Source organism: Salvelinus fontinalis, chromosome 30 (genome assembly GCF_029448725.1).
Source record: "Salvelinus fontinalis isolate EN_2023a chromosome 30, ASM2944872v1, whole genome shotgun sequence".
In the NCBI taxonomy this organism is placed as follows: domain Eukaryota; kingdom Metazoa; phylum Chordata; class Actinopteri; order Salmoniformes; family Salmonidae; genus Salvelinus; species Salvelinus fontinalis.
This window is the reverse complement of record NC_074694.1, coordinates 29,125,666-29,405,118: the sequence shown is the minus strand read 5'-3', so window position 1 is coordinate 29,405,118 and position 279,453 is coordinate 29,125,666. Positions and strand designations below refer to the sequence as shown.

General features: G+C 44.8%; 7 protein-coding genes and 1 pseudogene across 18 annotated transcripts in view; 6 read left to right on the top strand and 2 right to left on the bottom strand.

Moving 5' to 3' along the window:
* The window catches only part of mrtfab (myocardin related transcription factor Ab), a 54,625-nt gene extending 27,547 nt beyond the window's left edge, over positions 1 to 27,078 (top strand). For 3 of the 5 annotated variants that reach the window (XM_055890355.1, XM_055890356.1, XM_055890359.1), the window contains 15 exons: positions 13,670 to 13,735; positions 15,494 to 15,549; positions 15,738 to 15,813; positions 16,041 to 16,208; positions 16,534 to 16,691; positions 16,851 to 16,979; positions 17,109 to 17,365; positions 17,618 to 17,786; positions 18,421 to 19,662; positions 19,942 to 20,154; positions 23,876 to 23,992; positions 24,208 to 24,351; positions 24,505 to 24,594; positions 24,831 to 24,891; positions 25,615 to 27,078. In XM_055890355.1, coding sequence (XP_055746330.1) covers positions 13,670 to 13,735; positions 15,494 to 15,549; positions 15,738 to 15,813; positions 16,041 to 16,208; positions 16,534 to 16,691; positions 16,851 to 16,979; positions 17,109 to 17,365; positions 17,618 to 17,786; positions 18,421 to 19,662; positions 19,942 to 20,154; positions 23,876 to 23,992; positions 24,208 to 24,351; positions 24,505 to 24,594; positions 24,831 to 24,891; positions 25,615 to 26,138 — 3,470 coding nt within the window. In that variant the 3' untranslated portion in view covers positions 26,139 to 27,078. Of the gene's footprint in view, positions 1 to 4,458; positions 5,658 to 13,669; positions 13,736 to 15,493; positions 15,550 to 15,737; positions 15,814 to 16,040; positions 16,209 to 16,533; positions 16,692 to 16,850; positions 16,980 to 17,108; positions 17,366 to 17,617; positions 17,787 to 18,420; positions 19,663 to 19,941; positions 20,155 to 23,875; positions 23,993 to 24,207; positions 24,352 to 24,504; positions 24,595 to 24,830; positions 24,892 to 25,614 lie in introns of those variants that run through there. The other 2 variants (XM_055890354.1, XM_055890358.1) reach the window with 2 other exon arrangements.
* A 47,963-nt stretch (positions 27,079 to 75,041) lies between these two features.
* LOC129828986 (protein shisa-9B-like) lies at positions 75,042 to 125,445 on the top strand. The gene is made up of 5 exons (XM_055890352.1): positions 75,042 to 76,633; positions 77,087 to 77,194; positions 89,319 to 89,437; positions 115,979 to 116,083; positions 119,017 to 125,445. Exons 1-5 carry the CDS (start codon positions 76,005 to 76,007, stop codon positions 119,487 to 119,489), a joined length of 1,434 nt encoding a protein of 477 aa, XP_055746327.1. The 5' UTR covers positions 75,042 to 76,004; the 3' UTR covers positions 119,490 to 125,445.
* A 6,597-nt stretch (positions 125,446 to 132,042) lies between these two features.
* LOC129828987 (desumoylating isopeptidase 1-like) lies at positions 132,043 to 146,660 on the bottom strand. The gene is made up of 6 exons (XM_055890353.1): positions 146,235 to 146,660; positions 143,114 to 143,135; positions 142,833 to 142,902; positions 142,525 to 142,634; positions 140,487 to 140,609; positions 132,043 to 135,316 (listed from the first exon to the last, which is right to left on the bottom strand). Exons 1-6 carry the CDS (start codon positions 146,323 to 146,325, stop codon positions 135,223 to 135,225), a joined length of 510 nt encoding a protein of 169 aa, XP_055746328.1. The 5' UTR covers positions 146,326 to 146,660; the 3' UTR covers positions 132,043 to 135,222.
* A 3,046-nt stretch (positions 146,661 to 149,706) lies between these two features.
* Positions 149,707 to 166,382, top strand: LOC129828983 (X-ray repair cross-complementing protein 5-like). 4 transcript variants are annotated; one of them, XM_055890346.1, is made up of 13 exons: positions 149,707 to 149,850; positions 150,147 to 150,254; positions 150,348 to 150,460; positions 150,717 to 150,858; positions 151,101 to 151,352; positions 151,556 to 151,742; positions 152,877 to 153,063; positions 153,177 to 153,345; positions 153,541 to 153,702; positions 153,816 to 153,945; positions 159,367 to 159,467; positions 165,693 to 165,809; positions 165,992 to 166,382. In XM_055890346.1, the coding sequence occupies exons 2-13, from the start codon at positions 150,182 to 150,184 to the stop codon at positions 166,189 to 166,191; spliced, it is 1,833 nt and encodes a 610-aa protein (XP_055746321.1). In that variant the 5' UTR covers positions 149,707 to 149,850; positions 150,147 to 150,181; the 3' UTR covers positions 166,192 to 166,382. The 4 variants fall into 4 exon arrangements, with proteins under 4 accessions (XP_055746321.1, XP_055746322.1, XP_055746319.1 ...); XM_055890347.1 differs by having other exon boundaries at positions 150,136 to 150,254; positions 153,646 to 153,702; XM_055890344.1 differs by having other exon boundaries at positions 150,136 to 150,254.
* A 1,565-nt stretch (positions 166,383 to 167,947) lies between these two features.
* On the top strand, positions 167,948 to 180,663 carry LOC129828985 (josephin-1-like). Its single transcript, XM_055890351.1, has 6 exons — positions 167,948 to 168,090; positions 168,446 to 168,466; positions 168,565 to 169,448; positions 169,781 to 169,909; positions 174,253 to 174,447; positions 178,912 to 180,663. Exons 3-6 carry the CDS (start codon positions 169,144 to 169,146, stop codon positions 179,012 to 179,014), a joined length of 732 nt encoding a protein of 243 aa, XP_055746326.1. The 5' UTR covers positions 167,948 to 168,090; positions 168,446 to 168,466; positions 168,565 to 169,143; the 3' UTR covers positions 179,015 to 180,663.
* Positions 180,664 to 180,852: 189 nt separating this feature from the next.
* Positions 180,853 to 187,242, top strand: LOC129828984 (chromobox protein homolog 7-like). Of its 2 annotated transcripts, none has more exons than XM_055890349.1 (6): positions 180,853 to 181,272; positions 182,325 to 182,368; positions 182,477 to 182,542; positions 182,699 to 182,765; positions 183,385 to 183,727; positions 184,443 to 187,242. In XM_055890349.1, the coding sequence occupies exons 1-6, from the start codon at positions 181,204 to 181,206 to the stop codon at positions 184,640 to 184,642; spliced, it is 789 nt and encodes a 262-aa protein (XP_055746324.1). In that variant the 5' UTR covers positions 180,853 to 181,203; the 3' UTR covers positions 184,643 to 187,242. The 2 variants fall into 2 exon arrangements, with proteins under 2 accessions (XP_055746324.1, XP_055746325.1); XM_055890350.1 differs by lacking the exon at positions 180,853 to 181,272 and adding an exon at positions 181,443 to 181,694.
* Positions 187,243 to 188,134: 892 nt separating this feature from the next.
* On the bottom strand, positions 188,135 to 236,160 carry LOC129828981 (histone acetyltransferase p300-like). Of its 4 annotated transcripts, none has more exons than XM_055890340.1 (29): positions 235,615 to 236,160; positions 232,654 to 233,252; positions 231,038 to 231,217; positions 230,572 to 230,872; positions 230,283 to 230,396; positions 228,740 to 228,979; positions 228,029 to 228,134; positions 227,729 to 227,863; positions 215,376 to 215,493; positions 215,046 to 215,133; positions 214,594 to 214,671; positions 206,561 to 206,643; positions 206,142 to 206,309; positions 204,913 to 205,374; positions 204,162 to 204,591; positions 203,859 to 203,977; positions 203,488 to 203,727; positions 202,562 to 202,650; positions 201,608 to 201,718; positions 200,958 to 201,014; positions 200,752 to 200,829; positions 200,573 to 200,640; positions 200,295 to 200,445; positions 198,978 to 199,124; positions 198,562 to 198,841; positions 198,129 to 198,323; positions 197,764 to 197,925; positions 195,278 to 195,559; positions 188,135 to 193,520 (listed from the first exon to the last, which is right to left on the bottom strand). In XM_055890340.1, the coding sequence occupies exons 1-29, from the start codon at positions 235,706 to 235,708 to the stop codon at positions 190,320 to 190,322; spliced, it is 8,376 nt and encodes a 2,791-aa protein (XP_055746315.1). In that variant the 5' UTR covers positions 235,709 to 236,160; the 3' UTR covers positions 188,135 to 190,319. The 4 variants fall into 4 exon arrangements, with proteins under 4 accessions (XP_055746315.1, XP_055746316.1, XP_055746317.1 ...); XM_055890341.1 differs by having other exon boundaries at positions 198,156 to 198,323; XM_055890342.1 differs by having other exon boundaries at positions 201,608 to 201,688.
* On the top strand, positions 236,093 to 258,192 carry LOC129828505 (lethal(3)malignant brain tumor-like protein 2; annotated as a pseudogene).
* The last annotated feature ends 21,261 nt before the right edge of the window (positions 258,193 to 279,453 follow it).

Genomic DNA, 279,453 nt, shown 5'->3' with positions numbered 1-279,453 from the left:
GCTCACTGGAGGAGTTGGCTGCCGCAGCTCACTGGAGGAGTTGGCTGCCGCAGCTCACTGGAGGAGTTGGCTGCCGCAGCTCACTGGAGGAGTTGGCTGCCGCAGCTCACTGGAGGAGTTGGCTGCCGCAGCTCACTGGAGGAGTTGGCTGCCGCAGCTCACTGGAGGAGTTGGCTGCCGCAGCTCACTGGAGGAGTTGGCTGCCGCAGCTCACTGGAGGAGTTGGCTGCCGCAGCTCACTGGAGGAGTTGGCTGCCGCAGCTCACTGGAGGAGTTGGCTGCCGCAGCTCACTGGAGGAGTTGGCTGCCGCAGCTCACTGGAGGAGTTGGCTGCCGCAGCTCACTGGAGGAGTTGGCTGCCGCAGCTCACTGGAGGAGTTGGCTGCCGCAGCTCACTGGAGGAGTTGGCTGCCGCAGCTCACTGGAGGAGTTGGCTGCCGCAGCTCACTGGAGGAGTTGGCTGCCGCAGCTCACTGGAGGAGTTGGCTGCCGCAGCTCACTGGAGGAGTTGGCTGCCGCAGCTCACTGGAGGAGTTGGCTGCCGCAGCTCACTGGAGGAGTTGGCTGCCGCAGCTCACTGGAGGAGTTGGCTGCCGCAGCTCACTGGAGGAGTTGGCTGCCGCAGCTCACTGGAGGAGTTGGCTGCCGCAGCTCACTGGAGGAGTTGGCTGCCGCAGCTCACTGGAGGAGTTGGCTGCCGCAGCTCACTGGAGGAGTTGGCTGCCGCAGCTCACTGGAGGAGTTGGCTGCCGCAGCTCACTGGAGGAGTTGGCTGCCGCAGCTCACTGGAGGAGTTGGCTGCCGCAGCTCACTGGAGGAGTTGGCTGCCGCAGCTCACTGGAGGAGTTGGCTGCCGCAGCTCACTGGAGGAGTTGGCTGCCGCAGCTCACTGGAGGAGTTGGCTGCCGCAGCTCACTGGAGGAGTTGGCTGCCGCAGCTCACTGGAGGAGTTGGCTGCCGCAGCTCACTGGAGGAGTTGGCTGCCGCAGCTCACTGGAGGAGTTGGCTGCCGCAGCTCACTGGAGGAGTTGGCTGCCGCAGCTCACTGGAGGAGTTGGCTGCCGCAGCTCACTGGAGGAGTTGGCTGCCGCAGCTCACTGGAGGAGTTGGCTGCCGCAGCTCACTGGAGGAGTTGGCTGCCGCAGCTCACTGGAGGAGTTGGCTGCCGCAGCTCACTGGAGGAGTTGGCTGCCGCAGCTCACTGGAGGAGTTGGCTGCCGCAGCTCACTGGAGGAGTTGGCTGCCGCAGCTCACTGGAGGAGTTGGCTGCCGCAGCTCACTGGAGGAGTTGGCTGCCGCAGCTCACTGGAGGAGTTGGCTGCCGCAGCTCACTGGAGGAGTTGGCTGCCGCAGCTCACTGGAGGAGTTGGCTGCCGCAGCTCACTGGAGGAGTTGGCTGCCGCAGCTCACTGGAGGAGTTGGCTGCCGCAGCTCACTGGAGGAGTTGGCTGCCGCAGCTCACTGGAGGAGTTGGCTGCCGCAGCTCACTGGAGGAGTTGGCTGCCGCAGCTCACTGGAGGAGTTGGCTGCCGCAGCTCACTGGAGGAGTTGGCTGCCGCAGCTCACTGGAGGAGTTGGCTGCCGCAGCTCACTGGAGGAGTTGGCTGCCGCAGCTCACTGGAGGAGTTGGCTGCCGCAGCTCACTGGAGGAGTTGGCTGCCGCAGCTCACTGGAGGAGTTGGCTGCCGCAGCTCACTGGAGGAGTTGGCTGCCGCAGCTCACTGGAGGAGTTGGCTGCCGCAGCTCACTGGAGGAGTTGGCTGCCGCAGCTCACTGGAGGAGTTGGCTGCCGCAGCTCACTGGAGGAGTTGGCTGCCGCAGCTCACTGGAGGAGTTGGCTGCCGCAGCTCACTGGAGGAGTTGGCTGCCGCAGCTCACTGGAGGAGTTGGCTGCCGCAGCTCACTGGAGGAGTTGGCTGCCGCAGCTCACTGGAGGAGTTGGCTGCCGCAGCTCACTGGAGGAGTTGGCTGCCGCAGCTCACTGGAGGAGTTGGCTGCCGCAGCTCACTGGAGGAGTTGGCTGCCGCAGCTCACTGGAGGAGTTGGCTGCCGCAGCTCACTGGAGGAGTTGGCTGCCGCAGCTCACTGGAGGAGTTGGCTGCCGCAGCTCACTGGAGGAGTTGGCTGCCGCAGCTCACTGGAGGAGTTGGCTGCCGCAGCTCACTGGAGGAGTTGGCTGCCGCAGCTCACTGGAGGAGTTGGCTGCCGCAGCTCACTGGAGGAGTTGGCTGCCGCAGCTCACTGGAGGAGTTGGCTGCCGCAGCTCACTGGAGGAGTTGGCTGCCGCAGCTCACTGGAGGAGTTGGCTGCCGCAGCTCACTGGAGGAGTTGGCTGCCGCAGCTCACTGGAGGAGTTGGCTGCCGCAGCTCACTGGAGGAGTTGGCTGCCGCAGCTCACTGGAGGAGTTGGCTGCCGCAGCTCACTGGAGGAGTTGGCTGCCGCAGCTCACTGGAGGAGTTGGCTGCCGCAGCTCACTGGAGGAGTTGGCTGCCGCAGCTCACTGGAGGAGTTGGCTGCCGCAGCTCACTGGAGGAGTTGGCTGCCGCAGCTCACTGGAGGAGTTGGCTGCCGCAGCTCACTGGAGGAGTTGGCTGCCGCAGCTCACTGGAGGAGTTGGCTGCCGCAGCTCACTGGAGGAGTTGGCTGCCGCAGCTCACTGGAGGAGTTGGCTGCCGCAGCTCACTGGAGGAGTTGGCTGCCGCAGCTCACTGGAGGAGTTGGCTGCCGCAGCTCACTGGAGGAGTTGGCTGCCGCAGCTCACTGGAGGAGTTGGCTGCCGCAGCTCACTGGAGGAGTTGGCTGCCGCAGCTCACTGGAGGAGTTGGCTGCCGCAGCTCACTGGAGGAGTTGGCTGCCGCAGCTCACTGGAGGAGTTGGCTGCCGCAGCTCACTGGAGGAGTTGGCTGCCGCAGCTCACTGGAGGAGTTGGCTGCCGCAGCTCACTGGAGGAGTTGGCTGCCGCAGCTCACTGGAGGAGTTGGCTGCCGCAGCTCACTGGAGGAGTTGGCTGCCGCAGCTCACTGGAGGAGTTGGCTGCCGCAGCTCACTGGAGGAGTTGGCTGCCGCAGCTCACTGGAGGAGTTGGCTGCCGCAGCTCACTGGAGGAGTTGGCTGCCGCAGCTCACTGGAGGAGTTGGCTGCCGCAGCTCACTGGAGGAGTTGGCTGCCGCAGCTCACTGGAGGAGTTGGCTGCCGCAGCTCACTGGAGGAGTTGGCTGCCGCAGCTCACTGGAGGAGTTGGCTGCCGCAGCTCACTGGAGGAGTTGGCTGCCGCAGCTCACTGGAGGAGTTGGCTGCCGCAGCTCACTGGAGGAGTTGGCTGCCGCAGCTCACTGGAGGAGTTGGCTGCCGCAGCTCACTGGAGGAGTTGGCTGCCGCAGCTCACTGGAGGAGTTGGCTGCCGCAGCTCACTGGAGGAGTTGGCTGCCGCAGCTCACTGGAGGAGTTGGCTGCCGCAGCTCACTGGAGGAGTTGGCTGCCGCAGCTCACTGGAGGAGTTGGCTGCCGCAGCTCACTGGAGGAGTTGGCTGCCGCAGCTCACTGGAGGAGTTGGCTGCCGCAGCTCACTGGAGGAGTTGGCTGCCGCAGCTCACTGGAGGAGTTGGCTGCCGCAGCTCACTGGAGGAGTTGGCTGCCGCAGCTCACTGGAGGAGTTGGCTGCCGCAGCTCACTGGAGGAGTTGGCTGCCGCAGCTCACTGGAGGAGTTGGCTGCCGCAGCTCACTGGAGGAGTTGGCTGCCGCAGCTCACTGGAGGAGTTGGCTGCCGCAGCTCACTGGAGGAGTTGGCTGCCGCAGCTCACTGGAGGAGTTGGCTGCCGCAGCTCACTGGAGGAGTTGGCTGCCGCAGCTCACTGGAGGAGTTGGCTGCCGCAGCTCACTGGAGGAGTTGGCTGCCGCAGCTCACTGGAGGAGTTGGCTGCCGCAGCTCACTGGAGGAGTTGGCTGCCGCAGCTCACTGGAGGAGTTGGCTGCCGCAGCTCACTGGAGGAGTTGGCTGCCGCAGCTCACTGGAGGAGTTGGCTGCCGCAGCTCACTGGAGGAGTTGGCTGCCGCAGCTCACTGGAGGAGTTGGCTGCCGCAGCTCACTGGAGGAGTTGGCTGCCGCAGCTCACTGGAGGAGTTGGCTGCCGCAGCTCACTGGAGGAGTTGGCTGCCGCAGCTCACTGGAGGAGTTGGCTGCCGCAGCTCACTGGAGGAGTTGGCTGCCGCAGCTCACTGGAGGAGTTGGCTGCCGCAGCTCACTGGAGGAGTTGGCTGCCGCAGCTCACTGGAGGAGTTGGCTGCCGCAGCTCACTGGAGGAGTTGGCTGCCGCAGCTCACTGGAGGAGTTGGCTGCCGCAGCTCACTGGAGGAGTTGGCTGCCGCAGCTCACTGGAGGAGTTGGCTGCCGCAGCTCACTGGAGGAGTTGGCTGCCGCAGCTCACTGGAGGAGTTGGCTGCCGCAGCTCACTGGAGGAGTTGGCTGCCGCAGCTCACTGGAGGAGTTGCATGATGTATTCCATTGCAGTTGTTCTACTCGATAAAGGTTGCAAATCTCCCGAAGAGCCATAGACACTCAGTGTATCAATATGTTCCATCAAAGAATAACAAGTACACTACTGAGAGAAATCTAAAACCGGCTGTACTTTGAGGTCATTGTTATTGCCGTAACTGATTGATAAAGTTTCTTGCATTTAACCATGAATGATGACTTATCAAAACCGTTAACACAATTACCAAGTTTTTCTCTAAATGTGTCTCAAGTATGTCATCAGTATAACATGTGTGGAGTTAAATATTTTTTTGTTTATCAACAAATCCCTTTTCTCTGGGCGGGAGGCTGGGTCTGTAGGTTGAGCTGTGGAGGGGGAAGGTATGTGGGCAGCGATATGAATGAATGGCAACAGCTGAGAACTCTATCACCAACCCCACCGTGTGTGTGTGTGTGTGTGTGTCGTGAGTGAGGAGCTCCTACCAGAGCATTCTCTCACTCTCTCTGGGCTCTCGTCCCTGCTGCTGCCCTCCTTTTTCTCTCCTCCCTCTCTCTTTTTCATCTTTGGCTTTACCCTGTGGATTTCCACCGTCTCATTGGACACCTTAGTAGAGCAACTCTATCGTTCCTAGCTGACTGTCACGACAAGAGAAAACGAGGGAAGGACAGAGAGAAAGAGAAGAAAATAGATTTTCTGACCAGGAAGACGGAAGACGGCAAGTTTTCTTGAGTCAAATCGCATCCCCTCTTTTGATAGAAATTTCAAGCTACTTTTTCTTAATCAACCTTTGACAAGCACAGTCAGAAGTCATCTGGACACGCAATGAATAAGACTAACGTCTTCTCCCTGCCTCGACCTTAGTGAGAGGAAAACCAATACGTTCTTGGATGTCGTCTATTGCAGACGAGACCTCTTTTTAGAGACCCATCGACTGCCTCCCACTCCATATCTTTGGCCACCGCTATATCAGCATCTATTCAAGACTTGAAACGACGACACCTCTATATGAAAATAGATTTTTTTTACAAAGATAATTAATAGCAAGTCTAAATGATCATGCTGGACACCAACCACTTCCTGTCCTTTGAGCTCGCCCCCTTGGACTCTCCTCCAATGGGGGAAGAGCTGGACAAGCAGGACCTGATGGATTATGAGAGACATGCCTATCACAGCCTCAAAGAAGGTGGGTGGGGTTAGAAGACACCCAGTGGAGAGGGGAAATCTGATCTGATTTGTGTTTTAGATGGAGCCTAGCCCTCGATTTTATAATTCACTAGTTTATGGTCTAGCCAGCTTTGGTTTTGATTCTGTATAGTGACAGGACTTCTGTCAAGCTTTTGATATGTCCTCTTCCTGCTCCTTTCTTATTGATGCATTTGATGAACCATAATTAGCTGTTCATTGGTCATTCCTCATGTCTGTTTGTCTGTAAATCCCTGGTTGTATTATGTAATGGTTAAGCTAACGTCCAAATGATGAGCTCACTGGATCATTACCGCGTGCTTTGCAAATAGACGTGTTCCAAAGGCCATGCCAAGTTTTAGGCTGCTGTGTGTGCCTGTGAGTTTATAAGGGAGACTTCTAGGCTGACGTGTGTGCACAGCAGGTGTGGGCGGGGCTGTGCCAGGTCTGGGGCCCTTTGGGGACAGTGGCAGTCAGCAGACATATTTATTAGACCTAATGACACATGAGCACACTGGGATTAGCCCAAGTTGGCCAGCAGTTGGCCAACCTCCCGCTTCTTTTCTCTCTCTGCGTTCGATCTTCTCTCTGCACTTTCTCTCGCTCTCCAGAGTTGGGATTTGTCCCAATATTCTAATAAATAGCCCTACTTCCTATATGACCGCTGCAGATCCAGAGGGATCTCGTTGGTGAAGGTTATATGGTGGAAGTTGTAACTGTCTGTTGCTTTCAGTGGTCATGAAGACATGGAAAGATGTGGGCTAGTATTTGGATCGATATGTAGGTCTGAACTGAAGGGTACTGTTATGTCTTTGCCATTTTGTCACCAAAATCTAAGTTTAGACTTTTCTAACATATACTGCACAAATCTTTGTAAGAAAAGCGGAGATAAAATGAAAGCTTAATCGTGTGAAGTTGTATGATTTTATTTACAGCATTTATTACTAAGGCATAACAATATTTGATCAAATGTGTCCGGACTGGGCTTAATGGGTTCCAAATGTACCTTTTTAAGCCCATGGGTGTTCCAAACAATAATAAATTAAATAATACATTTGAATGAATTTCAAAACGTACAAACTGACATTTCTTATGTCAAATTATATTAATATCCCCAAAAGTTATTAATATAATCTGATAATTTCTATTCATCGTGAAAGTAGCACTCATAACGATCGGGGTGGGGTGGTCCAATCATATATTTTGTTCTTGCCAACCAGTACACACCTGATTTTAAACTAATCATACTTCAATCAAGACATGATTAGTTGAACCAGGTGTGTTGTTGCTGGGTTAGAACAAAACAACTGCAGCCATTCTGTTGATATGACGCCTTGCACAAATAACATAACACAACTTTGAACCAATTATCTGAAAGCTGATTCACATTTTGCTGTACTGCTATTCTTCTTAATTTGTTAATTAGTTCATCATGTTCATTGACTATTAGGGATATCAACACACTATCCTATGTGTTTCAAAGCATACTGAGCTGAATTGGAACAACAGTGATTTATGGTGAAATAGACCAACTAGCCAAATCTACTCGTAAAATATTTGGAAACCAATGGTTTTGGGGTGTAAATATTCACTGTAGACTCCAATATTATGCAAAGTTAGTATTGATTATATTGACCACTATTTATTTCCATTTCCATTCTATATAGAGGGAGGGCTTTTTGTGCTTCTTCACCCTATAAGCCCACCTGAGATTAATCAAAACACATTTTATTGGTCACATACACATGGTTTGCAGATGTTAATGCGAGTGTAATGCTTGTGCTTCTAGTTATATCTAATGAGTAATCTAACAATTTTACAATAACTACCTTATACACACAAGTGTAAATGAATGAATAAGAATATGTACATATAAATATATGGATGAGCGATGGCTGAAAGGCAAGATGCAGTAGATGGCATAGAGTACATTATATACATATGAGATGAGTAATGTAGGGTATGTAAACATTATATAAAGTGGCATTGTTTAAAGTGACTAGTGATACATTTATTACATCCAATTTTTAATTATTAAGTGGCTAGAGATTTGAGTCAGTATGTTGGCAGCAGCCACTCAATGTTAGTGATGGCTGTTTAACAGTCTGATGGCCTTGAAACAGAAGCTGTTTTTCAGTCTCTCGGTCCCTGCTTTGATGCACCTGTACTGACCTTGCCTTCTGGATGATAGTGGGGTGAACAGGCAGTGGCTCGGGTGGTTGTAGTCCTTGATGATCTTTATGGCCTTCCTGTGACATCGGGTGGGGTAGGTGTCCTGGAGGGCAGGCAGTTTGCCCCCAGTGATGCATTGTGCAGACCTCACTACCCTCTGGAGAGCCTTACGGTTGTGGGCGGAGCAGTTGTCATACCAGGCGGTGATACAGCCCAACAGGATGCTCTCGATTTTGCATCTGTAAAAGTTTGTGTTTTTGATGACAAGCCAAATTTCTTCAGCTTCCTGAGGTTGAAGAGGCGCTGTTGCGCATTCATCAGGCTGTCTGTGTGGGTGGACCGTTTTAGTTTGTCCGTGATGTGTACGCCGAGGAACTTAAATCTCTCCCCCTGCTCCAAGGCTGTCCCATCAATGTGGATAGGGAGGTGCTCCCTCTGCTGTTTCCTGAAGTCCACAATCATCTCCTTTGTTTTGTTGACATTGAGGTTATTTTCCTGACACCACACTCCGAGGGCCCTCACCTCCTCCCTGTAGGCCGTCTCGTCGTTGTTGGTAATCAAGCCTACCACTGTAGTGTCGTCTGCAAACTTGATGATTGAGTTGGAGGCGTGCATGGCCACGCAGTCATGGGTGAACAGGGAGTACAGGAGGGGGCTGAGAACGCACCCTTGTGGGGCCCCAGTGTTGAGGATCAGCGGGGTGGAGATGTCTTTTCCTACCCTCACCACCTGGGGGCGGCCCGTCAAAGTCCAGGACTCAGTTGCTCAGGGCGGGGTCGAGACCCAGGGTCTCGAGCTTAATGACGAGTTTGGAGGGTACTATGGCGTTAAATGCTGAGCTGTCCAGATGGGTTAGGGCAGTGTGGTTGCGATTGCATCGTCTGTGGACCTATTGGGGCGGGAAGCAAATTGGAGTGGGTCTAGGGTGTCAGGTAGGGTGGAGGTGATATGATCCTTGACTAGTCTCTCAAAGCACTTCATGATGGCGGACGTGAGTGCTACGGGATGATAGTCATTTAGCTCAGTTACCTTTCTTGGGAACAGGAACAAAAATGTCAATTTGACTTATCTAAAACAATGCAAGGCTCATTTAACAGTAAAACAAGAAAAAAAATCATAAATATGTAAGCTGTGAATGTCTGTAATCTATCTATCTTCTAGTTCACCAAGTTATGTTGCTACTGTTTGACTGTGACAAGCAGGCATGACTGCTAGCATGAAAAATCCATATTTTTAAAATGGCAATTAATAGTCATATGCTATCGTGTGCATATCAGCACATTAGTCTCTTAATTTTATTATTATAATTATTTTATTATCACTTATCTGAGAAGGTACTAAAAATATTGAAAATGTGTTTATCTGAGGGTCGCCTCAACACCAATGTTCTTTTGCAGCTTTGAACTTACACAACTGTCAACTGAATAATAAAAACATTTGATTGGCTTAGAATAAAAACTCCGATAGTGTTTCTGATCTCTTGGTCTGTGGATAGAAATAGTGCAGAGGGAGGCTTGGAGTGGGTGGCAAGGCAATGACGAGAGAGAGTGCGAAAGAGAGAGAATGAGGTAAGGTTACAGTGAGATACTAAATGTGAAGTTCCCCAGGGAAAGAGGAAGAGAAAAATAATTGAGAATGACCTGCCTCAGGGAGCCTGTGAAAGAAAGAAAGAAGCAAGTTTAGGAGAGAGGGTAAAGGGGGAGAGATGTGAGGAAGTGATAGATCTATTCTGGGAGAGAGAATCACTATCTCTTCTCTTTACTTCCTGTGGGTGCCAAGTGGTGTGGCATGCCCTGGGCTGGCACGTTCCACATGTTTGTGTTATTGTGTGTGTGTGTGTGCGCTTGTCTCTGCAGTCACGTGAGTCAAGTGTATGTGTGTAACAGTGTGTTTATGTTACATACACGTGAGTCTCAGGTGCGTTTGTGTGTGTGTGTCAGCGAGAGCAGAGAGAGAAATGAATACCGTTGCTTACAGCAGGGACTCAGAATCCCTGATATGCTGTGAGATGGAAGGCCAGACTCAGAACAGGTCTGTGCCCAAAAAATTCGAGCTTCTACTTCTAAAAAAAAAAAAAAAAAAAAAGAAGAAAATTCACCTTACAAGAAACAAATCTCTCACCGTTGCCACTTGTTAAAGACCACCTTCAGCCCCCAGCTGTGCCCTGGACACCATATGTGAATTGATTGCCCCCCCATCTATCTTCAGAGTTTGTACTGCTAGGTGACCTAAACTGGGACATGCTTAACACCCCGGCCATCCTATAATCTAAGCTAGATGCCCTCAATCTCACACAGATTATCAAGGACCTACCAGGTACAACCCTAAATCCGTCACCATGGGCACCCTCTTAGATATCAACCGCTTAGATATACAACCCTCTTAGATATACACCTCTGCTGTCTTCAACCAGGATCTCAGCGATCACTGCCTCATTGCCTGCATGTGTAATTGGTTCGCGGTCAAATGACCACCCCTCATCATTGTCAAATGCTCCCTAAAACACTTCTGCGAGCAGGCCTTTCTAATCGACCTGGCCCGGGTATCCTGGAAGGATATTGACCTCATCCCGTCAGGAGAGGATGCCTGGTTGCTCTTTAAAAGTGCTTTCCTCACCATCTTAAATAAGCATGGCCCATTCAAAAAATGTAGAACTAAGAACAGATATAGCCCTTGGTTCACCCCAGACTTGACTGTCCTTGACCAGCATCGAATAGCCCCCGCGATATGCAACTTTTCAGGGAAGTCAGGAACCAATATACCCAGTCAGTTAGGAAAGCTAAGGCTAGCTTTTTTGAACACTAATTCTAAAAAGTTTTGGGACACTGTAAAGTACATGGAGAATAAGAGCACCTCCTCCCAGCTGCCCACAGCACTGAGGCTAGGAAACACCGTCACCACCGATAAATCTATGATAATCGATCATTTCACCTGGCTACCCCTACCCCGGGCCAACAATCCCCTACAGCAACTTGCTCAAGCCCCCCCCCTGCTTTTCCTTCACCAAAATCCAGACAGCTGATGTTCTGAAAGAGCTGCAAAATCTGGATCCCTACAAATCAGTTGGGCTAGACAATCTGAACCCTCTCTTTCTAAAATTATCCACCGAAATTGTTGCAATCCCTATTACTAGCTTGTTCAACCTTTCTTTCGTATCGTCTGAGATGCCCAAAGATTGGAAAGCTGCCGCGGTCATCCCCCTCTTCAAAGGGGGAGACACTGTTAGACCTATATCCATCCTGCCCTTCTAAAATCTTCGAAAGCCAAGTTAACAAACAGATCACCAACCATTTCGAATCCCACCGTACCTTCTCAGCTATGCAATCTGGTTTCCGAGCTTGTCATGGGTGCACCTCAGCCACGCTCAAGGTCCTAAACGATGTCATAACCGCCATCGATTAAAAGACAGAACTGTGCAGCCGTCTTCATCGACCTGGCCAAGGCTTTCGACTCTGTCAATCACCGCATTCTTATTGGCAGACTCCATAGCCTTGGCTTCTCAAATGACTGCCTCGCCTGGTTCACCAACTACTTCTCAGATAGAGTTCAGTGTGTCAAATCGGAGGGCCTGTTGTCCGGACCTCTGGTAGTCTCGATGGGGGTGCAACAGGGTTCAATTCTCGGGCCGACTCTTTTCTCTGTATAATATATCAATGATGTCGCTCTTGCTGCTGGTGGTTCTCTGATCCACCTCTACGCAGACACCATTCTGTATACATCTGGCCCTTTTTTGGCCACTGTGTTAACAAACCTCCAAACGAGCTTCAGTGCCATACAACACTCCTTCCGTGGCCTCCAACTGCTTTTAAATGCTAGTAAAACTAAATGCATGCTTTTCAACCGATTGCTGCCCGCACCCGCCTGCGCGACTGGCATCACTACTCTGGATGGTTCTGATTTAGAATAGGTGGACAACTACAAATACCTAGGTGTCTGGTTAGACTATAAACTCTCCTTCCAGACTCACATTAAGCATCTCCAATCTAAAATTAAATCTAGAATCGGCTTCCTATTTTGCAAACAAAGCCTCCTTCACTCATGCTGCCAAACATACCCTCGTAAAACTGACTATCCTACCGATCCTTGACTTCGGTCATGTCATTTACAAAATAGCCTCCAACACTCTACTCAGCAAACTGGATGTAGTCTATCATAGTGCCATCCGTTTTGTCACCAAAGCCCCATATACTACCCACCACTGCGACTTGTATGCTCTCGTTGGCTGGCCCTCACTACATATACATCGCCAAACCCACTGGCTCCAGGTCATCTAAGTCTTTGCTAGGTTAAGCACCGCCTTACCTCAGCTCACTGGTCACCATAGCAACACGCACCCGTAGCACACGCTCCAGCAGGTATATATCACTGGTCACCCCCAAAGCCAACACTTCCTTTGGCCGCCTTTCCTTCCAGTTCTCTACTGCCAATGACTGGAACGAATTGCAGAAATCACTGAAGCTGGAGTCCTATATTTCCCTCTCTAACTTTAAGCATCAGCTGTCAGAGCAGCTTACTGATCATTGTACCTTTACACAGCCAATCTGTAAATGGCATACCCAACTACTTCATCCCCATATTGTTATTTATCCTCTTGCTCTTTTGCACCCCAGTATCTCTACTTGCACATCATCATCTGCACGTCTAGCACTCCAGTGTTAATGCTAAATTGTCATTCTTTCGCTTCTATGGCCTATTTATTGCCTTACCATCCTACTCTTCTACATTTGCACACACTGTATATAGATTTTTTGTATTGTCATTGACTATATGTTTGTTTATGTGTAACTCTGTTGTTTTTGTCGCTTTGCTTTATCTTGGCCAGGTCGCAGTTGTAAATGAGAACTTTTTCTCAACTGGCCTACCTGGTTAAATGAAGGTGAAATAAAAAAGAACAGCTGACTAGACTCAGACTCCCTGGCACTTCTGATGTCATGGTATCAGCCCTCCCTAACAGGTGCTCCTGCCCTTAAAGCACCAGGCGAGAGAGAAAGACACACACACATATATGCTCTGCATGTGGCCGCTCCAGAGACTAGCCTACTACATAGAGACGGGAACTGATGACAAACAAATAGTCCACTCCTAGAAATGCAGCAGTGGCTTGGTACTCTCCTGAGTGCATACAATAATTAAACCGGGGGTGAGTTTCCCAGAAAGCCTGGTTAACAAAAAGGTCAAACACAGCCATTTAGGTGGTCAGTTGTTCTGATTGGAAGACTGATAAGGGTCTACTTCCTTTAATTGTTGCAAGATTTGCAGTACATAATAGTTTGTACTGCAAATCTTTCAACAATTAAAGGAAGTAGACCATAGCTGGCTTGATAATACAGGGTACTGTGAGGAGTGAATGAATAGGTCAACCTAAGTGGTTAAACAGTGAGAAAACAGTCTGCTGACAAGACTGACTGTATCTCGGAGTCATTACGTAAGAGATGTTTCCTGCTTTGAAATAACGATGTGTCAGGCGTACATGCAACAAGGAGTCTGTCCCAAACACACATTCTTCTGTGTTTTTATAAGCTCACTTTGGGTTTAGAAACAGGAAGTGTGTAATAATGTCACTACTCCGCCCTCCTTTGCAACAGAGAAAAAAAATAAAAAAAGAGCGAGGGAGGAAGTAAAAAAAGAGCGAGGATTCTGTCCATTGAGTCCTGCTCTATCTGTCTGCTCCTGTGTTTGTTGACATCAGGAGACCCTCTCTGCCCTGCAGACGGATTCTTCAGTGTAGGATGGCAGTCTGGACCTGAAACTCTTGTTTTGAAGAGGTTGTTGTTGTTGTTGTTGTTTCCATGCTGGCAGTTGCTGACTCTCCTCTACCTCTCTCTCACTGTCCTCATGCAGTCCTCCAGCTCAAACTACAGCAGCGACGCACCCGGGAGGAACTGGTCAGCCAAGGGATCATGCCACGTAAGTAGTGCCCAAACTCTCTATCCTTATCTCTATTGTCTAGAGCAGCAATTATAATAGAATATCACTCTCTGCATGCTTGACCAGCACAGGTTCTGTTCCGGTTCCATTGGACAGACAGGCCTGTTGTGTTGTGTTAGCGTTGTAATTTGTGTCGTGTTTTGCGTTGTTGTGTTATCAAGTGGGCCAGCCAGCTTCCCCTTCTGTGTCCACTTCCTGTTCTGTGCTCTGTTCAGTAGCTGAAGAGACTCAGTGTTCAGCTGTAGGAAGGAGGAAGTGCATGGGCTATCTCTCGGTTCTTACTGGAGAGAGAAACTGACTAACTCCCTAACCTGCACCCTTCAGAAGGACCCTAACAAGGACACAATTGTCACTGTCAGTGACAGCGTTGTGACACTGACTCTCCTTGACAAGTGCACTCAGTCTGCACCCGGGTTGGGGTCTGTTCGATTTTCAATTCAGGATTTGCTTCTGTTATGACCTAGCCTGATACAAGACCATCCTGACCGCGCGTCACTCTTGTTTCGCTTCACTTCAACAGAATGTAAGCTTGCGAGAGCTCCGGATGGTTGTGCTAGGCTAGTTACGATGGGTCACAACTCGGGTGCAAAGTGGCTAACCTGGCCCTAAGATGGGCCTCTCCTCTGTGCTCCCACTCTTATTACACAACAACAACAGGCCAGGGGAACTGTGTTTCTACACAGTTACCCTGCACAGACAAACATACATACAGGACTTTATTCCAGATTAGTCCAGATTACTGAGGATCAGGTTGTCTTCCTGCGGGGGAGGCGGGGGAGGCATTACAACCCAACCTCACTTGTTATGAATATGGCCCAAGGCTATAGCAGAATACAGGGCCTTGACGGTAAAACCGTTGTCAGTTGACGGTAGTGCTCATGTCATGGATTTACAGTCACAGTACAGTCGGATATATAAATAAGAGTGAATTACAGAGTATACAGGATCCACCATGATCCATTTGCATGTATTTGGAGACAAATGTTGACTTGATATGAGTGGTTAGGCCAATATTTAGGCCTGCTAGTCTCTGACCCCATCCTCCCGGTTGACCTCCTAACCTCTGGCTTGACCCCTTCCTGTAAGCCAGCATTACGTCCCACAATGGACACACACACACACACAGGTGATGTGATGAGGAAATCTCCAGTGTCCCTCCATCATCCTCTTCAACTTTCCACTGTGTGTGTCTTGTACTTGTTTTGGTGTGTATGTTTGTGTGCTTACGTGTAAGTCCACATTTGTGTTTTGATGGGGGCTGCTGGGGTGAGATGCTTAGTCACACACACACACAACACACGGACAGGGACATGCTGAGGACCAATACATTTGAAGAGTGATGGATGTAGAAAGTCCCCCTCTCAGAAAGTTGTTCCATCACTCCTCTCTCTCTCATCTGTCCTCCCCTCCTTAAAGATCCTGTCTGGTCTGTAATTCAGATCTTTATTCGATTGTTCTCAGGCGTAGACCTCTCTCATACTATAGCAGGCTGTTCCTCCTTCACTGTTCTGCTGAAACGGGTCACGCACCAGTCAATACAAAAACATACGGTTCTATTTTCTCTTACTGTTTGGTGTATATAACTCCTTTGACCTTTTCATATAGAGTTCTGCTTTCAGCGTGTGTTCTCACACTGGCAATCTCCAGTGGTGGTGAAGAGCTCACAGCATAGTCTGTACTCCTTTGTTCATTCTCTCTTCCTTCGTCGTTTCTCCCTCGTTCCCTCACTGTCCACAGCACTGAAGAGTCCGGCAGCCTTCCACGAGCAGCGGAGGAGTCTGGAGAGAGCCAGGGTGAGTCTCTCCACGTCGGTCTTTCTTTCTGTAGTTCAATATGTGCAGTCTTTGTTGAACTGCGTCCTCTCTCTGAGACAACACTCATCGCTCTCTCTCCTTTTCCACCCTTCTCCTCTCCCATACTTCTTTCATCTCTCCCTTTCTTCGCACTCTCTCTTCTCCCACCCTCCTCTCCTCCCTTCCAGACTGAGGACTATCTGAAGAGGAAGATCAGGAGTCGTCCTGAGCGCTCAGAGCTGGTTAGGATGCACATACTGGAGGGTGAGTCATAGCGCCCCCTCTCTGATCACCACAAAACTACACCACAGGACTACACCCTCACACTACTTCTCGACGTGATTACATTGAGCCAACTATACCACGTCTGTTTGTGCTGCTCTATATACATAAGTATGTTTAGTTATGCACTTCTTTGAGGACTTTGTGTACTTAATTGAGTGGTGTCTGGACATCCTTGTGAAACCGTGTGTGTATTTCTCTTCACACAGAGACGTCAGCAGAGCCGTCTCTGCAGGCCAAGCAGCTGCAGCTGAAGAGGGCCAGGCTGGCTGATGACCTCAATGATAAGATCTCTCACAGACCTGGTCCTATAGAGCTCATCCACAAGAACATCCTGCCTGTAGACCTGGACTGTCCTCTGCAACACTCACTACTGGGTATGGACACACACTGTCTACTGCAATACACACACAGTTCAAATGTTCCTCAAAATGTTATCATTGCAATATCACAATGTCACAGTACTGAACTGGTGTCAGGATATTGTTATTGCTAAATCCTCATGGTGGAGACTGTGAGACCATCATTAGTCATTCTGGTTTGGCAATCGCCTCTTGGTGTATTGCCAATTACTAATCTCATAGTTTGAAATATAGATGTTTGTTGTAGTGATACTGAACCTCACAACTTATCAACTAGTTTTTGTAGAAGATCATTTGTTTGGTGAAATAGAGGTTTAATAAATCTCTCTATCACACACAGATTCTCCAAAGGGTGCAGGAGAGTCCTCATTGGACGAGGACAGCAGTGATGCGTTTTCTCCGGACACTCTAGCCAATCACGACTCTCCACTGGGTCCTGTCTCCCAGCTGTCCCCCTCTGACATGCTCACTCAGAACGGGGACATGTCCCCCTCACAGGTACAGATCATTCTAAAAATGTTTTTTATTTTTGTACAGTACTTATAGCCACAGAATGGAGATGAAGCCAATGGTTTTCACGCATGCTTACATAGACAAGTAATCACATGAGTTGTCCCATTATTGGCGCTTCAACTGACCAATCAGATGTTTTCTTAGTTTCTTACCCAGGTCCCTCCTCCCCCTCCTCCGCTGTTGCTGAATGACCATGACTCCTTGCAACGACAGAAGCTGACCAATGGGACAGTGACGCCGGTTGCTTCCCGCCCTGCCAGTGGTCAAATCAAGGTGAGGGACATCCCCTGTTGTTAGTCTGAATATCTTGCTATGAAGGTTGGAATGTAATACTTTCTGTATACAAGCATTCATATCTTACGCTCACTCTATCGATCCCTCCATCTACTGTAACTCTCTCAGTTCCAGTCCAAGCCCAGCTTGGAGCGCCTCTCCCAGAGGTCTAAGAAGTCCAAAGACGTGAAGCCCAAGGTGAAGAAGCTGAAGTACCACCAGTACATCCCTCCGGACCAGAAGGCTGACCGGGAGCCTCCCCCTCAGCTGGACTCCACCTACGCCAAGATCCTCCACCAGCAGCAGCTCTTCCTCCAGCTGCAGATCCTCAACCAGCAGCAGCAGCAACACTACAACTACCACACCATCCTCCCAGCACCACCCAAGTGAGTGTGTGAGGGAAAGGTGTGTGTGTGTGTGTGTGTGTGTGTGTGTGTGTGTGTGTGTGTGTGTGTGTGTGTGTGTGTGTGTTGGGATTGGAATTGGAATTGACGATGTGTGTTTTGAAAATAAGAGGAATCCCATAATTCACTCCATGCTGTTTAATGGCATGTGGTTTTGTGTGTGAAGGCGACTGTTCCACCCTATGTGCGTGGTGTGCGTGTGGACTCACTTCTCTGTTTCTTGTTTCTCCTCAGACCACCTGCAGAGCAGTCAACTTCAACAAACCCCGGCCCCTCCCCTTCACGCAGTGTTCCCCCGACGACCCCGGCCCCTTCCAATCAGCATGGGCCAAGTCGTCAGAGCCAAACCCCTGTGGGAGGGGCCAGACCTTTGACGCTACCAGCCAACCTGGATGACTTCAAAGTGAGTAGATGCCAGATGGTGAAGCGTGATTCATCACTCGAGAGAACGCATTTCCACTGCTCCAGACTCCAATGGCGGCAAGCTTTACACCACTCAAACGGACGCTTGGCATTGCGCATTGTGAACTTAGGCTGCGTGCGGCTGCCGACGAGCAGTTCTAGTGCTGACCTTGCTTCCAGAGGCAGTTTGGAACTTGGTAGTGACTGTTGCAACCGAGGTCAGCACTCAGCGGTGCCGTTCTGTTCAGCTTGTGTGACTTACCACTTCGCGGCTGAGACGTTGTTGCTCCTAGACGTTTCCACTTCACAATAACAGCACTTACAGTTGACCGGGGCAGCTCTAGCAGGGCAGAAATTTGACCAACTGACTTGTTGGAAAGGTGGCATCCTATGACGGTGCCAGGTTGAAAGTCACTGAGCTCTTCAGTAAGGCCATTCTACTGCCAATGTTTTACTATGGAGATTGCATGGCTGTGTGCTCGATTTCATACACCTGTCAGTAACGGGTGTTGCTGAAATAGCCGAATCCACTAATTTGAATGGAGTGTGCACATACATTTGTGTGTGTATATATATATGTGTGTACTTAATAAGGGGGTAAGGATCAGAATCATAACTCTTCTTCTCCCCTCCAGGTTGCTGAGCTGAAACAGGAGCTGAAACTGCGGGGTCTGACCGTGTCTGGCACTAAGATGGACCTGATCGAGAGGCTGAGGAACTACCAGGAGCAGAATGGTGGAGGTGGTGTTACTGCGACTGTAACCCCTAAACCCAGCCTACCAACCCCACAGCATGCCTCAACCCAACCTGCAACCATCACCATCTCTGCCCCCCCCCATGCCGGGACCAATACCATCACCCACCAATCAGGAGAGGCAGGCGGGAAGATACCCGCTTTCTCATTGGCTCAGAGTGCTGCTCCAGCCCGTATTATGAGGTTTGGGAGTACGTACTCCTCCCCTCCTGTGTCTCCCACCCCATCAGAACGGTCGCTGGCGGTAATGAGCCCCGACGAGACCAGCTGTAATGGAGACTTATTCGGGGAGATGGTGAGCTCTCCCCTGACCCAGCTCAGCCTGCACCCTTCCCCAGCCTCCATCAAAGAGGAGAACCAGGGTCACTTACCCACCTGCAGCTTCTCCCAGTCTCGGCTTTCACCCACCGCGCCTCAGGAGCCCTCAGGAGCCCCTGGGGCAGCCATGGAGGCCTCCCCCTTGGACAAGGACCAGTTGCTCCAGGAGAAGGACAAGCAGATCGAGGAGCTGACACGCATGCTGAGGCAGAAACAGAGGCTGGTGGAGACCCTGCGCTCGCAACTGGAGCACGGGAAACAGACAGGATTGAAAGAGATGCAGGGTGTGGTGGTAAATGGTTATGCCCAGGAGGCCCAAACCAAAACTACCTCTATCAAAGCCTCAGCCATTCTCCATCCCGCTCTCACCAACGGAGAGATGGTGAGGGTCAAGACGGAGGTAGAGACGCAAGAAGAGATGGAGGGAGTGGACGAAGCTCAGCCTAAGGGACAGCCTCAGCCGACACAGTGCTCCCAGCAGACTCTGCTCAAACTGCAGCAGATCCACCGGATACAGGTTCAACAACAGACACAACAACTACTTCAGACACAACAACAGCAGTCCCAACAGCTCCAGCAACAAAAACAGCAACAACAGACACAGCAGATGCAGCAGCAGAAGACATCAGCTCAGTTGTTACTCCAGCAACAGCAGCAGCTGCAGCAACTGATCATCCAGCAGACCCAGCAGAAACAGCTCCAGCTGCAGCACAAACAGCTGCAGGCCCAGCAGAGGAAGCAGCAGAGACAGGCCCAGAGGCAGCAGCAGAACAAACAACTGAGTCAGACCGTCACCACACAACAGGTACATTCAGTCATTACAGATCTATATCGTACAGTCTATAGATCTACGGTATAGGTATACACACTGCAGACAGTCACCGCACATCAGGTACATATTTAACACAATAACCTTGTCTGAAACCATACATGCATATTTAACGGAATAAATGTGTCTGAAACCTGAAGACTATTCTTTACCTCAGCGGGCAAAGACCTGGGTTTGGAACCAAGTCTGTCTCTTCCCCATCTCTGTTGGGCCGTTGGTTTGAATATGTCTGTTCTCTACTCCTATTCTCTCCAGGTCACTCCAGTCTTCATCGGCCAACAGAATGGCACCCAGGTCCCCGCCCAGACCTTCTCATTGGACCTCCTCAAGTCGGGCACCACGCCCACCCTTGTCACTGACGGCAACGGTAACCACTACCTGATAGCACTGACCAATCACAATGCAGAGGGCCAGAACGGCGTGACCTCATTGGGCAAAACTAGTGGATCACAACGCATCACACTGCAGGTACAGTTACGCTGGAAATCTGCTAATAAGTGTTACAGATCTCTATGTTAAGAGGTCAAATGATTGTGAAAGATGGTAGCACAGTGCAGTAAAATTGCTCTGAGCTGTTTTGTCCTTTTAACCCCCTCGGTTGGATGTCCGTGGCCTCGTTGGAAATCAAGTTAGCATAATACAAAAAATCCACAAAACTCTTGTCAGTTTAAGCTAGAGACATGTTGTTTTGCATCGGGATGCGTCTCAATCCACCAATTGCACTTCTGCACACTTCTGTGTAGTTGAAATAGCCAAATCCACTCATTTGAAGGGGTGTCCACATACTTTTGTATGTATAGTGTATCTCTCGGATATAGGACCGACACTTCAGAACAAACTTCCTTTAGATTTGTTTAAGGGAATATCTGTTGTTCCATGTAGTGAATCTGTTATTTGATGCGTTTGTCTGGGCTAATAGCAGTAAATCAAACAGCTAAAGGATCTTTGGTATGACCTTCTTAAAACAATTCCATATAGCTTAGTACAGTGGTCACCAACCGATCGACTGGTCAATCTCCAAGCCATTCGTAGTCGATCACCAAACATTTCTGTAAAAAAACAACAACGATAAAGCCTTGCGTTCCTATTTTTTGTTATTCGTTTCACGCTGTTGAAAGCAGGCGCACTTGATTCAACAGCCCTAGCGCCGGGAAGGCAAAGTGTTCCAATTTTGAACCATTTCATGTCTGAAGGTAGAACTCTGCCTACCCAGCAGGCCCAGAGAGCAAATCAAGTGCATCTATAGGGCTACTGCTGGCCAATCAGATAGCTAAGATCAGTGTCTGCAGCTTCCTCGCAACATAAACTGTAAAAAGATGTATGTAATGTACGCTCAGCAAAGTTGATCATGTGAGATTTCAAAACTTTGAAAACCATGGCTAGAGAGAGACTCGACATACAGAATCTTAGTTTTTCTTTCAGAACTCAATATATCCATTTACATCAGAAAATAAACAGAAATGGCATTGACAAAATTATTGACACCCTAGGCTTCCTGCACCAATCTTCCATCGAGTTGTCTCTTGCAGCCACGTCCAGGGAGGTTGGCTACAGTGGCATGGGCCTTTAAACATCTTGATAACATTATGTACAGTGGAAACAGGAACACCAAGGTCTCTGGAGATGGACTTGTAACCTTGAGATTGTCCATGTGCTTGGCTACAATCTTCTGTCTGACCTCCTCAGATAATTCTCTGCTTTTCTTTTCTCCATGCTCATTGCAGTACACACAGTGACACAACACAGGAGAATTAGTACTTTTCTCTATTGAAACTGGTTGAATGAGTGACTTTTATATTGCAGGCACCTGCAAATCACCAGAAGTGAGTTCAATTCCAAAGTAAAGGAGTGTCACCTGCTTGAAATCTAATTATTTCTAACTACTTCTAGAAGGTGCCAATAATATTGTCTCTGACATTTTAGTATTTCTTAGTAAATATATATACAGTGGGGAGAACAAGTATTTGATACACTGCCGATTTTGCAGGTTTTCCTACTTACAAAGCATGTAGAGGTCTGTAATTTTTATCATAGGTACACTTCAACTGTGAGAGACGGAATCTAAAACAAAAATCCAGAAAATCACATTGTATGATTTTTAAGTAATTAATTTGCATTTTATTGCATGACATAAGTATTTGATACATCAGAAAAGCAGAACTTAATATTTGGTACAGAAACCTTGGTTTGCAATTACAGAGATCATACGTTTCCTGTAGTTCTTGACCAGGTTTGCACACACTGCAGCAGGGATTTTGGCCCACTCCTCCATACAGACCTTCTCCAGATCCTTCAGGTTTCGGGGCTGTCGCTGGGTAATACAGACTTTCAGCTCCCTCCAAAGATTTTCTATTGGGTTCAGGTCTGGAGACTGGCTAGGCCACTCCAGGACCTTGAGATGCTTCTTACGGAGCCACTCCTTAGTTGCCCTGGCTGTGTGTTACCCATCTTCAATGCTCTTACTGAGGTAAGGAGGTTGTTGGCCAAGATCTCGCGATACATGGCCCCATCCATCCTCCCCTCAATACGGTGCAGTCGTCCTGTCCCCTTTGCAGAAAAGCATCCCCAAAGAATGATGTTTCCACCTCCATGCTTCACGGTTGGGATGGTGTTTTTGGGGTTATCCTTCTTCTTCTTCCAAACACGGCGAGTCGAGTGTAGACCAAAAAGCTCTATTTTTGTCTCATCAGACCATATGACCTTCTCCCATTCCTCCTCTGGATCATCCAGATGGTCATTGGCAAACTTCAGATGGGCCTGGACATGCGCTGGCTTGAGCAGGGGGACCTTGCGTGCGCTGCAGGATTTTAATCCATGACGGCATAGTGTGTTACTAATGGTTTTCTTTGAGACTGTGGTCCCAGCTCTCTTCAGGTCATTGACCAGGTCCTGCCGTGTAGTTCCGGGCTGATCCCTAATCTTCCTCATGATCATTGATGCCCCACGAGGTGAGATCTTGCATGGAACCCCAGACCGAGGGTGATTGACCGTCATCTTGAACTTCTTCCATTTTCTAATAATTGCGCCAACAGTTGTTGCCTTCTCACCAAGCTGCTTGCCTATTGTCCTGTAGCCCATCCCAGCCTTGTGCAGGTCTACAATTTTACCCCTGATGTCCTTACACAGCTCTCTGGTCTTGGCCATTGTGGAGAGGTTGGAGTCTGTTTGATTGAGTGTGTGGACAGGTGTCTTTTATACAGGTAACGAGTTCAAACAGGTGCAGTTAATACAGGTAATGAGTGGAGAACAGGAGGGCTTCTTAAAGAAAAACTAACAGGTCTGTGAGAGCCGGATTTCTTACTGGTTGGTAGGTGATCAAATACTTATGTCATGCAATAAAATGCAAATTAATTACTTAAAAATCATACAATGTGATTTTCAGGATTTTTGTTTTAGATTCCGTCTCTCACAGTTGAAGTGTACCTATGATAAAAATTACAGACCTCTACATGCTTTGTAAGTAGGAAAACCCGCAAAATCGGCAGTGTATCAAATACTTGTTCACCCCACTGTATATATGTTTTAATTTCAACAGTTTTCTGGATTAAATGGTGCAAGGGTGCAAATATTTATAGCCACAACTGTATTACCAGTGTGATCATATAATTTTTCTGGGGGGGAGGGGTGGTATAATTTCAAAATGGTCTGAGAAGAACAACATTGGCAAGGAAATTCAAGCCTAATCAATATGCAGTGATAATGTATTGGGACTATAGCTTACTGCACAAACCTCATTACTACAGAACTATTTTTAATTGGTTAATGTTGCATAGGCTTATGTTTTTTAAGTCATGTATTCTTTTTTTTATCTGAGCGGGAGATCACTGCTTGCATTTTGACTCAAAGTGATTTTGACTCTCCCAGTCATATTGTCAACAAGGCAGCCTTATGTATCGTTCAAAAACTTAAAATATGTTAGTTTTCATTGGAATGGCACATAAAGCGTTATCAGAAGTCATCACTTTTGCTTGTGAAATCCTACTCATTACTTTACATGCTTAACCGACGTCACTTATTTTTTCTGCCGATTTCCACGTCGGCCAGAACGGGGCTAACACCAGGGATGCAGCTTGGTCCAAAACAAATGCAATCGTTTTTCACCCGGCACAGACTCCATGCACTCGGGCCAGCTTCATCAAAATCCATCAATGTTTAATGGTGAATTCAATCTCCCTATTTCGTCCTCTAGCGATTGCAGTCAACTACAAGCAAACTCCCCAGCCAATCCCCAGCTGAGATACTCAGCTCCGACACTCAATCAAAACAACAGTTACAACCAGGCCCTGTCAACCAGCCTATCAAAAAGGTATGAGAGTTACAACAAATCAAGGCAAATACAAGGTCTGCTCTCTCGCTCACACACACACACACACACACACACACACACACACACACACACACACACACACACACACACACACACACACACACACACACACACACACACACACACACACAATTGTAGCTGTCGCTGTCTGGCAATACTCTTAAAATCATCACTGTCCTTTTTCTCTCCTTCAGGAACAGAAGGCGGGTCTAGATCTGGAGACCAATGGAGTGCCAGAGCCGAGTCAGTCTGTCTCCGCTCCGCCCAATCTCCATCCTTTCTTTGACGAGGTATCCAACTCGTCTGAAAGCCAAAGCACCGCTTCCCCCTTCCTCAAGGTAGACCAATTATGCAATGATCATTCATGGCATGTCCAATATCATCTCATATTTGGCTTATTTTTTTTTAAACTTGCATTTATTCTTTCTTTGTAGCCCATTTCCTTTCCCCTGCCCTCATTCTTTCTTTTTTCTCTCCTTCCACCCTTTCAGAGAGAAGTGTGTCCCACTTTTGACCGGCACACTTTGTTCACCCCTCCCTCTCCTAAACAGACCTCTTTCTCCTCCACTCAACGCCTCAAAGTATGCCCTTCACTCTTGCCATGTCCCTCTGCACATGTCTATCCATGTCTTTCCTGTCCATTATTTTTCTCTTCCATCTTTTATTTTCTCTCATTTTCTCTGTCCATCTGTTAGCATTGGTCTCATCTCAAATTTGCTCAGTATGTTGTTGATTTTATAGTACTGTACATGTTTGCCGGTTTTGTTAAACAGCCACGAGTACTGTAAACTGTACTAAATGTCTTCTCTGCCCCCAGGAGAACGGCCTGAGCAGTCAACAGATGGATGACCTGTTTGACATCCTCTTGAAGAGTGGAGGTAATCGAACAGAGCAGTGTACACACAACACTCACACATATCTTCATAATGTCTTACATGCTGACCACACCGCTCACGTCGCGTGCGCCAATGAGTCTGTGTTGCCAAGTGCTAAAATAGAAGTCAGTTCTATTTGTGACGCTGAACGCGGTTCAAATCCTGCTTCTCCCATCTCCTCATTTGGTTTATAGAAGCAGATACCCGCGTGCCATCTCATTTGGTTTTTAGAAGCAGATACCCGCGTGGGTGATTGAAAGATTAACTGAGTTTGGTCGGTTGTCATGGTAACTATGAAAGTTAGATGCCAATCGCAATATAAAGTCCAAATGAGAAAAGGCCTGGAAGGAGGAGAGACGACTAGAAACGATTCGGTTGACCGTTTTATGTGTGGATTAATTGTCAGAGTAGAGGACGTGGTGCATTTCAGGTAAAGTAACAACTCAATGTTTATATCCCAGGACAAATTAGCTAGCAACAGCAAGCTAGCTAGCTAAATTTCCATAAATGTTTAATGATTTTCGACCTGTACCCAAATAAATATAATTGGTTCAGAGTTTGTTTTGATATTTCAACCTGCGTGTCATGATCGCGTTTGGTGTGGGGGGACAAAATCAATTTGCGCACGCGCGTGGCCGGTTTGGGTACAGTGTTACTGCCAATACATGAGCGCCAACCCATTTGTTTAATAATTGTTCATAGTTATGCTTTCTCTTCTCCACCCAGAAATCTCTGGATTCCGAGCAAACCCAGACCCTTCCCTGGCCCTCCTCCACTCCAACCCCCCCACCCCTCCCTCATCCCCTCTTCACCTGTCGCCACCCACACCCCCTCCGGAGCCCTCCCTACCCGCCCTGCCCTCCCAGCAGCCATTGCCCTGCCCAGGAAGTAGTCGTCTGGAGGATTTCCTGGAGAGCACCACCGGCACGCCCCTCCTGGGAGTGGAGCCTGACGGTGGCCTGACTTTGATTGACGACCTCCACAGCCAAATGCTGAGCACCTCCAGCATCCTGGACCATCCCCCCTCCCCGATGGACATGGACACCAGTGACCTGGGCTTCTCCCCGCACCCAGCAGGGCTTGACTTCGGGGACCCAGCCCTGGACAGCATGGACTGGCTAGACATCTCCATGGGAGGTGGAGGGGGAACGAGTCTTGCCCCTCTGGGCCCCCACACGCTCCCCAGTGTGTTCTCAGTAGACTTCCTGGACAGCTCAGACCTCACTCTGCACTGGGACTCCTGTTTGTAGCTTCTACGGAGTGAGGAGTGGTAAAGAATCACACACAGACACACGCTCACGCATACTGCGTACAGGCTCTTATCTCTCTCACGCAAACACTCTTACTCGATAAGCAGGTCCACCACTCTGGAGGTTCACTGGCCCAGCATCATTCATCATTCACTGAGACCGGGGGCCTTGCCCTGCATTCACTCTAGTTGGACAGGCTAGTGAGCAAAACTGACTTTAGATCAGAGGCAGTGGGTGAGAGATGATACTGCATTAGTGGAGCTTGGTCTATGACACACCCTTATGGTGACAAAGGGTAATACATGTGGAGGACAGACCCAAAGTGTCCGTGGTGCCTGCACCACTGATTGGTGGAAAGCTGTAATGAACAAGCCTCATTGGTGCATTTTTGCAAACCAGAGGAGCGTTTACAATGGTATTTAATGTTTAGCTCAACGGAAACTGCACTGTACTGAACGACCAGTGGAAAAGCGGGTTGATTATGGTAGCCCAGAGGGAGATTGTGTATGGTGTGTGCTGCACGAGTTTTTACGATTTTTTTTTTAATGGTCACACCCATATTGATCAACCACACCTCGCTGCACTATCCAAACAGAAGCAAACGTACATCAAAGGCTGTTGAACGGTACACGCTGTTTTGGGGAAGCGTGTCGTTCACTACAAACCTCCACGCAACGTAGCAAACGTTGTATTGAATTGAACGCACCCCAATTGGTGAAATGAACCTCATTGGAGGAGGCAGTTACTGGAGGTGTTTGCTAGACCACTATGCATTTCTGTATGTGGGGGGTGTATTATTGATTGTCCATATTTTTTCTTCCCAGTTGCATAGAATAGCAGGTGGGGAATAAAGTGGTCATGGCTTGGTTTCCAAACAACTTGGACCGTGTCATTTTATATGAAAAAAATATATATAAAAAATTCAATGAAAACTTGAAAATGTGTGTGTTTTTATTATACCATAACCTTTTGTAAATGCACACTGATTTGGTGACTGTCTATACCTTGGTACAGTTTTTATGGTACTGGATATAGCCACTGGATATAGCCACTGGAGGGCGACATTATCATTGACAAAATACAGCTTGAGTACCCATCACAGATCAACTGCACTTTTTTTTTTAGGCCTAGTTAAGTGGTCTTTTAACCTAAATGAATGTGTACATTTATGTGAGAAATCAGCGTTTGAGGACTGCTTTGGATGCACATGTGCCCAGAGAGATGGCAACCTTACCTTAGGTCCAGCAGTGTCTTGATTACATTGGGTCGACAAGCCCAAGCTGATTATTATGTTCAGATGGTGACAGAAACAAATTGATACAAAAAGGAAAACAGGCATGCCTAAACTCGAGATTGCAAATCATGGCCACCAAACGAACCCAGCAGCCTCACGGCTTACCAGCTGGGACACTGACTGACCACCTGAATTGGCAGCTCTTGTGTGCTTATCAATCAGGCTCAGCACTTGGACAAGGTTGCTGCTGCCCCCTGGGGGAATTGAGTGGAAGTGGTAGTGTGCAGGTTAACATATTCCATAACACTATACAGTGCACTACTTTTGACCAGAGTTGAATAGGCCCAGGTCAGAAGTAGTGCACTATATAGGGAATAGGGTGCCTTTTAGGGTTAAATGGTGGGAACCTGGTCACTGAGATGTATGAGGATTTACCACCCAAAAACATTCCCTTTTCCCTGGAGAAAAAAAAAGGTAAATTATAATAAATTATTTCTAAGAACAGCAAGGTGTGAAATGGAACTTAAATGATATACAATGCCTAAATCTGGCTTCTCTGCATGATCAATCAATGCTCAGGGTGGGGACAGACAGCCCATCTCAGTATGGAGCGCAGTTCACAATGCATGTAGACTAATCATTTGTTCTCTTGTGACAGGTAGGCCTGCATTTGCTGCAGCATAGTCTATGCTACAGTAATATAAAGACCGAATGCGCGTATAATTTACCCATCTGCATCTGGTATCTTTTAGTTGTAAAGATTTTACTTTTTTTTTTATTGCAGCCACAGAGTTTTAAAACAGCCTGTAACTCTATCGTTGCTTTACAGCAGTACAAGCACTCTTGCAGCCATTCTTTCTGCATCAACTTCATTAAAATTGCATCCAAAATAGATGATACTGTTCTAGTTAGATATAGCCCTATACAGTGCATTCGGAAAGTATTCAGACCCCTACCCTTTTTCCACATTTTGTTACGTTACAGCCTTATTCTAAAATGGATTACATAAATGTCCTCATCAATCTACACACAATACCCCATAATGACAAAGCGAACATGTTTTTAGAAATGTTAGCAAATTAAAAAAAAAAAAACATACCTTATTTATATAATTATTCAGACCCTTTTCTACGAGACTTGAAATTGAGCTCAGCTGCATCCTATTTCCATTGATCATCCTTGAGATGTTTCTACAACTTGATTGGGGTCCAACTGTGGTAAATTAAATTGATTGGACATGATTTGGGAAAGGCACACCTGTCTATATAAGGCCCCACAGTTGACAGTGCAAGTCAGAGCAGAAACCAAGCCATGAGATCGAAGGAATACCCATAGAAGTCCAAGACAGCTTTGTGTCAAAGCACAGATCTGGGGAAGGGTACCAAAACATTTCTGCAGCATTGAAGGTCCCCAAGAACACCGTGGCCTCCATCATTCTTAAATGGAAGAAGTTTGGAACTACCAAGACTTCCTAGAGCTGGTCGCCCGGCCAAACTGAGCAATCGGGGGAGAAGGGCCATGGTTTGATTAAACTCTTTGGCCGGAATGCCAAGCGTCACATCTGGAGGAAACCTGGCACCATCCCTACGGTGAAGCATGGTGGTGTCAGCATCATGCTGTGGGGATGTTTTTCAGCAGCAGGGACTGGGAGACTAGTCAGGATCAAGGGAAAGGTTAACGGAGCAAAGTACAGAGCGAACCTTGATGAATACCTGCTCAGGACCTCAGACTGGGGCGAAGGTTCACCTTCCAACAGTACAATGACCCTAAGCACACAGCCAAGACAACACAGGAGTGGCTTCGGGACAAGTCTCTGAATGTCCTTGAGTGGCCCAGCCAGAGCCCGGACTTGAACCCGATCGAACATCTCTAGAGAAACCTAAAATAGCTGTGCAGCGACGCTCCCCATCCAACCTGACAGGGCTTGAGAGGATCTGCAGAGAAGAATGGGAGAAACTTCCCAAAATACAGGTGTGCCTGTAATCGCTATCAAAGGTGCTTCAACAAAGTACTGAGTAAAGGGTCTGAATACTTATGTAAATGTGATATTTGAGTTTTTTGTTTGAAATAAATTTTCATCCATTTTAGAATAAACCTGAAACGTAACAAAGTGGAAAAAGAGAGGGGTCTGAATACTTTGCTAATGCACTGTATATGTATATATCAAAGCTTTGATCAAATCCATGCATAGGCCTATTTATATACTGTATAATGCTTTTGAATGGCACTAACGGCTTTGGCGGGGAATACCAGGTTACCCAGGAGAAAAATGATTTGTAAAATACCTGGAAGATATTCAACCCTAGTGCCATTTGAGATGCAGCCCGGGTCTCACTTAGCCCGGGTCTCACTTAGCCCGGGTCTCACCCAGTGTCCTTACCTTCACTCGCTTCTAATTAAATATATCTCCCTCTAATCTCTTCAGACAGTTAGTTTGGGGGCACCTCATACCATTTTGTCATTTAACCTTTTTCTTCTCCTTACAGGGCTTATCATGGGGTTTCAGCGTGCATTCTAGACCCTCTCTCTCTACACACACAGACATGGTGCAGACATTGCTAATAAATTCCATCACCCATCTGTTTCAGTATGTGCATTTTTTTTTCATGACAAATTACCAGAAATATTAAAGCACGTGAGAGAGACTTCTTTTACTCTGCAACAGAATCAGCAGGTCTGGATGTAATTGGTCCTGTAGCTAAAACATGAAGGGTGGGTTCCACGGCTAAGGCGAGGTGACACAACAACCAATGGTTGCGTTGTGTGTCATCGACTGACAAACGTGGTTAGCTGACACTTAAAATGCCTATCCAGGCGTTGTAAGGCCTGTCAGGCGTCAGCAACGTCTAAGCGTAGGACATTTTCTAACCTCCCCAACACACGAACACACATTTCCCCCACCCTCCTATTACTTTATGCAGATACTGTATTATCCACATCGCTGAATTTCAACTAATTCTCCCAATTTCTCCCTCTGCACATACTTACGCTGTCCGCTCTCTTTGGGAAACCCTGTTTCAGGGGACAGCTTTGAGTCCTGAAAACACACACCACCCCTCCCTCTGAGCTCACACTTGCTGTGTTTTGATCCTGGGGCTTTTTTAGCTCATAAAGCTTCATGGAGTCTGGTCTGAATCACCTGAGTCCTGGGATGTGCTGGGAATTGACAAAAAGGGGAGGGAGATAGACAGGGGCTGCCCCACAGGCTGCCCAATCTTGATATTTTGCTCATGATCTTATTCAGTATGATAGTTGCATATTCACAGCAGTTAATATAATGCTATGAACTTTGGACATACTGCATAGCTGTACTTTCAGTGTCATCATATCGAATGGATTAGTAACGACAAAAAACAATATCCATTTCCTCAAAGGAAAAATCAAACTGTGTTTACTGAGGTTTTGGATGGTGTAGCTTAAAACCAGAGTTTGTAAAGGTTCAAAAAGTACTCCAACCCGGTCGTCAATTTAGTGAGTTGGCTCTGCCAAGAATTGACCAGTTATGCAAGTATGTCTTTATTAACATAACCTCTGGACAGCTAAACTGTATGTGTTACGCAATGCTCTGATTATAGCCAGTTTTAGATTTTTTCATTTAGTTCTCTGTGTGTGTGAGAGAGAGAGAGAAGAGAATGTGGGGAAGGAGTGAGGGGGTGGGGAGACACTTGCGCATACATACGCACAGAGGAAAATTGTAATTCTGGGCTGCTGTGATGGAATGAGAGGGGAGTGGTGTGTTGCATACTGCTGAAAATGACTGGCGAGTTACACCACTGTAGTGTCACCATAGTATATCTATGAATATCCATGAGCATATGGGAGACCGATAGTAAACTGACCGGCAGGTTGACTGACAGCTAGGTATAGTCTACGATACTGTATAGACATGTAGAGGGTAGACAGGCACCCTTACACAGTTAATTATCTGTTGTTTGTTTGCACATTGTTGGTGTACATCTGTATGCTGCTCTGTCACCTGGGTTAGGGTTATGGTTGATCCGGGTGTGGACATGAAGCTAGGGTTAAAATTAAGGTTATTACTAGGGTTAGGGTTAAACCGGGGTGTGGACATGAAGTTAGCGTTAGGGTTCCGAACAAACGAGAACGTCTGTAAGCCGAGGCTAGGGTTAAAAAGCAGTATCCGTTCATTACCGAATTACATAATCACAATTCAAAACACATCCCTACAATACAGACAATCCAAAATTATTGCATCACCCTTAAGGTGAATTATCATTATTGTAATTCACTGTCATGGTAATTAATCTAGAGTCAATGCATAATTTGGAACCTTCATTTAGAAAGGCCATGGTGAGAGTTGGGTTAAGAGGGAAGGTGTCATGATTTTAATATCAGTTAATTGACTCTTGTGTCATTGGCATAACGCTCCTGGGCTCCAACCCTAACACAATGGGACAAGGTGGAGATGTAATTGGGAAGATTTTGTGAGTCAATTATGGGAATTACTAACCATTAATTGATTGGGATCCTACAGGATCACAACAATGTCCATGGGCTTGAACCAGGAGAGAAATAATCTGTGGTTAAACAATATGTAGGGTTGAACTGTTGCAAATAAACCACACATGGTGGTATAGACTGCAGGAGGCAGAGTCTTTACATTTTGCTGGTCATATTCATTGATCTCCAACACCTGAACGTGTGAATGTATTTTCCCCTATAGTTACAGTAATTCCCATCCCCAACACCAACTACTAACTCCATCACCACCACTTCAGCACAGACAACCAGAACCCTGAGTCTCTTCTTTGCTTTGCCTCTGCTCCAAGATTTTGACGTTTTTTTCAAAGCTGCGATCAAAGCATGTTAAGCTCTGGTGGGGCTGAGGGGGTTGGGGATTGGATGGGAGAGGCTTGAGATGATGTTCTTGGTCATTTTTTGGGATGTTTCTTTGCTCCTCTCTCCACTCCCAATGCACACATACGGTGTTGTACTTACAGGGCTAATCGCTCTTCTCCTCCTATTCCTCTTCTCCTCCTACTCCTCTTCCCTTCCTACTCCTCCTACTCCTCCTCCTCTTCTACTCCTCTTCCCCTTCTACTCCTCTTCTCTTCCCCTCCTGCTCCTCTTCTCCTCCTGCTCCTCTTCTCCTCCTGAAAGTGCTAGCTACTGCCCTCATTGTGCTAGCTACTGCCCTCATTCAATGCCATTTTGACTAAGCTAGTACTTCCTGGTTTGGGGGCTTATCTAAATTTATGAAGGGGAAGCTCCAGATGGCCCAGAATAAGTTGATCAGGGCAGTTTTGAAGGTGAGTCCACGTACTCACATAGGCAGGAGCTGCTTTCAGGAACTAAACTGGCTGCCTGTTGAGGCTAGGTTGTCCCAGGTTAGACTAGGTTTGGTTTACAGGAGTATTTATGGTCCTGCGCCCAGATATTTAAGTGATTACTTTCCTCGTGTTAGGGATGCACACAATCACAGCACCAGATCAGGTGTTGCTGATGTGTGCTTATACAGGTTCAGGAGTAATGCTGGGAAAGGTACTTTCTTGTATACTGGAGCCTCAGAATGGAATGAGTTGCCTCTGCCTATAAAAACAACGTCCTCTCTGGACAGCTTTAAAGATAAAGTAAAAATATGTGTGATGTCCTCTGTGCCCATATGAATAACCCCTATGATGTAACTGGAATGATGAGATAGATGTTCTTCTATGTTTTTGTTTTATTATTTCACTACCATACTGTGTTTGGTCTTGTATAGCCATCTTGTCTCAAAAGGACCACAATGGAAATAAGTCCCAGACTTTATTGTGTGTTATCCTCGATTATTTTATTCATGTGCATGTATGGCTTTTAAGTTTTATGTGTGCTTGTTTTTTTTAAATGGTCGAATTAATAAACTTAAAAAAGTTATCTTCTCCTACTCCTCTTCCCCTCCTACTCCTCTTCTCCTGCTACTCCTCTTCTCCTGCTACTCCTCTTCTCCTGCTACTCCTCTTCTCCTGCTACTCCTCTTCTCCTGCTACTCCTCTTCTCCTGCTACTCCTCTTCTCCTGCTACTCCTCTTCTCCTCCTACTCCTCTTCTCCTGCTACTCCTCTTCTCCTGCTACTCCTCTTCTCCTGCTACTCCTCTTCCCCTCCTACTCCTCTTCTCCTCCTACTCCTCTTCTCCTGCTACTCCTCTTCCCCTCCTACTCCTCTTCTCCTGCTACTCCTCTTCTCCTGCTACTCCTCTTCCCCTCCTACTCCTCTTCTCCTCCTACTCCTCTTCTCCTGCTACTCCTCTTCTCCTCCTACTCCTCTTCCCCTCCTACTCCTCTTCTCCTGCTACTCCTCTTCCCATCCTCTTTAGATGAGTATAGATCTGTTCTTCTCCAGGTCCTCCTGCTGGTTTCATCTGTCCTTACTGCTCCTGCAGTGGTTCAACCTCTCCTCTTCTCTATTTCTGTCTGTCTCTCTCTCACTCTGCCCCTTCATCCCCATCTCAGCGGAGTTTGCCTTCTCTCTCACTGTGGCTGTCTGGTATTAAACTAACTTTCCCTCAGAGAGAGAGAGAGAGATAGTCAAAAGGGTTCTAATGCTCAGTGCTCATTCTGGCACACGTACTCCAGCGCAATGTTAAACTGGGAGGGAGGAGAGAGGAGTGTGTGCGTGTGTGCGTGCGTGTGTGTGTGTGTGTGTGTGTGTGTGTGTGTGTGTGTGTGTGTGTGTGTGTGTGTGTGTGTGTGTGTGTGTGTGTGTGTGTGTGTGTGTGTGTGTGTGCTGACAGGGCATCCTGCTGGCACAGACTACCATCCCTCGCCTCTCGGTCACCCCGGTGTGTGTGTAGGTCTACGTGCCTGCATGTGTGTTTTATAGACTGCGCATTAACCATCACTCGTCAAAAGCCTGAGAGAGACAAAGAGATGGTTACCGTGTAAGCATATTAGAGAGAGAGGTTTGGGATATGGATATTGGGCATTACCATAAAATAGCAGCTAATGACATTCAAACAGCGTTCCTCAGAGATGGAAGATCATTAACAGGAGAAAGAGAAAGAAAGGGAGTGGGAAGATGAGCGAAAATGAAGAAAAGGAAGAGGGGGTCCTAGAGAAGCCTGAGTAGAGAACAGTGGGAATCTACTCTTTACAGTGATTATATCTGGGGAAACTGGATTGCTTCAGGACTGACGGAAAGAGATGCTCCCTAGTAATAACAACCAGTCCAACTGTCAGTCTACTACTTCTGATTACCATTGCAGATTCAGGAGACAATGTGTCTTTGGTCAAAAGTAGTGCCCTAAACTCATATTTAACAATTCTTAGACAACTTTAAACCCTTTATAAACTAAACTATCGTGTACACTTTACAGAGCAGCAGAGTCACAGTGTTGATAATTTGCTCTGTGACTTTTACCACAAACTAAGATGAACAGCAACCCAAACATATCACATTAAGCCTGCCCACTGCCAGAGACCAACTGACCTTTACACGCACACACACTAAACTTATTTGTTTGTGTGTTTTAAAGACACTAGAGCGCTAGAGACAGAGCTTCCTAATTCACTATGACATCCAGTCTTCTACAATGTCTCCTACCAAACCCCATCACCACTCTCAGTGCCCCTGCTCTTGCCTCTCTATACCTCTAGAGTAAAACCTCCTGAATACACAAAGCCACTCTGATGATGACACAGCTCTTAAACAGTACAGCTTTAGGCAGGAGTCAATACCCCACACAAAGCATTGGTGGTCAATGACTTGTTTTTCTGCCTCCCCGCCGTCCTCACCATTCACTTTTTTACTTCTTTGTTGTGTTATCACATTCACCCATCCGTCTTCTCTCTACCCCCTTTTTTCTCTTGTTCACTAGTTCTCGTTCAACTTCCTGTTCACAAGAGTTGAAGTCGCTGGTTGGCACTCCAAATCTGTTCTTGTGATTGTCACAGCAGGCGAAGTGTGTCTGTGTGCATGTGTGTGTGTGTGTGTGTGTGTGTGTGTGTGTGTGCACGCGTGTGTGTGGCGCGTGCGCGTGTGTGGTGCGTGTGTGGTGCGTGCGCATGTATATGCATGTGTGGTGCGTGTGTGGTGCGTGCACCTGTATATGCGTGTGTGGTGCGTGCGCGTGTATATGCGTGTGCGCGTGTATATATGTGTGTGGTGCGTGCGCGTGTATATGCGTGTGCGTGTGTGGTGCGTGCGCGTGTATATGCGTGTGTGGTGCGTGTGCGTGTATATGCGTGTGTGGTGCGTGCGCGTGTATATGTGTGTGTGGTGCGTGTATATGCGTGTGTGGTGCGTGCGCGTGTATATGTGTGTGTGGTGCGTGCGCGTGTATATGTGTGTGTGGTGCGTGCGCGTGTATATGCGTGTGTGGTGCGTGCGCGTGTATATGTGTGTGTGTTGCGTGCGCGTGTATATGCGTGTGTGGTGCGTGCGCGTGTATATGTGTGTGTGGTGCGTGCGCGTGTATATGTGTGTGTGTTGCGTGCGCGTGTATATGCGTGTGTGGTGCGTGCGCGTGTATATGCGTGTGTGGTGCGTGTGCGTGTATATGCGTGTGTGGTGCGTGTATATGCGTGTGTGGTGCGTGCGCGTGTATATGTGTGTGTGGTGCGTGCGCGTGTATATGTGTGTGTGGTGCGTGCGCGTGTATATGCGTGTGTGGTGCGTGCGCGTGTATATGCGTGTGTGGTGCGTGCGCGTGTATATGCGTGTGTGTTGCGTGCGCGTGTATATGCGTGTGTGGTGCGTGTGCGTGTATATGCGTGTGTGGTGCGTGCACATGTATATGCGTGTGTGGTGCGTGTGCGTGTATATGCGTGTGTGGTGCATGTGTGGTGCGTGCGCGTGTATATGCGTGTGTGGTGCGTGTGCGTGTATATGCGTGTGTGGTGCGTGCGCGTGTATATGCGTGTGTGGTGCATATGTGGTGCGTGCGCGTGTATATGCGTGTGTGGTGCGTGTGCGTGTATATGCGTGTGTGGTGCGTGCGCGTGTATATGCGTGTGTGGTGCGTGTGCGTGTATATGCGTGTGTGGTGCGTGCGCGTGTATATGCGTGTGTGGTGCGTGTGCGTGTATATGCGTGTGTGGTGCGTGCGCGTGTATATGCGTGTGTGGTGCATGTGTGGTGCGTGCGCGTGTATATGCGTGTGTGGTGCGTGTGCGTGTATATGCGTGTGTGGTGCGTGCGCGTGTATATGCGTGTGTGGTGCATATGTGGTGCGTGCGCGTGTATATGCGTGTGTGGTGCGTGTGCGTGTATATGCGTGTGTGGTGTGTGTGCGTGTATATGCGTGTGTGGTGCGTGTGCGTGTATATGCGTGTGTGGTGCGTGTGCGTGTATATGCGTGTGTGGTGCGTGCGCGTGTATATGCGTGTGTGATGTGTGCGCGTGTATATGCGTGTGTGGTGCATGTGTGGTGCGTGCGCGTGTATATGCGTGTGTGGTGCGTGCGCGTGTATATGCGTGTGTGGTGCGTGTGCGTGTATATGCGTGTGTGGTGCGTGTATATGCGTGTGTGGTGCGTGCATGTGTATATGCATGTGTGGTGCGTGTATACGTGTGTATATGCGTGTGTGGTGCGTGTGCGTGTATATGCGCGTGTATATGCGTGTGTGGTGTGTGTGCGTGTATATGCGCGTGTATATGCGTGTGTGGTGCGTGTGCGTGTATATGCGTGTGTATATGCGTGTGTGGTGCGTGTATATGCGTGCGTGTGCGTGTATATGCGTGTGTGGTGCGTGTGCGTGTATATGCGTGTGTGGTGCGTGTGCGTGTATATGCGTGTGTGGTGCGTGTGCGTGTATATGCGTGTGTGGTGCGTGTGCGTGTATATGCGTGTGTATATGCGTGTGTGGTGCGTGTGCGTGTATATGCGTGCGTGTGCGTGTATATGCGTGCGTATTAGTGTTAAGTTGACATCAATGACGTAACTGTATAAATCCTCTACACTGATTTTGTGAGTTGGAGGTACAGTTCGAAAAGTTCATAGAAATTGTACCTTATGCATGTCATGTTGTAGTAGATATGTAATTTTATAACTAAGCGTATTAAGGCGACAGATGCAGAAAAGAGGAATGAGGAGAAAGAGAGAGAGAGAGAGTGTATGAGTGTGTGTGTGTGTGTGTGTGTGTTCACCAGTGGAGTTGTAACCACTGATTTTCTGTGTGTTCTCATTGCAGTATGATACTCCCATGTCCTATCTACTCCCAGCCCACATTTGAAGTGGTATTGCATGCTAAGTTATCTGTCTCATGCTTGTTATTCTGATTATTCTTAGGACATCAAACCAACTGAGACAAAAGCCTGGCTTTATTAATTTTAGATGGGGAAGGAGGGATTTCATTTTGGGGGAAAGGATGTAATGGGGAGGAAGAGGGACGGAAGATTTGATTTAGGCTTATTCCGGTTATTTAGAGATGGGTTAAGCAGCGGTGAGGAAACTGAGAAGAGGATGGAAGAACCTGACAAGTAAACAGACACATAAGTAGCTACACAGAGACACACACACATACACACTCCCAGGATAAACAAACTGTGGTAGCGTGAAGTCGTTTGAACCAGAGAGACTGCGACAGACACACACACATTAGGCAAATGTCAAAAAGACTACCAACAAGTTCTCATCGTTACAAAGTTAGACGCAAACAACAAAATAATGTCACACTTCATTCCAAACACTGGTGTGAAAGAGAAAAGGGGGAAAGGAAAGTAGAAAAGACGTGAAGGGGAGTGAGACAAAGAGCAGCGGAAAGAAAAATAAATATATCAAGAAAATACACTTCATTTAGAAACAGACAAATACATTGTTTTAAATTCAGGGAAAATAAGCCTCACTGTCCACCTCACCATTCTCCCAACAGTCTGGTTTCACACGGCTAGATTTCCCTTGGTGCAGAGAGGTGATACACACAGATATACTGCATGATATGTTGGTACCAGAGCCAGGAAGAGATATGATTGGTTGGTTTAAAGAAGTCCTGGACACTGACATATTGAACTTTAAAATAGATTTTATGCCTTGTCATGTTTTTTATTTTATTATTATTTTCCATTTTAAGTGTTTCTCAATTCAGATAAGTAATGCAAATAAACATGTTTAATTCGCATTATTCAAAGTGCTATTTAAACCCATAAAACTCCACTGCAGTGGATAGCAGACGTCTTCTGGGCTCCTGACCAATTCTGCTATTTTGAGTTTTTTTAAGCTTATCTTAACTTTTTTTGTACATAAGGTCTCCTCCATAATTTCCTATGACCGAAAACAGCCAAAAACAGAACATCAGAACAGCAATCACGAACCTCGAATTTTTGACAAAAATGTCTACTTCAACGAGTTGGCAGCACTTGACATTCTGCTTACTCCGTACCAGGCCCTAATTCCTGGGATTTGAAAGAGGAAGCCACTGTGAAAAATAGGCATGCGAGCCAGCAGCCTCACAAGACTACGTCGGCGAGCTGTCACGCGGAATCACGCTGGAGGGACGAAGCAGGTACGGGGAGTAAACATTTAATAAACGACTGACATGGACGAGACAAGTACAGCGTCAGCAAACAGAAACTAAGACAAAAAACAATCAATGCAGCAACAGGGAACAGACAAATATAGGGGAGGAAAAGAACGTGATAAGTGAGTCCAGGTGAGTTCAATAACGCTGATGCGAGTGACGAGGGAAGGCAGGTGTGCGTGACGGATGGCAGAAGTGCGTGATGCAGGGTAATCTGGCGCCCTCAAGCGCCAGGGGAAGGGAAGAGCGGGAGCAGACGTGACACGAGCAAATAGACCGCCATTGCCCTCTGTTCTATTGGCGAACGTGTAATCACTGGAGAACAAACTGGAAGAGCTCAGTTCAAGACTATCCTATCAACGGGACCTGAAAAACTGTAATATCCTCAGAGTCATGGCTGAACAAGGACATGGAGTGAATTCGGAAATTATTCAGACCCCTTGACTTTATCCACATTTGGTTGCGTTACAGCCTTATTCTAAAAACTATTAAATCGTTTTTTCCCCCTCATCAATCTACACACAATGCCCCATAATGACAAAGCAAAAACAGGTTTTTAGAAATTTTAGCAAATGTGTAATTTTTGTGGGGGGGAAATATCACATTAATGCAGTATTCAGACCCGTTACTCACTACTTTATTGAAGCACCTTCGGCAGCGATTACAGCCTTGAGTTTCATTGGGTATGGCAGTGGAGGCTCCTCAAAGGAGTAAGGGGAGGACCATCCTCCTTAGTGAATTTCATAAAAATGTAAATTGTAAAACATTTAAAAAGTTATACTTTTTAGATAAAACTATACTAAATATAACCACATGTCACCAAATAACTGATTAAAACACTATTTTGCAAAGGTCTACAGTAGCCTCAACAGCACAATGTAGTAGCACCATGGTGTAGTCAGAGGACAGCTAGCTTCCGTCCTCCTCTGGGTACATTGACTTCAATACAAAACCAAGGAGGCTCATGGTTCTCACCCCTTTCCATAGCCTTATACAGTAATTATGACAACTTCTGGAGGACTTCCTCCAGCTTATCAGATCTCTTGCTGCATGAACTGACATGTTGTCCACCAAATCAAAGGATCAGAGAATTAATCTAATACAAAAAGCACAAGCTACTGCTAGCTAGCACTGCGGTGTATACAATGTGGTGAGTAGTTGACTCAAAGAGAGAGAAAGACAATAGTTGAACAGTTTTGAACAAATTCATTTCTTACAAAATGAAGGAGAAGCAAGAGAGAAATAGAGAGATTATTTTTCACTTACAGCACTTACCTATCAAATGCAGCTATCTAGTTTAGCCTACTTAAACACCCTGCTCAAACAGAGGGATACTATGTTATCAAGCTGGCTAAGACTTTCCAACACAACACTGGAACAAGGTAAGCTTTTGGTATTACTAATTGATTGCCACTGGGGCAACTGCTTACTGACTGTACACTAACGTTACTGCATGATTGTAGCTGGTTTACTAACGCATTACTTCTATTAGTTATGCTGACTATGACGTTAATTTAGCTAATATGGTGACAATGATGTGGGCTGTATGTAGCGGTTTGGCTTGGCAAGGTCACATACAGCTAATGTGTTGTGCATTGAAGTCCACAAGCGAAGGGAAGAGAAGGAATACAACGTGGCCGTTATGAGAGTGAACTCTGTTTACGCGTGATCAGGGGTATTTTCATTCAGCCGATTCTGTTGAAAAACGTTCTTAAATGGAAGCAAATGGAACAAAGCGGGGATAAACATACCTGAATTTGGCCAATGAAACTCTCGTTTGCAACTATTGGACTGATTGGAATGATTACACCCTATATCAGCTAGATGCAGGCAAGCAGTTTTGAATGTCACTGTCTGCCACCTCAAATTTGTCTCTCGACCTGTCTGAACCTACATTGTAAACTTTAATTCATAGGCTAGGTTGTAGCAACCACATAATGGTTATAGGGAAAATTCGAGTATCATGTAATAGCCTAAACCTATCGATGTTACATTGAGCAGGGTAAATGGAATATGAATGAGAGTCATCCAATATGCTGTAATAGAAGTAAGGCCATGCTCATGACAAAAGAAATCGTCCTCCCTCGAATACCGTGCTGACAAGGTAAAAATTGGTCGTTCTGCCCTTGAGCAAGGCAGTTGACCCACTGTTCCCTGGGCGCCGAAGATGTAGATGTCGATTTAGGCAGCCCCCCGCACCTTTATCAAAGTAAATTTCTTTGCCACATTTTTGTAGTTTTACTTTAGGTTTCCTTCACTTCACTCTGTCATTTAGGTTAGTATTGTGGACTAACTGCGATGTTGTTGATCCATCCTCAGTTTCCTCTTATCACAGCGATTGTAACTGTTTTAAAGTCACTATTGGCCTCATGGTGAAATCCCTGAGCGATTTCCTTCCTCTCCGGCAACTGAGTTAGGAAGGACGCATGTATCTTTGTAGTGACTGTGTGTATTGATACATCATCCAAAGCATAATCGCTAACTGAAACATGCTCAAAGAGATATCTACCAATAGGTACCCTTCTTTGCGAGGCACTGGAAAACCTCCCTGGTCTTTGTTGTTGAATCTGTGCTTGAAATTCACTTCTCGACTGAGACAGTAGCTGTGCGTGGGTAAAATCACTCGGGAAGTACCCCCCCAAAAAAAGCCACATTACAACCTTTGTGTTGTGATAATCTCGTTGTTTGCTTTTTAACATGTTAATTCATATGCCTTGCAACTGTGATATATAGGATTAAAGGCAGAGACAATAAGAAGACACAGTGGCAGAATAAATTCAACCACACCTTTGTTTTATCACCAAACCAGACAGCAACCTCTGTCCAGTGAAGTCCACAAAGCATATTGCATGTACAGTAACAGACATGACCACTAAACAACTGAGAGTTACCACAAGTCGCAAAGAATACAGGAGCTGCCTCTACTATTCCAGCACCATTTCAACTTTTCTGCAAATGTTTAACGTCATAAAATCCCCTCTGCTTAGTCTAATACAGTGACGGCTAAAAGATACCAAAAACATTTTAGGCCAATCAACGTAAGCTAAATATGATATGGCTCTCCATGGTTCTGATTTCTGTGTGTGTGTGTGTGTGTGTGTGTGTGTTGGTGTGTGTGTGTGTGTGTGTGTGTGTGTGTGTGTGTGTGTGTGTGTGTGTGTGTGTGTGTGTGTGTGTGTGTGTGTGTGTGTGTGTGCGTGCGTGCGTGCGTGCTAGTAGAAAAATGTGTTAGCCTACTTGTAGAGAAACGCCAATGCCATCCTCTTCTCTTTCATGTTGACAAAACAATCTATCACTCTGTCATGCAGTACACGCTTACATTTTTTGTTGTCCTAGACTACCTGGCAAAAACGCTTGCTCGCTAGCCTAACTTCTATTCATGGGCAACGTTAGCTAGTTAACATTAGCCTTTACATCTAGCTACATATTGAACTTCCATCCTCTTTGGCCAGGGGCATAACAAGGTATGAATTAATGGTTGGATCAGAATCGCCGTTATAATCATTGGCCAGTACGGAGAATTAAGTAAAACCATCTCCATCCATGGCTAATTTGGGAAAGGGACAATTTTAGCTGGCTAGCTAGCCACTGGAGGAAAACAACACAACAAGATGCATTAATTAAAAAAATTCTGTCAATGATGTATTCTCTCAATGGGATTTGATAGGAGTGATGCCAAATCGAAGCTGGCTTCCCTTGACACTTTTTTTTGGTGCGCCAGGTCCATTCACAGTTGAGCTCGCTCAGTTTAGCTCAACGCTGATTGGCACATTTTTTATACTTTTTTGTCAAGGGATGCCAGATACTCTCTGGCTTCCCTTAACTTCAATGCAATGAGCGGCAACAATGTCATACTCGTTTGGACCAGACAGCATCAGATAGATGGCCTACACGTAGAGAGACAGAGGGGCGCTGTTTCACTATCTCGGATTAGAGCTTTGGGCCAGTAACCGAAAGGTTGCTGGATCGAATCCCCAAGCTGACAAGGTAAAAATATGTTGTTCTGCCCCTGAGCAAGGCAGTTAACCCACTGTTCCCCGAGTGCCGAAGACATGGATGTCGATTATGGCAGCCCCCCGCACCTCTCTGATTCAGATGTGGGTGAAATGCGGAAGACACTGACTTGGTATCCCCCTTTCCCTTTCTCCTGTAAGATACAGTCAGCCTCTTGTGAATTGAAGGAAATTTCTAAAAACATTTTGGGGGAATCCTGACTTGGCATCCATGAATACACACCACCGCTTACAGATAATTGTATGTGATTGGTACAGAGATGGGGTAGTCAAAAATAATTTCAGAATCACTATTATTGCACACAGAGTCCATGCAACTCATTACCTCTGAACTTATTTAGGCTTGACATAACAAAGGTGTTGAATAGTTATTGACTCAAGGTATTTCAGCTTTTCATTTTGAAATAATATTTGTCGTCCCCCCTACCACTTTGACATTATGGGGTATTGTGACACAAAATCTAAATGTAATCAATTTTATATTTAGGCTGTGACACAACAAAATGTGGAAAAGGTCAAGGGGTGTGAATACTTTCATAAGGCACTGTATGTAACGGTCCTGACCTGTTTTATGTTGTTTTTGTATATTGTTTAGGTCAGGGCATGTGTTTTGGGTGGGCAGTCTATGTTATCTGTTTCTATGTTGGTTTTGGTTGCCTGGTATGGCTCTTAATTAGAGGCAGGTGTTTTGCGTTCTCCTCTAATTAAGAGTCATATTTAGGTAGGGTGTTCTCACTGTTTGTTTGTGGGTGATTGTCTCCTGTGTCTGTGTCGATGTTACACCATACGGGAATGTTTCGGTTTGTTCGTGCGTTTATGTAGTCTGTTCCTGTGTCAGCGTGCTTCGTGTATTTGTAAGTTCGTTTGTTCAGGTCTGTCTACATCGTTTTGTTATTTTGTTAGTTATATCAAGTATAGTTCGTTTTCGTCTTTGTCTGTTTTGTTTATTTAATAAATCATCATGTATTCACAACCCGCTGCGCCTTGGCTCGATCACTACTCCACCTCTTCTTATGAAGAGAGAGAGGAACGCCATTACAGAATCACCCACCATTCCAGAGCCAAGCAGCGGAGTAATTGGAGTAAGGGACAGGAAAAGAAGGAGCAATGGACATGGGACGATATATTGGACGGAAAGGGTTGCTACACATGGGAGGAGATCCTGGCTGGTAGGGATCGCCTCCCATGGGAACAGCTGGAGGCACTGAGGAGAGCAGAGGCTACCGGAGAGAGGAACCGGAGCTATGAGGGAACGCGTCTGGCACGGAAGCCCAAAAAGCCCGTAAGTAATTCCCAAAAATTTCTTGGGGGGGGCTAGGAGGTAGTGGGCCTAGGGCAGGTAGGAGACCTGCGCCCACTTCCCAGGCTTACCGTGGAGAGCGGGAGTACGGGCAGGCGCCGTGTTACGCAGTAGAGCGCACGGTGTCTCCTGTACGAGTGCATAGCCCAGTGCGGGTTATTCCACCTCCCCGCACTGGTAGGGCTAGATTGGGTATTGAGCCAGGTGTCATGAGGCCGGCTCAACGCGTCTGGTCTCCAGTGCGTCTCCTCGGGCCGGCATACATGGCACCGGCCTTACGCATGGTTTCCCCGGTTCGCCTACATAGGCCGGTGCGGGTTATTCCACCTCCCCGCACTGGTCGGGCAACCGGGAGCATTCAACCAGGTAAGGTTGGGCAGGCTCAATGCTCAAGAGTGCCAGTACGCCTCCACGGTCCGGTATTTCCGGCGCCACCTCCCCGCCCCAGCCTAGTACCTAGTGCCTACACTACGCACTAGGCTACCAGTGCGTCTCCTGAGCCCAGTTCCTCCTCCACGCACTCTCTCTGTAGTGCGTGTATCCAGTTCGGTGCCTCCAGTTCCGGCACCACGCACAAGGCCTCCTGTGCGTCTCCAGAGCCCTGAACACATTGTATCTTCTCCCCCTACTAATCCTGATGTGCTTGTCCTCAGCCCGGTGTCACCAGTGCCGGTACCTCGCATCAGGTATAGAGTGGGCTTTGAGAATACAGTGTGCCCTGTCCCTGCTCCCCGCACTAGTAGGAAGGTGCTTATCCTTAGCCCGGTGCCTCCAGTTCCGGCACCACGCACCAGGTCTACAGTGCGCCGTATCCGGCCAGAGCCATCCGTCTCCCCAGCGCCATCTGAGCCATCCGTCTCCCCAGCGCCATCTGAGCCATCCGTCTCCCCAGCGCCGTCTGAGCCATCCGTCTCCCCAGCGCCGTCTGAGCCATCCGTCTGCCATGAGCCTGCAAAGCCGCCCGTCTGCCATGAGCCTGCAAAGCCGCCCGTCTGCCATGAGCCTACAGAGCCGTCCGCCAGACAGGAGCCGCTAGAGCCGTCCGCCAGACAGGAGCCGCTAGAGCCGCCCGCCAGACAGGATCTGCCAGAGCCGCCCGCCAGACAGGATCTGCCAGAGCCGCCAACCAGACAGGATCTGCCAGAGCCGCCAACCAGACAGGATCTGCCAGAGCCGCCAACCAGACAGGATCTGCCAGAGCCGCCAACCAGACAGGATCTGCCAGAGCCGCCAACCAGACAGGATCTGCCAGAGCCGCCAACCAGACAGGATCTGCCAGAGCCGCCAACCAGACAGGATCTGCCAGAGCCGCCAACCAGACAGGATCTGCCAGAGCCGCCAACCAGACAGGATCTGCCAGAGCCGCCAACCAGACAGGATCTGCCAGAGCCGCCAGCGAGCCATGAGCAGCCAGAGCCGTCAGAGAGCCATGAGCAGCCAGAGCCGTCAGCCCGCCATGAGCGTCGAGAGCCGTCAGCCCGCCATGAGCGTCGAGAGCCGTCAGCCCGCCATGAGCGTCGAGAGCCGTCAGCCCGCCATGAGCGTCGAGAGCCGTCAGCCCGCCATGAGCGTCGAGAGCCGTCAGCCCGCCATGAGCCTCGAGAGCCGTCAGCCCGCCATGAGCGTCGAGAGCCGTCAGCCCGCCATGAGCGTCGAGAGCCGTCAGCCCGCCATGAGCGTCGAGAGCCGTCAGCCTGCATAGACCTGCCAGAGTCCCTCAGCCAGGATCTGCCAGAGTATATCAGCCGGGACCTGCCCCTTGTCCCGGTGCTGCCCCTTGTCCCGGTGCTGCCCCTTGTCCCGGTGCTGCCCCTTGTCCCGGTGCTGCCCCTTGTCCCGGTGCTGCCCCTTGTCCCGGTGCTGCCCCTTGTCCCGGTGCTGCCCCTTGTCCCGGTGCTGCCCCTTGTCCCGGTGCTGCCCCTTGTCCCGGTGCTGCCCCTTATCCCGGTGCTGGTCTTTATCCCGGTGCTGCCCCTTGTCCCGGTGCTGCCCCTTGTCCCGGTGCTGCCCCTTGTCCCGGTGCTGCCCCTTGTCCCGGTGCTGCCCCTTGTCCCGGTGCTGCCCCTTCTCCTGGTGCTGGCCGTTTATTTAGGGGATGTGAGTTTTAGGGTGGTCATTGGGAGGGGAAGAGAGAAACGGGGAGTGACTATGGTGGTGTGGGGACAGCGTCCAGAGCCGGAGCCACCACCGTGGTCAACTGCCCACCCAGACCCTCCCCTGGACTTTGTGCTGGTGCGCCCGGCGTTCGCACCTTGAGGGGGGGGTTCTGTAACGGTCCTGACCTGTTTTATGTTGTTTTTGTATATTGTTTAGGTCAGGGCATGTGTTTTGGGTGGGCAGTCTATGTTATCTGTTTCTATGTTGGTTTTGGTTGCCTGGTATGGCTCTTAATTAGAGGCAGGTGTTTTGCGTTCTCCTCTAATTAAGAGTCATATTTAGGTAGGGTGTTCTCACTGTTTGTTTGTGGGTGATTGTCTCCTGTGTCTGTGTCGATGTTACACCATACGGGAATGTTTCGGTTTGTTCGTGCGTTTATGTAGTCTGTTCCTGTGTCAGCGTGCTTCGTGTATTTGTAAGTTCGTTTGTTCAGGTCTGTCTACATCGTTTTGTTATTTTGTTAGTTATATCAAGTATAGTTCGTTTTCGTCTTTGTCTGTTTTGTTTATTTAATAAATCATCATGTATTCACAACCCGCTGCGCCTTGGCTCGATCACTACTCCACCTCTTCTTATGAAGAGAGAGAGGAACGCCATTACACTGTAGCTACCTCAATTACCTCGTAACCCTGCACCTCGGTACTGGTACTCCCTGTATATACATATTTCTTACTCGTTATTGTTATTTGTTATTCACTGTGTATTTATTTCTCATGTCACCATTTCTACTTTTAATTTTGATTTTGTATCTTTAACTTTGCATTGTTGGAAAAGGAGACCCATAAGTACACATTTCACTGTTAGTCTACACCTGTTGTTAATAAAGCATTTAACAATTTGATTTGATTTGTCCTATGCAACTATTTAACATATGATTTGGTCCCGATGAAGTAAGCCTGTCTGTGACTGTCCTGATATCATAACATCATAATCATCACATAAAGGTCAGCATTAACAGCTCCAACATTTATCTGATGCTTGTTTATTTTGGGTCCTGCCCAGCCTAGCTCAGGTCAGGAATCCTTCCCCTCTCCCGTTGGTCTGAACCATCCCATGGTGACTGTGGCTGCTGTAGGTTTTACAGTGTAGGTCACAGTCCCTTTATACCACCATGTACTCACCACGCTACAGATCAATCCCTAAAACAACATTACCAAGCTGGAGGCCAGCCAACCGCCATCGGTTTTCACAATTCTAATGGAAGGGATAGAGGGGGGAGAGGGAAGAGAGAGAGAGAGAGAGAGAGAGAGGTGGAAGCGAGATTGAGGAGGGAGAATCATCATATCTATCATCAGGATCTCTTCCAAATTTGAATAGTAAAAAAAAAGAACAGTGTCATGGTTGATTTGTATCTGTTCCGTTGATTCAGGCATTGCGGAAGGCGGCTGTATAAATTGCTAATCAAACCCGGCTAAGGAGAGTGACAGGTATTCTCAATGGAGCTTGGTGAAGCTTATTCACTTCTATAAATCATTCTGTCCATTTAAATGGAGGAATATGAGCTGGCTATTTGCATCTTCTTTCATTTACAAAAGGTTAGGTCTGACAGGAGGTCCACAGAGTAACCAGACATGCAGTGTAACGTATGTGTGTGTGTGTGTGTGTGTATGTGTGTGTACATGTAATTCAACTGTAAAAATGTATTATTACTAGGGCTGTTACGGTGACCATATTATCGCCACACTGGCGGTCACGAGTCATGATGGCAGTCAAATTTCACGCGACCATTGAGTCACGGTAATTAGGCTTCTCCAAGCTCTGATGCTGCTGATGGTCATTAGTAGCCTACCATACTTGCTAACTGCCTGGTACGCAGCACTCTATTGTTCCTCTAATCACTCTGACATAAATGTAATCGAAAATCGAATCAAACACTTCATCAGAGCTCATGAGCTCATGTTGAGCAACATTTCTATCGGCTATGCAAAACAGAATGATGGCCTCTATTAAAAAGAGGAGGATCCCATCAGCTTTCTATAGACTAGACCTACTATTTTTATTTATCAACTTTCCTAATATTAAGCACATTGCTTCTCTTTACAACAGGAGTATAGCCTACCTGGCTGGCATGAAAATAAACCATCGTAAAAGCGTCCTCCATTCGCTATTTAAGTGCATAGATGACACGTATTTTTTCCCGCTGCCCCTTTTTCGTGACAGGTGCATGATAATGTTCCATTCTAAATCAAAACAAATTTCTCACATATATTATTTACTATATGTAAAGACAAGATTCATTTAAGACTTGTGAATGATATATTATCAATTGTGGATGATGCCCAGCTGTTGCACATGCTTTTTTTTGTCACTTTTTCCAAATCATAGTCGGAAACCTCATGTAGCCTAGCCCAAAGGCCTATATGTTTTGATAAGGTTGGTATCACAACTAAAGTGGCCAAATAACTTCTTAAAATGAAGCACATTAATTAATCCGGTTTACAACAGGGTCGAGCCTAACTGGCATACATATGCAGCACTTGAGTTTGGGGAAGATCATTTTCACTGTAAAAATGAACCTTTATAATAAAAGCATTACATGCATAATCACATTTGTGGTCACTTTTGAGAATGGCGTTTTCCTGCTAATGGAACACTTGCGCATGTAGCCTACTGCCGGGTGCGCATTGCTGCACTCATAATGTGAAGAAATAGCCTTATCGTTAATCAATATTTTAAGCTAAATGTTCTCATCTGTTGCGTCAGGCTCATTGCTAAAAACGTTTTTTTTTATGCTAATGGTTGTGTTAATTTAGGATCTATCGCATCCCACAACTGTCCCAGACTATGTTTGGAATATTTATTTCTCGCACAGAATAGAATAGGTCAACTTTTGTACTATGGGGCTAGTGTTTTTGCTGTTTGTTAAGCCTACTCATCTTGTTGACTGATGAAAAGTAAATGTGGACAGTTATTCCAATATCTTCAATATGCGCCTCGGAATTGGATAAGGAGGCGCGGAGTTGCGTCCCCAATGTGTCTGTCTTCCCTTGTAGCCTGTGAGAAAAACCCGATCACATGACAGAAAGCCATGTGTGAGAGGTGCTTCGGCATGCAGCCGGAGAAGGGAATTATAATTATTATATTCAGCCCAAGGGCACAATGGCCACTGGCTGCAAAAGGCATGGATTACGGCTTCAGAAAGGGATGCAGCTGAGAAATTTGAGGCATTATCAAGTGCTTGTAAAATTGTGAATGAGAAACTGATGAAGTGTGTACTGCCTGCGCAAAAAAACGAAGCAGTGCTCATGCCTTTCATGAGACTTTTTTCAAATCATCATTAAAAATGAAAACATATGGCCTAACATTTGTATCACAACTAAAGTTACATCAATAACTCTAAATTAAGCAAACAGGAATAGCCGTTTCTTTGTTAACCGCTCAACACTGAATTGTGCGCACTCCCTCAAATCCATTGGAGAAAACATATTTTCTCTTTTATTCAGCTATGTTCAATTGTATTCTTCATGCTATAAAATAATATAAAATAATGCCACAGAATTATAAGCAAATCTTGTCTGCTTAATGAACTAGTGTATCCCACAGCCATATGGCATAGCCAGACCAGGGCCTAACACAAGGACAACTCAGAGTATGCTATTCTGTTCTTCTTCTAGGCTACATTTTCTTCATATCATTCTTCATATTCATATCTGTCTAAAATAAAGAATGGATTTATTGTGATAGTGTGGGCTATATTACATGGATTTATTAGACTTTCTACATTGTAGATGTTCCAAAGGTCTGCATCAGTGGCTTGTAAGCTGTGCTTGGAAGCAAGGAGTCGCGAAATGTGTTTATGTTAAGTTATGGTCAATTACCGTGAGCCCGGCAGTTATTTGCTTGACAATCACCAGCTGACAAAATTTCATGACAGCCACAGCCCTAATTATTACATGTTAATGTGCCATGAAAACAACCAGTCATGATGTTTTCATCTGAGTGTCAAACAAACGGTAACGGTACCAAAGGTGACCAAGAACCCGATGGTCACTCTGTCAGGACAACCATCTCTGCAGCACTCCACAAATCAGGCCTTTATGGTAGAGTGGCCAGATAGAAGCCACTCCTCAGTAAAAGGCACATGACAACCCGCTTGAAGTTTGCCAAAGAGCACTCAAAGGACCCTCAGACCATGAGAAACAAGATTCGCTGGTTAGATGAAACCAAGATTGAGCTCTTCGACCTGAATGCCAAGCTTCACGTCTGGAGGAAACCTGCCACCATCCCTACGGTGAAGCATGGTGGTGGCAGCATGTTGTGGGGATGTTTTTCAGCAGCAGGGACTGGGAGACTAGTCAGGATCGAAGGAAAGATGAACAGAGCAAAGTACAGAGAGATCCTTGATGAAAACCTGCTCCAGAGAGCTCAGGACCTCTGACTGGGGCGAAGGTTCACAACAGGACCATGACCCTAAACACACAGCCAAGACAACGTAGGTGTCACGTTCGTCGTATAGAGGAGACCAAGGCGCAGCCTGATTTGAATACATTCCTCTTTTTTAATAAAGAAAGAACCCAAAGAACACTAAACAAACTAACAAAACGTGAAGCTAATAATAACGAGTGCAGACATGCAACATCACATAGACAATAACCCACAAACCAAACTGGAAAATGGCAACCTAAATAGGATCCCCAATCAGAGACAACAATAAACAGATGCCTCTGATTGGGAACCAATTCAGGCCACCATAGACCTACATATGCCTAGATTACACACGGACACCTAGACATACAAAACCCCTAGACAATACAAAACAATCATACCCACCCTCGTCACACCCTGACCTGACCAAAATAATACAGAAAACATAGAATACCAAGGTCAGGGCGTGACAGCAGGAGAGGCTTCGGGACAAGTCTCTGAATGTTCTTGAATGGCCCAGTCAGAGCCCGAACCCGATCTAACATCTCTTGAGACCTGAAAATAGCTGTGCAGCGACGCTCCCCATCCAACCTGACAGAGCTTGAGAGAATCTGTAAAGAAGAATGGGAGAAACCCCACAAATACAGGTGTGCCAAGCTTGTAGCGTCATACCCAAGAAGATTCTAGGCTGTAATCGCTGCCAAAGGTGCTTCAACAAAGTACTGAGTAAAGGGTCTGAATACTTATGTAAATGTGATATTTCAGTTTTGTATTTTTAATACATTTGCAAAAATGTCTAAAACCCTGTTTTTGCTTTGTCATTATGGATTACGGCTTATGGGTTACAGTAGACTGAAGAGGCTCAAGCGGAATATTTTTTTTTACCATTATTTTTTTATGCCCAGCTCATGAAGCCCTTTGATGATGTTAGGCCTGATCTAATGGCCTGTTCTGGCTAATGGTAAGTCCGCCAGTGTGTTAGCCGCACTGAAGGCCTATCTTGGGTCTTTCTTCTAATCAGGGGAGGAACTGACTGCTTTGATAATCAGCTCCTTATTTTGTCAGACTCATTCTCTTCTTCCTTTGCAGTTTTATTCCTGTATTTGCATTCCGTTATCTCTCACTCTTTCTTTTATTCCTGTATTTGCATTCCGTTTTCTCTCACTCTTTCTTTTATTCCTGTATTTGCATTACGTTTTCTCTCACTCTTTCTTTTATTCCCACGATTCTGTACATATTTCAGTCACACTGTTTTTTAAATGAGTCCTCCTTCCCTCCGTCGGTATCTCCTCTTGTACCTCTCCTCCTCTCTCGCTGTATCGCTTCACAATTTTGTTCCTCCATATTGCATGTTCGTCTCCCCTAATCTCTCTCTCCCTCCATAATGGGGCTCTGTGCGTCCACCAGCCAGGTTCTCTGTGTGTGTGTGTGTGTGTGTGTGTGTGTGTGTGTGTGTGTGTGTGTGTGTGTGTGTGTGCATCTCTCTCTTTCTTTTTCTCTCTCTTTCTCGCTCTCTCTCTCTCTCATTGTCTCTCTCTCTCTCTGCCGCCAGTCAGCAGGTGTGTGTTGTTCTGTCCTGAGAAGCAGGATTATCCTCCAGGAAGTGAGTAAACTCATTGTGTGAGAGAGAAGAGACAATAAGTTAAACAAAATGGACTGAAACACACTGCAAGAATCAAACCAAGGTCTGGTCCATACAGGAGCTGGGATGATATTTATCCCTGTTCCTTACGTACGGGCTGAGGTCAGAAGTGCACTATAGGGAATAGAGTGTCATTTGGAAGTCAGTGTTTCATCTCCGTTTCACTTTTATACTTTTATCTTCTGATCCTCGAATGAGGCTCTGAAAGGTTTTAATTGTTTCCCCCAACACAAACCAATTACCATGTCATGAATAGGAATGACCCTCATTAAAAAGACTTAAAAGACAAAGTAATATCCACATTAACAACAACACCTTTATGCCTAATGTACTGTGTACTACCCTCCACCTTTAAAACAAATCTGCCTCCCTCTATCACATTATCTTTATTTGCATTAGAAAAAGAGATTAAATAATTATTTTAGCGACGTTATTTAATCTCTTTAAGATTACTATTCACAGTGAATTAATGGCGGGCAGGAGTTTTGGTGGTGTGTTCATTCGGTGTATCATCCTACTTGTGTCTTTTTATCACATTGGGCAGAGGCAACGGGCATAGCTGGGTAATAATCCTTCACATAATCATCCCACTCTACCTCTTTACTGTGCACAAATCAGGATTGCTCACTCTCCTTCTTTCTCCCTATTCTTCTCTTTGTCTCTTTGACTCTCTCTCTCTCATCCTCTTTCTCTCTCCCGCTCTGTGTCCTTACCTCCCCTCGTTCCTCTTACTTCTCCCCTCCATACGTGTACTGAATATGACCTCTGAGTCCATACATCTATGACGCTACGGCACTCAACTACTCTGTGACAACCATAGAGATTCACTGAAATATAGGATCTCTATGGTGACAATAATCGATGACAGAGTGACAGGCTGGGTCAACGCAGGGTCAGTATATTGGGACATCCTGACTGTACTATATAGGTTGACATTAACACACATTAACACACAGGGCTATAGACATAAAGAGAAGCTTCACCGGTTTAAACATTACGAATGACTGCCTGTATCAATACTGCAATGCGTGCATTAGTACTTGTTTCCTGTTCGGAAAGCAAGGACAGAGAACAGATATGGTGGAGAGGGAGAATGAGAGAGAAGGATTCAAGTGTTAAATTAAATAAACAGTTCAAGTTTCAAAGTTTGTGTAAACCAGTACAGTGAAATTCTAACCTTGAGAGGTCTTTAGAAGATACATTCAGAGAAGAAGAAAGTTAGAGACAGAATAGAGTAATATATCTGCAATCAATTCTGCGTAATTATACTAGAACTGTGCTGTGAAATCTCTGTTGATGACTCGGTCAAAACAGCTGCATTATTTACTATAGTTAGTCAAACAGATGTGTCAGTAGTGTTTGTCTGTCACTGTCATTGTCAGAGATTATCCTCACAGGTTTAAAGACTCAAAGTACACTAATTTACAGTGCCTTCAGAAAGTATTCATACCCCTTGAGTTATTCCACATTTTGTTGTGTTACAGCCTGAATTCAAAATGGATTTAACAGACATTTTCTTTCACCCATCCATACACAATACCCCATAAGGAAAAGTGAAAACATGTTTTTAGACATTTTTGCTAATTTATAGAAAATTAAATACAGAAATATTTCATTTGACTGTGGGGACTAACTTAAAAAGTAGCTACAAATATTCACATTTATTGAAATACTTCAAATAAATAGTATTGACGCTATTGAAAAACCATCCCCTGGCTTTTTCCAAATACCCGGTATACAGTATATACAGTATACCACCCAACCCTAATTATAATCCACATAATAATTCACATTTCCTGTTGTTGCCGGATCATTTTTCTGCTGTAGAAAACTGGCTCAAATTAAGATCCTACATCTGGTTTGGGAACAATTTTTATTTGTGAACTGAAATGAAAGACACATTTTTGGAGGGATGTAATGTGAGTGCTGGTGAGTCATTTTGATCTAAGTACAATGAAGTGAATCCATTTCTCATTCTTCGACCTTCACATTTCAGGTATCTCTCCTAATTGGCCCATTATCTCCTATTTGGTCTAAATTTGTGTTGACATCATACCCTCTTAGATGAGATCAATGTGATCACTTAGATTTGGTTTGATCTCCTGATTCTCCTGGGAGAGAGTAGATCCCAAAGAACTTGACCTCATAATCCTGTGACCTGAAGCTTCAAACAGTGGTGTCTGATCACTACGAGACGGCATGGCACCTTATTGACCAACACTCAGGATAACCTTTTAGCTGTGAACATTCTGGGAACCATACCTATTATTACACATACAGTCGTGGCAAAACTTTTGAGAATGACACAAATATACATTTTCACAAAGTCTGCTGCCTCAGTTTGTATAATGGCAATTTGCATATACTCCAGAATGTTATGAAGAGTGATCAGATGAATTGGAATTAATTGCAAAGTCCCTCTTTGCCATGCAAATAAACTGAATCCCCCAAAAACGTGTCCACTGCATTTCAGCCCTGCCACAAAAGGACCAGCTGACATCATGTCAGTGATTCTCTCGTTAACACAGGTGTGAGTGTTGGGGAGGACAAGGTTGGAGATCACTCTGTCATGCTGATTGAGTTCGAAGAACAGACTGGAAGCTTCAAAAGGAGGGTGGTGCTTGGAATCATTGTTCTTCCTTTGTCAACCATGGTTACCTGCAAGGAAACACATGCCATCATCATTGCTTTGCACAAACAGGCAAGGATATTGCTGCCAGTAAGATTGCACCTGAATCAACCATTTATTGGATCATCAAGAACTTCAAGGAGAGCGGTTCAATTGTTGTGAAGAAGGCTTCAGGGCGCCCGAGAAAGTCCAGCAAGCGCCAGGACCGTCTCCTAAAGTTGATTCAGCTGCGGGATCGGGGCACCACCAGTACAGAGCTAGCTCAGGAATGGCAGCAGGCAGGTGTGAGTGCATCTGCAACCACAGTGAGGCAAAGACTTTTGGAGGATGGCCTGGTGTCAAGAAGGGCAGCAAAGAAGCCACTTCTCTCCAGGAAAAACATCAGGGACAGACTGATATTCTGCAAAAGGTACAGGGATTGGACTGCTGAGGACTGGGGTAAAGTCATTTTCTCTGATGAATCCCCTTTCCGATTGTTTGGGGCATCCGGAAAAAAGATTGTCCGGAGAAGACAAGGTGAGCGCTACCATCAGTCCTGTGTCATGCCAAAATTAAAGCATCCTGAGACCATTCATGTGTGTGGTTGCTTCTCAGCCAAGTGAGTGGGATCACTCACAATTTTGCCTAAGAACACAGCCATGAATAAAGAATGGTACCAACACATCCTCCGAGAGCAACTTCTCCCAACCATCCAGGAACAGTTTGGTGACGAACAATGCCTTTTCCAGCATGATGGAGCACCTTGCCTTAAGGCAAAAGTGATAACTAAGTGGCTCGGGGAACAAAACATCGATATTTTGAGTCCATGGCCAGGAAACTCCCCAGACCTTAATCCCATTGAGAACTTGTGGTCAATCCTCAAGAGGCGGGTGGACAAACAAAACCCACAAATTCTGACAAACTCCAAGCATTGACTATGCAAGAATGGGCTGCCATCAGTCAGGATGTGGCCCAGAAGTTAATTGACAGCATGCCAGGCCAGATTGCAGAGGTCTTGAAAAAGAAGGGTCAACACTGCAAATATTGACTCTTTGCATCAACTTCATGTAATTGTCAATAAAAGCCTTAGACACTTATGAAATGCTTGTAATTATACTTCAGTATTCCATAGTAACATCTGACAAAAATATCTAAAGACACTGAAGCAGCAAACTTTGTGAAAATTAATATTTGTGTCATTCTCAAAACTTTTGGCCATGACTGTGCGTGAAATTACCATCCCTTCAGATTTATAGGAAAAGAAACAGATTCCCAGGACTTTGTTGTGTTCACTCACAGCATTAAGGACATGCCAGCAGCAGTGATGTCTATGGCCATCTAGTCACATACGTCTGAGAATGGCCTATGGCTGCTTGTTGAAATAAGGAATGATGATGCCGCCTCTGAGGAAAGTCTGTGTGGTTATTCTAGAAATTAATAAAGAAATGACTGTAATAAAGTCGATCTATGCTTCTTACAGCCACATACAGATACACACAAACCCATGACTGGAAACTACTGAGTTTCATCTTATCTGTCCTCCACTTTCAGTGAACACCTGGACCAGTTTACTGCCAGCAGTACCAGGGACCAATAGTAGTACTTGAGAACTGGGCTTTACCTCCATATCAGAGGGGTCAAAGGTCATGTATTGTCTCCCAGAACCCCCTGCAGCATCAGAGCATCAAAGCAGAGCCTGGATCTACGCATTAAGAGTGATCCTATGATCACAGCCCACCACACTGAACCACCCTGCCCCAGCCTGCCCAGAGTATTACTATACTGTACTAGAGAGGAATGAGAGAGGAACGGTTAAGCTCTTTGCAAAAGTTGTAAGTTGCAATGTGAATAGTACAACAATACAATCTAGTGGTGGAGGTACTGTAAGTTAGGAGATCTGAAAAGTACTGTTTGAATATTATGGTGTAATTTATGTTTAATCAAATATTGATTCATATAGATCCTATTCATAACGATATGACAGTATCACCCCAACTCTCATCAGAATGTCTATTATAATAGAGAGAATTACTGTGTTCTTCTCCACCTCTTCCACCTCATTCCGATAGCCCTGTCTTCTTTCATCAAACTGTGACCTCGCTCCCTTTCTCATATTAAACCTCATCTGGGTTGGTGGAGTACATTATACCTCTCCAACCCTACTGAACACACAATATTTCACGCTACGCCAACTTCGTATGAGACCTAGCAACTGATGACACGTTTTCCTACTATTGTATCTAGGTTCTCTTTTAAGCATGAATGAGAAGACGGATGAGGGTGACCTGAAGAAGGATAATGACAGAAAGGAACGAAGGATATAAGGGGAAATAGAACAAATAAAAGGATAGACAGACGACAGACACAAAGGGAAAAAAATGGATGCAGTCTTTGTTTCAAAATGCTTAAGAAGAAAACACACAGCAAAAAAATGAATATTCAAAGATAGCCTAATGTCAATGAATACGAAACAGGATAAAATATTCAGGAGCATCACTTCACAGCCTTGCCATGTATTCTGATGAGAGGGCGCATTCAGCTTGTGAGTGGAGACCCATTGGCATTTCTGTTACTGAATCTAGTTCAAGCATAACATTAATTCTAGGGGACTATTCAGAATTCACAACAACTACAAGTGCCCCCTCCCCTCCTTTCACACACATAGACACACATACACACGCACATACGTACGCACACACATACAGACGCGCTCATTATCTCTCTGTCTCTCTCTGACACACACACACACACACACACACACACACACACACACACACACACACACACACACACACACACACACACACACACACACACACACACACACACACACACACACACACACACACACACACACACACACACACCTTGTCTCTCTGCTCTTCTCTAAGTGTTTCACCCTCCAGATGTTTGCTTCTTTCTTGCTTCCTCCTGTCACTTTGTTGTTTCTTCAATCCTATTCCTGTAATCCAGTGGTTCCCAAAATGTAGGGGGCGCGAGGGGTCGGCAGGGGGAGGGGGGGTGTCCCCCCTCAATTAAAATAAATATATACAGTTGAAGTCGGAAGTTACATACACTTAGGTTGGAGTCAATAAAACTCGTTTTTCAACCACTCCACAAATGTCTTGTTAACAAACTATAGTTTTGGCAAGTCGGTGCATGACACAAGTAATTTTTCCAACAATTGTTTACAGACAGACAATTGTTAACAGACAGACAAAGATCATACTTTTTGGAGAAATGTCCTCTAGTCTGACAAAACAAAAATAGAACTGTTTGGCCATAATGACCATCGTTCTGTTTGGAGGAAAAAGGGGGAGCTTTGCAAGACAAAGAACATCATCCCAAGCGTGAAGCACGGGGTGGCAGCATCATGTTGTGGGGGTGCTTTGCTGCAGGAGGGACTGGTGCAATTCACAAAATAGATGGCATCATGAGGTAAGAAAATGATGTGGATATATTGAAGCAACATCTCAAGACATCAGTCAGGAAGTTAAAGCTTGGTCGCAAATGGGTCTTCCAAATTGACAATGACCACAAGCATACTTCCAACGTTGTGGCAAAATGGCTTAAGGACAACAAAGTCAAGGTATTGGAGTTGCCATCACAAAGCCCTGACCTCAATCCTATAGAAAATATGTGGGCAGAACTGAAAAAGCGTGTGCGAGCAAGGAGGCCTACAAACCTGACTATGGATATGGAAGACGTGCTGCACCATAAACTGGGCCGTCTCCTTGGCTGAAGGTAACTTAGGAAGAGGGATGAAATGAGCGGCCTTGGAGATGGTGGTGTTGCCATCTGACGAAGCCCAAAATCCAGAGAAATATGGGACCAGGGGCGATAAGGAACAGGAAGTGGTTGTAGGAGGCCAGAAGGAGCTTTCCGCGGAGATTTGCTGTAGATATTCCAGATTCTTGTGGTCGGTCCAAACCAAAAAAGAATACCTAATTCAGAAACTAGAGTAGCATCCATAAAACTCTCATCTGCCCCAGAGTCAATAAGCACCCGTAGAGATTTAGACTGGTCTCCCCACAGCAGTAAAACAAAGGAGGGAGTGCGGTTAATGGGATTAAGAAGATTCCCAGTCTGGCTCACCAGAGTACTTGTGCCTACTACAGAGATAGGTCTCTTAACTGGGCAGGTGGCTATAGAATGTCCTGCAGCCCCACAGTACAGACAGCTGTTGGAACTCAGCCTATGTGAACGTTCCTTAGGCGATAATTTAGCTCTGCCCAGTTGCATAGGTTCCGGAGTATCTGACTCACCCGTCGCTGATGATTCTCGAGGGAGCTTGGGTGGCTTCGGATCCTCTTGGAAAAATAGCCTTCAGGGACTTCCGGATTCCTTCGAAGAAGAGTGAGCCACTGCGGATAAACGAGTGTGACCCAGGCCAGACCTCCTCTCACTCCTGCGTTCCCTTAGCCGCCCATCAATTTTAATGGTGAGGGCGATGAGGGAATCGAGGTCCGCTGGCAATTCCCGAGCAGCTAGCTCATCCTTTATCACCTCAGATAGTCCGTGAAGGAAGGTATCGAAAAGGGAATCCGGATTCCAGGCACTCTTGGCAGCCATCGTGCGAAAGTCAACAGAGTAGTCTGCCACACTACGAGAACTTTGACGTAAATCCAGCAGTTTATGGGCCGCCTCTCTCCCGGATGCCGGAGAATCGAACACCTTCCTCACCTCTGCCATAAAATCCTCCAGATGATGACAAATGGTGGATTGTTTCTCCCAAACTGCCGTAACCAAGGAGAGCGCCCTTCCCGACATTAGCGTAATAATATTTGCTATCTTAGATCGGTCCGAAGGAAATGAAGATGGTTGTAGCTCAAAAATAAGGAAGCATTGAGAAAGAAACCCCGCAGGTACCAGGATCCCCAGAGTATCGCTTCGGAGGAGGTAAGCGGGGTTCTCGGGGAGCCGGGGTAGGCTGTACAAACTCACCACTCACAGGGAAAAAGTTTCTGAGTGGTTGGGTGTTCTCAGAGGTGGTATGCTGCCTATAAGCTAACTCCCTAAATTTGCTCCATAATAGCCTTAAGCCCCTGGTCGTGGCGTTCTGTCAGGGAACGAAGCCCTTCAGAAGGTCCTGAAGTAGCTCCTCATGCCTCCCAATGGTGGCTCCCTGTAGGGAGACAGCATGGCGGAGCTGATCCAGGTCTGCTGGGTCTGTCATGGCCAGTTCGTACTATAAGGGTACAAGGCGAGACCCAGATGCAGACACAGGAGGCAGATGGTTAGAGTCCAAGATGTTAATTAACAATCCAAAAGGGGAAGGCAAGAGAATGGTCGTGGACAGGCAAAAGGTCAAAATCAGTTCAGAGTTCCAGAGGTACAGAACGGCAGGCAGGCTTGAGGTCAGGGCAGCCCTATATGTTTTGATAAGGTTTGTATCACAACTAAAGTGGCCAGATAACTTAGTAAAATGAAGCATATTAATCCGCTTTACAACGGGTGTAGAGCCTGACTGGCATGCATACGCAGAGTTTGAGTTTCAAGTTTGGGGAAGATCATTTTCACCATTAAAATACACCTTTATAACAAAAGCATTACATCCATAATCACATTTGTGGTATCTTTTGAGAATTGTCTTTTCCTGCTAATGGAATATTTGCGCATATAGCCTACTGCCATGTGCGCATTGCTGTGCTTATAATGTGAAGAAATAAACTAATAGTTTAACATTTTAAGCTAAATGTTCTGATCTGTTGCGTCAGCCTCATTGCGTAAACAATTTTTTTTGATTGCTAGTGGTTGTAATAATTAGGGATCTATCGCATCCCACAACTGTCCCAGACTGTTTGGAATATTTATTTCCCGCACAGAATAGGTCAACTTTTGTACTATGGGGGAAAGTAGATAGGCATAGGCTAATGCTTTGCTTTTGCTGTTTGTTAGGCTGTCACGTTCTGACCATAGTTCTTTTGTATTTTCTTTGTTTTAGTGTGGTCAGGGCGTGAGTTGGGTGGGTAATCTATGTTTTCTATTTCTGTGTTGGTTTAAAGTGTTTGGCCTGATATGGTTCTCAATCAGAGGCAGCTGTCAATCGTTGTCCCTGATTGGGAACCATATTTAGGTAGCCTGTTTTCTGTTGGGTTTTGTGGGTGGTTGTTTTCAGTCTTTGTGTGTCTGCACCAGATAGAACTGTTTCGGTTTTCACTTTGTTTGTTTTTGTATTTTGAGTTGTTCACTTCCATTAAATAAGATGAACAATTACCACGCTGCGCATTGGTCCTATGATCCTTCAAACTTCTCCTCCTCAGACGAGGAGGAAGAAGACAGCCGTTACAGAACCACCACCAAAAAAGGACCAAGCAGCGTGGTAACGGGCAGCAGGAGGAGAACCAGCGATATCTGGAGAAATGGACTTGGGAGGAGATTCTGGACGGCAAGGGACCCTGGGCACAGGCTGGTGAGTATCGCCGCCCCAAAGCTGAGCTGGAGGCAGCGAAAGCGGAGAGGTGTGGTATGAGGAGGCTGCATGAAAGCGCGGCTGGAAGCCAGAGAGGCAGCCCCAAACATTTCTTGGGGGGAGGCACACGGGGCGTGTGGCTAAGCCAGGTAGGAGACCTGAGCCAACTCCCCGTGCTTACCTTGGAGAGAGAGCGACCGGGCAGGCACCGTGTTATGCAGAGATGCGCACGGTGTCCCCGGTAAGCAGGCATAGCCCGGTGCGGTACATAGCAGCACCTCGTATCGGCCGGGCTTGAGTGGGCATCGAGCCAGGTGCCATGAAGCTGGCTCTACGCATCTGGTCTCCAGTGCGTCTCCTCGGGCCGGTGTACATGGCACCAGCCCTACGCATGGTGTCCCCGGTTCGCTAGCACAGCCCAGTGCGGGCTATTCCACCTCCCCACACTGGCCTGGCTACGGGGAGCATTCAGCCAGGTAGGGTTGGGCAGGCTCGGTGCTCGAGACCTGTAGTGCGCCTCCACGGTCCGGTCTATCCGGTGCCTTCTCCACGCACCAGTCCGCCTGTGGCAGCCCCTCGCACCAGTCCAGTACCACCAGTGCCAACACCACGCACCAGGCTTCCTGTGCGTCTCCAGAGTCCAGTACGCCCTGTTCCTCCTCCCCGCACTCGCCCAGTGGTGCGTGTCCCCTGCCCGGTACCACCAGTTCTGGCACCACGCACCAGGCCTACTGTGCGCCTCAGCAAGCAAGAGCTGCCCGTCTGTCCAGCACCGCCTGAGTTGCCCGTCTGTCCAGCGCCGCCTGAGCTGCCCGTCTGTCCAGCACCGCCTGAGCCGCCCGTCTGTCCAGCGCCGCCTGAGCCGCCCGTCTGTCCAGCACCGCCTGAGCCGCCCGTCTGTCCAGTGCCGCCTGAGCCGCCCGTCTGTCCAGCGCCGCCTGAGCCGCCCGTCTGTCCAGCGCCGTCTGAGCCGCCCGTTTGTCCTGAACTGCTAGAGCCGTCCGTCAGTCAGGAGCCGCTAGAGCCGTCCGTCAGTCAGGAACCGCCAGAGCCGCCCGCCAGTCAGGAGCTGTCAGAGCCGCCCGTCAGTCAGGAGCTGTCAGAGCCGTCCGCCAGTCAGGAGCTGTCAGAGCCGACCGCCCGTCAGGAGCTGCCAGAACCGTCCGCCAGTCAGGAGCTGCAAGAGCTGCCCTTCAGTCCTGAGATGCCCCTCAGTCCTGAGCTGCCCCTTAGTCCGGAGCTGCCCCTCAGTCCGGAGCTGCCCCTCAGTCCGGAGCTGCCTTTCAGTCTGGAGCTGCCCTTCAGTCCGGAGCTACCCCTCAGTCCTGAGCTACCCCTCAGTCCTGGGCTACCCCTCAGTCCCTGAGCTGTCCCTCAGTCCTGAGCTACCTCTCAATCCTGAGCTACCTCTCAGTCCTGAGCTACCCCTCAGTCCTGAGCTACCCCTCAGTCCTGAGCTGCCCCTCAGTCCTGAGCTGCCCCTCAGTCCGGAGCTGCTCCTCAGTCCGGAGGAGTTTTTTCAGTCCAGAGGCATCGTTCAGTCCAGAGGCGTCCTTCAGTTCTGTGGGCCCATTTATTAGGGTTCCCAGGCCAGGGTCGGCGGCGAGGGTCGCCGTTCCTAGGAGGCCACTAAAGCGGACAAAGACTATGGTGGAGTGGGGTCCACGTCCTGCGCCAGAGCCGCCACCGCGGACAGATGCCCACCCAGACCCTCCCCTATAGGTTCAGGTTTTGCGGCCGGAGTCCGCACCTTGGGGGGGGGGGGGGGGGGGGGGTACTGTCACGTTCTGACCATAGTTCTCTTGTATTTTCTTTGTTTTAGTGTGGTCAGGGCGTGAGTTGGGTGGGTAATCTATGTTTTCTATTTCTGTGTTGGTTTTCTGTGTTTGGCCTGATATGGTTCTCAATCAGAGGCAGCTGTCAATCGTTGTCCCTGATTGGGAACCATATTTAGGTAGCCTGTTTTCTATTGGGTTTTGTGGGTGGTTGTTTTCAGTCTTTGTGTGTCTGCACCAGATAGAACTGTTTCGGTTTTCACTTTGTTGTTTTGTATTTTGAGTTGTTCACTTCCATTAAATAAGATGAACAATTACCACGCTGCGCATTGGTCCTATGATCCTTCAAACTTCTCCTCCTCAGACGAGGAGGAAGACGACAGCCGTTACATAGGCCTACTTACCTTGTTTGCTGACGAAAAGTAAATGTGGACAATTCTTCCAATATCTTCAATATGCACCTCGGAATTGGATAAGGAGGTGCGCAGTTGTGTCCCTGATGTGTCTGTCTTTACTTGTTGCCTGTGAGAAAGACCCGATCACGTGACTGAGAGCCATGAGTGAGAGTCTCTTCGGCACGCAGCCAGGAGAAGGGAAGTATAATTATTATATTCAGCCCAAGGGTACAATGGCCACTGGCTGCAAAATACATAGATTTTTTCAGGGGGCATTTTGGCCACACAAAGGGGATGCAGCTAGGAAATTTGAGGCATTGTGAAGTGCTGGTCAAATTGTGAATGAGAGACTGATGAAGTGTGTACAGCCTGCGCAAAAAAACAAAGCAGAGCTCATGCCTATCGTGCAACTTTTTTCAAATAATCATTAGAGTTGCATCATGCAGCCTTAGAATGTATTAAAAATCAAAACATATAGCCCAACGTTTGTACTACAACTAAAGTTACATAAATAACTCTAAATTAAGAATATAGGAGTACCTGTTTCTTTGTTAACTGCATACCACAGAAAATATTATTTCTATTTTATTCAGCTATGTTCAATTGTTTTCTTCATACTATAAAATAATGGCAAGTAATTTTAACCAAATCTTGTCTGCTAAATTAACTAGTGTAGCCCACAGCCATATGGCATAGCCAGATCTGGGTCTAAAATAAGGACAATTCAGAGTATGCTATTCTGTTCTTCTGAAATACACTACATTTTTTTCATATCATGTTTCTTTAGACTGGTCTAAATTAAATCATGGATTTATTGTGATGGTGTAGAGTATATTACGTTGATTTATTATCCTTTTTAAAATGTAGATGTTCCAAAGGTCTGCATCAGTGGCTTGTAGGCTATGCGTAGAAGCCAGAAGATGCTAAATGTGTTTATGTTAATTAACGGTCAATTACATGAGACCGGCAGTTATTTGCTTGACAATCACGGGCTGACAAAAAATGTCATGATCGCCACAGCCCTACGTGCGACATATGCATAGTTTCTTGAAATGGGTCACAAATGAGTAGAATTGCAGGAAATAAGATTTAAACCTGCAAAATTCTCTCCACCAACAAGAGGGGTGTGAACAGTTTGTCATGAACAGTGCTTGTGCCCATATAAATAGACGTGGTGCGGGGAGGAGGGGGGGGGGGGGTGTTCCCCAATGCTGGAAATGGGGCCCAGAGTGAAAAAGTTTGGGAACCCCTGCTGTAATCTGTCTATCCGTCCATCCTTACCCTGTCGTCTACCTCTCTCTCTCTCCCTCCAAACCTGTCTGTGACTCCATCCCCCTTCTCACCTATCTGTCTTCCCACAACTTTATTCCTCCATTCTCCCTTGTTCATAATCCCTTGCTTCCATAAACCTGTCATTTCGCTGTCTCTCTCTCTCGCTTTCCCTCTTGGCCCAGTATCTCTCTCTTTTTCACTTTCAAGTCTCCAGTCCTATTTACTCCTGCTTTTCTTCCCCTACTCTCATGGTGTACTTACTATACAACCCCTGTTGTCCCCTATTCCCTCCTCTCTTTCTATTTCTCTCTTACTCTGATCCAGAAAGACCATATAAATGAAGCGGTGAACAGACACACACAGTCACTGAACTGCTTTGGCGGAAGTGAAAGTGTTGAGAAAGGAGAGGAAAGGAGAGGATGGTGAAAGGGAAAGTAAAGGAGAGTAAAGAAGAGTAGAGCAACGGTTGAGGGAGAGCAAAAACCCTTGTCAATCTGTACCTGTTTATAATTTCAAACAATTTAGGTTTTCTATAATCCACACTGGGAGAAACTGTTCTAATCTGAGCTGGCGTCAGTGTGTGTGCAGATATGCGGAGAGGAACGCCAGTGCATCAGCTGCCGTCCAGGCTCTTGTCGTTGGATTCCAGCTGCTGTGGTTTTGACTGACAGGCGGAGGGTATCGCTGTGGTCTCAGCACAGGTTAGAATGGGAAACAAACCAAACACAAGGAAGATTTCAGACAGGGTTGCCAGGTCTAGCTAAAAATGTATAGCTCAATGACCTCTGAAAACCCGCCCACAAGGGCTGAAAACTAGCCCCCAAAAATGTTTCACAGCAAGAGAGGAGTTGCCACATTTATCCAATAAACCCTTTTTCCATAACTTTATTGAGACAATTAAGAACGAATATCGACATCATTCTTAAGTAGGCTAAGAAGCTAAATTCTGTTTTCCATCAAAATAATAATTATTGCGAGTTTAAGAATATGTCGCAAGAGAAAAGATAAATCACTCCCATTAAACTCTCCAGACCATTTCCTGGACCCACTGTGACTATTAAAACCTACCCTAACCAGAAACCGTAGATAGATGGCAGCATTCACGCAAAACTTAAAGCGTGAAACACCGCATTTAACCATGGCAAGGTGACTGGGAATATGGCAGAATACAAACAGTGTAGTTGTTCCCTCCACAAGGCAATCAAACAGGCAAAACGTCAGCATAGACACAAAGTGGAGTCGCAATTCAACGGCTCAGACACGAGACGTATGTGGCAGGGTCTACAGACAATCACGGACTACAAAAGGAAAACCAGTCACGTCACGAACACCGATGTCTTGCTTCTGGACAAGCTAAACACTTTCTTTGCACGCTTTGAGGATAACACAGTGCCACCAACACGGCCCACTACCAAGGACTGTGGGTTCTCCTTCTCCGTGGCCGATGTGAGTAAGACATTTAAGCGTGTTAACTGTAACGGAATTCCTCCTATGTAGGGCCGGCTTCATGACATCCGGCTCAACGCTCAATCTAGCCCTACCAGAGCGGGGAGGTGGAATAACCCGCACCGGGCTATGAACACGTACAGGAGACACCGTGCGCTCTACTGCGTAACACGGTGTCTGCCCGTACTCCCGCTTTCCACGGTTAGCCTGGGAAGTGGGCGCAGGTCTCCTACCTGCCCTTGGCCCACTACCTCTTAGCCCCCCCCAATAAATTTTTGGGTAGTACTCACGGGCTTTTCGGGCTTCCGTGCTAGACTCGTCCCCTCATAACGCCGGTTCCTCTCTCCGGTTTCCTCCGCTCTCCGAGCTGCCTCCAGCTGTTCCCATGGGAGGCGATTCACTCCAACTTTAGCCCATGGTCCTTTTCCTTCCATGATTTCCTCCCAAGACCAGAAATCCTGCTTCGTGTGCTGTCTCTCTCTCCCGTTACGCCGCTGCTTGATCTTTTGTTGGTGGGTGGTTCTGTAACGGAATTCCTCCTCATACGAAGAGGAGGAGTAGTGATTCGACCAAAATGCAGCGTGGTTATGTGACATAATGATTTATTAAACAAGACGAAGACGAAACGAAATACACTTGATAAACTACAAAACAAATGAACGATGTAGACAGACCTGGACACGAACTTACATATAACGTGAATAACGCATGAACAGGAAACAGACTACATACAAAACGAACGAACGATACCGAAACAGTCCCGTGTGGCATAACATACAGACACTGACACAGGAGACAACCACCCACAAACAAACAGTGTGAAAACACCTACCTTAATATGGCTCTCAATCAGAGGAAATGAAAACCACCTGCCTCTAATTGAGAGCCATATCAGGACACCCTATTAACCAACATAGAAACACATAACATAGACTACCCACCCAAACTCACGCCCTGACCGTCAAACACATACAAAATAACAGAAAACCGGTCAGGAACGTGACATAACCCCCCCCTTAAGGTGCGAACTCCGGGCGCACCAGCACAAAGTCTAGGGGAGGGTCTGGGTGGGCGTCTGACCACGGTGGTGGCTCAGGCTCTGGGCGAGGTCCCCACCCCACCATAGTCAATCCCAACTTACGTCTCCCCCTTAGAATGACCACCTTCCTATTCCACCCACTTAATTTAAAGAGTACCGTCGATATAAGGGGCAGCACCGGGATAAGGTAGCTCAGGACAGAGAGGTAGGTCAGGATAGAGAGGTAGGTCAGGATAGAGAGGTAGCTCAGGATAGAGGGGCAACTCCGGACTGAAGGGCAGCTCCGGACAGAGAGACAGCTCTGGACTGAGGGGCAGTTCTGGCTGACGGCTCTGGCTGGTCATGGCTCGCTGACGGCTCTGGCAGATCCTGTCTGGTTGGCGGCTCTGGCAGATCCTGTCTGGTTGGCGGCTCTGGCAGATCCTGTCTGGTTGGCGGCTCTGGCAGATCCTGTCTGGTTGGCGGCTCTGGCAGATCCTGTCTGGTTGGCGGCTCTGGCAGATCCTGACTGACGAATGGCTCTAGCGACTCCTGACTGACTAACGGCTCTGACGGCTCGGGACAGACGGGCGGCTCTAATGGCTCGGGACAGACGGATGGCTCAGACGGCACTGGGCAGACGGATGGCTCAGATGGCGCTGGGGAGACGGATGGCTCAGATGGCGCTGGGGAGACGGATGGCTCAGATTGCGCTGGGGAGACGGATGGCTCAGATGGCACTGGGGAGACGGATGGCTCAGATGGCGCTGTGGAGACGGATGGCTCTGGCCGGATGAGGCGCACTGTAGGCCTGGTGCGTGGTGCCGGAACTGGAGGCACCGGGCTAAGGACACGCACCTTCAGGCTAGTGCGGGGAGCAGGGACAGGGGACACTGGACTCTCGATGCGCACTATAGGCCTGGTGCGTGGTACCGGCACTGGTGGTACCGGGCTGAGGGCACGCACCTCAGGGCGAGTGCGGGGAGAAGGAACAGTGCGTACAGGGCTCTCAGGACGCACAGGAGGCTTGGTGCATGGTGCCGGAACTGGAGGCACTGGGCTGGAGACACGCACCAGTACGTCTCCTCGGGCCGGCTTACATGGCACCAGCCTTACGCATGGTGTCCCCGGTTCACCTACATAGCCCGGTGCGGGTTATTCCACCTCCCCGCACTGGTCGGGCGACGGGGAGCATACAACCAGGTAAGGTTGGGCAGGCTCAGTGCTCAAGGGAGCCAGTACGCCTGCACGGTCCGGTATTTCCGGCGCCACCTCCCCACTATGTTAGCTGGGTCTGGGGCAAAAGTCTGACACCAATCAGGCCCCCGAGGACTGGAGTTGCCCAGGCCTGTGTTAGATATTACTGCACTGTCAGAGCTAGAAACACAAGCATTTCACTACACCCGCAATAACATCTGCTAAACACGTGTATGTGACCAATAAAATTTGATTTGATTTGATATACCACAAATAACAGCCCTTAGCCGTGGGAAATTGTCCATATACCACACACCCCTGAGGTGCCTTATTGCTATTATAAACTGGTCACTAACATAATTAGAACAGTAAAAAAAAAAAAAAAATCATTCCCGTGGTACATATCTGATATACCATGGCTTTCAACCAATCAGCATTCAGGGCTCAAACCACCCCGTTTGTATTTAAGAATTAAGTCCCAAAGGGTGGGGTATATGGCCAATATGCCACGGCTAAGGGCTGTTCTTAGGCACAACAATGCAGAGTGTATACTTTCAGCCAATCAGCATTATGGGCTTGAACCACCCAGTTTATAATTGTAAATAAGTTGTGTTTGCGCAAGTGCATAACTATAGATAAATCCAACAGGAGAGTTTGAGTGATGAAAGTTGGACAGAGGATCCTGAAATCTCTGTGCAAGAACTTCCAAAAAGGAATGTGCTGTTATTATGTGCCAGATGTTAAGGCTACAAACCGTTATAAATGGCCTATTTGAATGTGCTGTTATTATGTGCCAGATGTTAAGGCTACAAACCGTTATAAATGGCCTATTTGAATGTGCTGTTATTATGTGCCAGATGTTAAGGCTACAAACCGTTATAAATGGCCTATTTGAATGTGCTGTTATTATGTGCCAGATGTTAAGGCTACAAACCGTTATAAATGGCCTATTTGAATGTGCTGTTATTATGTGCCAGATGTTAAGGCTACAAACCGTTATAAATGGCCTATTTGAATGTGCTGTTATTATGTGCCAGATGTTAAGGCTACAAACCGTTATAAATGGCCTATTTGAATGTGCTGTTATTATGTGCCAGATGTTAAGGCTACAAACCGTTATAAATGGCCTATTTGAATGTGCTGTTATTATGTGCCAGATGTTAAGGCTACAAACCGTTATAAATGGCCTATTTGAATGTGCTGTTATTATGTGCCAGATGTTAAGGCTACAAACCGTTATAAATGGCCTATTTGAATGTGCTGTTATTATGTGCCAGATGTTAAGGCTACAAACCGTTATAAATGGCCTATTTGAATGTGCTGTTATTATGTGCCAGATGTTAAGGCTACAAACCGTTATAAATGGCCTATTTGAATGTGCTGTTATTATGTGCCAGATGTTAAGGCTACAAACCGTTATAAATGGCCTATTTGAATGTGCTGTTATTATGTGCCAGATGTTAAGGCTACAAACCGTTATAAATGGCCTATTTGAATGTGCTGTTATTATGTGCCAGATGTTAAGGCTACAAACCGTTATAAATGGCCTATTTGAATGTGCTGTTATTATGTGCCAGATGTTAAGGCTACAAACCGTTATAAATGGCCTATTTGAATGTGCTGTTATTATGTGCCAGATGTTAAGGCTACAAACCGTTATAAATGGCCTATTTGAATGTGCTGTTATTATGTGCCAGATGTTAAGGCTACAAACCGTTATAAATGGCCTATTTGAATGTGCTGTTATTATGTGCCAGATGTTAAGGCTACAAACCGTTATAAATGGCCTATTTGAATGTGCTGTTATTATGTGCCAGATGTTAAGGCTACAAACCGTTATAAATGGCCTATTTGAATGTGCTGTTATTATGTGCCAGATGTTAAGGCTACAAACCGTTATAAATGGCCTATTTGAATGTGCTGTTATTATGTGCCAGATGTTAAGGCTACAAACCGTTATAAATGGCCTATTTGAATGTGCTGTTATTATGTGCCAGATGTTAAGGCTACAAACCGTTATAAATGGCCTATTTGAATGTGCTGTTATTATGTGCCAGATGTTAAGGCTACAAACCGTTATAAATGGCCTATTTGAATGTGCTGTTATTATGTGCCAGATGTTAAGGCTACAAACCGTTATAAATGGCCTATTTGCGAGATGTACTTGTTATTTTAATAGGCATAGGATACTGACTAAAATCTGGGTTTATAATTGCAATTCAACTTTGCCATGGTTTGCTGAGCTAGATGCAGGTAGCCTGTAGGCCCTGATATGCCAACATGTCAACATCTCATTTCAGGGAAAAGTCCACAATGAAACTGACATTAAATGTGGAGAATGATTCATTTGCGATAGGAGAGATGACCATGTTCACTATTGATAACTTCCAATTTAATGAGCTAAACATGGCCTTTAATACTTTAATAATAACACAAGGCTACAGCAACAGTTACAGGCTTTTTGTTAAATCCGTTTGCCAGCTCCAGTGGCACAAATTGATTTGCAATGTCTCCAGTGGTATTATAATTTCAATATATGTATTGTATCAAATGGTACACTACACTTAATGGCCTTAATGGCCAACAGATGCCAATGTAGAATATTATTCTCCACATTTAAAGTAATTTTCATTGTGGACTTTTCCCCGTGACACAAGCACTTGAAGGAGTTCCATAACTTCAATTTCAAATGTCCACTCGCGCAGTGCTCCAGACCCTAGAACTGAGCATGAGTACAACCCCTTACCTTGATGCTGTTATCCATAAGAAAAGTCGACATTAGAATGCAGTTTACTTTAAATCACCTCTGCGCGAATTTGACTAAAGAGCTCTAGTGCGCCTAAAGTCGTTTTCCAATGCTTTGTTGCCTTATTCCAGTTGTAGCGCGTTAATATGTTTTATGGGAAAAGGCTGTCTCCATAATGAACAATCTAAACAGCCTACCTACAACTGGTAAAAAGTTGTCACGATGTGCGAATGTGCTGCTCTGTCACGGTGACTCAAATGCCCTCGGTGCAGTACTCTATCAACCAGTGCGCTCAACGCACACATACCCCTCCGCCCCCCCTCTCCCCCACTCATTAAAAAAATATATCTCTTTTTTATTTTATTTCACCTTTATTTAACCAGATAGGCTATTTGAGAACAAGTTCTCATTTGCAACTGCGACCTGGCCAAGATAAAGCAAAGCAGTGTGACACAGACAACAACACAGAGTTACACATGGAGTAAACAATAAACAAGCCAATAACACAATAAACAAGTCAATGACACAGTAGAAAAAAGAAAGTCTATATACAGTGTGTGCAAAATGCATGAGGAGGTAGGCAATAAATAGGCCATAGGAGCGAATAATTACAATTTAGCAGATTAACACTAGAGTGATAAATGAGCAGATGATGATGTGCAAGTAGAGATACTGGTGTGCAAAAGAGCAGAACGAGTTTTAATGACTCCAACCTAACTGTATGTAAACTTCCGACTTCAACTCTATATATATAATATTTATTTTTTATTTTTTATACTGTATATATTTATTTATTTATTGTGATTTATCAGGGGGTGCTGCAGCACCCCCAGGATCCCTACTTCACGCGGCTATGCATATTTGTTGCCTCCAATGCCTTCAGAAAGTATTCCCACTCCTTGACTTTTTACAAATTTTGTTGTGTTGCAGCCATAATTTCAAATGGATTAAATTGAGATTTTGTTTCACTGGTTTACACACAATACCCCATAATGTCAAAGTGGAATGATGTTTTTCAAATTTTTTACAAATTAATAAAAAATGAAAAGCTGAAATGTCTTGAGTCAATAAGTGTTCAACCCCTTTGTCATTGGAAGCCTAAATAAGTTCAGGAGTAAAAATGTGCTTAACAAGTCACATAATACACGGCATGCACTCACTCTGTGTTATAATAGTGTTTAACATTATTTTATTTTATGACTTTCTCATCTCTGCGCACCCCACATAAAATTATCTGTAATGTCCCTCAGTTTAGCAATGCATTTCAAATACAGATTCAACCACAAAGACCAGGGAGGTTTTCTAATGCCTAGCAAAGAAGGGCACCTATTGGTTGATGGGTAAAACAAATAAAAAGCAGACAGTTAATATCCCTTTGAGCATGATGAAGTTATTAATTACACTTTGGACACTGTATCAATATACCCAGTCACTACAAAGACACAGGCATCCTTCCTAACTCAGTTTCCGAAGAGGAAAGAAAACGCCCAGGGATTTAGTTCCAGAGTTTAATGGCTTTGATAGGAGAAAGCTGAGGATGGATCAACAACATTGTAGTTACTCCACAATACTAACCCAATTGACAGAGTGAAAAGACAGAAGTCTGTATAAAATAAAAATATTCCAAAACATGCATCCTGTTTGCAAAATGGCACTAAAGTAAAACACCAAAATAATGTGGCAAAGAAATTAACTTTATGTCCTGAATACAAAGTATTATATTTGGGACAAATCCAACACAAAATGTAAATGAGTACCACTATTTATATTTTCAAGCATGGTGGTGGCTGCATCATGTTATGGGTATTTTTGCCATCGGCAAGGACTAGGGAGTTTTTTTGGATAAAAAGAAATGAAATACAGCTAACCACAGTCAAAATCCTAGAGGAAAACCTGGTTCAGTCTGCTTTCCAACAGACACTGGGAGACAAATTAACCTTTCATCAGGACAAAAACCTAAAACACAAGGCCAAATATACACTGGAGTTGCTTACCAAGATGACGTTGAATATTCCTCGGTGGCCTAGTTACAGACTCAAGTCATCTTGAAAATCTATGGCAGAACTTGAAAATGCCTGTTTAGCAATGATCAACAACCAACTTGACAAAGCTTGAAGAATTTTAAAAAGAACAACGTGCAAAGAAAGCTCTTAGAGACTTACCCAAAAAGACTCAAAGATGTAATCGCTGCCAAAGGGGATTCTAACATGTATTGACTTAAGCGTGTGAATACTTATGTAAATGAGATGTTTCTGTATTTAATTTTCAATAAATTTGCTACAATTTAAACAAATATGTTTTCACTTTGTTGTTATGGGGTATTGTGTGTAGATGGGCGAGAGAGAAAAATAGATTAAATCAATTTAGAATTCAGGCTGTAACCCAACAAAATGTGGAGTAAGTCAAGGGAAATTAATACTTTCTGAAGGCTCTGTATCTGTCTTTCCTACAGCTTCATTCCTCTGTTCTTCTTTGCTCATAATCCCTTGCTTCCGTAGCCCTGTCGTTCCGCTGCCTCTCTCTCTCTCTCGCTTTCCCCATTGGCCCAGTATCGCTCTCTCTTTTTCACTTTCAGGTCTCCAGTCGTATTTTCTCCTGCTTTTCCTCCCCCACTCTCACGTTGTACTTACTATACACCCCCTGTTGTCCCCTATTCCCTCTTCTCTCTCTCTCTTTCTATTTATCTCTCTCTCTGACCAAGAAAGACCATACAAAGGAAGAGGTGAACAGACACACACAGTCACTGAACTGCTTTGGCGGAAGTGAAAGTGTTGAGAAAGGAGAGGAAAGGGAGGATGGTGAAAGTGAAGTAAAGGAGCGTAAAGAAGAGTAGAGCAACGGTTGAGGGAGAGCAAAAACCCTTGTCAATCTGTACCTGTTTATAATTTCAAACAATTTAGGTTTTCTATAATCCACACTGGGAGAAACTGTTCTAATCTGAGCTGGCGTCAGTGTGTGTGCAGATATGCGGAGAGGAACACCAGGCTCTTGTCGTTGGATTCCAGCTGCTGTGGTTTTGGCTGACAGGCGGAGGGTATCGCTGTGGTCTCGCTCCAGGATGGAATTGGAAACAAACCAAACACATGGAGGATTCCAGAGTTGGAACTCTGGACTTAATCTGGCAGACACACACACACACACACACACGCACACGCACACACGCACACGCACACACGCACACACACACACACACACACACACACACACACACACACACACACACACACACACACACACACACACACACACACACACACACACACACACACACAGACACACACAGACACACATACGAACACACCCACCCTCACATGCACACACTCATTTGTGTGAGAGGGTGGAAAGAAATCGAATGAGTGTAGGACAAATGAGAAGCAGACTGAGAGATAAAAAGAGCACCCGCAACTAAACAACAGGAGGGATAAAAACAGGTGTTAGCTGTTCACTGCCTGACTTTTAGCTACATACCTTTAGACAGAGCAGAACAAACACACACACACTTACATACAGTACTTATTAAAAACAGGGTAATTTGTGACAGAAAGTAAAGAACATCTCAGTTGTGCTCTTTTTTTATATCTTCCACTACCCTCCTTCGTTCTCAGGGGATGATGTGAGCAGCAGCTGTATATGATTGCCTCCCCTCCCTCACTCTCCCTCCCTTTCTCCTTCTCTCTCTCTCTTTCTCTCTCTCTCTCTCTCTCTCTCTCTCTCTCTCTCTCTCTCTCTCTCTCTCTCTCTCTCTCTCTCTCTCTCTCTCTCTCTCTCTCTCACTCTCCCTCCCTCCCTTTCTCCTTCTCTCTCTCTCTCCTTTTCTCTCTCTCTCTCTCTCTCTCTCTCTCTCTCTCTCTCTCTCTCTCTCTCTCTCTCTCTCTCTCTCTCTCTCTCTCTCTACTCTCACACTGTCTTGCTCTTCCTCTCTCTCTCTTCCTCTCGCGCTCTCGTTCATTGTGTTGAGCAGAGGGGATTGAATTTGGCTCCTGAACTGTTACGTTTTCACAGAGCTTAGAGCGAGTCGCATTCAACAGCACACACACACTCTCACACACACACTCTCACACACACCCCCTCGCGCACACACACACACGCGCACGCACACAGGGAGGATTGTCAGCAAGCGCAGCGCGGTGCTCTGTGGGATTGCAACCACAAGTGGACTGGTCTGGTCTGGACCTCCAAGCCACCCTCAAACACTGAGCTAGGAGGAGGAACAGGGAAACACTGCTTTAACGAGAGGAGAGGTCGCCTGTGGTGGACAAAGCTGCTACAAAACTACTTGGGGAATGGAAAAAACATAAGGAAAAATACAAACTCCTTTACCTTATAGAGAAAAATGATGAGTAAAGTTTGTGGTTAATTGTTCATGTAATATACCGTGGTATATTGAAACTGCTGCTTTCTCTAAAGGCAATTTCAAAAGACAAAGGTAAGACAAACCTACTACGATGGTTCAGAGGATTTTAGTCCAGAGCATCAGATATTTTAGCTATTTTGCACTGTTCTGAGTAACCGGCATGCTTGTACCAAAACAAAAATGTAAAATCTACAAACACTCTCTGTCTGTTCCCATTATTCATAAATCGCATATGTGAGTGATTGAACTGTGGGTGAACCTTTCAATTATGTTGAAAAACTATGGAACGTCAGTTAGTATTCGTTTGTTTGAGAGACAGGAACCACATACTTTAGATTTTTGGACTATTAGATTTTTCTTTGTTGTTTCTCCCCAAACTTGTTGTTCTGTCTCTGACTACAAGCCCTGCTCTGAGACTTTGACCTCTGGTCTGACCCACCATAGAGGACTGTTCTAAAGCCTCAGCTTGGCACTGAGGATGGGGTGTACCATGGCAGCTTGCCCCCTGTCCTGCCTCCTCCTCATCCTATCCTTCATCCTGACGGGGCCCAGCCTGGCCCAGGACCTCACCAGCTCCACCACCACTGACCCGGACACTGTCCAAACCCAGACAGCCAATCAGACAGCTCCGATGACCCCCACCATAACGGAGCCCGTCACCACGCTAGTAACCACAGAGTTCAGTGGCGTGTCGACGCCCAGCGGTGACATCGCGGATGATGAGGATGCCATCCCTACCAAAGGCACCCGTTGCCAAGGTTACTACGATGTGATGGGCCAGTGGGACCCACCTTTCAACTGCAATATGGGTGTTTTCCTGTACTGCTGTGGCACCTGCTTCTACCGCTTCTGCTGCCAGTTCAGAGGGCAGCGGCTCGACCAGAGCATCTGCTCAAACTATGACACACCCATCTGGGCCAACACGGGCAAGCCCATCACCACGGTGACCGAGGGCCATGGCAACCAGGAGAGAGACCGCACCCATATGATTGTCTACATCATCTGTGGAGTGGTGGCCATCATGGTGCTGGTGGGCATCTTCACCAAGCTGGGCCTGGAGAAGAGCAGGGGATCGGCAGGGGCGCAGAACGACCTCAGCAACTCCAGGTGAGGGAGAGTGTGTGTGTGTGTGTGTGTGTGTGTGTGTGTGTGTGTGTGTGTGTGTGTGTGTGTGTGTGTGTGTGTGTGTGTGTGTGTGTGTGTGTGTGTGTGTGTGTGTGTGTGTGTGTGTGTGTGTGTGTGTGTGTGTGTGTGTGTGTGTGTGTGTGTGTGTGTGTGTGTGTGTACATGTGCCTGCAACCATCAACTGAATCAGGGAAATTCCACTACATCATTCTCTTTTGGCAAATTTTAAAGAAATGTGTGTGTTGTGTTGTCAGGAGAAACAAATAAATGTTTTCATACCCACTGATAAGACATGCTATGATTTGTGTATTTCATCAAAATTTCACAAACTTGTTCAGGAAGCTACCTGATCACTTTAGCCAGTATTGTAATTACATTCATGTTGAATATTGAAGGTAACTGCAGGGTGATGTTGTGTTTACCAACAATCTTTAGGGAATATGACCTGCTCCAGAAAGTGAGAGGGAGAGAGAGAGAGCGAGGAGAAGAAAGGCACAAAGGAAAAGAGACAAAGAGAGGAAGGAGATCACAATATGGCCAGAGGTACAGTATAGTAATCTATAGATATCGAGCAAAATCTGTTTACAGTACAAGCCAAAAATTCCGCATATACTTATCAAAACAAAACATTGAGGGGAAGTTTCAAGTATTCCAAATAATGTATCATATTCCCCAATAGCTACAGTATGTAGATCACATGACTTCTCATTCAGGCTTCATCTCACTGTACAGCGTTTTAGCCAGCATCAGTCAGGTTAAATATCTGGTTCAGTGTTGGAGCAGAACCCCATGGACATCATTACTGAAACACTGCTGTGCTACATGGTGTCAACTCTCCCTCCTTTAATCAGTTTTCCTCTTGTCTTTCCTCCTCCTTATCTCTCTTTCTTTTGTATTACACCTTTCTCTCCTCTCTTCCGGCAGCCCTTGGGTTTTTGAGGTAATCAACAGAAGCAGGGCTGCAGGGGAGAAGAGATTTTGCCCCATCAGAATCTTTCTCTCTCTCTCTCCCTCTCCCTCTCTCTCTCCCTCTCCCCCTCTCTCTCTCTCTTTCTCCCTTTCAAACTCCCTTTCTTTGTGTTGTTTTCCCCCCCATTCCTCTCCCTTTCACGCTTTCTCTCCCTTTCACACTTTCTCTCCCTTTGTCCTTTTCCCTCTCTCCTCCACTTCCCCTCTATCGCTCCCTTCTCACGACTGCTGACTTATGTTGCCTCTTTTACAGTAATGTCTATATTAGCCAATAGTTAATAACTCCGCCATGGTTTCATATAACTCCACCTAGCCAATATTGAGATATGGAAATCTTCTAATGACCTCAATGATCCCCCTGTCATAAAAAAGTTTTTAAAATACATTTAATAAATAAATAAAAAGCCCAAAGCAATGTTTTTATTGCTCTCTGAAATCCACGTATATGCAGTAGTTATCCCACAGGGAGTGAACAGTTGCTCTCATACGAGGCCGTCTACATCTTCAGTTTGGATAAATATTCCCAGGATTTAATGTTTTTCAGAGGTTAACACCTCTCAAAAATAGAACGCTCCCCGATTATATACACTCCTCGGCTGATTAACACTTCTTAACAGATTAACTGCCCTGGCCAGATTAGACTCGCACAGATTAAATCAACTTCACCCAGATTACTGGAATGCTGTCGCTACTCCTCTGCTACCCAGTTATTACTCCTGGCTGGTCTAGCTGTGTAGCTCTAGAGGCCAACTCATTTCTACACAGACCATTTTGTCCATCTCTCTCTCTCGCTCTCTCTCTCTTCCTTTCTGTCTCCCTCTTTCGGCAACAGGCACACTGCAGTGTTGCTCTATAGGGCCCTTATTAGACCAGCATGGGGTGTCTGTCTCTCACATCTGGTAGTCAGCTTCTACCAGGGCAGGTGTTAGTTCATTACTCCTCTTAATCCCCCTCTAAAACCTCACAGCAGTTAGCAGTGTACGGTCCATCACACACTGCTCCAATTCTTGATTCCCAAAGGACAGAATGTGCCACTCTACCCGCCCCCAGGTGATGCATGTCGAATCTAATGGAAGATATCAACTGGAAGGGACTTAAAACAAACAACAATGACATTCATCCTAAAAGGCATCATGCCTGACATACTGTATAGTGATTTATAGTTCAATTAACAACAAGAATGATGATACTGACGTTTAGGTTGTGGTAGTGCATGGTTCAGATCACAACATTCAGAGAACACGGGCCCCAGGCATGATAGCATGGCTAAAAGTATCCACTTTACACCACCATGGGTGAGAATTAACATGGGGAAGAGAGAGGCCTGGTGTGGTGGTCCATTGATCTGATCTAAGTGTGTGTGTGTGTGTGTGCATGCATGTGCCTGTGCGCGCGCCCGCACATGTTTGTGTGAGAAGGACACACAGCAAGCCATTGGCCCTTTAGATATCGTGTTATATAACCTGGGACTAAGATGGCTTCTAAAAGGGCTTGACCCTTGTTATACTGCTATGTCCTTCAATAAGGCAAATAAACAATAGAAATGTCCGAAAATAAACCTCAACAAATGTAATTGCTTTCCCAATTCCCACTCTACATTCTTCTTTGATGAGCTACACCTTTTATGTCGCCTTTCCTTTGCTGCTGAGTTTCAGTGTGACTTTCAGTATGTTGTTGTAAAAAAATAAGATGAAATCGTAAAACACCCCTTTCCTGCAGTCAAATTACCAACTAGTGGCCTCATGGGTGGAATGTTACAAATCTTTTTCATAATTTTATAATTAATAAGCATTGTTTCAAAAAACCTGTCGAAACTCCAGTGTTTCTATGTCAAACATTTTTGTAATATTCCAGTCTTCTGTGATGTACAGTATATACAGTGTAATACCTGACATAGTACAGGTGTCTTCTTTGTTTTAAGCCTAGAACCATATATTTACCTGATTTGTTTGATATTAATAGTTAACGATTATATACTTGGCATTTCTGTTCTATTAAGGCTGTGTTTCTGTAAATGGATGGTTTCCACTCTAGCTTCCTGCAGTTAGTCTGGGCGTATGGTCAAGTAAGTGGGTTTTCCTTGAGATACCTTAAACTGACAATGACTTGGTTATAAAAACCTAAAGCTGGCATTCCATAGACAAGATGTGGTGTGTGACCCGAGATAGAGATAGCCTGGAAGAGTTTTGAACAATCCCTCATTGTCTCATCTTCCTGTCATCTGGGAAACTAAGCCGGATTGGGGGTAAAACAACATCCGTACGGATAACCAGGAGATGAACCAAGGTGGTTTATGATGCCCCCCGATCCGCATGGGAGGGGTGGAACTAGCCCTGACTAAGCATTTTTAGGTCTCCTATATTTAAAAAAACATATATTTATCCTTTATTTAACTAGGCAAGTCAGTTAAGAACACATTCTTATTTACAATGACGGCCTAGGAACAGTGGGTTAACTGCCTTGTTCAGGGGCAGAACGACAGATGTTTACCTTTTGGTTACTGGCCCAACACTCTAACCACTAGGCTACCTGTTTTTTTATTATCAGTTAGGCTGCTCGGCCCAACAGTCAAGAGTGTTGTGTTGACTAGTCTCAATATTGCAATAATTAATCAATATTAAATAAAGACGATTGTTTGAAGAAATAATAAAGCCTCTCTCAGTATGAATTTCCACGACACAACCCAAAGGAAGATGCAGACAGACAGACAGACAGTTGGGTACTTATAGAACGCAGCACACCCCTCCTCTCCTTCTTCCTCTATCCTATCCCTCTATCATTCAGCTTTCCTTCAGAGTTGGTTTATGTTTGCTATGAGTGCTCTCTGATTTTATACACCCCTCTCCATCCGTTCATCCTAGTCCAGCTGTGATGGATACTTAGTGACATTTGCCTTCCCCTGACTTCCTCCTCGGGCTCTCCCTCTCACCCCTGGACAGACACACATGAGGGCCACTGCTCATTGACTCAGCTCCAAGGGGTTGAATTCTCATGTTACCATTTTTTCTGAATATCACAACATGGAGCAGAATTGGATGTAAGGCAAGCTAGATACCACGCTGTCAGGGAAACCAACATCAGGGGACTCTGTTGTGAGGCGAGGAAGAGAGAAAGTGTTGAGGTAGTATTAATGAATCATCTGTGCCCAGACCTGCCGCTAGTTATAGCATATAGTGACCATGTATCCTGTGTTTGGCTGTCCATAGAGGACAGGATAGTGTGCTTGTGAGTTTTAAAGACGGTTTCCTGTGTGGTTCTGCCTGGATGCCACTGCATGTTTTATGCCCAATTCCAAATCGATTTTTAACCTCTAACACCTCAGCACTTGTTTGGATCTGAAAAGATTGGATAGATAATATACAGGTTTAAACAGTATTTCCTGGAATCCTGTGTGTTTCTGAATGACACTGAATGTTTTTAATTATCAATTCCATATGGAACCCTAGCTTCTACCTTCTGAGCACTTGTTTAGATCTGCGTACCATTAGGCAGTAGCATTGGGCAGCGTGCCCAATATGATATTACAAATGCTAAAACCAATCTATTATTTTTAAATTAAGACTATAGAAATGATGGATAGGGGTCGATTTGTAATTGGTTATTGGTGTTCCCCAAGTTTCTCTGAATGGGTGTACATGTTCCCATATGGCCGTAGAGTGCCACTAGGTGTATGTGAGCGCTGTAACCATAATCCAAACTGACAGGGCATTCTGAGTGAGATTTAACTGCATTGTTGATAGAGGGATGGAGAGGGGGGAATTAAGAGAGCGCTAGTGGGAAAGAAAAAGGAAAAGGGAGATAAAGGGAGAAAGAGATGAAGGGAGGGTAAGAGAGAAAGATGGGGAAAGGTAGAGAGGGAGAAATATGGAGAGGGAAAGAGAAAGGGAGAAAGGCTGCGATGTACAGAGCGAACGGGAGGGAGAGGCAGAGTGAGAGTGACATCAGAAAGCATTGGGGCTGACGCAGAAAGAGAGGTTAAGCATTGTTTTTGGAAAAGGTCAGCTGAGGTGACATACATTCATAAACATACAAACGCGAAAACACATACACACCCCATCACAACTCATCAAGGCCTAATTTGTTTGCTGTAGTCTCCTTCCTGTCCATTGTTCTCTTGTTACTCTGTGCTCATCATCATCACAAGCACGCCAATTTCAACAATTCACATTACATTATTCACACCGATTCCAAATCCAGGCCAGGGTATGAACCCAAAGTGCTCCAATGAAGTCTATGATAATAGTGCTGAAACTTAGAGTTTCCAGATATTTTCATTGAGAATATGGTTCATGAAGTCAAGGAGAAAGGACATCTATGCTTTTGAAACTGCACACAGAGTTAATAAAAAGAGAAATTACATTAGTACTTTTTGGGGGGGTAATTATTAAAAAAAAACAGTATTGTGATTTATCAGAGGTACTGCAGCACCCTCAGCACCCCTACTTCCCGTGGCTATACTTTGTTTATTATTGTATTTTTTATCTCTGAAGACTATCCAACTGTGCAGTTTCACAAAAATTCTGAACCTATGTACATTTTACGGACACAGTGTAACGGTTGTCGTCGGTGGAAAGAGAGGACCAAAGCGCAGCGTGGTTAGTGTTCATCTTATTTAATAATAATCCAAAACTGAACACTTCAAACACAAAACAACAAAGTGAAAACCGAAACAGTTCTGTCTGGTGCAGACACACAAAGACTGAAAATAACCACCCACAAAACCCAACAGAAAACAGGATACCTAAATATGGTTCCCAATCAGGGACAACGATTGACAGCTGCCTCTGATTGAGAACCATATCAGGCCAAACACAGAAATAGAAAACATAGACAACCCACCCAACTCACGCCCTGACCATGCCCCCCCCCCCCCCCCCCAGGTGCGGACTCCGGCCGCAAAACCTGAACCTATAGGGGAGGGTCTGGGTGGGCATTTGTCTGGCTCTGGCGCTGGACGTGTACCCCACTCCACCATAGTCTTAGTCCGCTTCTGTGGCCTCCTAGGAACGGCGACCCTCGCCGCCGACCTAGGACTGGCAACCCTATGAATGGGCCCCACTGGACTGAGGGGCGCCTCTGGACTGAGGGGCAGCTCCGGACTGAGGGGCAGCTCCGGACTGAGGGGCGGCTCCGGACTGACGAGCGGCTCCTGACTGGCGGGCGGCTCTGGCGGCTCCTGACTGGCGGGCGGCTCTGGCGGCTCCTGACTGGCGGGCGGCTCTGGCGGTTCCTGACTGGCGGGCGGCTCCGGCGGCTCCTGACTGGCGGGAGGCTCTGGCGGCTCCTGACAGACGGGCGGCTCAGGCGGCGCCGGACAGAAGGGCAGCTCAGGCGGCGCTGGACAGACGGACGGCTCAGGCGGCGCTGGACAGACGGGCGACGCTGGACTGACGGGAGACCCTGGCGGCGCTGGACAGACAGGCGGCTCAGGCGGCGCTCAGGCGGCGCTGGACAGACGGGAGACCCTGGCGGCGCTGGACAGACGGGAGTACCTGTAGTGAGGAGACAGAGAGACAGCCTGGTGCGGGGGGCTGCCACCGGAGGGCTGGTGCGTGGAGGTGGCACCGGATAGACCGGACCATGGAGGTGCACTGCAGGTCTGGAGCACCGAACATGCCCAACCTTACCTGGCTGAATGCTCCCCGTAGCCAAGCCAGTGCGACGAGGTGGAATGGGCCCCACTGGGCTGTGCTGGCGAACCGGGGACACCATGCGTAAGGCTGGTGCCATGTACCCCGGCCCAAGGAGACGCACTGGAGACCAGATGCGTTGAACCGGCTTCATGGCACCTGGCTCGATGCCCACTCTAGCCTGGCCGATACGAGGCGCTGCTATGTACCGCACCAGGCTATGCCTGCTCACCGGGGACACCGTGCGCCTCACGGCATAACACGGTGCCTGCCCGGTCCCTCTCTCTCCACGGTAAGCACGGGAGTTGGTTCAGGTCTCCTACCTGGCTTAGCCACACTCCCTGTGTGCCCCCCCAAAGACATTTTTGGGGCTGCCTCTCTGGCTTCCAGCTGCGCTTACGTGCAGCCTCCTCATACCACCGCCTCTCCGCTTTCGCTGCCTCCAGCTCAGCTTTGGGGCGGCGACACTCTCCAGCCTGTACCCAGGGTCCCTTGCCGTCCAGAATCTCCTCCCAGGTCCAAGAGTCCTGCGCTCGCTGCTGCTTTTGCCCGTTACCACGCTGCTTGGTCCTTTGTTGGTGGGTGGTTCTGTAACGGTTGTCGTCGGTGGAAGGAGAGGACCGAAGCGCAGCGTGGTTAGTGTTCATCTTATTTAATAATAATCCAAAACTGAACACTTCAAATACAAAACAACAAAGTGAAAAGCGAAACAGTTCTGTCTTGTGCAGACACACAAAGACTGAAAACAACCACCCACAAAACCCAACAGAAAATAGGCTACCTAAATATGGTTCCCAATCAGGCACAACGATTGACAGCTGCCTCTGATTGAGAAAATAACATAGACAACCCACCCAACTCACGCCCTGACCATGCTAAAACAAAAGACAAAACAAAAGAACTAAGGTCAGAACGTGACACACAGTATATTTAGTTTATTAGTTATCTTGTTTTTAGTCCCACCCTTCAGCTCCACTCAACCCTTCCCGTCTATCTCTGAACACCATCCAGTTTTGATTTCTATTTGCCATATATTTTTCAACTGTGCTGTGATGTTTCACAAAGATTTTAACCTTTCTATTCTCATAGTTTCTACAGATTGTAAATTAAAGATAAACATTTTTGCTAAGAATATTATTATATTATTGATCAATATTATTGCTTTTCAAATCACCCAGTAGTGCTATTTGCAGAGGTAGCTCCAGGTAAATGTTTCAATTCTTCAGCCATTCCTGAACCTGTGACTAAAAACAAGAAACAACCCGTATGGACAGTACCAAAACAAATAATCTAATGATTCTGGCTCTTCACAGCAAAATCTTCAGAGCTGGGATGGTTGTGTCTCCCATATATATATAACATTCTATTAGTTGCAATAATTTGTTATAATCATTGAAAATTTTAATTTTCTTTAACCAATTTTGGTCTTTAATGCAGGGCCGACAGACAAGTTTTTACTTTCTCCCCCTTCTACTTGTCGCTTCCATTTTTGCTTTAATGCTGCAATTAGTTGGTTGTAATTTTGGATAGAGCAGACATTTCCATATATTTTTGTTAGCTGCATGTGTGACATAACTCCACCAGTCCTATTTATGATATGCTAGTACATTACTTTACAGGGCTAGATTCCCTTATCATTAGAGTGGGGACTGTGCTGGGCTGGAAGCTGTGGTGGTGAATGACGAAGAGTAGGACTGAATGTTGCTAATTAGCCATCTTCCTTCCTGATATGGGAGGAGGGATAATTGATTGTTACACAACATTAGGAGACTCTCCTTTTAATTCGATATGATGCGCTTTCACTACAAAGGATTAGCGATGATGATATCACGAAAGCTCTGACGCAGGAAGTCAGATATAAGAGGCTATAGATACAGAGGCTACGTCCCAAATGGCACTCTATTCCCTATACAGAGCACTACTTTTGACCATGGGGTATGATCAAAAGCAATGCACTATATAGGGGATAGGGTGCCATTTGGCACGCATACAGAGACTGTACTGTATGTAGGCTGGGCTACGTGTCCTCGGTGATGCTCAATAATCCCCAGTTTACAATTGGCTCATTCATCCCCCTCCTCTCCCCTGTAACTATTCCCCAGGTCGTTGCTGCAAATGAGAACGTGTTCTCAGTCAACTTACCTGGTAAAATAACGGTAAAATAAAATAAATAAAAAAATAAAATAAAAATGCTGTGACCTTCCCTGCGCTCCAGGAGAAAGACATAATCCTATTGTTTCTCATTGACAGCAAGACGGCCATGTCTTTAATAACTGAATGACTCTTGTGATGTTATCATGAAGTTACTGGGATTCAAGTGGAATGGAGGATTATACCCTATGTTTTGTTTCTCACCTCCATGATCTTAAAGATACTGTATTGTTTTGATTTAATAGACAAACGCATTGCAGGCTGGGTCCCAAATGAGTGGGCAGTAATGATTAACATCCCCTGTTTCAATTTATTAACTGTTTTTTTTATCCCGTACTGATGGCCAGCATCTACCTTACCGTAGTCATTTAATTATAATTTCATCCTAATTTACATCAAACACACATTAGGCTAGTAGGAAAAGGATGACCGAGCACGCCCCCATTCTCATCGAAGGGGCTGTAGTGGAGCAGGTTGAGAGCTTCAAGTTCCTTGGTGTCCACATCACCAACAAACTTACATGGTCCAAGCCCACCAAGACAGTCGTGAAGAGGGCACGACAAAGCCTATTCCCCCTCAATAAACTAAAAAGATTTGACATGGGTACTGAGGTCCTCAAAAGGTTCTACAGCTGCAACATCGAGAGCATCCTGACTGGTTGCATCACTGCCTGGTACGGCAATTGCTCGGCCACTACAGAGGGTAGTGCGTACGGCCCCGTACATCACTGGGGCTAAGCTGCCTGCCATCCAGGACCTCTACACCAGGCGGTGTCAGAGGAAAGCCCTAAAAATAGTCAAAGACCCGAGCCACCCTAGTCATAGACTGTTCTCTCTACTACCGCATGACAAGCAGTGCCGGAGTGCCAAGGATAGGACAAAAATGCTTCTCAACAGTTTTTACCCCCAAGCCATAAGACTCCTGAACAGATAATCAAATGGCTACCCGGACTATTTGCATTGTGTGCCCCCCAACCCCTCTTATACGCTGCTGCTACTCTCTGTGTATCATATATGCATAGTCACTTTAACTATACATTCATGTACGTACTACCTCAATTGGCCCGGCCAACCAGTGCCCCCGCACATTGGCTAACCGAGCTATCTGCATTGTGTCCCGCCACCCACCACCCGCCAACCCCTCTTTTACGCTACTGCTACTCTCTGTTTATCATATATGCATAGTCACTTTAACCATATCTACATGTACATACTACCTCAATCAGCCCGACTAACCGGTGCCTGTATATAGCCTCGCTACTGTTATAGCCTCGCTACTGTATATAGCCTCGCTACTGTATATAGCCTCACTACTGTTATTTTTCACTGTCTTTTTTTACTGTTGTTTTTATTTCTTTACATACCTATTGTTCACCTAATACATTTTTTGCACTGTTGGTTAGAGCCTGTAAGTAAACCTTTCACTGTAAGGTCTACCTACACCTGTTGTATTCGGCGCACGTGACACATAAACTTTCATTTGATTTGATTAGTGTACATTTAGGATAAAACTTCCACATAGATAGAGCCTGAAATGGAAGTTCAATTTAGCCTCTATAAATGCCCTAAATGCCCAGAGATAAAAGCATTTTTTTTTGCAGATTAAACGCCTTAATCAGCAAGTTGTTTAGTAGCGAGCCAAAAGAAGAGAGAACCAAGCCCTAGGCAGTCTCAGTCTAGTGAGTAAGAGACAACATGAGGTAGCGAGGGAACGACAATAATGTAGGTTTAGAAAGAGAAATAAAGTAAAAGAGAGTGACATAAGAGAGGGTGAGAGAGAAAGAGAGAATGGAATATTTAGAGATTTAGGTGGCTTGAAAGAGAGAAATGTTTTAATTAAAAATAATACCTTTATTAGCCCAGTAGTTACATAATTTGAGCACAATCTTACCGAAACCAAAAACTTACAACCAAGCCCCTATTTTTATCCACTGTACACAGAACCCTCTTGAAGCTCTACACCTCTGCAAAGTCCCCCAGGCGATTCACCAGTTTACTAGCCTAGAATACACTAATTTCTTCTGCTGCTCTGTCTTTCACTACATACTTTAGGCTGAGACTGCCATCGTTGAAGTCATTTGTCATGATGAGGGGCACGAGTGGTGTTGTACAAAACAAAGTCATCAGCGATTGGTACTACTTAAGTAGTTTTTGGGGTATCTGTACTTTACTTTACTATTTATATTTTTGACAAGTTTTACTTTTACTTCAATACATTCCAAAATAAAATAATGTACGTTTTGCTCCATACATTTTCTCTTACACCCAAAGTACTTGTTACATTTTGAATAGTAGGACAGGAAAAATTAAACACAAATGCTTTGTTTGTAAATTATGTCTGAGTGTTGGAACATGCCCCTGGCTATCCGTAAATTTAAAAAAGAAAATGGTGCCGTCTGGTTTACTTAATATAGGGAATTTTAAATGATTTATACTTTTACTTTTACTTTCAATACTTAAGTATATTTTAGCAATCACATTACTTTTGATACTTAAGTATATTTAAAACCAAATACTTTTAGACTTTTACTCAAGTCGTTTTTTACTGGGTGACTTGACTTTTACTCAAGTATGACAATTGGGTACTTTTTCCACCACTGGGAAGAAGTCCCTGTAGACGAGACATTTTTTCCATCTGAAAACAGCCAGCTATCATGTCTGACATCAACATTGCTTCCCTCTCAGCATGCCACCACAGCACTCCCTAAGAATTTGGCTGTCCCACACACATATCACACCTACACACTGTCCCACTCAGCAGTTCCAATGGGCCGGGGCTCACTTTTGGCAGCTCTAACACAGGAGTTCCCCTCTGGCTGGTTCTCTTACCGTGTGGTCGCAGTCCCTGATGTGCAGGGTGGAGAAGCACTATTCGGCAGCGGAGCGATACACTGAGCAGAACAGAGGCACCAGTGTGTTAATAATTGATCAATGTCAACTCTGTAAATTCAGTAAACTCAAAGAGAGAAAACATGTTTGTCAAAGTGATGAATGAGATTGCTAGGGAGGTGGATTCGTTTATTCTGTTTGTCATTAGAGAAAGGGGTTTGGGAGTTTTTGTATGTGCGCATGTGTGCGTGCAGGTTTCTGCAAAGTCTGTTTTGTGGAGAAACAGAGTTTGTAGAGCAAGAGAGTTGTTCATTCTATTAATCTCTCCCATTTGATATATGTCACATTGTCACCTCTCCCTCAGCTCACCCCTATGGAGTTCTGCTCTGTCCAGCTAGGGAGGGCAAATTCACCGTAGTACCCTTCCCACATTTATACACATTCCTGGCACATAATGTACTGTACAGATAATCACAGCCCAGGGGAAGGTCAATCTGTTCAGGAAAGTCCTCCCAGGAGAAGAGGAGAGCCCTAAACCCCCCCCCCCCCCCCCCCCCCTTCCTGAGGTCTGGCTCCGTGGGACACAAACACACAAAGAAAGAGAGATGATGTCTTTCAGTACAGCAGTGTGTTCCCTTACACACAGCTCAATGACGTGACAGTGTGTTTTAGGGTATTTATGAGTGTGACACTGTGTGCCTGATAAGATTACACTCAATTAAAATGGCCCATTTTCAGTGTCACTCTCTCTGTCTCCGTCTCTCTCCCCCCTCTCTCTCTCTCCCTCTCTCTCTCTCCAGATTATAATATCACACACTCAGCCCAATTCTCTGGCTCCTATCACTTTCTTCCATGTTCCCCTGCAGTGCTGCTGTTCTTATTTTTGGCTTTGACTAAGCCTACAGTCACATACAGTGGCCAGCTATGGGGAGTTATTTGCCCAGGAGTTTAGGGTTAGGGCTTGGGTCGAATGCCTATAACCACGGGATCAGCTGGTTCAATCCCCACTCACAGTTCCTACTCAATCACCACACATGTAGAGAGTCATTCTAAAGTCTAACTGTAATATGTGTGTCTGTCCATTCACAGGACCCTGACAGAGCTTCTGAAGCAGCCCAGAGGAGAGGTTAGCTCAGTGGACAGCACAATCACCAACCCCCCTATCGAAACCAACTACATCTCAGCTAGGATGCTACGCAGCCGCAGCGGTAAGCACAGCTACTCAGCACACACGCACAGTGGTGTAAAGCACTTAAGTAAAAATACTTTAAAGTACTACTTAAGTCGTTTTTTGGGGTACGTGTACTTTACTTTCTTATGTATATTTTTGGCTCTTTTTACTTTTACTCCACCACAATCCTTAAGAAAATATTGTACTTTTTACTCCATACATTTTCCTTTACACCCAAAAGTACTCGTTACATTTTGAATGCTTAGCAGGACAGAAAAATAGTCCAATTCACACAGTTATCAAGAGAACATCCCTAGTCATCTCTACTGCCTCTGATCTGACAGACTCACTAAACCGACATGCTTTGTTTGTAAATGACGTCTTAGTGTTGGAGTGTGCCCCTGGCTTTCTGTAAATTAGAAAAACCAGAAAATGGTGCCATCTGGTTTGCTTAATATAGGGAATTTGAAAATATTAATTTTTTGATACTTAAGTATATTTTAAACCAAATACTTTTAGAATTTTACAGAAGTAGAATTTTACTGGGTGACTTTTACATTTACTTGAGTCATTTTCTATTAAGGTATCCTTATTTTTACTCAAGTATGACAGTTTTCCACCACTGCACAGGCACACACACACGCAACAAATTCTCTCACTGTACTTTTGCTCTTCTCTTGCATCACTAAAGCAGCCAGACCAAACACTGCAGTTTCAGTCCTGCGTAAAACCTAGCTGATTCATTAGTGTAGTTACAGGATGAGGATCTAGGGGGCACTTATAACCCTGCACTCAAACACACTATGACTTATTCGAGGAATTCAGAGCGGAGCGCAACTCAGTCCATCCTATTATAGGATCACGAAATGATGCTCTACGTATATGACATGTGTCTGTTGATGTACCACATGATTTCTGGAGACTTCTTTCAATGACTAAAGAAATGACATGTATTTGTACATACTTCACTAGTTTCCGGCTGTGTATGCATCACAATATGCATGTACAGTATGTGTGTGTAGCTACCGTAGAATAATAATGACTCATTCTAATTCAATGGTGTGTACACTGTGCTGATAGTGGCGTCAAGTTAACACAAAGCATGCCTTAGTGGTTGATAACATCAGTGAGGCATCAATTTGGAGAGCTCCTTGTCTGATAGGGGCAACAACAGATACTACTCACATCAAGGAGATAAGGAGCTAGGGGGATTAGAAGAAAACCAGGGACAGCACCCTCCTCAGTAAATAGGCCACCTGTACGGTACACATGGTAAACTGGTAAACATCAATAACGAAACCAGCAGCAATCACCATGCAAACTCAACTAGCCAGCCCACCAGCACATCCATCCACAACAGGCATGTGCCAATTCTATACATCCAGATGTGTGTATGTGTGTGTAGATGTGTGTGAGAGAGAGAGAGCGAGAGACAGAGAGGGGTGTGTGAGAGAGAGGGGTGGTGTTTGATCTAAGAGGCCCCCTACCCTTTCCCTCACCCGTCCAGCTGACTGTGCATCCATAGACCTAGGTTAGAGAGAACACACACATCACACACACACACAAATGCGTACACACATCACACACACTGGTCTGCTCACACTCAATCCCCAAAAAACCTTTGGATCTCAGACCAGCCACAGTCTTTTCTGTGATCCCCACTCAAAACACACACACAAACACATATACACATCAAGGATCTGTATTACTGTGTGTTGATGGAGGCCTTGGCTGTAGCACTAGAGATTGGACTTGGATCATCTGCGCAAATGCAGTTTAGTGGATTACACGCACACACACGGCACAGCACTCCTCCAGCCTTGAGGATTTGGGCTGTCGGTGATGTATTATTTACGGTGAGAACTATAGACTCCGCTAGGCTCACCAATCCCTCTTTTTACTCCTCTTTTCCCTCCTTTCTTCTTTCTAAAGGATTTCAGTTTGACACACTAGTGCTTCTGGTTTATAGTTCTGTCACTGCTCTAATCTCACTCTGTCTCAGAGTGTGGGATTGGCACAGTTGTCAGGCGAATTTAAAAGGTCTGGCTCTGAAGGTGATGTTCAATCAATCAATCAATTTTATTTTATATAGCCCTTCGTACATCAGATAATATCTCGAAGTGCTGTACAGAAACCCAGCCTAAAACCCCAAACAGCTAGAATGCAGGTGTAGAAGCACGGTGGCTAGGAAAAACTCCCTAGAAAGGCCAAAACCTAGGAAGAAACCTAGAGAGGAACCAGGCTATGAGGGGTGGCCAGTCCTCTTCTGGCTGTGCCGGGTGGAGATTATAACAGAACTATGCCAAGATGTTCAAAAATGTTCATAAGTGACAAGCATGATGTTGTTAAAATGCTGTGGTTTGAATAACCTCTGTCCTCTCAATTGACTGTTAAGGGTCATCCCTGTCTGTTTCTGACTTAGTTGAGTGGGACATTATAGTACATTATGGTGCTAAACAGTATTGGCTTTTCCAGTGGGGAGGGAAAGAGATGCTTTGATAAAAGAAAGATATGGTTTGGGAAAAGAAAGAGATGCTTTGGGAAAAGAAAGATATGCTTTGATAAAAGAAAGAGATGCTTTGGGCAAAGAAAGAGATGCTTTGATAAAAGAAAGAGATGCTTTGATAAAAGAAAGAGATGCTTTGGGAAAAGAAAGAGATGCTTTGGGAAAAGATAGAGATGCTTTGGGAAAAGAAAGAGATGCTTTGGGAAAAGAAAGAGATGCTTTGGGAAAAGATAGAGATGCTTTGGGAAAAGAAAGAGATGCTTTGGGAAAAGAAAGAGATGCTTTGGGAAAAGAAAGAGATGCTTTGGGAAAAGAAAGAGATGCTTTGGGAAAAGAAAGAGATGCTTTGATAAAAGAAAGAGATGCTTTGGGGAAAGTAATGCCGCCTGCTCACTGACCAAGGAGTCAGATTTACGAAGCATTTTGCTCTGGGTGTAAAGTTTGCACCAGCTTTTTCAATAGGGGATAAAACCCCAAAAAACAAAGCTTATTATACTTCCTCTTAACCTTTATTTATCCTTTTGGTCTGCCCTCAATATTTAATTCACTTAGAAAACTTGTGTCTACTGGTGTAAACTTTGCACCTGGTGCAAATGCTTAAGTTTGGCCCAAAAGCTTCATTTTCATTTAAGTGTAGAGCAGCTTATGATACTTTTGTGTATGTTTATGAACCTCTCTCAGTCCAAAGACAACATTAAAACACGTAGAACGTTGGTTAACGTAAGAAATGGATTGTTAAGAGAGGCCACAGAAGAAAATAACAAAATTAACTAGTTATCAAACAGGAAATTACCTTGGGATAAGCATTTTCTCACGACACTCACCTCTCACGTCCTCTATCACGCAATAGCTCTCCCTCTCTATTCTGTCCATCTTTCTCTTTGTCTCTTTCTCTCTCTCTGCAACACTTATTTTTCACCCACATTTACCTTCCCTCTCTTTCTTAGTATCGTCATATTGGCTGATAACCTCCCATCTCCATCTCCAGGCTCCAAAAAAGACAGACAGCTTGTTATTCTTATAAATGACAGATTTTAGCAGGGAGGGATTTGTTGCCCCCCCCCCCCCCCCCCACCCCCTCCAGCCCTAAGGGAAGCACTCCAGTTAAATATATAAAAACTAGTCTCTCATAGGGACTGATCAAGTGTGAGTCTTCAAGCACAGAGGGGTGATGGGGAGTAGCACAGCTCTATATACAGGGTGGTAATAGGAGGTAGCAAGGTGTGTGTGTGTGTGTGTGTGTGTGTGTGTGTGTGTGTGTGTGTGTGTGTGTGTGTGTGTGTGTGTGTGTGTGTGTGTGTGTGTGTGTGTGTGTGTGTGTGTGTGTGTGTGTGTGTGTGTGTGTGTGTGTGTGTGTGTGTGTGTGTGTGTGTGTGTGTCGCTATGCCTGTCACACTTGTGAAGCTCAAATGGCCAATGTAAAACTACACTGCTCTCAAAGTAGTACAGACGCATTAGGGCCAGCCATACACACACACACACTCTCTCGTGTTTTACAGACGTCAGACATCCCGTTATGTACTCTCCTCTTTATCACCCTCCCTAAGGCACAAAATACTCTTTAATGTAACATTACAAACACACACACACACATGTGCTTGCTTGCTCGTCTCAGCAGTCTCTTAGTGTTTCACGGCTATGAACACACACAATAGCTGGGTATTGGGAGCAGGTTGTACTATGGGTAAGTGTGTTCAGAATGAGGCACAAACACACCTCTGGGCCTCTTGTGTAATAACCATGTAATATCCAATGTATTATCAGTCCTGTTACTGTTCTGAAGGATCATGCCATCTCACCAATTCCCTAATCACCCTTTGGACACGCCGGCTCTCCGGCAAACTCACCACACCTGAACTCACTCTGATAATCACCATTCCTCTCCTTTCCTCACCTATATAAGCAGCTAGTTTTATATCAGTGTTTGTTCAGTGTTTGTAGTGGCATGGGGCGGCCCAAGTCCTTATTCGATTTCCTTTGTTGTGCTTACCGGACTCTAAAGTAAGTGCCTTTTATGTATATAGAGAATTGTATAATGCTAATGCTAACTTTCTAGCCGGTATGTTTATTGCCAATCAGTTTATGATGCTATACTTTCCTTAGAAAGTATTCCTTCCTTTGTCTTATATATCCTGAGTTCCATAGATATTACCCCAACCAGAAGCCATGGATTACAGGCAACATTCGCACCAAGCTAAAGCTGTTGCTTTCAAAGAGCGGGACTTTTTTCTTACTTTTATTTAACTAGGCAAGTCAGTTAAGAACAAATTCTTGTTTTCAATGACGGCCTTGGAACAATGGATTAACTGCCTAGTTCAGGGGCAGAACGACAGATTTTTACCTTGTCAGCTTGTGGATTCGATCTTGCAACGTTTCGGTTACTATTCAAACTGTCACGATCGTCATAAGGAGTGGACCAAGATGCAGCGTGGTATGTTTCCATCCTTTTATTTGGAATAGAAAACTCATAGGGAAAAAAAACAATAAAGCGAACAAACGAAACGTGAAGCTCAAAATAGTGCACACAGGCAACTACACCTAGACAAGATTCCACAAAGCACAATGGGGAAATGGCTACCTAAATATGATCCCCAATCAGAGACAACAATAAACAGCTGCCTCTGATTGGGAACCATACCAGGCCAACATAGACATATAATTCCCCTAGATAACCCACCCTTAATCACACCCCAATCTAACCAACATAGAGAATAAAAGCTCTCTATAGTCAGGGCGTGACAGTACCTCTCCCCCAAAGGTGCGGACACCGACCGCAAAACCTGACTCAATAGGGGAGGGTCCGGGTGGGCATCTACCGTCGGGGGCGGCTCCGTTGCGGGTCGAATTTCCCACTCCGCTCGTGGATACGTCATCGGAGAAACCGGACCGTGGATCGTTGCCGGATGAACCGGAGCGTGGTTCGTCGCTGGGGACTCCGAACTGTAGATCGTCGCTGGGGACTCCAGACCGTAGATCGTCGCTGGGGAATCCGGACCGTAGATCGTCATCGGGGACTCTGGACCGTGGTTTGTCGCCGGGGACTCCGGACCGTAGATCGTCGCCGGTGGCTCCGGAGCTGGAGGCTCTGAACTGCAGACTGTCGCTGGATGTACCAGACCGTGGACCGTCTCAGGAGGTTCCGGACTGTGGACCGTCTCAGGACGTTCCGGACTGTGGACCGTCTCAGGAGGTTCCGGACTGTGGACCGTCGTTGGAGGTTCCGGACTGTGGACCGTTGTTGGAGGTTCCGGACTGTGGACCGTCGTTGGAGGTTCCGGACTGTGAAACGTCGCCGGAAGCTCTGGACTGGGAACTGTCGCCGGAAGCTTTGGACTGGGAGCTGTCGCCGGAAGCTCTGAACTGGGAACTTTCGCCGGAAGCTCTGGATTGGGAACTGTCGCCGGAAGCTCTGGACTGGGAACTGTCGAAGAAAGCTCTGGACTGGGAACTGTCGCCGGAAGCTCTGGACTGGGAACTGTCGCCGGTAGCTCTGGACTAGGAACTGTCGCCGGAAGCTCTGGACTGGGAACTGTCGCCGGAAGCTCTAGACTATTGGAGGCGCACTGGAGGCCTAATGCATGGGACCGGTACAGGTGGTACCGGGCTGGTGACACGCACTTCAGGGCGAGTGCGGGGAGGAGGCACAGGATGTACTGGACTGTGGAGGCGCACTGGAGGCCTGATGCGTGGGACCGGTACAGGTGGCACCGGTCTGATGACACGCACCTCAGGGCGAGTGCGGGGAGGAGGCACAGGACATCCTGGACTGTGGAGGCGCACTGGAGGCCTGATGCGTGGGACCGGTACAGGTGGAACCGGGCTGATGACACGCACCTCAGGGCGAGTGCGGGGAGGAGGCACAGGACGCACTGGACTGTGGAGGCGCACTGGAGGTCTAGAGCGTAGAGCTGGCAAAAGCCGTACTGGCTGGATGCTCATTTTAGCCCGGCAAGTGCGGGGCGCTGGCACAGGACGCACTGGGCTGTGAAAGCTCACTGGCGGCACAGTGCGTAGAGCCGGCGCAGGATATCCTGGACCGAGGAGGCGTACTGGAGACCAGGAGCGCTGAGCCGTCACAACCCGTCCTGGCTGGATGCTCACTTTCGCACGGAAAGTGCGAGGAGCTGGCACAGAACGCACCGGGCTGTGGATGCACACAGGAGACACATTGCGTATCTCTGCAAAACATGGTGCCTGACTGGTCCCACGCTCCTCACGGCAACTGTCTTGCTCCAGACACCAAACCATCCACTCTACCTCATCACTCCCCTCAACTATCCTACAATACTCCTCGCTCAGTCTATCCCAATATTACTCTTCGCTCTCAGACTCGCCCCTCAGACTCAATCCCACAAAGCACAATGGAGAAATGGCTACCTAAATGTGATCCCCAATCAGATACAACGATAAACAGCTGCCTCTGATTTGGAACCATACCAGGCCAACATAGACATATAATTCCCCTAGATAACCCACCCTTAATCACACCCTGACCTAACCAACATAGAGAATAAAAAGCTCTCTATGGTCAGGCCGTGACACCAACGCTTTAACCACTAGGCTACTCTAACCCGGAAGCTTATAAGAAATCATGCTATGCCTGCCGACAAATCATCAAACAGGCAAGCGTCAATACAGGACTAAGATCGAATCGTCCTACACCGGCTCCGACGCTTGTCGGATCTGGCAGGGCTTGCAAACTATTACAGAATACAAAGGGAGGCACAACCGAGAGCTGCCCAGTGACACAAGCCTACCAGACGAGCTAAAAAACTTCTATGCTCGCTTCGAGGCAAGTAACACTGAAACATGCATGAGAGCATCAGCTGTTCCGGAGGACTGTGTGATCACGTTCTCCGCAGCCGATGTGACAGGTCAACATTCACAAGGCCGCTGGGCCAGACGGATTACCAGGATGTGTACTCCGAGAATGCGCTGACCAACTGGCAAGTGTCTTCACTGACATTTTCAACCTCTCCATGTCTGAGTGTAATACCAACATGTTTCAAGCAGACCACCATAGTACCTGTGCCCAGGACAACAACCTCTCCCTCAACGTGATCAAGACAAAGGAGAAGATTGTGGACTACAGGAAAAAGAAGACCGAGCACGCCCCCATTCTCACCGACGGGGCTGTAGTGGAGCAGGTTGAGAGCTTCAAGTTCCTTGGTGTCCACATCACCAACAAACTAACATGGTCCAAGCACATCAAAACAGTTGTGAAGAGGGCACGACAGGAGACTGAAAAGATTTGGCGTGATCTTTCTCAGATCTTCAAAAGGTTTTACAGCTGCACCATCGAGAGCATCCTGATGGGTTGCATCACCGCCTGGTATGGCAACTGCTCAGCCTCTGACCGCAAGTCACTACAGAGGGTAGTGCGTACGGCCCAGTACATCACCGGGGCCAAGCTTCCTGCCATTCAGGACCTCTATACCAGGCATTGTCAGAGGAAGGCCTTAAAAATTGTCAAAGACTCCAGCCACCCAAGTCATAGACTGTTCTCTCTGCTACCGCACGGCAAGAAGTACTGTGGCGCCAAGTCTAGGTCCAAGAGGCTTCTAAACAGCTTCTACCCCCAAGCCATAAGACTCCTGAACAGCCAATAAAATGGCTACCCAGACTATTTGCAAATAGTCTGGGTAAATAGTAAATAGCAAATAGTGTAATTTGAAAATTACAGGCCTCTCTCATCTTTTTAAGTGGGAGAACTTGCACAATTGGTGGCTGACTAAATACTTTTTTGCCCCACTGTATGTGACAAATAACATTTGATTTGATTACATTTTATTGGTAATGTCCTTTGTTTGGTTAGCATGGTTGATATACAGTACTTTTATATTTCTCCTTACTTATGGCACTTTGTCTTGTGTACTAATGTATTTTATCTATCTCCTCTTTGTATTCCCTTCAGACCACAACCTACTATCATAACTTGTCACAAACTTACCTTCCGGCCTTACGAGCCATCAAATCTCCATCCTACCCCCCATGTGCTCCTGTGACCTTCTGTTGTGCCCTTTTAGTTAGTGAATAAATAACGAGAACTAGAAACCTTGCCTTGAACCTTTGTTCCCGCATTCTTACAGATGCGCCATAGTGGCAATATCACTCTTCAACCTAGCCCAAGATACAGTCCACCCTAGTCTTTTTCTTTAATTATATTAGTAATAGTACTGCTGCTTCACTGCTGTATAACTCCAGCCCGTTCCCTCTGTCCCTCAAATGACTGCATCATGTCTCAACAACCCTCCACTGTTCAGACAGAGAGAGTAGCCCAGGCCCAAATGGAACAGACAGCTAAGGACACATATCTACACTATCTATCATAGATGGCTTGGTCTGCAGTGTATAGTACACCACCCAGCCTGGGAAGACATGACATTGCATAACCATAATGGGCCGCTCCTGCCCTCTTGTTCTTTCTTCAGTGGGTCACCACGCCGAAGATCTTACTTGGTCATAATTTAATGGAGAATTTTTCTTAATATGCAAGGCATAACTCCAACTCCCCATCTCCCAGCTTCTTCTTTGCTAGATCACATACCACTCATTTGATGTAGTCATACACACATACAGTGGATTCGGAAAGTATCCAGGCCCCTTCCCTTTTTCCACATTTTGTTACTACAAACAATACCCCATAACGACAAAGAGAAAACTGGTTTTTAGAAATAATTGCAAATTTATAAAAACTAAAACACAGAAATACCTTATTTACATAAGTATTCAGACCCTTTGCTATGAGACTCAAAATTGAGCTCAGGTGCATCCTGTTTCCATTGATCATCTTTGAAATGTTTCTACAACTTGATTGGAGTCCACCTGTGGTAAATTCAATTGATTGGACATGATTTGGAAAGGCACACACCTGTCTATGTAAGGTCCCACAGTTGACAGTGTTTGTCAGAGCAAAAACCAAGCTATGAGGTCGAAGGAAATGTCAGTAGAGCTTTGAGACAGGATTATGTCGAGGCACAGATCTGGGAAAGGATACCAAAAACTTTCTGCAGCATTGAAGGTCCCCAAGAACACACTGGCCTCCTTCATTCTTAAATGGAAGAAGTTTGGAACCACCAAGACTCTTCCTAGAGCTGGCCGCCCGGCCAAACTGAGCAATCAGGGGAGAAGGGCGTTGGTCATGGAGGTGACGAAGAAGTCACTCTGATGGAGCTCCAGAGTTCCTCTGTGGAGATGGGAGAACCTTGCAGAAGGACAACCATCTCTGCAGCACTCCACCAATCAGGCCTTTATGGTAGAGTGGCCAGAAGGAAACCACTCCTCAGTAAAAGGCACATGACAGCCCGCTTGGAGTATGCCAAAAGGCACCTAAAGGACTCTCAGACCATGAGAAACAAGATGCTTTGGTCTGATGAAACCAAGATTGAACTCTTTGGCCTGAATGCCAAGTGTCACGTCTGGAGGAAACCTGGCACCATCCCTACGGGGGAGCATGGTGGTGGCAGAATCCTGCAGTGGGGATGTTTTTCAGTGGTAGGGACACGGAGACTAGTCAGGATCAAGGGAAATATGAACGGAGCAAAGTACAGAGAGATCCTTGATGAAAATCTGCTCCAGAGCGCTCAGGACCTCAGACTGGGGGCGAAGATTCACCTTCCAACACGACAACAACCCTACGCACACAGCCAAGACAACGCAGGAGTGGCTTCGGGACAAATCTCTGAATGTCCTTGAGTGGCCCAGCCAGAGCCCGGTCTTAAACCCTATCTTACATCTCAAATCAAATCAAATTGTATTGGTTACATGTGCCGAATACAACAGGTATTTTCACCTTACAGTGAAATGCTTACTTACAAGCCCCTAACCAACAATGCAGTATTTATTTTTTTATAAGAATAAGAAATAAAAGTAATAAGTAATTAAAGAGCAGCAGTAAAATAACAACAGCGAGACTATATACAGGGGGGAGACTGGAGACCTCTGGAGACACGTGAAAATAGCTGTGCAGCGACACTCCCCATCCAACCTGACAGAGCTTGAGAGGATCAGCAGAGAAGAATGGGAGAAACTCCCAAAATACCGGTGCGCCAAGCTTGTAGCATCATACCCAAGAAGACTTGACGCTGTAAGTGCTGCCAAAGGTGCTTCAACAAAGTACTGAGTAAAGGGTCTGTATACTTATGTAAATGTATTATAATTGTTTTGTTTTTTTAAAGAAATTTGCAAAAAAATGATTTAACTGTTGTTGCTTTGTCGTTATGAGGTGTTGTGTGTAGATCACCAACTCAAAAGAGGTGCCGGTTTAAAAATATACTGTAGGTACAACTGTCCCAGCACTCCAGGTTAGAGGACGTAGAATGACCAGTAGGAGACAGAGATACAATTCACACTACCAGACTCAAGACAGACACACACAGTCATTGAAACAGGAAGTAATGGTGGAAGTGATGTGATAGTGGTTAGGAGTCCACTTACATGGTCAAAGTTTAAAGTTTTTGTCACATGCACAAGTACAGTGAAATGTGTAAAGGATAAGTTTATTACAACAAATCTCTATTTTTTATGTAAATGGCATGTTATAGAAGGGTCCAGACACCTTTTTTGCTGAACAAAAGGGAATATAACATTGCAGATGAAGTTTGGAATTACACAACTTCATGCGTACAACATCTAAAGACCTGCATCACTACATTGAGAGCTTTGCCATTTCTAAAATGAAATTTTGTTCATACTACACAATGAGGATGAGGAAGTGATTTGCTGTTTGGGGTAAGTTTCTCTGAAACGTGAAATCACGAAAAAGGTGTGTGGACCCTTCTATAACATGCCATTTACATGTGGTGGTATAAAAGAAAACGTATATTTAACTTGCAAGCCCTACCCAACAGTGCAGTATTCAATATCAAAATAGTATAACAAATAAAAATTAATAAGAAATGAGAAAAACCTATATACAGGGTCAGTACCAATACAAAATGTACACTGTGCAGGGATACTGGAGTATTTGAGGTATACAGTATATACATGTAGGCAGGGATTAGGAGAAATTAACTGGTATCAGGATAAATAATAGTAAACAGTATGGCTGCAGCATAAGTGTTGGGTGGTTGTGTACGTGGCGGTGAGTGTGGGTATGCAAGTGTTAGTGTGTTAGTGCGAGTGTGTTAGTGTGTGGGTGTTAGTGTGTGGGTGTTAGTGTGTGGGTGTTAGTGTGTGGGTGTTAGTGTGTGCAAAAGTGTCAGTGTAGGCGTCATAGGCGGTTATACATGTAAACAGGGATGAAAGTGACTGGTAGCAGGAATATAGAAACTTACTTATGGTAATATACTAATGGTAATATACACTGAGTATACCAAACATCAGGAACACCTTCCTAATATTCACGGACGGGAGCATGGAGAACAGTTCATGTCTCAGTGGCTGGAGTCTTTGGCAATTTTTCGGACCTTTCTCAGACACCGCCTGACATGTTCGTCCTGGATGGCTGGGAGCTCACCCCCAGTGATGCGTGGGCCAGCTGCACCACCCTCTGTAGGGCCTTCCCGGACGAAGTCGGTGCAGTTGCCATACCAGACGGTGATACACCCAGTCAGGATGCTCTCGATGGTGCAACTGTAAAGGTTCCTAAGGATGTGAGACCGTTTCAGCCTGCTAAGGGAGAAGAGGCACTGCCGTGCCTTCTTCACGACTGTACTGTTGTGAGAGGACCATGTCAAGTCCTCAGTAATCTTGACCCCCTCCACTCCGGCCCTGTCGATGTGGACAGAGTTGTGCACCCGCCCCTGTTTCCTGTCCAAGATCAGCTCCTTGTTCTTGCTGACATTGAGGGAGAGGTTGTTGTCCTGGCACCACTCTTGGAGTAGTGCGTGGCCACACAGTTGTGGGTGGACAGGGAGTACAGGAGGGGGCTAAACACACACCCCTTGTTGAGGGTCAGCGTGGCGGAGGTATTGTTGCCTACTCTTACCACCTGGGAACGGCTCAGGGCAGTAGTCATTGTAGCAGGATGCCTTAGAGAATTTGGGGGAAAGGAATGATGGTGGTCAGCTTGAAACATGTGGGTATTACAGACTGGGACAAGTCTATTTCTAAATCGTGGAAGATTCGACAAGATAAGTTGTACTCCAATACTTCCCACAGCTGTCAAGTTGGCTGGATGTCCTTTGGGTGGTGGAACATTCTTGATAGGAGGACTGAGACGTAAATGAAGACTTACTAAAAAGTATTCTCCATTGCCCGCTGTAATCCTGGGAAATGTTTGCTTACTCCTTCACAGGCTGGATGAGCAAATGTAAACTACCAGCATGAATGTAGGAACACGGCCATTCTTGCTTTCACAGAGACTTGGTTGGATAGTGGAGTGGGTGACAACGATCTTTCCATTGATGGATTTTGCGCACCAGTCTGCTTGGATAGAGACAAATTGAGCACTGGAAAAGAACAGGGTGGTGGGGTTTGCATTTATGTAAAGAACTGGTGCAACACAGGGCGAGAAAAAATCTGTGAATCTGACATTGAACTTCATGTCATTTCTCTCCGCCCATTTGTGAGTTCTCCCAACTATTCTATGTTGTTGTTTATATCCACCCATGTGCCAATGTTGATAAAGCCACAGAGCTCTTAGAAAACACCCTGCACAAACTTGATACACTACATGACCAAAAGTATGTGGACACCTGCTCGTCAAACAGCTCATTCCAAAATCATGGGCATTAATATGGAGTTGGTCCCCCCTTTGCTGCTATAACAGCCTCCACTCTCCTGGGAAGGCTTTCCACTAGATCAGTGGTTCCCAAACTTTTTATAGTCCTGTACCCCTTCAAACATTCAACCTCCAGCTGCGTACCCCCTCTAGCACCAGGGTCAGCGTACTCTCAAATGTTGTTTTTTACCATCATTGTAAGCCTGCCACACACATATGATACATTTATTAAACTTAAGAATGAGTGTGAGTTTTTGTCACAACCCAGCTCGTGGGAAGTGACAAAGAGCTCTTATAGGACTAGGGCACAAATAATAATTCAATAATAATCAATAATTTTGCTCTTTATTTAACCGTCTTACATTTAAAATCTTATTTGTTCATCGAAATTGTGAATAACTCACCACAGGTTATTGAGAAGGGTGTGCTTGAAAGGATGCACATAACTCTGCACTGTTGGGTTGTATTGGAGAGAGTCTCAGTCTTAAATCATTTTCCACACACAGTCTGTGCCTGTATTCAGCTTGCATGCTAGTGAGGGCTGAGAATCCACTCTCACATAGGTACGATGTTGCAAAGGGCATCAGTGTCTTAACAGCACGATTTGCCGAGGCAGAATACTCTGAGCGCAGCCCAATCCAGAAATCTGGCAGTGGCTTCTGATTAAATTCAATTTTCACAGAACCGCTTGTTGCAATTTCGATGAGGCTCTCTTGTTCAGATATCAGTAAGTGGACTGAAGGCAGGGAATGAAAGGCATAACGAATCCAGTTGTTTGTGTCGTCCGTTTCAGGAAAGTACCTGTGTAATTGCGCACGCAACTCACTCAGGTGCTTCGCTATATCACATTTTACATTGTCCGTAAGCTTGAGTTCATTTGCACAGAAAAATCATACCATGATGGAAAGACCTGTGTGTTGTCCTTGTTAATGCAGACAGAGAAGAGCTCCAACTTCTTAATCATATCCTCAACTTTGTCCAGCACATTGAATATAGTTGCGGAGAGTCCCTGTAATGCTAGATTCAGATCATTCAGGCGAGAAAAAACATCACCCAGATAGGTCAGTCGTGTGAGAAACTCGTTGTCAGACAAGTGAAAATTATGGTCAGTAAAGAAAACTTTAAGCTCGTCTCTCTTTTTTTTTTTACGTGTCAATACTTTGTCCCTTGATAACCAGCGCACTTCTGTATGTTGTAAAAGTGTTACATGGTTGCTGCCCATATTATTGCATAGTGCAGAAAATACACAAGAGTTCAAGGGCCTTGCTTTAACAAAGTTAACCATTTTCACTGTAGTGTCAAAAACATATTTCAAGCTGTCAGGCATTCCCTTGGCAGCAAGAGCCTCTCTGTGGATGCTACAGTGTACCCAAGTGGCGTCGGGAGCAACTGCTTGCGTTACCACTCCACTATGTCTCCCTGTCATGGCTTTTGCGCCATCAGTACAGATACCAACACATCTTGACCACCAAAGTCCATTTGATGTCACAAACCTGTCCAGTACTTTAAAAATATCCTCTCCTGTTGTCCTGGTTTCCAGTGGTTTGCAGAAGAGGATGTCTTCCTTAATTGACCCCCCATAAACGTAACGGACATATACCAGGAACTGTGCCAGGCTCGCCACGTCTGTTGACTCATCCAGCTGTAACGCATAGAATTCACTGGCATGTATGCAAAGCAGTAATTGTTTCAAAACATCTCCTGCCATGTCACTGATGCGTCGTGAAACAGTGTTGTTTGATGAAGTCATTGTCTGTATAGTTTTTTTTGCCTTTTCCCACAGCATTCCCACAGCATCCCACAGCAAATACTTATTTTCCACCATAATTTGCAAATAAATTCATAAAAAATCCTACAATGTGATTTTCTGGATTTTGTTTTCTCATTTTGTCTGTCATAGTTGAAGTGTACCTATGATGAAAATTACAGGCCTCTCTCATCTTTTTAAGTGGGAGAACTTGCACAATTGGTGGCTGACTAAATATGTTTTTGCCCCACTGTATATCCCCGTTGGAAAATATAAATTGACTGTTTGAAAATGTGAATAATTTTTATAATTTTTATAATCATTTTAACACATTTTTATTTGGCTACCCCCGATGGCATTGCGCGTACCCCAGTTTGGAAATGCCTGTTCTATACCAATGACTGTCAGAGGGCTCACAACCACTGACATCCTACCCAGGGTCTGAGTAGGACCACGAACCAGCCCTACAGGACTTCATTGACTGGTGTGACAGTGCGCTGCTGGAGTTGAATGTCTCCAAGACGAAGGAAATGGTAGTCGAATTCAGGAGGAAGCCCCCCAGGATGGACCTGGTGATCCTCCATGGTGAAGAGGTGGACATTGTGGACCAGCATAAATATCTTGGTACCATCTTTGATAACACCCTGAAGTTTGAAAAAGCTCACCAGAGACAATACTTCCTCATGAAACTGAATGAATTCATTGTCCACAAATCGATATCGCAAACCGAGAGCATTCTGTTTTTCCTTCGTATGCTGGTTCACATCCCTTTCTGTCAAGAACAGGAACCGCCTCCGAGCCATTGTGAACACCTGTTGTAAGTTCCCCGGGGTGCCTCTCATAAGTCTGGCTTCATACTTTGAGCAGCAGGCCAGGAGGAAGGCCTATAACATCCTCAGCACTCATGTCCTCAACCCACAGTTTCAACTGCTCCCCCTTGGACGCCACCTGCTCTGTCTCAAGTGCTCCACCAATAGGCACAGGGCCTCGTTTGTGCCCGAGGCCATCGAGGACCATTAAGGAAGACCTAAGGACTATTCTAGAAATAGTTTAGCCCTGCAATTAATTAAGAACTGTAAATACCATTAACTTTTAGTTTCTTAAATCGCACAATGTGTGTGTTTGTCCTGTCTGAAGCACCCTGTCAGCCAGGAATTAATTGCCCCTTGGGGATTAATTAAGTAGTATTGTATACACATGGGAAACTGAGTGTGAAAAACCCAGCAGCGTTGCAGATCTTGACACACTCAAACTGGTTCGCTTGGCACCTGCTACCATACCCCGTTCAAAGGCATTTGTCTTGCCCATTCACCCTCTGAATGGCACACATATATTATTAATTTCTCAATTGTCTCAAAGCTTAAAGCTCTTTAACCTGTCTCCTCCCCTTAATCGACACGGATTGAAGTGGATTTAACAGGTGACATCAATAAGGGATCATAGCTTTCACATGGTCAGTCTATGTCAACGAAAGAGCAGCTGTTCCTAATGTTTTGTACACTCAGTGTATAAGTATGAACATTTTATTTGTACACAACAAATACAATGTCTTATAAGCCCATGTGGGCTGAGCATCATGAAGATGAGTGACACTAATAAATAAATAAATAAACAAAAACAAGTCATGATCGGATTTGCAAAAGGAGGGACGAGCAAGGGCCTTGTAATGCATGCTTGTAAGTTGAGTAACAGCAGTCTAGGACTTTATTGCCCCTAGTGGCAAAAAATACGTGTTGGTAAACGTTGGGTGTCACGTGTCTTAGTGATGTGAATTAAAATCACCATTAACAAGTAAAGCAACCTCCCGGTACATGGTTTCCTGCTTGTTTATAGCCTGGTACAGTTCGTAAAGTGCCTGCTTGTCGTAGTTGTTGTCGTCCTGAAGTGGAATATATATACAGCAGTCATGATATAAGATTGAATATATATCCAGCGATTATTATGAGCTGTCCTCCCCTCAGCAGCATCCTGTGCATGGTGTCGTATCTTGTCCGAAAGCATTGTTTCAGAAAACAGAGAGTATTGCAGTTACGAATCCCGTTGATTAAAACAAATATGTGATCAGATCTATACATCTAATTATTCGTCAATGGAATGGAGGGAAGTGGTGGCCAGTTTTCCCTTCGCCTTCAGTTCAGTTGGTGTCTAGCCAAATCCAGCCAGATGAACCGAACAAGTGTGCCAGCATACTCCCTTAAAAGTCCTTCACTTGAAAAACTAGATAAAATGGCAATAGAACCATTTGTCAATTTTGAGACTCCGTAGCCAGTATACACTTCCTCAAAATAGTCAGAATTTATCTAAGATAACTCAAGAAGTCTGTCATGAATTTTTATGTTTTTGCCGAGGAGATCTTAGTCATGCAATTTTACAGCTAACTAGGATGTCTGGTGCAGTATTTATCAATGAAGTAATGGGCATGAAAACAAGTTGTCTCTGATTGAATGACAACAAAGACTTTATTGAAGAATCCATACTGTTGACCAATCACCGACGAAGGAGATTAGACTTCGGCTACCGACGTCGGCTTGCCTCGAGAAAAACATTTCTGTTCCCGAACAGCCGAAAAAACCCTTAATGAAGTCCAAAACGAACAAAAGAGGTGGGCCTCTGATTGGCTGAACAAGTCACACACCCCCTGACAACCTGGTCCTGAGGGTTTTCTACAGCCGCCCCAAAATGTATGTAGTACGTTTTACTCAGTAAAACCTGTGGGCAAGGCTTTTTGTCCCCAGGAGGTTCTCCATGTAGTAACCAAAAAAGTGTTAAACAAATCAAAATATCCGTTGTTGTGACAAGGTAGCGGTGGTATACAGAAGGTAGCCCTATTTGGTAAAATACCAAGTCTATATTATGGCTAAGAACAGCTCAAATAAGCAGAGAGAAACAACAGTCCATCTTCACTTTAAGACATGAATGTCAGTCAATCCGGAAAATTTAAAGAACTTTGAAAGTTTCTTCAAGTGCAGTCGCAAAAACTATCAAGCGCTATGATGAAACCGGCTCTCATGAGGACTTTGGACTGGTACTGTATATACACTACTTTTCAAAAGTTTGGGGTCACTTAGAAATGTCCTTTTTTTTTAAAGGAAAACACATTTTTTGTCCATTAAAATAACTTCAAATTGTTCAGAAATACAGTGTAGACATTGTTAATGTTGTAAATTACTATTGTAGCTGGAAATGACTGATCAATTTGATGTTATTTTAATGGACAAAAAATGTGCGTTTCTTTCAAAAACAAGGACATTTCTAAGTGAAGAAATCAGCCAAGACCTCAGAAAAAAAATTGTAGACCTCCACAACTCTGGTTCGTCCTTGGGAGCAATTTGGGAGCAATTTCCAAATGCCTGAAGGTACCACGTTCGTCTGTACAAACAATAGTACGCAAGTATAAACACCATGGGACCACGCAGCCGTCATACCGCTCAGGAAGGAGACGCATTCTGTCTCCTAGAGATGAACGTACTTTGATGCGAAAAGTGCAAATCAATCCCAGAACAACAGCAAAGGACCTTGTGAAGATGCTGGGGGAACCAGGTACAAAGTATCAATATCCACAGTAAAACGAGTCCTATATCGACATAACCTGAAAGGCCGCTCAGCAAGGAAGAAGCCACTGGTCCAAAACCGCCATAAAAAATACAGACTGCCATAATGACCATCGTTAGATTTGGAGGAAAAAGGGCGAGGCAAGCCGAGAATACCAGCCCAACCGTGAAGCACAGGGGTGGCAGCATCATGTTGTGGGGGTGCATTGCTGCAGGAGGGACTGGTGCACTTCACAAAATAGATGTCATCATGAGGGAGGACAATTATGTGGATATATTGAAGCAACATCTCAAGACATCAGTCAGGAAGTTAAAGCTTGGTCACAAATGGGGTCTTCCAAATGGACAAAGGCCCCAAGCATACTTCCAAAGTTGTGGAATGAGTGGCCATCACAAAGCCCTGACCTCAAACTTATAGAAAATTTGTGGGCAGAACTGAAAAAGCGTGTGCGAGCAAGGAGGCCTACAAACCTGACTCAGTTACACCAGCTCTGACAGGAGGAATGGGCCAAAATACACCCACAAACTTGAGGAAGGCTACCCGAACAGTTTGACCAAAATTAATAAAATTTAAAGGCAATGCTACCAAATACTAATTGAGTGTATGTGAACTTCTGACCCACTGGGAATGTGATGAAAGAAATAAAAGCTGAAATAAATCATTCTCTCTACTATTATTCTGACATTTCACATTCTTAAAATAACCTAACTGACCTAAGACAGGGAATTTTTACTAGAATTAAATGTCAGGAATTGTGAAAAACTGAGTTTAAATGTATTTGGCTAAGGTGTATGTAAACTTCCGACTTCACCTGAATATATATATATATACACTGCTCAAAAAAATAAAGGGAACACTTAAACAACACAATGTAACTCCAAGTCAATCACACTTCTGTGGAATCAAACTGTCCAATTAGGAAGCAACACTGATTGACAATAAATTTTACATGCTGTTGTGCAAATGGAATAGACAAAAGGTGGAAATTATAGGCAATTAGCAAGACACCCCCAAAAAAGGAGTGATTCTGCAGGTGGTGACCACAGACAACTTCTCAGTTCCTATGCTTCCTGGCTGATGTTTTGGTCACTTTTGAATGCTGGTGGTGCTTTCACTCTAGTGGTAGCATGAGACGAAGTCTACAACCCACACAAGTGGCTCAGGTAGTGCAGTTCATCCAGGATGGCACATCAATGCGAGTTGTGGCAAAAAGGTTTGCTGTGTCTGTCAGGGTAGTGTCCAGAGCATGGAGGCGCTACCAGAAAACAGACCAGTACATCAGGAGACGTGGAGGAGGCCGTAGGAGGGCAACAACCCAGCAGCAGGACCGCTACCTCCGCCTTTGTGCAAGGAGTAGCACTGCCAGAGCCCTGCAAAATGACCTCCAGCAGGCCACAAATGTGCATGTGTCAGCATATGGTCTCACAAGGGGTCTGAGGATCTCATCTCGGTACCTAATGGCAGTCAGGCTACCTCTGGCGAGCACATGGAGGGCTGTGAGGCCCCACAAAGAAATGCCACCCCACACCATGACTGACCCACCGCCAAACCGGTCATGCTGGAGGATGTTGCAGGCAGCAGAACGTTCTCCACGGCGTCTCCAGACTCTGTCACGTCTGTCACATGTGCTCATGTGCTCAGTGTGAACCTGCTTTCATCTGTGAAGAGCACAGGGCGCCAGTGGCGAATTTGCCAATCTTGGTGTTCTCTGGCAAATGCCAAACGTCCTGCACGGTGCTGGGCTGTAAGCACAACCCCCACCTGTGGACGTCGGGCCCTCATACCACCCTCATGAAGTCTGTTTCTGACCGTTTTAGCAGACACATGCACATTTGTGGCCTGCTAGAGGTCATTTTGCAGGGCTCTGGCAGTGCACCTCCTGGCACAAAGGCGGAGGTAGCAGTCCTGCTGCTGGGTTGTTGCCCTCCTACGCCCTCCTCCACGTCTCCTGATGTACTGGCCTGTCTCCTGGTAGCGCCTCCATGCTCTGGACACTACGCTGACAGACACAGCAAACCTTTTTGCCACAACTCGCATTGATGTGCCATCCTGGATGAACTGCACTACCTGAGCCACTTGTGTGGTTTGTAGACTCCGTCTCATGCTACCACTAGAGTGAGAGCACCGCCAGCGTTCAAAAGTGACCAAAACATCAGCCAGGAAGCATAGGAACTGAGAAGTTGTCTGTGGTCACCACCTGCAGAATCACTCCTTTTTTGGGGGTGTCATACTAATTGCCTATAATTTCCACCTTTTGTCTATTCCATTTGCACAACAGCATGTGAAATGTATTGTCAATCAGTGTTGCTTCCTAATTGGACAGTTTGATTTCACAGAAGTCAATCACACTTCTGTGAAATCAAACTGTCCACTTAAGAAGCAACTGTCACGAACCGGCTCAAAGCCCGTAACAAAAGGGAGACAACGTGGAGAAAAGGAGTAACAAAATATATATTTATTAACTAAGTATAATATACAATGGTGTGTGTAATCAGTAATCAGTAGTGTAAGTGAGTGTTTTGCATGCATGAATGTGATAATGCAAGGTGTTGAAAGATACTGAAACAAACAACCAAAAAACCACCAAGAAACACAAACAAATCTATCAAGGTGTCTGCCTGGAGAGAGTCTTGCCCATGAATGGGGAAGTGGTGCATTTATCCTATGACAGTGGGCCCAGGTGTTTCCCATGTAGCTGACGACCCTCCCAACTCTGCCCACCGACATCCTAATAAGGAAACAAGAACAAAGAGAGAATACGGCAGACAGAGTGGGAGGGTCGTCACACAACACTGATTGACAATAAATTTCACATGCTGTTGTGCAAATGGAATAGACAAAAGGTGGAAATTATAGGCAATTAGCAAGACACCCCCAATAAAGGAGTGGTTCTGCAGGTGGTGACCACAGACCACTTCTCAGTTCCTATGCTTCCTGGCTAATGTTTTGGTCACTTTTGAATGCTGGTGGTGCTTTCACTCTATTGGTAGCATGAGACGGAGTCTACAACCCACACAAGTGGCTCAGGTAGTGCAGCTCATCCAGGATGGCACATCAATGCGAGCTGTGGCAAGAAGGTTTGCTGTGTCTGTCAGCGTAGTGTCCAGAGCATGGAGGCGCTACCAGGAGACAGGCCAGTACATCAGGATACGTGGAGGAGGCCGTAGGAGGGCAACAACCCAGCAGCAGGACCGCTACCTCCGCCTTTGTGCAAGGAGGAGCAGGTGGAGCACTACCAGAGCCCTGCAAAATGACCTCCAGCAGGCCACAAATGTGCATGTGTCTGCTCAAACAGTCAGAAACAGACTCCATGAGGGTGGTATGAGGGCCCGACGTCCACAGGTGGGGGTTGTGCTTACAGCCCAACACCGTGCAGGACGTTTGGCATTTGCCAGAGAACACCAAGATTGGCAAATTCGCCACTGGCGCCCTGTGCTCTTCACAGATGAAAGCAGGTTCACACTGAGCACATGGGACAGACGTGGCAGTCTGGAGACGCCGTGGAGAACGTTCTGCTGCCTGCAACATCCTCCAGCATGATTTGGCGGTGGTTTGGCGGTGGGTCAGTCATGGTGTGGGGTGGCATTTCTTTAGGGGGCCGCACGGCCCTCCGTGTGCTCGCCAGAGGAGCCTGACTGCCATTAGGTACCGAGATGAGATCCTCAGACCCCTTGTGAGACCATATGCTGGTGCGGTTGGCCCTGGGTTCCTCCTAATGCAAGACAATGCTAGACCTCATGTGGCTGGAGTGTGTCAGCAGTTCCTGCAAGAGGAAGGCATTGATGCTATGGACTGGCCCGCCCGTTCCCCAGACCTGAATCCAATTGAGCACATCTGGGACATCATGTATCGATCCATCCACCAATGTCACGTTGCACCACAGACTGTCCAGGAGTTGGCGGATGCTTTAGTCCAGGTCTGGGAGGAGATCCCTCAGGAGACCATCCGCCACCTCACCAGGAGCATGCCCAGGCGTTGTAGGGAGGTCATACAGGCACGTGGAGGCCACACACACTACTGAGCCTCATTTTGCCTTGTTTTAAGGACATTACATCAAAGTTGGATCAGCCTGTAGTGTGGTTTTCCACTTTAATTTTGAGTGTGAATCCAAATCCAGACCTCCATGGGTTGATAAATTTGATTTCCATTGATCATTTTTGTGTGATTTTGTTGTCAGCACATTCAACTATGTAAAGAAAAAAGTATTTAATAAGAATATTTCATTCATTCAGATCTAGGATGTGTTATTTTAGTGTTCCCTTTATTTTTTTGAGCAGTGTATATATATATACACACTGTGTATACAAAATATTAAGAACACATGCTCTTTCCATGACAGACTGACCAGGTGTAAGCTATGACCCCTTATTGATGTCACTTGTTAAATCCACTTTGTGGCAACTCAGTATTCGGAGTATGAAACTAAATGCATGCTCTTCAACCGATCGCTGCCCGCCAGTCTAGCATCACTACTCTGGACGGTTCTGACTTAGAATATGTAGACAACTACAAATACCTAGGTGTCTGGTTAGACCATAAACTCTCCTTCCAGACTGACATTAAGCATCTCCAATCCAATATTACATCTAGAATCGGCTTCTTATTTCGCAACAAAGCATCCTTCACTCATGCTGCCAAACATTCCCTCGTAAAACTGACTATCCTACCGATCCTTGACTTCGGCGATGTAATTTACAAAATAGCCTCCAACACTCCACTCAGCAAATTGGATGCAGTCTATCACAGTGCCATCCATTCTGTCACCAAAGCCCCATATACTACCCACCACTGCGACCTGTATGCTCTCATTGGCTGGCCCTCGCTTCATATTCGTCGCCAAACCCACTGGTTCCGTGTCATCTATAAGTCTTTGCTAGGTTAAGCTCCGCCTTAGCTCACTGGTCAACATAGCAGCACCCACCCATAGCACGCGCTCCAGCAGGCATATTTCACTGGTTACCCCCAAAGCCTTTGGCCGCCTTTCCTTCCAGTTCTCTGCTGCCAATGACTGGAAAGAATTGCAAAAATCACTGAAACTGGAGACTCATATCTCCCTCTCTAACTTTAAGCATCAGCTGTCAGAGCAGCTTACATATCATTGCACCTGTACATAGCCCATCTGTAAATAGCTCACCCAACTACCTCATCCCCATATTGTTATACTTTTTTTTCTCCTTTGCACCCCAGTATCTCTACTTTCACATTCATCTTCTGCACATCTATCACTCCAGTGTTTAATTGCTAAATTGTAATTATTTCGCCACTATGGCCTATTTATTGCCTTATCTCCTTAATCTTACTTCGTTTGCACACACTGTATATAGACTTTTCTATTGTGTTATTGACTGTACGTTTGTTTATTCCATGTGTAACTCTGTGTTGTTTGTGTCGCACTGCTTTGCTTTATCTTGGCCAGGTCGCAGTTGTAAATGAGAACTTGTTCTCAACTGGAATACCTGGTTAAATAAAGGTTAAATAAAAAATAAAAAATAAATCTACACACAAGACCACATAATGACAAAGCAAAAACAGGTTTTAAGAAGAAAAAAAAATTCAATATCATATTTAAATCAGTATTCAGACCTTTTACTCAGTACTTTGTTGAAGCACCTATGCAGCGATTACAGCCTTGAGTCTTCTTGGGTAGGACGCTACAAGCTTGGCACACCTGTATTTGGGGAGTTTCTCCCATTCTTCTCTGCTGATCCTCTCAAGCTCTGTCAGGTTGGATGAGGAGCGTCGCTGCACAGCTATTTTCAGGTCTCTCCAGAGATGTTTGATTGGGTTCAATTCTGGGCTCTGGCTGGGCCACTCAAGGACATTAAGAGACTTGTCCCGAAGCCACTCCTGCGTTGTCTTGGCTGTGTGCTTAGGGTCATTGTCCTGTTGGAAGGTGAACCTTTGCCACAGTCTGAGCGCTTTGGAGCAGGTTTTCATCAAGGATCTCTCTGTACTTTGCTCCGTTAATCTTTGCTGACTAGTTTCCTTTGCTGACTAGTCTCCCAGTCCCTGTCTCTGAAAAGCATCTCCACAGCATGTAGCTGCCACCGCCATGCTTCACCGTAAAAATGGTGCCAGGTTTCCTCCAGACTTGACGCTTGGCATTCAATCTTGGTTTCATCAGACCAGAGAATCTTATTTCTAATGGTGTGAGAGTCCTTTAGGTGCTGTTTGGCAAACTCCAAGCGGGCTGTCATGTGCCTTTTACTGAGGAGTGGCCTCCGTCTGGACACTCTACCACAAAAGCCTGATTGGTGGAGTGCTGCAGAGATGGTTGTCCTTCTGGAAGGTTCTCCAATCTCCATAGAGGAACTCCGGAGTTCTGTCAGAGAGACCATCGGATTCTTGGTCACCTCCCTGACCAAGGCCGTTCTCCCCCGATTGCTCGGTTTGACTGGGTGGGCAGATCTAGGAAGAGTCTTGGTGGTTCCAAACAGCGTTTGGAAAAAGTACCCAATTGTCATTCTTGAGTAAAAGTAAAGATACCTTAATAGAAAATGACTCAACTAAAAGTGAACGTCACCCAGTAAAATACTACTTGAGTAAAAGTTTTAAAGTGTTTGGTTTTAAATATACTTAAGTATCAAAAGTTAAAGTAAAATTATAAATAATAAAGCAAAGCAGGTGGGATCATTTTCTTGTTTTTAAATGTACTGATAGCCAGGCACATGCTCCAACACTCAGACATAATTTACAAACGAAGCATGTGTTTAGTGAGTCTGCCAGATCAGAGGCAGTAGGGATGACCATGGATGTTCTCTTGATAAGTGTGTGAATTAGACAATTTTCCTGTCCTGTTAAGCATTCAACGAGTACTTTTGGGTGTCAGGGAAAATGTATGGAGTAAAAAGTACAGAATTTTCTTTAGGAATGTAGTAAGTAAAAGTAAAAGTTGTCAAAAATATAAATAGTAAGGTAAAGTACAGATACCCCAAAAAACTACTTAAGTAGTACTTTGAAGTATTTTTACTTAAGTACTTTACACCACTGGTTCCAAACTTCTTCCATTTAAGAATGATGGAGGCCACTGTGTTCTTGGGGACCTTCAATGCTGCAGACCTCTTTTGGTACCCTTCCCCAGATCTGTGCCTCGAAACAATCCTGTCTTAGAGCTCTACGGATAATTCCTTCGACCTTTTGGCTTGGTTTTTACTCTGACATGCACTGTCAACTGTGGAACCTTATATAGACAGGTGTGTGCCTTTCCTAATCATGTCCAATCAATTGAATTTACCCCCGTTGGACTCCAATCAAGTTGTAGAAACATCTCAAGGATGATCAATGGAAACAGGATGCACCTGAGCTCAATTTCGAAACTCATTGGAAAGAGTCTGAATACTTATATAAATAAGGTATTTCCGTTTTTTATTTTTCGTACATTTGCAAAATTGTCTAAAAACCTGTTATGCTTTGTCGTTATGGGGTATTGTGTGTAGATTGCTAAGGATTTTTTTTTATTAATCTATTTTAGAATAACGCTGTAACTTCACAAAATGTGGACAAATTCAAGGGGTCTGAATACTTTCCAAAGGCACTGTATATATTGCAAACTGCGTTGCCATGCCATGGCAATGTTGGTGTCACAGTACATCATAGGGAAAAACACTTGGGGATTTTTATGGCGGTGTACCGGTATGTAGGAATAATCATGTGAGCCTACTGTATGTGCTCATATAGGCTACTAACGGACCCCAGTTCTATGGCCACTGGCCATGCAGGGTGTGAGATGGCTCTGCCCCTAGGCAACCCCAGTGTCCCACTTTCTTGTTCCCCCTGACAGCATGACAGAGGCTGGGCCAGCAGCGGTCAATGATGCAGTTTTTTTCTACCTAGTTTGTTTGTTCCATTGTTAATTAGTCACACCTCATTTAGCACTAGGGTCCACATTCTCCCTTGGCAAAACAGCACTTTGCAACAGACAATGTTGGGCTGTGACAGATCTGGACTAGGGAAGAAGAATTCTCAATCCCAGTCACAAATGTTACACATTTAAATAGTTTGCTGTCCGTACAATTGACAAATAAAGAGATATTAATCTTATTACTAACTTTTCTCTTTTTTTCTTTCCATCTCGCTCTCTCTTACTCTCTATCCTTCTTTCTCCCTACAGAGCACTACCACCTGAACAATTCAGCCTTATACCCAGGAATGCCACACCCTCACAGCAACCTCAGTGGACTGGGCCTCAACAAGTACAACTCCCTCAGGGCTGTGGGTAAGGCCACACACACACACACACACACAAGCATAATGGACACAAACATGCGCGCACACACACACATGCATAAACACACATACTGTATAAACATATGGACACACACACACACACACACACACACACACACACACACACACACACACACACACACACACACACACACACACACACACACACACACACACACACACACACACACACACACACACACACACTGTGCACTCCAGGACATGCTGATCATAATCCAGACTGGCACTGTAACCTTTTCAAACCATCGTAAGGTTTTTAAGCTGGCATCTGATGTGGTTCAGGCTCCCTTCATGGAAAAGACATATCATGAATGAAAGGAGATATCCTACTGCCAATACAGTCTCAGCGCTTTTCTGGAAAGTGTAGGTCAGATCCATATACACTCAGTGGCAGTTTAGTAGGTTTACAAAAATGGTTTTTTGGGTAGAGAAATAAAAGCCCTCATTTCATATTCCTGCGTCTGTCTCCTATCATTATACAACGTGACATCGATTGCACGTTAGAATGGGCAAAACGAGTGACCTTAGCGACTGAGCGTGGCATGATCGGTGGTGCCAGGCGCGCTGGTTCCAGTATCTCAAACGTCCAGCCCCCTGGTCTTTTCACGCGTGACAGTGTCTAGGCAGTGGTGGAAAAAGTAAAAGTAAAGATGATACTCTTTAATATAAAATTACCCAATAAAAGTCACCCAATCAAATATTACTGATACTTAAGTATCAAAAGTACATGTAATTGCTAATATATACTTCATTATCAAAAGTACATTATTTTCTTTTTACGAATGTAGTGAAGTAAAAGTTGTCAAAAATAGAAATAGTACAGATGCCCCAAAAAACTACTTAAGTGGTACTTTAAAGTATTTTTATTTAAGTACTTTACATCACTGTGTCTAAGGTTACAGAGAATGGTGCGACAAACAAAAAACAACCAGTCAGTGAAGTCCTGTGGGCGAAAACATCTTGTTATGAGAACGGTTGAAGTAGAATGGCAAGAATCGTGTAAATGAACAGGCAGGCCACAAACAGACAAATAACGGCGGAGTGCAACAGTGGTGTGCAGAACGGCATCTTGGAAAACACAACTCGTTGGTCCTTGTCACGGATGGGCTATTGCAGCAGATGATCACACTGTGTTCCACTCCTATCAGCTAAAAACAAGAAGAAGCGGCTCCAGTGGGCACACGATCACCAACACTGGACAATTTAGTGGAAAAACAATCTGGTCCGACGAATCCCGGTTCCTGTTGCGTCATGCTGATGCCAGTCAGGATTTGACATAGGCAGCATGAGTCCATGGCCCCATCCTGCCTGGTGTCAATGGTTACAGGCTGGTGGTGATGGTATAATGGTGTGGGGAATTTTTCCCTGGCACGTTTGGTCCCTTGATACCAATTGAGAAACATTTGAATGCCACACCTTGTAGAATCCATGCCTCGAATAATTCAGGCTGTTCTGGAGGCATAAAAGGGGTCCAGCCCGGTAGTAGATGGTGTACCCAATAAACTGGCCACTGAGTGTATATACACAGTATATGGTTCTGGTGAAGCTCATGTCAACCAGGGTTTCCCAAACCCGGTCCTGGGTGCACGTTTAGTTTATTTCCTTAGGACTACACAGCTGATTCAAATCATCAAAGCTTGATGTTGAGTAAGTTATTTGAATCAGCTGTGTAATGCTAGGGCAAAACCCAAAACATGCACCCAGGAACTACAGTGATGTTGTGGTACAGACTGGCAGATCATAAACTTGGGAGAAAAAAAGATTAAAGTCGCACACTCTATACTATTCACAGTAATGTATTATTTTGTGTCTGGAGCAACATTATGGCAGTGTGTTGGGACAGAACACACCATTCACACCGACAGACTGAAGAGAAATACAGCAATGGACAGGAAACGGAATCTCTGTCACTCCACAATCTACTTTTCAGGCATAGAGGGGTGATTCACTGACTAGAGTGGAATGGAAAGTATTGCACTCTGAATTCCTCTCAGAAACATTCGCTCTTTCTCTCTTAGATTTGTCTCCGCGGCTCTAATGAGTATCCAGGCATCACACACATACCATTGCCTGGCAGACAACGCTGATCCGACCTGACAGAGACCTGGAGACGACTTACACAAACATGTAGACACACACACACACACATATGTAGACACACACGTATATAAACGTATGTAGGAACACACATCCAAACACACATGCATGCATACTGTACATACAGACAGACACACACAGCAGCAGCAAACGTGTTTCTCATGTTGGGTTGGGATCAATTCCATTTAAATTCTCTAAATTCAGGAAGTGAATTGAAGTATATATTTTTTATGAAAATCCTTCCTGAACTGAAATGGAATTGACACCAACTCTGGTGCTTCATTCAAAACCAAAGGCATCATCTGTGTGAAAGAGGCATTATGACTTCAACCCACAGCTCAGAGAGAACAGAACGTCATTGACGTGTTCAAGGAGAGAAACAGAAAAATGAATACACGAGAGCATACACACAAAGCGAGCAGAACAGGGTTAGGAGTGTGTGTGCCTGAGGGATCGGGGTTCTGGAAGCACTGACCTTACTGCTGAGACAGAGGCTGTCCCCGTCCCCCTGAGCTGAAGCTATCTGATACACTGGCCTCACTGCTGAGCCGAGGATGTCCCCGTCCCCCTGAGCTGAAGCTATCTCACACACTGGCCTCACTGCTGAGACCGAGGCTGTCCCCGTCCCCCTGAGCTGAAGCTATCTGGCACACTGGCCTCCCAGTGCCCACCCTATTTATAACACAAACTTCCAGAATTTTTACAGTTGAGGATTTTAGTTTTTTTTCTGAAATCAGGGCCTCTTCTTAGACAGTTGACAGTTAATTTCAGGCCACTAACTCTCTTCTCTCTTGTCTGCTGCAGCGGACACTGCCTCTCGTGGATACTATAAGAGCTACCCTTTGATGGACTTCTCCCAGTACCAGGCAGCCCCTCCAGCCTTCCAGCCCATCTCCCTGCACCCCAAAGACAAGTCCTACCTTCACCAGGACCACCACCAGCTCCCCACCCACCACAACCTCCACGCCCCCCTCTCCATCTCCATCCCCCAGAGCCACCCGGAGAGGTCCCGCCTGTCCAAGACCACCAGCCACCCCCTGTTCTCTAGCTCGGCCTTGAAAGCCTGGGACACCAGTGGACGCCATGTCCAGAGGCAGACCTCCCAGCCTGGGCACATCTCAGCCCACCAGCATGCCTATTCCACCAGGAGACAGCACAGCGTAGAGAATTTCCCGGAGATGTTCAACCACCCTGTGTCATACGGCCACCCATCCTCCTACCACCACACCAGGCATAAGAGCTACTCCACCAACAGCAAGACAGAGGTCACTGTCTGAGAATGGAGCTCTGAGTTCCTCTGTACCTACAATGATACAGAAACAGCTACAAAAATGTACAGGAGACAGAGGAGTGTACTGGATGAAGTGGGGTTAAAAGATAGGGCAACAATGCATCAGCATCGCCACCCACCACCATGACTCAAGTACAATAACTGAACCACAAAGATCACCAAGACATTGATAATGCAAGAGAAACACTGTCGCTCTCTGAACACCTCTGAGCCTCAGAACCTGGACCCTCTTGGTCTCTATGTCTACCACAACTCCTTGTTGCTCAAAACCTTTCTTTAACTCTACTACATCTCTCCATGCATTCTTCTCTGGTCTTGTTCTTTCGCTTATATCCTCTATTTCCCACTCCCACAGCTCCCCCCTCTCTCAGCCCTTAGAAGCGCTGTGTTCAGGCCATTAGAGGGATGATGGCACCCCCGGGGCCACATTAACTCGACAGGGACAATGCCATCCTCACGTCAGCTCCAATCAGCCTCCGCCCCAGCGCAAGACAGAGAGAGAGAAAGGGAGAGAGACAGGTAGGAAGAGAGTGGGAAATCACTCTAGAGTTCTTTAGAGGAAAGCCGGATGACAGGAGAGGACAAAGTATATATGTACAGATTTTTCTTCCCTGGGGGTGAAATGAAGGAGTCATTGTGGATCTGGAGACTGTCTAGCCTGGGTGCCAGTCTGTTTCTGCTCTCTTGCCAGCTCCTTATGGAATTGTTACGGCTTGACAATGACAATGGAGTAGGCAATGGCACAAACAGATCTGGGACCAGGCTAGAGACTGGGTCTTGATGGAGTGTTTATGAGTGCGTGTGAGTATGTGAGGACACACTGGGCTGTCAGTGTAAGGGAATTCGTTGCGGCATCTCAGACCCCAGAGGAGGTCTTCCGTGTTTTCCCCCGATGCACGGACAGTAAAGGGCACAGACAAGAGCTCTAGAGGTGTTGCTAAGGCTACCAGACTCTCTTTAAATGGCAAGGGATGTACCCTATTCTACAAGTGGTGCATCTATTTGTTTACCAGGACAATGATTAACCACTGAAGGAGAATAAAGAAACAAAACTGTTGTTGAAAAGTAGGATACTTGTACATGACTAAATGACACATAACAGGCAGGGGACTAGTGATAGCAGCACCTTTGGTCAGTTGCAGTAGTTCTAAAACCCAGACAATGGTGCAGAAATGTGTAAGGACCAATGAAGTCTAATCAACACTACGGTCTCTCGGAAGTATTGGGTTGAACACAAACTCACTCTAACAAGGTACACACATGTAGCCTTGTAGGACCATCCTGATCTCACGAGCAAGCAAGATCAGGATGGCCATACGAGGCTAACACACATGGCCAACGTACTAGCTGCACACTTCAGATTAATCCACTTCCAGAAGTGGATTGCTAATGAAGGCAATGAATACAACTAAACTCTTTACATGAGTCATGATCATGATGCATTACTACACCTCGCACATCCCTACCCTTCCTCCTTTTCGACAAGTAGTCTAACGTTTAAGAGAGTATGCGCCAGTAACCGAAAGGTCGCTGGTTTGAATCCCCAAGCCGACTAGATGAAAAATATGTCAATGTGCCCTTGAGCAAGGCACATAACCCTAATTGCGCCTATAAGTCACTCTGAATAAATGACTAACGTAATCTTCTCTCTATTCCTCCTCATCTTCTCTCTATTCCTCCTCATCTTCTCTCTATTCCTCCTCATCTTCTCTCTATTCCTCCTCATCTTCTCTCTATTCCTCCTTATCTTCTCTTTATTCCTCCTTATCTTCTCTCTATTCCTCCTTATCTTCTCTCTATTCCTCCTTATCTTCTCTCTATTCCTCCTCTACCGTTTTCTAATCAGCTCCTCTTCAGTTGTAATCATAGCCTTCTTTCATCTCTTCCTTCTCTCGGCTCTCTCATCAAGTCTCTATTCACCCCTTCTTTTGGAGAGCTATTTTCTCTCTCATTCCCTCCCTATCACTCGCTCATGTTCCCTCTGTTCTCTGGCTCCAAGCGGTGTAACTGATAGTCCTTTGGCCCCCCTGCTCTGTTTCCCAGTCCCATCACCCCACTTCCCACAGCCCCAGAATGCCGGTTTACTTGCGTGTGTATGTATGTGTTTCAGGGCAGTGGGCTGAGACAAGGGCATGTGTACTCTCACATGAACATGATTGAAACTACCAGACGCTGTTTAAATGACTCCAGCGCCAATAGCAGCTTTTAAAACAAATGTTTTGACGACAAGAACAGAAAACAGCCCCATTTTCAGCTCAGTTTTCCACTGAATGCTGCCTGTCCTCAAGTGAAAAACAAACACAGCCTATGCAATGCCAAACCTGTAACACTGTATCAACATCAATACGCTAGCATTACACCGTCACAACAAATTGTAAGATACCACCACCACAATGACTACCGCAACTGGTCATAACCATGTCATAACAGCTGACATAACTTGTCATAACCTGTCATAATGGTCAGAACACTGTCATGACCCATATATTTTCACCTGTTGTGATATATATTGTGTTATTTTATGGCTGGTTATGACACCTAGATAAGTGTCGAAACCCACATTTTTTTCAATTTCTTAAAATGCTTTTAAAAATCCTTTGTTGTTGTAATGTATTCACTACAGTCATGTTTTTTAAAATATTTTTAAATAACTTGTAGAAAATACACTTTATGAAACTGTCATGAAGCATTCTGGCCACCCTGTGTCACTTTACTTGGACTAAGAAAATACACTATGCCAAGAGTGCAAAGCAAAACAGCCTTTTAAAGAAGACTAAAACAACTACTAAAGACAGTAGGAACACAGAAAACCCATGCTCCTCCTTGCGTAAACATCTTTACTCAACGGGATAGAACCATGAAGGCAAAGGGTGGCTACTTTGAAGAATCTCAAATATAAAATATATTTTGATTTGTCTAACACTTTTTTGGTTACTACATGATTCCATATGTGTTATTTCTTAGTTTTGATGTCTTCACTATTATTCTAGAATGTAGAAAATAGTAAAAATAAAGAAAAACCCTGGAATGAGTAGGTGTGTCCAAACTTTTGACTGGTACTGTATATATACAGTTGAAGTTGGAAGTTTACATACACTTAGGTTGGAGTCATTAAAACTTGTTTTTCAACCACTCCACAAATGTCTTATTAACAAACTATAGTTTTGGCAAGTCGGTTAGGACATCTACTTTGTGCATGACACAAGTAACTTTTCCAACAATTGTTTACAGACAGATGATTTCACTTATAATTCACTGTATCACAATTCCAATGGGTCAGAAGTGTATATACACTAAGTTGACTGTGACTTGAAACAGCTTGGAAAATTCCAGAAAATTATGTCATGGCTTTAGAAGCTTCTGATAGGCAAATTGACATAATTTGAGTCAATTGGAGGTGTACCTGTGGATGTATTTCAAGGCCTAACTTCAAACTCAATGCCTCTTTGCTTGACATCATGGGAAAATCAAAAGAAATCAGCCAAGACCTCATAAAAAAATTGTAGACCTTTACAAGTCTGGTTCATCCTTGGGAGCAATTTCCAAATGCCTGAAGGTACCACGTTCGTCTGTACAAACAATAGTACGCAAGTCTAAACACCATGGGACCACGCAGCTGTCATACCGCTCAGGAAGGAGACACGTTCTGTCTCCTAGAGATGAACGTATTTTGGTGCGAAAAGGGCAAATCAATCACAGAACAACAGCAAAGGACCTTGTAAAGATGCTGGAAGAAACAGGTACAAAAGTATCAATATCAACAGTAAATTACGTCATATATCGACATAACTTGAAAGGCCGCTCAGCAAGGAAGAAGCCACTGCTCTAAAACCGCCATAAAAAAGCCAGACTACGGTTTGCAACTGCACATGGGGACAAAGATCGTACTTTTTGGAGAAATGTCCTCTGGTCTGATGAAACAAAAATAGAACTGTGTGGCCATAATGACTGTCGTTATGTTTGGAGGAAAAAGGGGGAGCCTTGCAAGCCGAAGAACACCATCCCAACCGTGATGCACGGTGGAGGCAGCATCATGTTGTGGGGGTGCATTGCTGCAGGAGGGACTGGTGCACTTCACATGATAGATGGCATCATTAGGAAAGAAAAGTATCTGAATATATTGAAGCAACATCTCAAGACATCAGACAGGAAGTTAAAGCTTGGTCGCAAATGGGTCTTCTAAATGGACAATGACCCCAAGCATACTTCCAAAGTTGTGGCCAAACGGCTTTAGGACAACAAAGTCAAGTTATTGGAATGGTCATCACAAAGCCCTGACCTCAATCCTATAGAAGATTTGTGGGCAGAACTGAAAAAGCGTGTGCGAGCAAGGAGGCCTACAAACCTGTCTGAGTTACACCAGCTCTGTCAGGAGGAATGGGCCAAAATTCACCCAACTTATTGGGGGAAGCTTGTGGAAGGCTACCCGAAACGTTTGACCCAAGTTAAACAATTTAAAGGCAATGCTACCAAATACTAATTGAGTGCATGTAAACTTCTGACCCACTGGGAATGTGATGAAAGAAATAAAAGATTAAATAAATCATTAAAGTCAATAAAGTGGTGATCCTAACTGACCTAAGACAGGGAATTTTTACTAGGATTAAATGTCAGGAATTGTGAAAAACTGAATTTAAATGTAGTTGTCTAAGGTGTATGTAAACTTCCGACTTCAACTGTATATAACATAAACCAACTGTTGACACGTAGGCTATGGAGTACTGGAATGTTTTGCTTTGTGTGTAGGTTTTGTGGGTTTTGACACTTCTGTACGCATCATAACCAGCCATAAAACCGTGGTAGGTTTTGTGGGTTTCCACACTCTTATGTAGGTGTCATAACCAGCCGTAAAAAAACGCAATGTCACAACAGGTTTAAACATGTGTCATGACAGTGTTATGATCATATTATGACAGGTTATGTCAAACGTTATGACATATTATGACATGGTTATGACCGTGTAATGAGGCTGGGTGTCAAGTAAAGTGTTACCATGCAACATAACACAACATGAGTGACACACAGAGGCAAGAACTGTGCAAGCAGCACACACTGGTGAGGGTAGTCAAGAGGGACTAGAGAGGTTGAAGCAATATACATAGTTATTCATATTTCAGTAGTTAAGTCAATGTTTTTACCGTTGAATGAAGTGTTTCTAACCTTTTCCATTATGACACCATGCATTTTTCCAACCCTTGTACTTACCGTAAGAGTAGGGGTGTTAACCCCTGGTGTCCAGGCTAAATGACCAGTCTGGCCCTCATACCATCATGGCCACCTAATGATCCCCAGCTTCCAATTTGCTCATCCATCCCCCTTCTCTTCCCTGTAACTATTCCCCAGGTCATTGCTATGAATGAGAATGTGTTATCAGTCAACTTACCTGGATTTTTTATTATAAAAACGTACAGGGAATACTTTGCTTTATGTTCTGTTGGGATAAATGTATGACACACAGTGAGCTCCAAAAGTATTGGGGACCGTGACAAATATTTTGCTATTTTGGCGTTGACTCTAGCACTTTGGATGTGAAATGATACCATGACTATAAGGTTAAAGTGCAGACTGTCAGCTTTAATTTGAGGGTATATACACCCATATTGGGTGAACCTGTCACGTTCTGACCTTAGTTCCTTTCTTAAGTCTTATTTTAGTTTGGTCGGGGCGTGAGTTGGGGTGGGCATTCTATGTTGTTTTTCTATGTTTTGTTCTGTATGTTATATTTCTATGTGTTTGGCCTAGTATGGTTCTCAATCAGAGGCAGGTGTCAGTCGTTGTCTCTGATTGGGAGCCATATTTAGGTAGCCTGTTTTTCATTGTGTGTTGTGGGTGATTGTTTCCGTTTCAGTGTTTGCACCATTTGGGACTGTATCGGTTTTCATGTGATTCTCTTGTTCTTTTTTTGTATTCATTCTCGATTAAACATTTATTATGTATACGTACCACCCTGCATTTTGGTCCTCCTCTCCTTCCACCAATGAAAGCCGTTACAGAACCGTTTAGAAATTACAGCACTTTCTGTACATAGTCCCTTCATTTTAGGGGACTAAAAGTAGTGAAAAGTTAAGTATTTGGTCCCATATTCATCGCACGCAATGACTACATCAAGCTTGTGACTCTACACATTTGTTGGACGAATTGGCTGTTTGTTTGGTTGTTTCAGATTATTTTGTGCCCAATAGAAATGAATATACCTAACTGAAAGCGCGAACCATCGCATTTAACAATGGAAAAAGGTGACTGGGAATATTGGCGAATACAAACAGTATTCCCTCTGTAAGGCAATCAAACAGTATAGAGACAAAGTGGAGTCCCAATTCAACGGCTCAGACACAAGACGTATGTGGCAGGGACTACAAACAATCACGGACTACAAATGGAAAACCAGCCAGGTCAGGGTCACCGACGTCTTGCTTCCGTACAAGCTAAACACCTTCTTCGCCTTCTTTGAGGATAACACAGTGCCACCGACACGGCCCGCTACCAAGGACTGTGGGCTCTCCTTTTCCGGGATTGACATGAGTAAGGCATTTAAGCGTGTTAACCCTAGCAAGGCCGCTGGCCCACACGGCATCCCTAGCCGTGTCCTCAGAGCATTCAATCTCTCCCTATCCCAGTCTGCTGTCCCCACATGCTTCAAGATGTCAACCATTATTCCTGTACCCAAGAAAGCAAAGGTAACTGAACTACATTTTGCCCTGTAGCATTCATTTCTGTCATCATGAAGTGCTTTGAGGGACTAGTTAAGGATCATATCACCTCTATCTTACCAGACACCCTAGACCCACTTCAATTTCCTTAGATCCATCCACAGATCCTGCACACTGCCCCATCCCATCTGGACAAGAGGAATACCTATGTAAGAATGCTGTTCATTGACTATAGCTCAGCATTCAACACCATAGTACCTTCAAAGCTCATCATTAAGCTCGAGGCTCTGTGTCTGAACCCTAACCTGTGTAACTGGGTCCTGGACTTCCTGACAGGCCGCCCCCAGGTGGTGAAGGTAGGAAACAACACCACTTCACTGATCCTCAACACTGGGGCCCCACAAGGATGTATGCTCAGCCCCCTCCTGTACTCCCTGTTTACCCATGACTGCGTGGCCATGCACGCCTCCAACTCAATCATCAACTTTGCAGACGACACAACAGTAGTAGGCCTGATTACCAACAATGACGAGACAGCCTACAGGGAGGAGGTGAGGGCCCTGGGAGTGTGGTGCCAGGAAAATAACCTCTCCCTCAACGTCAACAAAACAAATTAACTGATCGTGGACTTCAGGAAACAGCAGAGGGAGCACCCCCTTATCCACATTGACAGGGCCGCAGTGGAGAAGGTGGAACGCTTCAAGTTCCTCTGCGTACATATCACTGACAAACTGAAATGGTTCACTCACACAGACAGTGTAGTGAAGAAGGCGCAACAGCGCCTCTTCAACCTCAGGAGGCTGAAGAAATTTGGCTTGGCACCTAAAACACTCACAAACTTTTACAGATGCACAATTGAGAGCATCCTGTTGGGTTGTATCACCGCCTGGTATGGCAACTGCACCGCCCGCAATCGCAGGGCTCTCCAGAGGGTGGTGCGGTCTTCCCAACGCATCACTGGGGGCAAACTACCTTCCCTCCAGGACACCTACAGAACCCGATGTCACAAGAAGGCCAAAAAGATCATCAAGGACAACAACCACCCGAGCCACTACATGTTCACCCCGCTATCATCCAGAAGGCGAGGTCAGTACAGGTGCATCAAAGCTGGGACCGAGAGACGTCTATCTCAAGGCCATCAGACTGTTAAATAGCCATCACTAGCACATTAGAGGCTGCTGCCCTATATACATTGACTTGAAATCACTGGCCACTTTAATAATGTAACACTATTCACTTTAATAATGTTTACATATTTTGCATTGCTTATCTCATATATACTGTATTCTATACTATTCTACTGTATCTTAGTCTATGCCGCTCTGACACTGCTTGCCCAAATATTTATATTTTCTTAATTCCATTCCTTTACTTTAGATTTGTGTGTATTGTTGTGAAATTGTTAGATATTACTTGTTAGATATTACTGCACTGTTGGAGCTAGAAACACAAGCATTTTCGCTACAGCCGCAATAACATCTGCTAAACACGTGTATGTGACAAATAACATTTGGTAAATAATGTAGTCATTTTGGAGTCAATTCTATTGTAAATAAGAATAAAATGTTTCTAAACACTTCTACATTAATGTGCACGTTACCATGATCTGACTTTGTCACTCATTATTATTCATAAATTTGTAGAGTCACAAGCTTGATGTAGTCATTGTGTGCTATGAATATGGGACCAAATACCTAACTTTTTCTACTTTAATACGCACAAGTGAATTAGTCCCAATACTTTTGGTCCCCTAAAATGGGGGGACTATGTACAAAAAGTGCTGTGATTTCGGTTCACCTGATATGCATGAAAATACCCTCAAATGAAAGCTGACAGTCTGCATTTGAACCTTTAGTCATTGTATCATTTAAATTCCAAAGTGCTGGAGTACAGAGCCAAAACAAACAAAAACATTGGCCCTGTCCCAATACTTTTGGAGCTCACTGTATAAATGTATGTATTCTTGTACGCATAAATTATATTTGACGGGCAATACATGACTTACAAATCATACCAAATTATAGGTTTTATAGTGAGAAGAAATCTGAAAATCATGTGTTCAGCTGTATAATTCAATAATATTATTTTGTGTATATGTTAGGATATGTGATGATTAATATTTTGTTTGCATAATGGCTTTATGATCTGAGAAAATATATATATTTCAATTGATAGTTTATTGAATTACAGTTGATCTCTGACTAGTCCACTATGATGTGACCAAATCAGCTGGATTTTTCACGTAGAATGTTACTCTGATAAAATGGAGGCCATTGAAAGCTATGTTCATAAAAAAGTGTGAAAGGTGGATATATTTCTGATGAGTAACCCGGGGTTACCAGGGGTAAATTGTGACAGAACGCATTGGAATGAATTTCCTGTTTCTATTGGGAATTACCATAATGGAATAACAACCAATTTAACCCATGCGAATTTCAATCCATCTATTCACTGCATATAAGCATCTAAACTGTACATAACATTGAACCCAGAGTAGGCCACTAAAAACATGTATTTCCATTCAAATATGAGGCTCACTGTACTGTTGTATGGGCATCATACTGTATGCAGATCTGGGAATGAGAGCTACATTAGTATCCATTATATTCTAAATTAAGATCTGTCTTGTTGACAATGTGGGTTTGGTAATAGGAGACATAATACTTCCACATACAGATGATACAGTTCCCCTTTAGGACTGTGATGTCTGACTAGGGATATATTCTGCTTAGTTGTAAATCCAAGGCTGGCTCTTACTGCAGTGCTTGTAGTAGCAAAGCTGTCACCAGCTGAAGACTGAATCTACAGCCTAGTTTGGTACACAAAAAGACAACTAGACCAATGCATAATGCGTTATATGAATATACCTACTTCAGTCAAAAGTATACAGTGCAGTATTAAATGTATAATATACTATGACCAAACATAATTATCTGATATAAGTGTGATATGTGTACGCTATTATGTGCTGAATAAGACCAAACTACTTATTTGTATCTGTACATGCTGTATATGGAAATGTTCTTTGTTGAGGACTGTTTAAGTTTTCGTTAACATTGACTTTTCAGATGAAGATGAAATATTATGGAACTATTTCAAGAGGTTTAAATGTCTCTCTCAAAAGAGACCTTCTTAAGTGTTATTTGTATAACTTGATAGAAAAAAAAAAAAAACTGGTGTGTTTCATGTTTATAGCTCTATTAATTTGTCACAGCTGACAAAAGAGAGAGGGAGGGAAGAAAATAAAGCATTGCTCCTAAGAAGACTCCTTGCTCACAAAAGCCACGAGGAGTCTACACACCCTCAAGCTGCTCACATTTTTCACACAGGTTATTGTTTTTTCCCCCTCAATTCTGTGTTCCCTGACATGTGTGTCTAGACTAGAGTAATGTCACAGAACAATAAGCCAGATGTTTGACCGATGTATAAATCTGAAGCATCCGGTTGGTATTTCCACTCACCACCAAATATGGTGCTGAGAGGAAGTCCAGTGACCAGCAGTTAGAGAAGATGGATGAGATTGATTTTTTTACGAGCAGAGTGGAATACGTTTTTTAGACTTTACCCTTTGTCAGAGTTTCTATATATTTTTTTGTTTTGGAGTGCAAGGGCGAATTTAGTTATTGCACACGTGCACATCACATAGTAGGCGTTCCCTAAAGGAAATATGCAAAAACATGCTAGAATGCACAAATAGGATCTCGCTAGCTTGTGCTTGGCTCTACCCTCTTTCTTGCTAGTTCTGACCACTATGATTAATTTGTTCGCATTGGAAAGAGGCTGTGGTCTGTCTTGGGAAGAACAAATCGTTGGTAAAGTGTTGTCCAGAGTGGACTCGAGACAGAAAATTAGAAAATCTGAAACTAGAAAACCAACATCCCCACCATGTGGACATTCTGGGCATTATTCACCAAAAGCACTTACCAGTATCACTCAATAAGTATCTTACACACCAGTGGTTCCCAAACTTTTTCTAGTCCCGTACCCCTTCAAACATTCAACCTCCAGCTGCATACCCCCTCTAGCACCAGGGTCAGCGTACTCTCAAATGTTGTTTTTTGCCATCATTGTAAGCCTGCCACACACACACACACTATTCGATACATTTATTAAACTTAAGAATGAGTGTAAGTTGTTGTCACAACCCAGCTTGTGGGAAGTGACAAAGAGCTCTTATAGGACCAGGGCACAAATAATGATATAATAATAATCAATAATTTTGCTCTTTATTTAACCATCTTACATATAAAACCTTATTTGTTAATCAGAAATTGTGAATAACTCACCACAGGTTAATGAGAAGGGTGTGCTTGAAAGGATGCACGTAACTCTGCAATGCTGGGTTGTATTGGAGAGTCTCAGTCTTAAATAATTTCCCACACACAGTCTGTGCCTGTATTTAGTTTTCATGCTAGTGAGGGTCGAGAATCCACTCTCACATAGGTACGTGGTTGCGAAGGGCATCATTGTCTTAACAGCACGACTTGCCAAGGCAGGATACTCTGAGCTTAGCCCAATCCAGAAATCTATAAGTGGCTTCTGATTAAATTAAATTTTCACAGAACCGCTTGTTGCAATTTTGACGAGGCTCTCTTGTTCAGATATCAGTAAGTGGGCTGGAGGCAGGAAAGGGATAAGGAGTCCAGTTGTTTGTGTCATCCGTTTCGGGAAAGTACCTGCGTAATTGTCCACCCAACTCACTCAGGTGCTTCAGTACATCACATTTGAAATTGTCCGTAAGCTTGAGTTCATTTGCACACAAAAAAATCATACAATGATGGAAAGACCTGTGTGTTGTCCTTGTTAATGCAGACAGAGAAGAGCTCCAACTTCTTAATCATAGCCTCAACTTTGTCCAGTGTAACAGTATAACTTTAGTGCGTCCCCTCGCCCATACCTGGGCGCGAACCAGGGACCCTCTGCACACATCAACAACTGACACCCACGAAGCATCGTTACCCATCGCTCCACAAAAGCCACGGCCCTTGCAGAGCAAGGGGCAACACTACTTCTAGGTTTCAGAGCATGTGACGTAACTGATTGAAACGCTACTAGCGCGTACCCGCTAACTAGCTAGCCATTTCACATCCGTTACACCAGCACATTGAATATAGTTGCGGAGAGTCTCTGTAATCCTAGATTCAGATCATTCAGGAGGGAAAAAACAGCACCCAAATAGGCCAGTTGTGTGAGAAACTCGTTGTTATACCAACATGATCCGTTTTGTCACCAAAGCCCCATATATTTTTGCTCTTTTGCACACCAGTATTTCTACTTGCACATCATCATCTGCACATCTATCACTCCAGTGTTAATTTGCTAAATTGTAATTACTCCGCTACTATGGCCTATTTATTGCCTTACTCCATTTGCACACATTGTATATAGATCTTTCTATTGTGTTATTGACTGTACTTTTGTTTATCCCATGTGTAACTCCGTGTTGTTTTTTGTCACACTGCTTTGCTTAATCTTGGCCAGGTCGCAGTGCTTTGCTTTATCTTGGCCAGGTCGCAGTGCTTTGCTTTATCTTGGCCAGGTCAGTTGTAAATGAGAACTTGTTCTCAACTGGCCTACCTGGTTAAATATAGGTGAAATTAAAAAATAAAACACGTGAATCACATTTTTATTTGGCGTAACCCCGACGCATTGTACCTCAGTTTGGGAATACCTGTTACACACCATCATATAATGTAGTATGGTCTCCCACTAATCACTGGCTGAAGGGATGTTTCTGGGTGAATAAGTATTTGTTTAATAAACTACCTGTACAAAAATAACCATAGTCAGAGGCTGGTAGCATACTGCACTTTGGTGTGTATTTCACCGTGGAACATCCTCCATCTGCCTTAAGAGTGTTAACACAAAAAGACACATACACAACCATACTTAGAGAAAAGTTGTCTTTAATCAAGCAGAGGCAAGAGTTTCGTTAAAAAGAAACAGGATCTTTACATCAACAATAGTGGACAGAGTAAGGATGGACATTTTTGGGGTATCACAACTTTGACTCAATACCAAATGTGAATTACGAATATATTAAATCTTGATAATATAATCATTATAATAACGATATGTATGCTCATAATAACATTAGGTAATAAATTAAAGTATGTAACTTACAAAGACAGTCTGTGTATATAATATTAAAATAAATAAACCGATTAAAACAAACAAATAATGGCAACAAAATCACAGACACTTGATATCATGGAAAAAGTGAATGGCGGTTGGCATAACTCTTGATATGGAGAGTGATTTCCTATGCTGGAACAACATTAGGCTGCACACTGATAGCAAGAAAACAGTACAGAGACTCTCAACAACATTCCAATCTTAGAAAATGCCTAGATATGGTGCATTCCTGCTAATTTGAAAGGTATAAGTATACCAATTCTGGAAAATGCAGTTGTTCAGTGTATTACTGTAAAATCCTACTTACAGATGTGCTCAAATTAGTTGGTGCCCTTACAGCTCATTGAAATAATACTTAATTCCTCATGAAAAGTGACTGAATTAAAAGCTGTATACTTGCATGCCTTTGGTATGTCATAGAATAAAGCAAAGAAGCTGTGAAAATATTAATTATTGCTTATTCTACAAAGATATTCTAAAATGGCCTGGACACATTTGTTGGTACCCCTTAGAAAATATAATAAATAACTGGATTATAGTGATATTTTAAATTAATTTGATTCTTTAATTAGTATCACACGTCTTCAATCTTGTAATCAGTCATTCAGCCTATTTAAATGGAGAAAAGTAGTCACTGTGCTGTTTGGTATCATTGTGTGCACCATACTGAACATGGACCAGAGAAAGCAAAGGAGAGATTTGTCTGGGGACATCAGAAAGAAAATAATAGACAAGCATGGTAAAGGTAAAGGCTACAAGACCATATCCAAGCAGCTTGATCTTCCTGTGACAACAGTCGCAAATTATATTAAGTTTAAGGTCCATGGATCTGTAGCCAACCTCACTGGGAGCGGCCACAAGAGGAAAATCGACCCCAGATTGAACAGAAGGAGAGTGCGAATGGTAGAAAAAGAACCAAGGATAACTGCCAAAGAGATACAAGCTGAACTCCAAGGTGAAGGTACATCAGTTTCTGATCGCACCATCCGTCGCTTTTTGAGCGAAAATGGGCTCCATGGAAGTAGACCCAGGAGGACTCCACTTTTGAAAGAAAAACACAAAAAAGCCGGACTGGAATTTTCTAAAATGCATAATGACAAGCCACAATCCTGAGAGAATGTCTTCCCAAACTGGAGATTTTTGCCAAGTCACATCAGCTCTATGTTCACAGACTAAAACATGAAGCTTTCAAAGAAAATAACAACATACCTACAGTGAAACATGGAGGAGGCTTGGTTCTGTTTTTGGGTTGTTTTGCTGCGCCTGGCACAGGGTACCTTGAATCTGTGCAGGGCACAATGAAATCTCAAGACTATCAAGGCATTCTGGAGCGAAACGTACTGCCCAGTGTCAGAAAGCTCTGTCTCAGTCGCAGGTCATAGGTCCTCCAACAGGATAATGACCCAAAACACACAGCTAAACGCACCAAAGAATGGATAAGAACAAAACATTGGACTATTCTGAAGTGCTCTTCTATGAGTCCTGATCTGAATCCTATCGAACATCTATGGAAAGAGCTGAAACTTGCAGTCTGGAGAAGGCACCCATCAAACCTGTGACAGCTGGAGCAGTTGGCTCAGGAAGAGTGGGCCAAACTACCTCTATTAAATATGGAATAAACAACAGTGGACGCCAATTACTTTTGTCAGAGAAAATTGTGCATTCTTCGTTTTTTGTGGAGGGGTACCAACAAATTTGAGCACGTCTGTACAGGTCACACGAGGTCATAGCTTGATGATCTTGAGTGTGTGTGCTTGTGTGTAACAATGTTTTCGAGGGATAAACCTTGACACCAAGACAGTTGGAAGTTGATACGAAGATAAGTGAATACGCAAGTTCACAATATAAAGACAAGTGCAAGTCAGAATTTGTATAGTTTTTATCACGTCTTCAGCTAAAATCTCAAACATTGTTTGTTTCTTTTTTCATCTTCTCTATCCCTTCTCTCTACCTCTCTGGAGTGTCAATGCAGTCATGTCATGGTAATTAAAAAAGAACAAAACAATGAAAACACAAAAATAGCTTACTTAATTACTTATAACAGGAAGGTAAAGGGACACCCTACCCACCCCTGTGCAGGAAAGAGCTGCAGCTCTGGCTCTAGATAGAAACCTTGCAGCTCCCTAGTTTTACATTCAGCTGATCATGGGCTCCTATGGAGAGTAGAATAAATATCTATCTTATCATACACTTACAGCCTAATACCAGCTTTATATCCATGGACATACTAAAATACACACACAGATCGCAGGCCAAGTTTATAGTGGAAAAGGGGTAAGTTAGGTAGGATCATGTTAAGTCTGGGGAGTGTCAGCCTGGGCTGGGGTAAAAGGTCAGATGCTGCTGTTTTTATCTCAATATCAAATCATTTCTGGGGAACAATTAAGTACCTTAGTGTGATTATTTTAAATGAGTCAAAAAAAAAGAAAAAAAAAAGCTTCTTAGCAAAGAGCAACTTCTCAATAATTTTGCTTGGACTGTCTGGGAGTGGTCTGAGTGGGGAGGGGAAAACTGAAAATGTGCTGATATTGGCAGAGAGTTTTGGAACTCTTTCTTATTGGTCTATTAACTAATTTACCACGTGGTGATGTCAACATGAAAGGCCAAAACGCCATCCCACCAAAATACACTGAAATTTCCAGCGGTCTTTTCAAACAGCTCCTACACTAAAAGGGCATTATAAATTTCACTGTATTATTCACACCTCATAGTGTGGAAATATATATAAAAAAAACTGGAAAATCACTTTTTTGACTGCACTGGGCCTTTAAGGTATTAAAGAGGTCAGGTTGGGTTAGGTTGCTGCCTGGCCCACTGACTGACTGACGTACATCAGTAAGGGACTTACAAAGGTCCAGAGCTGCAGGTCTCCCACCCCCCCACACAGACTGACTGATCGTTTAATATATTACTCTGTGCACCTGTGTTATCGGTCTATCTCTGGCCATAATGTCCATTGAAGGTGTTGCCCCCCTGAGGTGCAATATTGATGGAGTCCAGAAGCGGACGTAGCGCCTGGCCGAAAGGCCTGCGGGTGACAGAGTGGAACACAGCACAAATTAGAATCCACACAGTGAGTTATGTTTTGAACAAGCTTTCCTTATTTATATCATACATTCCAACAAACTCAATTTAACTTGAAACATACAGTAAGTGCAGTGCTTAATTTGTAAAAAGTGAGTGCGAGGTGACCTGGGAAGTTATGCGGTACCGGAGCACGTTAGAGAGAGAAAAAAAAAAAAATATATATATATATATATATATATATATATATATATTATACATCTTTTTTATAAAGCATTGCATGCATATCAAAGCATGTGCATAGTGGCATAGAGCAGTAGAGTCACTTACATTAGTTGCACACGTGGGGACATGTTTTAATAGTCTACGGTCCGGGGAGAAAATGTGCTATTTCATGCAATTCTACATCATTTTACATGGACTGGAGACTTTGGCAGAATCTTTATTAATACCACACAAATTATCAAAATGAAAGGCTACTTTGACACTGACGAACTGAGATCAATAAAAACAACCTTGACTTGAATCCATCAATAGCCTAGGCGTGTGGAGACACATATTGTAGGCTAAAATATGAGGAGGAAATGATAATCCTAAAAATGCTTTCCAGTTTCACTGACTCACCCAATGATGAGCAGTTCAATCACTGGTGATGGCCGATGAGCTCGTGCCAAAAGCCTCTCTCTCTCTCTTTGTAAAACAATATTTGGAAGTTGATCTAATATTCTGGTAGCCTACAGCATAGAGTCTTTCACTCTTCAGCAGGAGTAATTTGTTTTCCAACCTCTGTTTACCCTCGATTGTATTTGAAATATTGCGAAAGGCCTGTTTTATCTGCATGCTGTTTTTTCACCAACAGATTTGCCTTGCGTTCCCAACTGTAGGCTATTCCTGTAGGCAATAAATTATGAAGTGCAAGGCTGGAGAGATGAGAGTTGCAAGCTCATGTGTATCAGAGCAGAGAGGGAGAGAGGTCATAGAAAGTGAATCTCATTCTAGTTATGTGAGAGATACTGGCGTGCTTCACACACAGCCATGGCCAAACGTTGATCTCAGTGTTGCGCAAACTATAAGCCTGAGCCACCCCAACCCAAATCAACTCTTAGAATATTAGGCCCGGGCTGAAAATCTACTTTTCACGTAACGTTTTTTTTTGTGCTGGCAGGATAATTAACGAAGAGGCAACTCGAATGAACTCTGATCACTTTTATTATAGTTTGTACATTGCAAAAAGTGAAAATTATTTTTCAATTCCGCAAGAGGTACCGGAACAAAACAGTCCAAAATGGAGAGGTCAGGATCCGGCTCAAATTAAGCACTGGTTAAGTGTAAAATTTGGCACATGCAGTGCATTCGGAAAGTATTCAGACCCCTTGACTTATTCCACATTTTGTTATGTTACAACCTTATTCTAAAATGGATTACATTTTTCTTTAAAATCTCATCAATCTACATACAATACCCCATAATGACAAAGTGAAAACAGGTTTTTAGAATTTTGGGTAAATTCATTAAAAAAAAACTGAAAAACCTATTTTACATACGTATTCAGACTCTTTGCTATGAGACTCGAAATTGAGCTCTGGTGCATCCTGTTTCTATTGATCATCATTGAGATGTTTCTACAACTTGGAGTCCACCTATGGTAAATTTGATTGGACATGATTTGGAAAGGCACACACCTGTCTATATAAGGTCCCACAGTTGACAATGCATGTCAGAGCAAAAACCAAGCCATGCGGTCGAAGGAATTGTCCGTAGAGCTCCGAGACAGAATTGTGTCGAGGCACAGATCTGGGGAAGGGTACCAAAACATTTCTGCAGCATTGAAGGTCCCTGAGAACACAGTGGCCTCCATCATTCTTAAATGGAAGAAGTTTGGAACCACCAAGACTCTTCCACGAGCTGGCCGCCCGGTCAAACTGAGCAATCGAGAGAGAAGGGCCTTGGTCAGGGACGTGACCAAGAACCCGATGGTCACTTTGACAGAGCCCCAGAGTTCCTCTGTGGAGAATCTTCCAGAAGGACAACCATCTCTGCAGCCCTCCACTAATCAGGCCTTTATGGTAGTGGCCAGACGGAAGCCACTCCTCAGTAAAAATGCACATGACAACCCTCTTGGAGTGTGCCAAAAGGCACCTAAAGAACTCTCAGACAATGAGAAAGAAGATTCTCTGGTCTGATGAAACCAAGATTGAACTCTTTAGGCTGAATGCCAAGCGTCACATCTGGAGGAAACCTGGCACCATCCCTACAGTGAAGCATGGTGGTGTTAGCATGAACAGAGCTAAGTACAGAGATCCTTGATGAAAACCTGCTCCAGAGCACTAAGGACCCCAGACTGGGGCGAAGGTTGACATTCCAGCAGGACAACAACCCTAAGCACACAGCCAAGACAACACAGGAATGGCTTCAGGAAAAGTCTCTGAATGTCCTTGAGTGGCCCAGCCAGAACCCGGACTTGAACCCGATCGAACATATCTAGAGAGACCTGAAAATAGCTGTGCAACGACCCTCCCCATCCAACCTGACAGAGCTTGAGACGATTTGCAGAAAAATGGGAGAAACTCCCCAAATACAGAAGTGCCAAGCTTGTAGCGTCGTACCCAAGAAGACTGGAGGCTGTAATCGCTGCAAAAGGCGCTTCAACAAAGTACTGAGTAAATGTGTTTATACATTTGCAAAAATATCTATAAACCTGTTTTTACATTGTCATTATGGGGTATTGTGTGTAGATTGATGAGGGGGAAAAATGACTAAATCTTTTTTAGAATAAGGCTGTAACGTAACAAAATGTGGAATAAGTAAAAGGGTCAACACCAGGGCTGTCCAACCCTGTTCCTGGAGAGCAACCGTCCTGTACAGCTACAGTTGAAGTCGGAAGTTTTCATACACTTAGGTCGGAGTCATTAAAACTAGTTTTTCAACCACTCCACAAATTTCTTGTTGACAAACTATAGGTTTGGCAAGTCGGTTAGGACATCTACTTTATGCATGACAAAAGTAATTTTTCTAACAATTGTTTACAGACAGATTATTTCACGGTACCACAATTCCAGTGGGTCAGAAGTTTACATACACTAAGTTGACTGTGCCTTTAAACAGCTTGGAAAATTCCAGAAAATGATGTCATGGCTTTAGAAGCTTCTGATAAATTATGTAAATTAGCCTGAGTCAATTGGAGGTGCACCTGTGGATGTATTTCAAGGCCTTCCTTCACACTCAGTGCCTCTTTGCTTGACATCATGGGAAAATCAAAAGAAATCAGCCAAGACCTCAGAAAAAAATTGTAGACCTCCACAAGTCTGGTTCATCCTTGGGAGCAATTTCCAAACTCCTGAAGGTACCACGTTCGTCTGTACAAACAATAGTATGCAAGTATAAACACCATGGGACCACGCAGCCGGCATACCACTCAGGAAGGAGACGCGTTCTGTCTCCTAGAGATGAACGTACTTTGGTGCGAAAAGTGCAAATCAATCCCAGAACAAAAGCAAAGGACCTTGTGAAGATGCTGGAGGAAACAGGTACAAAAGTATCTATATCCACAGTAAAACGAGTCCTATAATGAAATAACCTGAAAGGCCGCTCAGCAAGGAAGAAGCCACTGCTCCAAAACCGCCATAAAAAAGCCAGACTACGGTTTGCAACTGCACATGGGGATAAAGATCGTACTTTTTGGAGAAATGTCCTCTGGTCTGATGAAACAAAAATAGAACCGTTTGGCCATAATGACTGTCGTTATGTTTGGAGGAAAAAGGGGGAGCCTTGCAAGCCAAAGAACACCATCCCAACCGTGAAGCACGGGGTGGCAGCATCATGTTGTGGGGGTGCATTGCTGCAGGAGGGACTGGTGCACTTCACAAAGTAGATGGCATCATGAGGTAAGAAAATTATGTGGATATATTGACGCAACATCTCAAGTCATCAGTCAGGAAGTTAAAGCTTGGTCGCAAATGGGTCTTCCAAATGGACAATGACCCCAAGCATACTTCCAAAGTTGTGGCCAAATGGCTTAAGGACAACAAAGTCAAGGTATTGGAGTGGCCATCACAAAGCCCTGACCTCAATCCTATAGAACATTTGTGGACAGAACTGAAAAAGCGTGTGCGAGCAAGGAGGCCTACAAACCTGACTTAGTTACACCAGCTCTGTCAGGAAGAATGGGCCAAAATTCACCCAACTTATTGTGGGAAGCTTGTGGAAGGCTACCCGAAACGTTTGACCCAAGTTAAACAATTTAAAGGCAATGCTACCAAATACTAATTGAGTGTATGTAAACTTCTGACCCACGGGGAATGTGATGAAAGAAATAAAAGCTGAAATAAATCATTCTCTCTGCTATTACTCTGACATTTCACATTCTTAAAATAAAGTGGTGATCCTAACTGACCTAAGACAGGGAATTTTTACAAGGATTAAATGTCAGGAATGGGGAAAAACGGAGTTTAAATGTATTTGGCTAAGGTGTATGTAAACTTCCGACTTCAACTGTATTAGTGTTTTTCCAGGAACAGACTCAATATGTGAATGGAGACTTGTCATCCTTATGTATTTTATTCTTTATTCAGACAGCATTGAATGTAGATATAGGGTGACAGGTAGAGTCGATATAGGGGGACAGGTAGAGTCGATATAGGGGGACAGGTAGAGGAGATATAGGGGGACAGGTAGAGGAGATATAGGGGGACAGGCAGAGGAGATATAGGGGGACAGGCAGAGGAGATATAGGGGGACAGGCAGAGGAGATATAGGGGGACAGGCAGAGGAGATATAGGGGGACAGGTAGAGGAGATATAGGGGGACAGGTAGAGGAGATATAGGGGGACAGGTAGAGGAGATATAGGGGGACAGGTAGAGGAGATATAGGGGGACAGGTAGAGGAGATATAGGGGGACAGGTAGAGGAGATATAGGGGGACAGGTAGAGGATATATAGGGGGACAGGTTGAGGATATATAGGGGTACAGGTAGAGGATATATAGGGGGACAGGTAGAGGAGAACCCGCACAAAGGTGTCAGGTCTGGAATTCATACCAATGTCGCTCATGGACAATATGTGCTTGGAAGACTGCAGTACTGTCGTTGTGCCACACTCCCACACTACACTCATTATGTCTGACAATAGGTTCTTGTTGCTAGAGAGACGAGGGAGGGAAGAGAGGGGTAACTCACGTGGACAGCACTTCAGCCGGCAGGTCTGTGATGTGGGCAGGGATCTTACTGCCGGTGAGGAACTGGGCCACTTCGTTACTAAACGTGTTACAGTTCCACTCAAACAGATGGTACTGGTTCCCCCTACAGTGTGTGAGAGAGAGAGGGGGGTGAGTAGGTAGAAAGACAGTGAATGAGAGAAAGAAACAAAGATAGGGACAGAGTAAATATAGTGTGGATACAGTGAGGGAGAGCGCGCGAGAAAGAGATAAAAAGATCTCGTCGGTATCCAACTGCACATCTCCATCTATACATTCCTACAGTACACACATACAGTGCATTCAGAAAGTATTCAGAGCTCTTGACTTTTCCCACATTGTTACATTACAGCCTTATTCAAAAATTGATTAAATTGTTTTTTTTCCTTCTCTCAATCTACACACAATACCCCATAATGACAAAGCAAAAACAGGTTAATATATTTTGCAAATGTATTAAAAATAAACAAATAAAAGATCACATTTATCTAAGTATTCAGACCCTTTACTCAGTACTTTGTTGAAGCACCTTTGGCAGCAATTACAGCCTCCAGTCTTCTTGGGTATGACGCTACAAGTTTGGCACACCTGTATTTGGGAAGTTTCTCCCATTCTTCTCTGCAGATCCTCTCAAGTGTTGCTGCACAGCTATTTTCAGGCCTCTCCAGAGATGTTAGATCGGGTTCAAGTCTGGGCTCTGGCTGGGCCATTCAAGGACATTCAGAGACTTTTCCCAAAGTCACTCCTGCGTTGTCTTGGCTGTGTGCTTAGGGTTGTTGTCCTGTTGGAAGGTGAACTTTCGCCCCAGTCGGATGTCCTGAGCACTCTGGAGCAGGTTTTATATCAAGAATCTCTCTGTACTTTTACGCCGTTCATCTTTGCCTAGATCCTGACTAGTCTCCCAGTCCCTTCCGCTGAAAAACATCCACACAGCATGATGCTAACACCACCATGCTTCACCGTAGGGATGGTGCCAGGTTTCCTCCAGACGTGACACTTGGCATTCAAGCCAAAGAGTTTAATCTTGGTTTCATTTGACCAGATAATCTTGTTTCTCATGGTCTGACTCCTTTAGGTGACTTTTGGAAAACACCAAGTGGGCTGTCATGTGCCTTTTACTGAGGAGTGGCTTCCGTCTTGCCACTCTACCATAAAGGCCTGATTGGTGGAGTGCTGCAGAGATAGTTGTCCTTCTGGAAGGTTCTCCCATATTTACACAGGAACTCTAGAGCTCTGTCAGAGTGACCAGTGAGTTCTTGGTCACCTCCATGACCAAGGCCCTTCTCCCCCGATTGCTCAGTTTGGCCTGGCGGCCAGCTCTAGGAAGACTCTTGGTGGTTCCAAACTTCTTCCATTTAAGAATGATGGAGGTCACTGTGTTCTTGGGGACCTTCAACACTGCAGACATTTTTTGGTACCCTTCCCCAGATCTATGCCTCGACACAATCCTGTCTCGGAGCTCTACGGACAATTCCTTCGACCTCATGGCTTGGTTTTTGAGCTGACATGCACTGTGACCTTATATAGACAGGTGTGTGCCTTTCCAAATCATGTCCAATCAATCAAATTTACCACAGGTGGACTTCAATCAATTTGTAGAAACATCTCAAGGATGATCAATGGAAACAGGATGCATCTGAGCTCAATTGCGAGTCTCATAGCGAAGGGTCTGAATACTTATTCAGAGGGGTTGGGTTAAATGCGGAAGACATTTCAGTTGAATACATTCAGTTGGACAACTGACTATGTATCCCCCTTTCCCTTATGTAAATAAGGTATTTCAGTTTTTATTTTTAATAAATTAGCAAATATTTCTAAAAACCTGTTTCCGCTTTGTCATCATGGGGTATTGTGTGTAGTTTGCTGATAAAAAAAAGAAGGGTTTAATCCATTTTAGAATGAGGCTGTAGCGTAACAAAACGTGGATAAAGTCAAGGGGTCTGAATACTTTGCAAAGGCACTGTACATACATACACACATATCCCAGTGGAGTTAAGATACACCAGGTGCCTCAGCCTCACCTGTACGTGGACTCTCCCAGTGAAGACAGGTACTCCATAAAGATTTCCTCAGTCACTTCTGTGATGCCCAGGTCTATTATGGAGTTGGGTTCTCCCAGGGACGTCCCACCCTGAAACACTCAAACAGCTTAGTCATGTCCCCTGCTTCCTCAGTTGTCCTCCAATGGCCCTGTATTTGCAGCTTTTACTGCCCCAGGATTTGTTGAGTATCACAACAACTATGTTTGGTGTAACTCTAACTTAAGACTTCTGTAGACAACTCAGGTCTAGTTAATTGTAGGAAGGAATAGAATAAAACGTTGTCTTACAGGTGGGCAGTTTGCGATGCCCTCTCCCCCATAGAAGAACTCCTCTCCATGGACAACAATAGCAGTGTGCCTGAGAGGAATATGTTACTGTTTCGTTTCACATAAAGCGGGATTCTCAATTAACAGACTTAAAAACACTGGGGGGAAAAATATCCCTATCATGACATTCATGTAGAGAATACTCAACATATTTTACAACATCCAGTTATGAAATGATAGGTGTACATAAACTTGAGCTTTGTCTTCACAAAAAATAAGAACTTAAATCATAATTTACTCACCATATTCCATCAAGCTGTTTCCCTGTGAATAGAAGAAAATAGTGTATATGTTAATTTTGTGAATGAGAGCTAGGAGTAAATAATAAGTTCAGCCCATGTGCCTAAATTGCATCCTCAGTCTCTCCTCATCCCTGCTACAAATAGTCACTTGTATCGAAGTGCCGTGTTTTTAGAGTCCCAGCTCTCCCATCACCAAAGATATTTGCTCCTTGTTCAGTGTGGCATCAATTTCCACAGATAACACAACTTCTATTCCAACCAAAGCTTGTATATACAAGGAATAAAAATATAAATGCAACATGTAAAGTGTTGGTCCCATGTTTCATGAGCTGAAATAAAAGGTCACACACATTTACCATGCTCACAAAAAGCTTATTTCTCTCAAATTTGGTGCACAAATTTGTTTTACATCCATGTTAGTGAGCATTTCTCCTTTGCCAAGATAATCCATCCGCCTGACAGGTGTGGCATATCAAGAAGCTGATTAAACAGCATGATCATTACACAGGTGCACCTTGTGCTGAGGACAGTAAAAGGCCACTCTAAAATGTGCAGTTGTCCCACAACACAATGCCACAGATGTCTAAAGTTGAGGGAGCGTGCAATTGGCATGATGACTGCAGGTATGTCCACCAGAGCTGTTTCCAGAGAATTACATTTAAATTTCTCTACCAAAGACGTTTTAGAAAATTTGGCAGTACGTCCAACCGGCCTCAGAAGCGCAGAACCTTCATTTCTGCTCATAAAACATGGGACTAACACTTTACATGTTGCATTTATATTTTTATTCCTTGTATATACAAGCTTTGGTTGGAATAGAAGTTATATAACCACGCCAGCCCAGGACCTCCACATCTGGCTTCTTCACCTGCAGGATCGTCAAAGATCAGCCACCCGGACAGCTGATAAAACTGTAGGTTTGCACAACCAAAGAATTTCAGAATTAACTGTCAGAAACTGTCTCAGGGAAGCTCATTTGCATGCTCGTTGTCTTAACCAGGGTCTTGACCTGTCTGAAGTTCCGCATCGTAACCGACTTCAGCGGGCAAGTGCTCAACTTCGATGGCCATTGGCATGCTGGAGAAGTGTGCTCTTCACAGATGAATTCGGGTTTCAAATGTACCGGGCAGATGGCAGATGTGTGGGCGAGCGGTTTGCTGATGTTAATGTGAACAGAGTGCCCCATGGTGGTTGTGGGGTTATGGTACGGGCAGGTATAAGCTACAACAAACACAATTGTATTTTATCGATGACAATTTGAATGCACAGAGATACCGTGACAAGATACTGAGGCCCATAGTCGTGCCATTAATCCGCCGCCATCACCTCATGTTTCAGCATGATAATGTACGGCCTCATGTCGCAAGGATCTCTATACAATTCCTGGAAGCTGAAAATATACCAGTTCTTCCATGGCCTGCATTCTCACCAGACATGTCGCCCATTGAGCATGTGTAGGATGCTCTGGATAGACGTGTACGACAGCGTGTTCCAGTTCCCGCAAATATCCAGCAACTTCGCACAGCCATTGAATAGGAGTGGGAGGCCATTCTACAGGCCACAATCAACAGCCTGATCAACTCTATGCAAAGGAGATCTGTCGCGCTGCATGAGACAAATGGTGGTCACACTAGATACTTAATGATTTTCTGATCCACGGCCCTACTTTTTGGGGGATGACTTGGCCCGCAGAGTGAAGGAAAAGCAGCCAACAAGTGCTCAGCATATGTGGGAACTCCTTCACGACTGTTGGAAAAGCATTCCAGGTGAAGCTGGTTTTGAGAATGCAAAGAGTGTGCAAAGCTGTCATCAAGGCAAAGGGTGGCTACATTGAAGAATCTTAAATATAAAATATATTCAGATTTTTTTAACACTTTTTTGCTTATAAGAAATCCCGCTATGCCCTCAGACGAACCATCAAACAGGCAAAGCGTCAATACAGGACTGAGATTGAATCCTACTACACTGCTTCTGACGCTCGTCGGATGTGGCAGGGCTTACAAACTATTACGGACTACAAAGGGAAACCCAGCCACGAGCTGCCCAATGACGTGAACATATCAGACAAACTAAATGCCTTTCATGCTCGTAATGAGGCAAGCAACACTGAAGCATGCATTAGAGCACCAGCTGTTCCGCTCTCTGTAGCCGATGTGAGTATGACCTTTAAACAGGTCAACATTCACAAGACCGCGGGCCAGACGGATTATCAGGAAGTGTACTCAGACCATGCATGGACCAACTGGCAAGTGTCTTCACTGACATTTTCAACCTTTCCCAGAACAAATCTGTAATAACTACATGTTTTAAGCAGACCACCATAGTCCCGGTACCCAAGAAAGCAAAGGTAACCTGCCTAAATAACCACCGCCCCGTAGCACTCACATCGGTAGCCATGAAGTGCTTTGAAAGGCGGTTATGGCTCACAACACCATCATCCCGGAAACCCTAGACCCACTCGAATTCACGTACCACAACAGATCCACAGATGACGCAATCTCAATCGCACTCCACACTGCCCTTTCCCACTAGGACAAAGGAACACCTATGTGAGAATGCTGTTCATTGACTACAGAACAGCGTTCAACACCATAGTGCCCACAAAGCTCATCACTAAGCTAAGGACCCTGGGACTAAACACCTCCCTCTGCAACTGGACCCTGGACTTCCTGACGGGCCACCCCCAGGTGGTAAGGGTAGGCAACAACACATCTGCCACGCTGATCTTCAACACGAGGGCCACTCAGGGGTGCGTGCTTAGTCCCCTCCTGTACTCCCTGTTCACCCACGACTGCGTGGCCAAGCACGACTCCAACACCATCATTAAGTTTGCTGATGACAACAGTAACAACAGCCTGATTACCGACAAGACAGCCTATAGGGAGGTGGGTCAGTCCCTTAACGTGAGCAAGACAAAAGGAGCTGATCATGGACTACAGGAACAGAAGGGCCAAACACCCCCCCATTCACATCAATGTTGGCCATATACCACACCCCCTCATGCCTTATTGCTTAAGCGTACTTGTGTTCCCCGTGTACATTTCTATTGATTTATTATTGTTAACAAAAAAATTAACATTTACAAAATAGTACAACCAAAGATAACTAGCTAGCATCTTACCTAGCATGAGGGGGCTCAGCTGGCGAGCCATTCCGTTAGACAGGTCGTAAACGTACAGTTTAACAGGATACAAGGTGTAATTTTGATCCATATTTCAGGTTGATGTTAAATCAGGTTTTTTAGTGTTGTTTTGTCTCCAATGTTTACGAGCTGGCTACAGTAACGTTAGCTCGTTCTGGTTCCGCTTGGCCTAAAATGGCAAAACACAAATCGTCCCGAAATGGCGTATGTTGGGCAAAATAAAAAGGCAGCTGAATTACGACTATCTAATAATTTAGGCAAATTCACGACCATAGTAAGACATCACCTAACAGCTAGCATGCTAATCAGTTGTTTCTGTGTCACTGTCGTTTATCACCACTATGGCACCGCCGATAGAGGGCGGCTTGAGAACGTTCACAACAATGGCATGACGCGACCGAGTGACGGAGGCGCAACCTATGAATACCAAAAATATACTGAAGATAAGGAGGTTTCCTTTACAATTATTCATAAATATTATCCTGCCAACCACTATATGAAGAAGTTTAAGGAAAACATCAACTCAAATTGCTCCTTTTGTAATGACCATCCAGAAACAGTGTTGCATCTTTTTTGGCATTGTATACACGTAAGAAAACTGTGGCAAGACATCAGTAGATTTATAATTGAACACATTTATGAAGATTTTACACTATTGTGGAGAGATGTACTGCTTGGATTCTTTACATACGATAAAAATAAGCTGAAACATTTTTATGTAATTAATTTCATTATTCTTTTGGCCAAATTTCATATACACAAATGTAAATTTACTAACAAAAAAACAAATTTTCCTACCCTACAAAAAGAAATTGAACTGTATTTTAAGACTATTAAATACTCTACTAACAGAAAAGCTGTTAGAATTGTAAGTATGTCCCTTAAGGTCCTTGTGTAATTGTAATGTGATATTGTACCCCCTAGCTCGATTGTCCATTATATATAATCTATATACAGTGGGGCAAAAAAGTATTTAGTCAGCCACCAATTGTGCAAGTTCTCCCACTTAAAAAGATGAGAGAGGCCTGTAATTTTCATCAGAGGTACACTTCAACTATGACAGACAAAATGAGAAAAAAAAATCCAGAAAATCACATTGTAGGATTTTTAATGAATTTATTTGCAAATTATAGTGGAAAATAAGTATTTGGTCACCTACAAACAAGCAAGATTTCTGGCTCTCACAGACCTGTAACTTCTTCTTTAAGAGGCTCCTCTGTCCTCCACTCGTTACCTGTATTAATGGCACCCGTTTGAACTTGTTATCAGTATAAAAGACACCTGTCCACAACCTCAAACAGTCACACTCCAAACTCCACTATGGCCAAGACCAAAGAGCTGTCAAAGGACACCAGAAACAAAATTGTAGACCTGCACCAGGCTGGGAAGACTGAATCTGCAATAGGTAAGCAGCTTGGTTTGAAGAAATCAACTGTGGGAGCAATTATTAGGAAATGGAAGACATACAAGACCACTGATAATCTCCCTCGATCTGGGGCTCCACGCAAGATCTCACCCCGTGGGGTCAAAATGATCACAAGAACGGTGAGCAACAATCCCAGAACCACACGGGGGGACCTAGTGAATGACCTGCAGAGAGCTGGGACCAAAGTAACAAAGCCTACCATCAGTAACACACTACGCCGCCAGGGACTCAAATCCTGCAGTGCCAGATGTGTCCCCCTGCTTAAGCCAGTACATGTCCAGGCCCGTCTGAAGTTTGCTAGAGAGCATTTGGATGATCCAGAAGAAGATTGGGAGAATGTCATATTGTCAGATGAAACCAAAATATAACTTTTTGGTAAAAACTCAACTCGTCGTGTTTGGAGGACAAAGAATGCTGAGTTGCATCCAAAGAACACCATACCTACTGTGAAGCATGGGGGTGGAAACATCATGCTTTGGGGCTGTTTTTCTGCAAAGGGACCAGGACGATTGATCCGTGTAAAGGACAGAATGAATGGGGCCATGTATCGTGAGATTTCGAGTGAAAACCTCCTTCCATCAGCAAGGACATTGAAGATGAAACGTGGCTGGGTCTTTCAGCATGACAATGATCCCAAACACACCGCCCGGGCAACGAAGGAGTGGCTTCGTAAGAAGCATTTTAAGGTCCTGGAGTGGCCTAGCCAGTCTCCAGATCTCAACCCCATAGAAAATCTTTGGAGGGAGTTGAAAGTCTGTGTTGCCCAGCAACAGCCCCAAAACATCACTGCTCTAGAGGAGATCTGCATGGAGGAATGGGCCAAAATAGCAGCAACAGTGTGTGAAAACCTTGTGAAGACTTACAGAAAACGTTTGACCTCTGTCATTGCCAACAAAGGGTATATAACAAAGTATTGAGATAAACTTTTGTTATTGACCAAATACCTATTTTCCACCATAATTTGCAAATAAATTCATTAAAAATCCTACAATGTGATTTTCTGGATTTTCTTTTCTCATTTTGTCTGTCATAGTTGAAGTGTACCTATGATGAAAATTACAGGCCTCTCTCATCTTTTTAAGTGGGAGAACTTGCACAATTGGTGGCTGACTAAATACTTTTTTGCCCCACTGTATACTTGTGTTCCCTTATGTACTTTCTTTATTGATTTGTTGTTAATAAAAAAAATATATATACTGAATAAAACGGTGGTCCCCACTCAAGTCAATGATGGCATAACGGGTGGACAAGCGGCGATTACGAGCGTACCCATAAACAGCAAAGCAGGAAGTAAATGCAAGACGTGTACCCATCTGTGCTGTGATTTGTTGAATCAACTGCCATTTTTTAATTTAAAAAATATATATACATATTTTTTAAATTCAAAATACAGATCAACAATTTACATTCTTACATCATACAAAACAGAACGCAGGTATTAACGAGAAAATACTGAAACAAACAAAAAAACAATTCTAGTCTAATTGTAATCACTGAAGAAATCTTATTGTAATGATTTAGGAAAATCCAAAATTCTGACAACTGACATTACGCAAAGTACATTCCATTGCATGAGTCACATCAGTTAGCATCATATGAATGAACATTCTACATTACCATGTAAATTATTGTATCACAGTACCAGGAGCCATTGCGAGTGTACACATGAGTTTACCAGTCAAATTGCCAGGGTTAGAGGTTCCAAGCCCTGTTCAGTTCATTATATTTCTATGGCCTATACAAATTTAAACATACAGTTTAGAAACCAGACAATTAATGGATATAGTGGGACTGGGACCTACTGTACATTATCAGCTGATAAAATATTATTAAATGAGTCACACGAGCAAAAATCCATAAAATTGAGAAATCTTGTGTTTATTCAAGTGAGCTTTACAATTGATATGACAATTATTTAGACAATACAGTATGTTTCATAAATGCGCAATCAATGCGTCTCCACTTCAATCACACAGTAGGTGGCGCTATGCAATTTTAGCTTTACATGAACACACCAACATATTTTTCAACATAGAAAAAGTACTGCACGTTCAAGTGACAACAGAGCACGCAGATATGGTATGATATCAACACCTGCATCAAGACAAAGCGTGCCGTTAGCTATTCTACTCCGAAACACATTCGTAACACCACACACTCGGTCGCAAGGTATGCTTTATTTTTGCTGCAAATGTTAAAGGAAAATGTATTGTTATTTTATGGCGATAAATGTCTGCTAAACTAGCTAGCCAAAATACACGTACCCGCCAGGAAGAAGTTGAGCATTGATTGGCCGAAGTCATCATGCCTTTCCTTCCAAAACAAATCCGTCTTCAAACAATATATATGCTATTAGGTAACTAATCAGAGTTTTATAACAACCACAATTTTGGGAAAAAAAATTCACAAACTTTTAATGACCTCTCCCTGTGTGTCGTGTCATGTCATTTTCAGGGCTCCACCAGAGCCTTCCAGTACATGTGTAGCCTAGTTGGGGACCATGGCAGAGTGGAACGCCTACTACCAGAATGAGGATGAAGATGTGGACGGGGAAGAAGGGGATGAGTTTGAAGGTAGTACAAACATTGATGGCGATTGAATGGATTAATACTGAATTGTATGGAGTTTAGTATATGTTGTGATGTAATTGCAATCCCTCTCCCCAGTGGACTATAAGAGCACAGGGCGTGACAGCCTGGTGTTTCTGGTGGATGCTTCCAAGGAGATGTTCATCAGTGGGGAGGATGGAGAGCCCTCACCATTTGACTTGACCATGCAGGTAGATCTGTTTCTCTTGAGCTGTCTCGAACTCTCTGCTTTCCCTTACAGTTTCCTGTCTTTTCTTCACCACCTTCCCCGCCACTCTCTTTCTCTCACTATCTCAGACAGGATCAATATTACTGAACTCTCAGAATCATGAAAAGTGACATGACCCATGGCTCTTTCCCACTCACCCTCTCTTTATCTCTCTGTTGTCCTGCTTAGCCCTCTGACAGTGTTGTAATGTATTGTATCTTGTTACTCTCCCTCCCCAGTGTGTCCACAGCGTGTATACCAGTAAGATCATCAGCAGTGACAAGGACCTGGTGGCTCTAGTGTTCTATGGGACGGAACAGAGCAAGAACCCCAGGAACACTTTCAAGCATGTCTATGTTTACCATGACCTGGACTCACCTGGTATGTCTCCCTGGCTGGCAGTTTCTGTGTATGTTCTGAAAGGGTTTTGGAGTCTTCTGGAAGCCAAATTAACTTTTGTTATTATGCTCTCTGTGTATCTCCATTTCCAATATGCTTGTCTTTACTCTTCTTCCTTACCTATCTCTCTGTCTATCCACCTTATCTCCTCCACCCATCACTCTCATCCCTCTTGTCTTCTGTCCTGTTCCGTATTCTTTCATCCATCTCCCTCCCTCCCTCAGGTGCCCGTCGGGTGAAGGATGTGGACGGGCTGCGTGGGGAGAACGGTGCCCAGGTGGCAGATGAGACCATGGGCAGTGGGAAGACCAACCTGGGTGAGGCCCTGTGGTGCTGCTCCAACCTCTACAGCGACGTCAAGTTGCGGCTCTCCCACAAGCGCCTCATGATCTTTACCTGCCGAGACACGCCACACAGGGGCGACAGCGAGCGTGACCGCCTAGCCCGCACCAAGGCCGGTGACCTTAAAGAGACTGGTGGGTCTGGAGAAAGGGGACGGGCAGTTCTCAAAGATAGAACACTCATAGTTGTACCTCTATGGCATTTGGCATCCTTGATGTAACTGGGTTGTAGGTGGAGGGTTTTGAAAAGTGGCCTGAAATACATCTTGGTCCTGCAAATGTATAGTTTATCAGTAGAAGTGTATGATACATTTTCTCACTCTCTCACTCACTCACAGGTGTGGTGATAGACCTGATGCATCTGATGAAGCCAGGTGGGTTTGACGTCTCGCTTTTCTTCTGCGATGTGGTGAGCCCCCCCGAGGATGAGGCTGAGCTGGGCCTGCAGATGGAGCCTTGTGGGAAACTGGAGGACCTCCGGAAGAGGGTTCGAGCCAAGGAGATGAAGAAGAGATCCATGGCAAGGTGACAAGCACAGGCTAGCACTGTTTCCCCCACCATTGTATAGGCGGGGCACTGATCTTATAGGACATGTTTACATTTTTCAAACGTTTAACATTTCTCTCTACTAAGGGTGTGAACGTTTAACTGAAATTGGGATCGTTAAAATAAAAATCTCTAACCGAAAAACACTGTAGGGAAAAAATCTCACAAAATTACATTTGCAGTGCAGTTGTCACAAAACTACCACTAACAGCTCCCGATCATAAAGGGAAAAATAAAAATGAAACAAATACCTAATACAACAATGCTTTAACATTTCTAGGGGGGAGAAGTGTCTTTCAAATGATTTTCCATGGATATAAAGCGCTCCGCACGCCATTGTCGTTAAGTTGGAAAAATGTCAGAGTGAGACGGAAGCGACAGCAGCGAAGTCCTGTATGGCAATACTTTGAAAAGTTAAATGAGAAGGTGGTGAAATGCGAACTGTGTGAGGTGGAATTGCGCTACAGTAGCAGTACAGGTTCAATGCTTAGCCATCTGAATGGGCCTCACGGTTCCTCCCTAACCATTGTTGGCAGCAGCGCAGACATCCAACAACAGACATTAGATATGCTCTTCACGTGAAAGAAGTGCGATAAGGGACTGCGTGAGAAACTCACAGCGCTGATTACAGAAATTATTGCAGTTGATATCCAGCCATTGTCAATGGTAGAGGATGTCGGCTTCAGTGCCCTGATGGTATTTCTAGGACCAGTCTACAAGATGTCATGTCGAAAAACCATTGATGGCCCGGATGGAGAAATTGTACAATGATTCCTCTGCAAGTACAGAGCTCGAGTTCTCAAACACCATACGTGGCGTTAACAGATTGTTGGACTTCTATGAACACGCTGTCATACATCATTTCAACGAGCCATCACATTGATGAGAAGTGGCACATGAAGTCCCATGTACTGACCTCGGAGAACATGGAGGAGAGGCACACGGCAAAAAACGTAATTAACTACCATAGTTGCTGAGTGATTGGAGGACAGCAGTAAAGCGAGCGCCATCTGGTAGCCAGTTCTGCTGTCGATTGAACTGCATCGTCCCCTAGCGGTCACACGCAGGACCATATGGTTGCTGATGAGTCCTCTCTCCTCCTCTGAGTCTCAGGTTGAATCTGTGTCTGGGGGAAGGGATGAACGTGGCGGTGGGTGTGTACATCACGGTCCGACAGACCAAGAAGCCTAATGCCGACAAGCTCTACAGAGACAACAACGAGCCCGTCCACACCAAGACACGCCTCTACCACACACAGACAGGCAGCCTGCTGCTCCCCAGTGACACCAAGAGGGCTCAGGTAACTTTTTGGAATCGCAAAGTATAGCAATTATCGAAAGGGTTTCAAAGAAAGTATAAATTCATACTTCTCATGCTGTTAGGGTCATTTCAGTCTAGTGTTTGTCTGTGTAGGTGTATGCAGGCAGGCAGATAGTGATGGAGAAAGATGAGGTGGATGTGATAAAGAAGTTTTCTGACCCGGGTCTGGAGCTGATTGGGTTCAAACCCATGGAGCGTCTCAAACTGCACCACCACCTCAGATCTGCTCTCTTCATCTACCCAGAGGAGGAGGCGGTCACAGGTGTGTTTGTGTGCGTCCGTCCCTAAACACAGAACCTGTCACTGTGATGGGAAGAGAGACGGTGACAATTTAATACATAACTGCCCGTCAAAATGTTATCTGGGGATCGTCACCCATGTTTGCCCTCTGAGTTCCATTATCTTTTGAGTTCCAACTTTAACCCCTTTCTCACTCTGTCATGTTTCTCCATCCCAGGGAGTGCCTGTGTGTTTACAGCGTTGCTGTGCAGGTGTAGTGAGAGGAACGTGTTTGCTCTGTGTAAATACACACGGATCCGTAACTCTCCCCCACGCTTCTTAGCCCTGGTGCCCCAGAGAGAGGAGCTGGATGAGGGCCAGGTCCAGATTGAGGCTCCAGGTACAGTCATTGGGTCCCACTGCAGCCGGGGTCTTTTGCCCAACCCCAAAGGATTTTGCACAATTAATATAATTTTAAACTTTCAGACTTATTATAGTGATGTGTATTCTCAGGCTTCCATGGCATCTTCCTGCCCTACGCGGATGACATCCGTAACCTGGACGCTCCTCAGCTCCCCACCGCCTCCGACGCCCAGGTGGAAAAGATGAAGGAGATAGTACACAAGTTACGCTTCAAATACAGGTACGGCCTTTTCATTACAGTGAATAATAAAAACATCACAGCTGTCTGCACAGATTGTTTCCATACCAGGATTTGCATTTTGAAAAAAGTAAAAGCATAAAACAAGTGTCATTCATGTCATATGACATGAATGAGTTGAAATTCCCACTTACTCCTGTGTTGTCTGTGTACAGTGCATTCAGAAAGTATTCAGACCCCTTGACTTTTCCCACATTTTGTTACCTTACAGCCTTAAACTATTTAATAAATTTTATTCTCATCAATCTACACACAATACGGGTCACCCGTGTGGCGCAGTGGTCTAGGGCACTGCATCGCAGTGCTAACTGCGCCACCAGAGTCTCTGGGTTCGCCCCCAGGCTCTGTCGCAGCCGGCCGCGACCGGGAGGTCCGTGGGGCGACGCACAATTGGGCTAGCGTCGTCCGGGTTAGGGAGGGTTTGGCCGGTAGGGATTTCCTTGTCTCATCGCGCTCCAGCGACTCCTGTGGCGGGCTGGGCGCAGTGCGCGCTAACCAAGGGGGCCAGGTGCACGGTGTTTCCTCCGACACATTGGTGCGGCTGGCTTCCGGGTTGGAGGCGCGCTGTGTTAAAGAAGCAGTGCGGCTTGGTTGGGTTGTGCCTCGGAGGACGCATGGCTTTCGACCTTCGTCTCTCCCGAGCCCGTACGGGAGTTGTGGCGATGAAACAAGATGGTAATTACTAGTGATTGGATACCACGAAAATTGGGGAGAAAAGGGGGATAAGATTTAAAAAATCAAAAAAATATATATAAAAAAATATCTACACACAATACTGGGAAAACAGGTTTTTTGAAACGTTTGCAAATGTATGGTTATTAACAAGTATTCTGACCCTCTACTCAGTACTTTGTTTTAGCACCTTTGGCAGTGATTACAGCCTCGAGTCTTCTTGGGTATGACGCTACAATCTTGGCACAACTGTATTTGGGGAGTTTCTCCCATTCTTCTCTGCAGATCCTCTCAAGCTCTGTCAGGTTGGATGTTGAGTGTCGCTGCACATCTATTTTCAGGTCTCTCCAGATATGTTCGATCACGTTCAAGTCCGGGCTCTGGCTGGGCCACTCAAGGGCATTCAGAGACTTGTCCCGAAGCCACTCCTGCATTGTCTTGGCTGTTGTTCTGTTAGACTGTGGCGAAGGTTCACCTTCCGAGAACCTGCTCCAGAGCGCTCAGGACTTCATTAAGGATCTCTCTCTACTTAGCTCCGTTTATCTTTCCCGTGATCCTGACTAGTCTCCCTGTCCCTGCCGCTGAAGAACATCCCCACAGCATGATGCTGCCACCACCAATCTTCACCGTAGGTATGGTGCCAGGTGTCCTCCAGATGTGACGCTTAGCATTCAGGCCAAAGAGTTCAATCTTGGTTTCATCAGACCAGAGAATCTTGTTTCTCATGGTCTGAGATTCCTTTCGGTGCCTTTTGGCAAACTCCAAGCGGGCTGTCATGTGCCTTTTACTGAGGAGTGGCTTCCGTCTGGCCACTCTACCATAAAGGCCTGATTGGTGGAGTGCTGCAGAGGTGGTTGACCTTCTGGAAGATTCTCCCATCTCCACAGACGAACTCTGGAGCTCTGTCAGAGTGACCATCAGGTTCTTGGTCACCTCCCTGACCACCTCTTCTCCCCTGATTGCTCAGTTTGGCAGGGCGGCCATCTCTAGGAAGAGTCTTGGTGGTTCCAAACTTCTTCCATCTAAGAATGATGGAGGTCACTGTGTTCTTGGGAACCTTCAATGCTGCAGACGTTTTTTGGTACCCTTCCCCAGACCTGTGCCTCAACACAATCCTGTCTTAGAGCTCTACGGACAATAACTTCGACCTCATGGTTTGGTTTTTGCTCTGACATGCACTGTCAACTGTGGAACCTTGTATAGACAGGTATGTGCCTGTCCAATCAAATTAATTTAGCAGCACAGGTGGACTCCAATCAAGTTGTAGAAACATCTCAAGGATGATCAAAAACATTTAAGATTGCGAACTGAACACAGCAGTGCAGATCACCTCAAGATAAAAACGTATATTCAATATCTGAAAGTTAAACCAAATATTAGCACTTCACATACTGGTGGGTAATAACCTTCAATCTGGATAACACAAAACACATCATAAGGCTAGAAAAATGTATCGAAAAATATTACGAAGACAAGCAACATCCAAACATGACGGAGAGTAAACAAGAAGAACCAATCTCTAAAAGAAAATGCGGCGACTCGACGACTTAAGGTTTTCACCACCGGGAATGGTAAGGGTGGAAACCGATCTGTTAAAATCGATAAAAGACAAACTGGGCATACTTGAATTAGTCAGTAAAGATAGGAGTTGAAGGCCATCCTCGAGATGAGTGACGAAAAAAACTGCGACAATGGAGAAAGATACATACAAGCTAAAAGGGAGATCTTTCTGAGAGAAGCCTTACTTGACATAGAGACTAGATCCACGAGAGAGAATCTGGTACTTACTGGTATCCAAGAGAAAGAAGTTCCTGAGGGTGTGGTGAGGGAGTTCCTCCTTACAGCGCTTCAGATCCCACACGAAGCTGTCGACAGAATCCAACTTGAATGTGTACACCGTTTCGCACAGAGATATGAGTGCCCAATCTTTGCCAAATTTTTATTTATCTTTTCATTTATTTTTTACCCCTTTTTCTCCCCAATTTTGTGGTATCCAATTGGTAGTAGTTACAGTCTTGTCTCATCGCTGCAACTCCCGTACGGACTCGAGAGAAGCGAAGGTCGAGAGCCATGCGTCCTCCGAAACACAACCCAACCAAGCCGCACTGCTTCTTGACACAATGCCCATCCAACCCGGAAGCCAGCCGCACCAATGTGTCGGAGGAAACACCGTACACCTGGCGACCTGGTCAGCGTGCACTGCGCCCGGCCCGCCACAGGAGTCGCTAGTGCGCGATGAGACAAGGATATCCCTGCCGGCCAAACCCTCCCTAACCCGGACGACGCTGGGCCAATTGTGCGCGCCCCATGGGCCTGCCGGTTGCAGCCAGCTGCGACAGAGCCTGGACTCAAACCCAGAATCTCCGATGGCACAGCTAGCACTGCGATGCAGTGCCTTAGACCACTGCGCCACCCGGGAGGCCTAAATTTGGTTTCTTTAAAGATAAAATAAAGGTTAAAGGCCTGGATAAAAGACTTGCTGGCACGAAAATAGGCATGAATCAGTTCCCGAAGGAAAAATCAGAACGGCCCAAAGTTCTGTACCCAATCTTCGAGGAGAATAGATTGAAAAGGAAACGTGTAGCTCTTGTAGCCGATAAACTGCATATTGATAACCAAATGTTCCGAGACACAAAGCCTATTCTAAATATTACAAAGTTCCCATAGGAGTCAAATAATGCAACACCCAATACTAGCCATGGTAGGGATTGTAATAAAAAATATATAGAAAAGCAATAAAATGCAACAATTGTTAAAGAAATAAACTACTACTACACCATTCTAAATGTTGGAAAATAATTACTATTAGACCTTGCGTTTGTAGTATTTCATGAATTGATAAGTCAGCATTAGAAGAAAGGATAATTAGCGAAATAATACATCTTCAAATATAAGGAACTGGAACACAAAAGTACTCAATCAACATCTTAGAGATAAAACACAGCAAACAGAGGACATAGAAGACACAGTATGTGAGGATGTATTGTGATAGAAGGTGGGGTGTGTGTGGAGTTAAGTGGGTGAAAAAGGATAATGGTTGCTAATCCCAGAGCCCATGTGTGTTTGTGAGCAGGGGTTGTGAGAGAGCTTTCTGTTTTGTGCAGATATGGGATACAAAGTACCAGTCAAAAGTTTGGACACACCTACTCATTCTAGGATTTTACTTTATTTTTACTATTTTCTACATTGTAGAATAGTTGTGAAGACAAACTATGAAATAACACGCATAGAATCATGTAGTAACCACATTTTTTTTTAAACAAATATATTTGAGATTCTTCGAAATAGCCACCCTTTGCCTTGATGACAGCTTTGCACACTCTTGGCATTCTCTCAACCAGCTTCATGGAGGTAGTCACCTGGAATGCATTTCAATTAACAGGTGTACCTTGTTAAAAGTTAATTTACGGAATTTCTTTCCTTATTAATGCGTTTGAGCCAACCAGTTGTGTTGTGACAAGGTAGGGGTGGTATACAGAAGATAGCCCTATTTGGTAAAAGACCAAGTCCATATTATGGCAAGAATAGCTCAAATAAGCAAAGAGAAACGACAGTCCGTCATTACTTGAAGACATGAACAATTTCAAGGACTTTGAAAGTTTCTTCAAGTGCAGTCGTAAAAACCATGAAACTGGCTCTCATGAGGACCGCCAAATATAAGAAGATATTTGCTTGGGCCAAGAAAAACGAGCAATGGACTTTAGACCGGTGGAAATCTGAGTACAAATTTAACTCAGAAATCTGAGTCCAAACCACCATGTCTTTGTGAGAAGCAGAGTAGGTGAACGGATGATTACCGCATGTGTGGTTCCCACCGTGAAGCATGAAGGAGCAGGTTTGATGGTGTGGGGGTACTTTGCTTAACCAGCATGGCTACCACAGCATTCTGCAGCGATACGCCTCCCATCTGGTTTATACTTAGTGGGACTATCATTTGTTTTTTAACAGGACAATGACCCAACACTCCTCCAAGCTATGTAAGGGCTATTTGACCAAGAAGGAGCGTGGTGGAGTGCTGCATCAGATGACCTGGCCTCCACAATCATCTGACCTCAACCCAATTTGAGATGGTTTGGGATGAGTTGAACCGCAGAGTGAAGGAAAAAGCAGCCAACAAGCAGCATATGTGGGAACTCCTTCAAGACTGTTGGAAAAGCATTACAGGTGAAGCTGGTTGAGAGAATGCCAAGAATGTGTAAAGGGTGGCTACTTTGAAGAATCTCAAATAAAATATGTTTTGATTTGTTTAACTTCTTTTGGTTACGACATGATTCCATATGTGTTATTTCATAGTTTTGTCTTCACTATTATTCTACAATGTAGAAAATTGTAAAATAAAGAAAAACCCTTGAATGAGTAGGTGTGTACAAACGTTGTACTGGTCTGTATATATTATCTGCAATATTAAAGCTGATCTACCCCTAAAATATAAGTATTTTTTTTAAAACATCTCAAGGATGATCAATGGGAACAGGATGCACCTGAACTCAATTTCAAATCTCATAGCAAAGGGTCTGAATACTTATGTCCCAACTGTATTTCTATTTTTTTTTTTTTAACTTGCATACATTTATAAAAACCTGTTTTTACGTTGTCATTATGTATATTGATAGGGGGGGGGGGGGGGGAGTTAAACCATTTTAGATAAGGCTGTAATGTAACAAAATGTGGAAAAAGGGAAGGGGTCTGAATACTTTCCGAATGCACTGTATTGCTCTTCCTGTGCTGCAGGAGTGGTGCCTTTGAGAACCCAGTCCTACAGCAGCACTACAGGAACCTGGAAGCCTTGGCACTAGATCTCATGGTCCCGGAGCCCATAGAGGACCACACCAGTAAGACACACACAATCACACACCACATGCTTGCTACTTCTACCCAGAGCCATATATAGAGTGTTCGGCCAGGTTTTAGAACAGCTGCCATGTTAGTACCTTTATTCTCGAAGTGTTGGTGATGTAACTACGAGAGCGCCTATTACAATTCCCTATAAAATGACCTGCTGTAAACAAGCAAAACAGCAGCAAACTTAAGACGTTTTTGTTATTCATATGGGATGATGTGTATCCAAGTCTGTACAGTGTTAGGGTTGTAAAGGGAGTGTACGTACAGTTGAAGTCGGAAGTTTACATACACTTAGGTTGGATTCATTAAAACTCGTTTTTCAACCACTCCACAAATTTCTTGTTAACAAACTATAGGTTTGGCAAGTCGGTTAGGACATCTGCTTTGTGCATGACACAAGTACCTTTTCCAACAATGGTTTACAGACAGATTATTTCACTGTATCACAATTCCAGTGAGTCGGAAGTTTACATACACTAAGTTGACTGTGCTTTAGAAGCTTCTGATAGGCTAATTGACATCATTTGAGTCAATTGGAGGTGTACCTGTGGATGTATTTCAAGGCCTACCTTCAAACTCAGTGCCTCTTTGCTTGACATCATGGGAAAATCAAAAGAATTCAGCCAAGACCTCAGAAAAGATTGTAGACCTCCACAAGTCTGGTTCATCCTTGGGAGCAATTTTAAAAAGGTACCACGTTCATTTATACAAACAATAGTACACAAGTATAAACTCCATGGGACCACGCAATCGTCATACCACTCGGGAAGGAGACCTGTTCTGTCTCCTAGAGATGAAAAGTGCAAATCAATCCCAGAACCACAGCAATGGACCTTGTGAAGATGCTGGAGGAAATGGGTACAAAAGTATCTATATCCACAGTAAAACGAGTCCTATATCGACATAACCTGAAAGGCTGCTCAGCAAGGAAGAAGCCACTGCTCCAAACCCGCCATAAAAAAGCCAGACTACGGTTTGCAACTGCACATGGGGACAAAGATTGTACTTTTTGGAGAAATGTCTTCTGGTCTGATGAAACAAAAATAGAACTGTTTGGCCATAATGACTGTTGTTATGTTTGGAGGAAAAAGGGGGAGGCTTGCAAGCCGAAGAACACCATCCCAACCGTGAAGCACGGGGTGGCAGCATCATGTTGTGGGGGTGCATTGCTGCAGGAGGGACTGGTGCACTTCACAAAATAGATGGCATCATGAGGTAAGAAAATTATGTGGATATATTGAAGCAATATCTCAAGACATCAGTCAGGAAGTTAAAGCTTGGTCGCAAATGTGTCTTCCAAATGGACAATGACCCCAAGCATACTTCCAAAGTTGTGGCAAAATGGCTAAAGGACAACAAAGTCAAGGTATTGGAGTGGCCATCACAAAGCCCTGACCTCAATCCTATAGAAAATGTGTGGGCATAACTGAAAAAGCGTGTGCGTGCAAGGAGGCCTACAAACCTGACTCAGTTACACCAGCTCTGTCAGGAGGAATGGGCCAAAATTCATCCAATTTATTGTGGGAAGCTTGTGGAAGGCTACCTGAAAAGTTTGACCCAAGTTAAACAATTTAAAGGCAATGCTACCAAATACTAATTGAGTGTATGTAAACTTCCGACTTCAACTGTATATTACTAGACATTTTCTAAGTTTACTAGTAAACTACCAGAATTGTGGTAGATTGAATAGAATCGTTTAAATATATCACAAGACATCTATCGACCTTGTTCGGTAATCACAGGTATCACAGGTTTTGTAATAATCTCTGGCCTTCTGTGTTGCCTTATCACATTTACAGGTACATGTGGTACAATAAAGGTACAATATATTGAATAAGAGGATTTTAAAATAAATAAAACAATTGTGAAAAAAGTAAATACACTGAACAAAAATATAAACGCAACAATTTCAACGATTTTACTGCGTTACAGTTCATATAAGGAAATCAGTCAATTTAAATACATTCATTAGCCCAAATCTATGGATTTCACATGACTGGGGATACAGATATGCATCTGTTAGTCACAGATACCTTTAAAAAAGGTAGGGGCGTGGATCAGAACCTGTCATTATCTGGTGTGACAAACATTTGCCTCATGCAGCATGACACATCTCCTTCACATAGTTGATCAGGCTGTTGATTGTGGCCTGTGGAATTTTGTCTCACTCCTCTTCAATGGCTGTGCGGAGTTGCTAGATATTGGTGGAAACTGGAACACGCTGTCGTAGACGTCGATCCAGAGCATCCCACACATGTTCAGTGGTTGACATGTCTGGTGAGTATGCAGGCCATGGAAGAACTGTGACATTTTCAGCTTCCAGGAATTGTATAGAGATCCTTGCGACATGGGGTCGTGCATTATCATGCTGAAACATGAGGTGATGGTGGCGGAGGAATGGCACAACAATGGGCCTCAGGATCTTGTCACGGTGTCTCTGTGCGTTCAAATTGCCTTCGATAAAATGCAATTGCATTCGTTGTCTGTAGCTTATGCCTTTGCATACCATAACCCCACCGCCACCATGGGGCACTCTGGTCACAACGTTGACATCAGCAAACCGCTCGCCCACACTACACCATACTCGCTATCTGCCCGGTGAAGTTGAAACCGGAATTAATCTGTGAAGAGCACACTTCTCCAGCGTGCCAGTGGCCATCAAAGGTGAGCATTTTCCCACTGAAGTCAACACCGAACTGTAGTCAGGTCAAGACCCTGGTGAGGACAACGAACATGCACATGAGCTTCCCTGAGACTGTTTCTGACAGTTTATGCAGAAATTCTTCACTTGTGCAAACCCACAGTTTCATCAGCTGTCCGGGTGGCTGGTCTGAGACGATCCTGCAGGTGAAGAAGCTGGACGTGGAGGTCCTGGGCTAGCGTGGTTACACGTGGTCTGCGAATGTGAGGCCAGTTCGACGTACTGCCAAATTCTCGAAAACGACGTTGGCTTATGGTAGAGAAATGAACATTAAATTCTCTGGCAACAGCTCTGGTGGAAATGATTGATGAGTGATGACAAGTGCATGCTCCCTCAACATCTGTGGAATTGTCTTGTGTGACAAAACTGCACATTTTAGAGTGGCCTTTTATTGTTCCCAGCACAGGGTGCACCTGTATAATGATCACGCTGTTTGATCAGCTTCTTGATATGCCAAACCTGTCAGGTGGATGGATTATCTTGGCAAAGGAGACATGCTCATTAACAGGGATGTAAACTAAATTGTACACCAAATTTGAGAAAAATACACTTTTTGTGCATATGGAAAATCTATGGGATCTTTTATTTCAGCTCATGAAACATGGGACCAACACTTTTTTTACACATTGTGTTTATATTTTTGTTCAGTGTAGTTGGAAGAGTTGCATAGTTAATTTTAAATAAAGCCTCTACCGTTGATTAGATGCTTTTTTCATTAATTTGTCTATTTTCTCTTGAACCACATGGTCTATGTACTAGAAACTCATGGACAATATGGACTCTGATATAATAAATTAACACTATACACTGAGTGTAAAAAAACATTATGAACACCTGCTCTTTCCATGACATGGACTGACTTGGTGAATCTAGGTGAAAGCTAGTGTCCCTTATTAATGTCACTTGTTAAATCCACTTCAATGTGTAGATGAAGGGGAGGAAACAGGTTAAAGAAGGATTTTTAAGCCTTGAGACATGGATTGGGTATGTGTGCCATTCAGAGTGTGAATGGGCAAGACAAGATGTTTAAGTGCCTTTGAATGGGGTATGGTAGTAGGTACCAGGGTCACCGGTTTGTGTCAAGAACTGCAACGCTGCTGGGTTTTTCAGGCTCAATACTTTCCCGTGTGTATCAAGAATGGTCCACCATCCAAAGGACGTCCAGCCAACTTGACACAACTGTGGGAAGCATTGGAATCAACATGTGCCAGCATCCCTGTGGAACGCTTTCAACACCTTGTAGAGTCCATGTTCTGACGAATTGAAGCTGTTCTGAGTGCAAAAGGGGGGGTGCAACTAAATATTAGGAAGGTGTTTTTGTTTTGTACACTCAGTGTATATGAATACATTTTATAACAGTTATTTAAGTATAAATTACCAAAGTTACGATAGATTGCCATAGATTTTCTGATAATTACTGAAGATTCCAGTAAGTTTGGTAAATTACGATGAGCTTTGCCACCTTAGTTGTGGTGTCAACAAATTCCATATCTGCACTGGACATCTTCATAGGATAAGAGCGTCTGCTAAATGACTTAAATGTAAATGTAAATAGGTTTTGAAAACTCAGAAATAAACAGCACAACGTAGCAACACAGTAACTGGTATGGAGGAGATGGTGGCACTCTCGGATTGTTAAAGAAGAAACCGCATTGGCCCATCTCTCGCTATATATACAGTACCAGTCAAAAGTTTGGACACACCTACTCATTCCAGGGTTTTTCTTTATTTTTACTATTTTCTACATTCTAGAATAATTGTGAAGACATCACAACTATTAAGTAACATATATGGAATCATGGAGTACACAAAAAAGTGTTAAACAAATCAAAATATATTTGAGATTCTTCAAAGCAGCCACCCTTTGCCTTGATGACAACTTTGCACACTCTTGGAATTCTCTTAACCAGCTTCATGAAGTAGTCACCTGGAATGCATTTCAATTAACAGATGTGCCTTGTTAATTTGTGGAATTTCTTTCCTTTATGCGTTTGAGCCAATCAGTTGTGTTGTGACAAGGTAGGGGTGGTATACAGAAGATCACCTTATTTGGCAAAAGACCAAGTCCATGTTATGGCAAGAACAGGTCAAACAAGCAAAGAGAAAGGACAGTCCATCATTACTTTAAGACATGAAGGTCAGTCCAGAAAATGTGCAGTCGCAAAAACCATCAAGCGCTGTGATGAAACAAATACCTTATTTACATAAGTATTCACACCCTTTGCTATGAGACTCGAAATTGAGCTCAGGTGCATGCTGTTTCCAATGATCATCCTTGAGATGTTTCTACAACTTGATTGGAGTCCACCTATGGTAAATTCAATTGATTGGACATGGTTTGGAAAGGCACATACCTGTCTATAAGGTCCCACAGTTGATAGTGCATGTCAGAGCAAAAACCAAGCCATGAGATCGAAGGAATTGTCCGTAGAGCTCCGAGACAGGATTGTGTCGAGGCACAGATCTGGGGAAGGGTACCAAAACATTTCTGCAGCATTGAAGGTCCCCAAGAACACAGTGGCCTCCATCATTCTTAAATGGAAGAAGTTTGGAACCATCAAGACTCTCCCTAGAGCTGGCCGCCCGGCCAAACTGAGCATTTGAAGGGCCTTGGTCAGGGAGGTGGCCAAGAACCTGATGGTCACTCTGATAAAGCTCCAGAGTTCCTCTGTGGAGATGGGAGAACCTTCCAAAAGGACAACCATGCAGCACTCCACCAATCAGACATTTATGGTAGAGTGGCCAGACGGAAGTCACTCTTCAGCGGAAGGGACTGGGAAAATAGTCAGGATCGAGGGAAAGATGAATGAAGCAAAGTACAGAGATCCTTGATGAAACCTGCTCCAGAGCACTCAGGACCTCAGACTGGGGCAAAGGTTCCCCTTCCAACAGGACAATGACCCTAAGCACACGGCCAAGACAAAGCAGGATTGTCTACGTGACAAGTGTCTGAATGTCCTTGAGTGGACCAGCCAGAGCCCGGACTTGAACCGGATCGGACATCTCTGGAGACACCTGAAAATAGCTATGCAGCAACACTCCCCATCCAACCCAATAGAGCCTCAGAGGATCTGCAGAGAAGAAAAGGAGAAACTCCCTAAATACAGGTGTGCCAAGCTTGTAGCGTCATACCCAAGAAGACTCGAGGCTGTAATCGTTGCAAAAGGTGCTCCAACAAAGTACTGAGTAAAAGGTTCTGAATACTTGTGTAAATGTAATTTTTTTTAAATAATTTAGCTAACATTTCTAAACCTGTTTTTGCTTTGTCATTATGGGCTATTGTTTGTACATTGAGGGGAAAAAAACAATTCAATAAATGTTAGAGTTAATTCTGTAACTTTACAAAATGTGGAAAAATGAACGGGATCTGAATACTTTCCGAAGGCACTGTATGCGCCTTTGGTGCTACCTATACACAAAAATACTGAAGACAAAATCTTTGGCAGTGTTCATACTCACTTTTTCTTGTCCATTCTTTGTTTATCCTCTCTCTCACTACCTCCCTCTCCTTCAGTGCCCACGGTGAAGATGATGGACAAGTGTCTTGGTTCCCTGGCTCAGGAGTTCAAAGATCTGGTGTACCCTGCTGACTACAACCCAGAGGGCAAGACTGCACCCAAACGCAAACCAGGTGAGAAATCTATAATCTACATTTCTGAGATATTGTTCACTTGCTATGTGTTCCATTGGAGAGATTTACACTTGCGTCTGGCAAATTGGGTAAAGAACAGTATAGTCGCTGGCAGCAGGAGCTGTCTCACTGTCGATATACTGCAACAAATATTGTAACATCCTGGCCCTGTGTGTGTTCAGCTGAGGACGCAGGTGGAGCAGAGAAGAAGCCTAAGGTGGAGATGTCTGAGGACGAGCTGAGGGCTCACGTACAGAAAGGCACCCTGGGTAAGCTGACGGTGCCTGTGCTAAAAGACGCGTGTAAGCAGTTTGGGGTGAAGGTCACAGGGACCAAGAAACAGGAGCTAATAGACGCCTTGAAGGCACAGCTCGCAAAATGAGGCGTAGATGTCAATATATGTTTCTGTCGATTTTCTGGTCAGAAGTACTTGGTAGCAGGATTATTGATCAGTTTTTGCTTTGGGGTTCCATTTTAAGGTTTCTAACCAGAGATATCTAGTTTTTCATTTACGTTGCTCATTTTTACATGTTTTAAACTTTGTAATAAAAAAATAAAGGGTAATTGCTTCAAGTTTAGTTTGTCTGCAGTTTCTTCACATTTCCTAGCCTTGGTAGCCAGTACTTTGTTTTGGGTTTACTCTCTCCTACATTTTTATTTTGACAGTGAAGCAAAAACTTTTAATTTGGCTCTATACTCCAGCATTTTGGATTTAAGATCAAATGTTTTATGAGGTGACAGTACAGAATGTCACCTTTTATTCAAGGGTATTTTCATACATATGTTTTACCGTTTAGAAATGAATGCTGCACTTTATGTATCTAGTCCCCCATTTGAAAGTGTCATATGGTGCATTCTGAAAAAGTATTCAGACCCTTTGACTTTTTCCACCTTTTGTTGCATTACAGCCTTATTCAAAAATGTATTAAATAGTTTTTTCCCTCAGCAATCTACACACAATACCCCATAATGACAAAGTGATGGCGGCTGATGAATGGCACGATAATGGGCCTCAGGATCTAGTCACGGTATCTCTGTGCATTCAAATTGCCATTTCTAAAATGCAATTGTGTTCATTGTCTATAGTTTATGCCTGTCCATACCATAACCCCACCAACACCATGTGTCACTCTGTTCACAACGTTAACATCAGCAAACCACTCGCTCGTATGATGCCATACACATGGTCTGCAGTTGTGAGGCCGGTTGGATGTACTGCCAAATTCTCTATAACAACGGAGGTGGTTTACGGTAGAGAAATTAACATTCAATTGTCTGGCAACAGCTCTTGTGGACATTCCTGCAGTCAGCATGCCAATTGCACACTCCCTCAAAAGTTGAGACATCTGTGGCATTGTGTTGTGTGACAAAACTTCACATTTTAGAGTGGCCTTTCAGTGTCCCCAGCACCAGGTGCACCTGTGTAATGTTAATGCTGTTTAATCAGCTTCTTGATATGCCACACCTGTCAGGTGGATGGATTATCTCAGCAAAGGAGAAATGCTCACTAATGGGATGTAAACCAAACATTTTAGGGAAATACTATTTTTGTGAGTATTGAACATTTCTGTTATCCTTTATTTCAGCTCATGAAACTTGGGACCAACACTTTATATTTTTGTTCAGTGTAAAAGGTTTAGCTTCACTCTCCAAATAAATACATAAGGGAGTGTATGTGCAATTTTTTTATTTTTTTTGTCACTTTTGGATTCTAGGTTTGTTATCTTCTTTGGGGAATTGATCCTCATGAGTTCCTTGTCTTTGCATGGATTATTGTTAAGTATGTAAGACTTGGCCTGGGCTTGTTGGGTAACAGCTTGTTTTGTAAAAACAATGTCAATATCTTGTGTCCTCTTTCTCCATGGTTTCATAATTTATTTGAAACTTTAAAAAAATGCCTCAAATAAATGCAGTGACTATTTTCTGGTGGTGTAACTAAATCAAAAGAGCTCTTCCATTAATTGTGTCCGTTTTTATGTTTGGAGAGATCAGATGTTTTTTTCAAAAGCTACATTGGAACATTTTTGGCCACGCCCTCTATATATGAAAATAAACTGAAATCTCGGGTTTCGAAGTCTCACGGGAGGGACTACATTACGCAGATAGGTCTGACGCAGGCTATGACAATCGAATGACGTTTTGCGCATGCTCATGGAGATCTACGGAGCTAGAAGGGGGGGAAAAAGTACAAAGGACTAAACAACCCAGGAAAAGAGGCTAAACGATTAATTTCACCAGGATTATGACACGCCTACTACAGTAGTATCTCATAAAGAGAAAGGTATGTGGCAACAGAAACATCTACGAAATATGAAAGGTTTCACATGCATGTTTACGCTATCAAGAGTGGCGTGTACAGCTAGCTGCCCATAGTATAATCTAGTCGTTGTACTGGATTTTAGCTAGAGCGATTAATTTGAATATCATGTAGATTTTAAACATATTTCGTTAATCTGTAAATATCACTTGTTTCACAGAATAGTGAAGAATGCCTAGACTCTTGCGCCTGTTGTCTCGCTATATCAGTTTAGTGTGATGTTGCCTATTCCACAAACCTGCTTCTCTTATCCAGTCAGCTTCTAGTATAAATGTTTACCCTCTGTCTTGTGTTCCTTCCTTCTGACCACTGCTGAAAGAACGCTTTAGAAAAACACCTGGTAATTCCTATTTCTTTCTTTCAGCATGACAAACACTTGATTTGGGTGGTGACAACTTTATTTAACATGCATTTCTGCCTCTCGTCTTCCTACCTCAGTTTTATGCCTAAGGAGTCCTGTCTGTCTACACATCACAGAGCCTCATGTATCAAGTCCCTCACATCTTTTCCACTGGAACTGACTCTTCATGGTGGAACCGTGGTACTCTTTGGGTTCTCTAGAAATGGAAAGAACTAGTCAACTTTAGTCTAGTGACAGTTGAGGTGCAAAAAAAAAAAAAAGTCACGAGGACAGACGTCAGAATGGAGGAAGTTGAAAAAAGAGATGCATGCTCTTGCTTCTCTTCCTAGTATTTGTTTTGCTATAGATGTGACCTTGGGGGTTCATTATCTTTTTACTCTGACGTAGCTGCATAAATGTTCACACCCTCCTTTTTTGCTCTCATAATTCAATCTGGGCCTTACTCCACACTTGGAACATTTTGTTTTCCAGCAGTTTTTAAAAATTTCTACCAGTCAGCACTTTTGAAACAGCAGGTTAGCTGAAGTGGCCTGGCCCACCTCAGTGTCACCCAGTAACCCACCTCCCCCTTCCCTTGCCACACGCACGCCCCTCCAGCAGCTGAGAGGTTGCCATGGCGACGGTAGTTGTGTCGGCATAGCGACAGGGTGACAGTGATGGGGAGTACTCCATTTTCTGGTAAGGGGAGGGGGGGAGGAGGGCTGCAGGACCTGGGCTGTATGCCATGGAAGCTGAGCAAGCAGAAAGGGATGGTGGGGGGTGAGGTGGGGGGAGGTACGGGAGGGGGGGAGGAGAGGTCGGACCTGAGAGAGCATGATATCTCGACCCCTCCGGCCCCGCCTCCAACCCCCATCTACCACGAGAAGCAACGGCGCGAGCTGTGTGCTCTGCATGCGCTCAATAACGTCTTCCAGGATGGGGCGGCTTTCAGCAGGGATACACTCCAGGACATCTACCAGAGGTGAGGGGTTGTGTCTTCTAGGGCAGTGTTTCCCAACTCGTCCTTGAGTACCCCCCCAACTGAACACATTTTTGTTGTAACCCCAGACAAACTCACCTGATTCAACTCATTGAGGGCGTTGTGATTTGTTGACGAGTTGAATCAGGTGTCCTTCTGTGGGTACTCGAGGACTGGAGTTAGGAAACTGCTCTAGGGGAGGGATTTATCTTCTCCATTCTCTCACTCATATTCCTCTCCTCTTTCCATCTCCCCCTCTTTCTTTCTCTCCCTTTTCACACTTTTTCTTTCTCGTTTATTCTGTCCTCCTCACTATCTCGTCCCTCTCTCCACAGACTCTCTCCCGGCACTCTGGTAACCCCCCACAAGAAGAGCGTGCTGGGAAATGGGAACTATGATGTGAATGTCATTATGGCCGCCCTGCAGACCCGAGGGTTCGAGGCTGTCTGGTGGGATAAAAGAAGGTACACCTCTGTTCTCATTAAAGCTATATGGTCTTCTACCCTATCTAGTTATTTAACTAACGTTTTAGTTTTTTTATTTATTGGCCCATCCACCAGTCTCCTTCTTTGGAGGACAAAAGTAACTTACTTTTTTTTTTTTTTTTTTACAGCTTTTTTGTAACATACATTTTAGAATATTTCTAATCCCTTAGTATTCACATATTGTAAGTTAAAGATGAATATTCAAGTTTCACCGTCCAACAAAATGCTTTCTTGCAGGGTAAGCATGCAACAACAAGAAATAATAAAAGATAAGAAGATGAACAAAGTAAATGGCTCAGTAGAATATAATAAACTTTTTAGCGTAAGTATAATACAGGAAGGCACAATTTTATAGTGCGGTATTTACGCGTATCAGAGAAATAGGTGTTCCTCTTGTCCAGATGTGTGTAACTTGTGCCGTAATTGTAAATAAGAGTCTGGTAGCAGCAATTGTGGGGAGTGAGTGCTTGTGTGCGGAGAGTCGTGTCCAGTTCAGCAGTCTGATGGCTTGCAGATGGTTGGTGTCAGACTTGATGCTCTGATACCGTCTGCCCGTCGGTAAGGGAGCTGAACTGTAGTCAATGAACAGCATTCTCTTTTTTTTATTACCCCTTTTCCTCCCCAATTTCGTGGTATCCAATTGGTAGTAGTTACAGTCTCATCGCTGCAACTCCCGTACGGACTCGGGAGAGGCGAAGGTCGAGAGACATGCGTCCTCCGAAACACAACCCAAGGCTCCGCACTGCTTCTTGACACAACGCATATCCAACCCGGAAGCCAGCTGCACCAATGTGTCGGAGGAAACACCGTACACCTGGCGACCTGGTCAGCGTGCACTGCGCCCGGCCCGCCACAGGAGTAGCTAGTGCGCGATGAGACAAGGATATTCATGCCAGCCAAACCCTCCCTAACCCCGACGACGCTGGGACAATTGTGCGTCGCCCCATGGACCTCCCGGTCGTGGCCGGCTGCGACAGAGCCTGGGCTCGAACCCAGAATCTCTGGTGGCACAGCTAGCACTGCGATGCAGTGCCTTAGACCACTGCACCACCCGGGAGGCCAATGAACAGCATTCTCACATAGGTGTTCCTCTTGTCCAGATGTGTTGGAGTTGAGTGAATAGCGATGGAAATGGCATCTTGAGTGGATCTGTTAGAAACGGTAAGCAAATTGGATTGGGTCCAGTGTGTCTGACATGCTAGCCTTGATGTGGGCCATGACCAGCCTCTCGAAGCACTTCATGATGATGGGTGACGCGGCGGTAGTCATTTGGGTACCTTGGTTTTCTTGGGCACTGGGACGAAGTGGGGACTACAGCCTGGGAAAGAGACAGGTTGAAGATGTCCGAGGAGACGCCCGCCAGCTGGTCAGCGCACACTCTGAGGATGCGGCCAGGGAAGCCATCTGGGCCGGCGGATTTGTGAGTATTCACTCTTGAGTTTCTCACGTCAGCCTCGGAGCATGAAAGCACCTGGTGGTCGTCTGGAGCAACGAGAACCTTCCTGGATTTCTCTGTATTGTCTGCCTTGCAGCGAGCACACAATATCTTCAGCTGGGAGGGAGGCTTCAGTGGTCACCACACACAGCTGGATTTTCCTTTGTAGTCCGTGATAGCCTGTAGTCCTTATCATAAGGCGTCGCGGGTCTGAGTTGTCAAACATCGATTCAAGTTTGAGTTTGTAATATCTCTTCGCGTCCCTAATGGATTTGTGGCGCTTGTACCCACTTGCCTTGTATGTGTTGCACGTCATTGATTCTTCTGGGTTTGTTCTGCTGAGATTGAATGCAGTACGGGCTCTCAGAATGGTATGGATTTCTCCTTCATCCAGGGTTTTTGGTTGGGATATGTCCGGATTGTTATTGTGGATACAACGTCAACACATTTCCTAATGAAGCCTGTGAAGAGGAATATACATTGTCAAATGTTGGATGAATCCTGAGTGGATGAATCTTGAGCAAATTCCAATCAGTATCCTCAAAACATCATTGAGTCTTCCTCTGTCCAGTGCCTCACTATTGTGTTGGTGGCTTCCTCTTGAGTTGCTGCTTGTAGGGGGGGGGGAGTAGAAACAGAGACATGAAGTGGGGGTGGGGGAGTGCTTTGTACGCTCATGATCCAGTACTTTGTTTCCTTTTTGTAGGATACATGTTGGTGATACTTTTGAAGAATTTGTTTTAAACTTGCTTGGTTAAAATCTCCCGCGACATTAAATACTGCTTCCGGGTGAGCGGATTCCTGCTAGTTAATGTTCTTGTGCAGTTCACTGAGTGCCGCCTTGATGTTTGCTTGTAGCAGTATGTACACAGCTGTGATAATAAAACAGGTGAATTCCCTCTACATATAGTGGGGTTATTTTACCATCAGAAACTCCAGGTGTGGTGAGCAGGAGCTCAAGATGTTTTCAACTTTGTTACACCAGGAATTGTTGATGAGGATAGCATACACCTCCCCCCTACTCTTACCAGAAGCCGCTGTTCGATCCATACGGAAAATGGAAAAGCTGCCTGGTTAAATAGCAGAGTCGGGTGAAATGTCCGTAAGCCATGTCTCTGTAAGAGCAAAGATGCAGGATTCCCTGATTTTCCTCTGCTATAGTCAACAATATAGTAAGACTATCATATTACCAGCAAATATCCAATTGAAGCCTTGCTCGTAGTTCATCAAGTACATTTTCCCATTGATTGGACATGAGAAAATAAACTTTGAACTCAGAGCAAGGCTTCAATTGCAGATTTGCTGATAATATGATAATCTTATTGTTGACTATAGATTTCTAAATCTCCCAACAATGCTATTTGTAGGGTTAATACCAGAATACATTAATAATTCTGTCTTCGCAGCAAATCTGCAGAGATGGTTGTATGCCCCTTTATATATAACATTCTGTTGGTGGTAATTTAAATTGAAAAACACGAAGTGTTTTCATGCATTTTTATCCAAAGTAATGCTTTTGGCCCAAGCAGGAAAATCAAAATCCACAACACTGGTGTTGCAAACACCATCCAACCCACTGAGCCATTGGAACCACAGTGCTATGCTTGTTCATACTCTCCATCTTGTTTACCGCTCTCTGGTTTGGTGCATGTGCTGTTGTCAGCAACTATTTCAGTCAGCTCAGCCCTGCTCAATTTAGGTAACTTCAATCACTGGCCGTACACCAGCAATAGAGGAAAGATGAAGGCTTATTTACATATCCTCTTCATTCTGAATCCCTGTTGAGCACAAGGTAGTAAAACAAGGTTAAGGCTACTCATGATTACCCAAACAGATTCTGAAAATCAAAACAAGTTGAGCTATTTTTTACATTCAGCATCACTCCGTCAAGGGAAATATTTGCTTTCTTTCTAACAATGATATCTACATATATTTCAGGATGTTGTGTATCCCTGGAAGTAAACTAAATTGTTAACAGTTTTGAGAACACAGCTTGTCTGAAAATAAGTGGTCTCTTGGCACAACTTACACCCGGAATGGGGTAGGTTGAGCATAGGGACAGTGGCTCAACTTCCGTTGTCAAGTTCTCTGCATTTTGAGGCTACTAGTCAATGAAACAGACTTGATACGTTTAGCAAGCTCAGACTCCATGTCATAAAATAAGTTACTGAAATCTTCAGTAATTTTGCCATTCATTTTCTGTTAATTACCAATCTATCGTAACTTTGGTAATTTCCTTCAGTGTCATTCTATTTTTCCATTCCTTGCTGCTGCTTGAATCTCCCCTTCTCTCACTTCCTTGGCTGCTCTCTCAAGAACCTCAAGGGGGGGCTAGACCCCTGCAAGTTTTATGTTTGTATACACAGGGCATGATGTTTACACTCAGGGTATGAGTTCATGCACGTGGCACATATAACATGCATAAAACGGACAATGTAATGATCATTTGTATGGGGTATGGTGGCCATTGGCTCAACTTACACCCAGCCAAACATTTTTACTATTAGCCCACATAGCTACAAGGATGCACTTTCATGCCAGGTTTAGGACCTCATATTGTAGCTTATAGAGACCCTAATGTGTAAAATGATCTACTTTGGTTTATATACAAACATCATGAAACCTATAACACAAATTAATTTGACTTTGTTAAAATCCAGTTTTTTGGGACCTTTTCTCTTTACCTCTTCCTAAATATTTGGTCACATGATTCATTTTGTGTATGGTATCGTAGAAACAAGGGGTGGATCAACTAACCCCATGGCTCAACTTACCCCACTCTGACCTACAGACATCATGGATTTTACAACATTTAAGTAGCTACTGAAAATCCACTCCTGCAAGACCAATGGACTGTGTGATTGACTTGTGTATTGTATTCCTGCAGGGATGTGGGCAGTATAGCTCTGTCCAACGTAACAGGCTTCATCCTGAACGTCCCGTCCAATCTGCGATGGGGTCCACTGCGTCTGCCACTCAAACGGCAGCACTGGATAGGGGTGCGGGAGGTGGACGGAGTCTATTACAACCTCGACTCCAAACTACGCAGCCCACACACCATCGGAAACCCTGATGAGCTCAGGTACTGCGTGTGTTGGTGTGTCATCCCAATTATGGTGTCCTGACCATTGGATTAAGCCCACCATAATTTGCATTGTTCATTGTGCAGTCGGACCCCTTCCCTTTTTCCACATTTTGTTACGTTACTGCCTCATTCTAAAATGTGTGTATATGTGATTTAAAAATAATCTACACACAATACCCCATCACTACAAAGCGAAAACTGCTTTTTAGAAATGTTTGCAAATGTATGAACTGATACCTAATTTGAATAAGTATTCAGACCCTTTGCTATGAGACTCGATTTTGAGCTCCGATGCATCCTGTTAACACTGATCATCCTTGAGATGTTTCAACAACTTGGAGTCCACCTGTGGTAAATTCAATTGATTGGACATGATTTGGAAAGCCACACACCTGTGTGTCTATATAAGGTCCAACAGTTGACAGTGCATGTCAGAGAAAAAAAACAAGCAATAAGGTTGACTGAATTGTCCGTAGAGGTCCGAGACAAGATTGTGTCGAGGCACAGATCTGGAGAAGAGTTCCAAAAAATGTCCCCAAGAACACAGTGGCCGAAGTTTACATACACTTATGGTTGGAGTCATTAAAAATAGATTTAACCACTCCACAAATTTCTTGTTAAACTATAGTTTTGGCAAGTCGGTTAGAACATTTACTTAGCATGACACAAGTAATTTTTCCAACAATTGTTTACAGGCAGATTATTTAACTTATAATTCACGGTATCACAATTCCAGAGCGTCAGAAGTTTACATACACTAAGTTTATTGTGCCTTTAAACGGCTTGGAAAATTCCAGGACATTTCATGGCTTTAGAAGCTTCTGATAGGCTAATTGACATCATTTGAGTCAATTGGAGGTGTACCTGTGGATGTATTTCAAGGCCTACCTTCAAACTCAGTGCCTCTTTGCTTGACATCATGGGAAAATCAAAAGAAATCAGAAAAGATTGTAGACCTCAACAAGTCTGGTTCATCCTTGGGAGCAATTTTAAAAAGGTACCACGTTCATTTATACAACAATAGTACACAAGTATAAACTCCATGGGACCACGCAATCGTCATACCGCTCAGGAAGGAGACACGTTCTGTCTCCTAGAGATGAACTTATTTCGGTGCGAGAAGTGCAAATCAATCCCAGAACCACAGTAAAGGACCTTGTGAAGATGCTGGAGGAAACGGGTACAAAAGTATCTATATCCACAGTAAAATGAGTCCTATATGAACATAACCTGAAAGGCCACTCAGCAAAGAAGAAGCCACTGCTCCAAAACCACCATAAAAAAGCCAGAATACGGTTTGCAACTGCACATGGGGACAAAGATCATACTTTTTGGAGAAATGTCCTCTGGTCTGATGAAACAAAAATAGAGCTGTTGGGCCATAATGACCATCGTTATGTTTGGAGGAAAAAGGTGGAGGCTTGCAAGCCGAAGAACACCATCCCAACCGTGAAGCACGGGGGTGTTAGCATCATGTTGTGAGGGTGCTTGGCTGTAGGAGCGACTGGTGCACTAAACAAAATAGATGGCATCATGAGGAAAGAAAATTATGTAGATATATTGAGGTCAGTGGGTGGGTCATGGTGTGGGGTGGCATTTCTTTGGGGGGCCGCACAGCCCTCCATGTGCTCGCCAGAGGAAGCCTGACTGCCATTAGGTACCGAGATGAGATCGATCCTCAGACCCCTTGTGAGACCATATGCTGGTGCGGTTGGCCCTGGATTCCTAATGCAAGACAATGCTAGACCTCATGTGGCTGGAGTGTGTCAGCAGTTCCTGCAAGAGGAAGGCATTGATGCTATGGACTGGCCCGTCCGTTCCCTAGACCTGAATCCAATTGAGCACATCTGGGACATCATGTCTCGCTCCATCCACCAATGTCACGCTGCACCACAGACTGTCCAGGAGTTGGCGGATGCTTTAGTCCAGGTCTGGGAGGAGATCCCTCAGGAGACCATCCGCCACCTTATCAGGAGCATGCCCAGGCGTTGTAGGGAGGTCATACAGGCACGTGGAGGCCACACACACTACTGAGCCTCATTTGGATTTGTTTTAAGGACATTACATCAAAGTTGGATCAGCCTGTAGTGTGGTTTTCCACTTTAATTTTGAGTGTGACTCCAAATCCAGACCTCCATGGGTTGATAAATTTGATTTCCATTGATCATTTTTGTGTGATTTTGTTGTCAGCACATTCAACTATGTAAAGAAAAAAGTATTTAATAAGAATATTTAATTCATTCAGATCTAGGATGTGTTATTTTAGTGTTCCCTTAATTTTTTTGAGCAGTGTATATATATGTATGTGTGTGTGTATATATTTTAAATGCCTCTTTCTCCCCAATTTCGTGATAGTTAGTCTTGTCCCTTCGCTGCAACTCCCGTACGGACTCGGGAGAGGCGAAGGTCGAAAGCCGAAACAACCCAGCCAAACCGCACTGCTTCTTGACACAATGCCCGCTTAACCCAGAGGCCAACCGCACCAAGGTGTCGGAGGAAACACCATACTCCCGGTTGCGGCCGGCTGCGACAGAGCCTTGACTCAAACCAGGATCTCTAGTGGCACAGCTAGCACGCCGATGCAGTGCTTTGCGCCACTTGGGAGGCCTGGCCTCAATCATTCTTAACTGGAAGAAGTGTGGATCCACCAAGACTTCCTAAAGCTGGCCGCTCGTCCAAACTGAGAAATGGTGGGGGAAGGGCCTTGGTCAGGGAGGTGACCAAGAACCCGATGGTCACTGACAGAGCTCCAGAGTTCCTCTGTGCATATGGGAGAAACTTCCGGTCGGACAACCATCTCTGCAGCACTCCACCAATCAGGCTTTTATGGTAGAGTGGCCAGACAGAAGCCACTCCTAAGTAAAATGCACATGACAGCCCGCTTGTAGTCTGCCAAAAGGCAGCTAAAGGACTCTGACCATGAGAAACAAATTTCTCCGGTCTGATGAAACCAAGATTGAACTCTTTGGCCTGAATGCCAAGCGTCACGTCTGGAGGAAGCCTGGCACCATCTCTACGGTGAAGCATGGTGGCAGCATCATGCTGTGGGGATGTTTTTCAGCAGCAGGGACTGGGAGACTAGTCAGGATCAAGGGAAAGATGAACGGAGCAAAATACAGAGATCCTTGATGAAAACCTGCTCCAGAGCGCTCAGAACCTCAGTCTGGGGCAAAGGTTCACCTTCCAACAGGACAACGACCCTAAGCACACAGCCAAGACAATGCAGGATTGTCTTCGGGACAAGTGTCTCAATGTCATTGAGTGGGTCAGCCAGAGCCCGGACTTGAACCCGCTCAAACATCTCTGGAGAGGCCTGGATGGGCAGCGACGCTCCCCATCCAACCTGACAGAGCTTGAGAGGATCTGCAGAGAAGAATGGGAGAAACTTCAAAATACAGGTGTGCCAGGCTTGTAGCGTCATACCCAAGAAGACTCGAGTCTGTAATCGCTGCCAAAGGTGCTTCAACAAAGGACTGAAAAGGGTCTGAATACTTATGGAAATGTAATGTTTGTTATTTATTTTCAATACAGTTGCAAAATAATCTAAACCTGTTTTTGCTTTGTTATTATGGGATATTGTGTTTATATTGAGGGGAGAAAAACGTTTATTCGATTTTAGAATAGGGCTGTAACAAAATAGTCAAGGGGTCTGAATATTTTCCAAATGCACTGTATATTGTGGAGCATCCCAAAAAACGAGTTATATTTGTAGCTCCCTCCAGTAACCACGAGTACAACCGTTCCTTGATTTTAACAGACGGCTTTATTCTGTAGTTTTAGTCAGAATTAACACCTTCCGTGAAAACTATAAAGTAAATGAAAATACAGTAAGCACACTCTTACAACCTTATCTTACTAGTGACTTATTAGCTGGGTATAACTCTGAAGTGCTTATACATAAACAGTTTAGCCGGCGCTATAACAGTATCAGATTAAACATGAATAAAGGATGAATACCTCATTGGCTGCTTATTACAGAAGGGAGGAAATCAAACTTCACACTTATTCCTGGCATGAATTCACACGTAATTATTATAACGTTACCATCCTAACATACATGCTTCAACCTTTACGAACTACACCCGATGACATAAACTCAGCGAACACAGCGCGGGATTGCCTTCCCTCCAAAAGTGTGTTGCTACAATAAGGATCCCCGTTACAACAGTTATTAGCTACGTAGTTCCGCTTGTCTTATCATTTCCCCCGCACAGCAAACACGTAAACAATTTAAACAAAAACCAACGACATAGGTTAACTGTTAGTTACAATATTCATGTATCCACTAGATGATGCCTCATAGTAATACATAAGAGGTTCATTAAGTCTCATTCCCTTTGCTAAATAATAGATCATTCCACGGCCGCCATCCACAATGGTGATCGATCTTTGTCTAACGCCTAATGAATAACAAGCTGATATCTTTATTCTTCTGTTCTTTCAATTCCATCCACACAACAGGAAGTTCCTGCGTCACCAGCTGAGAGGGAAAAACTGTGAGCTCTTATTGGTGGTGTCTGAGGAGGTGGAGGTCCACCAAACATGGAGGTCAGATGGCTGTTGATTGAATGTGCCCACCAACCTTTTCTCTACCGGATTAGACTTTTCCCAGTTGTTGCTCAGGATAACAGGCGTGGTCCATGCAGGGTATAGATTGAAAAGCAGGTGGTGTTGTGCTCAGCCAATCACACAGATGCGCACTGGCCGGATGTACTTTTTTTGCTTACTCACCCATTGCTGGACTCTGGCTGAAACCTGAAGTGATGAAGGAAATGGACGCATACAGGGAGGTCACGAAGAATTCACACTACAACACTTAGATTTATGAACATACTGTTTGGGATTCTGTGTTTATATATTGATTATTTTTCAATGTTTCTTTTTTGTTGTTGTACATTACTGTTTCCAAGTATGGGAGGCGTGTGACTGTGTAATACACCAGTATCTATCTCTCGCTCTCTCCCTCCTGTTTACCCCTGTACTGTATATTCACTGATGCATCTTCATATTTCTCTCCTCTTTTTCTTTGTGTATCTCTATTTGTCATTCTCTGCTCTACTACGACTGTACATCTCTTCTTTAGCTCAGTGTCTCTTCCTCTGTCACTACTCACAATTTAGTTTTTCACTCGGCCAACATTAAATCCCCCACAGTATATGCAGCTGTTTTATCCTCTCAGTTACTGCTGAGGCCATCGTTCTGTTAGTAGAAATCCTTGCTAGTTCCTGTCTTCACACTAGAATTCCTCTAAGCTAAGGTTGTGTTAGGTCCAGGTATTGACAAATGGCTGGATACTATAACAAGGTAGAGCCAGGAGGGTTTCAATGTGATCTGACCAGGAAAATCCACCAACCTGTGTTATCGGCTAGTCACAGCCCATGGGGAGTTATTTTCTGTTTTGTAGTAAAGAAAAACTCCTGAGCAATTGACCATGGCTAAGTAGTTATTTCCAAAAATTCACCTGCCAAATATACAGAATTGTGGAATCAGTAGAAATGGTTATTATACCCAAGGTTTAGAATTGTTCACTGAAAATGCACTGTTAGATTTTGATCTATCTGTAGATGTCATGGCTGAAATGTCCAGAATGCTGAGTGAGTTGTGAGAAGTGGAGTAAGAGGGGAAAAGGTTGACAGTTGAGTGAATAATAGAAAGAGAAAGTGATCCATGTGTAGAAGGAAAAAGTGAAAGAACGGCATGAGTCCAGCCAGACCATGTTAGTTTTTGAAATGAGGAATTTGTGTTGGTTGATGGGTCTTTATCATCACAACAACATTGTGTATTATTGAAGACTTGATAAGGCCTTTAATGTGTTTACAGAGGAAGCAGGCATTATTCTCTACCTAAAGAGGGGTTGTTGAATTTTGCTCCTCATTGGCTCAATCCCAACAGTTTTCCTATTCATCTGAGCATCCAATCGCTGGTTCATTAAACTGATAATTTGCAACTATCACTAATCATGAGACAAATCAATTCGGTTGTTGGACTGAGGCTTCCCCTAGGGGAATTCAGGTTGGGCAACCAAACTCACAGGTAGAAAATCCCCTCACTACTTTAAACCAGGGTGTTTTGGGGGGAAACTGGTGACACAGAGGATTTTGATTTTGCCATGACAATCCCACCCACCTTCTCCCCTCTATTGAAGGGTCCTGTTGTGTTATTTTCTCTTGTTTTTCACAAAAATAAAATGCTTGTAATGGCACTTTATGTACACTCCTTAGTGAGGATGTGGCTTAATTTCTTGAGTGAAATTGTTGTTGTAATTTGGATGGAGAATAGAGCACATTTATAAGAAATGGACCAAGGGTTGGCTACTTTATTTTCCTGCTACTGCTTGTGTCATCTGCGTGCGCGGACCCATGTTCCAGCGTTAGCTCCAGGCTCGAGCTGACAGCGTTGCTTTGGCGCTGTCGAACGAAGAGCGCGCCTAGGACGAGCTTTTGGAAGCACGGGGACGCGCCAAGCAGTGCAGATGTGTCGCAGATTTGAGAAGTCACTGTACATACGGAAATATCTGGTACAAGGAAGTGGAAGGGAGAAATTCAGCTCCAACTTAAACGAAAACAATGCTCAGTTTGTAGAGGGAGGGTTGGGGGAGGAGAAAACAGCAGTTTTTGAAACGCGACGCGTAGATACTTGTCATAGCCTGTATACAGTTACTTTATAGCGGAGAGCTAAACTAACAGCACTTATTCTCGTTTGTACTGGATTAATCTATTTCAAAGAGCAGGCAGAACGTTCTGTTCTGGACCAATGGAGCTGTCAGCGATTGGTGAACAAGTGTTTGCTGTGGAATCAATAATCAAGAAAAGAGTTAGAAAGGTAAGGTATTCATATTGGGTTAAAAAACGCATGTAACATAATGACAAGTGCGCAATTGGGAGAATATCCATTCTAGGGTAGCCTAGATCCAGTAAGGAACACAGCTGGCTATATTGAAAAGCACTTACCAGTAGCCTATTTATATCCAGTATCCACTGAATATAAACGTATAAGGGGGCGTGAGTGTGGGGAGTGTATACCTTTAACATAAAGTGGAGCGTGTTGCCATTGCGTTACAGTATAGTCAGGGTGCCAGCTGTCTATCCTAAGAATGTGAAAGAATAATCATATCGGAACCGAAACCTTGCCTTCAGTCCTGTACGTTGCCAGAATAATAGCCCGCGGGTTGTACAGTTATGCTAATAGGCTATTGTGGATCTGTGAAGAGCTACGCAGTTTCGCGGAGAAGTACAGGTTTGTGGGTTAGTAGGGAGCAAAACGCGCCCCCCTCTTGAGGCGCATCCATAGACGTGAATTAATGTATGCTACTAAGTCCTTGTAAGTGTTGGGTCTTTTAATATCGTATTTCGCACTGCATTAAAAGTGAACTCGATACGGTAAGTGCATGAGTCATTGTCGGTGCAGGCGCGCATCAACCGTTAATATAGCCATGCAGTCCCGTTACATAGGGAAAAACGTTGCATGCTGTCAAATATTGTGTTTGAATAATCAGTGTCCTACCCACACAATTTTATGTAATATGCTTTGTGTGTGGGTGGGGGGGGGGGGGGGGGGGGGGGGGGTCTTGTGAGGATCCCAATTCTCTCCATACACTAGTGCGCTCATGTGCGATAACGTTATGCTATCTAGGAGCTGTCAATGTCGAGAAGCTATAGGATAACGTCATCTGGAATGAATTCCCGGTATTGACATGATGACATAGTTTAGATGAGAAGACATACATTTCCTGGATTTTCAAATGTTATTATAGGCTACCTATCTCTGTGCTTGGAGTGGAGACTGTAAGCATAGCAACATCATAATCAACATCCTCCCCCACACACTCTCTACTCTCTCTCATACTGGTGCTTGTCTCCAACTTTGTGTCACAGGGAAACGTGGAATATCTGTTGAAGTGGAAGGGATGGCCCCCCAAGTGAGTAGTATCACTATGACATCATTATATCCAGTAATTCAAGACAATGAGTCATGCAGAGTATTATTGGATGGATGAGTAACCACGGTGATGTCTTTATCTGTACAGATACAGTACATGGGAACCAGAGGAGCACATCTTGGACCAGCGTCTGGTGCAGGCCTATGATGAGAAGTAAGTCCAAAGACACTGCATGCTATAGAGCGCATTACGTAGAGGCCTTACCTAGCTAATGAATATCATAGTACTGATAACTGCACTGTAGTAGTACACAGTACTATCACAGTAAACTATACCTGTTTGTACTGACTGATCTTACCATTCCACCAGAGAGCAGAAGGACAGAGCCCTGGGGTACCGGAAGAGAGGACCCAAAGCTAAACGGCTTCTACTACAGGTGGGATGGATTCATGTTATATATAACTTCTCCGTCTGATTAGACTAGGGTTGCAAAGGAAGGGTATATTACTGGAAACTTTAGAAGTTTTTGATATCTTTCAAAGATTTGATGTAATCTAACACAAGACATCTAGTGGCCTGTTTGGGTACTTCAGATAGTCACAGGTGTTTGTAATAATCTCTGGCCCTATCAATGTAAAATATGAATCATTGAATAAAATTATTTATCAAAAAAATAGTTGTGAAAAAAGTAAATAGTTGGAAGAGCTGCAGAGTTAATTTAAAATAATGCCATTGTTGATAGCCCAATTAATCAAAAAATATTTTCTCTTGAACCATATTGTCTATCTACTAGAAATGAATGGACAATATGGACACAATATAAACAATGCATACTGTATATGAATACATTTTTGTACAGTTATTCTAGTATAAATTACCAAAGTTATGTAGATTGCCATAGATTTTCTGTTAATTACCAAAATTACTGAAGATTCCGTTAACTTTGCAATCCTAGATGAGACAGATTAATAGGTTGGCATACTAAGTAAAGGGGAAATGATCTTGGACAAACACAACTGCTGTATAAGACATCTTTATTATTCCCCCCTCTGTAGAATACTATTTACAACATGGATCTCCGGAGCGCCCATAAGGCCCTAGAGAAACCTCAAGCTCGCCTACGTCTTTCCCTGACTCGCTCACTGGAGTCTGAGGCAGAGGACCCAACTTATGGGGCCTGTAGACGGAGCCTGCACCCCCGCCTGGCCCATCGCAAAAACAAACCCAGAAGATCACAGTTCATGTGCCTGGCATCTTCCCCTGGCCCCCCTAACCCCACAAAGGACCCCACACATGATTGGGGAAGGAGGGAAGAGGAAGATGACATGGAGGAAGAGGAGGAAACTCGACAGGAGCAGTCAGAGCGAGAGACAGAGATATGCAGCGGCATTCTGAATGGTAAGCGTGTTTGTTGGCCTATTCACCAAATGGGCCTAATTTTAAACCAGGACATTACTGTGTGTGTGTGTGTGTGTGTGTGTGTGTGTGTGTGTGTGTGTGTGTCAACTTCTTAGTCGGTACAGTACAGGAGGCCCCCTGGGCAGACAACCAGGAACATAAGCTCTGCCATCCCATCCAGGGCTGGCAACTGGCACAGCAAACAGACAAGTAGTGGCAAGGGAGAGGGTTGACTTAATAGGGTTTAATGTATGGCGCAGAACAATACATGCCAAACTTCCTGGTACAACACAGATAGTCTATGCATAGCCTACAGGCAAATGTTATTGGTCACATACACATGATTAGCAGATGTTATTGCGAGTGTAGCGAAATGCTTGTGCTTCTAGTTCTGACAGTGCAGCAATATCTAACAAGTAATATCTAACAATTCCACAACAAATAGCTAATACACACAAATCTAAGTAAGGAATGGATTAAGAATATATAAATATATGGATGAGCAATGTCAGTGCGGCATAGGCAAAGATGCAATAGATAGTCTAGAATACAGTATATACTCACCATACAGGCAATGTACAGTGCTCTTATCAATCTCGGGTCAGTTACTTCAGACTTGATGCAATCATAGCAATCTTACCCTCTTCCTTTCTCTTCCCTTCCCTCCCACCCCACCCCACCCCACCCCACCCCCTTTCTCCCTCTCCTCCTTCAGGGCAGGATAGGGCAGAGGACTGGAGTTCTGTGATTGGCTCAGACGAAGTGACCTCGTCAGAGCGGTCTGCTGTTTGGAGCCCAGTGATTGGCCCAGGGGAGGTGACCGTGACTGACGTCACCATAAACTCTCTCACAGTGACTTTCAAAGAAGCCCTGGCAGCCAAAGGCTTCTTCAGAGGCTGGGGCTTAGAGTTCTAAAACACAGCAGCACACACAGACGAAACCTGGTCTGGGAACAGAATGAGAGAGATGGAAAGTGTGGCTCGAGTTATCTTTAAACTCTGTTTGGACTGTGTGACCGCTTATTCTCCTCATCCCTTTACCCTTCTTCCCTTTCTGGCTGTGTCATTGACCTCGGTCTACACTAACTTCCTATTTCATTCAATAGGCATACTGTAGTGTACAGTATATACTGACTACATTGATATGGGCATACACTCCTACGTTGAGCTATACACAGTATACTGTATACCATATCCTTCTATACAACAGTTATTTTTCTGGACTGTTATTAGATAAACATGTGGCTTAGTAGAGTCTTGTGGTGATTTAGAAATCCTCTGCAAGATGACTTTATCTGCCCGCATGCCTTTCTCCTGTCCTCTCTGGGTACATACTGATACTCAAAACATTTTGGTGACCCACTAAAGCCCCGCACAACACATCCAGTGTAAACTAACCTTAAAAGTGGAACCAAAAACCTATATAAAAAAACAGACTTAGGAACAGTCTGTTCTTTTCTGAATTGCACTGTATTTACGTCATGTTGTTGATGTGTCATCTTTGTGGAATCTTCCTTGTCGCCTCCCATTGGTCAGTGCCTGTTTATCCCACTCCCAAGCCGAGACTGATGGGTCTTGTTACCGATGTTCCCTAAAAAAAAATTGGCACTGAGCAAATGTCAGGTCTGCTGAGCGCAAACTTGAACATTGTGAAAATTCTGTGCAACTTCTGGCGCGCACTGAGGCTGTACCCACTTTAAGTTACAGTTATAATAGTGGCCAGGCAGGCAACTGTGGCTATTTGATCGTAATGTACGCCTACTAGAGTGGCCTACCATGAAGGAAAATGCATCCCATAACATTTTAACATGGAAATAGCTGTTCGATCATTCAGCCTACAGTAAGAGTCAATGTGTGGTGTTCAATGTTGGCCTACATTCCACTTTTGAAAAAAACATGTAGGGATTGAAATTAACCTGTTTATCCACTTGTCCTTCAGACAAGGAGGTGAATGAAAATATTCTGTTTGATGCAAGAAACTGCTTTACAAAATAACATTCATTATTATTCCCATACCATTATTACAGAGAATAAGGACAATTATGCTACCCTCTGCCTACTTAGCTTATTCAAGCCTTTCTCAAAATGTAATACTGCCCCCCCGAGTGGCACAGCAGTCTTAAGGCACTGCATCTCAGGGCTTGAGGCGTCACTACAGACACCCTGGTTTGAATCCAGGCTGTATCACAACCAGCCGTGATTGAGAGTCCCATAGAGTGGCACACAATTGTCCCAGCGTCATCCGGGTTTGGCCGCTGTAGGCCGTCATAAGAATTAGTTCTTAAATGACTTGCCTAGTTAAATAAAAGGTAAAAAAATATATATTATAATAATTAAGAAAAAAATTGTCTTGAAATGCACACGTTGTAGGAAGCAACCACTCCACCATTGCTGATGAGAAATGAGCACTAACTGGGCTAATAACTCACTTACTTACTTACTAGCAAAGAACATGAACAAACATACACGTGGCTACATGCAGCTCTTGCTTTGATCTCAAAACAAGCGCATCTACTCGCGACCACTCATGCTGTAAACATAGTCCTTGGCACAGATCCATATATGGCAGTGGTCTATTTGCATATAGGGATACTGCAGCTCTGATTTGTTATGGCGCACCGGTCTGTGTAGATTAGGGTATGGGCCTGAGTCGTGCCTGTCAATGCAATATAAACCTACTCCAATGCGCGCTGCCTACAATCAACTATTTAGCATAGTTAGTTTCGTTGAAAGGGGCTAATATTGCGTTGATTTGATCACAATTCACACAGTAGAAGGAACCGTTGATAGTGTTAACCAAAGGGGATAACTAGAAAGTTGAGTGAAATTCAATATCGTGCCTCTCTGTGCAGGCTGATATTTCTTCTGTGCAGGAGTCCCAGTTGAGCACGCAGTTGAGTGATAATTGCTCGTGACTCAGTAAAATGATCTCCGTCTGCGACCATAATGCAGCGAGGAATTATGGAAGTGCCTGATGTTATTGTTTCTGTAGAGCTTTTACAAGCACGCACCCACCTTCACAACGCAACACTAGCAGCCCCGTTTTGGGATGTTTATTAATCTTATCCTTTGGGCTTGAAGTAAGAATGTTTCTTACACCTTAATTCCAAGGAGAGGAGAAAGACAGAAGGGTATTGTGTATTACTAGTCGTTATTTTTTATATATCAATCTGACAATGTAATTCAATGTATTTATTCTTCAAAGGAGAAACCTTGTGCATTAGTAAATACAGAGGAACTGAAATGTTTTTAATACTCTGTAGTTCTGATGACTAAACTATGTGCTGACGCTGTAGCCATGACAAGGCTCTTATTTTATATTATTGCCAAATGTGGTTTGTTGCTTCTGCTGCTGCTTAAATATTCACTGCTGAGCAAGGAACTGTTGCACTTTATGGCTCGTCTAATCAGAAAAGTTATGTAATAAATCCATAAAAACCATCGTCTATATTCTCCGTCAATGTCTGAGATTATTTCTATTGTACTCAAAATAAATGTGGCTCTTTTAATTGTTAATGTGTGATTTATTTCGTATTATACTGAACAAAAGTAGAAACAATTTCAAAGATTTAGCTGAGTTATGAACTGTAAGGAAATCATAAATTTAAATAAACTCATTAGGCCCTAATCTATGAATTTCACACGCCCTAATAGGCCCGGCAAATCAAAATGAGTTTTTCCCCACAAAATGGCTTTACTACAGATATAAATACTCCTCAGCACCACCCTCACCTGCAGGTGAAGAAGCTGGATGTGGAGGTCCTGGGCTGGCTTGGTTACACATGGTCTGCGGTTGATGCAGGTTGGACGTACTGCTAAATTCTCTAAAACAACGAAGGCGGTTTATGGTAGGGAAATGAACATTCAATTATCTGGCAATACCTCTGCTGGGCATTCCAGCGGTCAGCGTGCCAATTGCACGCTCCCTCAAAACTTGAGACATCTGTGGCATTGTATTGGGACAACGGCACATTTTAGTGGCCTATTATTGTCCTCAGCACAAGATGTAATGATCATGCTGTTTAATCAGCTTCTTGATATGCCACACCTGTCAGTCAGATGGATTATCTTGACAAAGGGGAAATTGCTCACAAGGATGTGAAATATTTTTGTGCATATGGACAATTTGTGATCTTATTTCAGCTCATGAAAGCAGCGCTTTACATGTTGCATTTATATTTTTGTTCAGTGTATTATTGGCTGTCATGGGCGAGATATGTGTTATCCGTCCCACCAATGTCTGATGGGTTGAGGGATGGGATTCAACCAATTTCATCATGTGATGGAAATGTAGCTAGTGAAATAAGCCATTTCAACATACAGCTATTTTTCCAATGGTACAAACATACTTTATTGTACAATTAAATTGGCAAAAAAAAAGACCAAAATAACTTAAATAAGAAACCAATGAAAATGGAGCAACAGTTATTTATTTTTTGCTTCTTCTCAGCAAGCACCAAAGTATTGTAACAGAAAAGTGGTCAAAGATTCCATTTGAACACTAAACACAGTCTTAATTCCAGTTTCTTTAGGCAGAAAGAATAAGCAAAACAAAAATTCAGTTGCCATGGTTTGTACAGTGATTCAGTATGTATACAAGTGTACATTTCATCAAAATGGCATGATATACTCAAACAGCACCAAAGAGGGCTGTGAATGACCGCAGTGTCATTTTACATCACCATTACATCTTCAATACAAAAAAAGTTTAATCTATTAATTCCTGTAGCTTCAAGTTTTATTTTCAAAAAAATAAAATTAAATAATATCTATATATAAAATACAAGCTTTCCTTGTTTTTTTATAAAATAAGTCTCAAGATATATTGCCACTTGTTTTTTCCCTACCCCAAATCTCAACCTTTAGAGAAAAATAAGTGAACTTGTGAAATCTTGTGTAATTCTTTAATATGAGGCAAAATTATGAATTCATTTTCTGACCACAGTAATAAGCCTTCTCACGTTTTGTGCATGTGTTCATGTGAATGTGTTGGTGTTCACAGCAATCAAGATGTTATGTTGCAATATCCCCAGTTAAAAAAAAATATATACACAAAGGCTCATTGGTGCTCATGACCTACACCCCATACTGTACCTTTCAGAAATCAATACTTTTACATAGTTTGGGAGACCAGGTTGCTAGGAAACCAAATCGAGAAAATCAGCAGTAGAAAAAGAGTCTCTGCTCATCATAGGTCTGAAAGTCTGTACAGCGCAAATGTATGATTTTCATTTTATTATTACAAACAGTATTTCATTAAAGTCCAGTTTTTGTACAGTAATAACATTAAATTAAAACCAACAGTCAGGGTAAAAGAAGAGGGGCTTGTGACCAGGATGAGAGGGGAAGAGGGGCTTGTGACTAGGATGAGAGGGGAAGAAGAGGGGCTTGTGACTAGGATGAGAGGGGAAGAAGAGGGGCTTGTGACTAGGATGCGAGGGGAAGGGTAGCATCATTGACAAAAGTTAAGTTCCTAGGAAAGCCCTTCACACCTTCCCCATATCCCCTTCATGTTTCAGTTCATGAGGGTATATACACACACTACATGGAGCCATCCATCAATCCTCCAAATCAGCTGGCAACATCAGTAGTAAGTTTCTCATCCATCGTCTTGTTTGTAAGTGTAGGGGTAAAGGGGAGTGTAGGACAGGGTTACCCAAACTCTGTCCTGGGCCCCCCCCCGGGTGCACATTTTGGTTTTGCCCTAGCACATCAGTTGCTTCAAATAATCAAAGCTTGATGATGAGTTGGTTATTTGAATCAGCCGTTTACTGCTAGGGCAAAAACCAAAACATGAACCCGGGAGGGGGGAAACCCTGGCGTAGAAGATCTGGGCGTCCAACGACCCGAGATGCTCACAGACAATCCTAGAAGGCGTTCAGCCACCCCCTGCTCACCTCCCCAGCAATAATGTTTCGGTTTCACTTGGATCCCTAACAAAATCAGGAAAAAAATACACTTGCCCTTCTTTCAACCCTCTCGGTTTTTGGACAGTCATTAACAAAAATATATTCTTCTATTTGAATTGTAGCAGTTGCAAAGTACATCTGCCCCCCCCCCCCCCCCCCCCCCCCCAAAAAAAAGATATGACATTTGTTTGTAGATCCAGCAAAAATAATATTGATAATTATAATAAAAAAACACTTCTCTGCAAAACAGATACAATCATGACTGGTTTTATGGAGGAAAACCGAACGATAGAAAGGTCCATTGTATTAACTCACCTCAATTGTCCACCACATTTAAAATCTTAAAAATATTTGTAAAAAAGGCAAAATTCTCAGTCCCCAAAAATATTACTTGTGTCATATACTAAGGAAGAAATCTCTACTGTCCAGAAACCCCTTACACATTTTGTACACAATTGGCAAAAATATATAGATATATATTAACAGCAATAACTTACCATTCGTTCAATTTATTCATTTATTGACTTGTAGATTTAACGTTGCATCTCCCATAGGAAGTTGAGTTCTTTTCATTTATACATCAGAAAAATATTAGATAAAAATAACTTCAAAAACTGCCATCCCCCTTCCAGCCAGACCCATGAGGACAGTTCTTCAGAGCACTGAGACAGAAGCAGTAGAAGGCTACATAATGTCTAAACTGTTGTGGTTGTTTGTCCCCAGGTCCTGGTGGTTATTACCCAACATGTCTGACTGCCCTGGGCCATGCAAGCCTCCCATCCCACTTATCTGGGACATCATAGCACTCGGGTCCGAACCAAACGTACCCGGGTCCCCAGAGTTAGCCTGTTGCTGTTGTTGCTGTGACAATTGTTGTGGGTTTTGGGGGGCCACCATACCAGGGTGGTGCTGGGAGAGATGACCCGGGTGCGGAGAGCCTGTCTGGGTCTGGGGGGAGATGCGGTGAGGGGAGGGCTGGGGCTGCATGCGTGGCGAGGGGCTGGAGTGGGGCGGCTGGGACTGTGGCCGAGGGGAGGGCTGAGGGGAACGCACCTGGTTACTGAGGGACTGACCGCCCAGAGCCTGGCCCTGGAGGTGGGGGTGTGGGGACTGGGCCATCTGCTGCTGGGGGCTCATAGGACTGCCGTGCTGGGCAGGCGAGCCCCCTCCTAGGTGCTGCTGCTGGAGTAGTCTCTGGTGAAGGGCCTGCTGGAGCATGGCATGGGAAGACTGGGGCTGACCACCTTGGCCTTGCTGAGGACCCTGCTGCCCCTGTTGGAGCTGCCCAGGCCCCCCACCCCCATCCTGCTGTTGCTGTTGTTGCTGCTGCTGCTGTTGCATCTGGTGCTGTAGCCTCTGTTGCAGGGCTGTGGCTACCTGCTGGGACATCGTTCCAGGGTAGCCCTGTCCTTGTTGGCCCGGCCCTGGACCGGGCTGGGGCCCCTGGGGGCCTCCCCCACCCTGCTGCGGCCCTCCCCCGCCACCAGGCTGGGTCTGGCCAGGTTGACCCTGATGCATGAAGCCCTGCTGGCCCTGACCCTGCTGCTGTTGTTGGGGGGGCTGGGGCTGCTGGAACTGACCATTGTTACTCATCTGTTGTTGCTGCTGCTGTTGGAGGTGCCTTCTCATCAGAATCTCTCTGAACTGGGGAGTCATGTTGGACATGGGGGTGCCTTGGCCTGGCATACTGCCTTGTTGTTGTTGTTGTAGTGCTGCCATTTGCTGCTGTTGCTGCAGACTCCCAGGCAGGAGGGGGCGCTGCTGCTGCTGCTGTAACTGCTGTAGCTGAGCCATAGTGGACATATTTACTCCTCCGCCTGCCTGGCCCATGTTCATCCCTGGCTGGGCTACTCCGGGGTTTACGTTCACCTGCTGACCATCCATGACCACCTGGTTACCCCCAGGGCCCATTCCTGCCCCACCAGGGGCCCCCTGGAACCGCACGCCTCCGGGCCCCCCTCCTCCCGGGGCCCCCGGCACCCCTGGACCTCCCTGGTATCGGGCAGCTCGCTGCTTGATGAAGGCAGCCATGAGGAGGGGGTTGGAGCGGAGGATATTGAGGACCTGTTGATGCTGGCCGGGGGAGCTGGGGGAACGGAGGGTACGCAGGAGGTCCTGTAGAGCTGCCTGAGGGAGGTTCCCTGTTCCCACCATCGCTGCCGCCGCCCCGGCCACGCCCCCTGGACCTCCCATCAGCCCCATTAACCCCCCTTGCCCTGCCTGCTGTTGTTGCTGACCTTGCTGTTGTTGTTGCTGGACAAGCTGCCGCTGCTGCTGTTGCTGGGCGAGCTGCTGTTGTTGCTGCGGTGTCAGGTGACCCATCTGTCCCATCATGCCTTGCCTCTGCTGGGGTGCCATCCCACCCGGGCCGCCCCACTGCTGTTGGTTAGGATTCTGGAGTTGGGCCTGCTGCTGGAGCTGAACCTGGGGAGAGAGCTGCGACTGGGGGCCGCCTTGCTGCTGCATGCCTCCTTGCTGCTGCATGCCTCCTTGCTGCTGCATGCCTCCTTGCTGCTGCATGCCTCCTTGCTGCTGCATGCCTCCTTGCTGCTGCATGCCTCCTTGCTGCTGCATGCCTCCTTGCTGCTGCATGCCTCCTTGCTGCTGCATGCCTCCTTGCTGCTGCATGCCTCCTTGCCCCACCACCATCCCCTGCTGCTCCATATGAGTCCTCCCTGCCACACCCTGGCCCTGGGGGGCCATCCCCTGGGGCCCTGCAATGCCTGCTCCTGGGTGGGCCATGCCTTGCATCTGGGCCTGGGGGTTCTGGTGGTGGGGGTGAGGGGGCATCATGCCTCCACCCTGGGCCGCCTGCTGCCTTTGGAGGATCTGGGCTTGAGCCTGGGCCATCTGACGCTGTGTCTCTGCCACACGCTGAATCTTCAACGCTATCTCCACCGCTGCCGGAGGAGGCCCCTGTTGCTGCTGCTGCCCCTGGGGCATGGAGCCCTGGCCGGGGTTTGCCTGCTGCTGTGGAGGTGTGGCTGGGCCCAGACCGGGTTTGCCCAGGGACTGGTGGAGGGGAGAGGCACCTGGAGGTCTGGGGGTGTAAGGGGGAAGACCTCCTGGGTGCTTCATCTGCTGGACATTTGGAGACTGGCCCTGCTGCTGCTGTTGGAGCTGTTGTTGGACCATCTGTTGCTGCTGAGGAGAGTTCATCATTACCCCTCCACTATGCTGCATCTGCTGCTGGAACTGGTGGTGCATGTGGTGCTGCTGGGGAATGCCGCCCTGCTGCTGTAACTGCTGCTGTTGACCTGGGGGGCCCTGACCCATCCCCTGCTGGGGTCCGAGGGGCATGTTCCCCTGGGTGGGGGTCTGAGGCGTGGGGGGCTGTGTGCCCACGGACATGGGGGTACTGGGCCCTGTGGTGCTGTTGTTTCCCGGGGACGGTAGCCCACCGTTGCCCCCCGGTCCCGGAGGTGGCTGACCCACCCTCTGCATACTGGCCATCCTCCTCCGCAGCATCTGGGCCTGCTGGAGCCGATGCTGGAGCTGCTGCTGCCTCAGCTTGTGCTTGATGTTCAGACAGAACGGTACGGGACACTTGTTCTCCTGGCAGTGCTTGGCGTGGTAGCAGCACAGGGCGATGAGTTGCTTGCAGATGGGGCAGCCGCCGTTGGTCTTGCGCTTGCAACCTTTGGTATGCTGCACCACACGCTTCATCTTCTGGCAGGACGGCAGGCTGCAGTTGGCGTTGCGACACTGGCAGGCGTGAACCAGAGACTGGATGCAGCGCTGGATGCTGAGGCGGCGCGAGTCTCCAGGGTTGGCGATGGACGAAGCGGCCGAGTTGTTGCTCTCGTCATCCAGGCCCAGACCCAGCTTCTCCATCTTGTGAATGTGCCCCTTAGAGTTGTAGCAGGTGATGCACAGGTCATAGTCCTGGGACAGAGAGAGGAGAAAGTAGCATATAGGTGTTGGTTACACCACACTTTACTTATCATCCCCTTATTAGAATTACCCTAAAACAAATCTTAGTTTGACTTTTCAGCCAGTTACTCTTCTATACCCTCCTAGCCCACTCTATACCCATCCAACCCCATCCAATCCCCCTCCCCAGAGCCGGATTATCCATTTTGCTCAATAACAATATCTTTTTTTTAATGGTATAAACAGGTACTGTATCATAAGTGTAAACATCTTTCCTACCTAACGCAGTCTCTTCTGTGAGCTGCTCCACACTACAACCCGTTGTGAGCTGCTCCACACTACAACCCGTTGTGAGCTGCTCCACACTACAACCCGTTGTGAGCTGCTCCACACTACAACCCGTTGTGAGCTGCTCCACACTACAACCCGTTGTGAGCTGCTCCACACTACAACCCGTTGTGAGCTGCTCCACACTACAACCCGTTGTGAGCTGCTCCACACTACAACCCGTTGTGAGCTGCTCCACACTACAACCCGTTGTGAGCTGCTCCACACTACAACCCGTTGTGAGCTGCTCCACACTACAACCCGTTGTGAGCTGCTCCACACTACAGCCCGTTGTGAGCTGCTCCACACTACAACCCGTTGTGAGCTGCTCCACACTACAACCCGTTGTGAGCTGCTCGCTTTTGCTGCCTGACAGTTGATATTTTGCTCAAACTAAGCTGTGTATGGGCGCGTGTAATAATTTATCTACATAACGAACTGACAGCTTTGGGAATTAATATTTTTTCCCCCATCAATTACATAGCCTAGATTGAAGAAAGCATTATTACAACATTGTTTTCACGGGCCCAGTGAATGGTTTTCACTGACGTGGATGAATGAATGGCCCAGAGGGATAACAAAACCTCCCAGGGCCAGCGGGAAGGCCCACAGGTAGCCCTGTATGTCCAGTCCTGCAATGAGTAGATGGGAGAGGCAGGACTTGCAATGTGTCGAGTGTCTCAAATAGTCCTATTCTAGCGTTCGGCAACGCAGATGCTCGTTGACGAGAGCGAGCAATTTGGATGCAATAATTGAATAACGTACTCGTTATTATGCAACTCTCCCGCACACAGTGAGGCCAGTTTGCTTTCCCTGTAAGCTACATACTACACCACCTGAGGAAGTGGGAACTCAAAATACATTAGCTAGATTACTTTCATGTCCTACAAAAAAAACGTTCCATCTGTAGGCCTAGGCTACTTGATGTATTCAATGTGAATGGCATGCTACGCTCCACAGGTGCATCGTCTCTAAACCATATTAGCCTCGCGCCACGCTGCTATGTAAAGTGGTGTCATTTGCTCAATATTGAGAAATAAATGTTACTCACAGAAAGCTTACACTCTCCTCTCTTTAACAATTAAACAGTAGTTGCTTTAAAAACTGTTTTTCCCGCAATTGCAATGTATATGCTTGCGCTTATCAGCATACAGCTCTCCCTCATGCACAGATGGGAAAAGGGGGAGTGAGGTCGGGCAGCAAAACAGAGATAGGGCACTTTAATTGCAGGGAATCAGGATAATGCACATTACTGTTGACCAAACAGTGGTTTTAGTAACCCCCTAAAAAAGTACAAGCAGGAACATTGTGTAGCCTAATAATTGAAAATTACAGACTTAAACACGTGTTGTAAGAGGAAGGCAATGTTGGTGTTAAATGTTCTGTTTATTGTCCCAGCTCTTCTCTTCCTCCACCCCTCTAACCTGAAGCCTAACCCTCACCTCGCAGACGGTGCAGTGGTAGCGCGTCTCCACGTGGCCCTTGCACTCGTTGCAGGTGTAGACGAAGCGGTCCTGGCTCTGGTTGTGGAGCTCCACCAGCATGCACATGGAGCTCCACTTGGACCTGCGCAGCGAGCTGAACTCTAGGTGTTTGTCGCGGGCCAGGGTGAGAAAGGCGTCGCGCCCGTCCATCAGGTCGCAGGCCATCAGGCCGTCGGGGTCCGTGATGGGGCCCAGCGTGTTGGACATAGGCGCCGCTATCAGACGGATCACAAAGAATACCTGGCGAGGAGAGAGCGGAACAGAGTTAAGGGAGAAGATATTTTGACCTGTTTTATTTTATGTGTTGTGTATATGTTGTCTGTCAAAGGTCATTTTAACTTGATTGTACAATAGAGGGCACTATATGTTGGGGTCATGGGTCACATGTACAGTTGAAGTCAGAAGTTTACATACACCTTAGCCAAATACATTTAAACTCAGTTTTTCCACAATTCCTGACATTTAATCCTAATAAAAATTCCCTGTCTTAGGTCAGTTAGGATCACCACTTTATTTTAAGAATGTGAAATGTCAGAATAATAGTAGAGAATATGATTTATTTCAGCTTTTAATTCTTTCATCACATTCCCAGCGGGTCAGAAGTTTACAGCCTTCCACAAGCTTCCCACAATAAGTTGGGTGAATTTTGGCCCATTCCTCCTGACAGAGCTGGTGTAACCGAGTCAGGTTTGTAGGCCTCCTTGCTCTCACACGCTTTTTCAGTTCTGCCCACAAATGTTCTATAGGATTGAGGTCAGGGCTTTGTGATGGCCACTCCAATACCTTCACTTTGTTGTCCTTGAGCCTTTTTGCCACAACTTTGGAAGTATGCTTGGGGTCATTGTCCATTTGGAAGACTCATTTGCGACCAAGCTTTAACTTCCTGACTGATGTCTTGAGATGTTGTTTCAAAATATCCACATAATTTTCTTTCCTCATGATGCCATCTATTTTGTGAAGTGCACCAGTCCCCCCTGCAGCAAAGCACCCCCACATGCTGCCACACCCGTGCTTCACGGTTGGGATGGTGTTCTTCGGCTTGCAAGCCTCCCCCTTTTTCCTCCAAACATAACGATGGTCATTATGGCCAAACAGTTCTATTTTTGTTTAAATCAGACCAGAGGACATTTCTCCAAAAAGTACAACCTTTGTCCTCATGTTCCTAGGCCGTCATTGAAAATAAGAATTTGTTCTTAACTGACTTGCCTAGTTAAATAAAGGTAAAAAAAAAAAAAAAAAAAAAAATGTGCAGTTGCAAACCATAGTCTGGATTTTTTATGGCGGTTTTGGAGCAGTGGCTTCTTCCTTGCTGAACTGCCTTTCAGGTTGTCGATATAAGACTTGTTTTTACTGTGGATATAGATACTTTTGTACCTGTTTCCTCCAGCATCTTCACAAGGTCCTTTGCTGTGGTTCTGGGATTGATTTGCACTTCTCGCTCCAAAGTACATTCATCTCTAGGACACAGAATGCGTCTCTTTCCTGAGCGGTATGACGACTGCGTGGTCCCGTGGTGTTTATACTTGTGTACTATTGTTTGTACAGATGAATGTGGTACCTTCAGGCGTTTGTAAATTGCTCCCAAGGATGAACCAGACTTGTGGAGGTCTACAATTTTTTTTCTGAGGTCTTGGCTGATTTCTTCTGATTTTCCCATGATGTCAAGCAAAGAGGCACTGAGTTTGAAGGTAGGCCTTGAAATACATCCACAGGTACACCTCCAATTGACTCAAATGATGTCAATTAGCCTATCAGAAGCTTCTAAAGCATGACAATTTTCTAGAATTTCCCAAGCTGTTTAAAGGTACAGTCAACCTAGTGTATGTAAACCTCTGACCCACTGGAATAGTGATCAGTGAATTATAAGAGAAATAATCTGTCTGTAAACAATTGTTGGAAAAATTGTGTCATGCACAAAGTAGATGTCCAAACCGACTTGCCAAAACTATAGTTTTAACAAGAAATTTGTGGAGTGGTTGAAAAACAAGGCCCAGTGAATGGGCCTTGTTTTAATTACTCCAACCTAAGTGTATGTAAACTTCCGACTTCAACTGTATATAGATAGCACATGAAAGGTTAGCACAGGTGAGAGAGGGCATACAGGTCTTACCATATCACAGAACATGCTCATAGATTTTACCTCTACACCTTTTCTATGCAAATATTTGTATTGGAACTAAACCATTTATCTTTTGTAATGTAATTGCTCAATAAATGGGAACTTCACCGGAAAAGAGTTAACGTTTGGAAAACAATTTCGGCTCTCTCCTGTGCCATGAGCTTTTTATAGTAAATCGCCACTACAACGGTCTTAGTGGAAAGTGTTTTTAGGTTGTGAAAGTGACTCGTTCAGAAATTAAACCTAATTCTCACCAATTTACTACATAATGTTTGCAACTTATGTTCAGAAATACAATAAAAACACGCAAGTCACTCCCTCCTACCTCTTTGTGCTTCTCCATGCTGGCGTAGAGTTTCTGAGAGAGGTCATTGGACACGTTGGGCAAGCCTGGCTTCTTTTTATTGGCTCGGCTCATGCTGCTCTTATTCTTAGAAGTCTTCTTGGTGTTCTTCTTCTTGGCGTTCTTGCTGTCGCCCTTCGTGGCCTGGAGGTGAATTACACACACCACAGTAGTAACCATTTTGATTTACAACCAATGTAGAAATGCAATTCATACAAAAATCTATTCAACATTTTGTATTAAGTGAAACGTAAAAACAGAATCAAATTATCACACTGATTGAAAGAGATCAAATGAAATCACATCAAAACAAACCCAAAGATCCATATGAACACACTGCAATGTACCTTGTGGTAAATGTCCATCCCACTTACATCTATGCTCTCGTTGGAAGTGCTGTTTTCCTCTCTCTTCCTCTCCTCCTCCTCCTGCTCCAGCTCCTTGATGCTCTCCTCCAGCACGTTGGGCCAGAAGTCCCCCTCAAAGTACGGCAGCTCCTTGGCACTTGTCAGACGGTCCTCCGTGGCCTGCTTGAAGATGTCCTGAGCGAGGGACAGAAAGATATTAAACCCAGATTTAAGAAACACGCCACTCGTCCTGCTTTATGTAACAAATGTGTAACACCACTTCAAGTTGTCACAACATGAACAGTGATAAAATGGTGCCTCTCAGAGGCCAATCCATGACTGTCCTTGTGCGCTCAACCCTCCACTTACCGATGAAGACAATTTATAACAATTCTAACTATGACCCCCGCAAGGACCCCTCAAGCCTCTTTACCTTGAAGTCATGCACAATGCGCTCTGCCACAGCCTTGTCCAGCATCTTCCTATACCACTCCTGAAGCCTCTTGGGCTTGGGGATCTTCTGGTCCATAGGGTGACAGTGGAAGATGTAGTCGTCCCCTTCACTAGGTGGGCACGCCCAGATGTGACCCGTCGTGTACCCCAGCTTCTTGACATACTCCAGGTAGCCAATGAGAATCTCATGGTAGACACCCGTCCTCAGAGAACGAGGCTGGAAGAAGTGAACACTGTCCAGGTACGAGATGTACACGCGTCTGGGGGAGAGATGGAGAGAGAGAGGAAGATGGAGAGATGGCGGGAAAGAGCAAGGATGAGGTCCAGTCCTTTGGGCATTAACATAAAACTGCTCCCCACGGAGTTGAGAAAATGTACCCTTCAAATAACTATCACCTCTGATTGGGAGGTGGACAGTCCGAGCCGTACTCCTGTACATGCATGCCGAAGAAGCAGACGTCAGCTCCATCGATGTCCTCAAACGCAAACAGGGCTTTCGTTCTGTATGGAAATGACTCACACATCTCCCCAGTGTCCACAAACCTGGAGAGAGACACGAGACGTCTGATGCTAGAATGAAAGCATGCATGCATACTAACAGGGTTGGTAGGTTACTTTCTAAATGTAATCCGTTAGTTTCTAGTTACAGTACCTATGCAAAATCATCAGTAACGTAACTTTTGGGTTACTCAAACTCAGTAATGTAATTGATTACTTTCACTTACTTTTCAATTACTTTCCCCTTAAGAGGCATTAGAAGACAAAAAGGATCCATCAAACGCATTTGGTGTGTCATCATAGTGGTCTCTGACTTGTGGTCAGACTTGCTCAGGTGAAACAAACTTAAGTCCAATGCAACGGTTCTCAATATTAAATCATTTCTAGGTAACAATTAAGTACCAAAATGTAAATCTTAGAAAGAACAATTACTCATGCAAAACTTTTGCTAGGACTGTCGGAGTGGTCCGAGTTGGGAGGGGAAACTAGCTATTGGCAGAGAGGTTTGGAACTCTTATTGCTCTATTAACCAATTTACCACCTGGTGATGTCACCAGGCAGGCCAAAAGGCTGACATTTCAGGCTCTTTTCAAAACAGCTCTTACACAGAAAGGCTATTAATAATTTTACAATTTGACCATATTATTCAAATCTCAGTGTGGAAATATAAAAAACACAAGAAAATAACCTTTTTGACTGCACTGGGAATTAATTTGCACCTTTTTTCCAATGCTAAATTGAATGTAATTTTTCTCTCAAAGGTGACATGTATTTTTTTCCACAAACATCCTTTCTGAATTTAAAAGTAATCCAAGTAGAAATCTAGTTTTTCAAAAAGTATCCAAAGTGACTACAATATTTTTGATAATCAGATTACATGTAATCAGTTACTCCCCAACCCTGCATACCAATATATTTATATATTCACCATCTTTCATCATTCAGAGTTACTGCTTCTCCATCTACCATGCTCTGGTCTCAAACTCTTTCTACCTTGCAATTCTGAAACGGAACCCCCCCCCCTCAAATTCTGAGATTAAAAAAAGGTGATGCAATCCTCTCAGATGTACAGTGCCTAGGGGTAGTGGCTAGGGGTTGATTTGGGATTCAACAAATTACTACATTAACCCGACTCGTTCTGCCTCTTATCCCTTTCTCCTGTTCTACTTCAGGGAAACACGCTTACTATTCCCCCCAGTGGTGCATGTCCCTTACCTGGACTTCATGCCTGGTTTGACCTCTACCACCTTGTCAGAGACGTGGACCACTCGGATGGTGACGTCACCCGACTCAGGGTGGCTCTGACGCTTCAGGTAGTCATTCACTCTAGTCTCCAAATAACAGCCTAGCTTAGTGTGGGGCAACCCTGGAGAGAGGGAGATAAGGGTTAATTACAAATAAGCTAGGTAAAGAAGGGAGGAACTACGTCAAATGGAGACGGGTAAGTAATATTTAGGGTTAAAAAGTTTTATTTTAAAGACATCGGTACTTACTTTTGGCAGCATACTTGTTCTCTCTCCGTGTCTTATTCAACTTCTTTAAGCAGCCATCACAATTAAAACTGGTGGGTGAAACAGTTAATTAGCGTCAGTAGAGATGCCAGAACCTTCTAATAAGACTAACTGCTTCCTCTCTTCTGGTTACAGGGAACAAGGCATGCAGACAGACTTACCCTAACGGCCAGATAGTGTCGTTGTGCAGAACACAGATCTGGTGCATCTTACGTCCGCAGTCCATACATTCCACAAGTCTGCAGAGAGGAACGAGAGAGAAATAAATCAGACTGCTTACGTCGCCACAACTACATTGCGCTCACAATGCAATCACAACTTAAATTAAATTACTCAACAAGATATATACTTCCAACGGTGGACTTACAATTCAGGGTCCAGTGTGTCATTCTTCTTCTTCTCAAACTGATCTTTACCGATGGAACTGAAATTAGAAAGAGGAAATGTAGCAACAATAGCAACCAGGCCACCCCCAGTTAAAAAGCCTCATGAAAAAAAATTACGTTGAAAGGGTAAGGTGGATGAACCCCAGTCTAACCAACCAATAAAATTCGGCTTCATAAACTCCAAAGGACAATCAAGGTGAAAGCATTGGATTCTCTGGCAAGGCTCTCGTCCAAAATTTCATATAAAGTTTAAGACTCATTTAATATTTGGCCTGATTTTCAAATATGCAGTGTTTTCATCCCAATGTTGATTTACTGAAGAGGTGCTGCAGAACAGATGTAAGCCAATAGAGGAAAACCACAGTCTACGAGAGGTGAGACAAACAATAACTGCGACAGTAGAGATGTACAATAAAACCAAATCAACTACTGTAGGAGAGAGAATACCACAGAAATGGAAGGAAGACATTCACAATAACAGCAAATGGAGGTACTTTAAAGCTGATATGAGGGAGAAGCTAGGCATATGAGGAGTCAAATAAAAGCCTAAAAATAAAAGAATAAAATAAAGTTTACGTTAAACCAAAAGAAAAGTTGAGGGAAGGCTAGTGGATGGTAACGTTCTACTCACGTCGGAGGCTGGGAGGGGTCGTCTCCCAGGGACACGTTGTCCCCCTGGATTTCGTTGAAGCACTTCTCACAGAAGTGGTACCTGCCAGCAAGAAGCCCAAATTTTGGTGAACTACACCATTCCCAACAGCACAGCCAATCACAGAGAAGGCACGGAGGCAGCCACCAATCAAGGCATGACAGGGTGGGAGCAAGCACGCAGGCACACAGGAGACAGGAGGAGCGCAGAGCAGGCAGGGCAGGTGTCGTCGTCAGAACAGCCAATCATGATTCAGGATAGAAGGGAAAGGGGGAGGGATAGGTGGGGTTTGGAGGCGCATGATTGGACCAGACAAAAAGCAAGCCAATGCAGATGTCACAAGCATTGACGACACAGGGAGAGGGCAGAAAGGGTTGGTTGGGGTAATGATTTAAATGGTGAGGAGAGAAGGAGAGGACAAGACAACATCCAGGACAACAGAGCAGAAGGCCAAGGCAAAGCACAGATTAGCGTTTTGGGCAGGAGAAGATGAGCAAAACCATCACAGCTACATATACAGCAGTGACAGAATCAACTGGAGGGGAAGGAAGGGGAAGCCTGGGACAATGCAGATACTGAACAGATGAACAGCGACACAGACAATTGTTCTATTATAGAGCTCATTTTAAAGTGGATCCTTTCTTATTTTCAGTCAAGTATCAGTGCTGTCACAAATAATATTTGTGAATGTACATATTCGTACCTGATCACAGCCTACAGCTTTTGTTAGAAATTGAAGTTTGAAGAAATGTCCAGAAAGGCAGTAAAAAAGGACCGACTTAAAATGTAATTGCGTTAAGCACATGGATATTAAAATGGGGAAAAACGTGGCAAACCATTTATTCCCGGAGAAACACAAAATTCAACATACAGTCATTATGACATCGATCACCGTGTGTGTGGGTGTGTGAGACACACACTCGGCTCCCTTTCTACCTGTTCTGGTAGCTGAAGTAGGCCGCGTCCCGGGGTATAGTGCACAGCTGCTTCCCATAGCAGCACAACGTCTGGGGAGAAAACTCCAACTGAAGGAGGAAAAAAAATGCAGGAAAGAGAGAAAGTTAGATGATAAATTAACACTTCTTTAATCCCCAAATTAACTTTCAAAAGAGATTAGTAGTAATATAATAATAACGTTATTTGTATAACGCTTTTCAATACAGGTAACAAAGTGATTCACATAAAATAACAAAAGTACTAACAAAGAAACAAAAGACAGGGGGAAGGACAATGAACAAAGATTACTAATTAAAAATCATACAATAAAGCATCTTTATGTTCAGTAGTGCCAGGAGTTGTACCGGACCATCCAAACAGGGAAAACTCTGGGCCCAATTCATGATAATGACACACCAATAGACACTAAAGGACAAAGACGATCGCTACATCACTATCTAGAGCTTCTTCACCAGCCAAAAACAATCAATTTTCATGGAGGCAATTTGGTTAGGCAAAAGGAATGTGCCAGTCCTGGATCACATGGCCCTTCAGGCTCATAGTCACAGTACATGACAACAGCTGTTCGGACTTATGGTCCTTCTGAGGGGCTTAACCCTGACATCCACACCACTTCTCTCATTTTCATAAAAAGGAGTCACTCCGGTCATCCCTGTGGACCGCTTAGCACATTCATGAGCAAAGTCATAAATAGCTGTAAGTTTATGTTCAATATTAAGTGTTGAAATGTAATATGGTGATGTTATGCCAACGCTGAAATTAACCACCCCTCGTCTCCATGCACAGAATTGGATGTGAAACTAGCAATGCAATAACCACATCTAGCTGGAAACTATACGTCACACACACACACACACACACACACACAGCTGAATACCAACCAGACACACACACAGCCATCTCACCTTCCTGCCGCAGCAGTAACCCAGGCTGACCATGACGGGGTCTATCTCAGCCTCGAACACCTCAGCCAGCTTGGAGCAGTACTTGTAGACGCGGGACGTCTTGCGGTTGTACAGCCATGCGTTGTTCAACATGACCCAGATGTCGTCCACGTACTGCCAGGGTTCCTGGTACTGACCAGTGTCTAGCTTACGCTTTATAGTGGACAGGTCCATGGGGGTCTTCACTATGTCAAAGTAGTCCTGGAGAGGGATATGGTCAAGTCAAGTTCCCTTTATTATTTGACAAGTGGGAAATTTGTGTGTAAAAAGTACATATCTTTTTAATAGAACATTAAAACCAGACTAAAACAGTGTGAATATTCAGTACATACAGGTATGCCCAGTAGATGAGGGTCCACAGGCTGTCTGAAGGGCAGAGACTCTGGGTCCTGGCGATACAGAGACTCCAGGGTAGGCATCAAGGCCTGGCGCAGCTCCTCTGGCTTGAAGACTGAGATAGGTGGGAGGAGAAGAGGAGGAGGAGAAGGGGTAGAGAGGTTAGGGTTGAAGTTGGATTCAGAAACCGACTATAACTCCGCAAGAACATTACCACAGAGATTGTTTATAGAGACGTTCAACTTGTACATAATACATATGCCGTCACAGAATCATCAACAGAATTAAGCAGTCCTTACTCTTCTTCTTGTTCTGTGCACCAGACGGAATACCAGGGGAATCTGATCCCTTCTCCTCCTCTTTCGGCTCCATCTTCACCTCCGGTTTCCGGTCTTCCATCTTCATCCTTTCCTCACTCTTAACCCCCGACGATGACGACGTTTCCATGGGAACACCTTTGCCCCCTTGGCCTCCACACTCCTCTTTCTTCACCCCCTCCATTTTGATGGGTTTGTTCTCCATCTTGATGTTGGATAGCTTCCCCCCCTTGGAGCAGCCTTCCTCCCAGTCGTCCTCCTCGTCCTGCTGCTGCTTGACCTCCGCCTTTGGGTCCACGGAGGCCGAGGCGTCCGACTGGGAGGCCTGCTGGGAGGCCGTGTCCACACTGCTGACTGACGCTGGGGTCAGAGCCTGACAGTCCTGGGACTGGAAGCCACCCTTCTGGGACATCTGTGAGGAGAGATCGAGAGAGAGCGAGAGCTAAAAGTTAGAAAAAGATTGATACTACAAGAGAATGCAACAACAACCCCCATGGGAGTTACAGTGAAGGAGAGAGTCAGGCGAGAGGTCACAGAGGAAATTCCTAAATAATTGTTTACTACATTGGCCATTAACTGCTCCATTTTGCAGCTGTATGTATCATGGTGGAGTCAATGTTGTGATCACTTCTGTAAACCAATGTACTATTTATACCATGTGTTGAAAATGGACGATTATAGCAGTATGTTTTTTCCTCTAAATTATCGAATAAATCAAGTCAATTAATCTCACCGGAGTGCGAGGCGTGCGAGGGAGCTGGCCTCCATGGGGGTTGGGTGTTGTGGAGGGGTGACCAGGGTGAGATGGGGTGGTGGCCCCTGCTCCCATCCCCTGCTGCATGGGCTTGTTGGAGCCTGGTCCCTGGCTGCCGGGCCCTAGCTGCTGCTGGGGGCCTGGGGGGGCCAGCTGGGGTGGGTTAGGGGTGTGGGGCTGTGGGGTCTGTGAGCCAGCTAGCCTGGGTGGTGTTTGGTGGGGTGTGGGGGTGATGCTGCGGGCGGGGGAGGGCGAGCTCTGGCGCATGGCCGAGAGGTGGGTTATTGAGTTGGGCTGCTGGGGGTTGTTGGACGAGGGGCCTCCACCCACACTCTGGGGACCCATAGGCCCCACCGAGGGGACACCGCTACCCCCTCCGACCGAACCGGGCCCGGCTAGAGGGCTGTTGGCGGGGAGAGGGGAAGGAATGGGCATTGGAGTCTGTAGGGAGAAAGAGGGAAACGGAGAGAACAGATGAGGCATTTAGCATTCATACATTATTCAGAGGTTAACATAAACCATGTTCAACAGGGGCATCCTCCAATAAACCTCTACATGAGGACACACTAGTGTAGGCAGGAGGGTTTGACTTGTGCATATACAGACGTGTGGGAACGTATTAGTGATTATGTTTAGTTAATATGATTCAATTAAAAACTACGGTTGCAACTTCCGAAGTTCACCAGTAAACTACAGGAATTTTGGAAACTTTCCATAAGTATTTTCATAACGTAAAATATATAAAATCATAAATTAAGACTGAGAGGAACTGAGAAGTGGTCTATGGTCACCACCTGCAGAACCACTCCTTTATTGGGGGTGTCTTGCTAATTGCCTATAATTTCCACCTGTTGTCTATTCCATTTGCACAACAGCATGTGAAATTTATTGTCAATCAGTGTTGCTTCCTAAGTGGACAGTTTGATTTCACAGAAGTGTGATTGACTTGGAGTTACATTGTGTTGTTTAAGTGTTCCCTTTATTTTTTTGAGCAGTGTATATATATTTTTTTTAACTGTTAAATCCGGTTGGACTGGGCAATTACAAAAATGCCTGAAAACTCCAGCAACTTTAGTAAACTATGGGTAGTTTATAACCCTAATTAAAACAAACAGCATTGAAGCCCTCATATGGGTGGTCAAGCACAAATACGTTTTGCGTACCCAATCTGTCCATCGACGTAGACCACATACTTCCCCCTCTCTCACCTGTGCCATGCCTCCCTGGTTGCCTTGCTGGTTCATGCCAGGCTGTGCCATGCCGGGCTGCCCCGTGCCAAGGCCTGGTCCTGGGCTGGAGCCTGGGAACTGTCCCTGGGGAAGGTACTGGTTCTGGCCCACATTGGGCTGGCCCATCCTGGGGTTCCCCATGCCCATCTACAGGAGACAACAGGCATTGTTTACAATAGAGCTTATATTAGTCCTTTGACACTTTGGATACTAGAGACTACTCTGTATGTGACATCAATGTATACATTAGTGCTATGACATATGGTTCCTCTTGCAATGGAATAGGTCTTTAAGATCTACTGAAGACTCAAACTTTTATATTTGGGTATAATGGTTTATTTTCCAATGAAAGGCTTATGTCCATTAAGTGCATGTAAAGCCTTGATGAGCACACTGACCTGGTTGATGGGTGTGAGGGGGAGAGGAGGGGTGGACCTCTGGCCCATAGACTGCATCCCCATCTGGTTGAACTGGTTCATACCTGAAGAAAACAGTCATGAGGATCATAGCATACAGAGAACACCGCTAGTATAGCAATTAGGGATATGCATATTTCCATTTGAGGATACATGGCATCTGATACGTTTTAGTTTGAAACGAGTCGGTGCGATTCGGTTTGATTAGAGAACGAGTCGATGCACTCACATGTTGCATAAACACATTCATTTTTCATTCTAAATTAAAATCTACTCATGAGCTGGTCCTCAAAGCTGGATCGGTCAACGCTGACTTCTGTGTGAATCAGGGTTCCCCAACTGGCAGCCCGATGGTTTCATTTGGGCTCCCAAGTTGAGCAATTAGTTTTGTTTTTATTGTTGGGCATAAGATTGTAAAAACAGGAAAACAGCTCCAAGTGATATTCATTTTGGAAATCTGTTCCCCAGTATTCCCACACACGGAGACGTGATCGTATACAAACGTAAGCAAGGTTCGAAATGATTATGTTTTAGTCAAATAATATCTGTTTAGGCTTCTTGCAGTCCACAAATGACTTGTAATTATTTTCTAGCCCCCCGACAATCCTCTCAAGAAATTAGCCCGCGGCTGAATGCAGTCGGTCTAAATGGTGTATGTACTTTTGATAGGGGAAGCAGCAAACATTCACTGTGGGGACAAGGTTGGCGATGCATTTCCTGATGAAGCCAGTAACGGAGGTGATTAGCTCGTCGATGTCATCGGCAGAGTCCCAAAACATAGCCTCCACTTCGATGGAGCACTTCTCTACAGAGCACGTCATGGGTACTTCCTGTTAAAGCGTCAGTTTGTAAACAGGAAGCAGGAGTATAGAATCATGAACTGATTTGCCCAAGAGGGGACAAGGGAGGGCCTTGTATGCTAGCTTATGGGTTGAGTAATAGTGGTCTAGGACGTCATCATCACCCCTAGTGGCTAAGGAGACGTGTTGATAGAAGTTGGGCATCACGTGTCTAAAGCCTTGTTCACACTGCAGGCCCTAATGCTCAAAACTGTTTTCTTCTTCAAATCCGTTTTGGAATACTGACAGTCCAAAAGAGAAAGTTACAAGTGACCAAATCGGATGTGTGTTCAGACAGCAGTCATTTGCTAACACGGCTACAATAGTTGTCATAGTAACGACGGGTGTTTGCACAGTGGCGTAGGCCGATTGGTGGTGGTGCTCGTGCTTCCAATCACGCAGATGTTATGCAGCAAGCCAAGGTGACAACACCTGCCATGGACATTTCCCAATTGCTTAGTTATTTTTGGCTAGCCACATCAGTCAACTAGCTAGCTAGGTAGCCATTTAGCACATTCACAAAATTGTTTGTAAACAATTAACACGCTAGTTAGCTACCACATGTTCTTGTTAAACTGTCATAGTAGATAGCAAGCAACAAGAAATGCCAAATAAGTCTAAAAAACTTAATGGCAAATAAATAATTTGACCCTTCAGACAAGGTCACATGGCTAGGAAACAGACTTGTATCAGACTTTAAACCACCTACCACTATCAGATTCCATGTGCTTTATGGCTGTTCAGAATGCAGGAAAAATAACATTCAAAAATTGGAAATTTGAGTCATTTCAAAACGGTCAATGTGAACAAGGCTTTAGTGACACGGAATCAAAATTACATTTACATTTACATTTAAGTCATTTAGCAGACGCTCTTATCCAGAGCGACTTACAAAATTGAAAATCACTGGCAACAAGAAAAGTAGCCTCCGAGTGCATGGTTTCTTTGCTCGTTTATAGCCTCACACAGTACGTTAAGGTCCAGCTTGTTGTTGCTGTTCTGAGGTGGAATATATGAGTCTTTCTATAACCAATGAGCATTTCTTGTAGTGGATAACTGTTTGGAGTGGTTTCTAAGTCAATAATAATAAATGAATTTCCCCCCATGTGAATACAATAAGACACTGGGAACATAGATACATTCAATATAATTCATGAGTTGAATCAAAACCTCTGTTTAAACCCTTTCTCATGCTTGGAGTCTTCACAGATTTGGCATAAATCGTGTGACAAAACACTTTCATATACTGCTGTTTGAAATATCATATACTAAGCATTTAACAATTGAATTACACTTCGACCTTGATCCTGTGAAAGTCCTAGATATTTCTGTCACTCTTTTCGTATGGATACCTCTTAACATTTCGTATCTGTGAAAACAGTTTATTGGCACACGTATCAAAAACAATGTATGTGAATGCAAAATCCAATGCTTCAAACAGAAAAGGGTACATTTTATGATTCATTTTTTAAAAGTTTTTTAAAACCCTACCACCATTAACGGGGTTCTTCAATAATTACGCATAAGTGGTTTGATGCGCATTTGATGTCTAGCTGTTTAGTTACGTGGGGACACAATCACACAACAGGATTTTCTGAATGACAGTCAAGTGATAAAGAGCTTGTGTGATACTGCATGCGATTTAACAGCCAAGGTGCGGCAATTAATGTTGATCTCGAGGACTGACAGAACATTGACGTCTTTGTTGTTGCGGCGATCAAGATAATTAGCCTACTTCGTGGACGACAAATCAAAATTCCTGAAGTAAGATTAATGTACATTTTGATCGTTTGTTTTCCGAGTTTATACAGAGCAATTGAGAATGTGAACTTGTTTTTTTTTTTTAAACAGAAATTGATATATATATATATTTTTTTTTTATTGCTTGTTTTTCATTTTTGCATATAAACCCCAAAAACGTGATATTTCGATGTTCAAATGTGGGTGGAGTTAGTTGCCTGGTCAAGCGCACAGCCAACACTTCCCGTCCTTTCAAAGTAGGGCACCCTTCTATAGATCTATTAATTAATTACTGCCTTTACCGTGCCATGATAAGGTACGTTTTCTGCATAAGATAGTGTGTATTGACTTCTTAATGAACTGTTGGTACTGTAAATGGTTAACTGACTGATATATCCTATCCATCCACTGTTAAGCTTATTAAATTTGGGGCGGCAGGTAGCCTAGTGGTTAGAGCGCTGGGCCAGTAACCGAAAGGTTGCTAGATCGAATCCCCGAGCTGACAAGGTAAAAATCTGTTGTTCTGCCCCTGAACAAGGCAGTTAACCCACTGTTCCTAGGCCGTCATTGTAAATAAGAATTTGTTCTTCAATAACTTAAATGGCCTTTAAATAAAAGGTAAAATATATTTATTTTTTAACAAAATGCTATACAGCCAAAACCAGCATCTATTGCTAGACTAGAGACTTGCCCTAGTTGCACATATAACTAGCTGGAATGAAGCAAGGTGTGTACAGCAGACATGTATATATTTTTTTAACAAAAAGATCTATTTACAACAGGTCTCCAGCTACTCAGAACCGTCACATCAGTCTGATAGGGTGTAGTAGGTGTGTCCAGCTTACACCACAGCAAATCTGTGTGTATAGCAATAGAATGAAACATCCAACAAATGCCTTAAGTGTGAACTACATTGTGAACTGCTAGTGGTATTTAGAATTGGTTAGCCTAGGCTATTACCCCCCTAAACATACATGTTCCACTGAAAATAGACAATAACATGTCTTTATAAAACAAAGTATTTATCAGAATCATTAAGCCTAGGCCGACTCGCCAAACAGATGTCCGGCCATAATACATCCCCATGCAGTGTTCAATGCAGAATTGCTAATCCATATAGAAAGTTTATTATGCAAGTTCCTTAAAATAAGTCTGTATATCAAAAAGACAGATTTGGGTTTGTAACCCTGAAAAGTGTATTTCAACTTGCCAAATTGAGCCACGTTTCAAATAATCACTAAGAATAACTGTTCCAGATGAGAGACGCAAATTACTTCGCACTATTCTGTTCTATTTGACTGATTATATCCTGGGGCTGTTTTTTTTTTTACTATAAAAAAGGTGGACTGTGATAAGGGTCAGGAAATAATTGGACTGCTAAATTTAAAAAAACAAGGCTATGCCATTGCACAACCATAGGCTTCTACAAGCAAGTCCCACACTGCTGAGGTTACTACTTTTTTAAAGCTTGTGTTCCACGATATAATATAACCCAGCTATTAAGTTTCAATACATTTGACTGAATATATACTGGGGTAGCTGGATCGAATCCCCAAGCTGACAAGGTAAAAATCTGTCGTTCTGCCCCTGAACCCACTGTTCCTAGGACATCATTGTAAATAAGAATTTGTTCTTAACTGACTTGCCTAGTTAAATTAATTATTGAGGCAATTTAGCAATTAGGATAAGTTATCTGTAATGGTTGATAAATTAGGCATTGTTACACAGTTGCCATAAAGATAAATGCAGTTTTTTTCTAGTGCCGCCTTCAGTCAAATGTCCATCCATTGTCAGTCAGGCCCCCTCAAATTTGCTGTCAAATACTTGCTTCCTATGTCCTTGGGAGAATCTCAATTGCATTTCTTTGATTGAATATAATAATTTGTTCTTAACTAACTTACCTAGTTAAATAAAAGGTAAAATACAATTTGTTGCATCCTCGTCTCCTTCTCAAAACCCATTGCATGAGAAGGTCAGAGGTCCCCGCCTTTTTTGAGGCTGCGAGAGGACATGACGAATGAAGGAAACGCTATAGAGATTCTTCTTGTTTCATCCATTCCTCACCTCCCTCTCAAAGCATATTGGGCTCCAATGCACTTTATTTATTTATTTTTATTTTTATTTTACCGTTATTTTACCAGGTAAGTTGACTGAGAACACGTTCTCATTTGCAGCAACGACCTGGGGAATAGTTACAGGGGAGAGGAGGGGGATGAATGAGCCAATTGTAAACTGGGGATTATTAGGTGACCATGATGGTTTGAGGGCCAGATTGGGAATTTAGCCAGGACACCGGGGTTAACACCCCTACTCTTACGATAAGTGCCATGGGATCTTTAATGACCTCAGAGAGTCAGGACACCCGTTTAACGTCCCATCCGAAAGACGGCACCCTATACAGGACAGTGTCCCCAATCACTGCCCTGGGGCATTGGGATATATTTTAGACCAGAGGAAAGAGTGCCTCCTACTGGCCCTCCAACACCACTTCCAGCAGAATCTGGTCTCCCATCCAGGGACTGACCAGGACCAACCCTGCTTAGCTTCAGAAGCAAGCCAGCAGTGGTATGCAGGGTGGTATGCTGCTGGCCATAAAGGAGAAGCAAGGAGTGGAGGAAACAATAAATGTGATGTCTAGTTCACACACACAAAGCTTGAAGTGTACTGATTAATGATTTCATTATTGTCAATGCTTTGACGGAACCCAATGTATTAATATTATTGTAAGAAATTATAAACTATAAAAAAGGCTGTTGATCTTTTTCATTCTTCTGGAAGGTTTAACATGGCTATAAATGATAGAGAAGTTGACTAAAGCAAACAGACCCAACTACTAGGCATAACAAACAAACAAATACACGTATATGTTTTGTTGTTGCTAGGCGTTATGGTCTCATTGTGCCTATCTAAACACTTATTCCTTTAACTATACATGTGAAACTGCAAGAAAATCACATTTAAATGTACAGCACCAGTAAAACGTTGACACCTACTCATTCAAGGGTTTATTTATATTTACTATTTTCGACATTGTAGAATAATAGTGAAGACATCAAAACTATGAAACATAGAATCCTGTAGTAACCAAAAAAAGTGGTAAACAAATTTTAAAAATTAAAATATTTTACATTTAAGATTCTTCAAAGTAGCCACCCTTTGCCCTGATGACAGCTTTGCCCACTCTTGGCATTCTCTCAACCAGCTTCACCTGGAATGATTTTCCAACCGTCTTGAAGGAGTTACCACATATGCTACGCACTTGTTGGCTGCTTTTACTTCACTCTGCGGTCCAACTCATCCCAAACCATCTCAATTGGGTTGAGGTCGGGTGATTGTGGAGGCCAGGTCATCTGATGCAGTACTCCCATCACTCTCCTTCTTGGTCAAATAGCCCTTTCACACCCTGGAGGTATGTTGGGTCATTGTCCTGTTGAAAAACAAAATGATAGTCCCACTAAGCGCAAACCAGATGGGATGGCGTATCACTGCAGAATGCTGTGGTAGCCATGCTGGTTAAGTGTGCATTGAATTCTAAATAAAATCACAGACAGTGTCACCAGCAAAGCACCCCCACACCATCAAACCCCCTCCTCCATGCTTCACGGTGGGAACCACACATGCGGAGATCCGTTCACCTACTCTGCGTATCAGACACACCGGTTAGAACCAAAAATCTCTCATTTGGACTCATCAGACCAAAGAACAGATTTCCACCAGTTTCCACCATGTCCATTGCTCGTGTTTCTTGGCCCAAGCAAGTCTCTTCGTCTTATTGGTGTCCTTTAATAGTGGTATCTTTGCAGCAATTCGACCATGAAGGCCTGATTCACGCAGTCTCCTCTGAACAGTTGATATTGAGATGTGTCTGTTACTTGAACTCTGAAGCATTTATTCTGGGCTGCATTTTCTGATGCGGGTAACTAATGAACTAATCGTCTGCAACAGAAGTAACTTTTTATTTAACCTTTAACTAAGCAAGTCAGTTAAGAACAAATTCTTATTGACAATGACGGCCTACCCCGGACGACGCTGGGCCAATTGTGCTCCGCCCTATGGAACTCCCAATCACGGCTGGAAGCGATACAGCCTGGATTCTAAACAAGGACTGTAGTGACGCATCTTGCACTGACATGCAGTGCCTTAGACCACTGCGCCACTCGGGGGCCCTGGGTCGTCCTTTCCTGTGGCGGTCCTCATGAGAGCAAGTGTCATCATAGCGCTTGATGGTTATTGCCACTGCACTTAAACTTTTTCAAAGTTCTTGAAATTTCTCATGTCCTAAAGTAATGGACTGTCGTTTCTCTTTGCTTATTTGAGCAGTTCTTGCCATAATATGGACTTGGTCTTTTACCAAATAGGGCGATCTTCTGTATACCACCTCTACCTTGTCACAACACAACGGATTGGCTCAAATGCATTGAGGAAAGAAATTCCACAAATTAACTTTTAACAAGGCACACCTGTTAATTGAAATGCATTCCAGGTCACTACTTCATGAAGCCAGTTGAGAGAACACCAAGAGTGTGCAAAGCTGTCAAGGCAAAGGGTGGCTACTTTGAAGAATCTTAAATATATTTTTGTCTAACATGTTTTTGGTTACTACATGATTCTGTGTTAAATCATAGTTTTCACTATTATTCTACAATGTAGTAAATAGTAAAAATAAAAAAAAACTCTTGAATGAGTAGGTGTCCAAACTTGACTGGTACTGTATATATCAAACCATTTTGAAATTTAGACACTGATGTCACACATTGGCCCCTTTATTTATAGAAATACCCATAAACAGCAGTCACGATAACGGATGAAAACTCTACGGTTGGCAGAAGGGACAACATTTGACCATGAGGTATTCCAAGACGGGTGAATAATAGGTTGAGATTTGCACTGCTCTAGATTCTGCACACCATTTGTTGTTGATGAAGAGACATACCCCTCCTTCTCTGGATTTCCTTTAATCCAATGTCCTGTTCACTCGGGGGAATGGATAATCCATCAAGTTGGAAATCCACGGGGGAATCTGGTCCGAAACCCATGTTTCAGAAAACAGACTTACACAGAATGGAGGGAAGTGGCTGGTTTTCCCTTAGCATTAGTCTCACCAGGACGATGCTCTCCTGCCTCTTTTTAACCCACATTTCCTTTTGGGTAGCCTGAACACTGGGTTGGAGGTACACAAAGAACTCAAAGCAGATGAGTCGATGTCAGAATTGAAGTTAAAAACTGACGATCTGATGTCCAAAAGTTCTTGTCGATCATAAGAAATGATAGCGGATACATTCCGTAAAGATTAACACCAAAATAACCACAAAATAGCAAAGTTGTTTCGGAGCTCGCAAGACAGCAACCATAAGAGTGCCAGCTTAAAACACAAACCAGCCCAGAAATGTTGTGTCTCTGTGTGGCAACCCCCCTCTCCTGTCCCCATGGACTCACCTGCCGGATTCTGCATCCTATTCACCATCTGGTTGGGTCCACCGGGCCGCACCAGGGAAGGGTCCGGGAGTGGACCATCTGTAGGAGTGCAGAGGTGAGAAGATGGAGATAAGGAAGAGAGGAGGTCTTGCTGTTGTCGCACTATAAAGCAGGGGTATGCAACTAGATTCAGCAATGGGACGATTTTGGTCCGAGCAGATGGTCAGGTGGCCAGAACATAATTATACAAATTTGTACCCAGCAAAATGACCACAAGTCCAAAACATATTTGAAAATAAAATCATACCTTGATTACATTGAGACACGATCACATCTCTTTATTTGTAGGAATACTTAAAAACAGATTTTCTGAATTCATCTATTTTTGCTGAATTCTTGGCGATTTAGTATTTTTATGTCCCAAAACTTTTCTGTAATATTACATGTGTGCCCTGATGTAGACATCAACATACCCTGCTTTTGGAGCCGCGTTCGCCTCTTCTCCTCCAATTCCTTTTGGATCTTATAGATCTTCTCAGCCAACAGGTGGTAGTACTCCGCCTGGGAAGAGGAATGAGAAATTAAGAAAGAGTGAAGGAGACAGTGAGGTAAATGAAGGTTAGGGAGAGAATGATAGAAAGTGAAATTGTGTAAAGGAGAGGGGGAAAATTAGTTAGAACATAGAAATAGACAAATACACAAAACAATACAGAAGTTTATTTTTATTCCAGGCAGTATGGTCTGAAGTTAGTCCCACTCAGAAATTCAGTAAAAGAGCATCTTTACTCAGTGTAGCAGCTTACCCTGCTGTTGGCAGACTCATACATGTCCCCCTCCACCTTCCTAGCGTACGCCACCAGGTTCTCCATCCGCCGGTCTTTCAGAGCAGCAGGGTCCGGGGTCGGGAAGATGGCTTGCACCCTACACAGAGAAACAAGAGACATTGTGGAAACTGGGGGGGGGATATGTGAACGAGAGTACGATGTAAAGCAAATTTCAGTTAAAACAAACCTGTTTTAACTTTCATTTTGTTCCATTGATAATCCTTTTAGAGGAAAGTTATGGAAGATAGAGCAGTGAAGTGTGTTGTAAGCGGACTGAATCACAGCTTGCTGTGTCTGAGCTGGTTGACAGTGGTGAATGTGATCAGTGTTTGTCAGTCTGTATTCTATAGTTGTACGCTGCGTGGAACAGAGGATGTGAGTTCACTGTGAAATGTGGCCTGTTCATGCCAATTGCCACACTCCCTCAAAACTTGAGACATCTGTGGAATTGTATTGTGACAAAACTGCACATTTTAGAGTGGCCTTTTGTCCCCAGCACAAGGTGCACCTGTGTAATGATTGTGCTGTTTAATCAGCTTCTTGATATGCCACACCTGTCAAGTGGCTAGATAACCTCGGCAAAGGAGAAATTCTCACTAACAGAGATGTAAACAAATTTGAGCACAAAAGTTGAGAAATATGCTTTGTGAGTGTGGGATCTTCAATTTCAGGTCATGAAACAAATACAATTTTATTGGTCACATTCACGTGATTAGCAGATGTTATTGCGGGTGTAGTGAAATTCCTGTGCTTCTAGCTTCGACGGTGCAGTAATATCTAACAAACTACACTACATATACCCAAAACACACAAATCTAAGTAGGAATGAATTAAGACTATATACACACGCACACATATGGACGAGCGATGTCAGATCGGAACAGACTAAGATACAGTAGAATAGTATAGAAAAACAGTACATATATACGAGATTAATAATGTTTACATATCTGGCATTACTCAAGTGACTAGTGTTCCATTCCTTAAAGTGGCCAGTGATTTCTAGTCTATGCCAATAGGCAGCAGCCTCTAATGTGCTAGCGATGCCTGATGGCCTTGAGATAGATGTCTCTCGGTCCCAGCTTTGATGCACCTGTACTGACCTCGCCTTCTGGATGATAGCAGGGTGAACATGTAGTGGCCCGGGTGGTGGTTGTCCTTGCTCATCTTTTTGGCCTTCCTGTGACATCGGGTGCTGTAGGTGTCCTGGAGGGCGGGTAGTTTGCCCCTGGTGATGCTTTGGGCAGACTGCACCACCCTCTGGAGAGCCCTGAGGTTGAGGGCAGTGCAGTTGCCGTACCAGGCAGTGATGCAGCCAGACGGGATGCTTTCAATTGTGCATCTGTAAAAGTTTGTGAGGGTTTTAGGTGACAAGCCAAATTTCTTTAGCCTCCTGAGATTGAAGAGGCTCCGTTGCACCTTCTTCACCAGACTGTCTGTGTGGGTGGACCATTTCAGTTTGTCTGTAATGTGTACACCTAGGAACTTAAAGCCTTCCACCTTCTCCACTTCTGTCCCGTCGACGTGGGGGGGGGGTGCTCCCTCTGCTGTTTCCTGAAGTCCATGATCATCTCCTTTGTTTTGTTGAAGTTGAGTGAGGTCGTTTCAGGCACCACCTCCCTGTTGGCTGTCTAGTCATCGTTGGTAATCAAGCCTACTACTGTTGTGTCGTCTGCAAAATTAATGATTGAGTTTGAGGCGTGCATGGCCACGCAGCCATGGGTGAACAGGGAGTACAGGAGGGGGCTTAGCCACGCACCCTTGTGGGGCCCCAGTGTTGAGGATCAGAGGAGGGAAGGGGATGTTTCCTACCTTCACCACCTTGGGGAAACCGGCCAGAAAGTCCAGGACCCAATTGCACAGGGCGGGGTTCAGACCCAGGGCCTCGAGCTTAATGATGAGCTTGGAGGGTACTATAGTGTTGAATGCTGAGCTATAGTGAATAAACATAATTCTTACATAGGTATTCCGCTTGTCCAGATGGAACCAACACGTAACATGTTGCGTTTATATTTTTGTTCAGTGTATTGACCATTTGTCTAGCAACAAAATTTTCCAATGTTCTTACAGTGGTGACAAAGCATTGGGCATGGCCAATGGCACGAACTTCTGACCCCCAAAAATGTAGGCCCTCTTGGCGGCAGAGACAATGTTGCATTTTTTAAAGCTTTTTTTCCTGCAATTCTACACATTTTGCCATGTTCTTATACATGGCATGAGCCATCTGAGTGACTCAAATATTATAAAAATCAATGGGGTCCCCATGCCATGACATTTTTTTAAGGTTCTCCCTGAGTCTAGTTTTTATTTAGGTGATTGTTAGTTCTAAGATCATTTGATAACGAATAGCTTCTTTATCTTTTCTACATACTTTATATCTGGTATATGTCTTTTTTTTTTTTTAAAGGACACCGATTAGGTTTCTGTCCTAAAAACTATTTTAATTTAAAAAAAAAAATAATGTTTAATGGACCGTGTGGTTGGTCCTTTTGGCAGTAGGAATATGACAATATTTCCACAGGAAAGTACAATTACATCAACTTCCCAAAGTGCTGGTAGTGCATTCAGATTTCTATCACCTGAAGCATGTGCACAAGTTAACACCTGCACAAGACTCAGACATCCCTTGCAGAGCTCGTGCACATGTTCCATGGTTCTGAGCAGGCTTCAGGTGATAGAAACTAAACGCACTACCAGCGCACATTCCTAGCGCCAAAAGGACCAACCACACAGACAACCAGTGAAGTATGTTAAAATATAATTTTATTCAACATTCTGGCTTATAGTGGTCGGCCGATGTAGAATTCAATACAATTCAAAGTCGGGTTTCCAGGCAAGTTCTCTCCCAGCTTGATGGTGTAAAATCAGTCTATTAATGGCAAATACAGACAGTCCACCCTCAAAACACTACAATACTAGGGACTGTTTCATTCTGCAGTGAGTGTACAATCTATAGCTACAGTTGAAATCAGAAGTTTACATACACCTTAACCAAATGCATTTAAACTCAGTTTCACAATTCCTGACATTTAATCCTTGTAAAAATTTCCCTGTCTTAGGTCAGTTAGGATCACCACTTCATTGTAAGAATGGGAAATGTCAGAATAGAGATTTATTTCAGCTTTATTTCTTTCATCACATTCCCAGTGGGTCAGAAGTTTACATACACTCAATTAGTATTTGGTAGCATTTCCATTAAATTGTTTAACTTGGGTCAAACGTTTTGGGTAGCCTTCCACAAGCTTCCCACAATAAGTTGGGTGAATTCTGGCCCATTCCTCCTGACAGCCGGTGTAACAGAGTCAGGTTTGTAGGCCTCCTTGCACACACATGCTTTTTCAGTTCTGCTAACAAATTGAGGTCAGGGCTTTATGATGGCAACGCCAATAAATGGACTTCGTTGTCCTTTTGTCCACAACTTTGGAAGTATGCTTGGGCTCATTGTCCATTTGGAAGACCCATTTGCGACCAAGCTTTAACATCCTGACTGATGTCTTGAGATGTTGCTTCAATATATCCACAAATTTCCTTCAAGATAGCATCTATTTTGTATAGTCCCTCCTGCAGTAAAGCACCCCCGACAACATGATGCTGCCACCCCCATGCTTCACAGTTGAGATGGTGTTCTTTGGCTTGCAACCTCCCCTTTTTCCTCCAAACATAATGGTCATCATGGCCAAACGGTTCTATTTTTGTTAAATCACACCAGAGGACATTTCTTGAAAAAGTACGATCTTTGTCACCCATGTGCAGTTGCAAACTGTAGTCTGCCATTTTTAATGACGGTTTTGGAGCAGTGGCTTCTTTGCTGAGCGGCCTTTCAGGTTATGTTCATATATGCCTCCTTTTACTGTGGATATAAATACTTTTGTACCCGTTTCCTCCAGCATCGTCACAAGGTCCTTTGCTGTGGTTCTGGGATTGATTTGCACTATTTGCGCCAAAGAGCGTGAATCTCTAGGAGACAGAACGCGCCTCCTTCCTGAGCAGTATGACGGCTGAGTGGTCCCATGGTGTTTACACTTGCGTACTATTGTTTGTAAAGATGAACGTGGTACCTTCATGCGTTTGGAAATTGCTCCCATGGATGAACCAGACTTGTGGAGGTCTACAATTTATTTTCTGAGGTCTTGGCTGATTTCTTTTTGATTTTCCCATGATGTCAAGCAAAGAGGCACTGAGTTTGAAGGTAGGCCTTGAAATACATCCACAGGTACACCTCCAATTGACTCAAATTATGTCAATTAGCCTATCAGAAGCTTCTAAAGCCATGACATCATTTTCTGGAATTTTCCAAGCTGTTTAAAGGCACAGTCATCTTAGTGTATGTAATCTTCTGACCCACTGGAATTGTGACACAGTGAATTATAAGTGAAATAATCTGTCTGTAAACAATTGTTGGAATAATTACTTGTGTCATGCACAAAGTAGATGTCCTAACCAACTTGCCAAAACTATAGTTTGCTAACAAGAAATTTGTGGAATGGCTGAAAAACAAATGAATGACTCCAACCTAAGTGTGTAAACTTCCGACTTAAAAACGGTATATATTTAGCTACCATTTATAAACCTTATAAAAAATACAAATCAAATAGCCTATCAATTAGGGAGAAAGTAGTCTGATAGTGGCTGAATTTATCCCCAGTATATGTTGAACTCAGCAGGTTGCCTGGCTAATAGCCCACACAAAAGGGCTTCAATATTTAAAGTAAATTCAACTCAACTTGAGACTCCAAAAAAGGACTTAATGAGATCATGGTACTGCCCAACTGTTTTCTATACTGATTATTGGCAACCCAGATAGTGTGCGTTGTGTCAATTGCGCTGCACAGAATTTAAACCGTCTTGAATGATGCATGCCAAGATACAGTGAATTCGGAAACTATGACCCTTTGACCTTTTCCACATTATTTCATTACAGCCTTATTCTAAAATGGATAAAAAAATAAAAATTCCTCAATCTACAATCCAATAGCCCATAATGACAAAGAAACACAGGGTTTTAGAAATGTTAGCAATAATTGTTTTAATAAAAAAAAAATCTATCGCATTTACATAAGTATTCAAATTTCACTCACTACTTGGTTGAAGCACCTTATACAGCGATTACAGACTCTGGTATTATCTCCCCAAATACATTATTCTCCGCAGATCCTCTCAAGCGCTGTCAGGTTGAATGCAGCACAGCTATTTTAAGGTCTCTCCAAAGATGTCCGATCGGGTTCAAGTCCGGGCTTTGGCTGGACCCCTCAAGGACATTCAGAGACTTGTCCTGAAGACACTCCTGCGTTGTCTTGGATGTCGTTGTCCTGCTGGAAGGTGAAGCGTCGCCCCAGTCTGAGGTCCTGAGTGCTCCGCAGCAGGTTTTCATCAAGGATCTCTGTACTTTGCTCCATTCATCTTTCCCTCAAACCTGACTAGTCTCCCAGTCCCTGCTGCTGAAAAACATCCCCACAGCATGATGCTGCCACCACCAATCTTCACCGTAGGGATGGTGCCAGGTTTGCTCCAGACGTGACACTTGACATTCAGGCCAAAGAGTTCAATCTTGGTTTCATCAGACCAGAGAATCTTGTTTCTCATGGTCAGAGTTCTTTGGGCAAACTCCAAGCGGTCTGTCATGTGCCTTTTACTGAGGAGTGCCTTCTGTCTGGACACTCTACCATAAAGGCCTATTTGGTGGAGTGCTGCAGAGATGGTTCTCCTTCTGGAAGGTTCTCCCATCTCTACAGAGGAACTCTGGAGCTCTGTCAGAGTTATTATCGGGTTCTTGGTCACCTCCCTGACCAAGGCCCTTCTTCCCCGATTGCACCGGAGCTCAATTTCGAGTCTCATCACTACGGGTCTGAATAAAAAAAGGTATTTTAGGTATAAATTTGCAAACAATTCTAAAAACCTGTTTTTACTTTGTCATTCTGGGGTATTGTGTGTAGATTGATAAGGAACATTTTTATTTAATCAATCTTTGAGTAAGGCTGTAACGTAACAGAATGTTGAGAGAGTCTAGGGGTCTGAATACTTTCCGAATGCACTGTATACCAGAGATAAGGAATTGTTGATATTGCAACCACAACTCAAATGCCCATTCACCAGTATGATCGAAATCGCAAACTGCTTTTTTTGTTCAACCCCTCAAGAGCCGTTGTCAGCCAAATATGATATTTGTTTGCATCTAGACAATGTCATGTCCCCAGAGTATCCTATACAGTTCATCTATCTGTAACGTGTTGAGGCCGGCAACTAAGGAGAATGAGAGGCTCAATTAAAGATGTTGCCAAACTGCTGTATTTGAAGCACCAAACCCTTCTGCCCAGCGCAGAACGTTTTTGGCGTTAATACATACAGCCGGAAATAACTTTTGGATATCAGAGCGGCGGTAACTCACCAGCATTACGACTTTCAAGTTGGAGCCTATGTTCATACCCCCCCAATTGAAGTTATTCCCGAGGCTGCTCCAAGATGCTGCTGGCGGAGGAGAGGTTTACACCATCCACCACTTCCGAGTATATTACTTGCTAATGTTCAGACTCTGGATAATAAAGTAGACGAGCTCATGGTGAGGATCTCCTTCCAGAGAGAGACATTAGGAACTGTAACATACTCGGTTTAACTGAATCATGGCTCTCTCTGGATATACTGTTCACTTCCAAACAGCTAGCTAGGTTCTCAGTACATTGCGCAGACAGGAATATTGTTATATTATTATAGCTGGAAAAGGCATCCAAAGTTCTAGCAACACATTGCCTGTAGTACTCGTGCTGCAAAAATGCTTGACCACTGTTACTCCCACTTCCGGAATGGCTATAAGGCCATCCCCGTCCTACCTTCGGCAGATCAGATCACAACTCCATTTTGCTCCTCCGTTCCTATAGCCAGAAACTCAAAACAGGAAGTCTATTCTGACCAATCAGAATCCATGCTTCAAGATTGTTTTGATTACGCGGACTGGGATATGTTCCGGGATGCCTCAGAATAACATTGACGTATACACGGACACAGTGACTCAGTTCAACAGGAAGTGAATAGGCGGTGTTGCTCCCACTGACTATTAAAACCTACTCAAAACAAAAACCGTGGATTGACGGCAAACAGGCAAAACGTCAATACAGAGTCAGTGGAGTCGCAATTCAACAGCTCAGACACAGGGATGCAATGGTAAAGTGGGCCCACGCTTCGGTATGTATCAGTTTGTGGGCCACGGTAACGGTATGTTTCGGTATCTTGATAATAAACAAACTCTTAGACAAAAAAAACTTTACGTTCAGAAAAATAGCAGCATGACTGATTAGGCCTGGTTTCTGTCTCTACTGTATGAAATAAAGCAGAGAAAAACTAAGTTATCCTAAGCTTTGACAACCTGTAGCTCGTCATCTCCCAATCCAGAACATAGTGATCCGTCACAGCGAGGTAGATTTGAGTTTCTCTGGAGGTCCAACTATCAGTGGAGAGAGCTAGATAGGGTGGATGTGTCAATTCATTTTCAATTTCTCTGTGATGTTTCATAGAGTTTGGAAATTAATTTGCTGCTGAAATTTGTGCAGGAGGGGACATCGTAACGCGGTTCGTTTTTATTTTTTAATCAGGTGACGAAATCCCAAGTCAGTAACCACCGAACAGGACTGCAAATCTTCGGCTACGAATACCCCCACCGCTTTCATAATTTGTGTTTTTCGGCCACGGCCAGGTGATGGCGACGACACGTTAGAAGTGTTTCCACTTAAATAGCCAACAGTGGCAAAGCAATGCTTGCAGACTGTACTTTGTTTATAGTCTATCCTCTTCATCGTATTGAACGCTGAAATTAAAATGTTCCCACACAGAGGATTTAAAAGACGTCAGTGACTCTTCAAATTTGCTTCCCTCCGTCTCTCTAGCCAATGTCATGAAGCTGAGAGAGTATTTGTTATTAGTTTCCCCGTTCTTCATGGGGCCCCTTTAGGGATGTTTCCTACTGAGATGTCATTGCAAATCATCCATTAGTTGTTTAAGGGGGAGGGGGTTGCGGTCACTACATTGAGACATCGCTGTGGAGTAAAGTTTGTCAGCCCTCAGGAGCCCCCTAACATCCACAAGCCGCGCGTCTGGTTCTGTGGATCAGAATGTACAACGTGCGTGTAGTCTGCTCCGCAATAAGCAAGTTTTGGAAATTATAGGAAAATGACAGGCATACCATAATTCCGCAGTTCATGTGTGCGTATTAAACCGTAGGGGGTGTCGCGAACAGTTCGATAACATACGGTGTACCGTTGCATCCCTAGAGACGTATGTGGCAGGGTCTATAAACAATCACTGATTAGAAAAAGGGAAAACCAGCATTGGACACCAACATCTTGCTCCCGGACAAGCTAAACACCTTTGTCCGCTTTGAGGATAACAGAGCCACCGACGCGGCCCGCTCCCAAGGACTGTGGGCTCTCGTTCTCTGTGGCCGACATGAGTAAGACATTTAAGCATGTTAAACCTTGCAAGGCTGCATCCCTATACCAGTCTGCTGTCCTCATTTGCTTCAAGATGTCCTGTACCAAAGAAAGCAAAAAGGTAACTGAACTAAATGACTATCGCACCGTAGCACTCACTTCTGTCATCATGAAGTGCTTTGAGGGGCTAGTTAAGGATTATATCACCTCCACCTTACCTGACATCCTAAACCAACTGCAATTTGCATACCGCTCCAATAGATCAACAGACGATGCAATCGCCATCGCACTGCTCTATCCCATCTGGACAAGAGGAATACCTATGTAAGAAAGCTGTTCATTGACTATAGCTCATCATTAAGCTTGGGCCTTGGGTCTGAACCCCGCTCTGTGCAACTGCGTCCTGGACTTCCTGATGGGCCACCCCCAGCTGGTGAAGGTATGAAACACCACTTCGCTGATCCTCAACACTGGGGCCCCACAAGGATGCGTGCTCAGCCCCCTCCTGTACTCCCTGTTCACCCATAACCATGCACGCCTCCAACTCAATCATCAACTTTACAGACGACACACTAGTAGGCCTGATTACCAACAATGACGAGGAAAATAACCCCTCACTCAACGTCAACAAAAGGAGCAGATGGTGGACTTCAGGAAACAGAGGGAGCATGCCACTATCCACATCGACCGGACCGCGGTGGAGAAGTTGAAAAGCTTCAAGTTCCTCGGATAACACGTCACTGACAATCTGAAATGGTCCACCCACACAGAGTGTGAAGGCAGCACAACCCCTCCACAACCTCAAGAGGCTGAAGAAATGTGGCTTGGCCTCAAAGACCCACAGAAACTTTTACAGATGCACGATAGAAAGCATCCTGTATCACCGCCTGGTACGGCAACTGCACCACCCGTAACCGCAAGGCTCTCCAGAGGGTGATACAGTCTGCCCAATGTATCACCGGGGGCAAACTACCTGCCCTGCAGGACATCTACAGCACCTGATGCCACAGGAAGGCCAAAAAGTACATTAACCACCCGAGCCACGGCCTGTTCTCCCTGATATCATTCAGAAGGTGAGGTCAGTATAGGTGCATCAAAGCTTGGACCTAAAGACTGAAAAACAGCTTCTCTCTCAACTGGCCATCAGACTGTTAATTAGCCGGCTACCACCCTGTTACTCAACTCTGCACATTAGACGCTGCTGCCCTATATACATAGAATCACTGGTAACTTTAATAATGTTTACATAAAGCTTTACGCATTTCATATGTACAGTTGAAGAAGGAAGTTTACATACACTTAGGTTGGAGTCATTAAAACTCGTTTTTCAACCACTCCACACATTTCTTGTTAACAAATTATAGTTTTGGCAAGTCGGTTAGGACATCTACTTTGTGCATGACACAAATCATTTCTCCAACAATTTTATTTATTTATTTTATTTTACCGTTATTTTACCAGGTAAGTTGACTGAGAACACGTTCTCATTTGCAGCAACGACCTGGGGAATAGTTACAGGGGAGAGGAGGGGGATGAATGAGCCAATTGTAAACTGGGGATTATTAGGTGACCATGATGGTTTGAGGGCCAGATTGGGAATTTAGCCAGGACACCGGGGTTAACACCCCTACTCTTACGATAAGTGCCATGGGATCTTTAATGACCTCAGAGAGTCAGGACACCCGTTTAACGTCCCATCCGAAAGACGGCACCCTACACAGGGCAGTGTCCCCAATCACTGCCCTGGGGCATTGGGAACTAGTTTTAGACCAGAGGAAAGAGTGCCTCCTACTGGCCCTCCAACACCACTTCCAGCAGCATCTGGTCTCCCATCCAGGGCCTGACCAGGACCAACCCTGCTTAGCTTCAGAAGCAAGCCAGTAGTGGTATGCAGGATGGTATGCTGCATACCAATTGTTTACAGACAGATTATTTCACGGTATCACAATTCCAGGGGGTCAGAAGTTTACACGCACAAAGTTGACTGTGCCTTTAAACAGCTTGGAAAATTCCAGAATGTCATGGCTTTAGAAGCTTCTGATAAATGATGTCAATTAGACTGAGTCAATTGGAGGTGCACCTGTGGATGTATTTCAAGGCCTACCTTTCAAACGCAGTGCCTCTTTGCTTGACATCATGGGAAAATCAAAAGAAATCAGCCAAGACCTCAGGAAAAAAATTGTAGCCCTCCACAGGTCTGGTTCATCCTTGTGAGCAATTACCAAACGCCTGAAAAGGTACCACGTTCATCTGTACAAACAATAGTACGCAAGTATAAACACCATGGGACCACGCAGCCGTCATACCGCTCAGGAAGGAGACGCGTTCTGTCTCCTAGAGATTAATGTACTTTGGTGCGAAAGGTGCAAATCAATCCCAGAACAACAGCAAAGGACCTTGTGAAGCTGCTGGAGGAAACAGGTACAAAAGTATCTATATCCACAGTAAAATGAGTCCTATATCAATATAACCTGAAAGGCCACTCAGCAAGGAAGAAGCCACTGCTCCAAAACCTCCATTAAAAAGCCAGACTACGGTTTGCAACTGCACATGGGGACAAAGATCGTACTTTTTGGAGAAATGTCCTCTGGTCTGATGAAACTAAAATAGAACAGTTTGGTCATAATGACCATCGTTATGTTTGGAGGAAAAAGGGAGAGGCTTGCAAGCCAAAGAACACCATCCCAAACATGAAGCACGGTGATGGCAGCATCATGTTGTGGTGGTGCTTTGCTGCAGGAGGGACTGGTGCACTTCACAAAATAGATGGCATCATGAGGTAAGAAAATGATGTGGATATATTGAAGCAATATCTCAAGACACCAGTCAGGAAGTTAAAGCTTGGTCGCAAATGGGTCTTCCAAATGGACAATGACCCCAAGCATACTTCCAAAGTTGTGGCAAAACGTCTTAAAGACAACAAAGTCAAATTATTGGAGTGGCCACCACAAAGCCCTGACCTCAATCCTATAGAAAATGTGTGGGCAGAACTGAAAAAGCGTGTGCGAGCAAGGAGGCCTACAAACCTGACTCAGTTACACCAGCTCTGTCAGGAGGAATGGGCCAAAATTCACCCAACTTATTGTGGGAAGCTTGTGGAAGGCTACCCGAAACGTTTGACCCAAGTTAACCAATTTAAAAAAGGCAATGCTACCAAATACTAATTGAGTATGTAAACTTCTGACCCACTGGGAATGTGATGAAAGAAATCATTCTCTACTATTATTCTGACATTTCACATTCTTAAAATAAAAGTGTTGATCCTAACTGATCTAAGACAGGGACATTTTTACTAGGATTAAAAATGTCAGGAATTGTGAAAAACTGAGTTTAAATGTATTTGGCTAAGGTGTATGTAAACTTCCCACTTCAACTGTATATACTGTATTCTTTTCTACTGTATTTTAGTGAATGTCACTCCGACATTGCTTGTTATAGTAATATATATATCTTAATTCCATTCTCTTACTTTTAGATTTGTGTGCATTGTGAATAGTTGGATACTACTGCACTGTTGGAGCGAGGAACACAAGCATTTCGCAACACCCGCAACATCTGCTAAATATGTGTATGTGACCAATAACATTTGATTTACCTAAGAAGCATTAGGCTCTCGGTCTGATATGCGCTTTTGAAAACCCGGGTAAGCTCCACTAGTAGCCTTGACCACGGCATTTGTTCACTGATATGCCCTTATACTTTCAAATCAGTCACATTCCTGAAGCCCAAGAAACAAACACTTAGCTTCCTAGTACATATGGAAATGAAAAAGGTTTATGAAATACTTTATGGAGGGTTATCAATTTATTAAACGCAGAACCATTTTTTGACATTGATGACAGGCGCATGGGCCCCCAGAGACAATGTGTTTTTAGGTCCCATCCAGAGGCTGTTTTGTCCCTCCCAGCCACTTACAGTTTGTGCACCAGGTGGTTCCTCAGGTCCTGGGTGATGTCCTCGTGCCAACTCTTCCTCATACCTGCTGCAGAGGGTGGGGTCGCCATGGGCATGGAGCCCATGTTACCCATCCCACCCGCATCATTCATCAGACTAGAACACACAGAGAGAACAAAGTTTGCGCCTGGCCGAAGTGTCAGATGGGTGGAGATTTGCAGTTCTGGGACAATTCTATTGCACCAGGCATGCTCAATCAAGTGCAGGTAGAAGTATTTAAGAGAGCAAATAATTATATTTTAATGAAGGTCTGCAACTCACCCCTGGGAGTTCATGTTGAGGTGGAGCATGGTGTCCTGCAGCAGGCTGGCCTGCTGATTCTGGGGTAAAACACCCATTCCTCCATTCACCCCCATCGGGTTACCCCCTAACATGGTGAAATAAAAATTCACACACGGGTTTTGCAGAAATAATATTCAACATTACCTTTTGTTTGTGGTTATGAGAATAAAGTTGGTAAAACCTTACTTAGAAGTCAATGATAGAAATTACTCCCACCACACGTTTTATTTTCAAGTGACTTGGGGAAAAAAGTTGACTACACCAAAATGTTGACAAATAAAACATCTGTGTGTGTGTGTAATTCCCATTAAAGTGGACAAAAGGGGGCGGTTTCAGTTAGGGAAAGCAACAGTGTAACCTTACTATTATGGACAGACTGGTTACAGCTTCAAAACCCAAGAGGACCATGCACACTCCTGGTGTAGAACATTATTTAAACCAATAATAACACATGATTCACAAAACGGGACTCTTTTCTCTGTATTTTCAAAGGTAAAACACTGGCATTCTCTTTTTAAAGGAGACAGGACACCTGAATATTGAAACATGTAGAACCCGGCCACTTGTTAACTTATGGCATTGAGTCAGAAAAAATAAATTAAAAACACCAGATGTTTAAAGGCATGGACTTCGAAATGGGGGTAAAAACACACAATAGCCGGACTATCTTTTAGACAACTAACAGCTTACCCATAGGGTTGAGCGGTCTCATGCCAGGCTGGCCCTGCAGACCCTGTGAGGGCAGAGAAGCCTGGTTGGGCTGGCTCTGGATCTGGGTGCCCTGGTAAGTGAGGCCCAGGGCGGCGTAGGCCCTCTCAATTGAGCTGGGGTCGATCTGGCTGGGGGGGTTGAGATTGGCTGCGCTGGGCTGGCCTCCGGGCACCGAGCCCAGGGAACCACCTAGACCTACACCAGCACCTCCTAGCAGAGCTGTAGAGACAGGATTATTAATAATTCTGTACTCTAGGAGGAATGCTATAAAAGCCTAGGTCGGGAACATAGGGCATTCATCAGTCAAAGTTTATAATGTAGTCAACTGATTTATAAGCCAACAACTTCATGGCAAATCATGAACTTGTTGATTTATAAATCAATCTCAAAGCATCTAGACGTCTTATATACAGCGCATTCGGAAGATATTTCAGACCCCTTGACTTGTTCCACATTTTGTCAAGTTACAGCCTGACGGATTAAATCGTTCCCCCCTCATTCTACACAAAATGAATGCCTCAAGGACATTCAGAGACTTGTCCCGATGCCACTCCTGTGTTGTCTTGGCTGTGTGCTTAGGGTTGTTGTCCTGTTGGAAGGTGAACCTTCACCCCCGTCAGAGGTATTGAGCGCTCCTAAGGTTTTTATCAAGGATCTCTGTACTTTGCTCCGTTCATCTTTCCCTCGATTCTGACTATTCTCCCAGTCCCTGCCGCTGAGAAGTGGCTTCCGTTTGGCCACTCTACCATACAGGCCTGATTGGTGGAGCGCTGCAGAGATGGTTGTCCTTCTGGAAGGTTCTCCCATGTCCACAGAGGAAATCTGGAGCTGTCAGAGACCATCGGGATGTTGGTCACCTCCCTGACCAAGGCCCTTCTCCCCCAATTGCTCAGTTTGGCCAGGCAGCCAGCTCTAAGAGTCTTGGTGGTTACAAACGTCTTCCATTTAAGAATGATGAGGTCACCCTGTTCTTTGGGACCTGCAATGCTGCATAATTTTTTTGGTACCCTTCCCCAGATTGGTGCCGACACAATCCTGTCTCGGAGCTCTATGGACAACTCCTTAGACCTCATGGCTTGGTTTTTGCTCTGACATGCACTGTAAACTACGCAAACTTATTGTAAAAACATCAAGGATGATAAATGGAAACAGGATGCACCTGAGCTCAATTTCAGTCTCATAGCAAAGGGTCTGAATACTTATGTAAATATTGTATCTGTTGGTTTATTTTTTCATGAGTTTGCAAAAACATTTTGCTTTGTCATTATGGGGTATTGTGTGTAGATTGATGAGGAAAATATTTTATTTAATCCATTTTAGAATAAGGTTGTAACATAACATGTGGAAATAGTCAAGGGGTCTGAACACACTGTACATCCATAGGCATTACTTGAAAGAGTTGAGACTTGACGACTCTCTAAACCTAAGACTAGACGCATACTACTATTACACGAGCCAGCTAACAGACTGAGGGAGAGAGGGGTAGTGAGAAAAGTATTGTTTGATGGGCAGATACACTCACACTGCTGGTTCCTCTTGTCCCCGGCATTCTTGAGCGGCAGGCAGACAGGACAGTCGTGCCGCGTACAGTTCTTCCAGTGAGAGATGATCTGTCTGGATGACGCACAGTGAGCCACTAAGGAGAGAGAACGAAGGGGAAGAGGGGCAGAGACAAGGAAAAGAAAAAGGGTGAGAAAAAGATTGTGATGATTACTTCAGAGAGCTCTTGATGAATATGATACACCTCTTAGGTAAAGGTGTGACAGGGAACCATCTTGCAGGTCTATCTATTCTGGGTCTTATCAGCTCACCCTGGCAGGACTTGCCGGCCTGGCAGTGGGTCATGTGGTTGAGGACGTTCTTCATGGTGCGGCAGTGTGGCAAGTTGCACTGGCGCACCTCCCCGTTGGCTTGCTCCCGCCGCTGGCACTTGTGTGCATGGAGCAGGAGTACCAGCTGCTGCTGGATCAGCTTGCGCTTCTCGGGGTCGGCCGTAGGGGGCGCCCCAGCTGCTGCAGTCACGGCGGGCCCCAGGCCTCCCTGGGCGTTGGGGACCACCCCTGCAGTGCCTCCGGCTCCACCGCCCACACCTGCGGCAGACTGCTGTGTGGCCTGAGGATAGAAAGAGGAAATAAAATAATTGAAAATATACAAGTTACTGCAACCGTGATAGTCTGTTCAGGGTTGGTCAGTGTGGTTGACTGATACACAAAAAGGCAGCATCCATGACAGAAGTTTTAAATGATAGGTAGGAGACTAGCTAGATAACTTCCTTACCATGGCAGCCATGCCCTGCATGGGCTGGCTCTTCTTGTCCATGCTGAACTGGGCCAGGCTGTTGGGCATGGAGCCTTTGTTCTGGAGCGGAGGGCCCAGCCCTGCTCCCCCCAGGCCCGGACCTGCCTGCTGCTCACCGTAGGGGCCTCCATAGGGGCCTGGGTTACCCACCATACCCATCTGAGAAGAGGATGGGCAGGAAAATGTATAGAAGATATGGAGACACAGAAATGGAAGACAGGAGGGAGGGTTAGAGAAGGCATGGTTTAAAAATCAGCAGGTTTTTGTTTTTTATGCCCTAGAAAACCAGGTGTGGATAGTTCCTTACTAATTAGTTACCTTAATCAAGTACAATGGAGGATCGAAAACACGCAGACACTTGGCCCTCCGTGGAATGAGTATGACACGTGTGGTTTAAACAAAGCATATTGGATTGAGAAAAATAAATTGGAATAAATTTGTACAGTTTTTATATGCAGTGTGTTAGAAAATGTGTTTAAAACACTTGAATTGTATTTCTTCAGACAGAGTGGTCCTGTTAAATGAGCACGACCCCGGGGATATTAATCACTAAGTGTGAAAAATAGTAATGGGAGAAAAACGTAAATCGATAGTTACATATCGTATTGTTTTGACAACGCAATATTATTTTTGTGCCAGTTTGCTATACCTGCACCAAAAAGCCAGTATTTTTCCTTCATAGTTTGTTCTCCATCTTTTAAATAGGGAGCCAATTTGTTTTGGGCACTTATTTACATAACTGATCAAAACTTGTTCTCATGACTCTCGCTTGACACTCTGCAGCAGTGGTTGGAACATTGAATCGCAATACATATAGAATCGTGAGATTCAAAAGACATATCGGCACCTAAGTATCATGATAATATCGTATCGCCAAGTCTCTGGAAATTTGCAGCCCCAGTGAAGACCATTAAAGCTAAAAGAACAACCATCTCCCTTTCACCACAAATCAACTTCTCCGCCACGCCGTTTAGACACCAATTAAAATCAACTACTTCTAAAGAGAGACAACGTACTTATTTTCAAATCAATTAGCAGCAGGTAACATTAGTGGGTTCAATTAAATCATTAATGATGGCTCAGAACAGGCAGACCAATTATCACTCCACCATGCCACGGTTGCCCCACATTTCATTTTGACATGTTGGAATAAGACGACCACTGATAATCAAGGGCTTCCACGTGGCTCCCAATTTGTATTAATGTCTGGTTGCTCGCGAGGGCTAGGGGTTAATCGAATGACTTCATAATTTCGCTTCCTCCCTCCACATCCCAGGCATGCCCTCTACTAGTCTTCCTCCTCCCTGACAGAGCCTTTAACTACACACAGCTTTAGATCTCTAAAACCCAAATAATTTGAATTGAACATTCTTAAACCTTGATTAAAACATCCTTAATATATGAATAATGACAACTGCTCTTTTAACCTGTTTTTGTGAATAAACTGTCCAATTTTAACATTGTGTGGGCAAAAATAACCACATGCTGCTTTCTTGGTCAGGGTGGCTTAAAGATGCCCATCTCAATGTCCTTAAACTAAAGAATAGGTAAATTAAAAACATCTCTGCTCTCTTGTCTGAAGGGTCCATACATACCTTGTTCAGTGCTCCAGGTTGCTGTACTCTGAGTCCAGCCTGTCCCCCGGCCCCCTGCTGCTGCAGAGTCTCAGCCAGCATGTTACTGCTCCCCCCCATCCCCTGGTTCGAGAAGCTCATCCTGGGGGATCCGTTCATCACCGGCCCCCCCATCATGGCTTGCTGCTGCTGCTGTCCGTTTCCCTTCTGGGCCCCAATCATGCCCCTGTTCATGGCACCCACCATCCCCACCTGCTGCTGCATCATGCTGGCCTGCTGCTGGGGTGAGAGGTGTTGCTGCTGGCCCATGCCCTGGGGCCCAGGGGATACCTTCATGTTCCCCAGGTGGCCCATGCTGGCCCCGCCTGGGCTGCCCACCACACCCTGGCCCTGCTGTGTGGAGGCATGTGGAGCGCCTGATCGAAGGAGCTCGGAGAGTTGCTTGTGCTTGGCCACTGCATCCTGGCCACCCCCTCCTCCAGGGCCCAGGCCCATCCCACCTCCTCCCCCCAGACTGGTGTGCAGCTGGCTGAGGTCCCCTCCGTTGACCAGGCCCAACTCAGAGGAATTGATGAGCTCGTCAGGGAGGTCGTGCTCCAGGTCGAACAACGAGCCGAAATCTGTGCAGGGAGGGAGAAAACATGAGTACGGAGAAAAAGAGCAAGAGGGGGATTGTGAACATAAGGAAAGAGAAAAAAGTGAAAGGGAGAGAAATAGAGGTGTGCCAGGGTACATTTCTGGCATAACAATAAGTGACTATTAACAAAACCAATTCCAGTGCACTGTATTCAAACAGTCATACATGGTCGCATCAAAGGTGGTGCCCAATCGGCATAGCCTGAGAACTACATTTGTATAATGAGGAAAACCAATGCTTTGAAAAGAAGGTGGCCGCTCAAACAGACACTCTCCCACACACACACACAGTGGCTGGCCTCGGACGGTCTGTGCCAGACCGCGAGTGTGATTTAGCACGGCGCAGACAGAGCTTTACACACAGAGTGACAGATGGGCCTCGACACTACGTTAACACCACACAGAGAGCCAGGTTCATAGAGACCCTCTGGACACAGGTCCACCTCCAGTGTCATGTTCAGTAGGTAACAAATGGGAGAAAACCATCTTGAAACTGAGAAAAACAGAGGGGCAATAGGAAGTTGTCCATTTCAAAACATTTTGCAAAGGTGTGCCAGAGTATTGAACACAACCCAGGGGTAAGACTGAGCGTCACAAAATTATACCAATTGTCAAGAAAAAGCTTTTCTTCTTTGTTGTACTATATTCAGGGGTTCCATGCCTTCTAACAAAGAAGCCCCCCCCCCACTGACATTGTCAACTGCTGAAACCTTGAGATGGTCTCAAACAGAAAGCAGTTCATTGTGTCTCACCTGAAGACATAAGTCACGTAAGTTTCTGTAGTGTCCATCCAATTTGCAAATACAGGCCTCGTTTTGATTTGCACTGAATATTGGGGTACAGAATGCCGGCAAGTTGCAACAATTTAAAAAAACGTTTTTTAAATAACTAAAGAATTTATGAATTGCTATAGGCCTACAGGACCTTCCCTGGAGAAATTGGACAGCCACAGCATTCTCTTAACACTACGAGAGAAAAAATATATCAAAAGAGCCAGTACAGGCACGGGATTATTTTCTGTTATTAAGTACCTTGGGACGTCAAAGTATTTTCTGTCAAGTGGCTGACTTTAGCATGTACTGTTTGCTAATATATGGGCAATGGGAGGCAGTAGCTCGCTAGCAATGCAATGACAAAATTAACTAACAGTTTCAAGTCCAATTTCAAACTACTACTCGCTAGCTATTTAGCATCTGCAGAAGGCCATCTAAACATATCACAGTGGTAAATCCTGTGGCCCAGTTCTATGTTTGACCACTGCAATTTTACGTTTTTGTATAGGTTTTACGTTTTTGTATTAGTCCTCCAGTCTCTGCCACACATCTTCAGAAAAACTAGTTAATGGCAATTTGAACATAATCACTCATTCAGCAAGCTAGCTACATGGGCCTGTTGCAGTAGTAGCTAGCTATGTAATTAACATCGTTAGCTAGCTAGTCATCGTTAATAAAACTAAGTTAGCTTAGTGGGAAACATGTAACGTTAACAAGTATCCAGGTGAACGAAACTTCACCAATTAGTTTGCTAACTACCGTTATCGGTTGTTATATATATATAGTTAACGTTAATTAACTAACTTTATTAAATACTATCTTTGAGGAGGTAAAAACGTCAGTGTTGCAGTTAACCTTAGTTGGTGTGCTTACGGGCTAACTAACGCGTTAGCATTGAATGGCGATGAGAGCTTTGTCACAACTCGCTTTGAAAGTTCGCTAGCGAACTGACTAAAGAGCTCACTAGCAACCTAAAAAATAACTAGTTAGCAAAGTAAGTTACTTGGCTAGGCGAATTAGCCAATTTACTTGTAAGCGAGTTGAACGATGTGTTTCATTGATTGCCACTTAGCTGAATTAGTTACCTCATTTAGTATAAAATGATTTTAAAACCATTTGCCACACCGATCACTACAGTAGCTAGCTAACGTTAGCTAGTTACTTAAAAATAGTTAGCTAGCTGACGTTAGCTAGCGAGTTCTGTGTCGCTTAAAGGAGAGCGTCCTTGTCAATCTCGGGGATAATAATTTAAAATAATGTTTGCCGTATTGGCATAACATCTTAAACTGACAGTATTTATTACCTAAATGCTAACGACAAATAATGTAGCAAACTACCAATGCAGCAAGCCCCGTATTCGTAACTAGCTAGCCAGCGTTCATCGTAGTACTGAAATTACTACTAGCCTACTGCTATGCAAGTCCGACACACACATTCGCTAGCTAGCGCGACAAAAACAGTGGGCAATTACACGGCCCCTTTTCCTTCCGAATAATACCACAATAATTGAAAATACTACAAAATAAACAAAAAAAACAATACCCCTAACAAAAAAAGATCTAACAATATTTACCGTTTCCATCGCTGGCGGAGGCAGAAAGTGCCGGAGAGGATAGTTTAGGCCTCTTGGCTGAAGGCGGGCCAGAGTCCAGAACGTTCTCGGCCATATTTTTTCGAATTAAAAATATATACGGAATCCACAACCGGAGACGTTTTCACGTATTTTGAACCTTAATTTTCTTTTTGATTCCACAATTGTGACTTTTCCCCCTCCTTTTGGGGAAGTCCCGTGTAAAAAAAATACTCCTTAACTGGGTTCGCCTCTCGATTTCAGCTTCGGCGTATCAACCCCCTCCCTAGTCTGATTTTTTGTTCTTTATAAATTGCCAGCGGAGGAGGAGGGGGGTCGGTATGGGAGACACACGTAGCGGCTCTCCTCTAAACTCATATAACGTTAGCCTCATTTGATGCGAGAAAATTGTCCCAAGGTTTATCTTCCATGATTGTACGCGACCGTCATTTCTGCCACCCTTACCATAAGGTGAACATAAATGTCGGGTAGCAAACCCTTGTTGGTTGTGGTGTGGTGTGGTCGCGGGCGAAGAGGTGATGCGAAAAAATATACCAGCGCAGCTGCAATTTTTTGGGAATAGAATAGCCTATTATCGACAGGGTCTGGGAAAATACAATTGATAAAAATTGCATTTCAATAGCCTATATGTTGCAATGCAACAAATATGACAATGTATCTGGTTAAATCAGAATTGCAACTGCATGCATGGTGGTAAATGATGGATATGCTATCAAAGCATCTGAAATACCATGTAACCATATAATTAGGAATTAGAACACTTTAATAGGATCTCTATGTTTGCACCATGCAACAACTTACACTATATATACGAAAGTATGTGGACACCCATTCAAATTAGTGGAGTCGGCTATTTCAGCCCCAGCCGTTTGCTGACAGGTGTATAAAATCGAGCACACAGCCATGCAATCACCATAGACAAATATTGGCAATAGAATGGCCTTACTGAAGAGCTCAGTGAATTTCAATGTAGCACAGTCATAGGATGTCACTTTTCCAACAAGTCAGTTCGGTCAAATTTCTGCCCTGCTAGAACTGCCCCGGTTAACTGTAACTGCTGTTATTGGGACAACGGTTCAGCCGTTGTAGGCCACACAAGCTTACAGAACGGGACCACCGAGGGCTGTAGCGCGTAAAAATCGTCTGTCCTCAGTTGCAGCACTCACTACCAAGTTCCAAACTGCCTCTGGAAACAACATCAGCACAAGCACTGTTCGTCTGGTGCTTCATGAAATGGGTTTCCATGACCGAGCAGCCGCAGATAAACTTAAGAACACCATACTTCACCATCTGTCAGTCCGACGGACAAATCTGGGTTTGGCGGATGCCAGGAGAATGCTACCTGCCCCAATGCATAGTGCCAGCCTTAAAGGTTGGTGGAGGAAGAATAATAGTCTGGGGCTGTTTATCACGGTTTGGGCTATGTCGCTTAGTACCAGTGAAGGGAAATCTTAACGCTACAGCATACAATGACATTATAGCCGATTCTGTGCTTCCAACTTTGTGGCAACAGTTTGGGGAAGGCCTTTTTCCTGTTTTAGCATGACAATGCCCCTGTGCACAAAGTGAGATACATACAGAAATGGTTTGTTGAGATTGGTGTGGAAGAACTTGACCCCATCAAACACCTTTGGGTTGAATTGGATCTCTGACTGCGAGCCAAGCCTAATCGCCCAACATCAGTGCCCGACCTCATTAATGCTCTTGTGGCTGAATGGAAGCAAGTCCCCGCAGCAATGTTCCAATATCTAGTGGAAAGCCTTCCCAGAAGAGTGGAGGCTGTTATAGCAGCAATCAGGGGACCAACTCCATATTAATGCCCATGATTTTGGAATGAGATGTTCGACGAGCAGGTGTCCACATACTTTGGGTCATGTAGTGTGGATCTCTAATATAAGCTGATCAGCGTGCTGATCAAGCTAATCGGGGAGCTAACGCAAGTCTTCTGGGTCCAGACAAGGCTACTCATCACAGCTCACCAAACCACCGATCCGGTCTGTAACATATTCTTATCCTCTTCCCTCCACAGCGGTGTATGAGATGTGTGGTTTCAGTGGGAGCGGAGACACCTTCTTTTCCAAGACCAAGCGTTTCTGCAGCGTCTCCTGCTCCAGAGCCTACTCTTCCAACTGCAAGAAGTCTTCTATCCTGGCACGGCTGCAGGTGAGAGAGAGAAGCAAGGCACAGGTGATGATCGGCCTCCAAGTACAAAATGTCTTTCTGTGTGTACAGGTGGTGAGGCTAGATTTGTATAGACTTTATACTGTATAGCCATTTATATAGCAACACCCTCTTCTCCACTCCTTGTTCTATTTTCTAAAGGGACCCCCCCCCCCCCCCCCCCCCCCCCCCCTCCCCCCCACCACACCCACCACCAAGAAAGCCAAGGTGCTGACTTAGACGGCCTGGTACCCCCAGATGGGGAACATGATCGCCTCTCTGGGCAATAGTCAGGACAATAGCTCCAGCTCTACTGGACAGGATGGTGAGACCACTTAGAGGGCTTTTCCATTGCTGGGTTTTTACACAGGTGTTTGACCTAAAGACTCTTGTGTTTCTATTGTGGAAAAGCCACATTATTGACAGACACATACATAGACTGTTAGTTAAAACATCACACCATTGCAGCCAGGAAGGAAAATACTCTCAATAATTTTATGTAAGTTACAAGATGTGAAACATTTAGTTCCTCTCTGAGACTTGTCCAGTATTATCATCCCCTTTCCCTCTTGCTATATAGTTGCAGCAACAGGAAGCTTTGACTGGGGTGCTTAGTGGAGGAGAGAGGCTCTGTCGCTGGTTCAGACTTGTGAGTCTTCCTCTGATCTTATCTTAAGCTATACCATACAGAAATTTGATTAGCAAAACCTTTAGTATGTTAACCGAGAGTCGATCTAATTCGTTATTTTTTTAAATCCCCATCAAAATCTGTCCATTTAAGCTACAGCAATCCACTGCATTCGCCGATGTCGCCCTTCCGCATCTGTGGTGAAAGGTGGCAGAGCTAGAACGGTGTTAGTTAGATCGAGACATCCCGAAAACCGGCCTTCACACGAAAACGTCTGTTAAGACCCCTCAACGGAAAGATGAGACTCTCACGAACACGTACGTGTTGGTTGTTTTGCCTCACAATACTAGTCTGTCGGTAGCCCACTTAAAAAATGAATGTAAGTACTGTGCATTCGGAAAGTATTCAGACCTTTGTTATGTTACAGCCTTATTCTAAAATTGATTAAATTGCCCCCCCCCCCCCCCCCCCCCCCCTAAATCTACATACAATACCCCATAATGAAAAAGCAAAAACAAGTTTTAAGATCTTTTTGCAAACATATCAAAAATAAAAAATGGATAATCACATTGTAACGGCAGTCCTCCTCCTCTTCATCTGAAGAGGAGGAGTATTGAGGGAACCAAGGCGCAGCGTAGTGAAATTACATAATTTATTAACGAAAACACGAACTTGACTAAACTAACAAAACAACAAATGATGTAGACAGACCTAGACGACGAACTTACATAAAACAAGAAGAACGCACGAATAGGAAACATAGGCTACACAAACCGAACAAACCGTAAACAGTCCCGTATGGTGCAAACATATACACAGACACGGAAGACAATCACCCACAACGAACACTGTGAAAACGCCTACCTAAATATGACTCTTAATTAGAGGAACACCAAACACCTGCCTCTAATTAAGAGCCATACCAGGCAACCCAATAACCCAACACAGAAACAGAAAACATAGAATGCCCACCCAAACTCACGTCCTGACCAACTAACACATATAACAAACTAACAGAAATAGGTCAGGAACGTGACATAACCCCCCCCCATAAGGTGCGAACTCTGGGCGCACCAGCACAAAGTCTAGGGGAGGGTCTGGGTGGGCATCTGACCACGGTGGTGGCTCAGGCTCCGGGCGAGGTCCCCACCCCACCATAGTCAATCCCAGCCTCCATCTTCCCCTAAAAATGTCCACCCATATCTTACCCCCACAAAATCCTCTTGGTAACATCCATGACAGGGACAGCACCGGGACAGAGGGATAGATCAAGACAGTGGGATAGCACAAGACAGAGGGATAGATCAGAATATAGAGGTAGATCAGGATAGAGAGGGAGATCAGGATAGAGGGGCAACTCCGGACTGAAAGGCAGCTCCGGACAGAGAGACAGCTCTGGACTGAGGGGCAGTTCTGGGTATATAGCCGTTTCTGGCTGAAGGGCAGCTCATGGCTGACTGACGGATCTGGACGCTCATGGCAGGCTGACGGCTCTCGACGCTCATGGCTGGCTGACGTCTCTCGACGCTCATGGCTGGCTGACGTCTCTCGACGCTCATGGCTGGCTGACGTCTCTCGACGCTCATGGCTCTCTGACGGCTCTGGCTGCTCAGGCTCGCTGGCGGCTCTGGCAGATCCTGTCTGGTTGGCGGCTCTGGCAGATCCTGTCTGGTTGGCGGCTCTGGCAGATCCTGTCTGGTTGGCGGCTCTGGCAGATCCTGTCTGGTTGGCGGCTCTGGCAGATCCTGTCTGGTTGGCGGCTCTGGCAGATCCTGTCTGACGGACGGCTCTAGCGGCTCCTGTCTGGCGGGCGGCTCTAGCGGCTCCTGTCTGGCGGACGGCTCTGTAGGCTCATGGCAGACGGGCGGCTTTGCAGGCTCATGGCAGACGGGCGGCTCAGACGGCGCTGGGGAGACGAATGGCTCAGATGGCGCTGGGGAGACGGATGGCTCAGATGGCGCTGGGGAGACGGATGGCTCAGATGGCGCTGGGGAGACGGATGGCTCTGGCCGGATAAGGCGCACTGTAGACCTGGTGCGTGGTGCCGGAACTGGAGGCACCGGGCTAAGGACACGCACCTTCATGCTAGTGCGGGGAGCAGGGACAGGGCACACTGGACTCTCAAAGCCTACTCTATACCTGGTGCGTGGTACCGGCACTGGTGGCACCGGGCTGAGGGCAAGCACATCAGGATTAGTAGGGGGAGAAGAAACAGTGTGTACAGGGCTCTGGAGACGCACAGGTGGCTTAGTGCGTGGTGCCGGAACTGGAGGCACCGAACTGGATACACGCACTACAGGGAGAGTGCATGGAGGAGGAACAGGGCTCTGGAAGCGCACTGGTAGCCTAGTGCGTAGTGTAGGCACTGTAGGTACTAGGCTGGGGCGGGGAGGTGGCGCCGGAAATACCGGACCGTGCAGGCGTACTGACTCTCTTGAGCATTGAGCCTGCCCAACCTTACCTGGTTGAATGCTCCCGGTCGCCCGACCAGTGCGGGGAGGTGGAATAACCCGCACCGGTCTATGTAGGCGAACCGGGGAAACCATGCGTAAGGCCGGTGCCATGTATGCCGGCCCGAGGAGACGCACTGGAGACCAGACACGTTGAGCCGGCCTCATGACACCTGGCTCAATGCCCAATCTAGCCCTACCAGTGTGGGGAGGTGGAATAACTCGCACTGGGCTATGCACTCGTACAGGAGACACCGTGCGCTCTACTGCGTAACACGGCGCCTGCCCGTACTCCCGCTCTCCACGGTAAGCCTGGGAAGTGGGCGCAGGTCTCCTACCTGCCCTTGGCCCACTACCTCTTAGCCTCCCCCCAAGAAATTTTTGGGTGTTACTCACGGGCTTTTTGGGCTTCCGTGCAAGACGCATCCCCTCATAACTCCGGTTCATCTCTCTCTTTTCCTCCGCTCTCCGAACTGCCTCCAGCTGTTCCCATGGACGGTGATTAACTTTAGCCCATGGTCCTTCTCCGTTAAATACTTGCTCCCAACTCCACAAGTCCTGTACACTCTCCCGTTGCTCGAAATTCCGCTGCTTGGTTCTGGATTGGTGGGTGATTCTGTAACGGCAGTCCTCCTCCTCTTCATCTGAAGAGGAGGAGTATTGAGGGAACCAAGGCGCAGCGTAGTGAAATGACATAATTTATTAACGAAAACACGAACTTGACTAAACTAACAAAACAACAAACGATGTAGACAGACCTAGACGACGAACTTACATAAAACAAGAAGAACGCACGAATAGGAAACATAGGCTACACAAACCGAACAAACCGTAAACAGTCCCGTATGGTGCAAACATATACACAGACACGGAAGACAATCACCCACAACGAACACTGTGAAAACGCCTACCTAAATATGACTCTTAATTAGAGGAACACCAAACACCTGCCTCTAATTAAGAGCCATACCAGGCAACCCAATAAACCAACACAGAAACAGAAAACATAGAATGCCCACCCAAACTCACGTCCTGACCAACTAACACATATAACAAACTAACAGAAATAGGTCAGGAACGTGACACACATAGACATGTGTTCAGACCCTTTACTTTGTACTTTGTTGAAGGACCTTTGGCAGTGATTACACCCTCAAGTCTTCTTGGGTATGACGCTACAAGCGTGGCACACCTGTATTTGGAGTTTCTCACATTCTTTTCTGCAGATCCTCTCATGCTGTCAGGATGGCTGTGGAGCGTCACTGCACAGCTATTTTCAGGTTTCTCCAGAGATGTTCGATCGGGTGCAAGTCCGGGTTCTGGCTGGGCCACTCAAGGATATTTAGAGACTTGTCCCGAAGCCACTCCTGTGTTGTCTTGGCTGTGTGCTTAGGGTTGTTGGCCTGTTGGAAGGTGAACCTTTGCCCCAGTCTGAGGTCCTGACGGCTCTGGAGCAGGTTTTCATCAAGGATCTCTCGGTACTTTGCTCTGTTCATCTTTCCCTCGATCCTGACTAGTCTCCGAGTCCCTGCCGCTGAAAAACATCCCCACTGCATGATGCTGCCATCACCATGCTTCACCGTAGGGATGGTATTGGCCAGGTGATGAGCTGTGCCTGGTTTCTTCCAGACCAGATAATCTTCTTTCTCATGGTCTGAGATTCCTTTCGGTGCCTTTTGGCAAACTCCAAGCGGGCTGTCATGTGCCTTTTACTGAGGAGTGGCTTCCGTCTGGCCACTACCATAAAGGCCTGATTGGTGGAGTGCTGCAGAGATGTTTGTCCTTCTGCAAGGTCCTCCAATCTCCACAGAGAAACTCTGGAGCTCTGTCAGAATGACCATTGGGTTCTTGTTCACTTCCCTGACCAAGGCCCTTCTCCCCCGATTGCTCCGCTTGGCCGGGTAGCCAGCTCTATGAATAAGTTTGGATCCACCGAGACTCTTCCATCTAAGAATGATGGAGGCCACTGCGTTCTTGGGGACCTTCAATGCTGCAAAAGTTTTTTTGGTACCCTTCCCCAGATATGTGCCTCGACACAATCCTGTCTCAGAGCTCTACAGACAATTCCTTCGACCTCGTGGCTTGGCTTTTGCTCTGACATGTGTAACAGTTTAACTTTACGTCCGTCCCCTCGCCCCGACCCGGGGAACCAGGGACCCTCTGCACACATCAACAACAGTCACCCACGAAGCATCGTTACCCATCGCTCCACAAAAGCCGCGGCCCTTGCAGAGCAAGGGGAATCACTACTTCTAGGTTTCAGAGCAAGTGACGTAACCGACTGAAAGGCTGCTAGCACACACCACCGCTAACTAGCTAGCCATTTCACATCGGTTACACATGCACTGTCAACTCTGGGACCTTATATAGACAGGCGTGCCTTTCCAAAACATGTCCAATCAATTGAATTTACCACAGGTGTACTCCAATCAAGTTGTAGGAACATCAAGGATGAATTTTGAGTCTCATATTAAAGGGTCTGTAAATAATAAATACTTATGTAAATACAGTATTTCTGATTTTTTTTTTATTCAATAATTGTTCGCTTTCTCATTATGGAGTATTGTGTGTAGATTGATGAGGAACAATTTTTATTAGTCATTTTAGAATAAGGCTGTAACGTGACACAATGTGGAAAAAGAGAAGGGGTCTGAATACTTTCCGAATGCACTGTATTATTGAGATCAATCTTTTTGGGAGCCCAGATAATTGATTTATAAATCCCATCATTGGATGGTTCGTGACTTGGGTTTGGCAAGGGACTTCATAGGCCAGCACAGCTGACCTAAGTTGTAAATATAAAAAAAGGAGTTGCATGGTAATGTATGTGTCTTTCAAATCTTGGAAGGTTCTCAAGCCATTACTGTCCATGATATCTGCAAGGATATGGATTCCACATTTGTACCATTGAGGTTATGCAAAAGGCCGCCCTTCAGACCACAAGGCATTATTGTGAAATATTGTTGTATGGGCATGCCATTTTGATTCCCAGTTACATTGTTTGAAATTTTTGCAGCAAATAGAGATTGTCGAGCAGAAATGGGACCAAAGTATAGTTTACATTGTTTAACAGATATATCAGTGAAGACCACCTCTTCCATGGCAATAGGATACACTGTATTTCTCTCTATACCTCAGCCAGTTGGTGGAATAATCATGCCTAAACCAATTTAGGATCGGACAAAATTCTAGTGCCTGGAAATACCATTTTAAAGTTTGGTACGGATAGTCCCCCTGCGTCTTTCTATTTTGTAATTTTACCCGGGATCGCTTACCTTGCAATATACATTTTGAAACCACAATATGGATTTTTTTCTCAATAGTAAGAAGGGGGAGACAAAGGAAGGATTTAACTACATCAATTCAACCGTGGCAATATATTCATTTTGACAATTGATATGCTGCCGGTTAATGCAACTGGGACTTTAGTAGGCTTGGGCGGCATAACTTGTATATCGGGGTATTTGGAAAAAGCCACGGGATGGGTTTAACACCGTCAACTATTTATTTTTTGACGTTTTTAAATCCATTTGAATTACCTGCAGTCAACTTGTGCAATTCTTTAGGACAGTGGTTCCCAAACTGGGGCGCGCAGTTTTTTTTATTGAGGAACTCAGCCCGGCTTTAAACTTACTCTTGAAAGTTGTAATAGTAGAATTTCAAAATTGTTTAGTGCATCAGTTTTCCTCTTGTCACGTCAGTCATTGCATACCTTAGAAAGCTATTTATAACTCGTCAGAAATGTCCAGATCAACTAGCCAATGTCAGCTAACATTTTTTTTAATTTAGGTTTCTTAGCCCATAGATATTGTTGTACTTTTTTTTGTACATTTTTGCTTTAGAACTGCAACATTTTCTTTGCACTCCATGACAAAATGTGTAGAAATGCAGAAAAATATGCTTTAAACATGCAAAATTCTCTCTACCAACGAGAGCTGTGAACAGTTTGCCCATATAAATAGACGCGTGGGATGTTCCCAAATGCTGGAAGGGAAAACGTTTTGGCACCCCCGCTTTAGGAGATAACGCAGATTGCTTTCTTCATTTCACCTGTCACATTATTTAATGTTATGAAGATTACCATAGTTTCCCAGAACAGTTGAGTCAGTGTCACGCGTTCGTTTGTAAATAGCACAACGCGAGAAAGCAGCAGGTGAGTCCAAAGCATTCTTTATCTATCGGCAAGTCACTGTTGTGCGGCGCACATGAGGTGATAAAGTTACACTTGTATGCAATGCAAACATTTTGTACTGAAATCAGATATCTTATAATGGCTTCCATACTCACCGTAAATGATTCGTTAGCTATTAACTATGCTTGTATAACTTTATGAGCTGGAATTGACAGTCTTAGCAATTTGTTATTTTTCCGCTTGTTAGCATTTATCTAACAGCGTCTGTGATTTCGCTATTAGTTTGTGCAAATTTTGCTAGCATTCTGGTAATTGAGACCCAATTGTCTTTTCTTGCTTTTATGGCGCCTCTTGTTTGCTATGCCGGTAATACCCTAAATCCTGGTATGAGAGAAGGAAGGCATGACGATTTTGAAAATCTGGATACCGGCCAAGTCTAGATGTTAGTTATCTACTGAGGTCGGATTGAATTGATTTGAGCGTTGTGTTAAAGTTTCTGGCAATGGGTTTATCTAAGGAAGGAAATATATAGACTAACGGTCAAAAGTTTTAGAACACCTACTCATTCAAAGGTTTTTCTTGCTTATTACTATTTTCTACATTGTAGAATAATACTGAAGACATCAAAACTATGGATTAACACATGGAATAATGTGGTAACCAAAAAAGTGTTAAACAAATCCAAATATATGAAGCTGGTTGAGAGAATGTTAGAGTGCAAAGCTGACATCAAGGCAAAGGGTGGCTATTTTTTTTTAACACTTTTTTGGGGGTTACTACATGATTTCATATGTGTTATTTCATGGTGTTAATGTCTTCTACAATGTAGAAAATGTAAAAAATAAAGAAAAACCCTTGAATGATTAGGTGTACTAAAACGTTGACCGGTAGTGTGTGTGTGTGTGTGTGTATATATATATAAATATATGTGTATATATACACACACTACCGGCCACGTCAGAAGTTTACATACACTTAGGTTGGAGTCATTTAAAACTCGTTTTTCAACGGGTCCATAAATTTCTTGCTAACAAACTATAGTTTTGGCAAGTCGGTTAGGACATCTACTTTGTGCATGACAAGTAATATTTCCAACAATTGTTTACAGACAGTTTATTTCACTTATAATTCACTGTATCACAATTCCAGTGGGTCAGACTGTGCCTTTAAGCAACTTGGAAAATTCCAGAAAATGATGTCATGGCTATAGAGGCTTCTGATAGGCTAATTGAAATCATTTGAGTCAATTGTAGGTGTACCTGTGGATGTATTTCAAGGCCTACCTTCAAACTCAGTGCTTCTTTGCTTGACATCATTGGAAAAATCAGCCAAGACCTCAGAAAAAAAATTGTAGACCTTCACAAGTCTGGTTCATTCTTGGGAGCAATTTCCAAATGCCTGAAGGTACCACATTCCTCTTTACAAACAATAGTACGCAAGTATAAACACCATGGGACAACTCAGCCGTCATACCGCTCAGGAAGGAGACACGTTCTGTCTCCTAGAGATTAACGTACTTTAGTGTGAAAAGTGCAAATAAATCCCAGAACAACAGCAAAGGACCTTGTGAAGATGCTGGAGGAAACGGGTACAAAAGTATCTATATCCACAGTAAAACGAGTCCTATATCGACATAACCTGAAAGGTCAATCAGCAAGGAAGAAGCCACTGCTCCAAAACCGCCATAAAAAAGCCAGACTAAGGTTTGCAACTGCGCATGGGGACAAAGATCGTACTTTTTGGAGAAATGTCCTCTGGTCTGAGGAAACAAAAATAGAACTGTTTGGCCATAATGACCATCGTTATGTTAGGAGGAAAAAGGGGGATGTTTGAAAGCCGAAGAACACCATCCCAACCGTGAAGCATGGGGGTGGCAGCATCATGTTGTGGTAGTGCTTTGCTGCAGGAGGGACTGGTGCACTTCACAAAATAGATGGTATCATGAGGTAAGAAAATTGTGGCTATATTGAAGCAACATCTCAAGTCATCAGTCAGGAAGTTAAAGCCCATGCATACTTCCAAAATTGTGGCCAAATGCCTTTAGGACAACAAAGTCAAGGTATTGGAGTGGCCATCACAAAGCCCTGACCTCCATCCTATAGAAAATGTATGGGCAGAACTAAAAAAAAGCATGTGCAAGCAAGGAGGCCTACAAACCTGACTCGGTTACACCAGCTCTGTCAGGCGGAATGGACCAAAATTCACCCAACTTATTGTGGGAAGCTTGTGGAAGGCCACTTGAAATGTTTGACCCAAGTTAAACAATTTAAAGGCAATGCTACCAAATACGAATTGAGTGTATGTAAACTTCTGACCCACTGGGAATGTGATGAAATAAATAAAAGCTGAAATAAATCACTCTACTATTATTCTGACATTTCACATTCTTAAAATAAAGTGGTGATCCTAACTGACCTAAGACGGGGACATTTTTACAAAGATTAAATGTCAGGAATTGAAAAACTGAGATTAAATATATTTGACTAAGGTGTATGTAAACTTCTGACTTCAACTGTGTGTGTGTATATATATATAAAATAAATGAATGTTTGGGATACCATAAATAGAGATGTAGTTCTTATCGGGGTTTTGAGGCAGAAGGGCAGATTTGGTTAGATTTATTTTAGAACTTGAGATGGAGCTGAATTTGATCTTCAAAGCATTTTGGAGGGATTGAGATACTTTATCTGGACAATGTAAGATATTATTGGTGTAATAATGAGATGAGAATCCCATAGAATTGAGAGATAGTGTAATTTCTTTCGATTGTCGAATTGCCTGGGCCAGGGGCTCCATAGAGAATAAAAAATAACAGAGGTGAAATGGGATCACCCTGCCTGCTTTAATTGTGCTCCTAGATTTATTTGTGTTTCTACATTTCTATTTAGGAGCACATCATGTAGTCCTTGTAAAAAAAAATGTCAGTGTAGAGCCCTGAACTGTCATGTTGTATAATGATTGGAGATAGATGCAGGAATGCGTCATAGTTTTTTATTTTCTCCACCCAAACAGAAGAGCGAGGTGTAAATCTCTAAAGAATACACGGGACGAGACCCGTAAAACAAGTGCACAATAACACGTTGCATGGAAGCCGATACAATAGCACAGGTACTCACATGACCAAAGGACATGGTAACAAGGACAATGAGGAACAGAGGGCACATATACACACATACTAATCAGGGGGAATGGGAACCAGGTGTGCGTAATGAGACAAGACAGTCCGGGGTTAGTGGTAATGAATCCAGTTCAGTGACGCCTAGAAGGCCGGTGACGTAGACCTCCTGAGCTGGTGAACCGAATGTGCAACAGTACCGGGGCGGATCCGTGACTTGAACTCCGGGCCGGAACTACGTATGAGGACAACGAGGTCCGGACATCCGTCATTTTTTTCTATGTATAATTTTGGAACTCCGTCGGGGTCTCGCCTTACTGTTGAGTTAGAATAGTAGAATACAAAAGGTCAAATTTCGTAACTTAGTTGTGCATCAGTAGTTTTCATCTTGTAATATGACACTAACAGTCACCCAATTTGCTCATGTCAGTAAAACAAATGTAGATAGGTAAATTATTTTAGTCACACTCAGATATCATATTAACATTGCATAAATCATAAATCAAAATGACTTATGCCATTGCTGTAAAATTGCAAAATCATGTGTTCTGTAAAGCAAACTAATTTGTTTACTTTTTGGTAATATTTTTTTCTGCTAACAGATCCCTCTTTATACGTATTCAATTATCTCCAGACCGCACTAAGACCCTGGTTACGGCGCTGCCTGAACTATAATAATAAATAAGCCGTATCACTCAGCATTTTGTGGCAGGGCAGGCACTTTGCTGATTATTGATCTAGTTGTAGAACTGTTGATCTGTTTTTACTATTGCATCATGTATCTAAATTATTTATTAGAACATACATTGTTGAAAAGATGCAGGTCACAAAAATTAAATTAAATTCAGCAATATACCACATTACTTCATACTAGTAATCCATTTATTGTTTTAGAAACATTACAAAGCATGCTCAGCCATTAATTTATTTATTTAAAAAAAAAAATGCAATTATGGCAGAAACAACATTTTGTCTGGTTAAAAAAATCTGAGTGGCTAGTATTTTTGATCTACCTGTCACAGTGGCTGGTGGACCAAAAAGTACATTTCCCACCCTGATCCCAACCCTGCAGGTGCAACTATGTGCCCAGTGGGATGACATCACAGTGGGGTTAAAGGTGGAGGTCCTGAATACCAGTGCCATCCTGGCTAGTAAGGTTTAATAGATTGCCAGCATCAGCCAAATACACTGAAACTGACTGATCTGAAATGGCCCCCTTTCCATATACAGTGTACAACTTTTGAGTGCATTACACAGGGAGCAATGTTCCATTTTAGGAATCATACTGAGACCTCAACATGATGTTTAATGTCAAGTACTGTATGTTACAGTTTACCTCTCTGTGGTCTAGCTCTCTCTCCCTCTGTTTTCCAGGCTACAAAGCTCGGTAATGGGGCTTTGTGGAGGACAGCAGCCTGGGCTCTGGAGACATGTACCCCATCGGATGGTGTGCCATGACCGGCAAGCTGCAGGTGCCACCATAGGGTGAGTGACCTCCACAATAAAGAGCATTATAGGTATTAACATTTCAGGTGAAATGTCAGTAAAAACAAACAAGTGTATGTGTGTGTATATATATATCACACACACAGTTGAAGTCAGAAGATTACATACACCTTAGCCAAATACATTTAATCTCAGTTTTTCACAATTCCTGACATTTAATCCTAGTAAAAATGTCCTGTCATATGAAACGTCAGAATAATAGTAAAGAGAATGATAGATTTTATTTCAGCTTTTAATTCTTTACATGCTACCAAATACTAATTGAGTGTATTGCCTTTAAATTGTTTAACTTGGGTCAAATGTTTTGGGTAGCCTTCCACAAGCTTCCCACAATAAGTTGGGTGAATTTTGGCCCATTCCTCCTGACAGAGCTGGTGTAACTGAGTCAGGTTTGTAAGCCTCCTTGCTCGCACTCGCTTTTTCAGTTCTGCCCACAAATTTTCTATAGGATTGAGGTCAGGGCTTTGTTATGGCCACTCCAATGCCTTGACTTTGTTGTCCTAAAGCCATTTTGCCACAACTTTGGAAGTATGCTTGGGGTCATTGTCCATTTGGAAGACCCATTTGCGACCAAGCTTTAACTTCCTGACTGATGTCTTGAGATGTTGCTTCAATATATCCACATACTTTTCCTCCCTCATGATGCCATCCATTTTGTGAAGTGCACCAGTCCCTCCTGCAGCAAAGCACCCCCACAACATGATGCTGCCACCCCCGTGCTTCACGGTTGGGATGGTGTTCTTTGGCTTGCAAGCCTCCCCCTTTTTCCTCCAAACATAACGATGGTCATTATGGCCAAACAGTTCTATTTTAGTTTCATCAGACCAGAGGACATTTCTCCAAAAAGTACGATCTTTGTCCCCAAGTGCAGTTGCAAACCGTAGTCTGTTTATGGCGTATTTGGAGCAGTGGCTTCTTCCTTGCAAAGCGGCCTTTCAGGTTATGTCGATATAGGACTCGTTTTACTGTGGATATAGATACTTTTTTACCTGTTTCCTCCAGCATCTTCACAAGGTCCTTTGCTGCTGTTCTGGGATTGATTTGCACTTCTCGTACCAAAGTACGTTCATCTCTAGGAGACAGAACGCGTCTCCTTCCTGAGCGGTATGACGGCTGCGTGGTCCCATGGTGTTTATACTTGCGTACTATTGTTTGTACAGATGAACGTGGTACCTTCAGGCTTTTGAAATTGCTCCCAAGGATGAACCAGACTTGTGGAGGTCTACTATTTTTTTTCTGAGGTCTTGGCTGATTTCTTTTGATTTTCCCATGATGTCAAGCAAAGAGGCACTGAGTTTGAAGGTAGGCGTTGAAATACACTGCTCAAAAAAATAAAGGGAACACTTAAACACAATGTAACTCCAAGTCAATCACACTTACATTTACATTACATTTAAGTCATTTAGCAGACGCTCTTATCCAGAGCGACTTACAAGTACATACATCCATACTTTTTTTTTGTACTGGCCCCCCATGGGAATCGAACCCACAACCCTGGCGTTGCAAGCGCCATGCTCTACCAACTGAGCCACACGGGGCTACAGAAATCAAACTGTCCACGTGACCACAGACCACTTCTCAGTTCCTATGCTTCCTGGCTGATGTTTTGGTCACTTTTGAATGCTGGCGGTGCTTTCACTCTAGTGGTAGCATGAGACGGAGTCTACAACCCACACAAGTGGCTCCATGCCTCCATGTGCTTGCCAGAGGTAGCCTGACTGCCATTAGGTACCGAGATGAGATCCTCAAGACCCCTTGTGAGACCATATGCTGACACAAGCACATTTGTGGCCTGCTGGAGGTCATTTTGCAGAGCTCTGGCAGTGCTCCTCCTTGCACAAAGGCGGAGGTAGCGGTCCTGCTGCTGGGTTGTTGCCCTCCTACGGCCTCCTCCACTTCTCCTGATGTACTGGCCTGTCTCCTGGTAGCGCCTCCATGCTCTGGACACTACGCTGACAGACACAGCAAACCTTCTTGCCACAGCTTGCATTGATGTGCCATCCTGGATGAGCTGCACTACCTGAGCCACTTGTGTGGGTTGTAGACTTCGTCTCATGCTACCACTAGAGTGAAAGCACCGCCAGCATTCAAAAGTGACCAAAACATCAGCCAGGAAGCATAGGAACTGAGAAGTGGTCTGTGGTCACCACCTGCAGAACCACTCCTTTATTGGGGGTGTCTTGCTAATTGCCTATAATTTCCACCTTTTGTCTATTCCATTTGCACAACAGCATGTGGAATTTATTGTCAATCCGTGTTGCTTCCTAAGTGGACAGTTTGATTTCACAGAAGTGTGATTAACTTGGAGTTACATTGTGTTGTTTAAGTGTTCCCTTTATTTTTTTGAGCAGTGTACATCCACAGGTACACCTCCAATTGACTCAAATTATGTCAATTAGCCTATCAGAAGCTTCTAAAGCCATGACATCATTTTCGGGAATTTTCCAAGCTGTTTAAAGGCACAGTCAACTTAGTGTATGTAAACGTCTGACCCACTGGAATTGTGATACAGTGAAATAATCTGTCTGTAAACAATAGTTGGGAAAATTACTTGTCATGCACAAAGTAGATGTCCTAACCAACTTGCCAAAACTATAGTTGGTTAACAAGAAATTTGTGGAGTGGTTGAAAAATTAGTTTTAATGACTCCAACATAAGCGTATATAAACTTACGACTTCAACTATATATATATATATATATATATCTCAGCAAAAATAGAAATATCCTCTCACTGTCAACTGCGTTTATTTTAAGCAAACTTAACATGTGTAAATATTTGTATGAACATAGCAAGATTCAACAACTGAGACATAAACTGAACAAGTTCCACAGACATGTGACTAACAAATTGAATAATGTGTCCCTGAAAAAAGGGGGGGTCAAAATCAAAAGTAACAGTCTATCTGGTGTGGCCCGCAGCTGCATTAAGTACTGCAGTGCATCTCCTCCTCATGGACTGCACCAGATTTGCCAGATCTTGCTGTGCGATGTTACCCCACTCTTCTACCAAGGCACCTGCAAGTTCCCGGACATTTATACGGGGAATGGCCCCAGTCCTCAACCTCCGATCCAACATGTCCCAGATGTGTCCGATGATGCTGTGACACACTGCCCCAGACCATGACGGACCCTCCACCTCCAAATCAATCCCACTCCAGAGTACAGGCCTTGGTGTAACGCTCATTCCTTCGATGATAAACACAAATCCGACCATCACCCCTGGTGAGACAAAACCGCGACTCGTCAGTGAAGAGCACTTTTTGCCAGTCCTGTCTGGTCCAGCGATGGTGAGTTTGGCGACGTTGTTGCTGGTGATGTCTGGTGAGGACCTGCCTTACAACAGGCCTACAAGCCCTCAGTCCAGTCTCTCTCAGCCTATTGCGAACAATCTGAGCACTGATGGAGGGATTGTGAATTCCTGGTGTAACTCGGGCAGTTGTCATCCTGTACCTGTCTTGCAGGTGTGATGTTCGGATGTACCGATCCTGTGCAGGTGTTGTTACACGTGGTCTGCCACTGCGATGACGATCAGCTGTCCTCCCTGTAGCGCCGTCTTAGGCGTCGCACAGTACGGACATTGACATTTATTTCCCTGGCCACATCTGCAGTCCTCATGCCTCCTTGCAGCATGCATAAGGCACATTCACGCAGATGAGCAGGGACCCTGGGCATCTTTCTTTTGGTGTTTTTCAGAGTCAGTAGAAAGGCCTCTTTAGTGTCCTTAGTTTTCATAACTCTGGCCTTAATTGCCTACCGTCTGTAAGCTGTTAGTGTCTTAACAACCGTTCCACAGGTGCATGTTCATTAATTGTTTATGGTTCATTGAACAAGCATGGGAAACGGTGTTTAAAACCTTTGCAATGAAGATCTGTGAAAGACAGGGTCCTGAAAAAGGGACGTTTCTTTTTTGCTGATATATATATATATATATATATATATATATATATATATATATATATAGTACTCTATAAATAAAAATGTGTGGAAGAGCAAGCTTTTTTAAGCAGTATCTGACTGCAGTATCACGGGGGCTTTAAGCAGTGTTGTGTCATTAATGGTGAAGACTGTTATTTTATCAAATCAATTCTCTGTAATTATTATTACGTGATTAAACTAATCATGTACATTTAATTAACTGGGAAGTCGGGGCACCACGGAAAATCTTCAGATTACAAAGTTATAGTTTTCCAAATATAACTCTATAGATATTTTAATCTGATCAATTAGTCTATCAATGAATTATTCTTTACCCTTACGCGAGTCTCATTTCAAGCGTAAACTATGAATCATCCATACACACTTAAAAATCATACAATGTGATTTTCTGGATTTTTGTATTAGATTCCGTCTCTCACAGTTGAAGTGTACCTATGATAAAAATTACAGACCTCTACATGCTTTGTAAGTAGGAAAACCTGCCGATTTGGCAGGTTATCAAATACTTGTTCTCCCTACTGTATGCCACAAACGGTCGCTCATTTGGAAAAGCAATGTATTGTATTTACGTGAGGCTCTGGTTTGCCCTGTCCTTTGTGGAATCTTCTGGGTTGTATTGTGTGGTCTATCTCACTCTGGAGATTGGTCCATGTCGGTCAGTGTTCTCATATTAGATTTGCTACCTTTCCAGCTGCAGTCTGTTAGGCTGTCATCTAGGACTCACTTCTTCTTGGTTGATCAATAGTTCAGAGTTCATACCATTTCACGTGTAGAGCAAGATCCCATGTTTCCTGGCCTGTAGGTTGACATCAGAATTAGACCCTTTAAAATCGTTCTCAAATTCTGGGATGGAGTAGAATTGCGCGAGAGTATCCCTTTGTCTTAGTGTGAAACTCTCTCCATACTGCATGGCCAGGGAGAGTCTCTTTACGGAATTTATGACGTGGGGGTTAAGTTGTAAAACTGCCCCCCCCCCCCCCTAACAGGAGAGGGGGGTTGTTCACATCTCTGCTAGCCAATTCACTGAAAGGGCTAGCGTCATGACAGTTGTGTCCCCTTTCTAGCTTTGCACTAGAGCATCCCAGACTGGAAGGAGTACCTGATGAACCGGCTGGAACTCTGCCTGTGGATTTGTATATGAAAGTAACACTTGTGACAAACATACTGCCTTTTCTCTGTGATAAAACCAACCAAATTACCGCTGCCCCTTTTTTCTCTAATGACCTTTCCTTCTCACTCACTCACTCACTCTCACACACATACAGCTGGCAGAGTGTATGAAGGGTCTGTTCCGTACTGGAATGCATGTGGTGGACCGGACTCTGGTGAGCCTGGACGCGACTGGTGGTGGTGGACACTGTAACCGGGGGCCACCTCAAACTTGTCTATGATGATGGGGAGCAGGAGGCCCATGGGGAGCCCCTCTCTGACTTCTGGTGTCATATGTGGAGTCCCCTACTGCACCCAGTGGTCTGGTCCAGCAAATTGGGCCATGTCATCAGACCAACTGGTACGTGATTAAACCAAACGGTACACTGTTTTTTAAAATAAAGTTGAACATTGATGATTAACTTTTTTCCCCAAACATTGACCACCCAACATTCCGTAAGGTGTCTCTGCATGCCACAACTGCTTGTTTCATGACTGTGAACCTTTAATAGCACTGCTATGCTTAACTATGACCCCCCACCCATAGCCCAGGACTGTGTACATGGAGGCTTCTTTGAGGTGGGGATGAAACTGGAGGCCATCAACCCTCTAAACCTGGGCAACATCCGTGTGGCCACTATACACAAGGTAACAGGAGATAACAGGAGTTCGCTATAATGGCTACTTCTAGCTAGCAGACTAGTGATTCAACCTGATGAAACAGGTCTCTTTCTGTCTCAGGTGCTGTTGGATGGCTACCTCATGGGGGGCATTGATGGCATAGGTGTTGGGTCTGACTGATTCTGCTACCACACTATCTTCTATGTGATACTACCCAAGGGATACTGCTAAAAGCACAACATACAGCTCACACCACCCCCTGGTAATATCCTACTCTCTTTCTCCCCTACTTTCTCGCTCTCTTCCTATTTCTTGTTGCTCTGGTTTACTTTTCTGGGCAAACGCCACCTGCTCGGTGAATCTATGATAAGAATGAAGTCAGTGGTTCCCTATGCTATGTCATATCGCTTACACAAGTGGGATATTCATCTTCTCCACCAGGCCATGAATGGAAAATCTTCAACTGGGCCAAATACCTGGAGGAGAAGGGAACCATAGCTGCACCAGTATGGCTCTTCAACACATTTTTATCTACCAAGTATCATACAGGTGCCCAGCTTACAGTATATAGACTTATGAGATGCTATTCATACTCAAAGAGAGGTTTGGGAAACACTATTCTAATTCTGCATCTATGGTGTGTATGTGTGTGTCTTACAGGACAGCTCGAGTCACGGCTTCGCTCAGAACATTAAGTTGGAGGCAGTGGACCTGATGGAGCCTCGGCTGGTGTGCGTGGCCACCGTGAGGCGCTGTGTGAGCCGGCTGCTGCTGCACCTTGACCTTGATGGTTGGGAGCCAGACTTTGACCAGTGGGTGGACTTCCAGATATCAACCCTGTGGGCTGGTGTGAGGTCACAGGATACCAGCTCCAGCCACCCATTGGACCAGGTAATAACTGAGGACTCGGAGGGATGTGTGGAGAGACACGCACAGGCACGCGCGCACACAGTCCACACTATTTGCTGTTATATTGATGCACGCTTTGCGTGTCGTTTGATTGGCATGTGTTTGTGTTCTCCTTTTCGTAGATCCTGTTGCAAGTCGCAAGAAACACAAGCCTACGGGGAAAAATAGTAAGTTCTCCCAAAACCCTCCCGCACCACAGATACTATCTAAACCAGATAACCCGCTTTTAGATTCAACGATGCAACTCAATACTTATTCATCTGTCATAACCCTCTCTCTTTTCCCGTTCCAGAGAAAGGGATGGTTAAGAAGAAACTGGCAAACCTTCTCTCCAAGAACCGCCCCCCCCCCCCCCCCCAAGCTAGCCGAGCCAACGGTCTGAACCAGAGGCTGGAACACCAGAACAGTTAGACCCCACAACTCTAATACAGCAGATTAAGGCTGAGCCTGAGGAGCAGGAGAGTGAGTAGACGCATACCCTTTCAGTTACAGTCCATACAAGATGAGGTTGATAACTTGGAAGAGTGGGGAGATACAGATTATTATTGAATGCCTGTCACTTATATTAATTGCTCACAGTGTTTGTGTCCTCTTTTTCTCGCTCTCACTCTCTCCAGTCATAGCAGTGAGGGTGGAGATGGCTACCCCTATTGCCCCCACCCTGCCAGAGGCCCAGGTCCCTCCACTGTGGTGGTCAAGCAGAGCCACAGGTAGAGGACTAGCAGAAAGCAGAGCCTCAGAAGATGGAACTTCAGAACCCCAAAAGGCAGATCAGAAGAAGCAACAGACAGAGGTGGAATATTAAGACTCACTGATATTAATATACCCTAAAGGCAAACCACAACCATTTGCCAAATTGACCATAGATGAGTGTCTATGGGCAACTTCATTCTACACTACTTCACAGCCTGAGATCACTACACTACTGATCACCTCAACCTGAAGATCAGATGGTTTTACCTAACCCATACTTGTATTTATGGATGCAGCATCTCTTAAATGTTAAACTGTCACACAGAGACACAGCTCAACAGAAAGGCAAGTACTGTGACACAAGTTAAGGACATTCGTTCGTTCATACACTGATTGTTCAAAAGCACTCACAAACTTCTACAGATGCACAATCGAGAGCATCCTGTCGGGCTGTATCACCGCCTGGTACGGCAACTGCTCCGCCCACAACCGTAAGGCTCTCCAGATGGTAGTGAGGTCTGCACAACGCATCACCGGGGGCAAACTACCTGCCCTCCAGGACACCTACACCACCCGATGTCACAGGAAGGTCATAAAGATCATCAAGGACAACAACCACCCGAGCCACTGCCTGTTCACCCCGCTATCATCCAGAAGGCGAGGTCAGTACAGGTGCATCAAAGCAGGGACCGAGAGACTGAAAAACAGCTTCTATCTCAAGGCCATCAGAATGCTAAACAGCCACCACTAATATTTAGTGGCCGCTGCCAACATACTGACTCAACTCCAGCCACTTTAATAATGGGAATTGATGGAAATTATGTAAAAATGTATCACTAGCCACTTTAAACAATGCCACTTAATATAATGTTTACATACCCTACATTACTCATCTCATATGTATATGTATATACTGTACTCTATATCATCTACTGCATCTTGCCATCTTTATGTAATGCATGTATCACTAGCCACTTTATGTTTATATACCCTACATTACTCATCTCATATGTATATACTGTACTCTATACCATCTACTGCATCTTGCCTATGCTGTTCTGTACCATCACTCATTCGTATATCTTTATGTACATATTCTTTATCCCTTTTCACTTGTGTGTATAAGGTAGTAGTTGTGGAATTGTTATGTTAGATTACTTGGTTATTACTGCATTGTCGGAACTAGAAGCACAAGCATTTCGCTACACTCGCATTAACATCTGCTAACCATGTGTATGTGACAAATAAAATTTGATTTGATTTGTTCTTTGTTTTATATCCAGATTCCTTTCTTTGTTGTACAGTACCAGTCAAAAGTTTGGACACACCTACTCATTCAAGGGTTTCTTTATTTTTACTATTTTCTACATTGTAGAATAATAGTGAAGACTTCAAAACAACACGCATGAAATCATGTAGTAACCAAAAAAAGTGTGTATTTGAGATTCTTCAAAGTATCCACCTTTTGCCTTGATGACAGCTTTGCACAGAGTCTTAACCAGTTTCATGAGGAATGCTTTTCCAACAGTCTTGAAGGAGTTCCCAAATATGCTGAGCACTTGTTGGCTGCTTTTCCTTCACTCTGCGGTCCAACTCATCCCAAACCATCTCAATTGGGTTGAGGTCGGGTGATTATGGAGGCCAGGTCATCTGATGCAGCACTCCATCACTCTCCTTGATCAAATAGCCCTTACACAGCCCGGAGGTGGGTTTTGGGTCATTGTCCTGTTGAAAAACGAATGATTGTCCCACTAAGCGCAAACCAGATGGGATGGTGTATCGCTGCAGAATGCGGTGGTAGCCATGCTGGTTAAGTGTGCCTTGAATTCTAAATAAATCACGGACAGTGTCACCAGCAAAGCACCATCACACCACCTCCTCCATGCTTCACGGTGGGAACCACACATGCGGAGATCATCCGTTCACTTACTCTGCGTCTCACAAAGACCCGGCAGTTGGAACCAAAAATCTAATTTGGAATCATCAGACCAAAGGACAGATTTCCACCAGTCTAATGTTCATTGCTCGTGTTTCTTGGCCAAAGCAAGTGTCTTCTTATTGGTGTCCTTTAGTAGTGGTTTCTTTGCATCAATTTGACCATGAATCAAATTTATTTATATAGCCCTTCGTACATCAGCTGATATCTCGAAGTGCTGTACAGAAACCCAGCCTAAAACCCCAAACAGCAAGCAATGCAGGTGTAGAAGCACGGTGGCTAGGAAAAACTCCCTAGAAAGGCCAAAACCTAGGAAGAAACCTAGAGAGGAACCAGGCTATGAGGGGTGGCCAGTTCTCTTCGGGCTGTGCCGGGTGGCGATGATAACAGAACATGGCCAAGATGTTCAAATGTTCATAAATGACCAGCAGGGTCAAATAATAATAATCACAGTAGTTGTCGAGGGTGCAGCACCTCAGGAGTAAATGTCAGTTGGCTTTTCATAGCTGATCATTAAGAGTATCTCTACCGCTCCTGCGGTCTCTAGAGAGTTAAAAACAGCAGGTCTGGGACAGGTAGCACGTCCGGTGAACAGGTCAGGGTTCCATAGCCGCAGGCAGAACAGTTTAAACTGGAGCAGCAGCACGGCCAGGTGGACTGGGGACAGCAAGGAGTCATCATGCCAGGTAGTCCTGGGGCATGGTCCTAGGGCTCAGGTCCTCCGAGAGAAAGAAATAGAGAATTAGAGAGAGCATACTTAAATTCACACAGGACACCGGATAAGACAGGAGAAGTACTCCAGATATAACAAACTGACCCTAGCCCCCCGACACAAACTAATGCAGCATAAATGCAGCATAAATACATTTTTTGCAATGTTACGTAGATGGAAAAAAGCTGTCCTTGAAACAGTCTCGATATGTTCGTCAAAAGAGAGATCAGGGTCCAGAGATACGCAGAGGTCCTTCACAGTTTTATTTGAGACGACTGTACAACCATCAAGATTAATTGTCAGATTCAACAGAAGATCTCTTTGTCACTTGTCCAAAATCTGTTTTGTCCGAGTTTAAAAGTAGAAAGTTTGCAGCCATCCACTTCCTTATGTCTGAAACACAGGCTTCTAGCGAGGGCAATTTTGGGGCTTCACCATGTTTCATTGAAATGTACAGCTGTGTGTCATCCGCATAGCAGTGAAAGTTAACATTATGTTTTCGAATGACATCCCCAAGAGGTAAAATATATAGTGAAAACAATAGTGGTCCTAAAACGGAACCTTGAGGAACACCGAAATTTACAGTTGATTTGTCAGAGGACAAACCATTCACAGAGACAAACTGATATCTTTCCGACAGATAAGATCTAAACCAGGCCAGAACTTGTCCGTGTAGACCAATTTGGGTTTCCAATCTCTCCAAAAGAATGTGGTGATCGATGGTATCAAAGGCAGCACTAAGGTCTAGTAGCACGAGGACAGATGCAGAGCCTCGGTCTGACGCCATTAAAAGGTCATTTACCACCTTCACAAGTGCAGTCTCAGTGCTATGATGGGGTCTAAAACCAGACTGAAGCATTTCGTATACATTGTTTGTCTTCAGGAAGGCAGTGAGTTGCTGCACAACAGCTTTTTCTAAAATGTTTGCGAGGAATGGAAGATTTGATATAGGCCGATAGTTTTTTTTATATTTTCTGGGTCAATGTTTGGCTTTTTCAAGAGAGGCTTTATTACTGCCACTTTTAGTGAGTTTGGTACACATCCGGTGGATGGAGAGCCGTTTATTATGTTCAACATAGGAGGGCCAAGCACATGAAGCAGCTCTTTAAGTAGTTTAGTTGGAATAGGGTCCAGTATGCAGTTTGAAGGTTTAGAGGCCATGATTATTTTCATCATTGTGTCAAGAGATATAGTACTAAAACACTTGATTGTCTTTCTTGATCCTAGGTCCTGGCAGAGTTGTGCAGACTCAGGACAGCTGAGCTTTGGAGGAATATGCAGATTAAAAGAGGAGTCTAATTTGCTTTCTAATGATCATGATATTTTCCTCAAAGAAGTTCATGAATGCATTACTGCTGAAGTGAAAGCCATCCTCACTTGGGGAATGCTGCTTTTTAGTTAGCTTTGCGACAGTATCAAAAAGAAATTTCGGATTGTTCTTATTTTCCTCAATTAAGTTGGAAAATAGGATGATCGAGCAGCAGTGAGGGCTCTTCGGTACTGTCTTTCCAAGCTAGTCGGAAGACTTCCAGTTTGGTTTGGCGCCATTTCCGTTCCAATTTTCTGGAAGCTTGCTTCAGAGCTCGGGTATTTTCTGTATACCAGGGAGCTAGTTTCTTATGACAAATGTTTTTAGTTTTTAGGGGTGCAACTGCATCTAGGATATTGCGCAAGGTTAAATTGAGTTCATCAGTTAGGTGGTTAACTGATTTTTGTCCTCTGACGTCCTTGGGTAGGCAGAAGGAGTCTGGAAGGGCATCAAGGAATCTTTGTGTTGTCTGAGAATTTATAGCACGACTTTTGATGCTCCTTGGTTGGGGTCTGAGCAGATTATTTGTTGCGATGCAAACATAATAAAATGGTGGTCCGATAGTCCAGGATTATGAGGAAAAACATTAAGATCTACAACATTTATTCCATGGGACAAAACTAGGTCCAGAGTATGACTGAGGCAGTGAGTAGGTTCAGAGACATAACTAAACTAAACCCACTGCGTCGGACTAAACCCTGCGTCGGACTAAACCCACTGCGTCGATGATGGCTCCGAAAGCATTTTGGAGTGGGTCTGTGGACTTTTCCATGTGAATATTAAAATCACCAAAAACTAGAATATTATCTGCTATGACTACAAGGTCCGATAGGAATTCAGGGAACTTAGTGAGGAACGCTGTATATGGCCCAGGACGCCTATAAACAGTAGCTATAAAAATGGATTGAGTAGGCTGCATAGATTTCATGACTAGAAGCTCAAAAGACGAAAACGTCTTTTTTTTGTAAATTGAAATTTGCTATCGTAAATGTTAGCAACACCTCCGCCTTTGCGGGATGCACGGGGGATATGGTCACTAGTGTAACCAGGTGTAAGGGCTGTCGTTCTCCTCATCCTCGGACGAGGAGAGGAGAGAAAGATCATCAGACCAAAATGCAGCATTCGGGAAATAAGCCATCCTTTATTTAAACACGACGATGGCAACACGAAAAAACAAAACACTTTCAAAATTACAAAACAAGAAAACGACGTAGACGAAAACCTGAACATGAACTTACTTAACAAACGTAAAACTCACGGACAGGAACAGACTACATCAAAACGAAACGAACAGCCAAACAGTCCCGTATGGTATAGACATGAACGAAACAGGAGACAATCACCCACAAACAAACAGTGAGAACACCCTACCTAAATATGACTCTTAATTAGAGGAAAACGCAAACCACCTGCCTCTAATTAAGAGCCATACCAGGCAACCCAAAACCAACATAGAAACAGAAAACATAGACTGCCCACCCAAAACACACGCCCTGACCATAAACACATACAAAAACAACATAAAACAGGTCAGGACCGTTACACCAGGAGGTGAGGCCTCATTTAACACAGTAAATTCATCAGGCTTAAGCCATGTTTCAGTCAGGCCAATCACATCAAGATTATGATCAGTGATTAGTTCATTGACTATAACTGCCTTTGAAGTGAGGGATCTAACATTAAGTAGCCCTATTTTGAGATGTGAGGTATCACGATCTCTTTCAATAATGACAGGAATGGAGGAGGACTTTATCCTAGTGAGATTGCTAAGGCGAACACCGCCATGTGTAGTTTTGCCCAACCTAGGTCGAGGCGCAGACACAGTCTCAATGGGGATAGCTGAGCTGACTACACTGACTATACTAGTGGCAGACTCCACTAAGCTGGCAGGCTGGCAAACAGCCTGCTGCCTGGCCTGCACCCTATTTCATTGTGGAGCTAGAGGAGTTAAAGCCCTGTCTATGTTGGTAGATAAGATGAGAGCACCCCTCCAGCTAGGATGGAGTCCGTCACTCCTCAGCAGGCCAGGCTTGGTCCTGTTTGTGGGTGAGTCCCAGAAAGTGGGCCAATTATCTACAAATTCTATCTTTTGGGAGGGGCAGAACACAGTTTTCAACCAGCGATTGAGTTGTGAGACTCTGCTGTAGAGCTCATCACTCCCCCTAACTGGGAGGGGGCCAGAGACAATTACTCGATGCCGACACATCTTTTTAGCTGATTTACACGCTGAAGCATGTTGCGCTTGGTGACCTCTGACTGTTTCATCCTAACATCGTTGGTGCCGACGTGGATAACAATATCTCTATACTCGCCAGTTTTAGCTTTAGCCAGCACCATCTTCAGATTAGCCTTAACGTTGGTAGCCCTGCCCCCTAGTAAACCGTGTATGATCGCTGGATGATTCGTTTTAAGTCTAATACTGCGGTTAATGGAGTCGCCAATGACTAGGGTTTTCAATTTGTTAGAGCTAATGGTGGGGAGCTTCGGCGTCTCAGACCCCGTAACGGGAGGAGTAGAGACAAGAGAAGGCTCAGACTCCGACTAGCTGCTTAATGGGGAAAACCGGTTGAAAGTTTCTGTCGGCTGAATGAGCGACACCGGTTGAGCATTCCTACAGCATTTCCCTCCAGAAGCCATGAGAAAGTTGTCAGGCTGCGGGGACTGTGCGAGGGGATTTATACTACTATCTGTACTTACTGGTGGCACAGACGCTGTTTCATCCTTTCCTACACTGAAATTACCCTTGCCTAACGATTGCGTCTGAAGCTGGGCTTGAAGCACAGCTATCCTCACCGTAAGGCGATCGTTCTCCTGTATATTATGAGTACAGCGACTGCAATTAGAAGACATCATGTTAATGTTACTACTTAGCTTCGGCTGTTGAAGGTGCTGACGAACCATGTCCAGATGAAGCGTCCGGAGTGAAAAAAGTTGAATGAAAAAAAAAAAGTTGAAGGAAAAACGTCTAGTGTTAGTCACCACTAACTGCCTCCACCCAGTACACTGCCCTAAATTTAGCCACTGTTACAAGCCGAATCCAGGCCTGATTCACACAGTCTCCTCTGAAGAGGTGATGTTGAGATGTGTCTGTTACTTGAACTCTGAAGCATTTATTTGGGCTGCAATTTCTGAGGTGCAGATAACTCTAATGAACTTATCCTCTCCAGCAAAGGTAACTCTGGGTCTTCCTTTTCTGTGGCGGTCCTCATGAGAGCAAGTTTCATCATAGCGTGTGATGGTTTTTGCGACTGCACTTGAAGAAACTTTAAAATTCTTGAAATGTTCCATATTGACTGACCTTCATGTCTTAAAGTAATGATGTACTGTCGTTTGTCTTTGCTTATTTGAGCTGTTCTTGCCATAATATAAACTTGGTCTTTTACCAAATAGGGCTATCTTCTGTATACCACCCTGACCTTGTCACAACACAACTGATTGGCTCAAACGCATTAAGGAGGAAAGAAATTACACAAATAAACTTTTAACAAGGCACACCTGTTCATTAAAATGCATTCCAGGTGACTACCTAATTCGTTATTTAATTAGGCTAGTCAGTTAAGAACAAATTCTTATTTACAATGATAGCCTACCCCGGCCAAACCCGGAAGACGCTGGGCCAATTGTGCGTCGCCCTATGGGACTCCCAATCAGTCGGATGTGGTGCAGCCTGGATGAAGCTGGTTGAGAGAATGCCAAGAGTGTGCAAAGCTGTCATCATGGCAAAGGGTGGCTACTTTTAAAGAATCTAAAATATATTTTGATTTGTTTGACACTTGTTTTGGTTACTACATGATTCCATATGTGTCATTTTTTTTCATAGCCTTCACTATTTTACAATGTCAAAAAAAATATATATATATATATTTTTTTTTTACCCCCTTTTCTCCCCAATTTTCGTGGTATCCAATCGCTAGTAATTACTATCTTGTCTCAGCGCTACAACTCCCGTACGGGCTCGGGAGAGACGAAGGTCGAAAGCCACGCGTCCTCCGAAGCACAACCCAACGGACCTCCCAGTCGCGGCCGGCTGCGACAGAGCCTGGGCGCGAACCCAGAGACTCTGGTGGCGCATCTAGCGCTGCGATGCAGTGCCCTAGACCACTGTGCCACCCGGGAGGCCCTATATATTTTTTGTTTGGAATGAGTAGGTGTGTCCAAACTATAGACAAGTACTGTAGCCAATGAATACATGTTTGTATGAAAGATTGAACATGAGTGGGTTAGAGCATGTATCTGAGTGTATACATGAGAGGGGGAGTTTGCAAGCATGTATCAGTGTGTGTCTGTGAGTGTATGTAAGAAAGAAAGAGAGGCATAACATGTGTATGTCGTACATGCGTAGCGGCAGCAAGGGGCAGAAGAGGGTTCTCTGCCAGGTTGATGACATCCAGGCCAATCAGAGGGTTGAAGTCAGGCACCTCCTCCAGCTGGATCCTCTCCAGGTAGAGACTCCTAAGACCAGCACCCAGCCCCGCCAGAGAGTACTTAGACATCTACAGGAGAACCACAAAACAGAGGGGGAATAGGAGATGAGAAAAGAGAAAGAGGAGCATAAAAGATTGCAAGGGGGTAAAAAGAGGAAAGTAAGGGAGATACGAGAATAGAAAGAGAAAGTAAAGGAGTGACAGGAAAACCACAGATGTACTGGCATATAAATATATCCCCTCACCTTCTCCAATCCCATGCCATCCCATGCCATAAAAACAATGTCCTCTCTGGACAGCTGTAAAAATATGTTTGATGTCCTCTGTGCCCATATGAATAACCCCTATGATGTATCTGGAATGATGAGATATATGTTCTTCTTTTATGTTTTTGTTTTATTATTTCACTGCCATACTGTGTTCGATCTTGTATAGCCATCTTGTCTCAAGAGGACCACAATGGAAATAAGTCCAAGACTTTATTGTGTGTTATCCTCAATGATTTTATTCATGTGCATGTATGGCTTTTACGTTTTACGTGTGCTTGTTTTTTTAAATGGTCGAATTAATCAACTAAACTAAACTAAATCCAGAGACAGATCCTTCAGTGCACTAGCCAATAGCTGGAAAACATGCGGCCCACTTCAGCGAATGGGATTCCCCGACAGCTGTAATGCTCCCAGGTTGCTCGTCTTTGCTAAAGCATCACTGGGCACCACCTCAGATAGAGCCCGCTCAACTTCTCAGCTCCAGTCAGAATCCTTGGCTACAGCTTGGCGATGGAATTGTTCTCCATGTGAAGGTCCAGCAGGCCAGGTAGCAGCTTGAACCGGAGGCCTCACAGGTTGAGGAGGCGCGTGTTGGGGAAGAAGCCGTGGGGGACTTTGGTGTGGCTGCAGTTCTCAGAGGAGGAGTGGTATCTCAACCTATGGGAAACAGTGGATGAGGGATGGGTGAGGGAGGATAGGTGTGGGAGAGGGTTTGGGGAGGTAAATCCATTTTAAAGATGGCAAGACCATATCAAACTCCCAGCACCTCCATCTCTCACCTTGCAGGCACAGTTGGCGGGACACTTGACATTGTCGGTGGGCTCGGGGGTGAGGGTTGGAATCCCCCTTGTCTGCTCCTCAAACTCAGCCTTTAGCATGGCCTCCTGGCTCTGGCAGCGCAGGTCCCGGATTCCAATCCCCCTTGTCTGCTCCTCAAACTCAGCCTTTAGCATGGCCTCCTGGCTCTGGCAGCGCAGGTCCCGGAAGTGGATGGTCTCCAGGATCTCCCCAGAGAAGTGAGCCGGTACCCCGCAGGCCCCCATCAGCCATGTTGGGGGTGTAGGTGAGCTGGTTGTGGAATGGATTGGATTTGTTTGATACATATTTTATTTTCGTCTTGTATTCAAACAGGTTTCTCCTTGAAATGTAATTCAGTTGCTTACCTCATTGTGAGAGGAACCTCTGTCAGGTTTTTGTTGATGCAGGTAACAATGACTGAGATTTGTTCACATACACACTCTTTTAGGCACTTGCCAAGGTGCACCCCGAGATGGCCAAGAGCAGTACCAGCAGAGTCCATAAGGCCGCGTGACAGACCATGGAATACATCTGGAAAATCAAAGGCGATTCAACTGGCTGAGCATAAATTCTACTAGAAGATAAACAAAGTTTACAGTCATTCCACTTGTTGTGCGCCTATTCCATATCCTATAGCCTACAGGTCTTAGAGTCTCAAATGTCCTGATTTCACCAGGCTACATTCCAGACTTCATGATCATCTCGGTGAGACGCCGTTTCACACCTCGCTGCGTCAAAATTATCCACAGACATGTATTTAAATGTGGTCCCAACAACTTCAATTACATATTTGGTTAATTCCGTTAATACATGCGTAATAACGATACAAATACAAATGTTTTCAATAGTCTACATAAGAGAAATAGTTATAATGTAGGCCTACCTATATGCTGAAGTAGCCTAACTGATTGTAGACTACAACTACTTGAAGGCGTTTTTCCACATTTCAATAAATGACTTGGCTTGTAAAAAGGCAAAGACAGTTCCATATCTGCCATGGTATTTCAAAGATAGCGTACATACACACTTTTTAAGCTATTTCATCACACTTGTGAAACAGTTATTACCGTGTAGTCTGAAGGTGCAGTCTACCTGAACCAAAACAATACACCACTGCTTATGGAAAGAAGTCTATGGGGTTGGGAAATGATTTGCTCTGCCTGAACCGAGGAAAGTTTCCAGATAAATCCAACCAAAACGATGTAATCTTTGTTGACCAATCCTTACTTGTTCCTATTTAGCAATTGAAAGAGAATGTTTTAACACAGTTTTCAAAAGATGTGTCCATCTACAATGATCACAGACATTGTGAATTTTGAGTGAGAGAAATAGATTTGTAAGAGAGGGGAGAAATAAGAGACCGTATAATTTCATAGGGCAAAGCCTGTGTGTGTCAATGTCCCCCCCCCGGGGATCAGTCATTCAGACTGCAGGAACGCCGGCTGCGCACAAAGTGTATTCTCGCCTGGGCACCATTGCCGAACTCATGGCTGCCGATTGTCTCCTGTAAATAAACCAGGAAGAATGGTGGAACACAGGCCCTGTAGCGGTTTCCTACCGTTAGCTGTCTAATCCACGAAACATTACCCACGTCTGTGTGTTTGCTGACAGAAAAGCATGACACTGTCCCACAGCGGCGTAGGCCGGCCTACCCAGTTTGATCTCAGGCCTACCCCCAAAGAGTTATTATTAAATATACATTTTAATTTATTTTATTACATTTTTAAAAGAAATGCATGTGGGATTTATTTTCTATGGGTAATTTTAATATAATGTAACAAAGAAATAGTCCGCGACAATCAAGTTGGCTTCCGACTATTGGTTACATTGTTTTAAAAATCATATGGTGGTTTACCTGAACAACGTAACGTGGATAAACTTTGTAGCGCATAAACTAGCAAACTCTACCACGCTAGTTTACTCGAATCAACAAAGGTAACTTTTTAGAAATCTTCAATTTCATCTCCAATTATGACTCAGAAATACAAAACAGGCTTAATGAGTTACCTCGCAATGCCACGCTTATGAGCCGCGAAATTCAGAACGAGTTGCTGGAGTGTGCAGCATCATTGTTACTGTGCAGGATACAAGATGGAAGTTCATTCTGCGCCTTCCACGTATTTTGCCATACTAGCAGATGAATATAAAGATCAATCTAAACGAGAACTTATTGCTGTGTGCATCCGATACATTAATGCTGGAATGATTAAAGAACGAGCTGTTGGGTTTATGGAAACTGATTTGTCTGCACAAGGGATTTCTCTGAAAATAGTTGAAGTGTTGCAACCTCTGGAGTTGGATCACACTGCATTTTTGTTTCGATGGCTCTTCAGTCATGTCAGGGAAAAGGGGTACATGTCCTACTAAAGCAAACATTTAAGCAAGCGGTATAGGTGCATTGCAACACCCACCGTGTCACGCCCTGGCCATAGAGAGGGTTTTAGTCTCTATTTTGGTTAGGCCAGGGTGTGATTAGGGTGGGCATTCTATGTGTTATATTTCTTTGTTTTTGGCCGAGTGTGGTTCCCAGAGGTAGCTGTCTATCATTGTCTCTGATTGGGAATCATACTTAGGCAGCCTTTTCCCACTGTGTTTCGTGGGTAGTTGTTTTCTGTTTTGTGTCTGTACCAGACAGAACTGTTTCGTTTTTGTTCTACTTTGTTATTTTCTTTCAGTGTTCAGTTTTAATAAATTATCATGAACACGTTCCACGCTGCACTTTGGTCCTCTTCTTCAGACTAGCGTGACACACCGTTTGAATTTGGTTCTGTGCACCGCGGCAAAAGTGTCGGGACATGTCAGTACTTTTTTTGACACAGTAAACCAGCTACACACATTTATGAGTGGATCCCACAGACATGCTCGATTCACAGAAGTACAGAGTTGCAGCCCGGTTGACCATGTATCGAGAAAGATCCACAGATGTATGTTGGAGTTCAAAATCAGGGTCGGTGAGTCAAATCAAATCAAATTTTATTTGTCACATTCACATGGTTAGCAGATGTTAATGCGAGTGTAGCGAAATGCTTGTGCTTCTAGTTCCGCCAATGCAGTAATAACCAACGAGTAATCTAACCTAACAATTCCACAACTACTACCTTATACACACAAGTGTAAAGGGATAAAGAATATGTACATAAAGATATATGAATGCGTGATGGTACAGAACGGCATAGGCAAGATGCAGTAGATGGTATAGAGTACAGTATATACATATGAGATGAGTAATGTAGGGTATGTAAACATAAAAGTGCATAGTTTAAAGTGGCTAGTGATACATGTATTACATAAAGATGGCAAGATGCAGCAGATGATATAGAGTACAGTATATACATATGTAACAGATGTATAATGTACTCTCCATGCATTGTGTTTTCTCAAAATAAATCACTTCGGCCAGTGGTCCCAGTTGAGCATCATTTATTTCTGTTGTTAAATGAGAAACAGCACGTTAGTTGTGCAGGGCTTAACAGTATTGATGGCTGTCGATGGCGAAATCCCTTGCATCACATTTTCCTACTGGGAAGAACTGACGTTCGATCACCCCCTATCTGCAAGCGGGGCCAATCACAACACACCTTATTGTCATTTATTTATTTTTATTTTTATTTCACCTTTATTTAACCAGGTAGGCTAGTTGAGAACAAGTTCTCATTTGCAACTGCGACCTGGCCAAGATAAAGCATAGCAGTGTGAACAGACAACAACACAGAGTTACACATGGAGTAAACAATAAACAAGTCAATAACATGGTAGAAAAAAAAGAGAATCTATATACAATGTGTGCAAAAGGCATGAGGTAGGCAATAAATCAAATAATTACAATTTAGCAGATTAACACTGGAGTGATAAATCATCAGATGATCATGTGCAAGAAGAGATACTGGTGTGCAAAAGAGCAGAAAAGTAAATAAATAAAAGCAGTATGGGGGGTGAGGTAGGTAAATTGGGTGGGTAGTTTACAGATGGACTATGTACAGCTGCAGCGATCGGTTAGCTGCTCGGATAGCAGATTTTTAAAGTTGTTGAGGGAGATAGGGCATACAGGTCGCAGTGGTGGGTCGTATAAGGTGCTTTAGTAACAAAACGGATGGCACTGTGATAAACTGCATCCAGTTTGCTGAGTAGAGTATTGGAAGCTATTTTGTAGATGACATCGCCGAAGTCGAGGATCGGTAGGATAGTCAGTTTTACTAGGGTAAGTTTGGCGGCGTGAGTGAAGGAGGCTTTGTTGCGGAATAGAAGTTCAACTCATCAGAGTTGAACTAACCAATAACAATGCTTGAACATTAAATACACATTTTTTTAGAGGCAAGTGGAAACATAACCAACCCTGTTACATTCTCCCCTGCTGAATTACACTTGAATACTACAAAGAAACTAAATGAGGTATGCAATACCTTGCAATACATATGTCACCAAATATTCCAGTGCAAAGACTATTCTCTAAAAGAGAATTAGGGGAATTCAAAGACCCCGTAGGAAAACATGCCTGTTACATGTTCAGTACACTCAGTGACAATAAGAACCTCAGACAGAAAAACCTTGGCCTACATGACCCCTGACCCATTACCTCCATGGGGTCAATGGAAAGTTGAAAGTAAAAAAAAAAAAAAATGGCTCTAATGGTACTCTAATGAATTCTGTATGAAAAACCCTCTGTGTCTGCATAGTCTCAATGAGTCTCACTGGGCGTTTCCTAACCCGACCAGCCCCCGACCTGACAGTCCTAACAGAGTTATCATTACGTTTAACCTGTTCAACTACAACCACCATTGGTGGGTCCCTGTCCACAGTCGATGGGTAGTCAAGGTCAAGGGTTCTGTGACTGTTGCTGGAACTTGTGCCACCAGCGGCATCTTCAGAATGCCTTTCTTCTTCAGAGGGTTCGGACATTTCCTCTCCAAAGGTTACCTCTGACATGCTTGTGGCACCCTCAGAATGTGGTGAGTTCTGAGGGTCCCTCGCCAGTGGCCCATCTTCCAGCACACCTGGGGTCTCTTTTTTAGAGGGCTCCGACTGTGTTTCCTCCGAGGTCTGTTCTGATATCCACACACTAGTCCTCTCACCGATGTCCATTTCTGGTATATCGTTCATGGATGAGTCCTCCATCTCTTCACGGTCTACCGTATTAGGTGTCTCTAAGACAGTGTCAGGGAGAGGCAAGAAGTTTACAGGCATTATCAGATTACGGTGGACCGTTTTCTCCTGGCCAGTCGACATGTTCTGTATCTTGAAGATGTGGATGTCACTATTCTTCTCCGTAACAATATAGAGGTTGTTCTCCCAGCGATCCGCCAGCTTCCTCTTTCCACGTTCACCCTTATTCGCCAGCAGCACTCGATCATCGACCTCCACTGGAGCTCCTCTGATCTTCCTGTTGTAGAGGCCCGCATGCCTCTTCAGCTGTTTGGTTGACGACACCTGTACAGTCTCCATGGCCTCACTCAGGTCTCTCGTCAGGGACTTGATGTACTCGTCATAGTCTACAACATCTGAGTCTTGTAGCACCGTACCAAACATCATGTCGACAGGCAGACGTGGGGTTCTCCCAAACATCAACTGGAAAGGGGCGTGGCCCGTGGTTTCATGGACTGTACAGTTGTAGGCGAAGGTCAACGACTTCAGCTTCTGGGGCCACCTGTGCTTCGCTCTCGTAGGTAAAGCCCTGATCATGTTTCCCAGCGTTCTATTGAACCTTTTGACTCCCCCGTTCCCCATCGGATGGTAGGGAGTTGTGTGCGACTTCTGGACTCCTGCAGCACTCAACAACTCTGCAACCAATTTACTTTCAAAGTTGGCCCCTTGTTCGGAGTGGATACGACGAGGAAAACCATACACACAGAAGATGTTGTTCCACAGCTGAAGGGCCACTGCTTTAGCTGATTGGTTCAGACACAAGAAGGCATGAGCCATCTTAGTGAAATGATCAGTGACTACCAGAACATCCAAGGACTTGTTGTTGGAGTCTTCAGCAGACCAGAAGTCCACACACACCAACTCGAGGGGCTCAGTCGCGATGATGTTCTCCAGTGGAGCTCTGGCCTCTGGCTCGGGGGCCTTACTGAACACACCTCTCTTGCAAGTCTTGCCATACTCTCTCACATCCAACTCCAGACCATGCCAGAAGAACCTCTGTCTCGTCAAGTACAACGTCCGCTGTTGCCCCTGATGACCGGCTTCATCGTGGACACCCTTCAAAACTGTCGCCCTCATTGAGGTGGGTACTACATACTGGTACGTCTTCCTCTTTGACAGCAAACTTTTGGTAACGCGACATAGTACACCCATTTTCAGAGTGAGCTTCTCCCAGGTCTTCAGAATCCGCAGAGCCTCGATTGGTTCATGGCCACGTTCCCTCCTAGAAGGTCTACGGCCCTTGTCCACGTAGAAGACAACTCTGGCGAGTGCATCATCCTGGCGCTGCTTTGATATCAGATCGTCACGGGACAGCACTCTCTACATCTGACATCTCAGATGGCACCAGTGACTGAGTGAGCTGAGGCAGTAGCAGCGCACAGTTCTGTAGACCAGCCTCCTCTTGTGACCTCAGGACTGCTGACACCGCTTCCTTTGACAGAGAACCAGGAGAAGGATAGGAGGTAGTTTGGCAGTCCATGACAATTTCACAGGCATCTGCTTCAATTGACGATGAGCAGCTTTCGAGGTCGAATGGGTGTTTCGACCAGCGGAACACATCTTGCACCTTCTCAGCATGTACTCCCGCAGTTTCTTCCAGCAAGGCCTTGTACGGAACCCTTGTGATGTGGTGGAGAGCACTCGGCTGCACAAATGGCTGTCTACTGAGTGCATCCGCAATGACATTTTTGGCACCGGGGATGTACTTTGTCAAAATCGAATGGAGCGAGTTTAGCAACCCATCTCTGTTCACAGGCGTCCAATTTGGGCTTGGACAGGATGTATGTTAATGGGTGTTTGTCTGTCCATACAGTAAAAGGCTTGCCCCTTAGCCAATGACTAAACTTCTCACAGACTGCCCAGCGTAAAGCAAAAAACTCTAACCTATGGGCAGGATACTTTGACTGTGCATAAGTAAGAGATTTGCTAGCGAATGCTACGGGCCTGGCTGCAGACCCATCCTCTGACACTTGGGAGAGAACAGCACCTAATCCATTACTAGATGCGTCTACAGACAGCAAGAAAGGTCTACTAATATCAGGGTGGGCTAGCATGACCTGATCGAGGAGAGCTTGTTTCAACTGACTAAAGGCCTGTTTGCACTCACCAGTTCAGTCTGCTGCTGTGAGTTTCCTATGTATTCCTCTTTTCCTCTTTTCCTTTCCCATGGCGTGGTGCCTTTGTCCCAGTTGTCAGCCCATGCAGAGGCTCAATGAACTGCTGGTAATAGACTATCATTCCGAGAAAGGACCGAATCTTCCCCTGGGAGGGCACGTCCGTGTTATCCTCCATGAGATCCTTTTGTCATCCCTGCAATAGCCTTCACTTTTTCTGGGTCTGTGGCCACACCTCCTTCACTGATGACATGCCCCAAGAACCGCACTGACCTCTTCATGAAATGGCATTTCTTTGGAGCCAATTTCAGATTATGGGCCTTGAGACGCTCAAAACTGACTCCAAGCGTTGCAATCCAAGTTCTTCAGTCGGGGCAAAAAACAGCACGTCGTCCAGGTAGCATAGAAGGCTAGAAAAAAAATTATCCCCAAAAATACTCAACATCATCCTCATGAATGTAGCTGGGCTGTTGCATAGTCCTTGTAGAAGACGGTTATATTCATATAACCCAAAAGGAGAAGTGAAGGCTGTAAACTTCTTGTCGTCTTCATGCACCTCCACATTGTAGTAGCCTGAGGTCAAATCCATTGTAGAGAAGAAGGCATTGCCACCCAGGGCCGCCAGAGCATCAGCTTGGTGAGGTAGAGGGTGAGCATCCTTTACGGTGCGAGCATTGAGCCATCGGAAGTCTGTACACAGTCTGATCGCCAGACTTCTTCCAGACCAGCACGAGCGGAAAGGCATACTCACTGATGGATTTCCTGATTATCTCTCGCTCTTCCATCTCATCCAAGGCCTGCCTGAGCTTGTCATAATGGTTAGGGGAGAGCCTACGGTAAGGTAGCCTAAAAGGCTTAGTGTCACTGAGTCTGATGCGATGGACATATCCAGTGGCCTTCCCGCAATATAGTTTGTTCCGGGAGAAGATACACTCATAGCGGGCTATTAGCTGAACTAGCCGGGCCTTACACTGTTGCGACAACTGAGTGGACTCAATGTCAATGTCACCCAGCCCTAACTCGTGCAACACCTCACTTGTCACTCTGCACGGTTTTATGGCACTGTCAACAGTCAAGCTATCTCCACTACCATTGTCAAAGTCTTGATTGTCATCCATTTTGTGTATCTGCTGCATCAGGGGGGCCGGTTCGACAGTGGGCCCATCTATGTAGTCAGTGTCAAAGTCCTCTAGTGCCATGCAAGGAAAAACGTCCGCTATCTTTTTACGCATTGCGTCTCACTGTTACTGGCTTTGGTGAGGGATTGATAACTTTGACAGGGACCCAGCCATCGCTCCACAATGTCGCTACTGTTCTCCCCACTAGAATGTTTTTCGGTCTTGAGCGTGCCCTCGTAGGCTCAATAACGACAGCACTGCCCGCAGATACATTTTGAGGCGTACACAACCGGCACCAGACTAAATGTTCCTGCATGGGCTCCAATGTGACCGCCCGCTTCAGCCTTACCGTGCCCACTCTTTCCGGCACTTCTGTCCCTTTCCATCTCTCTACATTAGCCAGCAGACGGAACAGTTTGTCATCTCCATTGTGTTCAGATGATGACATCTTCTCCCAGAAGTCACCGGTCGTCTTCAGCTCACTGATGAGGTGTTTTATCACGTTGCTGCCTAGGATGAACTCATCACGTTGGCCATCCACTACTAGAACAGGGACAGAGGCTGCTGCCATACACAGACAGATTCAATTCACACACACCTACAGGCTTGGTCTTCAACCCCCCGCAGCCAACCAACACCACTTCAGTCGGACTGAGGGGGCCACTCTTGAGCACACCTGCTTTCTCAAGGCGTGGCACCACTGTAGAGCTCAATGTGCATGCCATAGAACCGCTGTCAATCATAGCGCTCACCTCTATAACATCCCCCAGTAACACACTAGTCTAGAAGAGTTCATCGTTGTGGAGCACTCTCTGTCTATTTTGCATAATGACTTTTTCGTTCGACTTGACTTCATCACAAACACTTGAATATATTCAATCAATTTTCAATCAATTTTATTTTATATAGCCCTTCGTACATCAGCTAATATCTCGAAGTGCTGTACAGAAACCCAGCCTAAAACCCCAAACAGCTAGTAATGCAGGTGTAGAAGCACGGTGGCTAGGAAAAACTCCCTAGAAAGGCCAAAACCTAGGAAGAAACCTAGAGAGGAACCAGGCTATGAGGGGTGGCCAGTCCTCTTCTGGCTGTGCCGGGTGGAGATTATATATTGACTCTAACTCTACAACACTATCGAATTGGGGCACCTCACAAGGCCCAGCACTTCCCCCCACCCAATGCGGGCCAGCTAGTTTTCCTGCCGCTGTGTCGTGTTGCTATTAAATGGAGCGACGGGAGTTACCGATGAAGTGCGAGGACATTCCTGACGTGTGTGCCCAGCTGCATAACAGAGGAAGCATTTATTTACCGTTATTTTACCAGGTAAGTTGACTGAGAACACGTTCTCATTTGCAGCAACGACCTGGGGAATAGTTACAGGGGAGAGGAGGGGGATGAATGAGCCAATTGTAAACAATTGTAAGCATAGGTGGTTAGAATAACAATGATCCATTGTGCTGTGATTCGCATCCCCACACACTTTGCATTGCAAAGGCGGGTTCTCCCTTCTCCTGGGCCTCCTCTGGATACGGTTATCATAGCCGCCTACAGGTTGCTGTGGCCTCTGCTCCAAGACCCGTTCAAGCATGCCCATCACATGCTCCAATGCCTCGGATGAGCCATTTGTGGGCTGCTGCAAGGGGTCCGGGCAGTTTGCAACAGCCGACACTGGCCTACTTACTTCCTGCGTCAGTGTGGTGACCAGTGGGGCCAGCCGCAAGGGACGTGGAGCCTTACACTTCCTCTAGTACTCCTCCAGCCTGCCATGGACCTCCGCAGCCATCCACTCATGCAATGGTTTGCACATGAATATCAATGACAGCTCTGGGTTCGGACAGTGCTTGATGAACATGACAGTCAGAACACGTGATGGATTGTCTAGCTCCTTGTTCTGCCTCTTCAAACAGTCCTCTGCCACCTCTATGGCTCTGTTCAGTCTGATCCAGTAATCAAATGGAGTCTCACCTTCCATTGGCAACATAGAATAAACATCAGCTAGGGGCATGTCAGAGTTGATTGTGTGGCTAAAGTGATGCTTCAGAATGTCAAAAACCGGTCTAGGGCCCTGGCTTAAGTAAACTGGGTAACTGCGTAGGCTTACTCTTACCACGTCACGTGCCCGCCCTGTCAGCTTACCCAAAACTTCCCCTGACCACCATAGTCCTTCTTTTGCATGTACACTAACATGGTCTCCTCCCACTCATGCACTGTGCATTCCTCTGGACCATCCCCCCTGAAACACACTTTTTCCCTGACATAATTTTTCACCACTACATTTAGACTAGAGCTGGCCCCAACCTTGGTACCACCAACATAATCAACCTTCTGTCCCACCCCATCTCCCATAACCTTTGATTCCAAACAAGAGACAATATTTTCACCTATGGAGTAACCTATCTGCTTAACAATGCCCGCCAGGAAATCCACAGACACATCCTCCTTCCTAGGATTAGGTGAAACTGGCTCGAATGCACTGAGTTGAGGTAGCTCTAAATCATGTAGAAGGTTCACACTTGCCTGCGTAGTTGGCCTGGCCAGAGGTGTGGAAGTAACTGGAGAAATAGCTGCCCCCCTACCCACTGGCAGTGAAGGGTTAAACATGAAAACTCCCCTACCTCTCCCAAAACTTTCCATTTTTAAAATAAAAAAAATATATATTTTGTTAATATTAAGTCCAATTTTTTATTATCACAATCAATATGAACACTTCTATAAAATCAGCTTGAACATAATGCACTCAAAATAAAAGTTAACAAGACCAAGAATCAACACAGAAAAGTAACAAGAAACGCCTTAATAAATAGTTGTCGCCACCGTGTGGTAGAAAATGGCATCACCCTCACGTTAATTGGCTTCCGTAGGTTACTAACGTAACAGCACAAATACATCACTAAATAATCATAACATCACCACATACAACTAATAAACAGTATATTACATTCCCCACTCACTCATGCTACCAGGAGCTCCCTGAGAACTTCACTTGTGCAGAATGCGAAACCTAGGCTTCTGGCGTGCATCAGCAACCACAGTACTTCTTGAAGCCGGGTCTCAGATCCCTCCACGTGACGTCCGGCGGAGACAAGAAGACGAATCACGGCACCAGTGTAACAGATGTATAATGTACTCTCCATGCATTGTTTTCTCAAAATAAATCACTTCGGCCAGTGGTCCAAGTTGAGCATCATTTATTTCTGTTGTTAAATGGGAAACAGCATGTTAGTTGTGCAGGGCTTAACGGTATTGACGGCAAAATCCCTTGCATCACATTTTCCTACTGGGAAGACCTGACGTTCGATCTCCCCCTATCTGCAAACGGGGCCAATCACAACACACCTTATTGTCATCAGAGTTGAACTAACCAATAAGAATGCTTGAACATTAAATACACATTTCTTTAGAGGCAAGTGGAAACATAACCAACCCTGATACACATATACATTATATTAAGTGGCATTGTTTTAACTTCTTATGGCTGCAGGGGGCGTATTGAGTATCCAAATAATATGTGCCCATTTCAAACGACGTCGTACTCAATTCTTGCTCGTACAATATGCATATTATTATTACAATTGGATAGAAAACACTCTCTAGTTTCTAAAAACGTTTGAATTATTTCTCTGAGTGAAACAGCAATCCTTCTGCAGCACTTTTCCTGACCAGGAAGTGAAATGTCAGAAATCTATGCTCTGTTCAACCTCATGCCTATACATGGGCGTGTTACGTAGGAGTCTACAAACACTTCCTACGCCTTCCCCTGGTTGTCAAGATGCGGTGAGAGAAGAAATTTCGTGTCTATCTTGGTCAGAGGTGGAATAAAAGGTCTTTGTTTGACGTGACCGTCCATTTCCTGTTTCTGGAGCGCGCGAAAGAGGACACGGATATGGCTTCTGTTTAGCTGTCGTTATGAAAGACAAACATCTCTGTCTTAGATTTGATTTGATACATGTCACCATATCATCGTAACGTATGTTTTTTCAATATAGTTTAATCAGATTATTGAAACTTTTTCGGGAGTTTTGGCGTGTTCCGTTTTCTAACTTTGTTGACGTTGGAGTAATCCGTGTCACTTGGCAAGTGTCCATGCTAAATGAAGAGGGATATTTGCCGTTCCAGATCAAAACAACGACTATTCTGGACAAAGGACACCTTATCCAACATTCTGACGGAAGACCACCAAAAGTAAGAAACATTTTATGATGCTATTTCTAATATCTGTCGTGCATGTTGACTGGTCGTGGGCGCCCAAGTGTTTCTGGCTATTGTGGATATGCTAATATCACGCTACATTTTGTTTGCGCTGAAAAACATTTAATAAATCGGAAATATTGTCTAGAATCACAAGATGCCTGTCTTTCAATTGCTGTACACTATGTATTTTTCAGAAATGTTTTATGATGAGTAATTGGGTATTTGACGTTGGTGTCTGTAAATATTATGGCTGCTTTCGGTGCAATTTCTGATTGTAGCTGAAATGTAAACTATGAATTACACCTGAAATATGCAAATTTTTCGAAAAAAACATATGCTATACAATAAATATGTTATCAGACTGTCATCTGATGAGGTTGTTTCTTGGTTAGTGGCTATTTTTATCTTTATTTGGCCGAATTTGTGATAGCTACTGATGGAGTCATAAACTGATGGAGTAAGAATATTGGTGTCTTTTGCTAACGTGATTAGCTAATAGATTTATATATTG

Bases quoted from the DNA above. Each gene is read 5' to 3' on its own strand.
- LOC129828986 (XM_055890352.1), top strand. From the start codon at position 76,005: ATGGGGTGTACCATGGCAGCTTGCCCCCTGTCCTGCCTCCTCCTCATC. The intron at 77,195-89,318 runs GTACAGTATAGT...GTCCATTCACAG, and splicing joins AGATCACAATATGGCCAGAG to GACCCTGACAGAGCTTCTGA. The intron at 116,084-119,016 runs GTAAGGCCACAC...TGTCTGCTGCAG, and splicing joins CAACTCCCTCAGGGCTGTGG to CGGACACTGCCTCTCGTGGA.
- LOC129828987 (XM_055890353.1), bottom strand. From the start codon at position 146,325: ATGGATCAAAATTACACCTTGTATCCTGTTAAACTGTACGTTTACGAC. The intron at 142,635-142,832 runs GTAAGACAACGT...TGAGTGTTTCAG, and splicing joins GCATCGCAAACTGCCCACCT to GGTGGGACGTCCCTGGGAGA. The intron at 140,610-142,524 runs GTGAGGCTGAGG...CACACACTGTAG, and splicing joins CTGGGAGAGTCCACGTACAG to GGGGAACCAGTACCATCTGT.
- LOC129828983 (XM_055890346.1), top strand. From the start codon at position 150,182: ATGGCAGAGTGGAACGCCTACTACCAGAATGAGGATGAAGATGTGGAC. The intron at 151,743-152,876 runs GTGACAAGCACA...TCTGAGTCTCAG, and splicing joins AAGAAGAGATCCATGGCAAG to GTTGAATCTGTGTCTGGGGG. The intron at 153,703-153,815 runs GTACAGTCATTG...GTGTATTCTCAG, and splicing joins GGTCCAGATTGAGGCTCCAG to GCTTCCATGGCATCTTCCTG.
- LOC129828985 (XM_055890351.1), top strand. From the start codon at position 169,144: ATGGGGAGTACTCCATTTTCTGGTAAGGGGAGGGGGGGAGGAGGGCTG. The intron at 169,449-169,780 runs GTGAGGGGTTGT...CTCTCTCCACAG, and splicing joins CTCCAGGACATCTACCAGAG to ACTCTCTCCCGGCACTCTGG. The intron at 169,910-174,252 runs GTACACCTCTGT...GTATTCCTGCAG, and splicing joins GTCTGGTGGGATAAAAGAAG to GGATGTGGGCAGTATAGCTC.
- LOC129828984 (XM_055890349.1), top strand. From the start codon at position 181,204: ATGGAGCTGTCAGCGATTGGTGAACAAGTGTTTGCTGTGGAATCAATA. The intron at 182,543-182,698 runs GTAAGTCCAAAG...CCATTCCACCAG, and splicing joins GTGCAGGCCTATGATGAGAA to AGAGCAGAAGGACAGAGCCC. The intron at 183,728-184,442 runs GTAAGCGTGTTT...CTCCTCCTTCAG, and splicing joins ATGCAGCGGCATTCTGAATG to GGCAGGATAGGGCAGAGGAC.
- LOC129828981 (XM_055890340.1), bottom strand. From the start codon at position 235,708: ATGGCCGAGAACGTTCTGGACTCTGGCCCGCCTTCAGCCAAGAGGCCT. The intron at 228,135-228,739 runs GTAAGCTGTTAG...TCACCATGTTAG, and splicing joins GAGACCGCTCAACCCTATGG to GGGGTAACCCGATGGGGGTG. The intron at 206,310-206,560 runs GTCAGTGTGCTC...TGTCTCCTGTAG, and splicing joins CCCTCACACCCATCAACCAG to ATGGGCATGGGGAACCCCAG.